Below are 288358 nucleotides of genomic sequence, written 5' to 3'. Positions count from 1 at the left end.
CCTTCCTTGAGACAATTAAAGCAAACAAGTTTAAACTTTTTCTTACCTTTATCCTTTGATGTTGGTTGCTTCTTTGATGCTACATCTTTTGTTCTAGAGGTCTGACCTTCCTCATAACCAGAGAAACCAAGTCCAATGGTATTCTTTACTGGTTTTGCTGATTCAAGTTTTTGCTCTAGCTTAGCAGCACTTTGATTGAATTTGGCAAGTATCTCCTTTGACTCAGTGAGTTCTTTGGAAATAGCAGCATTGGATTCCTTCAAGGTTGCATTCTCAGAAATAGCCATGTTTAATTCACCTTGCATTTCTTCTTTTTCTACTTTACTCTCTTGGAGATGAGCAGTAAGGGCACTGATTTCTTGCTTCAACTTGGAGATCTCATGATCTTTTTCTTTTACCAGATCTTCAGCTTTCCTTCGGTTCTCAAGCTCTTGACACATTCTGATAGTGAGTCCTTCCAGTTCCCTTCTTAGGTTGGCATTAGATTCATTTAGTTTTTCAACTTCTTCCACTAGGGCCTCCATGTCTTCTTCATCAGAAGAACTATTTTCAGTAAGCTCCATCAGTTTCTCAGCATGCTCTCTTCTTTTTGCCAGAGAGGCTTTATATTTGACTTTGAGTTCATCATAGGCTTTCTCAGTCTGAGTGAGCTGATGAGTAAGTTCCCTCACAGTGTATTCCCCCATATCTCCTTCCAAGTGGTTAGACTTATGGAAAGGTTGACTCTGATACCAATTGATGAATACTAAGAGTGGGGGGGGGGGGGTGAATTAGTATACCAAAAAATACTGAACTCAAACTCTTAAACAATTTAGCAGTTAACCGGTATAATAGATTTACTAACAAACCGGTTAAGACAAATGCAAACCAAACAACAAATAAAGCATTCACCCACAAGAGAAAAATCACCATAACGCAAGATGTTTGACGTGGAAAACCAAATGGGAAAAACCATGGTGAGCAGAAAACTCACAAGTAACTATCTGCAGAATAAAAACCAGACCGGTTAAGGTCATACAATGTTCTTCACCAGAACAAATCCTGTTAGGAATCTAGATCTTTGTTAGGAGATAAGTCCTGTTAAAGACTACCTTGTGAGAGGATTTCAGATCCACAGTTGTGAACTAACCTTGTTAGAGGATTTACAAAGGCTTTGATAAGCCTGCCCGGTTAAGGGTTTCAGACTTGTCGAAGATGTGAGTAATCAACAAGTGAGTGATCTAGCTAATAGCACAATATGCTTGGTTAGATCCCTGATAGCTCACTGTTAATGCATTTCAGCATTACTTCAGTCTTCAATATATCCACACTCTAATTCTTCACACAAAACTTTCTCTTCTATGATCACACATACAAAAACCCTCAACAACTCATACATAAACCCTAGACATGATGCCCTTATAAAGGAGTCTGTTTTCATGTTGGTCGAATAAGATTGGATTACAAGTTCCTAGGTTAAGTGTATCTAGACACATTTGGTAACACGACACAAAATCACTGCCAAAGTGTCGGTGGAAGATAACTCATCATAGAAATACCAGTTGGTAACTCATCACAGTGTAATACCGGTTGGTAACTCATCACAGAGTAATACTGGTTCATACATTTTACCGATTACCGGTTGTCAAAATGAAGACTAGGAAAAATGTTAACTACCGCTTTGTTCCTTCATACCGTGTTGGATCCTCGAACCGCTTGGGTCTTCATACTGCTTGGGTCTCAGTCGATAAACATCTTCTGCATAACACCGATAGTCTAAAGATTATAATACATAATACTGGTTGAAACAATTACCGGTTGAGCATAACTCATACATCAAGAAAGTGTACACAAAGCAAGTGTGTGTCCATCAATGACAATCACAACATCATCAAAAATACCAACATTCTCAGGCAATGCCCACAATACATGAACCACAACAAAGTTTAACACACGAAGAGATTGAATCAACTCAACATGACCCACATGTCCTTAAGATCTTAGACACTCTTATACATAATGATAGGGACAAGTATCTCTCGTTGTTATTACAAAATGGGGCCGAATTACCTGAAGATTTTGATATCACAACAATATTACCACTTGGAAATACTCTAGGTCAAAATAGCAGTCAAATACCGCATATGACACAAACGCAAGTGATGACCTCAAGTTTTCCTCAGAACACATCAACATCATATATACAAACAAATGACATTTCAAACGCGAATTCTCAAACAAGAGCATCATCCTCAACAATAAATGTCAACGCACCAACATAGGCTATACCGATGATGTCAAGTGTCTTAGCACCTATTCAAACACAAGTTCCTCATACAAAAAGTGCAACCCAACCTCCGGTGTCCTATACTATAGGATCCACATACAATCATCATAATGCAAAGCTAGGTTCTGCTAATACAATGAATACAACTCAGTCAAACATGGGTTCACATATCACTTATTTCACAGTACCTAGTGGAACTCATAACACACAAAATTATAATTATGGTACCTTTCAACCTCCTAGTTATACTACCACAAATCCTTTTGTGGGAAATATACATGCACAAAGTGTGCCTCTGACTCAAAAGGAATATTCTGTCCCAACAAGTACAAAATCTACAACAACAGATGACAACTATGCAAACCGGTAATGATAAAAAGAGCTACACAATGCAGGACTTACATCCTTATCCTTTTGATCACACATTATACATGCCGCCTTTTCCACCGTATTTTGAAACACCAAAATTTGATAGATATCGAGGGAAAGGTGAACCTAGAGATCACATGAGAGAGTTTTTTACGACATGTATAGGGGTTGCAACTGAAGACACTTATCTAATGAAACCATTTCCTAAAAGTTTGGGAGGCTCAGCCTTGGAGTGGTTTTCACATTTACCACCAACTATCAGATCATGGGGTGAATTAGCTGAACACTTCATTGCTAACTTCTTGCATAACATTGAAACCCGAGTCACTTTGATGGACTTATGTGCTGCAAAATGATATGAGAATGAAACATTCACATCCTTCATACAAAGATGGAGAGCTATCTATAGGAAGTGCAAAACTATTATTCCAGAAACAAAGCAAGTTGACATGTTCACAAAAAACTTAATTCATAAAATCAAGTACCCGATACAAATGCAATGTTTGACCACATTTAAACAAATCACTGAAAAATCCCTAAAGTGTGAGAAAGGACTAGTAGAACAAGGTCTCATAAAATATGACAGTAACAACAACAACGATAAATCCAAATTTTGGTTGAAAAACAAAAATGTGACCAATGATGGTGTTATAGACATCCGTACAGTGAACAAAACTCAACCAATTTTGTCTTTACAAGGTCCAAGTCAATGATTTAGTCTGCACACAAAGAATAACATTGTATCGACAAATGTAAACGCTGTGCAAACTATGAACACAAAATTTCCAAGGGTAAATGCTCCAGGAAGGAATTACACACCTCTAGGGGAACCTATTGAATCCACGTTAAAATAATTGATACAAACAAAACATGATCTTTTTGCTAGAAGTAAGAGTATATGAACCAGGTCCTTTCAAACCTACATGGTGGAATGATAGTGATTTCTGTGATTATCATCGTACTAAAGGTCACAAAACTACAAGTTGCTATAAACTAAAAAACTTAGTCCAAGACATGATTGATCAAGGTGACATCACAATTGACACAAACAAAACGTCAGCAAACATGAATCATACCATCTTTAAGGATCCATTTGTCAAACGTGACAAAGGGAAGACATCTACATCAGGAACACAAGATAATACAACTGTAATGCCTGCCAAAATACCCTAAAGAAGCTAAACAATAATACACAAATGGAGATAATTTTTTTTCTTAATTAACATCTAATAACTACTAATGCAACATATAACATCTCCATCTATTTAAATTCATTAACCAATTAACCAATATGAACATACATCATTGCTCATTTCATCAAATAACGCAAGTGGAAATAACACAACATCAATAATCTTTCTCTAGGGTACTTTAACATCATTACTTAATTCATTTCCACAATAACATACTACACACACGATAGGTACATTTCACCTTCATTTATGCATCATATTCTAATTCTTTAACCATGAGATATGCAACCTACAACATTACTTATTCCTCATGATATGCATAATTTCCTTTCTACCAATGCATCTATATGAATCATTCCTATATACTAGATCCAATTAACATCTTCTAACATATTCACTTATTAATCTACGAATATTCCTCTTTCAAGTTTATTTAACATTCTAACTAGCCTCTAAACATTCCATGAAATAATACAACTAATCCATAAAGCAATTCCATTCTATTCCAACTATAATCCACTTATTTTCATGATTCATAAGATCACATCTCTAGAATAGTACAATTACTATATCCCTAAATTCCAATTTCCAACTACAATTCATCTTACAAATATAAGTACATTAAATACATTATGAGCATAGCTCTTTCTACTACAAGATTCCATCTACTATATACAAAAAAATTACATTACATACATTCCATATTATCCATTACATAAATCTGCTACAAGGTACATCCATAGTATATCATGAAGAAGAATCCACATCCACGCAAGCAGAATCCAAGAGAACATCCCAATGGCTAAAAAACACCAACCTCCCGACAATGTGGAACCAATGGAACCACCCCCCATGCTAGGAGATGACACAAGGTCCCAACACATACTCTAAACCTAAGCTGGCACCTATAACCAATGAGACTAACCACACATGGACTCTCAAGCAATAACTCACACAACAACAAGAATGAACTCCCAAAGGCATAAAACTCATCAAAACATAAATGCATCCAATAAGCATAATCATAAATCATAAAGGGAAACACATGTAGGAGTGGAGTGTCATCACATGCCATCCTCATAACATACTAACATAATAACACAAGGCACTAGCCTGATGGACATGTGGAGCCATCTCAACCTATGAGAGACTAAGGGAGATTAGCTTACCATATTCACGACCTTCTCATGCTTATCCTAAAACATCCTCCATAGGACTAAGTCATGAGGCACAATCACTTTATCATCTTATTAATTAGTCTAACTACCCAACCCATCAATTATTAGGTTATCACTTATTTACAAATCATGAAAATCTCCAATGTGCCCTGGTGGTCTAGACTTCATGCATCCTTACAAGGAACCTCATTCAAGCCTATCTCTCGTGACCCCGATCATCACAAGGAAGCCCACTCCTCCTAACATGGCCCAACAATAGATCACAAGAGGCTCTACCAACATAATTACATGAAAATAATACTCAATGCAGCCAACAACTTCCACACATACTCTTACAACATAAACAAGGCTACAACAATGTCAATATAGCAAAATGAGCCTCTTGGCTAGTAATAAACAAAAGCATATCAAGCCATCAAATAAAAGATAACATCACAACAAGGCCTACTCACTTGCTGGTCCAAAACAACATAGCAATCATCTCAATCATCCATGGCCTATCCACATGGAAGAGAGTCTAAAATTTTCACAATGCATAGAGAAACAAATATACTCAAAACCATCAAAATGCATCAAAACTGGTCAAACCCAAAACTGGGAAATATTAACAGACCTCAAATAAAGCCTCTGGTACAAAAATCAATTTGGGAAAATACCTCAAAATGACCAAAAAATGAGAAAATACAAAACACAGACATGTTAGTGCTTTTGCCCTCCGGGACAACGCTTTTGCCAAAAAGAACAATGCTTATGCGTTCCAGAATCGTGCATATGCATATTAAAATAGCGCTTATGTTTCTAGATTTACGCTTATGCTTTCTGTGACAACGCTTATGCTGCACAAATGTAATACAGAACAATGCTAATGCAATACAAAACAACGCTTTTGCATAATAAGACATTGGTTTTGCAGAAACAACGCTTTTGACAAAACTTACGAAAAACTTAGAAAACTTTCTAGTAAAATAATAAAATCCAGACTTTACAAAAGGGCTCGAAAAACATATGAAAAGAGACGCCCAGAAACAAGGAATACGTAGGTATAAACACAATAAAATATCTCAAACTATAGACCAAGATTTAGTCAAATATCTTCATGGCATAAAACATAGAGAACTTCTGCAAAACTCATAGAAAATCAAATGAAGACAGTCCCAAACAATCACAACTGAGGACTCACAGAGGGAAAACCAATCTACTCTCATACAAAAAAGGATTAACCAAGGATCTTCACAACCATTTTCACAGAGCCGTGAAATGCCATACATAGGAAAACCAAAAACATATTTTCCAGGAACTACATAAAACCCAAATAATATAAAGTTCCTCCCCAAATATTAACCTTCAACAATATTAAAAACTATAGAATAAATAATATTTCAACCCAGACCCAAAACATTGCAGACACAATGCATACACAAAGAAGCCATTGAAAACCAAAATGCAAAGTGAAGAACTCTAACCCGCAACTTTGAAGTAATGGATTGAAGCTGAAGAAGAGCTCCCACAAGCCAAACCAAATCCAGTCCAAGCTCTAGCCAAAACCAAGAGAGAAGAAAACCAGAACCAAGGAAGAAGCTTGATGGAAAAATTTCCAGAGATGAGCCAACCAACCCAAAAAACCTCACGGGAAAGAAAATAAAAAGCAACAATAATCCAAAAACCCTAGACTCAATCTCAACCAATCAAAATATTCCATTTTGGAGTATATTTTACCAACCCACCATATAATATAATTTATTCACCCATTTTGAATTTGACCAATGAGAGTGAAGGGTAGGTAAAGTAAATAAAATATACTTATCCAGCTAAGTGGGATTGTTTTATTTTTTTATTTAATTTAATGTGTTCATACACCCCACTTAGGAATAAAAGTCAAACTATTAAATAAATATAAGCTGTAAATAAATAATCCAAAAGCTAATAAAATAAATTAAAGAACCAAATAAATATCAAACCATAGAAGGTCAAATAAATAATTAAATAATCAAATACCATTAAAGATTAAATCACAAATATTAAATAAATATTAAACAACAATAAGGCTTATCAAATATTAAATAATCATAAAATCAATAAACGTTAATTATCAAATAAATATAAATATCAAATAATTAAATATTCAAAACTTATAAATTAAATACATTAAAATAAACTTTACCAAATATAAAATTACACATCAAGAGCCACATAATTACTCTAACAAAATCAAGTAAATCAACCAAACTCATAATACCAAAAGACCAAGCTCACTAACTGACATGGCGAATTAAGCCAAGACACTGACTACTCACGGTGAACAACTTAGACCTAGAGTATGTGTGGGGAACCCATGCCATCTTCGAACCACATAAGCCATTGGAACTAAAGACATGCTCAGACCTGTGAAGTCAGGTGGAGTCGATGTCTAGCACCTGCAAAACCCCGCAACCACAAAACTACAATACCACATATACATATACACATATAGAACAAGCAAGTGATAGAGAATCACGACGACACATCTCGCTCGCAATGAGTGATGTGGAATCGTCTCTATCACGAAGACAGTCAAACAATGGTCAAACACATCTCATAAACATCTCATCATATGTAATCATAAAGTAGGGTTAGCGTAATCATAATCATCATCAAAACCATGATAAATCTAATCTATCAATAATCCATCACATAGCGAGCATATAAAATCCATCGAGTACATATATCATCAAATCACATGATCAATCATGATAGTACCAACGTCCATATAGATAATCAAAATAGCATATGTCCAATAGTGTCTAACATCAATCATAAGTCACTGAAGCACATGAGTAATCATCATCCAAATCATCAAAATATAGTCTAGATAATTCTATCAAGCATAATATGAAAGTCAACTCTAGTCAAAATAAGTCAAATCAAGGGTGGACACTACAACAACTAACTACACAAAAGTCTCATACGACTACACTATTCATGTCATTAGCTCTGGAGATGTAGTAAATGATGATTCATAAGAAGCACTTGATAATGATGAGCAATATCAAGAGACTTACAACGATGATAACTAAATTTGCATGCTGTCAAAAGCACCAAAATATGATGAAGACAAGAATCTCTGTCTTATGGACTGGGGGCATGAAGAACCGTTTCATTCGGGATGGTTTGAAGATGAACTTATAGCACATATCATGGATGTCAGACTTGCACATGAGGACTATAGGGAAGCATATGACATAAACCTTGATAACACAACATATGTTACAAACAGTTCCTTCACAAGAGATGATATAGTGGCTACAGTCACGATAACTCCCAGAGACAGAAACTGCGTAGTAGTTACTCGCAAATCTAAAGTAACTTTACAAGGAGTACCATCAAACCCACCACCACTAGTAGGGACTTATAATATTGTTGAGCAACTCAAGAAAACCTCGGCATAGATATCACTCTTTGAACTGTTGCGTATATCACCAACTCATAAAGCTATTCTAGACAAAGCACTTCAAGATTCAGTAGTGGACAAAAATATAAATGAAAATGCCTTCCAATCCATGGTGGGGAATTTGGCACATGGTACCCGCATTGCATTCACAGAACAGTATATTCCTAGTGATAGACTTCTCCATAATGACCCGCTACATATAGAAGCTTACATACAAAAGAGAAGAATCAAAAGAGTACTTATAGATGGAGGAGTTGGTCTCAACATTTGTACATTAAAGCTGGTTAAGGCATTGGGATATTCTAAGATTCATATTGATTCTTCAAAGAGAATAAACATCAAAACATATGATGATGAAGCGCATCCCTCAAAAGGTATAGTTACACTACGGTGCAAATAGGACCTATAACAACATAGGTGACTTTCCAAGTGTTGGACAAAGAACTAGGGTACAACATGTTATTGGGTTGTCCATGGATTCACACCATGCAAGTTGTACCATCAACATTTCATCAATGTGTCAAATTCTCGTACAATGACATTGAAATCATCATAAAGGGTGATCCAAATCGATTCCAACACTGTAATCACTTAAACACAAGTGTAGTTAACCAGGTACCAATTAATCAAACAACACCACTCACTACACAAATGGAGTCATTAACAATCACAGAAACACATAAGAATGTGCCTACAACATCTTCTTTGCAGATAAAAGATATTGGTTGTGGAGAATAGGCTATTTCAAGTACCTCAAATGGAAAACAATTATCTTTGTCTCCTAGGTCTTTTGGGAAACCTCAAAATGCAATAATGAAACAAGACAAAGGAAAATAAATATTCAGATACTTAGATTCATGCTCTTTCATTAGGTGGGGAGATTTACAAGAAGAATATCTGAATGAAGATGTCAATCACTGGATATACAAAGAAGAAGATGACATGACAATACCCAGGTTACCTTTAGATCAATATGACAATGAATTCAAGATGCTATAAAAGCATGGGTATGATGGTACCACAGGCTTGGGATTACAAAAGAAAGGAAGATTAGAACCCGTTCTACCAAATGACAATCCAAAGAATCAAGGGTTAGGATATAAACATGTACTAAATATAATGGAAGCAAGACAACGTACATTGGATATATTGAATAGACCAAGGCTACCTTTAGAGTACATATCTCAAAGTCAGTTGTCAAAATGAATGTTTCCCTCTTCATCTCAAACAAGAAAGAAAGTACCAACATCGCCTAGTGCAAAATCAGATGGTGAAGATATGAGACAACTTCTACAAGAACCTAGCACTGAGTCACCCATCAATACAATATCTGACACATCCACACAAGCAAATATGGTAACAGACACATGCTTAGCACCAATAAATGAGCCTAATCCTTTGTTGTTGTCAATACTTTTGCCAAGGGAAGTAACTCAAGCTCCACCTAATGAATCAGACAAAGAAAGACTACAATGACTTATACCAGGTTTAAGAAGGGTAACTCTCATACAAAGGAGGCCTGCCGATCTACAACAAAATCAGATACAAGAACAAGAGGAGATAAGTGATACAACCTCAGAAGCTGAAACGTATATAGAAAGTAAGATAGATTCTCACGACTATGAATTTTTATCTAATGATGATTCTAGCCCACGAACAATTGACATGATAAGGTATCACAAATCGCTTATAGATGATGAAAATATACCAGGTCCCTCAAATAACCAGGTATGCATGTTATTAGAATCTGTTACACCAGAAGGGAGTAATGAATTACCCCTTGTACACTCACATTTGATTGATTGAGGATGAGAAGGAAAACCAACTCTAGATTGGTTTGAGAATGATGAATCTATTGCAGAATTCCTTGGTGTTAGAGAAGGATTTCTACAAGGTGTTCACAAGGCAGGATTTGTTGTAGACCTGGATAGAACAACATACTTTGGAGAGAAAAGTGCCTTTGTAATAGAAGATATGGATCAAAGTGACTGCAATGGAAAGAGTGAGTTATATAACCTCCCTATTGTAAAAGAGAATTCAACATTACTCATGGAAGAAACTGAAGAAGTAAATACAACAAAAGTATAAGTTGTACATAATATCCACTTAGCAAAATCATTGAACCAAGAAGAAAAGGACAAATTTATATAGTTTTTCAAACAATGTCCTATCAATTTCACTTGGTCCTATGCGGATATGCCAGGCTTAGATCTAGAATTGGTGTTACATCATTTACCCTTGCTACCAAGAATTAAACCATACAAACAAAAGCTAAGAAAGATGCATCCACAGATTGCATTACTGGTCAAAATAGAACTCCAAAAGTTGTTGGATGTGGGATTCATTTGATCTATTGACTATGCAGAATGGATATCCAACCTGGTATCTATTGCTAAGCCCACTAGGGGCATAAGAATTTGTACCGAATTTTGAGATCTAAACAAAGCGTGTCCTAAGGATGATTTCCCATTACCCAACATAGACATGATAGTTGACTTAACTGCTAGGAATGAAATGCTTTCATTAATGGATGGTTTCTCGGGATACAACCAGATCAGGATTGCACCAGAAGATCAACACAAGACGACATTTACCTATCCATGGGGAACATACTACTGGAACGTCATGCCGTTTGGTCTTAAGAATGCAGGAGAAACATATCAAAGGGCTATGACGACATTATTTCATGACATGATCCACAATATCATGGAAGATTATGTGGATGATCTAGTAGTTAAACCACAAACAAGAAAAGGTCACCTTGAAGTCCTTGCAAAGATATTTGATCGATTAGAGTAGTACAATGTCAGGCTAAACCCCCAAAAGTGTGTGTTTGGTGTAACAGAAGGAAATTTTTTAGGGTTTATTGTGCCTAACAGAGGAATTGAAGTAGATCCTACAAAGTTCAAATCAATCATGGATATGAAACCTCCATCAACACTTAAGCATTTAAGAGGGTTACAAGGAAGACTACAGTCCATAAGGAGATTCATAGCACAACTAGTAGATAAATGTCATCCATTCCAATATTTACTCAGAAAAGGAGTTACCTTCAAATAGACAAAACAATGCCAAGAAGCTTTCCAAGCTTTAAAAGATTATCTTCTAAAAACTCCAGTGTTAGTTCCACCTAGTCCAGGAAAATCCCTATTACTATATATATCAGCAAAAAACTCATCTTTAGGAGCCTTGTTGGCACATCATGATGATCAAGGAAAAGAAATAGAAAGCTACTATATAAATAGAACCTTAATTGGATATGAGCTTAATTACACTCCTATAGAGCGAGCATGTCTAGCAGTGATTTTTGCATCTTAAAAACTTAGACATTATATGCTGAGTCACAAAGTACAACTCATTGCACGCTTTGATCCACTCAAATATTTGTTAAGCAAAGCAACATTGACTGGAAGATTGGCTAAGTGGGTCATGATTTTAAGTGAGTTTGATATAGAATATGTGGATGGACAAAAAGGCAATCAAAGGGCAGATTATAGCAGATTAGTTCGCAGAGGCTCCCTTACAAGACAGTCACCCGCTACTAATAGACTTTCCTGATGAATCTGTGTTTACATTGACAACATCTATCATGTGGAAATTATAATTTGATGAGTCCTATACAAATCATGGGGCTGGAGCTGGAATTCTTTTCATCACCCCTCAAGGTGATTCTATCCCTAAGTCATTCAGAATAAATTTTCCCTGTACGAACAATATAGCTAAATATGAAGCTCTCATCATAGAACTTCGTACCACTGTACAGTGGAGGATAAAATAATTACAAGTCTACGATGACTCACAACTGATTGTAAATCAAGTCAATGATGACTACAACACAAAGGATGATAAACTGCTGCCTTATAAACAAATGGTAGAATATTAAAAAGAACATTTCAACAACATCACTTTTGAATAGATTCCAAGGATGCAAAATAAGGTAGTCGACGCCATGACTACAGTAGGGTCTCTACTAAATATGCCTAATAATGAAACTCAGTTTGAGTTTATTGTATAATAATTGATGATACCAACATATGAGATTCCCTCATCAGAATATGCATGTGCAATTGTGGGTCCAAAATCCTCGTGGTATAATGAGATATACACATACTTACATACTCAGTATATGTCTCCTGATTTGTCTAGAAATCAAAAGAAAACTCTTATTCATCAGGTGTCCAGACACACTATTATTGCTGACACATTGTATATAAAGGGCTTTGATGGAACCCTTCTCCGATGTCTTGATGAAAGAGAAAAACAAATTGCCCTAAAGGAGATACATGATGGAATTTGTGGGGTGCATCAAAGTGGCCCGCCACTATCAAAGAAATTGTTAAGACCATGATACTATTGGCCAACTATAGAAAAGGATGCAAATAAATATGTACAAAAATGTAAACAATATCAAATGCATGGAGACCTCATTCATGCACCGACACAAGATCTTCAACCTATTACATCACCATGGCTATTTTCACAACGGGGGTTAGATCTAGCTGGTAAAGTCAATCCTACTTCTTCCAATGGGCACAAATTCATCTTAACAACTACAAAGTATTTTACTAAATGGGTTGAGGCAATTCCCCTTACATACACCACTGGTAAGCAAATAACAAAGTTCATGCTTAATTATATGATTTGCCAGTACGAGATTCCAATGTGCACAATGACAGACAATGGACGTCCATTCAAAAATCAAGAAATGAGAGAATTGTGTGAAAAATTTCAAATACAACAGAGATTTACAACACCATATTATCCACAAAGCAATGGACAAGCAGAGGCAATAAACAAGACAATATTGAAGATCCTTAAGAAAGTTGTCACTGACACAAGACGAGACTGTCATCTCTAGTTGAATCCCGCTCTTTGGGCTTACAGAACAAGAGTACACACCCCTATAGGAGCAACACCATATTCCTTGGTCTATGGTACAGAAGCGATACTACCTATTGAAATAGAACTACCGTCTTTAAGAGTCTCCTTAAAAAACATCATATCAGAGGAAGACTATCAGGTTGCAAGATTACAAGAGCTGGAAACACTCGATGAAAAGAGGCAAACTACTTTCAATCACTTACAAGGTTACCAGAATAGATTGAGAAGGAGTTACAATAAATGAGTACGCCCAAGGAATTTTGAAGTGGGAGATCTAGTTCTCAAGGAGAACCAAAGGAACCTAGTGGAACAAGAAAAGCCAGGGAAGTTTGAACCTAAATGGCTAGGTCCTTTTATCATAACAAGGGTTATAGGAAATGGAGCATACCATTGGCTACCATGGAGGGAGATCCACTCCCTGACCCTATGAACAACATGCACCTTAAACGATATTATATCTAAGGGCTGGGTTAGTTTAGGTTTTATTTCCGCATTGCATATCATTTTTTTCAAAGAACTACATCACATATAGTTTCCTTTTCAAATCCATCGCATTCACAAAATTCTGTATTAGCATATAGAAGCATCAACAAAACAAGGCAACTGTCCAGGTTTATCATTTGTTTGCATTCAAGAGAAACAAGGGTCATCTCCTTTCTTAGATATTTAGACATGAAGTCTTTGAGGTCCTAAGGTCATTCATTTTCAATATCACCCTGTGATGATGCTTTACTTATGGTTGGGTAGTGATTTCACTATTTGAGACTTGTTAACCCAAAATCTATCAATTGATATATCTCAAACACATTAACAAATATCTAATTTATTCTAGATACCTATTTGATCATATGACTAGTGAAAAATCTAAAATTCTACTTCAGGGCCGCTGTAATTGTCACACCCAAGTAGGTTTCATTGCTTACAAGTCAAGGCAATAAAATAAAAAAGAGAAAATGCTATGCCAAATATCCATCACAAGGCAAAAGAGAAGTGATATATAACTGAAATATCACACATACACAGTGCGACAAAAAGATTGACTATGGGTACATGCGAGTAACTCCATCAGGGCTATGGACGCCTGCTGGCAATGGAGCAATATTTGAGAAATTACAGTCTATAACCTTGTCGGAGCTCTAAAATATTGCTGGTAGCGAGGCTGAATTTGGGATGCTTTTGAAGTTAGAATAATCCATGTAGCTAGTCATATAGGATGCTAAAGATCTTTAGTGAACACAAGAGCATGAATTAACTCATTTGCACACACATGGGAAAAAGAAGATCAAAGTTTCAAAAACCAATGGGGAAGTTTTCCGCGTCTCCATTTGTAAATCCTAGTCACTAAGTGTGTTAATTTGGATGTTCCAAGGGACCTTAAAGATCGATTGACTGCTTATCTATGAAATGTTTTGTACCTCCAATTCAATTGGTGTATTACGAAATGCTAAACAAACACACTCATCCTTGTTCGAATAATAAATGCATCTTCATCATGCATATTGCATTAACGTAGGTCATGTCAAAAATTCATTATCTCCGCATGCATTCTGCAGATCATTATGTCATACAGGTCTGCACATTGGGGGCATAGCTGAAAAAATCCTAAAAATTATATAATGTCTTGAAAAAATCAATCAAAAACATTCGTATATGATCTGCAAAATCCAAAAACATTGGTAAAACATCAAAATCCAATAAACATTCATATATAATCCACAAAATCCAAAAACATTCAGAAAAGGTCTTGAAGAAACTCAATAAAAAATGTCCATATAATGTCCTAAAAAACTCAATCAAAAACATCCAAATAATGTCCGGAAAAAATCAACCAAAAACATTCAAATATAATCCACAAAATCCAAAAAGAACAAAAAATCAATCAAAAAAAACTTTCAATAAAATGTCTCGCAAGAAACAAATACCCTACTAGATATCCAACAAATGCTTTGCATGAAGTTAATAAAGGATACGACTATCCAGTCAAACATCTGCAATCAATTGATCAAACTGTCTTATCAATCGTAACATATCCATATCAAGTGATCATTATCTTATCTTAAATAGAAGAGGATACACTCGAAATCAGATAGGCCAGTCTTAAATGGGGTCTGCAACTTTATGAGATTAGACATTATCAACTAGCACATCAAACAATCAAAACGAAGGCACAAGGTCAGTATAGCTGCTGAATTTTGGTTCGGGTCAGTCTTTATCTTTTATCATTTGGTGACAAATTGTGTTCCTATGCTACTCAAGGATGTCCACAAGTGACTAGAGGAGCCAGGATGGGCATTATCTTTTTCGTTGTTTGCTATTTGTGGTGTGAACCAATGAAGTTCTAGGGAAATAGTTCCAGTGGGTGTCTGTGTTGGTACGTTCATTTGACAAATATCTCATGCAAAATATCATGGATAGTTATGCTTGTAACTATCCCACATACCTCGACCCTTGGCATTATTCTCATAATGAAGGGTTCACTCCTTGTTTGCTACATATTTGTTTCTTCAGTGAGATATCTTTACATCTTGGTTCCTTATAACCTGATGTGCTAAGCTTCATTGTTCAATAATAAGGCTCAATGATGAATATATATTGCTCAATAAATAATGACACAGGTTCATGAATCATTCATTCTCATTTCATCTCATTTTCTTATTGCTAGTTTGCTGATTCTTTTCTCATCATCTCTTTCTAAATCATTTTATATCAACTAATTCTCATCTTTCATTCTATTTTCATTCTAAAGTTCATTCTCTCATATTCTATCTCAATATCATCTTCACATCACCTATCTCTATCTCTAATCAACTAACCATTCTTCCATCTTTCATCTCACATTCTTTTGTTTTTGAGAGATCATTTATGTCTTTAATGCGCAAACAATCTCTTGAGGGGGCATTACACCCTAAGTGTCGCTGGGGCATACTGGGGCAAATTTTTTTTCATTTTTTTGAAATAACGTCGTTCTGAATTTGTCTCAAAGAGGGGAAAATGTAGACACTTAAAATGTCTTGTTGATCATGTCCTAATTATTCCTCCAATTAGTTAAATTAATCTTATTCTTCTAATTTCATATTTCCTCATCATCTTACTAATTATTCCAATTTCAATTTTATCATCGTTTAATCATTTAAACCATTTTCTAATGTTAATTAAATATTTATTATTTAATTAATTGTGATTTATCCTTCAATTTAAATAATCTTTATTATTTAAATAAATTAATTCTTAATTTCTATTTCTAATCATCTAATCATTAACCCTCTTCTGAATAATAATTAAATATTTATTATTTAATTAATTGTGATTTAATTCCTTTAATTTAAATAATTAAATAGTTTCTTTAAATTATTTAATTAACTAATTAATTCCTCTAATTTCTAATTCGAAGTTCCCAAATTTTAATTTCATTTCATTTAAGTAATTCTTCTAATTTCATTTAATTCTTCTATTTTCTTCTAATTTAAAATACATGTGCATGATTTCAAAGAACAAATTGAAAATCAAAGTCAAGTTCTAAATATATTCAAATAACAATTTGAATTTAAAATAAATTCAATATTTGAATTAAAATATCATGCAAAGATTAAATTGAGAATCAAAGTTAAAGTGCAAGCACATGCTAAATTAATTAATTCAATCAATTAATTAATTGATTCAATTATCTCTTCAATATCTATTTCTATCTTTTAGTTAGCTTTTTCTAAATAAAGCTCTTAATCAACTTTCGATCAGTTAACTATCTCCTCCTCTTTATTTCCTCCAATCATTCTTTTTCATCTTTGAGTCAAGTTTTTCTCAATCAGTTGACTCAATTAACTATTCAATCTATTATGTTTCACCTCCAACTCAGCAGTTCAACTATCAATCAACATGTGAGCTCACCTGAGTTCCACCTCTTGATCAATCTGTTCCACCTATCAATCAATCCTCTCCAATAATCTATAAATTGAGCATTCAATCTCCAATTTCTCTGAATCACAAACTTCGAATCTTTGTGTCATTTGCAAGTTGCTAGCGCGATATCTAAGAGCCACCATACCACAAAGAGGAGAAGAGCAATGGAAGCTATACATAGTCTTGGAATAGGGGGATTGATTGATTTTAATTATATTCCTATTTCCTTCTTTTTGTGTTATTTCATTATCTGTTTGTTTGAATTCTAATTAGGATAGGGATTCGTGATTTTTCATTTCTAGTTTACTTTACATTAGATGAATTTTTACACGCGATAGTGGCTAATAAATTTTTTATTTATTTTAATTTTGTTGAACTAATTTAGCCACATGATGGATAAGTTGGCAAAGGAAAGATGAAGTGGAGATGGAAGGTGAGTTGGAAATGAATTAAATAATTTAGAAATTATTTAATATTTGAGACTATAGGATAGAAGAACAATCATTAAATATTAGATATTTAAATGATTAGAGGAATAATTAAATATTAGATATTTAATTAACTGATTAGAAGAATAATTAAATATTAGATATTTAATTAATTGATTAGAAGAAAAAGATAAATGAATTAATCAATAAAATATTTCAATTAAATTAATTAATAGAAAGACATGAAATGAATTAAATAAATTAATATTTTTAAATTAACTATTTAATAGAAGAATAATTATTAAATAAATATAAAATATTTATTTAATCGCTCATAGCAATTTTTATGTGTATACATTTTGCCCCTCTTTGAAATGATGTCGAGACAACATTGTTTCAAAGATTAAATCAAGTCTCGATAGTGTGCCTGATGGAGATAAAAATCCTGATTGTGTGCCCCCTCGGGAGATTGTTGAAAATTTTGGATTGAGCGATTGATCTCACGATAATTGAAAAGGTCGTTCAATTAAATTCATTTGTGAAAAATAAATAAAATTGCCCCATTCAAAAACATCAATTACCCTTCCAAATGGTAATTATAAAATTAACCAAAGTTAATTTTAATCTCATTTGCATCCTTGTCAGCTTGTGGAGTGAAAATAATTGTCTTGGTGAGGTGGCAAAATGGTGATTCCGTTCGAGAACCATTGATTTGAGAGATTTCGACGATATCAACGACCTCCTGACTATGGTTATCTGGTATGTACCTTATTCCAAGCTTGCTTTCATCTTTCCGTACTAATTTCCTTTCTTTTCGGTACGTTTTAGGTTGTTTTTGAATTTTCTGATTTTTGACTGTTCATGTTAGTGCTTTTGCTTTTTTGGTTTGTGCTTTTTCTTTGTATGTTAATGCTTTTGTTAAGTTAGCGCATATGAATGTTTGGTTACCATTTTTTCTCGGTATGTTAGCGTTTTTGTAGAATTCACGCTTTCGTTTTATGTGTTCACGCAAATGTGAAAAAGGTTAGCGCTTTTGATTGATATAGCGCTTTTGACTTACTGGTTAGTGCATTTGTTGAAAAGGTTAGCGCTTTTATTTGGCTTAGCACCTGTGTTTAATAGAATAGTGCTTTTGTTAAAAAGGTTAGCTCTTTTATTTTAAATGAATTTGTTTGATTTTGTTCATGTTAAAATTCATTTTGATGATTTGATTTAGGAATTTTGATGCACAAATGTGTTTGATAGGTAGTCAATTGATGTCTTGATTGATAGAAATTTTGATAATGTTGATTGATAGGATAACGATTGATTTGATTTGATTTGATTTGATTGCTAGATTGATAGATTAGCTTTAAGAAACTGATTTAATTTTTAATGAAGAGCATAACAGAGTTTGATTGAACTCATTGATTGATAGAAAACCATGATTGATAGTTTTGGGTTGATTTGATAGCTTGATTTGCTTCATTGAAAAGATTTATCAATTGTTGATGTGATAGATTAGTGATCTCTTTGATTTGATAGATAGATGATTGATGATTGATAGAGATAAAATTCTCTTGTTAAACCATTTGTTATACATGCCCGCGGATTACACCATTTGTTATACATGCCTGATATTACCCATAATAGGGCATTGCTGACTACCTTAGTAGAGAGATGGCATAGCAAGAATAACACTTTCCACCTTCCCACTGGTGAGATTAGCGTGACACTCAAAGATGTCTACAAGATTCTCCACATCCTCATGACTGGTGAGTTAGTCCAATATGATTTTCAGGATCGTAGAGGGATAGAGGGTTGCAGAGCCATATTTGGTGATGAGAGCATTTCCATAGTAGAGATCCGATGGGAGGATATGTGTTGGAATTATGGAGGATTGATTATGTGTTGCATTGATGTTTTTTCATTGATGTCAACACTAGCTGTCATGGTTGGTTACCGACACTAGTTGTTATCGACAGACAAGTTTTGATTACCGACAGAAGAGACTATCTGTTGGACACTTCCGTCATGTTTGGATCAATGGAGTATGTTTTATTTTATGTGTTACATGCTTCTGGTGCATGTTTTGGTCAATTGGTATTGACTTGGTGATCCGATGCTATCATACACTCTTGTAAACCCATACCGACATTGGTTTAAGGTTTAACTGACATAGCTTTTATTGAGAATTCTTGATAGGATGCATAAGTGGTGCTGGTGTGGCTTTTAGATGGATTTCAGGATGCTAAAGATGTTCTTTGATCGTTCTTCAACTGCTTGAAGACATTGCTTTGGCCTGGTGGACCCAGAATAGGTCCGGTACCTATCTAGGTTATGGACCGGTACCATGTTAACGTGTACTCTACATGTTATCAGGATGTTTCGGGATGTTTTATGGACTGGTGGCCGACCTAATTGGTTTAGGCCTTAGGGTTGGTATAAATTGATGTAAAATCTCATTGTAGATCATGTGGAATATGTATCGTGGTCATGAAATGTAATATCATATGCGAAGGAGATTTGGTCGATCATAGGTGATTGAATTGAGTTTAAGGAAGAGGTCAAAGGCCTTCGATATTGAGCTTAACCGAGACTGTAATCAGGCATGGTAGATGCTATCTCTGGCAGTTCAATCTACTGGATTATTGTCCAATTATCTTGAGGTGGTTATAACCTCTCTGTAGTCAGTGAGACTCTTTTGTAATGAGCAGTACTCCATAGGCAGTGTGCCTTTCTGCATGTGCAAGCCCCTTATTGTATCACATACTTTCTGCAGAAGTATCATCTGATTGTGGGTAGGCTTCCCATCGTGGTTTTTTCCTTTCTGGGTTTTCCACGTACAAATCATGGTGTCATCTGGTATGGTTGCACTGTGTTGATTTTTTTTTTATTGTTAAGTTTCATTGCTTACCGGTATCTATTTCTGCCATTCCGGTACTTAATGTTTATATGCTCCAGTTTAAGGTTGTAAAGTGGATTAATTGATATAATCTGTTAACAACTGATTCACCCCCCCTCTTAGTTGTTCACCGGTTATCCTAACAATTGGTATCAAAGCCTTGGTCCTCTTTTGCAGAAGCTTAACCGCTTGAGGTAGATCCTATGGTAGCTAATACTTCTAATCCACCAACAACTATTTTCAGAAGAGAAATTCCTACGCTTGATGGAGCAAATTATGGGATATGGAAAATCCGAATGGAGACTCATATTAGATGTCTCAGCAAGGATATTTGGGAGATCACTGAGAAAAGATACACACCTTATGATCCAACATCTGGCAATCCTGCTCCTGCTGACCTAGACAAGAATAGTGAAAATGAATGCAGAGCTATAGAAGCCCTCTTGTGTGCACTGACTGATCAGCAAATCATGGGATTACCTGATAAGTCATCAGAAAAGGTTATGTGGGATAAATTGAAAACTTTGAATGAAGATGATCCTACTATGCTAAACTTGATGGTTACCGGGTAAGGTATGAAAACTTGAAGATGGAAGATAATGAAAGAATTGTTGTATTTATGGAAAGAGTAAATGAGATTATCATGGGAATTCAATGTTGTGGAGGATCTCTGAGTGAAGATGAAATAGTTTCCAAAGTCTTGAGAGCCCTTCCACCGACTTACAAGATGAAGGCAACTGCAATTAATGAGCTAAGAACAATGACAAACACTTCAATGAACATAGACATTCCGATTGGGAAATTATTTGCTTTTGAGCTTGAAGAATTTGGACCCTTTAGAGCTGCAAAATCTGAACCTGCTTTTCATGCATCGACATTTATCGGCATGAGTGATTGGAAAGCCTTATATGCAAAGGAATTGGAAGATATGAGGAAAGAGGATGACGAATTTGAGCAAGTTGAAGCCTTATAGCTAGAAGAGTACCTAAAGGACCGACATGAAGTAAGTATGAAGGAAAAGCACCTTTTAAATATTTTGCATGTAATTAGTCATTTTGCATCTAGATGTCCTGAAAGGAATGCAAGATTTGAAGAGAGAGTTAAGAAAACATTTAAGCCTAATCAGAACAAATATAGATTCAAGACAAGTAAACAATTCTACATAGAGGATGAGGAAGGAGTAAGTGATGACTCTGAGGATGAATCGACAATAGACTCTGCTACTGGATTCGACAATGGAAAGGAATGGGTGTTTTATGCTTTAAAGGAAGATAAACCCGCACGGGCTTGAGAGAATGAAGAAAAGGCCCTAGAAGAAAAAGTTGAAGACAAGGATGAATGGGTAATTGATAGTGGATGCTCACATCATATGACTGAAGATAAAAAAAATTATGTCCCTGGAAGAATACAATGGCGGTCAAGTTAGATTTGAAGATGATAAAGCATGTATGATCAAAGGTAGATGTATTAATTCTTTGGATGACAAGCATAACACCGATAATGTCTATTATGTAGAAGGTTTAAAGCATAATATTTTGAGTGTTGGTCAATTGGTAGACAAGAGTTTCCAACTTCAATTTAAAGATAGAAAATAAAAAATCATTAACAAGACTGGTTTAGAGATTGCAACCGGTATTCATACTGGAGGAAATATCTTTCACTTGAACAATGGTAATAAGACATGTTTTATTGCTCATATTGATGAGAGTTGGTTATGGCATAAGAGGTTGTGTCATGTTAATTTTGATTGTATTGTTAAGATGAGTTCAACAAAGGCAGTTAGAGATATACCTAAGACTATGAAGCCTCATAATCCGGTATGTAAGGAATGTCAATTGGGAAAGCATGTTAGAACTTATTTTAAGAGCATACATGATAAATCTAATTATGTACTTGATTTGATTCACATTGATTTATGTAGTCCAACAAGGAATAGAAGCTTTCAAGGTGATAGTATTTCATGTTGATAATTGACGACTATTCTAGAATGATGTGGGTGACTTTTCTTAGGGAGAAGTCTGAAGCTTTTGAGAAATTCAAGATCTTTAAAGCTAAGGTAGAAACAAAAACTAGATTAAAAATGAAATGTCTAAGATCAAATCAAGGAGGTGAGTTCACTTCTCAGGAATTTAACAGTTATTGTGAGACAAATGGAATTAGGAGACAATTATCTGCACCTAAGACTCCTCAGCAGAATGGAGTTGTGGAAAGAAAGAACAAAACCATTTTGGATGCAGTAAGAACTGATGATGGAAGCCAAATTGCCTCACACCTACTAGAGAGAAGCAGTGAGTACAACAGTCTACACATTCAACAGAGTTCACCTCAAAGGTGAAATCAGTAAGACCCCTTATGAACTATGGTTTGGACATACACCTACTGTTAAATATTTCAGATTTTTTGGAAGTAAATGTTATATCAAAGGGGATGATTCAATTGGAAAGTTTGATCCTAGATGTGATGAAGGGATATTTCTTGATTATTCAATTCAAAGCAAAGCATATAAATGTTATAACAAAAGATTGCACAAAATTGTGGAGAGCGCAAATGTGAAAGTGGATGAGAAATACATAAATCAATCTATATCCTATGACAGGGAACCGATAGTGGAAATGATCATAACTAAACTGATAATGCCTCAATCGGTACAAGACATTGAGACAGTTACTCCAGCACAATTAGAAAATTCAACTGTGACTGATGATCAGATCAGTGAACCTAAAGTCTAGAAGACACCAAGGTATGTAAGATTAAATCATTCTGAAGATCAAATCATTGGAGATAGGAACAAGGGAGTTATGACAAGAAGGAGACTTGCAAATGAAGAGGTATGTCTTATTTCTCAAATTGAACCAGCATTTGTTATTGAAGCTTGTAAAGATAAACATTGGTTAAAGGCTATGGAAGATGAATTAGATCAGATAGAGAAGAATGCGACTTGGACATTAGTTCCCTGACCTAAAAATAAGAATGTTATTGGAACTAAATGGGTGTTTAGGAATAAAATAAATGAGGATGGTCATGTTGTAAGAAACAAGGCTAGACTGGTTTGTAAAGGATATTTTCAAATGGAAGGAATTGATTATGGTGAAACATTTGCTCCTGCAGCTAGAATTGAAGCTTTTAGACTATTTCTTGCCTATGTAGCTTATAAGAACTATAAGGTCTATCAAATGGATGTCAAATGCACATTTTTTAAATTGTGAACTTGAGGAAGAGGTATACATTGAGCAGCCTGATGGATTTTCACTGACAGATGATGAAGATATGGTTTGCAAATTAAAGAAAGCTTTATATGGATTGAAACAAGCTCCTAGAGGTTGGTATGCAAGGTTGGATAAATATCTTTTGAAGCTTGGTTTTACTAAAGGCAGTGCTGATAGTAATTTATACTATAAGATCACTAATGATGGTATTCTGATTATTGAAGTATTTGTTGATGATATCATTTTTGGAGGTGAAGATAGATTGTGCATGGAATTTTCTAATAATATGCAGAATGAATTTGAAATGTCCATGATTGGTGAGATGAGATTTTTCTTAGGTTTGCAGATTACTCAAACTGACAAAGGCATTTTTATTTGTCAAACTAAGTATATGAGAGAATTGTTGAAGAAGTTTGGTATGGATAATTCTAAACCGGTAAGTACTCCTATGGTGACAAGTGAGAAATTATCTATCAAAGACACATCTACACTAGTAAATTCAACAAAGTATAAGTCTATGATTGGTGGCTTGTTATATCTAACTCAGACTAGACCAGATATTATGAATGCAGTAAGTATTGTTTCAAGGTATCAAAGTAATCCTAAAGAAAATCATGAATGTGCTGTAAAGAGGATATTATGTTATTTGCAAGGAACACAAAATATGGCTTATGGTATTGTAGAGATGATGACTTCACTTTATGTGCATATACAGATTCAGATTGGGCAGGTGATACTGATGACAGGAAGAGCACTTCTGGTGGAGATTTCTTTCTTTGAAAGAAATTGGTTTCATGGATCAACAAAAAATAGTCATGCATTTCTTTATCTACTGCAAAATCTGAATATGTTGTAGCAACAACCAATTGCACTCAAGTCTTGTGGATGAAGCAAATGTTGAAGGCTATCAAGGTAAATTGTAGTGAAACGGTAGTTATCTATTGTGATAACTCTGCAGCTATTGACATGTCTAAGAATCCGGTATTTCACTCTAAGACGAAACACATATCAATAAAGTATAACTTTCTGAAGGACAAGGTAGAAGAAAAGGAAGTCAAATTGGTTTATGTGAACACTAAAGAACAGATTACAGATATATTCACTAAATTGCTATCTAAGGAATCATTTGAGTATTTGAGAGATAGGTTAGGGGTTTCTGCCCCTCCGACAAAGACTTGATTGATGCGGTTTGGCACCAGTTCGACATGCATTATCAGAGATACTATTCATTTTGGCACTGATGTGTGGTGCTACTACTCAGGGGGAGTAGTCAGCTTTGAGAATTAAATATATTTTTGCTTTGATATTTTTGTCATATTTCTGGCATTGATGTCAAAGGGGGAGAGATAGTGATGTGAAAAATAAATTCAGAACTTTAGAGAGATATTATTCATAGGGGGAGAGTTATTGATATTTAGGAGATTATTGGTTGTCTTCCATAGGGGGAGACTTGTTTGGCATTTCTTGGTACTTAGATGTTTTTCACATCTAGTGTTGCCATCAATGCCAAAGGGGAAGATTGTTGGCATTATGGAGGAATTGATTATGTGTTGCATTGATGTTTTTTCATTGATGTTAACACTAGCTGTTATGGTTGGTTACCAGCACTAGCTGTTACCAACAGACAGGTTTTAGTTACCGACAGAAGAGACTATCTGTTGGACACTTCCGACATGTTTGGATCAATGGAGTATGCTTGATTTTATGTGTTACATGCTTCTGGTGCATGTTTTGGTCAATTGGTATTGACTTGGTGATCCGATGCTATCATACACTCTTGTAAACCCATACCGACATTGGTTGAAGGTTTAATCGACATAACTTTTACTGATAATTCTTGACAGGATGCATAAGTGGTGTTGGTGTGGCTTCTAGATGGATTTTAGGACGCTGAAGATGTTCTTTGATCATGCTTCAACTGCTTGAAGACATTTCTTCAGCGTGGTGGACCCATAATAGGTTCGGTACCTATCTAGGTTAAGGACCGGTATCATGTTAACGTTCACTCTACACGTTATTGAGATGTTTCAGGATGTTTTATGGATTGGTTATTATTGTTTTGGTCTTAAGTCAACATGACATATCATTGTAATATTGATTTATGTAATGATCTTATTGTAATATCTTTTAGGTGGTCGACCTAATTGGTTTAGGCCTTAGGGTTAGTATAAATTGATGTAAGATCTCATTGTAGATCACATAGAATATGTATCATGGTCATGAAATGTAATATCATATGCGAAGGAGATTTGGTTGATCATAGGTGATCAAATTGAGTTTAAGGAAGAGGCACATATAGATCAACTTAGAGCATAGGTACAAACACTCATGACATAGAGAGACATGATGATTAAGAGACAACAAGATACTCAGGGTCTTCTTGATCATATTCAGCAGGTTGGATCTGACACTCTCTTAGTTGATATCGTCAAAACACTATTTCGGGCCGGGAAGGAGACAAAACATTGACGATGATTATATGAGGATTTAGTTGCAGAGAGCTAGAGGGTAGGTAGCTATCATACCACTGTGAGGATGGATACTAGTAGCGGTGGAGTCATGGGACCTCCTCAGAGGGGTGGTGATCATGTGGGATAGGCATTTGGAGGATCTTCTTGCCCACAGCCACAGAGGCAGACATAGTCAGGTGGTAGTGGCATAGGACAACCTTGACTTGATTTATTTTGATGAGGCACTTGTATTTTTGATCTGACATCATTGTATACTTGAACTTTTTATTATTTTATGATGATCTATATGCAGACATAGACTCTATATGATGATATTTGGTTTATGCATTTTACTCTATGTGATGATGATCTATATGCATTGATTACATGGATGATGTTATGATGATCTTTTCTTTTCTTTTCATGATGATCATGATCTATATGATGATGCAATGAAAAATGCTTTTGATTTTTTTGATTTTGATGATCGTGGATGTAAATGAAAATGATTACTAACTTAAATGATATGCTTTACTTAAATTATGCAAACGCAATGATCTATATGGGAATGTTTCTAATGATTTTGAAATACAAATGATCGATATGAAATGTTTTTTTTAATTCTTTTTTTTTCTTTTCTTCTTATATGTAATGCTTATAATGATTATGAATCTAGGTGCAAAGATGCAACTAAATGATCTTAATGGATAGAAAGAATTACAATGATAATGATCCTAATGAAAATAATAATGATATAATACACATGATCAATGAAATGCACTCAATGAAATGCAAACTAATGCAATGATTGAAATGCAACTAAATGAAATGAATGGTGATTGAAATGATTCTAAAGATGAATGCACCTACGATGATCAAATGCAATTTTGTTTTGTTTTTCCAAATATACTCAATCGTTATTTATGACCGTTCATCTCTGAATGAAATGATATGCTTATAATGCAACTAACAATGAGTGCTTATAATGCAGATAATTTAATGAGCTAATCTAAAAATGATCTAAAATGATATGTCCATTCTTCATATGTTGTCTTGTAACAATGCTTGATTTCATCATTGAGCTTTAAAATGTTGTAAGAAATACAAGCGACTTGACATAATGATTCAAGCTGACCTGAGTATTTCTTACATGGATTTTGATATAGCAAGTTTATACAAGCAACTTGATATAATGAATCAAGTTGACCTGAGTATATCTTGCATAACAGACAAGGATTACCCTTTCATGCATGACTCAGAATGTCCTCCTTGATCTTTTGCCGATCATATCCTTAAACAAGTACATACCTTAATAAGAGATAAACCACAAACAACAAGCAAAGAAAATAATCATGCCCCATCATAGCTTCTCTAGTCATGGATATCCTTGAGTCGCATAAAAGTACATGATTAGCAATAAAATCAAGATATAAACATTGAATCTTGTATGTCATTCAGATGTTCTTATGGTCATTAATTGATATAATCATCTTGATGAATGATCATTGATAATCCTTTATTACTTGCTGGTTGATTGTTTTTTTTTTGAGTTTCACGATTCAGTTGTTATAAAATGTCGTGATCTTCGTTTGTTGTCTTGGTATCTATTTCAAAACCTTAACTATTTTGTTTTTTTCTAAGTTTTCCGAATGTTTTTGGATTTTCAAAGATTCAAAAGATCACCTTAGCAAAAGGAATTAGGATTTTTCCCCCAGTGAAAACAAAACTTTATTATGGATGTACGAATTGATCAAGATCCAAACCATGGTGGGATACAAATGCAGATATGGTTGATTCTGATAAAATCTAAGATAGTGACTATGATAAGTGTGTCAAAGATCGATAACTGTTTGTAAGCTGCATATTTTCTGCTAATGGTTCAGAGCAATGGATGCAAAAGATGAAATGGATGAGCTAGGATAGATGGAAGTGATAGATGTGACATGATGAAGTGGATAGGTGCGCAAAGCGATCTCATAGATGGAGGGAATCACTTTTTAGATAGCGCCTATTTACCAGGTTTTCACTATCTAAATTTATTGCATTTTTTTCATATTTTGATTTTTTTCTGTTTTCACTCTTTTATGCCTTTTTAGGGATTTTCCGTTTTTCTAATTTTTACTGATTTCTTCAGGACTTTATATGCTTTTTATTGATTTTTTCCATGACTTTATATCTCAAGCATAGAATTTCCTGAGATGGATGGAATTTATAGGTTCATCAAACCAATCACCTTCAGGAGTAGATAACTTGGATGCTCCCGAGCTATATGCTGCTACTATGACAAAAGGACCTAACCAATTTGGTTCAAATTTACCCTTCTTTTCTCGGTCTTGCTGATTTCTTGGATTCTCCCTTAGATCTATATCTCCCATCTAAAAAATGCGTGGCTTGACTCTGTGATTATAACTTCTTGCCATTCTCTGTTGATATGCCTTCAAATGATATATTTTATTTTGACGATGTTCCTGAATCAGCTCAAGTTCTTGAAGTCTAGTGACTCATTCTTCTTCTTCTAGTATAAGACCTTTCAAGGAAAATCGTAGAGAAGGTATCTCTACTTCTATTGGTAATATTGATTTTGACCCATAGAATAAGAAATATGGAGTTGCCCCCGTTGGTGTGCGGATGCTGGTTCTGTATGCCCAAAGAGCAGGATTTAGCTGAATGTGCCAGTCTTTTCTAGCTTCACTAACTGTTTTCTTCAAGATTTTCAAGATAGTCTTGTTTGATGCCTCAGCTTGACCATTTCCTTGTGGATAATATGGTGTAGAAAACCTATGTTGGATATGGAATCGCTCACATAGTTCCTTCACATCTAGATTCTTAAATGGTTGTCCATTATCAGTGATAGTGGTCATAGGAACTCCATAGCGACATATTATATAATTCAAGATGAATTGTAATGCTCGCTGAAATACCCTAGTGAAATTAAACTACTAACACAATATTGGAGATACTTTTTTAATTTATTAACATCTATTAACAACCAATGTGTCGCATAACATCTCCATCTAATTACATTCATTAACCAATAACCATTATGAACATACATCATTACATTAATTACGGAAGTGGAAATAATATAACATCATTAATCTTTCCCTAGGGTACTTCAACGCCATTACTTAATTTACCACCATAATGACATCCTACTCACATGATAAACACATTCCATCTTAATTTAATGCATCATATTCATTTCCTCACCATGAGATATGCAACCTACCAAATTATCTATCCACGATGATATGCATGCCATTCTACCATTTTACTACATATTACATTCCTTTCTTAAAAATGCAAGACAACCCCATATTCCTACATTCATTTTATGCACAAAATCTAAATGTGTTTTAGCCCATCATTTCCTATCTACATGATCTTACCCTTTTCCATGATAATGCAATCCTATTGCATGGGTATTATCCATCCTTACTAATCCATTTAAACACACTTCAATCACATCTAATACTAACATGATCTCACTCCATCTATTATGAATATCTACTCATAATGTATAAACTATAATTCATTCTTCAATCCACATGATAAACTAATTCCCTTATTTCTTTACTTAATCATGAGCAAGCACAACATCACACTATTCCTTCAATCATAAAGTTCATTTTCTAACTTACAAACATATAACTATATAAATCCATTACTTTCAATATAAGTACATGGTATACATCATATACAAGTCATTTACTATCTATCTAGCATGATATACATTCCATTACTATGCGAATCAATCCATTTCCTATTATCTTCATTCTAAAGCCTCAATACCTTTTAATCCATTTACATTAAAATTATCACATGGACATATATGTCTCCTCTTTCATGATTTACCTATTAGCAACATGATCTATTCACATTTCTAATTCCTTCATAACATCATAGTTTTCACATATCACCAAAAGCAAATCCATGAATCCAATAGAAACAGTTTCCTTTTCTAATCCAACTACACATACAACCACTTTCCTAACATGATCATTTCATTTGACAATAACCACAATGCATAACACATGAATCCTAATATTTTCCTTCCTTAATCCTTTTTCATTCTCTGCATACCTTTCCTAATTTCCAAAGTGTACACATAGAGACATCATTATCTAAACCTTATCCATATTATCTAACATCCTCAATACTGACATTTTAGATTATTCCATTTCTTAGGGTTCGTTCACATATTAAATCACAATCTAAAGAATAACCATAAAATTCTTTTCCAACCAATACAAGAAGATCATATTATAAATCACATCTATTTCAATTGTAACTCCATTGCCAAAATTGGGTATGTGAAATCATTCCCTTCATTTAACAAGAACATGTCCATACATCTCATTGCCACATTTATAAATCATGAAATATCGTAACTACCATTCATGAACTACTTAACGAATATATTTACATAACAAAACTTCAAGAACATAGCTCTTCCTTTTACATGATTCCATACACCATATACAAGATACTACATACATGCATTTCATCATATTCATTACATAAATCTGCTACAAGGTACATCCATATTCCATCAAGAAGGAGAATCCACATCCACGAACATCCCAATGGCTAAAAAGCACCAACCACCTGATCATGTGGAACCAAAGGAACTGCCCCCCATTCTAGGAGATGACACAAGGTCCCAACACACACTCTAAACCTAAGCTGACACCTATAACCAAAGAAACTAACCACACAAGGACTCTCATGTAAGAGCTCACACAATACAACAAGAATAAACTCCCAAGGGCGTATAACTCATCAAGACATAAATGCATCCAATAAGGCATAATCTTACATCATCAAAGGGGAACACATGTAGGAGTGGAGTGTCATCACATGCCATCCTCATACCATAATAACATAAGGCACTAGCTTGATAGACATGTGGAGCCATCTCAACCTATGAGAGACTAAGGGAGATTAGCTTACCGTCTTCAAATAGAAGCAAAACCATAAAAGATTCATCAAATCTATCAATTGTACAATCTGGAAAATCATCAATAAACATCCGGAAAACCTCTGGTAACAAACAAATGATTGAGAGAAACAAATTAAAATAAGTAAAATACTGGAAAACTCCAAATACACAGTCGTAGCGTTTTAGTCATAACTTACAAAATTAGATCGCAAATTTCATGATTTTTATACAAAATTTAGACGACTTCAAGACAAAGAAACCCAATAAATTTAGTGAAAACTGTTACAAGCTAGGGTTGCCATTGCACCAAAATATTGACCTGTCAATGCCCGATACAACCATTAGACTTATAGAATCCACAAGAGGCTGTTAAACCATGTCGTGAATCCCCGCGAGGGACGCTGGTCCATTGCCAACAATCCCCCTCCCAGCGTCATGTTAGGCCCAATATGGAAAGCTAATGTACTGAGAGGGGAGGGGTGAATCAGTACTTCAAAACTTTTCTTCAAGAATAACTTTACTGTTAAGTATAAACCAAAAACAACTGTAACATAATATAATGCTAAAAAAATAAATGACAATCATATATGATTCACTCCATAACACATATATTTTGGTTACGCAGAAGCTCTTGGTTAGAGAGAAAAACTACGGTGGGGATGGCACCCACAACTTCACTACTGCAATAATAAAGGTTGCTCGGTTAGAGCTACATGTTTAGCTATTTCTGATAGCTTACCCTGTTAGGAGTATCAAGATCGTTAGATCTACCTTGCTAAAGGATTTTACAACACTTATTCTAAATGCTGCACCTGGTTAAAGGCTTTACAATTTATAGACTTGTTAGAGTCTTTTACCCTGTTAAAGGTTTTTCTTACAACTCAAAATATTACAATCAAATTCTTACAAAATATCTGCAACTTTACATCTGGAATGTTATAGCAGATTCTATGTGCTCAAAATGATATTACCTTGCTTATAGCATACCTCGGTAATCCATAAATTAACTCGGTAAACCCTTCTGTTTACTCTGTTCCTTGACTGTTCTCTGAAATCCTTCTCGATGACCTCTGTGTCTCTTACAGTCACAATACTCAGTGCTTCCTTATCTATTACACATGTCTTACTTCATACACTCATGTCTGATCCTTAATTCATGTTGTATAAATAGATCTCTTATGTCGGTGATCAGGTTCATGCTTCGATCTTACAAACATGATTTATCGAATGAATAACCATACAAAATATTTCATTGGATAGATGACCTCAAAATAATACAAAATCTATAAGTGCAATTTCCAATGAGATAACGATTCTATGTTCCTCGATCTTGTAACACGTTTCCATATGTGTCTAGGTTCAATGAATCTGGTAACACATTTCACTTGGTGTATATCAACTCGGTGTATTATTTTTGCTGCTCAGTAGTCATAGAACATTACTCGGTAGACTGCTCGGTGTATACTAAGCTCTAAGACTACTTTCTTCTATAACCGACTGCTCTGTGCTTACCGACTGAATATTTCGGTAATAATAACCGACTAGAGTATATAGAATGACTATGGATATAAAACTAATGGCAACTTAGTAAGTAGTAACAATCTCCCCTTTTGACATTAGTTGAGATGTTTGACAAAACTACTTTCAAAGTCATAACTCAAAAAATCTATATACTTACAAAATTTGACTAAATTGACAGTATATACATTTGTTAATGAAATAGTATATTTAGATATACTCCCCTTATCAATATACTGTACATAACTTTGATTTTGCATTTGCTGTATTCACGGCTCGGTTATCACTGCTGTTCTACTCGGTTCACTGCTCCCCTGTTAAATTCAACTGTGCATATGGATACTCTGCTCGGTATACTCCCCCTGTATGCTACACTCCCCCTTTGATACTATACTCCCCCTTTTTGACAAACATCAAAACTTAGTTACCATTCGGTGGAGGCAACTGGTCAAAAATGGATTTATACTTTGTCCTTGCATCGATGAGAGCGGCAGAGAGGGCATCCTTGACACTATCCATGAGTGAATTCTAAGCTGTAATGTCAGCTAACAGTGAAATTAGTCCGTCTAAAGTGCTTCCCTCTAGCTGAGTGGATAGGGAGGTAGCCTTATTGATCTGCTCTTGAACGAAGGACAAGTGTGGAATGAATAAGGTTTGAAGAGTCATAATGTCCATCCTTATTTTGTGCTCTTCATTCCTGAGTTCCAATTGTTGAGCCATGAGCGTTTGTAACTTAGTATAGAAATTCTGAATAGAATTTGGCTCAGTGGTCAACTTATTGGAGAGATCGGTGATCTCTTTCTCAATCACTTCTGTTTTATTTTTGATATCTTTAATGAATAAAGAGAATGTACAGAGTTTCTGAAATAAATAAAGAATGTGCTTGAGTTGAGGGGAGAACTCAGCAATAAATTTGACAAGTTTTACTTTACCAATAGCAATTGCTTTTTGTACCTCTTCAATCATTTTAGTAGTGAGCTCTTTGTCCTTCAATTTGCTCAAATATTCAAATGTGTCAACTCTTGATGCTTCTAATTTGGTTAGGAGTTCATCCAGTTGAATATGGATGGCTGCATCTTTTGTCACTGTAGCTTTAGGTAGCATATCTGTTAATAGTGCTTTCACCTTCTGAAGTACTTTGTTTTTCTTTTGTATAGCCATTTGCTTCTCTTGTTCTGCTTTGGTTTTGCATAGTTCACCGAATTCAATGAGTGCTTGCCCTTTTAATTTGGATATGTCTACATTGGGCAACACTATTGGTTTCGACAAATCTAAGTTGAAACTATGCTTTTTCATTTTCTTTTCTTTGGATTTCACCGGTTGAACTAATACAATGGCTTGGGAGGCTTGTTGACCCTCGACAGGTTGCTCGATGGAGGCAACACTCTTGTCAATTTCTTGAACCTCTGATGTAGCCTTCGGTGAATCTTTGCTCGGGGTCTTAGTTGTAACATTTTTAGTGTTAGAAGGAGCTTGAGAAGTCTGTTCCCTGGTGGCCTGAGAAGTAGCTTCTCCTTCTGTAGACTTGTGATCTTCTATTCCTTGTTCAGTATCTTGAGGGGCCTCGGTTGAAACAGGCTGAGTGACTGGAGGATAGGGCTGAACTTGTTCCAAAACTGACTCACTGGATACTAGTTTGGCATATGCATTCCTTTCTATCATTTCCTGTTCTTGTGCCTCGGTGTCCATGATATCCTCATCAATTTGTATAGTGTCAGTAGGGTCTTGCTCGGTGATATCAGGATCTTGATCGGTGACATCAACTATTTCAACTTCACCTTGCTCGGTAGTACTCTTGATTCGAAAGATTTCCTGCCACTTTTCTTTTGTCTCCTGCTCTACTTCAATATAAAGGCCATTCGTCAATTTTAAGGCTCTTTGCTTGACTAGGAAGTTTGTGTGGTAGTTTTTCAGATGATCCTTTATCTCATCTACCGACATGTCTGGAAAGAGATGTACCAGACTTCTTTCTCTTATCTGTTTTTCCGAGTCCATTGCATATTTCCACCTGTTATCAATATGCAAATACAATTCTTTTGGAAGAGAGTTAGTTACTTCCAATGGGACCGATCGGAATTTCAGAAGTGTGCAGATGACAGCTTCTTGTATTTGCCTCTTTTCATCATCAGATCTAGATTCATACTTAACATATCTGAATGATCCAAATCCACCATATTGCTTCAGATTTGCACAAAAATTATCAACACTACGTACATCTACCTTTTTGCTCTTGACAATCTGAAATTTACCTGCTTCTTCAGATTCGGTGTCATTGGACTCTTTAGTCAAGATGAGTCTCCGAGTAGATTTCTTATAGGTTTTTGTTACCTTTGGTGCGGCAACATTCTTTGGTTTCATACTCGTTGACACTGCAGATGATCTTGTGTTTGGGCGCTTTACTAAAGGAGTCGGTGATACCTTTGATGTATCCTGTTTCTTTCTTTTCAAAATTTTCCCTTTAGGCAACTCGGTGCTCAATGTAATAGCTGCCTCTTGGGCTTCAGATTCCTCCTCGGTGATGACTAGAGTGCCTTTGACAAGTGTGGAGGAAGAACCTTCTCCAAATTTCTCCGATAATGCCTTGATCATTTTTGTTGCTTTCCTTGTAGCCTTTGGTACTACAATGCTCATCTTAACTTTCTCTTTAACTTCTTCATATGTTTCGTATCTCAGCTCGGTAGCATGCCTTGGTAATGTAAGAAAAGCATCTATCTGCTGTTGTGTGATGTCAAAATCAATCTCATAACCCATAGGTGGCAAAGATTGAGTCCTCGGTTCCACATCATTAACATAGCAGTAGTCGGTGTCCACTTCAAAGCATATATCAACCTTGTATTTCTCCACTAGCTGGGGTGGAATTCTATACCTGTTATGCATCTTTTCTTGAAACTTGTTGAAATAATCATACATAATATCATTAAAGTTATCATCTAGTCATTTGATGAAGTCATTGATTTGACGGGTGACTGGTCAGTGTAGCTCCCAAACTACATTACCGACTGATGGAAAGAATTTCTCAAAATAGAAAAACATGCATACCAAAATTGATCCAAACTTCAGTGTATTAGCCAAGTTGTTCTTCTTCGACTTCCTTATGGTGTTTAGATTCTCAAACAGGTTTTTCAACAATACTTCACAAAGATCAATTTTCATTCCTTTCTTCAGAGTTTTATATGCTAAATCGACTGTTGCACAGGGTACACTGCTTTCCCTTGCCGATTGGAAGAAACAATAAACTATTACTCTAATGGCAAACTTCAGCTCTACATCTATCACATTGTTCAGTTTCAGTCCTCTACAATCAGATTCAACTCCGGTTAAAGTGATCAATTCCTTCTGTGATATCATTTTCTGAGCTCGGGCATGATCAAAAATAGGGTAACCGGTGATCAAATGAATGATTTCCTTGGTGATTTTGAATGGTTGCTCTTCTAACCACATGAAATCATCATGAACTCTGCTCAGAACAAACTTGACCCATTGGGTTTTGAAGACACGGGGATAGGTTAGGGCTTCGGTCAATCCCTTGATTTTAATGTGTTCATACTTGCTATCCAATTTCCCATCGGTACACAATTCATCATATGTGTCCTTGATTTCAACATGACCTAGTTCCTCAACATGACATTTGGTGAAGAATCTGACATCCTCAACTAGTAAAATCCTATCCGGAATGAGTGAAAATGCAGTTTTATCATCCGGTTCAGATGCTACTTTGGGAGTTAGAGAGTATTTCAGTGAGGGCTTTTCAACATTCTTAACAACGGGCTTCTGGATCTTAGGTGCCATTGCAAATTTCGGATAAACACTAACAAAATATTCTTAGGGTTTGAAGACTTTCAAATGGCAGACATTTTCTACTTAGCAAATATTCACAACTGATATGATCGGTAAACTAGCTTGACAATGCGTTGTGATTGATGTAAATACCTTGAATTTTGCTTCGTAGGAGGTTTGATCGCCTTTCAATCGCTTTGCTCTGCTCTCTTGAAAACTTGGTAAGTGTAAAATGACCGCGCAAAAGCTTTAAGTACACAATATACCTTATCGGGCTCCGTGTAGGTTAGGTAAAAAACATTAAATGCACTCGGTACCACTTCCTTTTTATGCTTTTATCGAGTAGCCAGACTTCCTATATTTACCGACTAGATAGGCTTCCAAAAGACTTGATAAAATTTCTAATTTTCTAATGCATCTTTAGCTATGCAGATTTTTGAATTAAGTACATGATAAAATAGGAACTGTTAAGATTTAACGTTTGAAAGAATGCAGTCCCTTCGTACCTTTACCGATTAATTTGGAATAGGTGCACCTAACTCGGTAGGTAAGGTGCTTTCTTCATTTGATGCATTTTCCTTCTTTCTCCAAATCATCTATAAGTTGCCTTTTATTTCTTCAGTGTCTCTTCTAGGTTGATCTTTGCAATCTCTAGCCAAGTGTCCAACTTTGTGACAATGAAAACATGCCATACCAGGATTTCTCCATGATCTTCGATTGTTCATTCCAAACCTTATAAAGCAGTTGGCACTTATGTGTCCATATCTTCCACAACATTCACACCATATCCTTGTATTGTAATCTCATGGTACTGCAGAATACTGTCGGTTAGGATCTGTGTGAGTTCGGTAGCCTCTAGTATTTGCTCGGTGTGCAGATCACATATAGTTCTTTTGCTTAAACCAACACTTCTCGGTACTACGTCCATATCTATTGCAGTTTTTACAAAACCCTTTGAATTTTGCCTTCTGATAATTGCTAATAGACTTTGTCCTACATTGGTTAAATGTGTGACCGTATTTATTGCAATTGTAACAATAACCATTGGACCTAGTGACATTCGGTTGCTTACCTTTTCTGATTTGGCACATGTTGGCAGTATGACCTTGATTTCCACAGTAGTTGCAAATAGGCTTCTTTCCTTTGATGTTCTTCTTGTTTCCAGCTTGCTTTGATGATTCTCCTCTCTCGCTAGTGTGGATTCCCTTCTTGGTAGAGTCTTTTCCTTTGTAGCCGAGTCCTGCAACTTTGTTGGGTCTTCTTGTATTCAGTTGCTCATCCAACATCTTTGATGCTTCATAACTATTCTTCCGTGTTTCTTTGAATTTCTTCTCTGTTTCAAGTTCATCGGTCAATCTTGATAGTTCAAGTTTCAATGCTTGGTTCTCATCATCTTTCAGATTTACTTCATGATGTGCATAACCCAATTGATCTGACAGATTTTGTTGAATCCCAGTCAACCTTGTGTTTTCATCATTCTTTTCAGATACTAGAGCTTCAACTTGTTGTTTCTCTCTTTCTAAATCTCTTACTTTATCCTCGGCTGTCCTCAATGCATCAAGATTTTCAGTCATCTATGTGCTGAAATGTTCATGTTCTCTTTTCATTGCTTTTAGCTGATCAGTCAGTGCTTTGTTCTTTTCTTTCAATACTCCAATCATTTCTTCAGTCTCTTCAGACATACCGTTCTCAGATGATGTCTCAATTTATTCCACCAGCTCTTGAGAGTCCTGCAAATCATCAGACAACCTTCTTCTGACTTTCAATGATTTTTGCATTTGTCTTTGCATGTCTGCAATCACTTGATTGGCATGATCCAACTCTTCTTGCAGATACACAATTCTCCGAGATTGTTTATAGCCTTCCATTGATAAGATCTTTTTCTTTAAGCAGTTAAACCCTTTTCCAAGATTCAAGCTCTGATACCAATTGTTAGGCCCAATATGGAAAGCTAATGTACTGAGAGGGGAGGGGTGAATCAGTACTTCAAAAATTTTCTTCAAGAATAAGTTTACTATTAAGTATAAACCAAAAATAGTTGTAACATAATATAATACTAAAACAAATAAATGACAATCATACATGATTCACTCCATAACACATATATTTTGGTTACGCAGAAATTGTTGGTTAGAGAGAAAAACTGCGGTGGGGATGGCACCCACAACTTCACTACTGCAATAATAAAGGTTGCTCGGTTAGAGCTACATGTTTAGCTATTTCTTATAGTTTACCCTGTTAGGAGTATCAAGATCATTAGATCTACCTTGCTAAAGGATTTTACAACACTTATTCTAAATGTTGCACCTGGTTAAAGGCTTTACAATTTATAGACTTTGTTAGAGTCTTTTACCCTGTTAAAGGTTTCTCTTACAACTCAAAATATTACAATCAAATTCTTACAAAATATCTGCAACTTTACATCTGGAATGTTATAGCAGATTCTATGTGCTCAAAATGATATTACCTTGCTTATAGCATACCTCGGTAATCCATAAATTAACTCGGTAAACCCTTCTGTTTACTCTGTTCCTTGACTGTTCTCTGAAATCCTTCTCGGTGATCTCCGTGTCTCTTACAGTCACAATACTCAGTGCTTCCTTATCTATTACACATGTCTTGCTTCATACACTCATGTCTGATCCTTAATTCATGCTGTATAAATAGATCTCTTATGTCGGTGATTAGGTTCATGCTTCGATCTTACAAACATGATTTATCGAATGAATAACCATACAAAATATTTCATTGGATAGATGACCTCAAAATCATACAAAATCTATAAGTGCAATTTCCAATGAGATAACGATTCTATGTTCCTCGATCTTGTAACACGTTTCCATATGTGTCTAGGTTCAATAAATCTGGTAACACGTTTCACTCGGTGTATATCAACTCGGTGTATTATTTTTGCTGCTCGGTAGTCATAGAACATTACTCGGTACACTGCTCGGTGTATACTAAGCTCTGAGACTACTTTCTTCTATAACCGACTGCTCTGTGCTTACCGACTGAATATTTCGGTAGTAATAACCGACTAGAGTATATAAAATGACTTTGGATATAAAACTAATGGCAACTTAGTAAGTAGTAACACGTCACTTGCCGCGGCCTGCATGATTCGAGCCTATGACCATGCTGTGATACCACTTGTTACAAGCTAGGGTTGTCGTTGCACCAAAAGATCGACCTCTCAATGCCTGATACAACCACTAGACTTACAGAATCCACAAGAGGATGTTAAACCATGTCGCGAATCCCCGCGAGGGACGCTGGCCCACTGCCAACAAAAACCCAGTTGATAATTTTTGAGGAACGTTAAAGAGAGTTGTAGATTCGTACCTAAGAACAACAAATACAACACAAACATAAAATACAGGTTGCAACACAGAAGACTTTACGGATAAGAAAATAAATCCAACATTTGAAAGAAATGTACAAAATAGGCATTGACACGGTTGCCCAAGCAAGAGGAATACTTAAAAATAAAAAGATTTAACTAAACTTGAGTGAAACATTCGCAGGTAAAACACACACATAGGCAACCATTGTCGTGAATGGCATTTGCAAACACAAATCAAAATGAATAAATTAAAATACATAATCTATAGTTTACTATAATCATTTTCCCCATTTTTCGCAAACAATGTGCAAACACGAAGCATACAGGGAAGCCATCAAAATAAAAATAATACAAAGGCTCAAAGCTACAACCTGCAACCAAAAGTGATGGAATGTAGTTGGAGAAGAGATCCCCACAAAGCCAAGCCAAAATCTAAATCAAGCTCTAGCCAAAATCCAAATCAAGCTCTAGCTAAAATCTAACCATGTTTGCGTTGTGTTGTCATTGATGTCAACCCGTATAGGATGTTACCGGTATCATTGGCATTGATGTCAACTAGTGAACAAGAGGTTGTTGGCATTAGAGTTTGATGTCAACTGAAATGGAATATGGAATGACATGGTAGAAGAAATGATGTGATGTTATTGGCGACAAACAGATGACCATCTTCATGCAGAAGGAAGAACCGACATGTACCGGTATGCTAGAGGTGCAGTAAAGTGACCACTCAATAAAAGGGTTGTTGATATGGTGTTGCATACAATCGAAATGAAGTGACCACATTATGGGTATTGATTGTGATGAAGAGGTGTAATGCTATTTGGATCACATCAACACCAGAGGTGAAGTATGTACAGGCCACCAGATTTCTAGTGTAAGGTTAACTAACAAGACTCCCATCGGATGAAGAAGCTATCATAGGCTAGGTGATAGGTTGACAGAGTATGATGCCTCTATGTGCAGGATTACATATGGAAAACCACTAGGACACATGTCATGATTGAAGATGAATCCTCTTCTCTGTAAAGTCACACTTGTATCGACAGAATGATTCTCTGAGATAAGCAGGTGATTGAATGTAGAGACCAGATGTACAAGCAGAAGTTGAGAGGAGAACCGATTTGATGAAGGACACTAGTGAGTCTGTAGGAATATACATGGTGTTATCGGGATGTCGATGATGGTTGATGCATAATAGTTAAATTGTGATGACTTGGTGTCATCAATGTGTCTCACTGGCAAGAAGGAAAGTATGTTGTCCATCAGCATACACATCTACCAGAATCTACATTGGTGATAGTTGACATGTTATGTCAACCGGTGAAGCATCAGAGAAGAGACAAGGAAGATAAGGTTCCCACCTGATGAAGAGGAGTGTAGCAAATTGAAGGATAAGGAGAGTTGTTAGAGTGGCTATGGTGTCGACAAGTGAACATATTCACAGAGGTGTTTCACCCGCAGAGCAGTGAAGTGCAGACATAAGGGTTACACCGACAATATAGAAAAGGTGATGGCAGAAAGGATAACTGACAAGGTGATTTGTGTTGGTAGGGTCAGAGAATCGGTATGTGTGTACCTGTTATGTGAGTTGTCGATGACTAAGACTGAACTGATAGAGTAGTGTGCCAAGGTGGATATCGACATGGATGCCACATGGAGTCAAGGTGGTGAACTTGTACAGGTCGATGTAGAGTGACGATGAGGTTGTTGGCAATTGATCCAACATTAATGGTGACTGCGAAGCTTGAGGGATGTTTGCAGAGGGGTTGCGGCTCGAGGCAGGATGAATCTAACCATATCCATGGTGTGCACTGATCGATGCAGATTGTCTAGATGTAGATCGAAGTTATTGAAGCAATCCATCATGTCATTAATGGTGATTGGACAAAAAGTGTGCCGATAGGTTGGTTGTAGGTTGTTGAAAAAGAAAGGCGTCAAGATGGCGAAAATGTGCAGGCTGGCCATTACTGAGTCGAGATCCAGTTAGATCTGATTGGATTCTGTGTGTCTCATGGTTTGTGCAGAAAATCATAAGGCACCGAGTTTGAATATGGTTTTGGCGGGAAGACTAAATGATAAATATGCAAACCAAAGATATTGTTATGTTCTGCTGCTGGTTGGGAGAGGATATAGCTACTGCGAAGTGTTTGAGTGCTAGAGGAGAGAGTGTGTTGCTGCTACAAAAGAGAGAAAATCAGTCAAGTGCTCATCGAGAGTCATAGTGGAAGAGAGAATTAGGTTTAAGAGTTCAACCAGTAAGAGCGAGGCAACCGGTAATCGGCCATTAAGTCTAACAGAGGAGGAAACCGGTGGTGACTAAACAAGCATAGAAGAGCCATAGCAGATTACATAGAAGGGAAGCTGAGGATCGGCAGGAATCAGATGATAGATATTTGACTGAGTTATCAAGACCGATGGTGGAGAGTAGTAAATCAGTTGAGAGAAAAAGAAGATGTAGAGAGAACTGGTAGAGTGTAAACTAGTAAAGCAACAACAAAGAGAGAGGTGTACCGGTATAGCAGAGAAGGTGTATCAATGACAGAGTAAGGTATATAAAATGGTTATAAGATTCACTTGTAACAACATAACTACTTTTGTATTTGATGTTATCATTATGATCACAGAGTTGTAGCTTGGTGCAGGGGTTGTACCTCCTTTGGGTTGTAGCCCATTAATTAGTTAGGGGTTGGTGCCCTAAATAAGGGGTTGTAGCTCCTTGGGTTGGTTCCCTAAACTTTGTAATAGATTTCATTGTGAGACTAGATTGGAACAGTAGATTCCAGTAGCATTGCTCACCGAGGTTTTTCCCATCTTGGGTTTTCCTCATATATGCTGGTATTATGTGATTAAGTCTCCCCACTAACTAGTAAGTCTGCTGTTAGGATTAATGATAGTCCCAAAAATACTGAGAGGGGGGGGGGGGGGTGAATCAGTATCTAATCGGTTAACAAAATATTTAACCTTATTAAGAACTTTGCATTCCAAAACAGTGTACCAGTAAATAAGAATTAATGCAGTAAACAGGAACAGTAAAGACAACATAAAACATACACCATAATACAAGATGTTTAACGAGGAAACCCGATGTGGGAAAAACCTCGGTGGGATTTGTGACCCACAATATTCACTCATTGGCCCATGAATAAATATTACTTACAATGAGGGGCCTCCACATGCAGGAAGGCCAACTGCCTAGAGCTCACTGCTCAATAAGAGTTACACTGACTACAAAAGTGGATTATGAAATCCAATACAATGTACTGCTTCAAATCAACATCAACTATGCTAGGTTTAGTACCGGTTTAAGCTCATTCTATTAACCAAAACCTTCGCTGTCACTTATATCACCTTATACATATTTTTCTACTCTTTCTCCATACCTTACACACAAATGACCTATAAGATCTCATACATATATCTGAGTCTTTTACAATATGCCTTGTCGTCTTTACAAAAGATAATTACAATTAAATACAATAAACAAAAGTTTATTCCCCGTCGGCTAGGGTGCCGATATGCATTGTTGCCGCTGCTGGTGAAGTGTCTGTTGGTGTATGTAGATGTCTATGCGCCTACCTGTGGCTTTACTAGATGAGTTCCAGAAGGTTTCCAGATGGTTTCCAGTAGGTTTCCATCAATGACAACACCATCATTCTCATAAGAGTGTAGAATGCCAACAATCTCCCCCTTTGGCATTGATGGCAACACTCATGAGAAAAATCCAAAAACTGTTCCAAAAAGTGAAGTCCAAAAAGTTACCAAAAATATGTGCTCCCCCTGAGTAGATGATCTCCTCTGATTAAACATTTTTCTCTGTCCACTACTCCCCCTTTGACATCAATGACAAAGGTTGTCAAAAATTGTCAAACGAGTGCAAAAATTTCACCTCAAAGTTTGTAACCGATTGGTTACAATTTGCAATATGTCTGCCAAAACCAAACTTAAATTCTGCATGAATCTGTTGCCGTCGTTTAAGGTTGCCTAAGTCTGTTGGATCATGTCAGTGAGATGATGCATATGCTCTTTCGGTGATCTTTGTCCTTGAATTAATGCCTTAGATATCTCATTTCTCAGAGAGATAAGATTGTCCAGCTTGGGACCAAGTTTGTATTTAAGCTCTCTGGCATTTGCCTTAATCCTTGACTTCTCTTTCTCAAATTTCTCCAACTTTTCCTCAAAACCTGATATTTTTTGCTCAATAACTGATATAGGTTTGGACGAACCAATTATGTTATCGGCTATGTCGTTTATTTCTTTTTGTACTATGCTTATTTCCTTTTCTATGTCCTTTGTCAATAGATTTGGCTTGCAAGTTTCTCTGTATAACTCCTTATATTCCAAAATTGTAGTATTAAGTGCCGGTAAAAGTGTATTTATGTGTTATGTGCACTTCTTTATTCTCTCCTCAAAGAATTTTTCCTTTTCCTTCTTAATTTTCTCTTTGAATGTGTCCTCATTTACCTTATCAATTGTTATTACATTGTCGGTAATGAATTTGGACAATGTGTCCAATTGACCTAAAGAATCCTTTACATGATCTATATTAAATTTTGGTGCAATCATCTTAAGAATTAGTATTGTGTCATCAATTGCCTTGTAGGCCAATGCATTACAGTCAGTTCTCTTCTTGATAGAGTCCAGGAGTACCTCTGTCACATTGGTAGGGCTGAATTCACTTAATGAAGTACCAGATGTCAGACCAACTGCCTTAATTACCTCTGTGTTTCCAACATTTATAACCATTTTCTTATGTTATCCTCCGGTGGATCAGCCCGAGTTTGCATTTCAACTAGCAATGGTTTGGATTTCTCAGTGATTACCGATTTCACTATCTCAATATGTACCTGTGCCTCTATCGGTTTCTCTGTTGGTTTCTCTGTGGGTTTCTCTGTGTCACAACTGCCGGTATCTGTGCCTCAATAGGTTTCTCAGTGTTAGAATCTATACCATCAGTATTTATTCCAGTATCCAATGGTTTCTCAGTTTGCAGTGTTTTCTCTGTTTGGATCTCAACCTCAACAGTCTCTGTCGGTTGCTCAGCAATGTTTCCACTGTCAGTAATGTTATCCTTGGCCTCTGTATTGTCCTTATCCACAATAATGTTCACTTCTTGAGTATCCACATTCATGGTGAATAGAATTTTAGAATCTGGATTAGTGTCATCACGTGTTACACCTTCACTTTCAGTAACCCATGGATCATCAGAATGTACCAGTGCAGTATCCAAGGGTGGTGGTAAGTTGTTAGTTATCTTTATGTTTGGTATTCCACCAACTTTACTTTTCCCTTTGTCCTTATCCTTCTGATAAACTTTGAATGTTTTCTTCGGCCTGTTCAATTCTTCTTGTTTTTCTTTTTTCACAAAAAAGATATCCCATTTATCAATCGTTTCCTCTGCAATCTCATTAACTCTACTTGCCATCAGACTCACTTGTCGGTGACCACTAGCAAAAACGGATCTGTTAGCTTCTCAAATCAGGTCATCAATCTCTTCCTTTGAGTTAACTAGATGTACAACTAGAAGTTTTTGAACCTTAAGTTTCTTGTCCAATTCCATTACTGCAATCCTCTTTGCATCTAATCTCCTATATAGTTCATTTGGCAAGTCATCCACAACTTCAATTAACACTTTCTTGTATATGTCCAAATGTAGAATTATACTGTTTTCAATAATTTCATTTTCTGAGTCAGTGAATGTGTTATACAATTTGCTCACATTAGCCAAATTACCATAATCAGTTATTTCATTCAGCAAATTATCCAATGGTGGTATAACTTGTTTCTATTTCTTCTTGGGAGTCAGTTTCTTTGCCGATTGCCTTACTGCCTGTTGTTTCTTCCTTAAACTCCTTGTTCTCTTGGGTGGAGAAGAGGGTACCAGTGAAGGTTTTCTCTTCCTTTCAACTCTTTTAAATTCAGCTGGTATCTCACTGTCAGAAGATGTGCCAACCGTTGAGATGTGTGCCTCCGGTTGCAGTCCTTCCAGTTCACTAGCCTTTATACCAGTAATGTTCATAACATTTTCTTTTATTTCCTTTACCTGCTTAGAAGCATCTATTATGTATTTCTCTCTTTTCTTCCTTTGTTTCATTGTTTTCACATTGCTTTCAATTGTTTCAACACTTCCAAAAACTTCTCCTGTTGGTTCTCTAGGTGCATCTAATAAAGCTTTTGCATAAGTCTCAATTATGTTGAGATCTACTTCATAACCCATTTTTGTTACCCATACAGTTCTAGGTAATATAGCTTCTATCCATGTTTCATCCTTCTTGATTACAAAATAGATTTCTTTATCATATTTATCTACTACACTCTGTGGTAGTCATTCTCTAGTTTTCATCTTGGTTTGGAAAGATTTGAAATATTCAGTTATATTGTTTTCTTTAGTAGTACCCATGCCGGTGAAAGCTTCTTGCAATTGTTTGCCTACCGGTATGTCATATCCAAAGTCTTTTTGTCCAATACTGGGGATTTCTTTTGTGAAATACAACATTAAGCATACTAAGAGATTACCAAAAAGAAATGTTCCTTTCTTATCTCCTTTTATCTTTTTCAAGTTATCTATTAGTTCATCCTTCAACCATTCACACACATCAATTTTTGCATTATTATTTACCATTTCCTAAGCACTATTAATGCAAAGACTAGAAATTGAGTTAAGTCTGTTTGCATGTGTAGTCTTGTAACCTAAAATCATACTTATGAATCTCACATTGATGTCCTTGATGTCATTTACTCTTAGAGATCTACTATCAGATGTTGCTCTGGTTAAGGTCATGACTTTGTTGTTAGGAACCTTTTTTGTTTTGTTTGGTCTGCTACCGGTTGAGGGTAAACCTGTTACTGCCCTAATTGCTTGCCGGGTGAACTTGCAGACTGAATCTAACCAAAGAAATTCTCCATGTGCCCTACTTAAGACAATTCTCACAACTTCCTTCGAAAATTCAGGGATGTTCAAAATTTCCACAAAACCTAAAGTCTCCACAATCTTGTGCTCGGGTTTAACAATGCCATTTTCATTACAAATTACGGTTCTAAACATTTTTAACAACTCCTCAAAACCTAATTCCTCAATATTGCAATGAATATAAATCCTAGGGTCTTCAACATAAGCTACACCTTTAGGAATCTTTGAAAATGCACCTATGGAATCATCTTGCTTAGCTACTTCGGGAATAATTTTGAATAGGGGCCTAGGGCATTTTATGTTTTCCACGATAGTAGGGTTTGCAATAAATTCGGGAGCAGAAGAAGAAGCCATTTGAAAAATACCTTTATCTGCTTGATAATGTCCGAATGCTTGAAAGAAATCGCTTCCCACCTTCACCTTGAATGCCTTCACTCAAATTTCATGCTCTCTGCTAATTTGGATGCTCGATGAATAAATAAACATTAAATACCAAATAAGTAATTAAACCATTAACATTAAATGTATAAATAATTAATTAATTAAATAATTAAATATCAAATAAATGATCAAACCTCAATAAAGATTAAACAAAAAATACCAAATAAATATTAAAATCACACAAAATAAATAACCATAAAATAAATAATTAAATACTCAAAGCCAATAAACTAAATGCATTAAAATAAGTATTATTAATTATAAAATCATACATCAAGGATGACATAATTAATCTAAACAAAATCAAATAAATCAACCATCTCTAAACATACTCACAATACTGAAAAGATCAAACTCACTAATTGACGTGACGAATTACGCCAAGACGCTACGACACATGGTGCACATCTTATACCTAGAGTAAGTGGAGGGAACTCATGTCATCTCCAAACCACATAAGCCATTGGAATTAAAGACATGCTCAGACCTATGAAGCCAGGTGGAGTCGATGTCTGGTACCTGCAAGGTCCTGCAACCACAAAACAATAATACTATATATATATATATATATATATATATATATATATATATATATATATCATAACATGCAAGTGATAGAGAGTCGCGACGACTCATCTCACTCACAATGAGTGATGTGGAATCATCTCTATTACGAAGACAATCAAACAATAGTCAAACACAACTCATAAGCATTTCATCAGATGTAATCATGAGAAAGGGTTAGTGTAATCATAATCAACATCAAATCCATGATCAATATAATCTATCACATAGTAAGCATATAATATCCATTAAATCACATGATCAATAATGATAGTATCAACATCGTATAAATCATCCAAAATAGCATATGCCCAATAATGTCTGTCATCACAATGCGTAACTAAAACACATGAATAATCATAATCCAAATCATCATAAATAGTCGAGATAAGTCTATTATGCATGCAATTAAAGTCAACTTTAATCAAAACAAGTCAAGTCATGGGTGGACACTACATCCTCCCCTACTCCTGGAAGTAGTAAGAGTTAGGGTGACAACTAGCACACATTAATCAAAATCTTCCTTTTAACACAAACATATTATAATATTTTCTAGCTCAAGCAAGATAATAACAACAAAATTTCCTCCTTATGCTTTGATTATTCAAAATAAATACATTATACAAGAGTTAAATGACACACCAACTCCTATTAATTACGATATGTACACTAAATTGTTAAAATATGTTCAAGGGAACTTCATTTTAACCACACTTTGCAAAACAAAACCATAATTTGTGTCACTGAGTTGAGCATCAATAAGCGGAAATTACAATAATTCACACCAATATTTATAGAAACACTCCTTCAACATCTAGTTGCACGCAAATAAAAAGAGAGAGATATACATTTTACACAATATCTTACACATGCACATATTATATTATTTAAGAAATCATATCATAAGCCTAAATGAGGGAAAATTTCTTAGAAATAAGCCTCTTCAAGTCAAATATATTCAAGACATCACATGATAACCAAACATATATAACCCATTTATTTAATTAAAGAACAGGATTCATGAAATTCAAATGTCCTAATTTTCACCATGCTTCCATTGCACTACTTTTGATACAAACATTAGATGCAATCTTCATCCAATCTTATCATTCAAAGGCATCCTTAATCCATTATTTATACATGATATGTACACAAAAGATTTTGAAGGCAAGAAATCAACATCTGGTTTTTATTTGACTATTCCATTAATTATAGACTTCACAATTCCAAAGCACTTCTATCTACTATAAAATTCAGAAATTTACCAACACATTTCATCTTATTAACACCTTTCATTTACTCAGCTAATATCAATATTATCTAATTGTTCGCTTAGTCTAGTGCACTTCTCCGCAATGTCCTCCCTTGCACACACTATCAGAGGTTCAAAATGAACATGATAGAGACAACACTTGACTCAAGATAATTCCCACAATACATCGACACTCAGAATGACCACCACAGACAACAAAAGAGGAAGTTTATCCTAAAATAAATTCATTAAATTACAAGAGAAGAAAAGTTGTCAGCGAAATCAACCAAGAAATTTAAGTGTGACAAGTGCCACCACAAGGGAAAAATAAAAGAAAAATGAACTCAGTGGTCATCCCAAGAGTAAAGAAATCTCAAAAACACATTAATCCTAATGATACATCACACAAATCATAAATTTACTCAAGGAAAAATAAACGACTCATCCAACCCACATCACGAGGTGACCAACATTAGTCACACCAAAGGGAGTAACTGCTGCACAACATCCAAGGGTACAATGCCCTGAATGTGTTAGAGAGTGCACGCCATATATTTAAGACATTTATTTTATTCATATATCCATATCACTTGCATCATCTTTAATGCAATGCAATCTCTTACGAAAGTCTAGACAATTACTTTTTGTGGAAGATGACATATGCTAGGAAGCGATAAAGTGACTAATGTACTCATACACACACAATGAATACACTCATACTATGACTAGTGTTCAAGATATCTCATCTATGCCATGATCATATTTACCAAGTTATAATAGAAACAAAGGTTATAACTTCAATTAATCACTTAATAATAAGCTATAACATACATCATTTATCTCTATGAACAACTAATAGCATATAGAGAATTAGAATGTCCTTCATAAAATCATTAAGCAATTCAATCAATCATATATATTTAAACAAGATAATAAGTTTCATTACATAAGCCAAGATTTTAGTATCAGTATCTACTCACATTCACACCTCTTACCAATATCAATCTCCTAATATACTCCTAATTATCTAAATTAAGGATATCACAACCCTCCTTGAAAAAAACTTAATTTCCTCTTTCATCTAATGTCACACAAATTCCAATATATATGCATCAAAACACCCTTCCTACCATTACTTGATTATTATCATTCATAGAGACTGTATTTTTAGCATTTCAAGGAAAATTGGCATTTAGAAACCCGATACAAATTCATACAACTACTTATCATTTTATCTCACTAGCATTTGTGAAGGGAGAACTTTCTTAGAATTCAAATAAGGTAAGGAGGTAACATCCTTCTTAATCTATCCATCTAATCAATCAAAACATTTCTTCAAAGCCACACATCTCCTACTCAAGGCTAAAACTTTTATCTTGCCAAACCAAATAAAGACACTATAGTATCATTACAACTTCTACATATGCAATGCACCAATCCTCACTTCAATCCACATATTTATATCATTTAGTCTTTATTCCATTAGTTTTGTGAATATTTCCTATTATTCTTTTTTTTAAATGATGAGATATTCTATCAAATCAATTCTTCCCTTTAGAGAATAGGGATCATGGATGCAATTCTTAAATTTCAATCTTCAATGTAAAGTTATTCCATCTGAACTTCTCTTTAATATATGCAAATTCATTCCACCAATGATGGTTTCAATCCTTTTATTTAATATCAACAAACTCCTAAGTATTTGAATCTTTTACCCAAAAGAGAGAAAAGGAAGGAAGAATATTGCCACTCAATCAGTACATACACAACTTTATGCATAATGAGTTAGAATTTCCTAGTCATGTCAGATGCAGCTACTTACATCTTTCAAGATACACAAATTCAACTTTCCATATGGTCTCCTAATTATTGCAAATGCAACTGTAAATCCCAAATTCTTGAAAGATATGATTTTTTCAAACAATCTTTTCTTACATGCAGAATGAACATATATACAAACAACCTATAGTTCTATTGGGGACCCATTCATCACTAACTGACTTCCTTATATTTCACATAGGAGATTTAATAAGGGAAATACATTATTAAGATGCTATCTTATATATCTAGATGCATCACATACAAGTTCTTCAATTTCACCTCATGATCTATACTAAATTATTCCTAAATGCATAATACAAACATTTCATCTTGCTATTTGTAGGAAGATCAACATAACAGGCTAATTTTATGAACATAGCATTAGTTAAGAGGATACGCACAATATTTTCTTTTCTTATCCCACAACATAATTATTTATATATAAGGATAGAAACCTTTATCATTCAAGTAAGCATTAGAAATTTACAAAGCAAGCAAGATCGGATAGGATCGTATAGACATTTCTCTTATTCTGGAGACATGCATATGAAATGAATACACACTTTTCTTAAAATTATGATTCCTAGAAGGGATTAGAGAGAAACACCAAGCATAGACATCTAAGATTCCCAAAGTTCCAATGACACTTCTTCCAACACAAATCTCAAAGAGTAACTTGATTCAAACGAACATCAAAGCACATTCACAAGACTATTAGAAACATCCTTAACCAGAGATCCTAGTGTTTGCAACATGGGCTCTGATACCAAATGTAATGCCCACCAAAATACCCTAGGGAAAGATTAATGATGTTATGTTATTTCCGCTTGCGTAATTAATGTACTTATGTATGTTCATAATGGTTATTGGTTAATGAATATAATTAGATGGAGATGTTATGCGACACATTGGTTGTTAATAGATGTTAATAAATTTTTTTTTAATCTCCAATATTGTGTTAGTAGTTTAATTTCGCTAGGGTATTTTGGCTGGCATTACATGAATGATGATATTTCTTTTCCTATCACCTTTGTCAAAGGTACTGAATCAATCCATTTAGTGAAATATTCAGTAGCAGTCAGAATGAACTTATGTCCATTAGAGGATGAAGGATTTATCTTAAAGGCCCCATTGAGAAAATGACCATGATCCTGCCATAGGATGCAATTCTTGTGCTGGTGCATGGATGAGATTCCTATGGATCTGGCATTGTTTACATTTCTTGGCATATGTGAATGAATCTCTCTCCATAGTAGGCCAATAGTAACCCATACGAAGAAGTTTCTTAGCCAGTGTTAGTACAAAAACATGTAGATATATATATTTTAATATTTGAGCAGCCTATAAGCATGAATTAAGATTAGCATGTCACATAGCATCGTATAAACAACAAAACAAACATAAACTTGTAATCAAAGCATCATGATAATACCATAATAGCATCATATACATCAAGTTTAATATCAAAAACAAAATATTCAAGTATCATTGTTTCAACTTTCAACAATTTAAAGTTTAATCATCAAATGGATTTTCTAAATTTCTAATTCATCATTCTCCTCCTCCTCCTCATCCTCCTCATCATTGACATTGACATTAGATGAGCCAACGCCACTTGCACTTGCACTATAAGTTTGCTCGATATCCGAGTCGTAAAGTGTTAATGCAAGAAGATGAGAAGCAAGAGCATCCAAATCGGTATTGGCTCTATATCCCACATCTTCATTTCCCCTTGGATGTAGTCATGTTGTTTGTGTGAAAGAAGACGTAGGTTGGAATGCACATATACTAAATTTTCTGCTCTTTTTGATAGCAACCTATTGCGCTTTACTGAGTGGATGAAAGAGTACGTGCTCCAATTTCTTTCTGAAGCAGATGAACTAGCAACCCATGAAGACAAAGTAAACAATTAAAGTTATACATTTATAAAATTAAAATTAAAAATTACTAGCAACCTATGAAGACAAAGTAAACTATAAATAAACTTGTGATAAATTTTAATTAATTAAACTTACTTGCGATAAAACTTTGACAGCGATGGGATGTAGGTGTTGGAAGCATGCGCCATGGAAGTACCACCAACTATGGGCATCCTTCTTGGATCTATGGCGAAGAGCATCAACACTTAGACCATTCCCATTTACAGATTTTATTAACTCATTTGTAACAGTATCTCATGAATCATCATCGGAATATAGTTTAAGAAATGTTGCCTTGTACCCATCAAATACTTCTAGATCTCTCCATGGTGGAATCCTTCCTGGTTTATCAATAAATTGATTGTTATAATACTTTGGTGTTAAGGCATAAGCAAGAAGATGCAAAGGAGTGCTCATCTTATTCCACCTTTCAACAACAATTGCTTCCAATTCTTTGAAGAATTTCTCATTGGGGTCTTTCTCTCTTGCATTTATAGTGCACTTCATTTTTTCAAGCATTGATTCCATGCCATCATAAATCTCACCAATGCAAGGCCTATCCATGTTGGTATAGCGAATCATGCTCATAATGGGCTCAGTGATACTAAGGAGATGTCACAAGATCCCACCATTTCTCATTCAATATTCGGTCCCTAATTTTTGCTGCCCTCTCACTGCTACTCTGCTTCCATACAGTCCAATTGGTGTTGATCACCATATTGCATAGTGCCACTCTAACTTTCACAAGTTGTCTTTAAGACGATTGTGTTTGATGCAAAACGGGTCTCAACAACCTATAACACAAATTAATGCCAAAATGATTAAAAAATAAAGAAAAACTTTAAAGAAGAATACACAATATAGCTTACACAATGATAGTATGAACATTGAAAATTAAAGAAAAAAAAATGTAAAATTAAATTAATATTTCACTTACCTTCAATAGCTCCAAATTCGAAAAGGATCTAAAAATCCCTTGAGAGATGTGGTGGTTTGTGATGAACATCTGGATGTCCTCAGCCTCTGCATACACATCTCTGATCCATTTTATTTCAGTCCCAAACCTTTGTAGCATAAGATTGAGTGAATGTACCGCACAAGGTGTCCAAAAGATGTAATCATAGCATTCCTCAACCAACAAACCAGCAGCTCTACAATTTTTTGCATTGTCCGTTATGACTTGGACAACATTGCGGGGTCCCACTGACTCAATGGCGGAGATGAGAATATCTGCAATAAATTGGCCATCTTTTACTTGGCCCTCACAATCCATAGCTTTCAAAAACATTGCCCCTTTAGGGGACACCACTATGACATTGATCAAGGGAGAATTTTTAGAATCTTTTCACCCATCTGAAACAATTGATACACCTGTTTCAACCCATGAATCCCTTATGGGTTTCAATGCATCTTCAACCCCCTTCACCTCTTTCTCCAATAATGCTCCACGTACCTTCTCATACCCTGGGCCCTTATACCCTCTTGGAGCTTCATTAACACTTTTCAACATTTGCATCCAATATGGGGAGCCAACAACATTGAAAGCCAACCCATTTGCATATATGCACCTTGCTACATCTTGGTCAGCAATGTCTCAACTCTCATTTGAAAGATTCTGAACTCGATTTCTTGAAAGGTTTTTTGGGATTAGCTTTGAATGAATGTTTAAGTTTTGATCATGACATTAAGTTTTGTTCATATTACATAACTTAACTGACAAGAATGTAAACAAATAAATTTTTCAGTAGAAAAATAACAGAATTCTGATTTGTATTATTGAAATAGATAATCTTGATACTCAATACTGAAAATATGTCGCTACAATTGCTCAGAAACTGAAACCCACTTCAAACATACTCGGATTTGCATGGGTGTTTCCACAATTCTATGACTTCCCATCATTCTACCTTAAACTTCACCTTGATTCTGGAAACTCCAGCAGATTTTGTTCCAGAACAACAATTGATTCTGGACTGTTACCAACTCAGTATCATGCAAATAGTAGTCACTTAGCCAACAGAGAGGACCTCTGTGAATTTCCAAGTGTCGGGTGCTATCCAGAGTTACCACGACTTCTTCCAGCCAGCTAAGCCTTGATCTTTGATGAAATTGTATTTTATTCACATTAATTTCCAGCTCTATGATGCTTTGCATTTGTAGGTTCGGGAGACCAGAGCTATTGCAGATTGATGTTCAAGTAATCTTGGCACCACTGTAATACCTTCTACAACCAATGAATTTTTGGATTGCCTTAAGATGCTGCAACCCACATGCTGAGTCGGCAGTGTTTGATTGAAATGAAGTGGATTGCTTTAGGGTTGTGTCCAAAGCTAGATTCAGGGTTTTCGTCCTGAATTCAATTAAATGATTTGCAGAGAGAAATTTCCAACCAATATAATAGTCGTGAATAATCTTCTTCAAAAAAAACAAGATCTCTCTCTATTTCCGTTTTCCTTTGATTTCCTTCAATCATAGATCCTCAATCAACGCCAAAATTCTGGTGAAATCCGCTATTTAATCTGCTCCCACTAAAACTTGACTCCAACCTTCTGCTCACGCATGGACACCGAAATATGGCCCGACTCTCTCATTGGCCAATTAAACCAATTTCCCAATTTTCTCAAAGTTGGGAATGAAATATTTGGACTTGTGCTAAAGTTCCCATCAACAAAAATTTCTTATTGGCTCACACTTATTTTTTCCTAGCCGATAAAGTCCAAGAGATAATTGGAGCCAATTATTTTTTAATGCCTCTATAGTTGCCAAGGCAATATCAAACTTCACGGCTTAAAGCGGCCCCACCAAGATAAAAAACTTTATTTCATAAAAGAAATGATTTATTTTATTATTAGGTCATGATATGTATGATTAAATATTATCATACTTTATTATTATTGATCATGACTTAGGAAATATTAAAATATTTTAATATTTCCTTTTATTTCCCCAAACATTCAATTGAACCTCAAACTGTATTTTGTTGATGACCACCTAAAAGTGGATATAGCCTGAATCTTCGATGCCAACTGGGTGTACATCCCTAAAATCTAGGGATGCTGATAAAGTGTACACGAAAATCCCAATGAACCTGAAACTGAGTCCTAATGACTCATCACCGCTATGAGCATCTTTCGGTAACTGTTGTTCATCTAGAAGTTCTTCCTAAAAATTAGGAACCTAACAAAAATCTCCCAATCATCCAAGAAAGCCTCTGGGCACCTCCCAAACCAATCCTAATCATCCCCTAAAATCTAGGAATACCTCCTAACTTTTAGGAATATGCCTGAAACTGCTAAAAATGACGTATAAAGCTCAGAACTACCTCTGACAATCAACTGAAAGGAATCCCTCTGCGTCCTGATGGCCTACAGGATCCAAATAATAGACCATCCCACTACTCTTCTCCTGTCACCTAGAAAGGGGGCATTACACATTTTGAAATGCGGTTTCTAAAGGCCCCTTTGTTCTTTTGCATGTCAAGGGTGCTTCACTTTGAGGTTCAGCTGTGGAAAAGAAGGGGTGGTTTTCTACTACAACATTGGGATTAGATGGGGCTTGCATTCCTCTTGTTTTCTTTGGTGCAGTTTGATTCAATCTGCAGGCTTCTCTCTCTTCTACCTCCTCATGCTCCCTAATATATTTCATCACTGTCTCATTTGGTATAGGTTTACCATATTTTCCAAGACATTTTTTTATGCCTCTTCCTTTTATTCCACACAAATGGCCTACCACCCGATAATATGAACTATTACATTCCATACCACATCCTTGGCATCTCCAACAGAATCCCCCACCTCCTGGAAGTGGTCTTATAATGTCAACATACTTCTATAGGGGAGAATTTGGATCATTTCTTTGTTTTGATTGTTCATTGCCAATGGGGGAAGAGGTAGATGCCATTCTAGTTCCTATGGCAAGAAATAATATGAACATATTCAAAATCAAAAACAAAAACAAAATAATGAAAAACAATTAATGTTTCATGTTTGACAATTTATAAAACAAAAATAGTTGAAAAAAAATGTTCAAAAATCTACCTCTTGCAGCCAATGGGAGCTTGCAAATGTGTGGAAATCATGCTGCAACACTTGTTGAAGCTTCAAAAATCAATCTTCAACTCCTCCTATTTGATCTTGGAAGCCAAGTTTTGTTCACCCTTTCTTCAACCCGCTAGCAAAATCTTTTGTTTGCAACACAAATGAGGAGAAATGAGCCAAGTTTATGTTTTAGAAGTTGCTTTTCGGGTTTATTTTCACAAATTCATTGGCAGATTTTTTTTAAAAAAAATTTGCACATTAAATGTCTTTTTGGGTCGATCGGTCGGCCTGGTTCGACCTGGCTCGAACCTGACCTGTGGAAAACGAACCTTGTCCAAACCACAGCTAGATCGAACCCAAACCCAAGACCCGAACCGAAGCGGACCAGGACCGGGGGTCTGAGGGGGCAAATCCGATTAGCTAGGTACCACATCTTACAACACCAGGGAAAACAAAAGAGCCAAAGGCCTTAACTAATGAGAAGCATTTTTGTCTGTCACCTTACCCTATCCTCAATTAGACATCAATTTGTCATATGATTATATACATTGAGTGAGAGATGGCCCTATCCCTATATTATGAGTATATATGGACTCCCCCCAACAACAAACAAGAAAGTTGACTGCCTAGGCCCTTCCATCTGGAGCAGAGAGTGCCCTGTAAATAGGTATAGAGCTATGCTCGTGCTGCCACCAGCCCTACAGATCTGATCCAACTGATCGACATTTAAAGGGCTATCCTATCTCTATATGCTAGCTCATAGAAAGAAAAAAGTTCATAAAGATCCAAAAACAGGTGTTTGGTGTTACTTTTGTGGGGTTTGAGAAATGGTAAATAGTGGAATCATAGTTGAACTACTTGCCAAAAGCAAAAACTCGCCAAGGCCCAAAAAAATAAAACTCAGTGAAAACTCGGCAACTTAAAAAATTGCTTAAATTTAATTAGAAATGGTTTTTTTTTTGCAAAATTCAACGAGGAGATGCATCCAATGAGTCAATAAATGAGTACACAAAAGAAACAAGTTGATTCTAGATATATTTGATTAGTTTAAATGCAAATTGGGTACAAAATAGCATCCTCTTGTGGAATGTTGATGGTTGATACACTGAAACAAAATTTAATAGCAAATTGTTCTTGTAAAACTAAAAGTAAATACTACATCAAAACATTTAACATCTTCCTCTTCCCAACTCTAGTGAAAACCAAGGGAGAGATAGAACTAGAGGGTCTAGTCCTAGGAGTCCGATGTGGCTCCTCCACCTCACCAAAATTAGGTTGAGGGTAGCACCCCTTGTGTGGGTCTGAGGGTGAAAGAGAGGGGTAGAGAGATAGGTCCAAATCTTGGGGTAGAGAGGAGAGAGTGAAATAGAGAGTGGTGGTGTTGACGTGTGTTTTGTACACCATCATACACAGAATAAAATACCTAAGGGTATCTTATCCTCTCTTGAATAAAGTCTCTAACTGCTGAAGATTCGCATGAAGGATCAGTTAGGATGACTTCAAGGTTCCTTTTGGTAGGGTCTCTACATGTGGATAAGCTCGCCGTGGTATGATGTGATTTGCTGGAATCACAAGGGGACTTACATTGAACTTCCGATCTGCTTTGATTATTGCTGGAACACGGATTCTTACTAACTTAGATTTGAAAAAAAAATGGAAAAAGGATGAGGGCGAAGAGAAGATCTAATCCTAATACTAAGAATGTAGGAGCAATGACTTGATTTTTGATGAAATTCTAACTAGGTCTTGTTTTGACATCAATGGAACATCTACACAAGACTAGTGCGATCTTCTATGGGACGCTTTATGATGTTCAAATTATCACCGCAGGCATAGACACCATCCAAGTTGATGCATATCAATGAAGAGGTGACAAATTGAAATTGAGCTTAAGCTGAACGATTCCAGTCGACTACACAAGGCAAGTCTGCAATCAACAAACTGCTAGTAGTATGGATGTACGAATTCCATCATCAATCAATCACATTTCCTCCATTCATCTAATTATCTACCATCTAAGATTGAAGACTTCAACAAGAAACCATGCAAATTGCAAGAAAACGACATATTTCACCATTACTTCAATGAAGATGGAGTTTGTTTACAATCAATGGCAACAATTTCTTGCCTTGTCCTCCTATTCTACTCTAATTGCTTCCAACTATTCTCTAACTATTCTAACTATTTACATACTATCTCTAACAATTGCTAATTATCCTTTACAAATGAAATGCCTGGGCTTCTATAGTGCCCACAATACAATTTGATGGCTTAGATCAATTCGAGATCAATGGCCAAGATTTTACAATGAAAACCCTAATTAGGGTTTGTTACAACCATTACATAACATTTAATGCCTGACCAATGACAAAATTGTATTGCTTGGACACATGTCCCTTCTAGAAAAATCGACCAATGGACAGCCGGGGTAGGTACATCGGAGTTTGTGCCACCTTCCATGAGTTAAGTACATTGAATCTGGACATGCTGAGGTGGACCTCACTGATTGGAGAAATGATGACTAGGACGCCACCTCATTTGACACTTGTAACTTGGTAGATATTCAACTTGATGTTGTTGAGAAGCTATCTTTAATTAATTCATCTGGAATTATTTGCTTCTTCAACGAGCCCTTGTTCTAACTCCTTGTGTCCTTGATGTGCAAGATGATGATGTACCTCGCCTTGGAACGCTGGATTGAAAGAGGTCGCCCCTGTCCTGGCTTGATCGTCCCAGCGAAGACCGTCCTTGATCCGGCTTGATTTTTCTTGATGAGACCTCCATTTGATGCCTACACAACATTTCAAAATTAGTAACATGATTTTGCAATACATACCATAAATTAGAGAGCAAATTTTAGGAAACTTAATGATAAGTCCTTTATTAATCATTTCCTAAAAACGATTGAGCTAAGGCAAAACAAAATTTCAAAATTCAAAAATTAAGGCAATGACGATCAACGTTCAAAATCAAAACAATAAATTCATATCGCCATACCTCTCTTGAGAGCTTAACTCTAACATGCAAAAAAAAGAATTTGCTTAGGCAAAATTGACGTTAGATGGCCTTCAACATGATCTCTTCCTCAAGTTAGCAACTTCGCCACCTTTGATATGCCCTTGACGTCCTTGGCAAATTCGCCCAAGTGAAACTAAGTTCGCACCTCCTTGCTTGAAATGAAAGTTCGCACCATCTTTGGATATAAATTTGCACCCTTCTCCCTCAAGTTCGCACCATCTTTCTTGATTGCGACTTCCTTTTCGGGAAGAACCAAGTTAGTAGTGAGGTTCTCTTTGACTATAGGCTGAGCTTTCTTTGTTTCGCCTCTTTTGAGTAATACTTTTCCTTCCAACATATCTTCCTTTTTAGCTGGGAAGGTTATAGTTTGAACCATGCACTCATTTTGTTCGGGTTGTTCTTGAGAATCGGCCTCCTCTTGAGTCACATTGATAGTGGCTTGAACATTTGACCTTGTTGTACTAGATTCACTTAAACTATTGATCACCATATCTTTAATTTCTGACACCTTAAGCAATTCATAGAGTGGAAGGCTTATCTTGACTTTCTTGAGTTCATCCAATACCAAGGCGGCCAATCTTTTCATTTCGTTCCCCGTGGGAGGTGAAATATTTCTTTGTCTGTATTCTTGAGTGTTCTGCGGGTACTCTGGAATGTTGCTAGCTTGGGGATCTGGCGGAGTTGAGAAATTGTTTGGGGGAATCGACGTTGTTAAAGGTTCAGGGTTCCTCTGATTCCTGTGATAAACTTTTTGGTTCACTCCTCCTGACGATTGATGAAATACTTCCTTTATTCCCTCTACTAGGACACTGTCGTTTAATGGTGGGAAATAGTATTCTGAATCCCCTACAGGTCCATTTGCAGATGCTGGCGGAAACTGAGATCCCGGTGGTACCATCGGTCCATTGGCCGACTCTGGAGGAAATTTCCCATTTTGCACTTGACTAATTTCTTCTTGTGAATATTTGCAGGCTTCAACAATCATGGCTTGACCATACTGCGTGGTTGGAACAATTTCGTACCCTGTGGTGGGAGGATTTTCAGGTGGATTAGTGGTACGCATCTCTTGTTGGAAAATGTCGGCTGCAATCTTGAATTCAGGACACTGCAACTCGGAATGTTGGTTCGTGTTGTGGAGTCTGCACCAACTAGACAAGGCTGCTTCGGCTAAAAACACTTTGCTTGAAGAGGGGTTCTCTTGACTTTGCGCATTTGGTGGATTGTCCAAAGGCGTCACCACATTCCCATTGTTTGGAGCTGTATTCCATGGTCTTCTCTGGAAGCCTGGATTGTTATTTCCTTGATAATTGTTTCTAAATCCTTGATTATTATTCCCTTGGAAATTTTGGTTGTTCATGTGTTGGCCATGGTTGGCCCTCTGCATGCTTTGGAGCTGGTTATTCTGGTTCCTCAGGTGAGTTACCTCGGTTGATAGCCTCTTGACTTGCTCAATCAACTCTTTCATTTCATCTTTCTCTTCTTGTGTCCTTGACGAGCTTGTGGCATTTTGCAGGTACACAGGTTGTGCGGGTGGGGCTTGAGAAATTGGAGTTCCTGGGTGAAGGACCAACTGATTCGCCGGCTGTACGCTCGGATAAGTTGCCTGTGGAATTGGATTCATGACTGGAGTTTGGTTGGCCAAGGCCGTACCTACCGCCTGCATCTGGTTCGGTGCCGCGACAGGTCCCATGTGTAGTAATGGCCCAGTTATATTTTGCCCCATGTGCTTACTTACTTCAATAGCCTTTGCATAGGCCGCATTTAGATCATTCGGAGTAGGATGCGTCCTTACAAACATAGCTGTGAGATGATCTAAGGCTCCATAGTAAATTTCTCTTGGATCTGCAATAAGATAAGGGAGACGCAACATTGTGTATGCGCGGTGAAATCTATTGTTGAAGGAAGTAATAGGTTCATGTTCTCTTCTTCGGACCTCTACAAACTGTCTGTATAACTCCGCTGGTGTAGTTGGGATGCCAAATTTAGCAATGAATGCGTCTTTCATCGCGTCCCAAGTCCTGATGGACCCTGTAGGTAAGTGAATAAACCAAAAGTATGCCTCTTCTCCTCCCAATGAGTAAGGAAAAAGCCTACATGCCACATCTCCATATTCAATTTGTCTGTTACGAAGAAGGTCCTCGAACATCTTGATGTGATCTTCTGCCGTGCGATGGAAATCACTGACATTGAACTTGGAACAAAAATGTTCTGGATTCTTCGGCATATCATGATAAATCGCGAATTCCAACGGTGACGGATTGTTGACTAGCCAAGTCGCACCATTAAGTATATGAGGAGGAGGAGGTGGAGGTGGAGCACGTTGAGCCATTGTACTCTTTGAAGCTGAACTTGATGAACTAGCTTGACTCTTTGTTTGTGAAATTGCCTGGATACTAGATTGGATCGCTGCTTGTACTTGCTCCTGAAGAACTTGTGATGACTCAGGAGATCCTTCCAATCTTAGTTTGAATTCTTTGGGAGTATCTTCTCTTTTAGCTCGCTTTGCTTTGGAAGTAAACTGAAGTTCACTTAGATCTTTGATGCCTGGTGTGGACCTCAACAACCTTTGATGTTTCTCGGGCGAGAAAGAACCAATGTGATCCAGCGTGAAGTCCTGCAAGGATTATTGTGGGTTCCTTTGATTGCGAAGATCTCTAGCTATGACCCTTTGATGTTCTTCGGCTCTATCTTCCTCTTGTTCTAAGATGATCCTGACTCTGTTATATTCGACTTGACTTCTCCTTGCGTTCCAAGCTACTTGATTCAATTCGGAAATGATGTCTTCTTGGGTATTGCCCACTTGCAAATTGGGTTGCACTACTTGATTCAGTCCTTCATTCGGCAACACCATCGTACTTCATGATCATGTTTGCAATGTTTTTTCTCTTTTCAAAATCTTCGGACTTCGAACTTTGGAACTAAAGAGCCCTCCTTCTAGCGCCAATTCTGTTGACGTGTATTTTCTACACAATCATACACAGAATAAAATACCGACAGGCATCTTATCCTCTCTTGAGAAAATAGTCTCTAACTGCTGAAGATCTGCAAAAAGGATCAGTTAGATGGACTCCAAGGTTCTTTTAGTGGGGTCTCCACGTGTGGACAAGCTTTTTAGTGGTATGATGTGATTTGCTGTTTCCTCCAAGGCGTCTTACGGATTCCAAAGGCTCGAAGATTCTACTAAACTAAAAAGGAACTTTCAAAAAATAGCAAAAGGATAGGGTTTAAGGAAGTCTAATCTAGCCTAACCCTATGAACGACTTAGCATGAGTGAGATTTGGCAAGACTCAACCAACTTCAATTTTGCCATAAGATAACAACTCAATTGAAATTAGTGCGATCTTCTAAGGTAATAATGATGTTCAATGCATCAAAGACCAAGGACACTACTACGAAGGTAAATATCCTAGATACGAAAATGCTTGAAGGTTAAGGACTCAAAATGTTCTCCAGTCGACCACGCAAGGCGTTCCTACAATCAGCAAGAAGCTAGTGGTTTGGATTGCGAATCCCACCAAATATCAAATCTCACACTTAGTCTTTCAAATTAACAAACTACTTTGATTGAGCGTGATTCAAGTACATCCAACAACCATGAAGATAACTTTAGAAATTTGCAACAAAACACCATAACTTCAATATTTTATTGATTTCCAAGTCATCATATACAACAATTGCTTGAATTTCTCTCTTCAAGACTCAATCTTGCTACAAAATAAAAATTGCTTCTAACTCTAATCTCTCTATTTCACTCTTATCTGACTATTCGACTATTAACTATTACACTATTATCAAATGAAATGAAAAATGGGGGTATAAATAGCATCCCCAGTTACAATGAAAGGTCCGGATTGAAAATAAATCAACGGACAAGATCATGACACCTAAACCCTAATTAGGGTTTGTTACAAATGACCTCCTTTTTACTGAACAATATTAAATACATAGCCAAATATTAAATTTGGCACAAAAATCTAGGAGGTATCAACCAATGAGAAATAAGATGTCATGTCATCTGTAACAACCTTTCATCTAGAATCTTATTCCCTTTCCAATTCTCTTTCTTAGCATATGCAATGAATTTTGTCACGATTCCTTCGATTTCTGTGATTGGAATCTCGGGAAGATTCTTGATACTCTCTTCTAAGTGGATGACCTGATCGAATGCATCTAGAAGAGCTGCGTCCCAAGTAGGTTCAAGTTCCTTCGTTCTATCAATCAGGAGCATGGTGGCATACATGTGATCATATTGCTCATCTGTAACATCTGCGTCCTTGCGAAAGATGATCTTGATTCTGTCCTCAAATTCTTGCACATCCACATCTGTCTCGACTTCGATCCTTCTGCCAAGAATGGTACGAAGTACCTCAAATACTCTGTCCTGGATCGGATTGATCACCTCCTCAACTTGACCACATCTAACGCTGATGTCCTCGAAGAGAACACTCTTTATATGGAGTAAGGTTGACCACTGAAACAAACTGTGAGAATCACCCTCCAAGATCCTCTCCTGCGCTAAAACTCTTCTGGATGTATGTCTTATTACTTTCAAGACAGGGATGACAACGTCCTTGGTATGGGCAAATGCAGCTACTGTTGCCATCAATCTGTGGATTATCTCAAGAACTTGGATAGCCTGATGAATAATCTTAGCCATCCTTGTAACAAATTCTATGGCCACTGTATGAGATCTATCCATCCAACTACATGTACGCTGGACCAAGTTCTTGAATCTTTCTGCTTCATTGATCGATTGAAGGGGCAATGCCTGCACTGGTGATCTAACTGGATCCTGACGTCCCAAAGGTTCATTGATGTGACTGAAATATGTCCTCCATGCACCGACCTCTCTCTCCAGCTTTCTATTCTTTTCTACTTCTTCTCTAAACTTGTCCTTCAATGCCTCAAATGTGTCGGTGGCATCATCTAAAGTCTGCTCTACTGTGGATGGTCCTAACTCAAAAGTCTGTACATCATAATCTTCTGCTAGGATCTCACCCTCATATTTATCTGCTGCCGGTGTAGCTATCTGCAGTTTTCTAGATCCAGTCTCATCTCGAATCATCTTGGACATCTTTGTAGCCTTCTTTTTTTCTGTTATCACATGTGAACGTCCAACAAGGCTCTCTAAATCAATTGCACTGTCATCGTCCTCTACTACGATCACCTTGGTTAATCTTTCCTTCAACCAATCTGGAATATTCGATCTTGTCTCTTGAACTTGAATTTCTTTATGTACTATTTCTTCTTGTCTGGGAGGAGATGTTACTTCATTATCCTCTTCTAACTCATAATCTTGGAGAGATCCATCTGACGAAACATGCTGTGCCTGTCCTTCCTCCTGCCTGTCATTCTGTACCATCGACTCCATGGACTCTTCCACTCGAACTGTTCTATCCTCTGGTCTGGAAGAAGTACCCGGTGTTTGATCTTTGTTGGCACCTTGCTTTTTCTTGGAAGGCTCTTTCTTTTCTGATCTTTCTTTTCTCTTCGAACCTCTCGAAGGGAGATTGCCCTCACTGGTACATCGAAGGTTACCTTCACCTGAATTCCTAGGATTAGGATTGCCTTCACTAACACTAGCTCCACCTTCGGCTGGTTTCTCTTCCAAAGTAAAAGACATAGCTATGCCTTGTTCTCTCAACTTCTAATGTTGAACGTCTACCCATCTGCGAGTACAAGACAAGACTGGTGCCATCAAATCATCTAAATCCACGACCTCAGGTTCATTCCAATTCAAACTTATTGTTTTGCTTTCTCTATCATATGAAGACTGAATGTGCCTGCCGTTGCCCTGAGCTTGGTCGGCCACTCTGTAAATCCTGCATTTCCTGATGAAATCCAAAGGCAATCTAGAATGTATCTTTCGTTTCACTTCGAGATCATCTAGGAGATTCATCATAAAATCTTCAATTTGGTGCTCATGTTTAAATCTTCTACCGACCGTCTCCTCTAAATGTCCATGTGGATCAAAACTATTCCTCCAAGCAAAAGATGAAAAAGAATACAAAGCTAACTCCTTCTCTGCGTCATCCATGGCTAAGACATTAGGAAATACCTCAACTGAATTACCCAAAATAATAGGTACCTGAACTCCATTCTGATGTCTGTGTCTGAACGCCTTCACATATGCTGCCAACTGCCTTGTTACCTCAAGTAACACAATTCTGTCTGTCGGGTACCTCGGCAACATGTATGGGGGTAAAGGACATCCATGCACTCTGATGTAAGTGAACTTGGGAAACTGAATGAACCAAGCACCGTACCTCTTGATGAACTCCTGGGCATCCTAAGATAATCTGTTGTGAATCCCTCCTTGCAACGTCCTTGTGATGTTCATCGTGAAAGTATCATTGACTAACTTGTAGTTTTTCCCTGGCGGATGATGCAAGTAGGTATAGGATTCACAAGCTCTGACCTCGCCGGGTCCTCTTCCAATCATTCCTCTGTGAGGTAGTCCTGCGTACTCAACACTTCTGATCAACGCATAGATGACGTAAGAACTCATGTGGAAGGACTTAGTAGCCCTGAGTCTTCTCAACTGTACGTCTAAGCAATGGCTAATTATCCTAGCCCAATGTATTGTACCCTTTCCTTGAACAATCACCTGGATGAAGTAAAACATCCATTTCTCAAAATAGAAGGCATGAGGTGCTCCTGTAACTCTGTTGAGCATAGTAATCAAATCTCTGTACTCCTCCTGGAAATCAATCCTGTGCGGTGTGTTCGGTACTTTGCTCAGACGGGGACGACTCTTGAGTAGCCAGTTCTTGTTGATTATGCTTAGGCAAGCATCTGGATCATCATCGTACACTGACCTGGCTCCTTCAATGCTCTTATATATCATGTCCCTGTGCTCTGGAAGATGGAAAGCTTCACTTATGGCTTCCTCTGAAAGGTACACCAAAGTGTTTCCCTCATTGGACACAATTGTCCTGGACTGTGGATTGTAGTGACGGGCACACTCGATCATCAACTCGTGGCACTGAATAGCTGGAGGAAAACCGACCGCCTTAATGATGCCACTCTCTATTATTCTCCGGGCGACAGGTGATGGCTTGCCGATGTAAGGGACCTCTCAGAACTTCTTCGTGCTAAAGTTCCCCAAGTTTGTATCTCCAATGTTGCTCCACTTCGACACGATCTTGGTCTCCACTTCTTCGGTCTTCTGATCTTCTTTCATGAGAGCCGAGCGGCTGGTGGATGCTCCCGCCTTTGGGGTCGCCATACCTACACAACATTTCATTATTAGGACTAGATTTTGCAATAAATAGCGTAAATAAGAGAGAAAAGTTTTTAGGAAACATCATGATAAGTCTTTAGAGTTATCATTTCCTAAAAAACAATGATTGAGCTAAGAGATTCAAAATTCAGAATTTCAAAATTTAAAATATGACGACGAATGAATAAAGCAATAATAATTAAATCGCCATACCTCGATAGAGAGCTAACTCTAGAATGCAAAAACAAAATTCGCCTAGGCAAAATTGAGGTATAAAATAGTCTTCAATATGATCTCCTCAAAATTGACTTTGCCACCTTTGGATTTCAATGTGATCTTCAAGTATCGCCTTTGGCGTGGTCTTAAATGATCTTCAAATTTGCCCTTGACAAATCGCCCAAACAAATCCTCCAAGTCTTTAGCAAATTCGCCTTAATGTATCCTCAAGTTCGCATTTGGTGTGGTCTTCAAATTCGCACCACCCTTTGATAACTAAGCGCCACCCTTGGTTTGAATTCGCACCACCTTTGAACACACTTCGCACTATATTCCACTCCCCTTATATAGCGCTTCACACCTTTACCCACTTTGGCCGACTTGAATAAATAAAACCATTTTTTTTAAATGATTTTCAATAAAATAACAAGGCCGACTTGCTTAATTAAGCGCTCCAAATCGATTTTTATTAATTAATTAATTAATTATAAATGCCTTGCGTTTTTTTTAAATGTGAATTTCGATTTTTAAATAAAGGCAAAAAATAATTAATAAAAGATAACACCATATTAAATGCTAAATAAAATGGATATTCAATTTTTAAATCGATTTAGCATTTGAGGAAAATTCGAATTGTTTATTTTGACGCCAAAACTGGAAAACAAAGGGACGTACCTCATCGCTCTGGTCCCTTGGAGAGGGACAGGAGCGATCCATGACTTTGGTCTCGATTTTTGCATTTCTTACGTCCAACTCCTTCATCTCCACGTTGAAAATCGATCATCTCGATGGTCTTTCGAATTTGATTGCCTTGTGTGCGCATATGGGTGTCCTTTAAGTGCATATCGCCCTGGTCCTTGTCCAAAGGACAGGAGCGATCTATGTTTTTCACGTTCATCTTGCATCTTTTAATTTCGATCTTTCATTGTTGGCGAATAACATACTTTACTTGTTCCTTTTGCGCTTGATTCATTTGTCTTCATTATGTGTTTGGTCATTTTAAGGGGTCATCGCCCTTGTCCCTTGGAGAGGGACAGGAGAGATCCATGTCCTTTTCCTTGACCTTGGCAACTTTACACTTTGATCTCCTTTGCAATGTCTTCTAGACGCCGTCCTTCGCTCCTCCTAACCTCGCTTTGCTTTGATCTTGAAGGAACGTAAGTGTTTTGATAAGATCGCCCTGGTCCTTGTCCAAAGGACAGGAGCGATGTGAGGCTTTTACATTGTTTGGCGATGTTTGGACATTGAAAACCCTTGCGAATTATCTTCATACGATGCCTTGGACCCTCTAAAACATTGCGAAGTCTTGTCCTTACGTAAATTTTGCATGAAATGGCCAATGCATTCAACATCGCCCTGGTCCCTTCCTGAGGGACAGGAGCGATCTAGGCTATAGGGTGCGAATTTCATCATTGCGACGACCTTTGAATGTTTGCGCTTGCTAAAAAAATCTTGAAGTGTCCCTCGCCACCTTGACTTAACTTGGATCGTCTTTGAACTTGCGTAGGAAGCAACATCATCCTTGTATCGCCCTTGTCCCTTGGAGAGGGACAGGAGCGATCCTCCTTTTGTAGCCTTTATCTCACCTTGCCAGGTTCCGAGTTTATATTCAACGAACTCGTCCTTCTTCACTCTATTCGTTCATGCCTTGACATTGTTTGTAACTTTGCAAGAAAATCAATTATATCAAAAATCGCTCTGGTCCCTTCCTGAGGGATAGGAGCGAACTAGGCATTTAGCACTGTTATGGACGTCCCAAAAATCTTCAATTTATATTCAACGCATGTATCTCATGTTTTTCCTTGTTTTTGAACGTAAACTTGCCTTGACCTTGGTCTGGATTTTGCATAATGAAGGAAATCGCTCTGGTCCCTGGGAGAGGGACGAGAGCTACAAGGTACCTCGCCTTGGTCCCTTGGAGAGGGACAGGAGCGATTTGGTCAATATAGGTCATTCTCCTTCGTTTTTGCATCTCAAATTATATTCATTTGGCAAAGCATCTTCCTTTGGACGTCCTCAAATCATTAAGTCTTCGAAATCTTGCAAGGACAAGGCGAAATTGAATTTGTAGCTCCGGTCCTTCACTGAGGGACAGGAGCGATTTTCCTCCTGGAGGCATTTCTGTGCTCATGAAAATCTTCAATTTATATTCAATGGAAAGATATCGCCGTTCTCCATCACTTCCAACTCGAAATTTGTCTGGACTCTGCAGGGACGATGAGATATTTGAAAATGAGCTCCCGTCCTTCACTGAGGGACAGGAGCGATTTTGCTCCTACAGGCCAAAATAACATGATTTTTCACATTTTAACACTTCACGAGGCGAAAACAAATCAATTCCAATGCCCAGGATTAAAATAAAAAAAAAGTCAAAATTTGGTCAAAATATTCAATCAGACAAAAATTCACATTTCACCTTCGACACTTAGACAAATTTAAGCTCTGCATTAACATTCCAATTGAAAATTAGACCATTTTGGCGAATTCATTGCATTCAAAACTTGCATCCTAGAAAAGAAGCTCAAAACTCTCAAAAACGACTGGATTCTGGCTTGAAAAGATAAAATTTAAAACCCTAAGGCTTGACCCTAAATCCAGACGACTAACTAACTAACAAAACCCCAAAAAACGAAAACAAAAACGAACGAAAAACAAGCAAAAGAGGGGGTCCCCATTTGCGATGGGGCGATGTGTGAAATGGTCACAACAGGTGGAGAGAGGGGATAGAGGAATTGTGATAGGGAGATAAATAGGTCTAAAATTTGAGGCAGATAAAGTGAGTGAGATAGAGCGAGAGAATGCTGATAGGAGCCTACTGGTAACTGAAATTTGACTATCTGAAAATTTAAAAGATCTTCTATAACCTAGAATTTGCATTATAACTTCTAAAGATCTGAAACCACTCTCAAACATCCTGCCAATATATACATAAAAGGAAAAAGACATATTGAAATGTGACTTATACTTCATGTATATATTTTGATGAAGATGAAGAGAATGTTATATTTCATGTATATATTTTGATGAAGAGAATGAGACTGTCTTGAAAAAAAACAATTTAGATAATTTTTTGATGTGTTTGGGCCTCTTTTTCTGATGCAGCCGAGTTTTTGCCAAAGACTCGCCGAGTTTTTGTGAGATAAACAAGAGAGAGCAAAGAGTTCTAAAAACACCACTAAAGCCATTAGGAAAAGTATCATGTGATTAACACCTCTACTGCTTATAGTACAAATATCCAAGTCAGGATGATGTTGGACATAGTAATTACTAATTAACATTCAGAAGGGAAGGCCGGAATATTTATCAATCTTAGATCCCTTGCAATTGCCTTCAAATACCTATGAAAGATTGATGAATGTCAAATGCATGTGTCTGCATTAAGAGCGACATTTCACATAATTAAAATAAAGGGTGGCATCAATAGAAAGGAGGACTTTATTGTATAAGAAACAACTACCTTCCAACTATAAGCACTTTAAGATACCTAGTAATCATTTATAACATTTTGATAATTATGTTTAACTTTTGACAATGGGTTGCATATATATTGTGATACAAAGCAAGATTTACAGCATACAGCAAACAGCAAACAGCAAACAAGCTATTAAAGCTCTGTTATTTACCAAGGGTTGTTATCATATCCTGTTCTCAAAGTTGGTGGCCAGATTATGAGTAGAATTTAATACATAAGGGATTCTAATATCAACATGTAAACCCAGTAAATGGATTTGGATTCATATGTGTAGATAGGTAGCTGACTGTATGAACTACCATTTCCAAAATATCCCATGGTGTCATAATTGGAAAATCAACTAAGCAGAGGGAAGAGAATTATTAGTTGCAAGGGTGGGCGGGTGGCTGACAGTTCAACCTTTCCTTCGTTCACAGAAAGTACTAATGTTTTTGTCGTCTGTTAACTTAAGGAGTTGGGTAGCTGCACTTTCACATACTGACGAACTCTAAGTCAGTTAAGTGGAACTTTTCTCTGTTGTCATATAAGTGAAAAGCATAGTTGAGCAAGGATTTAAGAACTCACCCCTTTGTCTCCTATATCCAAAACACATTCTCAACGTCTCTAGTAGTTAAGAGACTTCAAATGATGTTTTCTAGTCTCAATATGTCTCCTGAAAGCAGTGCATGAAAACTGTAAAAATTCTCCTAGAAGTTTCCTGGATATGGTATATAAATTAGATTTTTTTTTCTCAAGAGCTAAAACTGGTTGAAAGAGTTCAAGAACTATAGAAAAACAATACTACATGAAATTTTCCAGTATTTGCATAAAATTTTATGCATTTCTTTTGTAGCAGAAACCTCACTCGTGAAATCCAAAGTGCACCACTACATGAAATTTTCCGGTATTTGCATAAAATTTTATGCATTTCTTTTGTAGCAGAAACCTCACTCGTGAAATCCAAAGATGCCTACACACACAGAAGTTTTACCAGTTGATTGAAATAAGAAAGAAGGGTAATCCATGGTAGCAGCTTGTGCTAATAGATTATATGCTATAGATGTAATACTAACTACCATAGATGGCACACTCGCAGAGTACTCGGCGAGTTGCAAAAACTCGCCGAGTTCGAGCTCTGCGAGTTTTTCTGACTTTAACTCGCAGCAAAAACTCGGCGAATTTTTGCAAAAAACTCGCCGACTAATCGCCGAGTATTTTGCAAAAACTCGGCGAGTTTCTTTTAAAAACTCGGCTAGACTAAAAATAGACATCACTACAGTAGCTTCTGTGATAGCACAAACTACAATCATGTTACTCATGAAAAGTTGCTATACAATGGGCTCTAGAGGAATGTCTTTCTAGTACGTTAATTTCATTATCACAAGCTAGCATGTTGCTGGCTACTCTGTTCACCTCAAAATGTTTTCTTGATGATGTACAATGAAACACACTAAAAACTATAAAAGTGGGCAAGATGAAGCAAAATTAAAAAAATAATGAAACTCTTGTCTCTTTACAGAACTCAATTTGGTTAAAAAACCCTGCTCACCCCTGCCACCTTTGCTTGCTCTTCTCCTTTGGCCACGCACATGAGAAATTTGCTCAAACAAAAAGATTAAGGGTCGTAATTTATACTCACTGACGATCAAAAAGAAACCCACCAACTTCATACTGAATTGTTTTTGCTTCTTTTCTATCAGATTAAAATCAATGCTTAAAATGCAGGGTACACAAGACCTCGCTAGGTGAAATGGGAGATGATTACAGATCCCCAAAACAATTTTGAAAATGTCAAGGAATCCTCTTCTGCCACAGAAATGCTGGGTATTTCCAGGACACCACTCCTTAGCACGGACAGCCCAGTAAGTCTACAGTGCATCTAGTAGTTTGGGATAAAGGGGACATTCTGCCCCTGTTTTAACTATATACTATGGAATGTGGGGAGTAATTCCCCCAAAACAGGAACACACAGAAGGGCTATAGCACAAATATTATCCTTACGAGCTGATGATTGCAATGTGATCTCCACAATATGCTTCATAGAGGCGCTTGGCTTCACTTGGATTGGATTGGCAAGCATGGCACACTGAGGTCTAACAGATCCATGTGAAGTTAAGCAAATTGGGAAAAAGCTATTAATTGAAAACTTGAATATTGATTCATTTCTCTACCTATTCAGAAGAGAATGATACAGATTGTCTTGTAACAAATAGACTGGTAGTTTTCAAATAAACAAATGATTGAAGAGGACTGCAGCAAATTGCCAAATCTACTACACTGACAATTTTGTACATGTTTTAGGCTCACAAGTAGACAACAATCACCATCCACACAAAAATAGAAAGGATTCACATGGGAGAAAAATACTAGAAAACAACCATGGCAGTGTATGTTACTAGGCACACCCTTAAGGCATCCCGCACCCATACCAAGTACGCCTGAGAGTACACCCTGGGTAATGCACCCAGGTGTCTAGGTATACCCAAGTATGTACCCAGGCATACCCAAAGGCTCTGAGCACCAAAAACTAACAAAAACAGACATTTTTTGCATCCGAAGACCCTAAAATGTCTCTAAAAGCATCATTTCACCCAATATAAAGATCATTTTGCTCTCTTCACTCTCTATTCTCATTTTCTCTCAAAAAAATAATTCAGGGCTGTAGCCCTTGACCCCAACTTCGGCCTACAAGGAAATGAAAGTTCATTTCCCCACACCCCTTCAATCGTTGGGTTTTTCTCACATATAAAATATTGTGCAGCTTAACATTGCTGCCCCTCAAATCCATTAGGGTCTCCACTCCAAAACCCCACTAGTTAGTGGGATCTGTTGTCATATAAGAATTTTGATTAGAGTGAGGGGGTCTAGGAATGGAGACCAGAATCAAGAACTTAGACAACTAAAATTATCACTATTAAATGCCAATTGATAAATATAAATATTAAATATTTAACTATCAATTGGCATTTAATATTTATCTTTATCACTACCATTTTGGCATTTGGCATTGATCAATAATGAAGTATCGTACTATCAAATGTACTTAGTTTTACAATTTTGCATATTTCTTTAAAAATTTTGTATATATATACGGAGCCCAAGGGCGGAAAAAATTGCCTGTACCCACATACGAGGTTCTCATACCCATACCAGAATCAAGAACTTAGACAACTAAAATTATCACAATTAAATGCCAATTGATAAACATTAATATTAAATATTTAACTATCAATTGGCATTTAATATTTATCTTTACCACTACCATTTTGGCATTTGGCATTGATCAATAATGAAGTATCATACTATCAAATGCATTTAGTTTTACAATTTTGCATATTTCTTTAAAAAATTTGTATATATATATACGGAACCCAAGGGCGAAAAAAAATTGCCTGTACCCACATACCAGGTTCTCATACCCATACCTACACCAGCAACTTAGATAAAAGAACAACATAGTAGGCTAAAGAAAAAGGTAAGGAGGAGCAAGACATTGCAATAGGAAGAGAACAAAAAGAAAGAGGATAACCAATGAAGTGAGAATGCAGTACACAGCTTCAAGGTGAAGACGGAAGTATAGAAATAGAGGAACTGATCATTAAAGGATACAGTAATTACCAGTTTGTAGTAAAAACATACAACCTTAGATCACCTGACTCTGTACATATGCATTGAGCTAAACATTTTAGGAATTGAATGAAATATGGTAAGCTTGCAAAAGGAATCGTGGAAAAGGTATGAAGAATGGAGCAAGTCAACCAAAAGCTATGTAGAATAAAAGAAGATCCGTAAAACGAAATAATTTCCAATGAACAAATGTGAACAGCATATCTCTACACTTCAAACAGCACAGGAGGTTGCGAACACCTACAAACATTTGTTGGTCAATGTGTGACAGACAGGATGAAAAGAATTATTTTCTATACAATGTACATAGCAGCAGATGATCTCAATCAACTAATGAAAAAGTCCTGAGTAACCTGGAGACACGTGGATAGAGGTTCCAATACAGGGGTGGGGAATGCACTTCAAATTATGATAGACAAGTAAATGAATAAGAGGATTTCCACTCTATTACATATAAATCTAGTCCTCAGAAAGTGTGTGTATGGGGACAGGGATGTGGTACTCATTTTATACTGGAGTTTCCTGGTAACTATGTGAAGAACCGTAGACCAATAGATGCAATATACTAAGAGCTCAAATATATCAAGCAAAGGAGAAACTGAATCTACTGAAACTTGCAAGTCATATATAACTAACTGAATTTTGTGCTCCTAACACACATCCACAACAGAACAAAACTGTTCCAAACAAATGCCAGGAAATTAAAAAAATAATCAAAAAATACAACTTGACAACTTCCAAGTTAGCCCTAATCAATGCCTGAGTAAAGCGCAATGAGAATAATTCAAAAGAATATCACACTGTCTAAAGATTTTTTAAAACGTATAAAGTTGCCTAACACTAGACACCAAGACCAACAACCGAGTCAATTATGCATGGCACAACTGCAGATTAACAGATACCAACTTAAAAGAGACAGACCATAAAGGGTATAAATAAATAGTTCATAGTTCAATTTGACATAGAATACATCGCAAGCTCTTGTGTAAATTAAAAAGACAACTTGAATAAGGACTAGAAATAATTCGCATTGAGCTGCTAAAGCTCAGACATGAATCAAAAGATCAAAAGCCTTGAGCAAAGTTTAAGAGTCGGATGAATTTGAAATAAATGATTTAATGGAACAATTATCTGGCAAACTGACATGGTATGAGTCAAACAATATGCAGAAATTACCATGTTGCAGACACTACACACAATAGGCACACTTACATTAAAGAAACTTAAAGAAATAAAAGTTAAAGAAGAGATAGATTGCTGAGAAAAATGGCAAGAATTACTTTAAGCTAATGTAAAATTATGAGAAGAATCGAGTTGACGTAGGGTGCAATATTTTTGGGGTAAGAAAAGTATTACGTAACATGAACATAAACAACCTTGAGGAGATATATTTATGACTGACTTATCGTTTATTTTATTCTAAAAATACTGACCAGTCTTTGTAAAATTATTCTGTTCTGAAAAATTATTCTAAAAATACTGACCAGTCTTTGTATTATTCTGCTATAATACATAGGGTTTAAAACAAATGCTGGGAGATGCTGCAAGGTGTTTGTCTTGTTCAACCATTCAATTATGATTTGTGTACTTTCTTGAAATACATTTCAACAAGGTATTGTTCCTTAGCTGCTATTTTGCCATTCGTTGGATTCATTGTCTGTGTACTTGAACTAATCTATACTTGTTGCTGGAGAGTAGAATATGCAGCACTTACAGTATCAAGAAGGAACCTATCTCCCCCATGCCTTGCTATGAATGACACAGCCACAGGACACTTATCATGCTGTCCTAAAGGTATGCTTGCCTGTCCATTTATGTATACACAAACACAATTTAGTAGCAAATGTTTTCCCCAAAACATAATAAGCAATGTCTAATTGCTGGAAAGAGAATCAACGAACCAACACCAGCTGTGCTTATTACATTAAAACAATGAAAAAAATGACTGTTTATTAGTGGATCCAGTATATTATTTGATTCAACTCTTAAATAAAGAAGCCCAGTTGTCTCCTAGAATAATCTTTACTGAAATAAGCTAAAGATTTGCAGAAAGGAATGTAATAACAGCCAGAATCCATTTAAATTTTCGGTGCTACCTGACAGCATCCAGACATGCCAGCAATACATAACAGAGTCAAAGCTCTCGTTTGGAAGTCCTCCAAGAAGTCCACCTTCATATTGAGCTTAGGAGGAGGATCTGCGGTTGTAGGAATGACTAATATTCCATCATCCTGTGAACATGATACACAATAGAACAAAGATAACATTTTTTACAAAGTTGAGACTAGAAGCCAATCAATTCAAAGTTGTTCCACGAATTAAAGAAAGAACAACGCTATCAGGATATGCCTTGAAATGTCTAAATTCATCTCTTGTAAGAATAGTCAGTTTATTGCACTGTAGCGCTAAAGTTGGTAATTCATCCATGCAGTAAACCAGTAAAGGGTATCACATGCAACCTACTGCCAGATAACACATGGACAACAAGAAAAAATCACAAGAAATACATGCATGGGATATCTGACAGGAAATTCATGCTATCAAAAAGTGCATATATATATGCATAAATATGGTGTGTGAAGGTTGACTGAAATAAGTAGAGCTGAAGCTCCAGTCACTATAAGTGAGCAGAGGCTCACATTTATGTAGCAGACAATTAATCATGCTCCCCATATGTTCAAACCAACAGAAATAAAATTCACATACTTAATGACCTAATCAAACTTCCATAACACAAAAGTGCACTCTGATAGATTGCAGCAAGCATGATTAATCATATTTTGTAGCTACGAGACATAAATACCTTTAAAAGAGAATTTAGAGCTTCGCGCGCTTCTTCCCTAACCCTCAAGGAAAGACCAATATTTTCATCATCTGTGTCTATGTCTAGAGCTGCACGTATACGACCAGATATGCCAGGTCCAAAATCAGGCTTCACCAAATTGATCCAGTCTTCATGATTCTTTTTGAACTCATACCTGCAATTTCAATCAATGAATCACTAAGATTCAGACATCCAGAAAATTAAAAAGGAACAGTTACTTAAAACATGGGTGAAACCTACAAGCATGAATCAAATAACCAAGCTGGATACTTCATGAAACTGCATTAGTTACAACAAGTTGAGTTAATGGAGAGTAAATTGAAAGGAAATGGTCACATCAAACCTATATATATAATTTACACACACACATTTATATATAAAGACAACAATAACAAAATACAAGAATCCCAAAAAACAATTTGCTCTTATTAACTTTTTACATATAGAAATTTAAAACAATACATAAAATTAACATCTTTCGAGTAGGCAACCAGCATATCCAGATAGGATACAAAAGTTCTGGAGTATCTAATATGTATACCATTTTTATACCCAAATTTGTATCAAATACACTAGATACAGACACAACTTTGGCAGTTTCTTGACTTTTGTATCATTTTTTATTTGTTAAAATTCTTTTCGTGAAGAAACCATTTAGTTTTTGACTCAGACTTGGATTTAGGCTCAGTGCCCAGACTCAGCCAAGACTTGGCAAATTGAAAAAAACATGAAACATGGAGATTTTTAAGGATTCAAAACTTGTTTCATACACCCTCTAAAGAATAAACTCTAGAGACATACTAAACTAATCAAGTAGAAACTACTTTGACCATATACAAGTATACATCGATCACATGAATATACAAATGAATTTTACAAGTATATAACTATATATCGATCACATGTTATATAAATTTAGAATTATAAATAGTGTCAAATGTATATGAATCTCATGGATTATAACATCTACGGCATCAAAACAAATATCAAAACTGAAAATATAAGTCTGGCTTAGAGGAGCTTATTATTCATCCCAATATCACGGCAAGTCCTACGCTAGCGTCTAAGATTTGTCCTAGATGATCATGTAGCCATGATATTTGCGTGTCTCAGTGACTAGCGTGTATACTCAAGCAGGAGATTTATTATTAAAGTTTTCTTGAAGCCTTCAAGAATGCATGTTTTGTTGTCAAGTTCATTAACAAAAAGGAACAGTTAGGTAAAAAGATAAATGATTGTGTTCCAATTTGACTTTAGCTAGGATACTAATAGAAGGGATCATTCTACGAGTTGTATGTGCAAGGCATGATGATTACGTTTTTGCATTAACTTGTATTCAGCAGTATAATGAATAGAGCATGCCAACTTTGCATATGGCAAGCCTTGTCTACTAAACAAATTGTCCAATATATGAAACAAGATAATCCTCGATTGTGACTTTGACTGTAAAGGTTCAGATATTTGCAACGGGGGATATGTATTTGTAGATTTTATGATCATGATTCATCATGATCTATTACTTCGTTAGAATTATAGCTTGATGGGGATTTGGGAGCAACGCCCCCAATGGGATTGAGGGGCACAACATTTTCATATTTTTTTGTGAATCCTAGATGAGCATGTGATAAACCCTAAGTTGCTGGTTTGGGTTCAAGAACCTAGTTCAACAAAATTTTAAAAAGGGGTTTGGGTTTGTTAGTACAAATCTATATATATATATTTATTATATTATATTATAATAATATATACAATAATCAATAAATTTATTAAAAAACTTTAAATGAAATTACAAATAAATAAAAAATTTCACTAAAAATTCATAGAAAAAAAAAGCTTATGAAATTTGTGACCAGCGAACCGGACCCCGTACTGAAGGCGGCCCTAGACTTGGAGCGGACCCAGATCCGCATCCGAGCTGCACGGCCCGAACCTGGTAACTTAGCATAAACCAAACAAGCATTGAAAGGTTGTAAGCTTTTTTTAATAAAATAACTAAAATGTTGGATTAACATTTTACAAATTTTTATTATCTTTTAACTTTCTTCCCCCAACCATAGCAAAGTCTACCATGCAGGACTCGTCGGGTACCTCGGTCCTGAGTCCCCAAAACCCATTTGACTCACTCACCAAGTCTAGGCAAGTCTTGTAACTATGTTTTTTTACAAAGGGGGTTCACATGGGGCAAAACCCACACTCACCTCTCCCTCCCCCATAAGAACAATAAGCCAAAGATGGAATGAAGCCCAAATGAAAAAAAATATTGTGATGTTTCATGTTTTAGAAACTTTAATGCAATGATCTACAGGTATTCAACCCTAGGACCAAGGTATGCATACCATATGTGCAAAAGGTTTTGGGAGATGCAAAAATGGGTATAGGAATAGGACATCCCCCATCTCTCTTTTTTGTTAAAAGTTGACCATCTACATTTTGCTTAGGATTTGGGACACCTTGAACCCATCTACATCATAGGAGACCATAATCATAAGACATTGTTCGTTAATTAATTCGCTTATCTATCAACCATAAAATGTATTACTGTAACTTTGGGCTACGTGTAACACGAAATTTAGACAATGTCACGACTGAGAACACCTCGTTGCAACAGTGGGGATGGAGTCACATGTTTTAGCAATGGGCCAACATTATCCTCATGACTTTCAAAGTTGTGAACCATCAATTCATTGACATTAAATACAACATATGTTAGGGTATTGGGGTATAGGTTACTTTCAATGTGAGACAAGTGTAGGAGTATGTTTAGTGTGGCTCAATAGGTAGGTTGTTTCACTACTACATTTGGGTGGGTCAATATTTTTTCAGTATGAAAATAGTAAGGTTGTCATAAACAACAATAATATTTTACTTTGCTAATATTATGTAGGAACCTTTATTTTGAACATAATTAATGATATTAAAGGGTGTTATTATTTAGGAAATTTTGGAAGGAGATATCTTCTTTTAGAATGGTAGGCTTGTAGATTTCTTAGGTAGTTTATGTCATTCCCCACAGTGTATATATTTTAGGATTTTGTTGAAGGATTGGAGTGAGAACCCAAGAGGAATTAATGATTTTATTGTTAGCCATATTGTAGTAAAGTAAAAATAAATTAGGATGAGCATGTACCAAAGGTATAGGGGGATGTGTCCTTGAGAGTTTTTAGCCCTTGTTCCTGCTCCGAGGACATCCCAAGGAAGGGGGTCAACTTGGGGACATGTCCAAGGTGTCCTCAAAAACAATTTCCAACCAAAATATTTCTGATTGGTGGGGCCGTCTAGGAAACACGATGGGGACAGCCAACTAGGATGTGGAGAGGACATCTAGACATCCCTCAACTGTCCCAAAGATGGTCGACCATTTCCAATTTTTCACCAAGTTTTTAAAACAAAAAGGACTCATTAAAAATTTAATTTATATTTGTACTTTGAAGACCCCATGCTCCTCTAACCCTAAAATGCAAACTTTAAACTCTCTATCTTAGGCATTTGACTTCATTTTTACATCCAAAAAAATTTGCTGCCAAGTAGCAAGTTAGAAGGACAAAGAGGAGGGTTTGTGTTAAATTCGTGCCCTAGATCAGTAATCAGATTTGTAACATTTAATCATGCCCTAGTTTATTAATCAGATTTGTAACATTTGATTATGCCCTAGTTTATTAATCAGATTTGTAATTTAGTAAACTATAATCAAGTAAATTCAAGAATGAAACAAGGAACCAAGAGACAAACACAAATACCCTGGGAAAACCTCCAAGGAGGAAAAACCCAGCATTAAAGACCCACAGGTCAGATTAGGTATTCACTCTTATTGCACAAATACAATACTTAGCTTGCTTTTCTGAATCTGATCTTTACATATCAGATCTGCCCCTTTTGCATGCTTCAAGACTACACCAAGATGCCCTAGTTTTCTTGAATAAGTTCGCACAATCCTTGGGTAAATTCCCACCTCTTATTTTCAGAGCTAGTTCGCTGATTCCATGAATGAATTGTATTTGCAAGATGACTTTATTTATATGAGTCCTTAGCCTTTTTTAAGTCCAAGTCGGCCTCCCTCTTTTGGCACCAATTTGTTTATGGTGGCGTGGAGGTATAGGGCTGGGCTCAACTTGGGGGCACGTTACCCCTTTAGGATAGGACCCAGTCCTATATGGGCTCGGATGTTGCCTTAAGGCAATCCGAACCCATCTTCACCTAGTTACAAACAACACTCCCTCTTAACTAGGGAAGAAGAGAATACATAATCTGAACCTTTAGAGTTCCATCTAGCACACAAGCATAGAAAGTGTAATACACAAGTGGGTCTTCACATAATTACAATTTTCCATCTAGCACACAAGCTTAGATTGGACACAATTCATTCTTGCACACAAGCAAAGAATGATCAAAGTGCTGCAGATAGAGTCACTGAGATTGGAGCTCCCTCTCAATCAAGGTTCCGTTTTCCACAATACCAAGTCTGTCTCTGAAGTATTCGAACTTCACTCTGGATAAAGGTTTGGTAAGGATGTCCGCAACCTGTTCATCTGTGCTAATGTACTTTAGTTGAATGGCGCCTCTTTGCACCATATCCCGAATGAAGTTATAGTGCATTTCCACATGTTTGGACCGGTCATGGAACACAGGATTTACTGACATCTTTATACAGCTTTGATTATCACAATGAATGGTGGTAGGACCACTAGCTTGACCAAATAATCCAACAAGGAGTTTGCGAAGCCACACTGGATGCAACAGATGCTGCAATGTACTCAGCTTCTGCAGTGCTCAATGTTACGGAAGATTGCTTTCTACATGCCCAAGAGATCATTGCAGAGCCCAAGTTGAAGCAGATACCCAAAGTACTTTTCCTGATACATTCATTGTGCAATTTGTAATAATAACTCAGCCAGCACTCCTTAGAGAGGATCACAACAAGTAGCCAGTAACCATAAGTAATAAGTAACCAAATCACATAATGGTAACTCATCATGGAACCTTTTATAATGTTCATCTTGCCTTTCCTGTAGAGGATGAATCTAGAACTTTATCATGTACACCTGCAAGACATGAATAAACACAAGTATATATATGCACATCATGGACTCTTTCCATGATATCTATCACACATATACATCATCCATTGCCTGCTAAGAATGATGACAAGCTTCCATTTCAATCTTCTCTCAGAGAAGAATGTAACATCATACTCCTTCATCTTGCTCACAAGCAAAGAATGAATAAACATAATCTTCTATCTAGTACACTTTCCATCCAGCACACAAGCATAGGATGAAATTCCATCTTTTCTACCATCTTACATTGCCCACAGAGGATGGTAACAATTACTCTTATCCCTGAGAAGATTACACTACCACCTTACATTACCCGCAGAGGGTGGTGATGAAACACAATGCATCACTGAGGTTGAGACTCCTTCTCAATCAAGGCGGTGTTCTCCACAGCTCCAAGTCTATCTTCTAAAGTACTCAAGCTTCAAAAGACTTGGTGAGAACATTTGCAACACAAGATTATCCTGCCATAAGACACTGAATTTTCAGGTATCTCTATACGATTTTGATAATAAATAATTATAAGAAACCATTCAACAAAAATTTGAAAAACCACACAATTTGCCTTGATACAGTTCATGCTCCAATGAATTCAGCTTCAGCAGTACTCAATGTGACTGAGGACTGTTTGCTGTAGTCCTAAGAGATCATAGGGTATTCAAGTCACAATAGGAGATTGAAGTGACTTCCCTTATCTGAGACACTTCAAAATCTGAGTTAGCCTTCTGAGGTGATTACAGTCTTCTGCTCACAATCATTTGAGATTTTCAAAATGCAACAAGATATGCTTGGCAGCAACAACATGCTTCAACCTTGATCATGAATTAGCTGAGGCATCCACCAATCAGCTGCTTGTCTTCAGATGGATCTGCAAAATCAGACTTTGCTACAGACATCCTCAATCTTTATGTTAGTTTTCATAAAGGTTTACAATCCATTATTCTAAATATCAAAAGTATACTTGACTTGGAATACTTTGGTTAGATCCTTGACATATTTCTAATCCTAGAAGACAATAAATTTAGATCCTTGCGCTAATTATTCCTTATATTCCAATGATGAGAATAGAGTTAAAGCATCACATCAAAAACCAAAATACTTTAAGAAATGAAGTTAGAACTTTACAAAACCCTAGACTTAACAAATGATTGTCAATTCTTTAATACTAAGTCTTTATTGAAGATAGGAATCCCTCTTAATCCTTAATCAAATAAGATTCAATAAAGGAACCAGAAATCATATACAACTGAAGATGCTACTTGCTTTTCTCTTACTTTCACCTTCTGCAAGGTGAGTTTTCAGAAAAACTTTAACCCCGAGAGGCTGAGATACAACCTAGTTCCCATCCGAATAACTATGCCTGAAAGGATCCTTATATACTTATAAAAAGAAAAGAGGCGTGAGATTCAAGCAAGCAAAATACATAAGCCAAATCATCTTTCAAACTGAACAACTGAAATTTAGATTTCTTAGAAACCCAATCACAAGATATAGTATGACTACATACATATGATTGATAAATATCAAGTAGAACAGAATCTTCATACTTTGCTGAACAAGATCCTAATTATATTCAGCTTTGGTGGAAGTAAAAGAAATTCACGAGTGAAATTCTTACCTCAGCCTGAAGAGATCTCAAGGCTAATCACAGAAGGAGACCATTGACTTGTTCATCTTCCACTCTTCCTACATATGCTATTTACAACAATACATTCTAACTTCTACTATGTAGGAAAGAGCATCATCATAACCAAATAACTGAAAGAAACCTGTCATGCAGTTATTTTAAAAGATAACCGACACATAATAAGACTGCATTTGTCACAACATTTAATGACATGAGCTCGAATGCAACAAGGATGATATAAGGATGGCAACTCGGGATAACACATGCACAAACTTGCTTGTAGACCTACAAGGATAAACACCTGTCACAGGGAACCTTAAAACATGATTGGCCCAACACGGGTTAATTCAAAGAGAATATCATTTTCCTTTCACACAACCCAACAGGGGTTTTACAACACTAAGTAAGCACAAACCCATAAGAAGCAAATATTGATAATGAAAACCTTATTATTACAACTTGACAAAGAAACCCCAGATAAGCAAATTGACAAAGTTATTCAACAGGAATACTTAACCTTCAATTATCATAAAGTCTCTCATCACAAAATAAAGAATTTAAAAAATACACCTGTTGATGTTTAGATAACACTGCCATTGGAACCGACAGCTTCTCAAAAGAAACTATCTTTGCAGTCTATCTTCAAGAGCCATAATTCGCAATCTCCTCTTGATGTGCCTTAGCACAGTCAACTAGGGTTGGAAGATTGGTGGGAATACAACTGATTTTGTTAGCAATACAAAATAGTAGTTGCATGTCTAGTAGCAAAATAAATCTACCATACCATCAAGGATTCAAAAATTGGATCAGATCACATCAAAGGTTAAGAATCATGAAATATATACCAACCTAGGGTTTAGACCAATTCTGAAAATCAACAACTCTGAAGGTCTGAATAAGGTAATGACTCCACAGTATATACTTTGCATTCCAGAGATCTGAAAAATCTGAAAGGAGAAATATCAGTTACTTCCTTCTTTGGTTCTTCACTCGAATCTCCACAATCTTTAATGAATTAAAGAATGACTCCTTGATGAGGACCCAATGATGCCCTCTAACTTCACCCTTGTCATTTTCTTAATAAAAGGCGAACAACAACCTGAAGGTAAGAGCTTACTGAAATCTGAGGGTTAGTATAACCTTAGCTCTGATACCATGTTAAATTCGTGCCCTAGATTAGTAACCAGATTTGTAACATTTAATCATGCCCTAGTTTATTAATCAGATTTGTAACATTTTATTATGCGCTAGTTTATTTATCAGATTTGTAATTTAGTAAACTATAATCAAGTAAATTCAAGAATGAAACAAGGAACCAAGAGACAAACACAAATACCCTAGGAAAACCTCCAAGGAGGAAAAACCCAGCATTAAAGACCCACAGGTCAGATTATGTATTCACTCTTATTGCACAAATACAATACTTAGCTTGCTTTTTTGAATCTGATCTTTACATATCAGATCTGCCCCTTTTGCATGCTTCAAGACTGCACCAAGATGCCCTAGTTTTCTTGAATAAGTTCGCCCAATCCTTGGACAAGTTTGCACAATCTTTGGGTAAATTCGCACCTCTTATTTTCAGAGCTAGTTTGCTGATTCCATGAATGAATTGTATTTGCAAGATGACTGTATTTATATGAGTCCTTAGCCTTTTTTTAAGTCCAAGTCGGCCTCCCTCTTTTGGCGCCAATTTGTTTATTGTGGCGTGGAGTATTTAGGGTGGCGTGGAGGTATAGGGCTGGGCTCAACTTGGGGGGACGTTACCCCTTTAGGATAGGACCCAGTCCTATATGGGTTCGGATGTTGCCTTAAGGCAATCCGAACCCATCTTCACCTAGTTACAAACAACAGTTTGAAGGTGCTATTCGAAAACAAAAACCAACATTTACTAGCAAAAAAGGAGAGGATTGAGGCAGCAACCAGCAAGAGAAGTGAACGTGTGTTTTTTTATTTTAAATTTTTGAGCTTGCAAAAACCAAAACAAAACAAAAAGACAGCAGTAGTGAAAGTAGTGGGCACATTGAGAGGGAAGAACAAAATGAAAGCCAATCGGTTAAAGGGAGACAACCTCAAATAAATCCATTTGAATTCCCTTCCGAAGTTTTATAAGCATATGCAAAAGGCCCCTTTAATACTAAAAACCTCTTCTTCAAATGACAACATCCCTAGACAAAGAGAAAAAGAAAAATTCGGGGGATTGTAGATTGTGATTGTGACACATTTGTAAAGAAAAATTTAATGAGAGCTACACAAGAGTTTATTCTCATCTTTTGGGTTTTATAGGCCAAGGGGTCAAGGTTTGTAAAGATATAAAAGATAATGAGGGTAGATTGTTATATAGACTGCACATGGAAGCAGAAACAAAAATGGGGCTGCCAATGCAAACACAATCCACAAAATCAGCTATGCATATACCCTCTATGTTTGGTAGTCCTAATGGTAGTACTAGTAGTGATATTCATGTTTCCAAAGGAGGGAAGAAGAAGACTACTAGTACTTCTAGTGAGCAGCCTAATCCATTTGCAAATTTGTTCAATGTGCATGCAGGAGATATGGCAAAGTATTCCATAGCCAAATTTTTCTATGCTTATGCCATCCCTTTCCAGGTAGCACTTTTGTTGGTACCTCATTCACCCCCCCTGGAGAACATAAACTACGCACTACACTCCTTGACAAAGAATATTACAAGTTGAGTGTGGTAATGGAGGACATGAGACAATGTTGGATTAGGATGGTCTGCTCTATTGTCATGGATGGGTAGATTGATATTAAACATCGGCCACTTATCAACATTATAGTCACATGTTCAGTTAGCTCATAAATCCTTAAAGCCATTGATTGTTCTTGGAAGTGCAAGGATGCAGAATTCCAGTTTCATAGTTTGAGAGATGCCTGATGGTGGAGGATGCTAAGCACATCTTTTAGGCCCCTTGTTAGTGTGTTGAACAATGCATTGAAAGACATAGGAAGATAGACTAAGTGCAGCAAGTGGTTGTAGAGGCCAGCGATATTCAAATGTTTATTTGCAACCATCACACCTCACTTACTCTCTTCAAGACATTTTCAAAGAAGGAATTCCTTAAGCCTGTAGAGACAAGGTATGCCAGCTATTTTATTTTTTTATAGAGGATGCTTGAGGTGGAGAAGGCTCTATAGTTGATGATGGTTAATTCAATGTGGAATAGATGTTCTAATGCAAATATTGCAAAAGGGAGAAGCATCAAACGAAAAATTCTTGATGATGATTGGTGGTCCAATGTGAGGTAAAAAAATTGTTATTAATAATTTTATATCACTTACTGATTTTCATTTTATTGAAAATCATTGCTGATTTTATTAAAAAAAAAATCTAATTTTGATTTTCTAACTTGTATTTTTTCAGATTTTTGTTTACAAATATATTTGCTCCATTTCACCAGTTGTGGATGTCATTAGATATGCTGATACAAACCATCCAAGTCTTCAAACAATTTATGAGACATTTGACAGCATGCTTAGAATAATGAAGCGAGCAATTTCTACTACGGATCCCAATTCAGGATTAAATGAGCAAGAAATTAAGCCCATTGTGATGCAATGGTGGAACACTATGAACACCTCACTTCATATGGCAGCTTTGTTCTCAATCCCAAATGTCATGCACCAAGACCTAGTAGGGTGCCTCCTTGTGATGATGAAGAGGTGAAAGAAGGGTTTATGGAGGCCCTTGGAAAAACATATTCCGTTGAGGACTCAAGTGTACTTTGTGCACAATGGCTTTAGTCATCTTTGTGGTCCAACATTCGGCAAACTAGAGGCTAAGATAGATAGAGCTACATTCACTCAAAGGGATCTTATTGGATGGTGGACATGGCATAGGAAACATGCACCAAAGTTGAGGATGCTCGTTGTTCGCCTCCCTTCACAAGTAATACATTAACACAATTTATTAATTTGATTAGTGTTGAACATTTATATTTATTTAATCATTAAAATTGAATGTCCTAAATAGTAATTTGTTTTTCGCCTCCTTTCACAGGTTGCTAGTTCCTCTGTTGCAAAAAGGAATTGGTCCACATACAACTTAATTCACTCCATCGAGAGGAATAGGCTAGCCTCTAGACGTGCAAAGAAAACGGTGGTTGTGTGTAGTGCTTTATGACTCCAGGATTGTCAAACTCATAGTATTGATAGACTCCGGCTTTGCGGTGGGATGTTGATTCAGAGGACGCCACCCAGATAAATGAGGATATACATTAGGGATTTGTTGGAGTTCCATTATATGTGCCAGACCCTCATAATCAGAGTGGCAATGACTTGGACTTTGATTTTGACGCAATGTTGGCAGATGTCGATAATGCAGTCATCATACTTTCCATTACTATGTTTTTGACATTAGCGACATTGTCATTTTGACATTTGTAGTGCAAACTTGTAGCCTTTGGGCATTTTGGTGTACACAGTATTTACTATTTTTCATATGCACATTGACATGAATTATAGAAGCAATTAAGTATTACTATTAATTTGTTTGACTCTCATGTGAACTCTATTGTTGTGTTTTACTTTTGATTCAATAATGTATATGTCAATATGATTACATTTGGAAGCTTATCAATGTTATCATATGAATATCTGAAATTTCAAATTTCCCTATATTTTTAAAATATATATATAGCCGTCCCCTTTGTCGTCCCCTGCCATCCACAAAACATGTCCCCCCATCCCCAAAACTTGGTGGAACATAGGTATGTAGATTTCAGATCAGACTTATGATGAATTTTTATTATTATGCCATTGGCTATTACCATCTACACTCTATTGTATTATCAATATCAGCTCAAAGTGAAGTACGTTGGCTGACTTCAATCAACATCACATTACAAAGAGTTCCCCTCACATGTTCCATAAGATGTTTCTCTTTCAAATGATGACCCTATGATGGGATCATACTGACCTAAAACCTTACATTTAACTCCAATCCCTAGTAAAACAATTGTATTTAGAATGTCTATTGTAGTTATTAAACCACCCTTAACAAATAGCTGTACATATTTCACCTAAATTGTTTACATACTCTAACATCACAGTCATGTAATACTCAAAGATTGTTTGACTAGAATTGAATTACTTACAGTTACATTTGTGATGTTGTCTAGGCCATGCACACCAAAGAGAAGCAAAAACAGCATTGCTTGCATTGGAGTGAAAAATCTACCTATGAGAGACTTACAAATATGCTCAAAGAGCCTTAACATTACATAGTTCATGAATAAACCAGAGGACATTCCATTGTCGCAGCGTTATGTGTTAGACACCAAATCCCTATCCTAGATTCCCCTATCTACCCTCTCTCCAGACAACATTCTTCTCTACTTCATGCTCCCCCTCTTCTCTGCCTGGAGGACCTCCCCTTTTCCATATATGCACTCTGTTAAAAGGAACAACATTGTGTGTCATCTCTACCTTTCATAAGTGTTTCATCTCTACCTTGAATAACTACCAGCCAATCCAAATGCCCACTTCAAAGGGTGCCAACAGTCTATATCACAAGAAAACAGCTACATAGATGAAAAACAAGAGTGGTTACCATACTACAAAAAGGTAATCAGCATTGCAAGCATTGCTGAGGTAAAGTAAAACTGCCAGAAGACCAATTCAGGAAAACAATGATTCATGTCAAAGAAAAGGAGTCCAACAATCACACCAATCTGAGACAGCAAAGGCATATATGGTAAGTCACACTTTAGGCAAACAAAAACAATTGACAAACAACACAGAAGTCGCAGCCTGGAAAGAAATGGAACTCATTAACAAGCACAAGGTGGTCACAAACCTAACAGCCACCACATCATCATAAAAGGGCAAACTCAATCAAGACAAGAATATCCAGCTGCTTATGTGAAAAGCCAACTGTTTTCGTTCAATATTCTACCCCAAATGACTTTTTAATTGCTGAAAGTAATAAAAATCATCCCAATAGAAGAAAGTTACTCCAATGACCAAAAGGAACTCAAAAAAACACACTCAACAGTCATCTTATTGTTGAGGCACAAAAAATCACTTGTAATTGAATTCTAACTCACCTGTACCATTGTTATAGGCATAGTTACAAGACTCGTCAAGACTCACCCAGACACAATGAGTCCCAAGCTAAGCAGAGCCAGCAGACCAAACCGAGGCTTGGGGGCTCATGACATAGAAGAAAGTTACTCCAATGACCAAAAGGAACTCAAAAAAACACACTCAACAGTCCTCTTATTGTTGAGGCACAAAGAATCACTTGTAATTGACTTCTAACTCACCTGTACCATTGTTATAGGCATAGTTACAAGACTCGTCAAGACTCACCCAGACACAATGAGTCCCAAGCTAAGCAGAGCCAGCAGACCAAATCGAGGCTTGGGGGCTCATGACCCGAGTACCTTTTGAGTCTAGTCAAACTTGCCAAGTCTGCTAGACTCGCTGGACTCACCAAGTCCCAACAAGCGGATTCGGACAAGTATATGAAAATCAAGGAAAGAAAAGGCAGAAAGATTTGAAAATGCTTAAACATAAAAGCATTAAAGCCAAGCATTTTTTGAAAGCATTTGGAGAACTTTTGGAGGATGGTTTAAAGCAATAAAATTATGAAAAATGGTATGTGCCATGAATGTCTGTGTGGTTCAAAGGCCTTAATTTGGGCTTGGTGGTGAGGACCTTGCCCCTTGACCTTGTCGGGGGCAATATCCCTTGACCTCGTTAGGGGCACTACACCAAAATCCTTGCTCTAGTTGTATAAAACAAAACAATAAAAATAAAGATCTTTTCGAGCCATACTGGATGGAAGAGAAACATTTTTTTTATTATTTGACTTTTTCCCAATCAAATTCCTAGTACTAAAATTACATTTATAATTCTAGTTTGCTAAGTCAAACCCTATCCTAAGTAATGCTCCTAAGGCTAATAAAAAAATTGCAAACCTGTCCAAGATACAACCACATGATTCCACACAGAGCTAGTAATACGAGGCTAAGGGATACAAGCTCCTCTCTACCATGGTTCATGCCTTCATATTTTGATTTTGTTTTTGATGCCATGGATATTGTAATGTCCCCTTTTCAGGATTTCCCTAAATCACAAATTTCATTCAAATAAGAAATGTAAGATCGTTAGAGGAATAACTTTGCCCTTTTAACAAGATAAACCCTAATTTAAGTCTTGCAAACATATTAAATAATATGGAGATATATATACATAATTCATAAATCTCAATTATTTCCATTAAGGCTAGCAATCACACAAATGTGTACCAATGCATATAATTATCCTAATCCATTATGTAGATCTAATCACAAGAGAGTTTGAATGGAGCATGATAGGATCGACCCAAAGCAATCATCACACTAAGCCCAAGAGCGGACACTACCCTCTTGGCTCCAAGTGGTAGGCATGTTGGACATCCAACGTGGAGTGGTCTACCTAGTGAAACACTTGTATTTGCACCCCCTATCCATGTTTACTTATTCCATTCTCTTATGACTGGGGGCACATGGGATTCAATAACTTTCCCCAACAACCCATCCACATTATGGGGCCCCTTGGGAGATCATACAAGGCACCTCGAGCCTATCCATCAAGCCCAGGAGCACGGAATGACACCCGCGATTCGGCCTCCCAGCCCCACTCAAGGTTGCTCTACTTGAATGGAATCTTGTGCTACTTGCATTCCTTATATCTAAATTCTCACCTCCATGATGGGATAGTTTGTTGTTTTAAGTATTAAATAATCTTACATATATACTCTATTATGCATAGACATCATAATGGCAAGACTAGCAACACAACATATAAATATATATCAGTAGCAATACGTTATCTGCATAACATTCCTACTTCCTATCAAGTAGATAACAATTCAGCCAGACCAGAATGCCATGTATTATGCATCATACCAAATGCTACAACAGCATATATGCCTGCTATCTAGTTTAATTAATTGTGAAACTGTAAATCTATTGCTTGATCGAATGTTTTATTTTCTCTTATTTGATGCCTTCTTGTCTTCTTCCCATCGGGGTTTAATATCCTATCATTCCCCTCAATTGGTGCAACGTTTGGAATGGTCATCCTCTCATGAGGGATGGGTCTCCTCATTGGTGTCCCACTGTCAATCATTAGTTATCATAATTAGTTTGCAAACGCATCTCTTGATGGATCGCATGTCTTTAACTAGATACTTAGTGCTTTCCTTAAGATTGCTCCTCGTTAAGATGGCTTTATTGCTAAGTTCTAATCGTTGTTCATCCTCAATGTCATCGCTGTTTAAGATCAGCCCGGCCACTGTTCATTAGTAATGTTTGCTGATATTTTTTCGGGAAAAATTGCGAAGTCTTGAAGCAAGATGATTTTTCCTAAGGTGTGGATATCTCCTTCACGGCAGGGTATGACAGATATTGTAATCCACAAATTTTGTACACCTAGAACACTTGACAATACTTATATATTGATCTTGCATGTTTCCGGATTAGATTGTGTGTGACAATACTTATATATTGATGCAAAATACTCACACACAATCTAATCCGGAAACATGCAAGATCAATAGCTCATGGATTGTAGAAATCTGATGTCTCTTAATACTTATATATTTAAAAAAGTTGTTTCCTTCAATTAAATTCTACTCTTATACTTATGTCATCGATGTATACTTGTGTATGCCATGTCCCCTTTTCAAAACTAAAGAAAAAATAATATTTTAAGTTCGGTCTAATCACTTTATTTTCAAATGGATAACTTAAATATTATTATATGTCCCATATAATGTTTAACAAGTGTTTTTAACATTTTATTCAAAATGCAATTCAAAAAGGGCCTTTGAATGAAATTTTAAAAAATTCAAATACTTGTAAAGAAAAGTAAATTAAACTAAAAAATAAAACAAAATAGAGGACCATGTAACGTCCCATCTCAATTGATAGGCCATAGGTTGTCAAATTCTGGCCTGCAGCATTCCCAAGGCTAGAATTAAATAAGTAATAAAGGGAATGAGAGATTAAATAATTTGGAACCCCAAAAAGCTATAGTTATGATAAAAATTATTATAATTCTTTGTTGAGTCTTAAAGAAGAAGCCACTTTAAGTTATAACTGTTGTCACAAAAGTTCCTAGCCGGTAAATGATGAATTAGATTTTTTAGACCCCGGAAGGATGAAAAGGCAAAAGCATTTTCTGCACTTTGCTAACATAATGTGCATAACACACAGGTTAACCAAGTGCGCATAACACACAGATTATGCAAAATTTTAGATTTCTCAGACTGGTTACCTTCGGGGGAGGGTTGACACAAAAAGGGTCAACAATAACCTTATCAATGCTAGGCGAATTCCCATGGGGTTAAATTAAAAACATTTTGAGGCAAATAATATCAATTAATGCCTAAGTGGACCTATGGAGAAAATTCGATGCTTTTTTAGAAGGCTCTATAAGAAGTCGCTGGAAGTTGTTTGGGAGGCATTCTATCATTCAATCTTTGTTATGAATTGTCTCTGCAAGAAACACAGTCTTCTTTTCAGGACGAAACCCCTGAAAGGTGCATGCTTGGACGCAAACCCAGGCATATCTCATGCTTTTTCATTCAGCCGTACAGTTTAGGGACAGTTGCAGAGAGTTCTGGAATCAGTTTTCAGGTTTATTTGGACAGGGAAATTTGTGCAGCTTCAGAAGATCAGTGTATCATCAAAGGGCAAACTTCTAGGAGGTATTCGTTGCTTTTTACAACACCAGGGTTTGCAGCGCTTAAGGAAGCCATAAAATCACAATTCAGGCCACTTCCCAGCGAGCAGACTATCTTCCAGGTCTGCAACCTATTTAATTCTTCCTGCAATAATAGGCGAATAGGTCAGGATAGAAGTTCAATCTGCAATCAGTCTTCTGCAGACCCTGGGTGTGTATGTTTGATTTCAGAATCTGAATCAGAGGTGCTTTTTACTGTTTGCCAAAGCTTTTCTTTCATCTGAAATTCTCTGGAATACATTTTGATGTTAAGAATCAAACTCTTATTGCCATGATATAATTTATTTTATAATATTGCTCTAGGTTTCAATATTTCGGAAGTTAGAATATTTCAGCCAAAAGTAGGCGCTTAGAAAAGAGAGGTCAAGGCTCAAAGAAAATCATCCATTTTTGCCATTTTCCACCATTCCTTCCAAATCGGAGTTTTAAAGTATTCCAGAACAAAAAACTTTGGTGTGGGAGATCTTGAGGACAAAAACCCTCTTTGCTTCCATATTGGATTTGAGGATGATAACAATCTTGTGCATTGGAAGTGATTCCATCTGAGAATCACAATTGTGCTAAATTGTTGAAAGATCGATTGATGATTTGAATTCATTTTCAAATGCTACAGTAGCACTATTGTGTTGAAATAATGTATTGCTGATTTTGAAAGGCTTTCAGACTATTGTTGTTGTTTGTTGCATATTCCAATCATTGGATCAGCTGTAATTCATGTTTCCAGCCATCATTTTGAAAGAGGTTTCTTGTTGTTGCTGAAATAGAGTTTGAATCTGCTCTTTTGTTGAGGTTTACAGCAATTAACCAATGTTTCCATCCCTCATAATTGCTGCACCCAGCATTTGACTGATGTTTCCAGTTCTAACAAGTGCAATGCCTAGGGTTTTGAAATTTGGATTAATTGATGCCATTGTGAGACCTTTCAGACCATGTATCTGCCATCATACATGTTTTCCAGCTACTATACCTTCAATTAATTGCTGATTTTCTGCATTTGGCTGAAAGAACAACTGCTTTCATCAATTTGCTGCCATTTAAGAAGGTTCTCAAACCTGTTCATGCACCTCTCAATAGCCACAATATAATTTCCACTCCATTATTGCATGTTTGGCATCTATTTCTAGGGATTGTACCCTTCCATACAGCTCTATGGACTGCTGTAAGTGAAATTGTTGGCAAAATATTAATTGCCTAAAATGATGTTCAAAGGATTATTTGCTGTCAAAAGTAATCAAATATGCCTTAATTAAATATTCATGGTGCATGTAGAAGTATAAACAAGGGTTTCATATATATTTCCAGCTTTCGTACATTAGTAAATACATTACTTTCAACATTTGAGGGTGTAATGTCCCCTTCCAGGATTTGGTCTATTTTAACCATAATCAATCTATTTTTGAAAATACTAATGACTTAAACTAACTTGATTAAGAGTCAAGTCTATCTTACACGAGTCAAACCTGTGATATTTGATCTTTCTTTAGTCTATCACGTACTTGCTAACTTACCATATTAAATAATCAATCTTATTCTGATTCATATACATCCTTTTCGCATCTATTAATTATTATTTGTATAAATTATTACGTGATATTACAAAGTAATTTCTAAAAGTATTATGTAACCTTAACTATTGTATTAATATCTATTATTATCAATATCTATATTTACAAATCATTATATTACTCTTATTCTGATTTGAGTATATATATATATACATGAATTAAATAGTATTATCAATTATTTATGGATTACTAGTATCCTTTTATATTATTACTATACAACTAAATAGTATTACCAATTATTTATGGATTTACCAGTATCCTTTTATATTATTACTATACTATTACCACGTAAAACAATCTTAATTAGTAATGTGTTTAGGGGCTGATATTGGCAGACAGATCTGACGCATGTCAGATCTGGTCTGCCACTGACTTAATATCCTTATTAAATATATTGCACTCTATGTTAATATTTTCATTAATATTAACCTCTGCATGGAAACATTATTTCATATAGTAAAAGTATATCCCCATGCATACGATCAAGGTCAAGGATGCTACCGCCATAGCTTAATACTATTCTGATGTGTCATTCCTTCTTGTACTCAATAGACATTAAAAAGATTTCTTTGGGTCATTCCTTCTTGTACTCAAACAAAAATGCATTCCAATAATTGCACATGACAATGACAATTGATTAGAATTTTGGTGTCACCATGGCAATGTTAGGGTAGCCCTGCCCTTCCACACCTAACAAGCAATTTTCATGAGGAACCATTACATTTAAAGGGTTAATAATATTTTCATCTTCAACCTCAATAGTAGGAACCCCTCTACCACAAAGTTAATCTATGGGTTAAAATATCTAGCAATCGATGGTCTAGTAATATGGTAAGAGTGACTTCCCTAATGATAATGGATTCAAATCCTATAGGGTTGCTTCCCTGCTCATTATGCAGCCAAGTGATCAAGCAAGGCCCACAAACACAGGTATAGTTGCAATTTTATAGTCACTTTTGAAAAATAGAACAAGCAATGTGTTGAATTTTTAAAATTGCAAATTGTTGATGATTGTCAATCAATCAGACCTTAAAAGGAAAACACAAAACAAAAAGGTTTGCCAATTGAGAAAGAGTTTGGAGGTTGAAAAGCAGAAGGTAGTGGGTTTTCTTAGTAAAAAGTGAAATGATAATTGATTGAATATTCTTATTTATAAAGGAGACAAAACCTCCTTAAATAAGCATTTACAAAAAATCTTTCCATAATGAAACGATCGAGAACAAAAGACATAAATGGAAGTTACTAAAACTGACTAATTGACACAAAATAGAAAGCTAAGGACTTAAATGACCATTATAAGGTAAATATTACTTTAATACCCACCCTTAATAGTCATTCTACTAACCACCCTATAGAAGACTTGACATAATCTGCAAGTCATTTTGCCATGAATGCATAGAAGGTTGACTCCTCTTTAGAACGCTTTGCGACATGAGCCTGCTATTGAGACCCCCCTTAGTTGGACTTCTTATCAGCCAACCACTTTCTTCAGAAATTTTGTACATGACCAAGTTTACCACAATAATGACATGTGATAGATTTGACATTCTTTGAAGAATCGTCAGGTGCACTTTGTCCTTTCTACAAAGTGGACTTGCCTTTGCCTTTGTCCTTGGCAATAAATGCCTATTCCACACTAGCTATGTCACTGCTATTTCCACCTAGCTTGTTGCAAGAGCTTATTGCACAACTCATCAAACTTCAAGTCACCATTGGTGGATGTAATGTTGAGAGTTTTGATGAAGTGCTCACAAGATCGTGGTAAGCTTTTCAGCATGATAACCACCTTATCCTTTTCTTTAATCTTGTGACCAATGGCCTCCAGTTGGTCGTGAATGTCTTTGATCTTCATGAGACAATCATGCAAAGACATATTGTCGCCCATCATAATCGAGAACAACATATTTTTAAGGAAGAAAACTCTACCTTTATCTGGCTTCTCGTGCAGATCCTTCAGGTGACTCCAGATCTCTTTAGCAGTCTTGCTTGTCGGCACTTCTAAAAGCATTTCATCAGTGATAGATAACTAAAGTAAGTAGCATAACCGCTTCCCAATTACGCTCATCAAACTTATCTTGGTCTTTACTCCTAGCTATGGGACGATAAAGTGTTAACAGGAAAAATATGATCAAGACACCAATGCTCAAAAATAGCGAGCATCCTCTGCTTCTAGGTATTGTACTTCTTGTCATTGAACCTTTGAGTGCCTTCCGACATGGTGTTGGGTAATGAAGCCATCCCTCCCGTTATCCAAGGACGAAAATGGAGATCAGCTTCTCAAAATACTTTGATTTTTGTTGATAAAAAATTGGCAAAAAATTTAAAACATACGATTTTGTCCAAAAATCGTCAAAAAAAACTATTGCAAGACAGCACTATGATTTTGTGGAAAAATCGTCAAACCCTCGATGTGATGCTGAAATCCCACACAATTTTGAGAAAAATTCGGCAAAAGCCTTCATTTTGTGGAAAAAAAGTAAAAACCCGCAATTTAAAAAATCATCAAAAAACAGCAAAAGAAGATCACGATTTTTAAGAAAAAAGTCATGAAAAATCCCTCCACAATTTTTGGGAAAAAATCATTCAACAAACCCTCAATGATTTTTTCAAAAAATCATGCAAAACCTGCCAATAGAGAACCCTTCACTTCTGCAAAAACCCTAGGTGTAGTTGAGCAGAAAAAACACCACCAAAAAAATCAAAAAACGCGCCAAAACCCTACGCAATCATTGCAAGGAATCCTCAAAAAAATTATAAATTGTCAAAAAAGATTTAAACCTCCAACCTGTTGAAGAAAGCCCACAATTTTTTGACAAATCATGCAAAATTATAGGAAAAAAATAGTGGCAAAAATTTCTCAGACACAACCACAATGGAAAAAAATCCGAACAAAAAACCTCAGGCATCACAGAAATATCAGACCCGTCACACGGCAATGCCCACAAAGAAACACCTTTGCACAAGCAGGAAAATGATGCAACCAAAGAAAAAACAACACAGCCCAAAGAGAAGAAAATAAACCCATGCGATTTTTGAACAAATCTATGATTCTTCAAACCAAAGATTCCTCTAGTTGCAGCAAAGAGAAACAAAAACTAGCACGATCTAATAACAAACACCCACGGGTCTATGCACAGAAATTCCCTTCAGAAAATGAATCAGTCACGACCCTCAGAAATAGCCACGAGCAAAGCTGCAATATTTAAAACTTCTTTGTACAAATGTGTACGGTAAAAAAACCCACAATTTTTCATAAAAAAACATTTCAAAAAACTTCTGGCAATAAATTCCAGGTAATGAAACCACGCATTTTATTAAAAATTCACCAAACAGTTAACTCTACTTTGATACCATTGTTGAAATTATGTAGCAACGGTCGGATGACTCTAATCGTTCAAATGTCTAATTGGCCTAACGGCCTTAGACATTTGTACGATTATTCCTTTTTCCTATCCTTCACTGCAAATTAGCATTCTGATCACAGATGAGAATATTGTATGATAATCGATTTAATCATTGTGATGACAATCAGATTCTACATATAATCGATCCTATGTATAATCAGTAATAATTTATATTACTGATTATACATAGCATCGAGTGTATTATATACCGATCTGTGTATATCCAATGATTAAATATTATCATCATAATCTATTATCGGTTTCACTAATTGCTAATGGATTGTTTATACTATGTTTATTAATCGGTTTAGTTTACCGATTGTGTTTGCATGTAATCCCGATTATACAATCGTTTTTTGACTGTTTGTTATACGTTGGTGATTATTGGTTAGCATGCCTCAACATAGGAGTCACGACTCTATGTGGAACCATGTCGGTTCCACATAGAGTCGTGACTCTATGTTAATCGCTATGCTTATAAATCATTGACTATCACGTTAAGTAGATGATACAGATACAGCGAACAAACAAATCATAGTACACAGTCGACATAAAGGAGTCGATGCTGATATATATATATATATATATATTGCTGAGTATAATTCAACGTTACATTGCAATCTGAAAATTGTCAAAGACATCAGTGATCCATTCTATATATATTCTACAAACTGAAATATATAGGAAGTTACAGTGTTAGAATAAAACTAAGTGACTATAAAATTTTGAAAATTACCTTATATATAAATCTGATCCAACTTTAACAACCATGAAATGATAATTGATTGAATGTTATTAATTACAAAGGAGATAAAAGTTCCTTAAATAAGCAATTACAAAAGATCTTTCCATAATAGAAACAATCGAGAACAAAAAACAAACAAAAGTTACTAAAATCGACTAACTGACATACAAAATAGAAAGTTACTAACTAAACTACTTAAATGACCATTATAAGGTAAATATTACAATATTACTTATAAAAAAAAGTCACAAATTCTCCCCCATACTAAGAAATTGGAGAGTTGCTTGTGTGCGCTTTGTGATTTAACTTCCATTATGATTATTCATCAATATCAACGAATTTATCTTAACGAAATGACTTTTTATGGTAAGTTGTCAACAAAATGATGATTTGAGTAATAATATTCTCCCACGTAGTGATAGAACCAAGAAAAATCATAATCTCAACAAATAAACAATCCAGCATGATTTGGTAACTGATTAAAAAGTTTCCCAAGTTCAAGTTTACTTTATAGTGCTTCCATTGCATGATGTTTTCTATTAGTCTAACAAAAGAAAAAGTTCACATATTATTTTGGGGAATAGATCAAAAGATTGCAAACTAAAACATTCTTCCCAGTTGTCATCCTCAATGACCATGAGAAGATTCTCCAAACTGCATCTTACCATCACTAGAGTAGATGTCTAACTTCTCATTGAACCAGGAGCTTCTAGATATCATACTCTAAAGCAAAAAGAAATCACAACTAATTAAGTATTGCCAAAACACTTCTAACTTCTGCCCCTTTGATCCATAGCCAAGTTTTTCTACATAAAGCAGGGGGCATACTCTTAACTGTATCCTTGAATAAAGCCATTTGTCCACAGAGAATAACTCGGATGCTATATTTTTTGTCATTAAATCAAAAAGGAAGTGACTAACACGATTGTATTTATACAATGGTTTCGGTTTCGCCAGATCTTTGACAAGGAGAGCATATTTCCTGGCAGCCACCATCATGACTATAGCAATGCATATCTAAGTTTTAAATCCAATCTGAGCTGTGCGACAGTTCATAAAAATTAAAGCCAGGATGTTCACTTGCACTGAAACATAAGGTTCAAGGGCATGCCAAAAGATATGTTTCATTTGACCAGCATTAGACTTTACAGACACTGTCTTCAAAAAAATGAAATTTGAACATCACAAAAGAAAGCAATCAAGCATAGCCACCATACCTCTGACGAAGCCGGAGTGCATTCCACAGTGCCTTCAAAGCAGAAATCCCACCTTCAACATTTTTGCTCTCTTCACTTTGAAAATATTTTAGGCTAGGAACTTTATCGGCAATATATTTTCCAAGACTCATGTGATTAAGAACTTGTCCTGGCCATATTGAAGAAAAGAAAATGTAAGAATGCCAGGGTTTGGTGTTCACTCCAATTAGACACACTTTCCTATTTCTGTACTAGAAAGACAAGTCTTCCAATATATGTTCCTACCAATAAAAACAATTGCAAGAAAACATAATTACATACGTCCAAATAATTTTTCAGTTGACTGAATAACTATGTTCACAGTCCGACCACTAGGGATCTTTGTAAGCTGAAAGCAATCATCTGCTATTATAACACGGCTTGGTTTTCTGTATTCCATAAATGGCAATTGTAATAGTGTATGACCAACACATCGCAGAATATCTGGATCCCTTGCAAACCAACCTGCACCAGATCATACATCAGAAATGCAGTGCATATGGAAGATGGCTCCATTAAACTTTTGCTTGTAATAGGTATTATCAAGAATTGAAAATAAGCAAGTATTGAAACATGAAATTGACTGTTAGTACTAAAATTTGTGATGAAGCATAAAAGTTATTAAACCACTCAATCAGCAAACATAATCTAGAAACTTCAATCTGTCCCACTAAATAATCAAAGCATTATTAAATCCAGCTAATTTGAAACCCTAATTGAAAGATATAAAATAGAAATTTCATGTATGTTCACACTTTTTGCTCAATTTGAATAGTATACAACTATTAATTGTTTATTCGCAGCTATTCTGGGTTTACAATGTTCCAATGAAATGTGGCTTCTATTGTAACTTTTCTCAGCAGTTGCAAGAAATGAGAAAGAGGAAACATGACAACAATGCCAATGTGATGGGAAACATAATCAGGAAGGTATCTGCATGAAACAAACTTATTTCAAATATTCACCATACATAAATGCATATCTAAAGGTCAAGACATCAAACATTACTATCAAGACACACAAAAATTTACATATACAACAAATTATTACACATTAAAACATTGCAATAAGACCTTACCATTGCTGTCAAAATTTAGACCTTTAAAACTTAAGCTATGTTCCATGGGACACATCCCTACCCATAGCCATGTGTCCATCTCCACTGCTGTCCCATGACATTGGCCGTCCCCTGTCCTCTAGGGAAATTGGGGCTGCTGTCCCCTTTTATATATAATTTCTTTTAAAATAATCAGTTTTATTTTCCAAAAATGAGAGAAAAAAATGTGTAGAACTCTTCAATTTTTTTCATTATTTTTAAGATTTGGAACATAGGATCATCAAGAGAACAGTTTGGATTGTTAGGTAGTATTCCTCATTTATTTAAAGTAATAATTTGGGCCCATCATATGTTCAATGCTTCCATTTCTTCTAAAAGATTCACAGGAGACTGTGGTTAAGTAAACATTATTTTGTCCCATTCAACTGTTCACAACAAATATAGCATGTGCTTTTGTTGCCTGATATTTTAGATCTTTATGAACTGTAATATCTGAGAAAACTTAAAGCTATATATATACTGTCATCCACCAAAAATGGCCTCCTGGATAGCTGTCCACAAAACATGTCCCAGTGTCCTGGAAACAGTGGAACATATCCAATGACATCAACTGAAGCCCAACTGAACCATGTCAAAAAGTCACTTCTCAAAATTGTTCACCTATTACTGTCAAAAGACAAAGTATGGTACATCGAAGAGCATTTGTTTTATTTCCATAATTGTTTATTTCCATTATGTTAGAATAGAAAGAAAAAGAGAGAGGTTTGTCTATAGTCATATTCCAGAGTCATCAAACCCTTCTCATTTACAGGCAGATAAAAGGTTGTAACTACTTCTCAGATATATCTTCTTGACCATATATGTATCAGAAGCATACTGTAATGAACATTTTTATCATTGTTCATTATATGTTGAAGTCATGTATATTGCACGATATACCTTTCATTAATAACAGCTTCCAAGTATTTTTTGTTCCTCAGTTTTGTTTTTCATTCTTCTACATTAAAAAACAGTCTTATGTGGTCCCCCCGAATTAGACATTTTGCAGTGGTCTTTTGGCAAATAGTTCTGGTTTTTACCCTCTTTTTTATATATATGGTGAAATGATAGACTACAAAATATGGCTCCAAAAGAGAATTTTCTAACAGATTTTCATACAGTCCTAGATAGTTTATGTGCTCAATTCTACCTGACACTTTGAATGCATAGGTATTATATGGAATATTTTGTCTGTGCAACATATTGAAACATGTTGGCTTTTCTTGTTTGAGTAGAAAATTATGAACCCATCAAGATCTCCATTATTTATAAAATATTTATAAAATAGAAGTCTTATTTTATATAGCTGCATTTGTGTGCTGAACATTAATTGAGATTCCTAGGTAGCAGGGTACATACTGTTTCAGTTGCATGTTAAACATTAAATGGGATTACTAAGTAACAGGGTAGATACTCAGCATAGAAAAATTTGTGCAGATCTTTGTGAATTAAAAAAAAAATACAAGCCTTAATACATCTTTATGATTATTTCCAAGCCACAAATGTGAAACAAAATCCCATTGCAAAAAACCGTTCAGTACATGGCAGCAGGCTGTATGGTATTTGCTGTTAGGCCTTGATATCTCATAAGGTACCATCCAAATGTTTTCCTTATAATCCGAATGTTTTAGTATTTGTAATGATACAATATCAAAACTTACAACATAGTTCAAAAAATAGCCAATAACTCAAGACTCAAGAGTAGTCATGAGACAAACAAGGCACATGCATAGCTCACTGAATAACTCACGGATTGGACAAAAGAAATCGGCCAAGAGTGAAATAAGACAGTCCACCCAACAAAAGGTTGTTTCATCATTTTTGAAAATTTGTTTTCCCCAGCATTCATGTCAAACCATTGCACATTTGTTTGCACTCACTTGGGATTAAGGATTGATCAAGATTAGCAAACTCACTAGCTCTGTTCAGCCACATTCTATACGAATGTAATATTTTCTTTTCTTTTTTGTTCCTTGATTCTAAAGTATTAGTGCTAGAGTTGTGTTATTTACTTTTTTATTCATCATCTCAAGTTTAATTTGAGGTAGCTGCTAGGGTTATGTTTAAAAAAAATCTATTTTTTCTGTTTTTCTAAAATTTAATTCCACTTTGCTAAAACCAAAACAGCATCCACAATTAGGAGAGGTAGCAACAAGCCCAAGAACCCTGCTTGGAAAAAAAGGCAGCATACTGTGGAATGCATATGAGAGGAGCCATAAATCGCCTCCAATATCACCTCACATGGATCAATTGCTGAGATGTTGTGGCATGTACTGTTGCATTTCAAGAGGTTGAGCAAGAGGAAAGCTCACCTTGTATCTTATGCAAAGAAAAAGAGAATAGATGAGGTATCGGTGGATAACATCGATTCTACAAAGCCAAAGGAAGATATAGTTGGCTCCTTTTGTTCCATTGGACCATGGATATAGGGATTGGGCAATGTGCGCAACCATAATATTTTTGTTCCTCATTACACTCCTAGTTCACAACTTTCCTTGGAAGGTACTGCATGGAATAAAGAATTGCAGCATGAGGCCAAGTTGACATGTGTCAATTTTGCCTACAATAATAACATTCCATGTGATCTTACAAGAAGTCCTCATTGGGAGCTGTTGGTCCCTACAGAATTGTGATAAATAAAGGGCTCAAGACTATGAGTCCTGATAATGTCCTAGTTTTATGGGTTTTCAACCACTTTATCAGACTTTTACAAGTTTATTATCAGAATTTTTATATGTTCTAATCATCCTCAAAGTTACATCATCTGTAATGTCCCCTTTTTTGTCTATCTCAGAAAGCCAAGACAATTACCTAATTCTGATTTCTTACTTTATCAAATAGTTGCAATTAGAATCAAGTAAAGATGTTACACAATATATCAATTGCCAGTTCTAATATATATATATTAATATATATATATATATATATATATATATATACAGTTGCAATTAGAATGAAGTAAAGATGTTACACAAGATATCCATTGCCAGTTCTGATATATGTGTGTGTGTGTGTGTGTGTGTGTACAAATTGATATTAAATGAATGTCAATGTTTGGTATACACTGATGAGGAATGCTATGTATGTTTACTGATTTACCACTTGTGGTGATAAATAATTGATTCTATGTCTGATACACGATATGCTTATGCAATCGATATATATTGCTTCCAGCAGTGGGATTGCTATATCTGATATATCTATCTGTATATGCAATGATGGCTGTAACGCAGTTCTGAATATGCCAATATTATCAGGCAGTGGAAATAGGGCTGTATCTGTTATATAGCCTGTGCTTACATGCTTCGATATTTGGCCTTCGGCCTTGCTATCTTCACGATATTGAAATTATGGAAATATAGCTAATGCTGACGATGCAGTCTCTGGTTGATATTTGAATGCTTGCATAAATAGTGGTGCTTTCTCTGTTATTGAATGTATTCCTTATGCAACCAGTGCTTGACTCGAGGTCAAATGCTCAGATCGAGCTATCCAATCAGATATATACAAAAGAGATAAAAAAATACATCGATGCTCTTGAGAATGTTTAGAGATTGATTTTATACTTTGCTTATTACGTGAGGAGGCACGGTGTCACAGCCATGTCTCTTGTTTGCTCCACTTATCACATTCCTTCATTATTAACAAATCGGTCAATCAGAGTTGATTAACATAATTCTTGTTTGAATAACTAACCAATGGAATGGTTAGTTGATCAAATTCCTTGATTTAGCATTTAATTATTGCCTAATCGTAATTGAGTGTCACGTTCTTTAGAGAAGAGATGTTAATACGTATGACTTAGTAATTCTTTTGGAGGCGTATGAAGGGATATTAGAGTCTCCCCTCCTTAAGATTGCTTGTCCTCAAGCAATTCAATACTTGGATGTTCAAGAATCTGTTCATTCTCCCAGGTTGCATCTTCTATGGGAAGATTTTTCCATTTGGTGAGGTATTATTTAAATTTTCTATTTCTTAAGGTCCATTCCCTCATATCTATAGTCTTTTCTCGGAATTAAATTAATTTGCCATCCTCATCTAATGGTGGCAGTTCTTTGGATGCTATGATTCTCTGTCTGAGAGCCTTTTGAAGGCAAGATACATGGAAAACATTATGTATCTTGCTGTTTAAGGGTAATTCCAATTGGTAAGCTACTTGTCTGGTCCTTTTTATTACCTTATAAGGGCCATAGAATCTGGGCTTTAATTTGTCCACCCCACTTTTCTTTGGAGTGGATTGCCTGTTGGAGCCAAGGTATACCAAATCCCCTATCTCAAGACTTCTCTTCGTCCCCCGTTTGTCTACATACATTTTTTGTTGATTCTGAGCGATCTGCATATTGTCCTTAAGAGTTTTAAGGATATCTTGGCCTCCTTGAATCCATTCCTTTTCCTTAGGTACATTACCATCTCTCAAAGTCAATTCTAAGAAGGATGATGCATCATATCTGTACAAGCCTTTAAAAGGTGACATACCTATTGACATGTGGTATGTTGTATTGTAACAGTATTCACCCAAATGGAGCCATTTGATCCATGCTTTCTATTGTCTTGCTACATAATTGCGTAGGTACCCTTCCAACCATTTGTTAACAATCTCCATTTGCCCATCCGTTTGGAGATGGTAACTGGTACTTGGAGTTAACTCGGTGCCTACTAGCTTGAATAATTCAGTCCAAAACATGTTGAGGAACCTACTATCTTTGTCACTTACTATGTTCTTGGGTAGTCCATGAAGTCGGAATATTTCTCTGAAGAATAATTCGGCTACATGGGGTGCATTAAATTTGGATGAAATGGCGAAGTGTGCATATTTAGTCAAGCGGTCCACTACTACAACTATACAGTCTTTACCCATTACCTTTGCAAGGCTAGTGATGAAATCCATTGATATACTCTCCCATTTTTATTGAGGAATAGGTCGAGGTTGAAATAGCCCTACGGGGAAAGTGTGTTCATCCTTAATCTGTTGGCACATAGGACATTCCTTTACGAATCAAAGCACATCGTTTTTCAATCCCTTCCAAGAGTATCTATCTCTTATTTGTTTATATGTTTTGAAATAACCCGAGTGTCCAGCCATGGGTACTTCATGAAAAGCTTTCAAAATCTTCTCTGAGTTTAGATTCAGGCACTAGATATATTCTCCCTTTGTAGAAGATGAGGTCATCCATGACTTAATATTGATCTTCTTGTGTTTTCCCTTCCAATCGATTTGCTTGTGAATGTGCTTTTGGAGTATTCTACTAGTAGGTGGATTTTCCAACCATTCAATAATGTGGATGAGGAATTAATAGTTGGTTTCTTGGATAGTGTGTCGGCAGCCACATTTCTTTTTCACTTGATATATTTATATCAAATTCATATGCTTGAATTTTTCTGGCCCTCTTTTGTTGTCTCTCATTGAGATCTTTTTGCTCCAAAAAGTATTTAAGGCTGTTATGATCGGTTCGTACCACAAACTTGGCACCAACTAAATATTGCCAGAATTTGTTTAATGCGTGCATGATGGCAAGCATCTCTTTGTCATGGGTGGAGTATAATCATTCGTTGTTATTTAGCTTTCTACTTTCCAAAGCTACGGAAAGCCCATTTTGCATCAAAACTACTCCTATTCCTTCTCTTGATGCATCGCATTCCAAGACAAAGGGCTGATTGAAATTGGGAAGTGCTAAGACTGGGCAATTGCTCATCGCTTCCTTGAATGTGCCAAATGCCTTTTGTGCCTCTTTTGTCCATTTGAAAGCTCCTTTCTTGGTTAAATTGGTTAATGGTGCACGCATACGTGAGAACCCCTTGACAAATCTCCTGTAATAACTACATAGGCCACAGAATCCTCGTAACTCCATAAGATTTTTGGGCAAGGACCAATCTAAGATGGCTTGTATCTTCTCTTGGTGTACTTGAACTCCTTTCTCACTAATGGCGTGACCTAGATATAATATCTCGATCATTCCCAATTCGCATTTGGACTCTTTGGCATATAGGGAGTGTGCCTCTAATATTCCCAAAACTTCGTCCAAGTGCTTTAGATGATCTTCCCAAGTTTTACTATATATGAGGATATCATCAAAGAACACGAGTAGGAATTTCCTTAACTGCTTGTTAAAAATGTGATTCATGCAAGATTGGAAGGTTGCTGGTGCATTGGTGAGTCCGAAGGGCATAACCAAAAATTCATAATGACCAAAGTGGCATCGAAATGTGGTTCTGTGGAACTCTTCTTCTCTCACCCTTATTTGATGATAACCTGACCTTAAGTCAATTTTTGAGAAATAAACTGCCCATGCAATTCATCCAACATGGTTTTTAATTGAGTGCATGGTTATCAATGCACATCCTTAAGGTTCCATCTTTTTTTTTCACCAAAACCATGGACGATGCTAATACAGATGCAAAAGCATATGGATTTCAAAGAATTGATATTGTTCAATTAATCAAGGAGACAAAGCTCCTTTAAATAGAGTTACAAAGACGATGTTTCTAAAAGAAACAATTGTTAACTAGAGGCGAAATTAGAAACAACTTAAATGACCATTAATAACACAAAGAGAAAGATATTATTCTAATACCTTCCCTTAATGGTCATCGTTCTAACTACCAAAAGAAATAACAGAGAAGGTTGCCCCCTTCTTCTCAAAACACGATGCAACAGAAGACAAGAGCCTGCCACTTGAGATGAGTCTGCCACCGACCCTCGCAGAAACTACCGAACTTCTAGAGATACCCAAAACAACACCAACCGTCCAACCTGATGTTGGAGAATTGTTCCTCCCTATAACTAGAGACACACCAAGAATGGTTGTCACGATTTTGAGGAAACAATCGACAAACCCTCTAAACTATTGTAGATGAGAAAGATGCCCGAAAATAGACTGCAAACAAGGGACTGGTGCAGATGTTCGCACAACTCCAGGTGCGACTGAAAACAGACTACAGCAAAGTACAATTTTTGAGGAAAAAATTATAAACCCTCCCATGATTTTTTTCAAGGACAATATTTAAAAACCCACAGATAATTTTTTAGGACAATTATTAAAACCCACAGATTTTTTTTAAGGGAAAAAAAATATCAAAACCCATCAAAAAAAAATTTCAGGTAAAAAATATTAAAAACCGAAACAAACATCAATGCCCAGAAGCCATCTTCACGCTTTTTGAGGCGCAAAAAAATGAGGTACTGAGAAGATGTTGAATGCATGAAACCCGAGGTACGAAGTTCAATGCACTTAGACAAGTATAGGCACAAATTCCAAGACATTCACTGGCACAAAATTTGAGGGACGAAAAACGAGACACCAAGAAAAGGTCTTGAAAAACCCACCAAGAATCTAAAATCAGAATGTAGATCTCAAGGCTCAAAAAATGAGGCACGAAAAACGATGCACCCAAAAAGATCTGACGACGACCCAGTTGAAGTCTAGAAAAAACCACCAAGAATCTGGAACCAAAATAAAATTTTGACTTGAACTAAAGGGTCAAAACCCTAGTCAAAAATTGCAGAAACCCTAGGAGGCCATGAATGAACCAGATCGAGCAAAAACACGTGGAGAATAGACACGGATCGAGGGCAAAGACACGCGACGCGATTTACAGCAAAAAATCCACGAACTGGATGCAAACCACTTGAAAAGCTTTTGAAATTTTTCCTAAACAATTCCTTTCGAAAAAATTTTAGAATAGCTAAAAATCTCAAAAATTATCTCTGCTTTGATACCATAATACAGATGCAAAAGCATATGGATTTCAAAGAATTGATGTTGTTCAATTAATCAAGGAGACAAAGCTCCTTTAAATAGAGTTACAAAGACGATGTTTCTAAAAGAAACAATTGTTAACTAGAGGCCAAATTAGAAACTATAGGTGTTGAGAAAAAATCAACTCTATAGCTCCCAAGAATCACCTACATGCAAACCTATCACAGAAGGAGAGAAGCAAAATCAAAGCTATGGAATCAAGAATTCAATGATCCAGAAAAAAGGAGTCATATTGATTGTGCAAGAATAATACAATACAATTACAAATTACAAAGAGAGAATCCTTATAAAAGGATACTAGAAACCCTAAAGAATTATAAGATGCCTAAGTTTAGCTTAAGCGTAGAGTATAATAGACTAATAATTAAATAAATAATTATTAGCCACAACATGATAACTCTAACAACCCCCCTTAAGATGAACTTAGGGAGTAGCTAAAAACAACTAAGGACTAAAAAATGCATGTAAACAAAATGCATGAAAGTAACAATGGGTCCCGGCAACTAGGCCTGATGAGGTCCCAAGTACAAAAGATCTCTCACAACTGGGGAAAAGGAAAAAACCTCATGGGAAAAACTACTCTCCTAAAGAGAGAAATACAAGTGAAGGACTGAAGAAGCCTCCAAACAAGAGAATGTCCCAGAAAAAAGAAACAAGAGATGAACATGAAGAACACCACTGAAGCATGAAGCTGCAAGCATTGTCGAAGAATAGTTGTCGATCTAAAGAACCTCCACTGAAATAGAAGATGATCAGGTAGAGAAGACTATAATCTGCATGAGTGCCCTCAAATAACACTACTCGAATCAGATGGCAAACAAAGGCAAACAACTAAACTCGAAGATACAAATGGCAAAAACACCAAAGTTTGAAGAGTTGATCAATCAAAGATGGAAGGTTGCCTCCAAAGATAGGAATGAGAGAGTGTCCATATGGTAAATAATCCATCTCACCGAAATGCATAGGTAACCAGCCACTGCATCCGCCTAGTACATAGGAACAAATACTGAATACATAGCTCACTCCGACGAACCAAGGAAGCATTAGAACCAATAACCAACAAGAGAAACCCCCCCATAATGCTGACAAGGGAGAGGTGACAGGTACACTGAAACTGAATGCCAAGAAAAATTGCATGATGAAGAACCAGGAACATCGAGAGTGCAGCAGAAAGTACAAACACATATAAAGGCTAGTGTCGTGGAAGGAACACTCACTTGACACACATCATGAGGCTAATGTTGTGGAAGGAACACTCATGTGACAAAGGTAGATGGTAAACAAAGGCAAACATCAAACCCCCCCATGGCACTTTATAATGGAGTGCGAGTGCAATAAGGCACAAGATGTGCAGGATGTGCAAAGCATAGTGGCACTTTATCTCAGTGCGTTTGCGAAAAGGAAAATGCTTACAAAATGATGTATACAATTCTCAAAGAAGACAAAAGGCTGGAAATACATAAATAATAGCCAAATGTGAGTCATCCCACACAAAGAAAAGGATCCCAGGAGCTGAAACATCCAAGATATTCACCAGAGTGCATAAATGCAAAACACTGAATAAAATGTACCTCGAGCAGAATTTGGAAAGAAGACCCATACCACTGGAAAGTGCACAGAACCAGCTTTCCAACAATATCTCGTGTGCCAAAGATGGAGTCCAGATGCTCAAAATATGCCTCCCAGAGTGCTAAAAGAACTTTGGCTTTGATGTCAAAAAAAGACATCAAAGCAGCAAAAACAGAAGATTAAACCTCCAAATCTGAAGAGAGCTTGGAAAGAGCTTTCCAACGCCTATTCGTTTGCCAAAATCCGACTCTGTTTGCCCAAGTTATGGCAAAAAAAACGACCCCCCTATCAAAAAGCATGTAAAACAGGGTCTAGTGGATATCCGGTGGCCAGTGGGCGATGCAGTTGGCGGCGGTGGCGCTCGGGCTGAGCGGAGGCGGTGGATCGGGGTGGTGCACTAGCAACGATGGTGGTGGTCGGTTGGCGGGCGGGCTAACCACTGGGCGGTAGCGGAAGCCACTAGCGGCTACCCTGACTGTCGGCGGCAGCAAAGGGAGCCGCTGCCCGCAGGGCGGTAGCAGAAGCCGCTAGTGGCTACCCTAACCACCGTTGGTAGTGGAGGAAGCCGCTGACCGCAGCGGCCAAGGTAACTGCTGCGGAAGCGGTGTATAACCATCGAGCTGGATCAAGCGGCTTGTGAGCCGTGTCAACCTGCAAGCCCATTAAACTGCAAAATAAAATTTTTTTGTTTTTTGTTTTTTGTTTTTTGTTTTTTTGCGAATTTTCATGATATTCGTGGCCCAAAAAAGGGCAAAAACCAAAAAAAAAAATCCAAAGGCCAAAGTTGTCCAAATTGGACATTTTATAGGAAAATGGGGGTTTTTTGGTGTTTTGAGCTCAACGCTAAGGTCCGTTTGAGCCCAAAAACAAAGAAGCACCCCAGATCCAAATAAAAAACTTGAAACCCTCAAAGCTCCAAAAAATCTTCAAAAAACAAGAACACGCAGCAGCAGATCTGAGCTCTGATACCATATAGGTGTTGAGGAAAAATCAACTCTACAGCTCCCAAGGATCACTTGCATGCAAACCTGTCACAGAAGAAGAGAAGCAAAATCAAAGCTATGGAGGCAAGAATTCAATGATCCAGAAAGAGGAGTTATATTGATTGTGCAAGAAGAATGCAATACAATTACAAATTATAAATTAAAAATTACAAAGAGAGAATCCTTATAAAAGGATACTAGAAACCCCAAAGGAGAAAACCCTAAATAATTATAAGATGCCTAAGTTTAACTTAAGCGTAGAGTATAATAGACTAATAATTAAATAAATAATTATTAGCCACAACATGATAACTCTAACAGAAACAACTTAAATGACCATTAATAACACAAAGAGAAAGATGTTATTCTAATAGATGCAAAGGGACTTGAACTTGGCCTTATGTACCACATATCAAGAAGTTCCTTGATAGTTCTTTTGATTTCATCTTTAAATATTTTGGGATGCATGTATGGGGTGGTGATCAAGGGTTTTGCTCCTTCTAGTTCAATAGTATGTTCAAACCTTCGATGTGGTGGCCTGCCTAGTGGTATCTCCCCAAAAACTAGATTAAATGACTAGGAGATCATCATCATGGCAATACTTGGTTTTGTTGTTTGTTACCTTAGTGGAGATTAAACATTGTGTTGCCCATGCCACGTCCCCCTTTCTAAAAATACTTTCCATTTTTTTGGCTGATACTACTCTAGGGGTTCCATCTGCTAGGCCATGGAAAATGATATTTTGACCATTGTCTGAAAATTTTGTGAGTACTCTCCATTATTCATCATCCACTGGATGCCGAGGATAGCATCGGTATCTCCTAAGTCCACAATATAAAAGTCTTCGATGATGGTGTGATTGTTAATGCTAATCTTCAGTTTACGTACCTTGTTTGTACAAGGCATGTGGTAATTGTCTGCTACTACTACTTTGAACCCTTCATGATTTTCAGTTTGAAGGTTTTGCTTTGTCACTAATGCTGAATTGATGAAGTTTTGGGTGGCTCCACTATCTATCAGGATGACGACATTTTGTCCTGGTAAGGTCCCTTTTACCTTAAAGGAGTTAAACTTTGGTGTAGACATGGTGGCAATAACACCCTCTTCATTTTTCTTTTGGATGGTTACTTTGGGTGTTTTGGCTTGAGTGTTGATATTATCCTTCCCTTTGTTGATGGGTCTTACTTCTATATAATGTATCTTCCCTTTTCCTCGGCAATTATGATTTGGTCTCCAAGGTTGTTTGCATGTAAAACAAATTTTGCTTCTTTATTTGTACTTTCTTTATGGGCTGGAATATTTATCTTTTCTGATTTTGTGTTGGTTTCCATATCTCGAGCCTGTCTCAGCGCTTCTTGTAATGTAACGGGGTTTAGAGCCTTTATCCATCCTTTGGGGGGTTCTTTCAATTTGTCTATAAATAATGTGGCCAACCTCTTTATTGATATGTCACTGACAAGTACTGAGAGTCTTTGGAAGTTTGTTATGTATTCTTCCATAGATCCTCCTTGTTTTAATAGTGCTAACTCTTTGAAGTATAGCTCCGAGTCTTTGTTGTTGAATCATTCTATCAGGCATTCTCTTAACTCCACGTATGAAGTGATCTGGGCATGATTCATGGTTATTATGCCATGATACCACCGTTCATGTGCTAATCCTTCTAGATGCAGGGCTACAAATTTAATTGCTTCTTCTTCCATCATAGAGTTTAATTGAAAATATGTATCAACTTTTTGTACCCATGCTCTCGCCGTAGTTTCATTTGATCCACTAAAATGAGGTACTTGGAGCTTTCCTATCTTCTTCCATAGTACTGAATGACGATCTCTTTTTGGTAGATGTTCCATCCTTGGATCCTAAGTCACCAGGTTCGGCCGAATTTCAACCTTGAAGTTTGAAAATCGCCGAACTTGAAACATTCTACAAAAACCCTAAAAAATTCGATTAAATTTGAATAAAAGTTTAGGGTAGCCGAAAAGCGTTTTTTTGGCTTGCGTTTTAGGGTTTCGTCGAGGTTTTAATAAATACGGGCGGCCACAGGGGAGTTGACGTTGCCGACCGCCACGGGAGTTGAAGTCACGCCCACGGGAGTCGCCATTGCTACCAGCCTACCCGACGTTGCCGACCGCCACGTGAGTTGCAGTCACGGCCCACGGGAGTTGTAGTTGCCATTGCGGGTCGACGTCGCCCACGCCCACAATTGCTACCAGTCCGCCACCATTGCCCGACCTGCACAAGGACGTCGCCCACGGTTGCTACCAGTCCACCACGGCACCACCATTGCCCGACCTGCACAGGTAGGCTTAGGCTTCATCATTCTTTTTTTTTTAAATTTAGGTTTAATAATTATAAATTTATAATGTTTATTTATAAATTTATAATGTTTATATTTTATAATGTTTATTTATAATGTTTATATTTTATAATGTTTATTTTATAATGCTTATATTTTATAATGTTTATACTTTATAATGTTTATTTATAAATTTATAATGTTTATATTTTATGATGTTTATTTATAATGTTTATTTTATAATCTATATTTTATAATGTTTATTTTTTTTGGATTAGATATCAAAAAAGCATTACATAGCTTCAGCAAAAATAACTGAGTTCAACAGTAGTCGGGGCACCAATAGAAGGTGCATATACAAAATACACAGTTAACATGCACCTCCAAAAAAACAAGGATTACAAATGTTATACATATTTATAAATAAAATTGACATTATAGCATATTAAGCAGCAGCTAAGGAATTAAAATTTCAGCATCTGGTGAGTTGTTGTTTCCCATAGGTGGGAGCCATGCCACCCAGCCCATAGTTCCTTCCTGCCATACTTCCACCCGACCATCAAGTAATTCTTTCTTATGAGGGTGGGAAGTGCGCTCAGTGATCAGATCGGCCTCCTCTTGAATGATCTCCATATGCATTTGTCTACGATCCATTTGCCTCATGAAGGCCACCAAAGCTTGTTCAAAAGCTGCTTTGCCTGGTTCATCTCTCTCCCAAGTGAACCCGTGTGATAGTCATTATATATTTTTATTATATATTTTTAAGAGGTCATTTGTGAAATTGTTAAAACTTAAAACTTAAAAGTATTTCTATTTTGAAAGGTTGAAATAAATGTAGTGTATTTTTTAATTTTTCTTTCCAAACATGCAGATTTTTATTTAATGGCTCCTCCCAAATCAACTTCTGAGGCATGGAAGCATTGGACCCGAAATGGAACTCACATCAAATGTAACCTATGTCAGGGAACTATGATTGGAACTTTAACAAGGCTTAGGGACCACTTCCTTGCTAATACAAGGGGTCCAGGTGGAGGTGTTCAAGCATGCATAGGTGCGACTCCAGAACTTAAAGCTATTCTAGAGAAAGAGTTGGCTGCTTCAACGGTAGGCAAAATGAGGGCACAAAAGAAACAGAGAATTGAAGGAGATATATCTAGATTCACATCTGTCATGTCTTCCTCTTCTGTATAATCCAAACCGGAGAGTGTATCAAAACAGAGTGGAACACTGAACAACTTTTGGAAACCAATAGAGAAACAACAAGTGGATGATGCAGTTGCTAATTTGTTTTACACAAGTGCTATTCCATTCAATGTTGCGAGAAATCCTCATTTCCCTAATGCAGTTCAGAAAATTGCAGAGTTTGGCAAAGGGTACACACCCCCAAGTTCAGAGGCTATCAGGACAACTCTTTTGCAGAGGTCAAAAGATAGAGTGACTGAAAAATTAGCTGATGTCAAAGCAGCTTGGAAGGAAACAAGTTGCACTATATTGAGTGATGGATGGTCAGATATGTGTCAAAGGCCATTGATTAATGTTTTGGTGTCTTGTCCTGAAGGTGTTGTGTTTTTTAAAGTCATTGACACAATGAACCACAAGAAAACTTCAGAGTATATTTTTCAAATATTAGAGGAAGCCATTTTGAAGTAGGGGTGGAAAATGTGGTTCAAGTGGTAACTAATAGTGCAGCAAATTGTATGGGAGTTGGGAGGCTGATTGTAGAGAAATACCCACAGATATATTGCAGCCCATGTGCAGCCCATTGTCTCGATTTGTTGCTTCATGACTTGGCTAAATTCCCATGGGTAAATGAAGCTATTCATAGACGGAGAGCAATTGCAAATTTCATACGGAATCATCGTCTCACATTGAGTATTTATAGGCAGCATGAATCAAAGGAATTGTTGAGGCCTTGTGAAACAAGATTTGCTTCATATTATATCACTTTGAAAAGAGTGGTTGAAGAAAAAGCAGCTTTGAGATCTGTTATTTGTTCCAATCAGTGGGAAAGTTCAGTGCTTTCTAAAGGCCCTAAGGGGAAGAACATAGAGCAGCAAAAGTTTTGCTTGTATGTGAACCAATTGTTGATGTGCTTCATATGGTTGATGGTGACACTCCTTGCCTTGGCATGCTTTATGAAAGCATGGACCAGTGTAAGGAATCTATTCAAAAAGCACTAAATAATGAAGAAGCAGAATATATGCAGATATGGGAGACAGTTGATTGCAGATGGAAAATGATGCACACACCTTTACATGCAGCAGCTTGCTTTTCGGAGCCTAAGTTGTTTTCTATTGATAGAAGGGGTGATAATGAAATCATGGCAGGGCTTTACCAAGCCATTAGCAGGTATGTACCAAATCCAGAAATTGCAGCACTAATCAAAGATCAAAGTTTGCAATGCAAGAGAGGAGAAGGGACATTTGGAGGGGCAGAAGCCAAATATGACTCGCCACGTATGCCGGGATATAGATGGTGGATCGCTTATGGATCATTAGCTCCTGAATTGCAAGAGTTTTCTATTCGAATTTTGAGTCAGGGAGCAAGTTCATCAACTTGTGAGAGGAACTGGAGTTGCTTTGACCACATCCATTCCAAAAAGAGGAACAAATTACCTAATTCTGATTTCTTACTTTATCAAATAGTTGCAATTAGAATCAAGTAAAAATGTTACACAAGATATCAATTGCTAGTTCTGATATATATATATATATATTCAAATTGATATTGAATGAATGTCAATGTTTGGTATACACTAATGGGGAATGCTATATATGTTTACTGATTTACCACTTGTGCTGATAAATAATTGATGCTATGTCCGATACATGATATGCTTATGCAATCGATCCAGCAGTGGGATTGCTATATCTGATATATCTATCTGTATATGCAATGAAGGCTGTAACGTGGTTCTGAATATGGCAATATTATCAGTCAGTGAAAATAGGGCTGCATCTGTTATATAGACTCTGGTTATATGCTCCGATATTTGGCCTTCAGCCTTGCTACCTTCACGATATTGGAATTATGAAGATATAGCTAATGCTGACGATGTCGTCTCTGGTTGATCTTTGAATGCTTGCATAAATAGTGATGCCTTCTCTGTTATTGAATGTATTCCTTATGCAACCAGTTCTTGACTCGAGGTCAAAAGCTCAGATCGAGCTATCCTATCAGATATATACAAAAGAGATAAAAATACATCCATGCTCTTGCGAATGTTTGGAGCTTGATTTTATACTTTGCTTATGATGTGAGGAGGCACAATGTCACAGCCATGTCTCTTGTTTGCTCCACTAATCACATTCCTTCATTATTAACAAATCGATCAATCGGAGTTGATTAACATAATTCTGGTTTGAAAAACTAACCAATGGACTGGTTAGTTGATGATCGAATTCCTTGATTTAGCATTTATTTATTGCCTAATCGTGATTGAGTGTCACATTATTTAAAGAAGAATGTTAATACGTATGACTTAGTAATTGTTTTGGAGGCATATGAAGGGATATTACATTATTATTATTATCCAGTTATAATATATGAATGACATGTTGATATGTAATGATCTATGTGATTTAATGATTGATATATTGTTGAAAACTTGATAGTTATGGATGATAATTTGTGTGGATTATTATTTGTTGAAAAGGACTAACATGCAGCTTGGAGGGAGTTCAAAGCTAGTCGTAACCTAGGAGATCTCTGATCCACTCGCAACCAAGGGAAATATACTCTTTTGGTCCACATGGAAGCAGTCAAACGAATGGCAAGAGAGTTGCGGTCGCATATAGTCCTTGTTGACTCTATCTCTTCAGCAGGCATGAAGGATTTCTATCATCGTCGAGTACAAGGAGGTTATGCCACATTAATTCAGACTTGATACAGTGAACCACGTCCCTGATTCTGTGCTAATAAGGAATAAGGGATTCCGTTTCAGAACAAGACTCTTGAAGGGTAGTTATTATTTCTGTTTTTCCTTTTGTTGAATAAGTCACCTCACTGTTAGGAAAGTGTGACATCTGTCTAGGAGCTGTTAAAAGAAGTAATGATATTAAGTAATTATGTAATGTTTCTATAATGGTCATTTAGTCAGTTAGTTTAGGATCTTTCCTTTTCGTAGTTAGTTCTTATTTAGAATGTTTCTCTTTGATCTTTCGTTTCTGTTTAAGAAACTTTGCTTGTAATTGCTTATTTAAGGAGCCTCCGTCTCCTTTGTTAATAACAACATCAAATTATCATTTCATGGTATAAGAGCTTAGGTTCTATTTTGGCGAATATTTTTAGTAAAAAAATTTGTGGGCTTTCTGATTTTTTTCCACAAAAAATCATATAAGGGTTTTGCTTGATTTTTTGCACAAAAATCAGGGATTTATTTCTGTTTACAACTCGTGATTGTTTTAAAAGGAGGAAGTGTTGTGTGAGTTGAGATCTTTTGCTACTAGCGTTAAGTTGTTTTCAGTTTTACCAGTTAATGAATGTTAGAACTATAAGAAATGCATACAATGGTTATTGCTAGATTCTCTATGTAATTGTAACCCTATTATTTTGGATATGATTTATGAAAGAGAATAGACGATGACTGTTATATTCTGAGTTAGTGTTTTGTTACTCTTAGGAGATTACACTCCTCAAGCAAGGGCCACTTGAGGTAATGTAATCCTCCTTCCTCTTTTTGTTAATTAGTTATTTATGAATGCAGTAGCTAGATTACTATTAGTTTCTTAATTACTATAAAGCCTATTCTTATGTTTTGTTAATGCTGTCATAATTAGAGTTCTGGTTGCAACCAGCTTGTTAATTGTAATTAGTTATTTACCGTCTCCCGCAGCCATTGTTGAGTTACTCTTTAAGTCTTCTGCAGCAACTGCCATATTCAATAGCTTTCCACTCTGCACTGTTGTACTTTCATTAGTTAGTGTTCTTACATGCAACAATAGGGAGCCTGAGAATCCTTTGTTGCACATACAGTGCCAGTACCATCTTTGAATATATGTCCCTGATCGATAATTAAGTGAACCACCATTTAGGACATACAGTTACCCCATTGAACACCTCAATATGGCTGAGCGCATGGTATACTACACCAACTCTATGGACATAGTGGAGGCCAGTCGCAAGACACCAAGCCATTCAGTGGACCACTATAGTAGGGTGCAATCAAAAACACAAATCAACTAGTAGGCAAACAAAGCCAAGTTTGGAAAGTCAAGGATTGCAGCATTTTATCTGACAGGTGAACAGACAAATAATTACATATTAATCAACTTCCTTGTGGCTTTAGGAAGGCAACTAGTGTTCTTAAACTTTAATGATAGCTCCAATGAAATTAAAAACGTTACATCCTCAAACAACTTGTTGATTGAGGTGGTGGTGGTGGAGGTGGGAGTGAAGAGAGTCCAAACAGAGATGAAAAATGCATCTACGTATGCAACAGTCATTATACTTCTAAGGGAATGCACTATATGCTATTTTGTTGCCCCTGGTCTACCCACTAAATTGACCTTCTCCTTAAGGATATAAGAAAGCTAGGTAAAGAACATGGTGAAAGATGCAAGTAGTGTGACAATACATCAACCACAAATTGGTTTGATTCTGAAAGACCACATGAAAGGGAAGGAGCTCATGCAATCAAGAATCACGAGGTCAACAAATAATTCAATAACTTTGCAAAGTATCACAACTGCACGTAAGCACATATCTGTGAGCACCAAGTGGTTAGAAATCCTTAATCTAGGAAGGCCAGATAGAAGCGGGTTGTGAAGACCATTTTCCATGATACATTTGTTTAAGTACATGGAGTTGATAGTCATGTTAAGATTTTACTTATAAAAATCTTTATTCAATTTAATAATATTACAATTTATTAATTTTGTATTTTTCATATTTTAATTTGCTGATTTTTTTCTTTATTTAATTTTTAAAATTTTTGCTTTAATTTTTATACACTCTTGCTTTAGGTGTCAAAACCATTGGTTAGGGTTCTAAGGTCGGTGCATGGGGGCAAAAAACTCATGTTGTATCCATATAAGATCATGGACAAAGCCAAAGAGGCGATTCAGCATTCCTATGGGTTGAAAAAAAAAATATGAACCCATCCAGCGCATTGTTGATCAAAGGTGCAACTTAGACAAACATATTCATGATGCTGCCTACCATCTTAACCCTAAGTTTTTCTTCTCTAGTTCATTAAGAGTAAATAGGAAGGTTATGGATGGGCTCGACACATATATGGTGCATATGAACCCCAATGAAAACCTTTGCGACATCATGCTTGATGAGTTTAAAATTTATAAGAGGGAGACGGGAAGATTGTTTATTTCATCTCTATGCATTCAAAGGAGAGTCACTATGCAACCAAGTTTAAAAAACATATATGCTTAATTTTAGTTTTTCGTTTACTTTACCTTTACATGTACTAAATTTTTTATAAAGTTATAAATGTTTTCCTTGCAAATTTGTGGTATGAAAATTTTGTTAATCTTCAAAAACTCACCATCTACATTTTGGCCCTACCCTTTAGTACTAGTTATGAGCGCAATTGGATTGTTTTCCAAGCTATTCACATAAAGAAGCACAAGTTGACTCAAAAGAATCTTAATGACCTTCTCTCCCCCTTGAAGTGGATTAGAAGGTTGCCCCCTCAAAGTGGTCGCCATGCCCTAACCCTACATCTTTTAAACTTTCGTTATAGAAGAAATTTATAGATTATGAAAATTGAAATTATAATTTACAATTTTTGTTTATATTGAAATTTTCAAACTTGAAGATGATATGTATAAGTTTTAGTTGGTCAATGCTTGTGTTTGTCTTGGAAAGGGTTAAGTTCTTTAAAAACATTTGTATTGTTGAGGAAAGCAATATGAACCAATCAAATCAACTCTAATCCTTGGCTGACCATCTCTAGTCTAGTTTTGTAATAGTACAAAAGAAGACATACTTTTAATCCTCCACTTGGTATGCATTATTAATACTATTCATTATTTCAAGTCTTCATTTTGTCAAATAGGAGAGTAACCATTGGCATCGTTGCGTTCAAAGAAACTAGATCAGATTTCAGAGATTTGTGCTCTTAGACCCCAACAAAGATGAGAGAAGACCACAAAGTGGTCAAGACCAAGAGAATAGGCAATTTGAAAGGATCGTAGAGCAAAGAGGACAAAGGAGAAGACCACAAGAAGCACTTGAGGATAACATGATCATATGACTCCCAAGCTTGAGCCTTTCTTGAGAACAAAATCAAAGTCAGAGTATAAGCTGAAATCAGAGCCTCAACTGGGGAAATCAAAAGACTAAGTATGGATGTCTGAAAACAATGAAAAAAGAATCCAAACCTAGCGCAATAGAGAAATAGGATGAGAAAACATTAATATGTTGCAATCAAAGAATTGATCTAAAGTTTCCTCAAAACGCAGCTATTGATTTGCATGAATGCACAATACCAAATAAGGAAGCTTAAGGAAGCCATGATATACAATCTTTCCCAAGAGTGTACAAAAAAACATTTTCCAAAGCGAACCCCTTGTTTAAGGCATCACTAAAGTACTTCTCAAATGCTGGCATTTAAGTTTCAAAACATTGACAAAAAATGCCATTCAAAATAGGGATTTGGATTAGTCCCAAACCATGTAGCATCCCCTTTCTCATAATTTAATTTGCGAAGCCAAGATCTCGTTAATTATTTCTCATGGGCTTAGGGAAGCCGAAGTGATATAGTTTCAATTTAATATTTAAATTGAAATTTGTTCATATTCTCCAATGCTTTGTAAATTGCATTTTTGGAAGCCTTTGGAGCATTTTTTTGCGAATTTGTCCAAAAATGTTGTATATTTTTTTTGCTGTAGGTCTTCTAGAGATCTTTCCAATTAACCAAAGAAAATTGTTATTTTCCCACCAGGCTAGGAGTTAGGACCTCACCCAGTTGGGGTACCTAAAATAAATATTTTTCTAAATCTTGATTAATTTTGTCAATAGTATGTCCTCATCTAGCTGTTCTTTTCAACTTCCAATGAGGCATTGGAATTTGAGAACAAAGTTGGCCCTCCAACATCTATAAAATGAAAGCAATTTCTTCACTTCAACACCTCATTTTCATTATATCAAAACTTTGCTGAAATTGTTTCAGCACTTGTGTTCATTCACCCAATCTGAAGACCAAAACCCTTGGGTGATGAAATTAGCATATGAAACTCCAAATTGTTTATTAAGAGGAATCTCAAATAAAGATAGTAATCTGGACATCAATAATTGTTTGGATTCCAACACAATTTTCAATAATTGTATTTATAGGTTTGTGTGAAAGGGAGCTCCAGCATACAGAAGATTATTTAGGATTTATCTATCATTTGTAGTGCTATTATATCTTATAGATTGTTTGCCTCATACGGTAAACGATTAAATGCAAAAAGTAAATGCACAGAACATAATGGAAATATATTAAATAACTAGTCTTTGTATTAATTCAACAGTCCATGTACATCAAGTGCTTATAACATTACCTGACTATCATGATGATACTTAGAAGGAATGATACGCAATATATAATACCCGAAGGGGTGTGACCAACCGTCGCGTCCAACTGCCCTTCGGGACGACTAACTAACTGACCGCGGTAACTCATTATTACCGACGACAGCAAACATAATATGACAACATAGCATAATGATTATTCCCGGCAACATCATCCCCCCAAAGAAAAGAAGTCGTCTCCGGACGATGGAATACAAAATAGAGATGAACTGCAGGAACTGCTGACGCCAGGCAAGCCCGGAACTCATACACCTGCTGCATCCTCGCCTGAAACCCTTTTCTACTACCATCAAACTTGTCTGCAAAACATGCTTTTCAATCTCAGCCTCCACCAACTGCTACCCAAATGATACTGTCTCCCTAGCCAATTTGTCCTCGATAGCCACCCGTGCTGCCCTCGCGGCATCCAACTCCTGGGTATGCTGAGCTACGTCTCACGCTAGTACTGCCTCCATCCTAGTGGTCAGCTCCTCCCGAGCCCTCTCTGCATCCACCAAGGCAACCTCTCGTCCAGCCAAGACATACTCCGAGTTCCTCAAAGCGTACCATTCATGCCTGGAAGTGGCCACAACCTTCGGGCACAAAGGCTAGGAGACACCTCAAATCCTCCATCACACTCCCCAAAGGCTAATAACTGAACTGAATAACTCCCAGGTACCGTACAACTTTGCAATGCTTTCCCTCAAACTCTGTTTGTACCTCCAAATCCGTCTCCCTCTACGGCTTATGGCTTCCCTCCAATGCTGATCTTCAGGCTTCTCTCTCACAGTACGGGACAACCCAACACCTACCGTGCCTTCTCTAATGCCTGTCGCCCAACTCAAAAAGTGTATTGTAGCTCAAAAATAAATTGGGGGTTTGGAGGCAATGCCCCCAGCAGGGTCTGGGGCAGCGCCCCTCGCGGGGTCCAGGGGCAGCGCCCCAAGTGCGCTCCCTGTCACAGTACAGGGCGGGGTCGAGGGGCAGCGCCCTGTTGTGCGAATCGCACACCCATCCCCGTCTTGGACAGGGACCCCCCCAGTTTGTGCCTTTTATTCCTGCCCTGAAATTTGGCTAAGTCTAGAATGTCCTGATCCTGAAATTTGGCTAAGTCTAGAATGTCCTGATCTTTAAATTTGACTAAGTCTGAAAACTGAGGAATCCTCCAAAACTAGAATTTGCAATATAACTCCTGGAGGTCTGAAACCACTCTCAAACATCCTGAAAGTATATATGGAATATAACTTAAAGTAGTATAAGAAAGGAAAAGGATAAAAGGAAATATCACTTATACTTAAATGTTATATTCCATTAAATGATCCTCCGGGGAGATCTTGACAAACTTGCCCAAGTGCCCAAGCTCGCGCTCCTTGAAGAAAACGTTTAAAAACGCTTGAAATCCCCAATTTCGGACCATGGGGCAAAAAATTGAAAAAGTAAAAAACTTGCCAAAAGGTGGTTTAGGTCCGAAATTTACCTTAAGTTGCCAAAAGACCCCCAAGGTCCGAAAACCACTTAACCGTCCTCATTTTCGGACCCTGGGAGGTAAATGGAAAGTGCGTCGATTTTTAAAAAACGCGTTTATAGATCCGAAGTTTTTTAAGGGAATTTGCGAAGCATGTTGATGGTCTGAAATTCGCACAGGTTGTAGAAAGCGCCTAAGGGTCCGAAGTCTTCAAAAGTTTTACACAATGCGCTTAGGGTCCGAAAATAATCCAACTTGCAGAAAACGCCTTAAGCTCCGAAAATCGCAAAAGCGTTAAAAGTCCCAAAATTCGCCAAAAGACCTTCATGGTGCAAAATATGGGTAAATTCCCCAAAAACGCCCGAATGGTCCGAAAATGCCTTTGGGCACCAAACCGCCTTAAGCTCCAAATTTGGCATTAAAATCGCGAAATTTCCAAATGCGTTTAGCTCTGAAAATACTCCCAGTTTGCCAAAAATGCTTCAAAGGGTCCGAAGTTTTCTTTAATTTGCAGAAGGGTTCAAGGTCCAAAAATTACCCTTCAGCTGGAACAAAAACCCCAAGCGCTCCGAAATTCGCCAGAGGGTTAAAACGCGAAATTCCAAACATGCCCAGTGGTCCGAAGTTTTTGGAAAAGTTGCAAAACATGCTAAAAGGTCCGAATTTGGCCTAAAAACGCAAAATTCCAAACATGCAAAACGTCCGAAACACTTACAAATTTGCAAAAGGGCGTGAATGCTCCGAAGTTCTTTCAAAATCACAAAATATGCCAAGGCATACGAAGTTCGCCCTTAGGATTGGAAAACGCAGTTTGAAGATTGCAGAATAGCGTCTAAGTTCTCCGAAATTCACCAGAAAAGCATGAGAGTTAGAGTTTTAAAATTTGCAGAAGCTCTTCAAACCTCCAAAATCGCGCTTAAGAAGTTTTCAAAATGCCATAAACCCATTCAAAACGCCCAAGACTCCAAAGGTAAAATCACGCAGAAGTAAATCGCCCAAGGATCAGATTTCACATTCGAAGAGAAAGGAGAAGCATTTTCAAGATACATCTCGCAAAGAGCTTCTCAAACCAGACGTCGTAATTAAATTTAATATTTGTTAAATTAATTAATTAATTTTTCAAATTAATTTAATGAAGTGAAATTGGTTGATTGATCGCAGGGCGTCATCGAAGAACCAGGAGAAAAACCTCAAACGCAAATCAAGTAAGTCCACCACCGAGACCAAAGACCAAAGAACACTCTGAATGCTGCAAGTTTATGCATTATCAAGAAAGTGCACAGTTGGATTTAATTCAAGGAATTCAATTCCTAAAAAGCTGAAATTGCTTTATTGTAAACTGCCTATGGGTTCCGTGCAAGATATTTTTGTGGATAACTATTCCCAACCACCAAGAAGATTGGATAGACCTGAATTAAAGCCAAATGGTGGCAGGTAGTTGAGATAGTTGTTGATTGGATAAACTGAGAATTGATTAGGCATGGGTCAAAGCTGCCAGCTTCTGGAAGACAGATCAGGACCCTTGGATGCAGTCCATCCTAGCCTTCGATTCAAAATTGTAATATCTATAAAAGGCAGAGGCCTTTCTTTTGTAAAGAGTTAGATAGTTGAAGACTTTTGTCAGACAATTGGTTAGAATTTTGTAGTTAGATCTTAGAGGTTAGAATAGGTTAGATCTTAGCAGTAGCATAGAGATGCTGCAGAAATTGTTGTAATATGCAACTGAAATCAATATATAAACATTGATTTGGTGTTTATTGTCTTGTTTTCATCCTGTTTGCATGGTTTCTCTCAGCATTTTAGATAGATCTTTCTATTTTGGGTGTGCAGGTATTTGATAGATTTGGGCTCATACCACTGAGGATATACTGATTGTGTATCCTTTTGTGTGGTTAACCTGAGCCTTTAATTGTGCTTAGTTCAATTGCAGGTATCTGTCTGAGCTGCGCCAGAATTGGGTGCTTAGCCGTACGTCTCCAGTCTGAAAATCTTCCAAGTCCCTTTGAAGATTGCACCGTTCCTGCAAGGTTGTGAGCTATTCTGGCCAAGCAGGAATTGGTTATGTTGAATCCGTCTACCCGCATACCCGTGTTGTTAGTTTTAGATCTACTAAACCTTTCCTTTTTCTCTTTATTGCATAATTCGAGAATCATAGCAGACTAGCTTGTTGCAAATCGTAAGTCCCCTTGTGTTTCCAGCAAAAACACATCAAGCCACTGAGAGATCCCACAATCAAGACCTGACAAAAGAAACCTTGAGGTTATCCCCTTTGATCAAAACGTAGAAAATAGCATTAGGGATTCCCTTATCTCAAGAGAGGATAGGATACTCAGCTGGCTATTCTATTCTGCGTTGGTCATATGGAGTTTGCAGCGATGCGATTTCAGACACGTCAACACGCCCCCGCCGCCAACACCAATTTACAACCCTCCGAACCACACGAAAGTCCATGGCGCGCATCATTTCTGTGATATTTTAAGATGTCAAAACCCTTCTTCTCCACTCTAATATTTTCAGCGTCCTGGCTCCAGATGTCATCGAATAATTTTTCAATCTGGTTTTGCACTGCAATGTCCCCGATGGCACCCCGGCCATACAACCTCCCCGTACGGTCAACAACAGACACCTTCAATCCTACGGCCACCTTCCCGTGCGGTCAACACCCTCCTTACCGTACGGTCACACCTCCAGCCCTTCCCGTGCAGTCAACACCGTCCTTACTGTACGGTCACACCTCCAGCGTACAGACCACATGGTCAACCTTACGCACCATACTGTCCTCCTTCTGCCCACTTCCAACTACTAGCTTTCCCTTTGCGTCGTGTACTTGGCGTGCGCATACCCGTGCAATCCCCTTCCTCCGTGATATTTTCCTCCTTACGTGGCTGACTCTGCTTTCTAATTTCCTGCGCTGAATTTATTTTTTTCCTTTCAGCGGATTGTGCGGCTGTGCGGGCTTCTACGGGGCCATGTATTTGTTTTTGTGCGGGCTTTAAAGGCGGCGGTGTTCCACCGTGTGTGGCTATGCGGGCTTCTGCTGCGGGGGTTTATGTGTGTGAGTGTCCACCGCACGGTGGCCCCACCGTCAGTGTTACCACCGCACAGTGGTTCCACCATCGGTCATTCCACCCACCGTTGGTGTTGCCACCGCACGGTGGTTCCACCGTCGATGTGGTCACCGTACGGTGGCCCCACGTCCCTTCTTTTTTCTTTTTTTTACCGTATGGTCGACTGTCGTACGACCGTACGAATTTTTTTATTATTATTTTTTTTACCGTACAGTCAAATGTCGTACGGACACCTACGACCGAACTTTTTTTTTTTTTTTTATCCTTTTTTTTTTTCCTTTTTTCTTTTTTTTTTCTCTAAGTGTCCAGATTCGGCTCAAGTTTCGTGCCTCTAGGATCGCCCTTTCTCGTTTTGCCTCGCCCGAGAGTCTCCCGCTTTGGTCCCATGCCTCTCGAGACGCCTGCTCGGCCTCTCAAGTCCCCTTCCATCCTATTGGGTTCCCCTCTAGACTCTCGGATGTCCCTCCGGCCTCTCGGGTCCCTTGCGCGCTTCTCGTGGTAGGGTTTTAATTTGGACCCGTTGGTGGCAAGTCTATTTTCAATGGCCATCTGAAGAACGGGAGCCACAAATTCTACAAGGACCACAGTCTCCTTCCCGTACATAAGAAGAAGAAGAATAATAAAGATTTTGAAAGCTACGGCCTTCCACACAGGGTTCCAATCGTTGCCGACACAATTGATCTTGCGATTATCTACGTCACTGTGGTTTGGGGCGTCTCCCTTCCAATATGCTCTGTATTCTGGCAGGTACACCTCCTCTATTGCTTGCTCTGGTTCCTCTACTTCTAGCCTGTAGCTTTGGAACATTTCGTAATCCTCCATCTGCCAGTGGAAGAGCTTGTTCAATGACCTCGTCTTATCCTCGGAACAGTCTCCTAGTTTGAGAATCCCTTTGTCGTTAGGCTCCCTGCAGCCCCATCCTTCGTCCCTCGGGTCGCCTTTTCCTTCACCCTCCGATTCCGAAGATGTTGCCAGTTCCTCGCCGACGACCTGGGTCCTCAGATCAATGGTGTACTTCCGCCCCCCTTTCTCCATAGAAAGGGCGTTCTTTTTCGAGTCGTGGTTCACCTTTGCTGTAACTAGCCACCCTCTGCCTAAGATGGCGTCGTACCCCTTCTTCTTGAGTGGGATTACCACAAAATCTAGTATGAAGGGTTGTGTGCCAATAGTGACCGGCTGGGCCATCAGGGTGCCGAGTGGCTTGATGTCGTGTTGGTCTGCACCTACCAAGTTGAACATGGGTGGCCATAGTGTTGGCTTCCCCAATTTCTTCCACGTATCCTCTGGCAGTACATTCACCCCCGAACCTCCATCCACGATGGTGTCCTTGAGGATAGCCCCAAGAATTCCCATCTCTACTACAGCAGGATGCTGACCACTATTTAAGGCCAACAACGTTGGGTCAACCAAGGGGCTGACCGAAACTTCCGCCCGTGTGGCATGCAAAGGTGCCTACGCAGTGGTTTGTATGGAACTAAAAATGGCGGTTCTTAATTGTGGCATTGTTTCTAGAAGGTCCTTTACCCTTATAGGTACTTCCATCTGTAGTACTTGCCCAATGATGTTATTTTCAGCTTCCGTACAGGATGATGTACTCACCACCTCGTTGTCCCGTCGTTCGGTCGTCATCTCACGTTCAATATCGGCCTTCGCCTCCCGCAGTCTCTCCTTCTCTGTGCGGGGGTCGGGATAGGTTGCCTTCTTCACCTGCGCGCAAGTGATTGCCAACACTTCTTTGTCTTCGCCCCTCTTTTCAATATTGAGCAGATTCACCACCTGCTTAGGGCAGTGTGTGTCATCGTGATCATCGGGGCCACACCATCTACACAGGCTCTAAGGGGTTTCAGTATTCTGGCACTCCCGAGCGAAGTGCCCCCATTGGTTGCAGGCCCGACATTGAATTATTGGTCGGCCCTTGGCGTCATACTGGATATGGCTTCCGTTATTGTTATTGTTGCTATTCCTTCCGCCGTCGCATCCGTTGTCCCGGTAACCTCCAGATGATGCCATTGTGTTGGTTTGTTGGGCCGTACCCGCTGGTGCGGATGTTGTGGCCTACTCCGTGAACAACACTTAGCTCATTTGCGTACTTCTCATTTGCGTACTTCGGGTTCCCATGTTGTATGGGCATTCCTTGATGGAGTGTCCCATCACTTGGCAAATCTCACAAAAGGCCTTCTTCGGGCAGGTGCCTTTTGTGTGGCCTTCTTCCTTATAGTCAGTGCACCACACGTCTTCGTTTTTGCTCGTGCTTCCTTTCATGTTCTTAAATTCCTTCAACATACGGTGCATATCCTTTTGAAGAGTTCGCACCTTCTTACTTGATGATTCGTCGCTGCTGCTTTCTCCCGAGGACTCCTCTTCTCCAAAGGACTTGTCCTTTTTCTTCCGCGATCTTTTGTCTTCAATTTCCAAATCCATCGCACGGTTGTATGCGTCATCATATGAAGTGGGCGATACAATTTTCATCTTCCTCTGCAGGGATGACCGCAACCCCTCCACGAACCATCTCTTCTTTAGTCCGTCAGCCGGCTGGTTCTCCATCTTCCTCGATAATTCCTTTAATCATTGGCTGTATGTTCGCACTGTTTCGTGCTTTCCCTGCTTTGTGCTTAGTATCTCCGCCACGATCTCATTATCATCTCGAAGGAGTCGAAACTCCTTCTCAAAAGCTTTCTGTAGGTCGTCCCATGTTCCCACCTTTGTTTTGTCCACATCAGAGTACCAATCGATGGCTACTCCTCTCAGGGTGGTAGGGAACTGCACCACCCAATCAGCTTTGTCAACTACCTCGTTGGCTGACCATATTGTTTCACATTGTTTCACACGTTCGGCAGTGTCGTACGGGGTCATCGTTGCCATCCCCGTTGAATTTAGGCAACTTCTGTTTGCCCGCCATCGATGGGGGTCGTCTACCTGGAGGTGGTTGTGGCTGTGTATGTGCCCCTGCGCTGCTCCCTCCGATGCCGGTGGTGTCCCCTGCGGGGGTGACTGGAGATACGGTGTTTTGCCTGCCGAGTGTGGCACCTACCGTACGATTATCCTCCCCAGGGTTGTCACCCGCACCCACTGTTGGCTCCCTTTGGTGATCCTCACTTTGTAGTGTAAGGGATAAGTTTCTGAACCAATCCCAGGTCTCTTCAACTAGATCTCTTCGTAACATTGTTTCCTCCAGAAACTCTTCGTGGCTTCTCACCCTACGGTGGTCTGGTGACGCGTAGAAATTCCCCTCGGCTTCTGCACCCTCCGTGACACCTCCTTGGTTCCCTTCGGGCAACCCTTTGGCAGGTCGTCCCTTGGCAAGTTGCCTCAGCCTCCGTCTACGTTCTACATGTTCCAGAATCAAGGCCCTCTGCGCGGCCTCCCACTCGTCCGTTTCTGCTTTTTTATTTCTATTTTTATTCAATGGGTTGGGCATTAATTGCCGCACATTTCCATAATTCACAATACATAAACCAAAACACGTTTTTATTAATTCATTTCATCAGATACCACTCGTGTCAATGACACTTTTATTTGAATATAGAAAGTTCAAGTTTCAATTCCGTCCTGGCCTGGCGCCATCCCGTTCGGCTTCCCATCGGCTGCTTTCCTCATACTGTTGAAGGATTTGTTGGCGTCGCTCTTCCTGGGCAATCTCCTCCAAGCGAGCTTGTTGTGCCAGCGATGCCTGTGCAAGCAACCGATGAAGATGGTTCATCAACCGATTTACTGCAGGGCTCACCTCCAACGCTGTCCACACGGCACTTGGTAGGATTTCCGCCTTCGTCGCCTCTCGTCGGACGTAGGTCTGGATAGCTACTTGGAGCAGAATTGAAAATTCTCTCGTTGCGATGTCTTCTCCTGTGTAAAGTTTTGTTCGCGTGTCGTCGGCCTCTGGGTTTACCTCACCAACGGGTAGGCCCATCGTGTCCATGCGCCATCCGCGTCTTCCGTTCCCGAGTACGTCTAGGCAACGGCGCCAAATGTTTGCCTCATACGATAAACGATTAAATGCAGAAAGTAAATGCACAGAACATAATGGAAATATATTAAATAACCAGTCTTTGTATTAATTCAACAGTCCATGTACATCAAGTGCTTATAACATTACCCGACTATCATGATGATACTTAGAAGGAACGATGTGCAATATATAATACCCGAAGGGGTGAGACCAACCGTCGCGTCCAACTGCCCTTCGGGACGACTAACTAACTGACCACCGTAACTCATTATTACCGACGACAGCAAACATAATATGACAACATAACATAATGATTATTCCCGGCAACATAGATTTCAATATTTTGCTGCACATTTTATTAACAAGAATTGGCTCCAGCATGTTATGAAGTTTCCATTTGTGTGCAAATATTATCTATCCTTCTTGCATAGTTTTAGTGAGCAAATATGCATAGTTAATTCAAAAAAACTCTCAACTCACCTTCATGGGGTCTTGGAGATCAAAAAGTAATTAAAATCTGTTGTGGATGGTTTGTTGTAAATTTCATTTTATTATAAAATCAGATGTTAGAAAAATCAAAGTTTATGTGTGCTAGCAATGCAGGTCTAGTTTTTTAGTGGATTTATGTGCAGATGTAGTTTTAGACTTTCAGTTGTTGTGGGCATTTCATATTTCAGCGCATTTTATAATTGGGCATAGAACATCATTTGGATATTTCAGATCTAAGTATATTTTATTAATATTTTGGTTTGGGACATTAAACACTCCAAGAGTCTTGGACTTACTACATTTTATGAATCAATGGGAAAATAAGTTCATACTTTGAAAGCAATGATTGAATGAGGCTTTGTATATTATACAATAAGGTACAAAATTTAGATTTCACTCAACAATTGTTACAGAACATTATCCTTTGCTTAGAAGGAGGATTGAGAGGATACACCATAATGATAATAAAATATAAATACATCACTTTGAGTTAAGTGAAGATTTTGTCATAAATATAAGTTGAATAACTGTCTGCTACAAAACTGTTTTATAGCCACAAAAGTGGAAAACAGAGCATCAATCTCTGCACATGACCCGAATCCACAGAAAGGCAATGTGGACTTCCAAAAACCCAAATGGAAACATGTGATTTAGAACAGCTGTAGAAAGTGCAAGATGTAGGAAGAAAGGAAAACAATCAGCAGACAAAACAATGAGAGAAAGAGATGCTTTCCAAAACAAAAATCCAAAAGGGGCTGGTGCAAATAAAACAAGAACAATAACAAATGATTATTGACAAGAAAGACAGAGAGATATGTTTGGACTAAAACAGTGAGAAGCGGACAAAGAATATGGAAATGGAGGTGGACAAGAAGGAAGATTAGGAGAGAAACTTCATACTAAGATTCTGTCTTCAGAATGCTGTAACCATGAAATAAGAAGAAAATCTCTTAAAGTTAAAACACCAGGAAAACTAAAAGGATTCCATGAGAAGCAAGATCAAGCAATTTAACAATAAGAAGAACCCCACCAAATAAGAACAAAGAAGGAAAGGATTAAATTCATGACAGAATCCAAATGGAGACTATGATAGATATTGCAACTGGCACCCAACCTCAAATGGAAAAGATCCTATGAGGGGCCATGCAGCCCAAATTCTCTAAATGAATATCATTTCTTTCTTGGAATATACAGGAGTTCAATATCAGAGTAAAGAAAAGGGCATTAAAGGGCCTCATTAACAAAGATAAGCAAAACTTTATTATCCATAAAGAAAAGAAATTGGGGAAGTAAATTCCAAAGCAAAAAATGCTTCAAGTTTGGAAGCAATGCCAAATTAGAGACTCTTGATCTCTAAGCAATGCCACAAATTAGTAATTACAAATTTACAATATGGCAATCCCTTAATCCCAGATCATCCTTGTCACCAAAGATTGAGTTTTTGTGGTTGGAAAATGAAATAATTCACAGATCAAGTCTGTAGCTAATGTTCTACTTCTGTCAGCTAGTTTACGAATAATAAAAAATAAATCTTCCATTAGACTTTGCCACTTACGTGAGCTTTCTTATCAGCTAGTTCACCACGATGTTATTCTGTCGTCGAGCACATCTGAATTACTTACAGATGCTTCTTGTGTTTTTCTCATTTCCTCATAATCATGGCATTTAGTACCAACCTCGCATTATAGTCATTTCAAGACAGGTTTTTTTAAAGGATGTCCATTTTCACAAATCCTTATTATCCCATGTCAGAAATTTCCCAGATGCTTATCTCTGTACCATCCTAACTTTGATTAACTGACATTTCCAAAGCTTGAAACAATCCTATGGGGACTTCATGGTACATCATCTTCAAAATACTTTGTATCAGAAGGGAAGAGGTGTTATGTTAAGAGGCATCCAGATCAAAAGAACCAGCTTACACTTCCAGGTATCACACCAAAGAATCTGAATGGAAAGAAACGATCAATCTATCCCTCTTTGATTCTTCCAACAGGCTTCGTGAAGATTATGAAAATTTATGTATTTAACACAAACATAAGAGAAAATGCACCCAATTGTTTCAGATACCAATCTGAAAGACAGGAACCAAAGTGCCCTTTACATGTTATTATTTTAAATATAACTATACATATCTCCAAAAAAACAAAGGAGAACAACTGAAAGGAACACTGTATATCTATCTAATTACATACCAACAGTGTCAAAACTCTGAGCCATCGGCACAACACCCACAGTGGAAACAGCCCCATGAGAAGGGCGAAACCCTAGAATGCCACAAAATGCAGCAGGCACTCTCACACTTCCACCTGTATCAGTACCTGCAAAGGAAAGTAAAGCAAATGTTAACAGCAGTGAAGAATCACGAGTTCTGTAGTAGCATATGACATTAAAAATGAAGATCTTTCGCATCAAGTGTTCTCATCTCTAAAACAAAAAATATTTAAACAAACACACCAACAGAATAAACTTACATCACAGCCATCTATTAATTCTCTCCAACTGAATTATGGGGATCTAGAGAGACTAGCTCAACAATTCGGTCCACATGCCAATACCCTAATGAAAAATTTTGAGAAATTCATACATATCAAGTCATTTTAGAATCATGCAATATTATATCCATTTTGGGAGAACTAAGTACTAGATTTGGAGTAAATGTTAATCAATGAACCGAATTCCATTTCGGGCAGAATGTGTTGCAGGCAATTAATCAAATTGCAAACGTGAGATGTCTTGTTTATTTTGTCTTCTTATACATCATTATAACAGGGGGAACATTCTCAAGTTGCCATGGGATCTGCTGGTCCTTCATCTCTGGCCTACCTATAGTTCTTCTACCAAATCACGACTGCCAGTTAGTCCTTGCATGCCAAACCTTGCGGCTATATGGATGACACAACAGGATGAAAGCATCTTTGTTGGAGGAGTTGAAAACTTTGCTGAGAAAACTAAAGCAATCATGGGCAAGGACACTCATTATTCCTCTTGTGGATCTTTTAATGTGGCACCTTGTGCCAGGAGTCTATTCAAAATGATACTGATGGTGACAATAGCTAAGTTACCGGGTTCGGGCCCTGCAGCCCAGATGTGGGTCTGGGTCCACTCCGAATCCAACTCCGCTCCAGGTCCTGGTCCGCGTTCGGTACGGGGTCCAGTTCACCGGTCACAAATTTCATAAGCTTATTATTTTTTCTATGAATTTTTAGTGAAGTTTTTTATTTATTTATTAATTCATTTAAAAGCTTTTTAACAAATCTATTGATTATTGTATATATTATTATAATATAATATAATAAATATAATATTCTATTATTGATATAATATTATAATAATAATAATGTATATTAATATATAGAATATTATTAATATAATATAAAATAATATATATTATATTATGTTATAAAAATAATATCGTGTATATATATATAGTTTTTGTACTAACGAACCCAAACTCCTTTTTAAAATTTTGTCAAACCGGCGAACCAGGTTCTCGAACCCGAACCAATGCCCAAACCCAAACCTGCAACTTAGGACAATAGGCATGCTGACAAATGTAAATTTCTCTTGGTGAGGGTAATATAAATTTGTTTAGAGCACCAGCACAACTGTGAATGCAGGAACTCATTTTTTCTTTGGTGGTTAATGTGGTTCCTTATACCAAGAAGTTGATTCAATATGATAGTGTCACACTTACTGATAGTAAAGGGACTTGTTATCACTGCTCCTTGCACTCATAGTGCACCAAGTGCATAAGCCAGCTTTGGCCTAGGGAAGAGACTGATTGTACTTTACAAAGGAATTTCAGACAATGGAAACACCTTGCTTATTCTTCAAACTAAAAATTCCATGAGTTCTTTTGCTACTACTGCTGTCAACAACATAGGAGGAGCTGTTGGAGACCAGGCTTCCAGTTTTCAATGAAGATTTGCATTTTGATGAAGACCCTGCTCCTGCTGATGATTTTGGCCCCAACAGAGTTTCTTAATTTCTGAATTTATACTGTTGTTAATACTTTCCTGGTTCAGCTTTAGCTGTTTTGGTTTAAAACCTTTTTTTCTAACAGATTCAACCAGGTTCCACAGATATTGGCAACTCTGCCCTTCACCTGATTACAAATGCTGATTAAGTGCACGCCTATACCAGAATTTTGCATTACCTAGGCTGCTGCAACTAGGGAATCCATTCGGTCAAAGTCATCCAAGGATCAAACTTAATATCACCATACCTCCAGTGATTTGAATCTTGTCAGATGATGTTACACACCATTACTCACCAATTAGGCTCAACCCTGTCGATTTGGTTTGATACTTCAGAATATTGTGGATACATGCATTTTTATTAAGCCCAAGATTGGAGCATATCCCTTTTGCAAACTTCCTATCCAATTTCAGAAGAAAATTAAAATAAATATATCATTACCAAGCATTACAAGTTAAACACTCAACATTATACATTAGTCAAACAATGATGATAACATAATTTCAAATGTATGTTAGCAAGAATTTGGATGAGTCTGAAAGGTGAGCAATGGCAGGAGGGACATGAGGGCAAGTGGGTGAACTAGCCACTATAACAACGGCTTTGTGAGGCCATGGACCTCTGTTTTGTGGGCAGAACCCCTTCTTTTTCCTATACTCTTTAGTCAAAGGGAATTATGTGTGGAGTGGGGTTTGATTCCCAAGCATTTTCTAGTAGCTCATTCCTTTTATGGGTTTTGCAGGGATGGCGACCTGCATGGCAGCTAAAGGGAGTCCAAGGGACCCACAACCCCCAATCTTTCTTTTAAAGCCACACTTAACATGAACGAGCCCTCTTCATCTGGGCATGAAAAAGGAATCCATTACTTAGTGCATGCAACAAAGGTGTCCAGATCAAATCAACAAATGATTAATTGCCTGAATTCCAATGGATGCCTTGAGAAAGGCAAAGATCACCTGATTCTGGTTACTAATCCAAAATCTACTGTGGATGATGTTTTATATTTGTCCAAACATGGTTTAAATTTGCAAGTTCATGGGTATTCCTATTTCTCTGCAGTTTTTATTCCAAACTTCTAATTGCTTACTTCACTATCCTAGACTCTGAAAAATAAGAACTAGTGTTTTGAAATATTTATAAATGCTTGTCTTTAACCAAAAGAATTTATTAATTAGTATCTATGCTCATCCTCATTTTTGGAATTGGAATTAGAAATGCTTAGTTTATTAATTATTTATGTATTTATATGGGTTATTCATATTTCTCGCCTCTCCCTCCCTCTGCCTTATCTTGCAAGTTTATGGGTATTCATACTAATTTGTATTTGTGAGAACCATATTTCCATAATCAGGTAGTTTTATTATCAAACCTTGGCATGTAGGGTGAGATCCACTGGAGGAGCTTCTGGCTAAGATCACTATATTGATTCATTTCCCTCGACTTCCATGGAAATCTAGAGATAAGATATTTTGCAATCTATCATAACAGTTATCAAGAAACCCTTAGGACCTTCTCACCCTACGTTGGACAAAAAGGTAGCTTCTTTTTCTTGTTTATATGTTTTTTTTTTTGGTCGGTAATATTTATATTTTATTAATAGTAAAGCATGAAATACATATCAGATTTGCAAAGTTTCCAAAAAGCCTGGGATCTACACGTGACCCCTACCAAACCCTACCAATAACACTCCCTTCATCCATCCGAATAGGACCTAGAACCAGTTGGCTTTCTTTAAAAAATTGCCAACACTTACATCATTACGAGAGTTTCAAACAAAAAATTACCAAAATTGAAACCCATATTACCCAATGTATAACAAAGTTACAAACTGCCCAAACCAGACACCAGAAACTACACCACAGACTGCACTATTAACATATATACCATTTACAATTAAAACAGAGATACCCCAAATTTCATTTTGACATCAATTTTAAACCAAAAAGACAGCCAAGAAAACATAGAGCCCCGAGATGCCTTCCCATTCAGAAACTAGGGCACGCATGAAGCTTGTCCGCTCGGGCCTTCACCACCATTGTTCTTCCCTTCATCACCCATAAAGGCTCCAAAAAATACAATCTCCCTCTTTTTCTGCTTTGCCCTCCTCACATCCTCCATCTTCCGCTTGCCCTTGTACTTGGAATCCACCACTGCACGTTCACCATCTCCATTACCTCGAGCCTCCACCTCTTTCTCCTTCAAATACAACTTGAGGGAATCCCAGCCAATGGCCGCTTTCGCTCGCCATTCATCTCTGTCCAACCCAAACGGCCATCGTATGAAGCGCACCAATTCCCTCAACTCATGAAATCCATCAATATCAAGCCCTTCCCCTACATCAAAGCCTACCCCAGGCATGGCCATGTTCAACAGCTCCATCACCCCACACAGTCAGTCGTCCTCGACGCATTGTCACATCACCTGGAGAATGACATCCTTTTGTTCTTCGAGTTCTAGACCCCAGGCCATTACCATCGTTACCACATCCACATTGGTTTTGTATTTGTGCATCGTTTTGAGGAAGCACTCCCCTAACACCATCTCCAATATCTGCATGAAGGCCTCATCACCGAACTTGAAGATGCATTTAATTCTCCTTGCAGAGACATCCCCAACAAACGCCAATTCCTGCCTTTTGGTGTACAAGGTAAACGTTGCGTCCATATCTTTCACCACCTCAGCCAACACCATCACCAAATGCATCCAAAAAGGGGGCCTAGACTACTATAAATAATGCCCCATCACATCCCCACATTCTCAAGCTTCCCAATTAATTAATGCATTAAAGATCTTATTGTATGCAGCCATCCACATCATCCCCTACAAGATCTTTGTAATCTTCAACATGCATTTCATCCACTTCTGCGAATGATGTTGCCCACTTAGATAATGCATCAACAACCTCATTGCCTCCCCTTCGCACATGCAAAATGGCATAGTTTCTGAAAAACTTTAAATCCTTTTTAATTTTGCAAATAAATTTATTTAAAAACCAAGCTTGAGCTTCACCTTTAATGATTGCATTGGTAGTGATTTGTGAGTCACCTTCTAGATGTAAGTTTTGAACACCTAATCTAACCCACTATTGAACAGCCAAGAGAGTAGCTCCGGCCTCATTATTTGTACCCTCCGAGAGTTTTTGAGCTCCCATCACCACAAAATTTCCCATCCAATCTATGATTACAAACCCTACACCCGAAATTCCCGGATTTCCCTTTGAAGTACCATAAAAATTTGCTTTAAACCATCCTTGTTGAGGCGCTTCCCACTTGACTGAACATCTGTCATCACTGGTCGAATTTGTTAATTCTTGTAACGTCAGTCGTACAATTTCATAATTCCGATGCATGAATTGATAACATGTTAACATATATAATAATAGATAAACTAATAGTATATACGTTAACAATAAATAATAAATAAAATCAAAATCGAATTATGGTGTTTGCCACCGGTCACACCCTTTCATGTTAACGGACTTTGATTAAGCGATTCATAATAAATCATGTTCCTCACGATCAGTCAAGTAAGCGATGATCTTAATGCTTGTTAACATGTTGTCTTATCATGAGTGGTACGTAGGGAAGAGATGTGTCTTCCCACATGGGAAGACATATGATGTGTCTTCCCACATGGGAAGACATATATCTTCACTACGTACCCTCTCATTCACATATATATAACATGCATACAATGAGGAGCACAATACCGCAATTGATAAGTGTTGTGCATCCTTCCATTCACACTACAGCAATTCAAAATTAATTTCAAATTATATCATCTCTTCTATCCTCTTGATCACAGAATTTGAATAAACTTAACATGGTATCAGAGCCAGGTCCAGGCTAGGAGCCCCAAGCACATGAGAGGTGTGGCTTAAGGGGGGGTGTTGGTGTTGGGAATAAGCCACACCCGGACCGACGGTCCAAGAGGGGCTAGTAGCTTAGTGGTAGAGCACTCCAGCAGCGTATGGAAGGTCCTAGGTTCGAGTCCTAGCTGGTCCATGTCTCAACATGATATCAGAGCTAAGTTAAGGAAGATCAAACTAAATTCTGTAACGATCATATAGACTTTCACCCGGCTCTTAGTAGATTACATTCCTATAATCCTAATGACAACCAGAGTTAGGTTTGATGATCGACTAGATGGAGCATCAAATTTTGTATCTTGGAAATTCAGGATCATGCTTGTTTTGAAAGAAAATAAAATTGACTCCCATGTCAAAAGTGAAATTCTTGAACCCTCTAATGATACGGAGAAAATTCAGTGGAGCAAGGACAATGAGAAGGCTCTTAAGATAATTGTGGATTCAGTGAGAGACACATTCTGCCAGTTATTTCTAAATATGAGACGGCTTTTCAAATGTTCAAAGCCCTAGCTGACATTTATGAAATCAACAACACTAGCAGGGCCCTCACCTTGAAGAATCAACTACACCATATAAAGATGAATAAAGGAGAGACAGTTACATCCTATTTCTTGAGGATCACTGAGCTTAGGGATCAACTATCCACTATTGGACATCTAGTAGACAACAAAGAAGTTTCTATGATGGCCCTAAATGGACTTCCTACCTCATGGGAATCGTACATTCAAGGAATCAGTGCTCGTTCTAAATTTCCTAAGTTTGATAGATTGAAAACCGATTGCATTCAAGAGGAATCGCGGCTTGTCACAAGAGGAATAAAAAAAACAATGGTAATGAGGACATTCAAGTTCTAAACTCTAATTCCCACAAGAAAGGAAAGAAGAAGAACTTTAAGAGAAAGAGAGACAACAGCTCAAATGGAAAGGGGTCTTCAAAGAAGAAGAGAGATATTTCTGAAGTACAATGTTTCAGATGTGACCAATATGGGCACCATGCAATGAAGTGTCCAGACGGGATCAAGCAACAGGCTTCAATGGTAGAAGTTAAGAAAGGGAGTGATTCCGAGAAACTAGTCTGCTACTCAGCCCTCCCTAGTCAAGTCACCTCCAGTTCCAACACATGGGTGATTGACAGCGGAGCATCTCGACACATCACTGGATTTCGTGAGCACCTAGATACACTTGTGGAAAATTCAAATAAAGAAGTGATAATTGGTGATGACTCAAATTATCCAGTTATGGGAATAGGAACCTGCAATATCAACCTAAAGTTAGGCATATCCCTATAGCTGACTAGAGTTCTATTTGTACCTGGTATAAAGAGAAACCTTGTCTCAGTTTCTGCACTTGAAGATAAGGGTTACAAATTAACCTTTATGGAAGGAAAGGTACTTGCTTGGCCAGAGAACTCCACCATCAAGAAAGTCGACACCATTGGAGTAAGACAAGGGAGCCTCTACAGACTTTGCACCAATCCACCTCAAGCCTTGATTCATGAGACTCCAGATTCGAATGAACTTTGGCACAGAAGATTAGGGCACCTTCATTTCCATGCCCTACCTAAGATAGAGAAGATGGTGCTTGGCTTACCCAAGCTAAGTCATAGTTCTGAAGGAGCCTGCAAGGGGTGTGCCTTGGGAAAGAATACTAAAGGGTCTTTCAATTCTAACAACAGTAAATCCAAAAATATATTAAAATTAGTTCATTCCGATTTATGTGGACCCATGTTTGTACCCTCCTTAGGGGGATTTTTATATTATGTAATATTTGTAGATGATAATTCTAAGAAGACCTGGATATATTTTCTGAGGTACAAAGAGTCTGAAGAAATCCTTTCTAAATTTAAGGAATTCAAAGCTCTTGCAGAAAACATGACACGTACGAAAATCATAACCTTAAGAACAGACAATGGGGGGGAATACACTTCTGATATGTTTAAAGATTATTGTATAAATGTTGGGATTAAGAGGGAGTTAACTGTACATTATAACCCACAACAAAATGGGGTAGCTGAAAGAAAGAATAGGACTATAGTAGAAGCTGCTAGGGCTATGTTGTTTGACCAAAATATAGAAACCTCATTTTAGGTTGAAGCATCTAGGACAGCCGTGTACATTCAAAATAGATGTCCTCACTCTCTTCTTGATAATAAAACCCCTGAAGAAGCCTTTACTCATAACAAACCTGACACAAGTCATCTCCGGATCTTTGGGTGTCCAATCTATATTCATGTTCCCAAATAAAACAGATCAAAGTTAGAACCTTCTAGAAAGAAAGGGGTATTTGTTGGGTACAGTGAAATCTCCAAGGCTTACAGAGTATACATAACTGGACAAAGGCAAATTGAACTAAGCAGAGATGTCATCTTTGAAGAAGACATAGCATTAAAGAGGTCCAAAAGCTCTAATGAATTAGAACACCAAGATCCTCCTACAAGCATGGATGAGGATCCCACCCATGAGATTCAGAGGGAGACCCCTGAAAACGTTGAGCGTGAAGTTCAAGACTTACATTTAGAAGAGCATTATCCCAAAACTAGGAAGAGACCACTTTGGGCTAAAAAGATGCATCAAGAAGCTGAAAATTATGCTGCTCCAAAGGGGACCTTCAGAGAAAGTAAGAGACCTAACCTATTTTACAGTTATGCTGCCTTGATGAGTGAGACCATTGATGCAGAACCTTCCTGTGTTGGAGATGCTCTCAAGCATCAAGTTTGGAAAGATGCTATGTCAGAAGAGTATCAGTCAATTCTAAAAAATGATGTTTGGGATATTGTGCGTAGGCCTAAAGGCAAATTTGTGGTATCTTCTAAATGGCTCTTCAAAATCAGGCATGCAGCAGATGGCAGCATTGAGAAGCACAAAGCAAGGTTTCTTGCCAAAGGTTTCTCACAGAAAGAAGGTATTGACTATGAAGAGACATTTGCTCCTATTGCCAGATACACTTCTATCCGAGTAGTTTTGGCTATTGCAGCATCTAAAGGATGGAAAGTCCATCAAATGGATGTTAAGATTGTTTTTCTAAATGGTAAGATTGAAGAAGTTTATTTGGAGCAACCTGAAGGTTTTGTGATTCATAAGGCTGAATCACATGTTTGCAGATTAAAGAAATCCCTATATGGACTCAAACAGTCCCCCAAAGCATGGTATGAAAGAATTGATCACTATCTCTTGGAATTAGGGTTTTCCAAGAATGAAGCAGATCCAAATCTCTACTACAAGGTAATCAATGGTGAATTATTAATTTTCATTCTTTATGTTGATGATCTATTAATCACAGGAGAGGATAATCGTATTTCTCAATGTAAAAAAGAATTAACCTCTGAGTTTGATATGAAGGATTAAAGAATTCTTCACTACTTCCTTGGATTGGAAGTTTGGCAGCAGGCAAATGGTATAATCCTTAATCAAGGAAAATACACCATTGATATACTCATGAGATTTGGAATGATGGATTGTAGATCCATGACCACACCTATGGAGACAAATCTACACAAGCTAAAGGAAGCAGCTACAGAATCAGAGTTTGCAGATCCTACCCTCTACAGACAGAATGTTGGATCTATGATGTATTTGGTAAACACAAGACCTGATATATGTTATCCTGTGAATACACTAAGTTAGTTCATTTGTGAACCTAGCGAAATACATCTTGTTGCTGCAAAGCATATTCTGAGATATCTTCAAGGAACTATTGGTTTTGGTCTGAAATATAAACATGTGGACCTTGACCTACATGGATTCACTGATTCTGATTGGGCTGGAAGCGTAGTTGACAGGAAAAGTTCATCAGGTTGTTGCTTCAATTTAGGATCAGGAATGATCTCATAGATATGTAGAAAACAGTCTTCAGTTGCTCGGAGTTCTACAGAATTTGAATACATTGCAGCCTCCATGGGAGCAAGAGAAGCAGTATGGCTCCAGAAATTGCTTGTAGGATTGTTTGGTCAGCCCTTAAATCCTATTGTCATCTATTGTGACAATCAAAGTTGCATCAAGCTTTCAATGAATCCAGTATTTCATGATAGGTCTAAACACATTGAGATTCCTTATCACTATGTTCGAGATATGGTGGAAAGGAATGTGATCCGACTGAATTATATTAGTACAGGTGATCAGATTGCAGACATTCTTACCGAGCCTCTCTCCAGGATCAAGATTGAACACTTTAGAGATAAACTTGGTATGGTTGAAAATGTTATTTAATTTTGAGATAGAGTCTCATTTATTCTGATATACTAATATATTTAAGATGTTTAATGTGTAAACTCTTTTATTTGTCATGTGTGTGACTCCATGACTTCATGGGCCCCCTGTGAACATTATTGAAGGGTGATGACTTTTCAATAATGAACACTTGTTTCAAATTGATATTGTAAGGTGACGATTTTACAATTATCAATTTATCTATCTTGATGTATATCATGTGACTTGATACCTGTGGACATGTCATGATAGTATATATCTCTGAGTCATTATGGTAGATATCAGTTGGTTGATATCATTAAATAAACCATAATGATGATAGAGATCTTCATGGTGAATATTATGGACATAATATTCGTGGACATGCCATGAATCATTATCAATATGGTAGGCATCATGTGACTTGATGCCATTGCACATACCTTACTTGATAACTATGAGTTATGGTGAGTATCATGAGAATTGATATTAATTGTTGAACCATATCTCTGAATATCACTATGGTGTGATATGTCTTCTCTTCACAATCAATGGATGAATTGTGATGTTTTCTCTAACATGAAATGTGTCCTCCCTAGCTAAGAGGGAGTGTTAATTCTTGTAACATCAGTCATACAATTTCATAATTCCGATGCATGAATTGATTACATGTTAACATATATAATAATAGATAAACTATTAGTATTGTTGGATTTTGCCAAGATCAAGAAGTCATTTAAATGTACATGAAAGAGACATAATATGGGATAAGAATAGACTGTATTCTCATCAATAGAAAATGATCAATAATCAACTGGATTATCTTTATTACATACAATGTAGATGAGCCTGCTTATATAGGCAAGGCTAGGGATATGTATGAGCACACAAACATGACATGTGGCTCAATAAGAAACAAGGGTAGGTAGGAAATAGGTGTGGGTAGGTAGGAGAAATAATATAATATTCCACATGAGGTGGATCACCCACCGAAGGTGGAATTATCACTCCACAATAAGTGGATATGATAGTGTAATAACAAGATCAACACCATAAGAGGTGGAATTTCTCCTACACACTATCCCAATGTGGCACAAACACCCAAGTGTCTCATATCCAAACTACTATGAAATGCATTATCCTAAGTAAACTTAAGTAAGTGTAATAATATCCATGATGAATAATTATTTACACCAACACCCCCCCTTAAGTGCAACTTAGGGGAATGCACTTAAGTCTACAATGCAACTAAGCAATGCAAGATGGGTCCCGGCTACGAGGCCATGTTAGGTACCCATGAACAAATGCAAATGCATGCAAACCAATGCAATGAAATCTCTCACAAAGTGGGAAAAGAGAGAAAAACCCAATGGGAAAAAACCCTCCCCCAAAAAAGAGATGAAAGCTATACAAGAGAACTCTCAAAGAAGAATGTGAGGAACAAAACCCCATGTGAGGAAATAGTCCCCCCCATATGAGAGAAGAAGAGAAGTCAAACTGTGATCATCCCTCAATGAAGAATCTGCACCAATGATAGAAGCTCGATGTATGAAGAAACTGCTCCATGAACGTCGAACAACATTCCTCCCCTTAGGAAGAAACAAAACCAAAGGTGTATCCATGAAGTCTCCCCAATCATGAAGGGAAGATGTATGAAGAAAACTCATGATGAAAGGAATCTCTGAAAACTGCTCAAGTGTCCCCATGTCGATGTCGAAAGATACCCCTTCCAAAGATGGTAAACTGTGCCATACTGCTGAAAAAGGAACTCCAACATCTAGTGAAGATGGATGTAGAACAATATCCAAAGACTCATGTGTCTCCTCAAAGAATAAAGAGACCTCCTCCAACTGCTGTACATAAGTATCCACAATCATGTCAACCTCGAAAGAATGATCATGTAGATAATGAACAAGAGGGTCAGAGTGTGCCCTCGCAACAATCGAAGAAGGATCATCTTCATCAAAGAGAAGATGTATGTCATCAATGATGTCTCCCAAATCTGCAATGTAGGATTCCACAAACAAACCTGCAATGTCTGTCAAGTAATCATCCCATGAATCTGAAGCTGGAAGACAATGTATATCCTGCTGCACTGAATCACATGAAGGCAAAACTGTCGCACTATCTGCATCATCAGGTACAATAGGTGATGTGATATCAATATGAGGAGATGAAATAGAAGACTCAAGAACTGGGTTACATGTGAGAATCCCCATGTTCAAGTGTCCAAAGTTCTCCTCAAAATCTGAATCATCACAATAAGTGTGATCATCATGTGTAGAATCATCAAATGTGAAATCATCATCATCAACAAAATCTGAAAAGGAGTATAACCGAGATGCATGATCAACCACCCCAGTTGCAATGATAGCTCTAGTCTCCATGTCTCTAATGAAAACTGAGTCAGGTGTGAACTCCACAACTCTCTTAGTTGCACCATGTGTGATTTGATAGATAGAAAGGAGATTGTTTGTCAAGTGGGGTACACACAACACATCATTGAAGGAGTTATCCCCAATGTCAATAGATCCTTTCCCAATCACATCCATGTATGTATGATTGCCCATCAAAATCTGAGGCATGGTGCAAGGCTCAAATGTAGAGAACATAGATTGTGAAGATGCCATATGATGAGAAGCCCCTGAATCTAGAAGCCATCTCTCTGAAGTATGATTTGTTGTAGCACATAGAGCTTGTCCTTTTCTTGTTCCAAAAGAGTGAGTTTTTCCACTTGTAGAAGCCATGAATGCTTGCCCTTTTCCTTTTGAATGCGAGGAAGTGGAAGTTGATGAATCATCCTTCTTGTAGACTTTAGGCAAATCAATGTTATGCTTTTTGAGGATATGTGTGAGCTCATCAATCTTCTTAGTATGGCAACAATGTTCCTCATGACCAATCTTTTTACAATAAGCACAAGTAGGTCTCTCTCTCTTTGGTGAATTATCTTTCTTGGAAGAAGATGAATCTCCTTGTTGTGGAGAAGATTGTGCTTTTTCCTTAGGCTTTGATTGCCATTTCTTCTTGTTTGAGTTGTCCTTTCCTTGATTTCCTTTGTTTCCTTGATTTGCCACTAGTGCTTGAGACTTAGAAGAAGTCTTAAGAATGCCCATGCTTATCAACTTAGTTTGTTCCATCATCAACATTTCATTGAAAGCATCAAATGTAGGCATTTTGTAGCTTGAACCCATTGTCATCCTATGAGTTTGGAAACTAGAAACAAATGCTGCATATTCTTGTGGAAGCTTCCCTATCAAGTTGAATATCAATTGAGTATCCTTCTTATCAATGCCACAATCTTTGAGTTGTGCCCTCAACTCATTTGCCTTAGTGACATAATCTTGTATAGTATCAAAGTTCTTGGGATCTAACATGGTGAGATCACTATCAATTTGATATCCCCTAATCTCATCAACTTGACCATACAAGTCTTGAAACTTTTGCCAAGCATCCTTGATTAGAGTACATTTCTCAATATGAAAAATGAGATCCTTTGATACATACTTTCTTAAGGTACCAATTGCCATGATATTTTTAGTGAGCCAATCTAAGTGACCAACTGGATCAGCCTTAGGATCAGCTGGAGCAACAATAGTTCCATCAATGTAATGAGTGAGTCCTTTTTCCATAAGTTTACTCCATGCATCAATTTTCCAAGTAGCATAATTATGTGGAGTTAAGAGAGGAAACTTAGTAGAACCCATAGCAGCAAAAAGGAAAGAACACAAGAGCACAAAAGCACAAGAGACACCCCCCAAATTCAATCAATCAAAGTACCCCCCCAAAAGTGATGATTTTGGCACTTTATACTTAGTGCGATTACAATGAGCCACTTGCAAAACAAGGCAAAGTGGACTTATGATGCAAATTTTACAACTTCTCAAATGAGATACAAGAGACTTCAATCAATAGTGCAATGAATCTAACTGAGATTCAAGCAAATATGCAAGTACCAAGAGAGCCAAAAATGGCCTAGATCTGAAAGTACAATTTCTACTTACAATGACATCAATCTGATAGCATCATGTGAAAGTAGACGAAAAAATACGCACTTTCAAAAAAAATGGCACCTGAAAAGGAGGTCGTATGACCCCAAACGAAGCCTCTGAAGTTGCAAAAACTGGGATTACTCAGGGACAGTCACCAAAAACTGCATTTTCTGAAAAATCCGTGCATCAAAATCAAAAAATTCTTTCACCACTGTGGAGAGCACGAAATTCTAGCCCATTTCAAAAAAAATTGCACCCAAAAAGGAGCAAAAATGAGCAAGTTATGGCCATTTGAAGTTGAACTGCAAAATCAAAAATGCAAATGAGAGGGGGTCAAAAAATTTTCAAACCCTGCTGATGTGGCGCTGACGTCAGCAAAACACTGTGTTAAATTTGACGGCCGTATGACCGTCGCCAAAACTTCGCTGCCTGGCTGACTGGGCGTCCGTACCGTACGGACGGACTGCGTGGACAGCTGATCGTACAGTCCGTACAGTACGGAATATCTGACGTGGCAGAGTGATGCGGCTGTCCGTACTGTCGATGTGGCTTGCTTACGTGTCACTATAGGATCTGCGTGGCGTACGGAATCTGACTCGGCAGAGGTTTTCCACGTGGCAGTGTTCGTGGCAGGCCGCGTGGCATTGTTGTTGCCGGAAGCGCAGAGGTGACGCGGCGGTGCCTGTGGATGAGGCGCCGGAGTCCGGGGAGGAGGCGGAGCTGGGTGCCGAAGCAGAGGAGCCGAGGATTGTACGCGGAGGTTCCTGGAGACGGCGCAGCGGCGGACGGGGGACGGGCGCCGGAAAAGAGGGAAACGCGGCGGCGGTGATGGACTCGGCGGGCGCAGAAGGTGGCGGCTGCGGTGACAGGACCCGGAGCGGCGTGGCGGTGGACGCTGCGGGCTCCGGGGGATTCGCCGGCGGCGGCGCGGTACTCTGCGGGAGGACAGCACGGGCGGCCCTGTCAGCGGCAGGTACGTGCTCTGCGAAATACCTGCAACACCAGGTACGTACGGAGCAGGGGGGGGGGGGTCTGCGGACCCCCCAAACAAATATTTTTTTTTGATTTTTTTAATTTTTGAAAACAAATTGCAAAAATTTTTTTTGAAAAAATGATGGGAATATTCGAAAAATCCGTACGCTAAGCAAAATTGGGGAAAAAAATTTTTCTCACCAAAATAGGCCAACTTTATAACCAAAATTCATGGAAACGGCCTTCCGGACGCAATGGAGAGGTCGGATCTGGTCTAGGACGCCTCCAAATGACGATGCTCCTCAGATCTGCCTCTTGACGTCACAATAATGCCTCTTCAAGACGAATCAATGAAGCTCCAAAAGCTCTGATACCATGTTGGATTTTGCCAAGATCAAGAAGTCATTGAAATGTACATGAAAGAGACATAATATGGGATAAGAATAAACTGTATTCTCATCAATAGAAAATGATCAATAATCAACTGGATTATCTTTATTACATACAATGTAGATGAGCCTGCTTATATAGGCAAGGCTAGGGATATGTATGAGCACACAAACATGACATGTGGCTCAATAAGAAACAAGGGTAGGTAGGAAATAGGTGTGGGTAGGTAGGAGAAATAATATAATATTCCACATGAGGTGGATCACCCACCGAAGGTGGAATTATCACTCCACAATAAGTGGATATGATAGTGTAATAACAAGATCAACACCATAAGAGGTGGAATTTCTCCTACACACTATCCCAATGTGGCACAAACACCCAAGTGTCTCATATCCAAACTACTATGAAATGCATTATCCTAAGTAAACTTAAGTAAGTGTAATAATATCCATGATGAATAATTATTTACACCAACAAGTATATACGTTAACAATAAATAATAAATAAAATCTAAATCGAATTATGGTGTTTGCCACTGGTCAAACCTTTTCATGTTAACGGACTCTGATTAAGCGATTCATAATAAATTGCGTTCCTCACGATCAATCAAGCAAGCGATGATCTTAATGCTTGTTAACGTGTTGTGTTATCATGAGTGGTACATAGGGAAGAGATGTGTCTTCCCACGTGAGAAGACATATCTCTTCACTACGTACCCTCTCATTCACATATATATAACATGCATACAATGAGGAGGAGCACAATACCGCAATCAATAAGTGTTGTGCATCCTTCCATTCACACTACAGCAGTTCAAATTTAATTTCAGATTATATCTTCATCTCTTCTATCCTCTTGATCACAGAATTTGAATAAACTTAACAGAATTCACCTGATAAGGCCCATGAACGGGCCTTTTCTTGTTTATATGTTGAATTTTTTTTTTGTGTTGAAATTAACTTGACTAATCCTCTTGCTGACTCTTGGAAATTAGATTTAGTAGTATTAGTTGGAATCAACAAATATAATATAAAGCACTTCCCTTTTGCTACCGTGCATGCCATGAATATGGGCATCTTCAAATAAATTGTTCAAAGATGGGTCCTCAATCCCCTCCTAAGGAACAAACAATCAACTAAAAGGCAAAAGGAAAAGCCCCAACCCAATGTAAGGAGCCAAATGCAAATGGATTCATTCTTGTGAAATCTCATTCTAAGAGGAAGGCTACAAATCGCTAACATAAGGGCATTCCTAAAGGGATATTTATCAATAGATTTTATGTTCTAGAAAACTTTGAGAAGGTGAAAGCAATGGAGCATGATGAGGTCCCATCTAGCCAAAATGTACATTCTATAGATTCAAGTACTTTATCTAATCCGATTGATAGGAATACTACTTCAGAAAAATCAAGTGTCACCAAAGCAAGGGGATGTTCCTAATTCGCTCTAATTCTGTTTAAAACTTGCTTGAGAAATGAATAGCATTGGATGTAGAGATAGCTTGCATTGACTTTTCATTTCTATGCCTTCATTATTTGTGGCTGGAAGATAGATTGTCTCCAATGTGTTCAACCCAAATCATAAACATAGTCAATAGACACTTGGATGAAGAACTCAGAACATTTCAACCTAATACAACCAGGAAAGTGGGTGGGAGAATTCAAAAGTTGACCAATACATGTGTGACTTTACCAGCCCATCACATTAAGGACAGCAAATATATTACATGTTGATAGGGAACTTTCTCTACACCACCATGGTTGCAAATAGTTTACCAATATCAAATTGTAAAGTGAGATATATTCAGCGAAGATTCTTACCTTAAAGTTCTTTTGTGAACAAAAATAAATACAAGCAGCTTGTTTGCGACACAACAAAGGTAGGATGAGTCCAATGAAAAGCCAAAAATGACCATGGAAGGAGATTTCTGAAGAGAATAATTAATTTTCATAGATGGAATCGAGAATGTTGAAGGGGCATCCAGATCTCTTTCTTTTAACATTCCCAAAAATTAAGTGAAAAATGAAATACATTTGCACTGTGAAGATAATTGAACTTTTGCACAAAACTAGCAAGAAGAAAGTTGTAAAAATCTGAATTTCAAGGTGAAATAAAGGAATTAAACAAGATAAAATTAGCTTAGTCCAAATATGCTGATAATATAATTGAAAAAGGCAATTCATATTAATGTTAATTTTTATTTTTTTGTTGGTGGGGGAAGGCAGATTTAAAATTTTCAGCAGGACATTTTCAACAATTTCTAGATAAACTGCCTTTTTGTTTACAAGATTCATATTTTTGCTGATTATAAACTGCAATCTGTACATGAGCCAACTCTACACCCTCCTTAAATGAGATACTCAAGAGAAGAGAACCATATTCAACTGCTAACCTATTTTCAGGATAACACCAAGTCACAGTAGTCCAAAACAAAAAAGTTAAAAAAGACATTAATCATAAAATACTAATAGGGAAGAATGTTAACCTATAACATAATGAGTTTTGGGAACAAATTATGTGTTGCAGTTTTATTCCCAAAACAAGCTTGCATCCAACAAGAGACAAGCCTTCTTATAGATGGGTTAAGCATTTCACATGTTTCCTGATAATTTGTTTTCAAGAACTATACCTACCAACCAAGAGGCATTGAAATATTTAGCAATGTAGAATCAAGACAAGCAATGAACCAGATGTTTTTATGGTAATTAACCCAATGCATATCTTCCCAATGTGGATGTGTTACCTGTTGAAATCCCATCAGTTTTGGGTCTAGTGGTAAGGAGTGAAGAATTTTAAACCATAGCCCCAAGTTCAAATCCCACCTGACAGGGGCTCCCTTGTAGTGGCCATGGGGACACCTAAAGTCATGGATTGCACTTAATGCAATGCATGGAACAATGCCCAGCCTATGTTTCTCATGGGCAAACCTTGAGGTAAGGTCAAATGTAACCATATTAAGGGACCAAGCCCACCACAATGTCTTTTATGAGCTGCAGCTCAGCAGTTCAAGCTGGCGTATAATTTCCCAAGGTCCACAAGATCTTAATTCCTAGCTTCCTCACAACATGCACAATCGAGCATTTGCACGTTGCAGGGGTACTTCCCTAGTTCAAATTTCCCACTATATAGGAGCTCCCTTGCAGTAGTCAAGGCGACACTTGGAGGTAGGGGTTACACTTACCGTAATGAGTGGACCAATGCCCAGCCCTATGTTTCATCATGGGGGTACCTTGAGGTAAGATCAAGTGTAAATATATTAAGGACCAAAGCCCACACCATGTCTTCTATGAACTTCCTACCACTAGCTCAAACTGGTGTAAAACTTCCCGAGGCCCCCAAGATCTTGAATATTGTCTTACTTGTTGGCAATTGGAGGAATTGATTATGTGTTGCATTGATGTTTTGTAATTGATGGCAACTCCGGCTGTTTTGGTTGTTTACTGGTTTCCAGTAGAGCGGTTGGACTATGATATTGATCCGGTATGCTCCAGTGTGCTTTGGTTTGTGGAATTGGTTTGGGTCCGTCATTCATGCTATTCAGATGTGTATCACAATCAGTTGGTTCAGGATTTGATGACTCAGGAGCTATCATTTGTTCTAGTAAGCCTTTTGGTCACACGTAAAGGTTTTACCAGTAGAGCTTTGTTGAAGATCTTTTGATGCACTTGATAAGTGGTGTTGGTGCAGCTTCTAGATGGCTTTCGAGATGTTGTTGGTTATCTTGTTCGTGTTCCTGTTGATCAATGGTGTTGCATTTAGGACCGGACCTAATGCTATCTTATTCTACTAGGTTATGGACCGGTTTGTGTAACGTGTTGGTGGATGATCCCGATGCGTTTCCGGTTGGATCTATTGATTGGATTATGTTGTTTCAGTTTTAGGCCGACTTGGTCAATCATTGGATTGCAAGTTTATGTTATGAATTTATTGTATTATCTTTTAGGTGGCCGACCTAATTGTTTAGGTCCCGGGTTGGTATAAATATGATGTAAGATCTCTTTGTAGATCGTGGGATTATGGGATATAGTATTATCTGTGTGCGAATAAGGTTGTAATCATATGCAAAGGTTTTGGTCGACCATAGGTGATCGAATTGGGTTGGTGAAAGAGGTTTAAGACCTCCGGTATTGAGCTTAACCGGAACTGTACTCAGGCATAAGAGATGATATTGTTGCAGTTCACTCTTCTTTCCGAATTGTAGTCTGGATTTATTTTGTAGTCAGTGAGGCTCCTTTTGTGATGAGTAGTGCGCTCTAGGCTGTTGGCATTCCTGCATGTGCAGGCCCCTCTTTTTGTAATCACATACTTACTGCAGAAGTATTATCTGACTGTGGGTAGGCTTCCCACCATGGTTTTTCGCTTTACTGGGTTTTCCACGTACAAATCTTGGTGTTATCTTTTGTGGATGGTTGGTAAATGTTCTGTGGTTTATTTTGTGCTTAACTATTATATCTGTATTCCAGTAATAAGGTTTTAATGCTTAAAGTTCTATAATTTGTCGACAACAGATTCACCCCCCCCCCCTCTCCGTTGTCCACCGGTTTTCTGAGTTGTCTAACGATTGGTATCAGATCTTGGTCCTCTCTGTAGAAGCTTAACCGCTTGAGGAAGATCCTGTGGCGTCTAATAGTTCAAGTTCATCAAGTTCATCTGCAGCTATTTTCCGGAGAGAAATTCCTAGGCTTGATGGAACAAATTACAGAGTATGGAAGATTTGGATGGAAAATCATCTAAGATGTCTTGGTAAGGAGATTTGGGAGATCACTAAGAAAGGATATATACCTCATAATCCGGCATCTGGCAATCCTCCTCCGCAGGTTTGGATAAGGACATTGAAAATGATGGTGGAGCTAGAGAAGCCCTTTTGTGTGCACTTTCTGATCAACAAGTTATGGGACTAACTGACAAATCAACTGCAAAGGCTATATGGGATAAATTGGAGACTCTGAATGAAGGTGACCCTACTGTTAAAATCGCTAAACTTGATGGTTACCGGTAGAGATATGAGAACCTCAAAATGGAAGAAGATGAAAGGATTACTGCTTTTATGGAGAGAGTTAATGAAATTGTTCTGGGAATTCAGTGTTGTGATGGATCTCTGAGCAAAGATGAAATAGTTTCTAAAGTATTGAGAGCTTTGCCACCGGCTTATAAGATGAAGGCTACTGCAATTAATGAGTTGAGAACAATGGCAAACACCTTTGTAAATAGGGATACCTTGGTTGGTAAGTTATCTGCTTTTGAACTTGAGGAATTTGGTCCTTCTGGAGTTGCAAAATTTGAACCTGTTTTCATGCATCTACATCATCTACCGGCAAGAGTGACTGGAAAGCCTAATATGCTAAGAAACTCGAGGAAATGAAGAAAGAAGATGAAGAGTTTGAGCAACTTGAAACCCTATTTGCTAGAAGAGTACCTAAAGGTTCAACAGGAAGTAAGTATGAAGGAAAATCACCTTTTAAATGTTTTGCATGTAATAAGGTAGGTCATTTTGCACCTAGATGTCCTGAAAGGAATTCAAGATTTGAGAAAAGAGCTAGAAAATCTTTTAGGCCTAACCATGATTATCAGAACAAGCATAAGTACAGGAGGAACAAAGACAAATCATGCTACTATATGGATGAGGAAGGTGTGACTGATTCTGATAATGAATCGGCACAAGATTCAGCTAGTGGATCCGGCAATAGAAAGGAATGGGTATTCTTGGCTATCAAGGAAGATGATCCGGTACCTGAAGTAAAGGCCCTTACTGCTAAAGTTGAAGACAAGGATGAATGGATGATAGACAGTGGATGTTCACAACATATGACTGAAGATAAAAGTAAGTTTCTATCTTTGCAAGAATTTGATGGCAGTCAGGTTAGATTTGGAGATGACAAAGCATGCATGATCAAGGGAAGAGGAACTATATCATTGGATGGTAAGCATGATACTGATAATGTTTATTATGTTGAAGGTTTAAGGCATAATCTTTTTAAGTGTAGGATAGTTGGTGGATAAAGGATTTCAGTTACAGTTCAAGGATGGAAAATGCAAGATTATCAACAGATCTGGATTAGAGATTGCAACCGGTACAAGGTAACATCTTTCATATGAACTCCGGTGAGAAGACATGTTTGATTGCACAAATTGATGAGAGTTGGCTATGGCATAAGAGGTTGTGTCATGTGAATTTTGATTGGATTATAAAGATCAGTTCTACTAAGGCAGTTAGAGATATACCTAAGATTGTGAAGCCCTATAATCCGGTATGTAAAAATTGTCAAATGGGAAAGCAAGTCAGAACTTCTTTTAAGAGTATACAAGACAAATCTAATCATGTTCTTGATCTTATTCATATTGATTTGTGTGGTCCTGCTAGAATCAAAAGTTTTCAGGGTGATAGATATTTTATGCTAATCATTGATGACTATTCTAGAATGATGTGGGTTACTTTTCTAAGGGAGAAATCTAAAGCATTTGAAAAATTTAAAATCTTTAAAGCTAAAGTTGAGACAGAGACAGGATTGAAGATTAAATGTTTAAGGTCAGATCAAGGTGGAGAATTCACATCCGGTGAAATTAACAGTTATTGTGAAAAGAATGGGATAAGGAGACAGTTATCTGCACCCCGAACCCTCAATAGAATGGAGTTGCGGAAAGGAAGAACAGAACTATCCTGGATGCTGCTAGAACTATGATGATGGAAGCTAATTTGCCTCATATCTACTAGAGAGAAGCTATGAGCACGGCGGTATACACATTCAACAGAGTTCATATCAAAGGAGACACCGGTAAGACACCTTATGAGTTATGGTTTGGTCATACCCCTACAGTTAAGTATTTCAGAATCTTTCGTAGTAAATGCTATATCAAAAGAGATGATTCCATTGGAAAGTTTGATCCTAGATGTGATGAAGGAATATTTCTTGGTTATTCTAATGAAAGAAAAGCATATAGATGTTATAACAAAATATTGTAGAGAATTGTGGAGAGCACTAATGTCAAGCTGGATAAGCTGAACAGAAGTCAAATCAGAACTTATGAGAGAGAACCGACAGTGGAAATGATCATAACTAAACTGGTAGCACCTACACCGGAACAAAATGTTGAACCAGTTACTCCGGCAGTATCAGAAAATTCAATAATAACTGAAGATTGGAACAAAGGAACAGAAAATCAGAAGACTCCCAAGTATGTTAGGTTAAATCATTCAGAAGATCAGATTATTGAAGACAAGAATAAAGGAGTGATGACAAGAAGAAGCTTGGTAGCTGATGAGGTATGTATAATTTCTCAAGTTGAACCAGCATTAATAATTGAAGCATGTAAAGATAAATATTGGATGAAACCAATGGAAGAGGAATTAGATCAGATAGAAAAGAATAATACATGGACTTTAGTTCCCCGGCCTAAAAATAAGAATGTTATTGGGACTAAATGGGTTTTTAGGAATAAATTGAATGAAGATGGACAAATTGTGAGGAATAAGACTAGATTGGTTTGTAAAGGATATTCTCAGAAAGGAAGGAATTGATTATGATGAGACTTTTGCTTCAGTAGCTAGGATTGAAGCTGTGAGATTATTTCTTGCTTATGCTACCCATAAGAACTACAAGGTTTATCAGATGGATGTTAAGTGTGCATTTCTGAATGGAGATCTTGAAGTGGAAGTTTACATTGAGCAGCCTGATGGATTTTCACTTTCAAATGACAAAAACATGGTTTGCAGGTTAAGGAAAGCTTTATATGGATTGAAACAAGCCTCTAGAGCTTGGTATGCAAGATTGGATAAATATCTTTTGAAGCTTGGTTTCACTAAAGGTAATGCTGACAGTAATTTATATTATAAGATCACTGATGATGACATATTGATAGTTGAAGTCTTTGTTGATGATATCATTTTTGGAGGTGAGGATAAGTTATGTATGGAATTCTCTGATAATATGAAGAATGAATTTAAGATGTCTATGATTGGGGAGACGAAATTTTTCTTAGGTTTGCAGATTACTCAGACTGATAAAGGTATTTTCATCTGTCAAACTAAGTATGCTAGGGAGTTGTTGAAGAAATTTTGTATGGAAAATTCCAAACCGGTTGGTACCCCTATGGTTACAAGTGAGAAATTGACAAAGATAGATGCATTAGCACCGGTAAATCCTACAAGGTACAAGTCTATGATTGGAGGTTTGTTATATCTGACTCAGACTAGACCGGATATAATGAATGCAGTTTGTATTGTATCAAGATATCAGAGTGATCCTAGAGAGAATCATGAAAGTGCGGTGAAAAGGATTTTCAGGTATTTGCAAGGAACAACTGAATATGGTTTGTGGCATCCTAAAGATGAAGATTTTACACTGTGCATATACAGATGCAGATTGGGCTGGAGATGTTGATGACCGGAAGAGCACATCCAGTGGAGCTTTCTTTCTTGGAAAGAAACTTGTTTCATGGATTAACAAGAAGCTGTCACGTACCTCTTTATCTACTGTTGAAGTTGAGTATGTTGCTGCTTCTACTAACTATACACAAGTTCTATGGATGAAGCAAATGTTGAAGGATATAAGGGTGGATTGTAATGAACCGATAGTTATTCACTATGATAACTATGTTGCTATTGACATATCAAAGAATCCGGTATTTCATTCTAAGACAAAGCACATATCTATCAAGTACAACTTTTTGAAGGAGGTGGAAGCAAATGAAGTCAGACTGGTTTATGTGAACACTAAAGAGTAGATTGCAGATATCTTCACTAAACCTTTGCCTAAGGAATCATTTGAGTACTTCAAAGATAGATTGGGGGTTTTCTGCCCCTCTGGTAGAGACCTGAAGTGATGCTGATTGGCATCAGTCCAATATGCATTTACAGAACTGCTATTCATTCTGGATTGATGTGTTGGTGCTACTACTCAGGGGGAGCAGTCAATTGTGTGGTTCAGTGGATTTATGATTTTTCTTTGATGTTTGTGTCAGATCTTTGTCATTGATGTCAAAGGGGGAGAGATATATGTGAAAAACAGAGCTTAACAAAATATCAGTCAAAGGGTAGAGATCATAGCTTAACAAGGTTATCATTAACAGGGGGAGTTTGTTAACTTCATTGTAATATCATCTCACGGGATATTGTTGGTTGTCTTCCTTTGGGGGAGACTTGTTTGGCATTTCTTGGCACTTGGATGTTTTTCACATCTAGTGTTGCCGTCAATGCCAAAAGGGGAGATTGTTGGCAATTGGAGGAATTGATTATGTATCGCATTGATGTTTTGTAATTGATGGCAACACCGGCTATTTTGGTGGTTTACCGGTTTCCGGTAGATTCCAGTAGAGCGGTTGGACTATGATATTGATCCAGTATGCTCCGGTGTGCTTTAGTTTGTGGAATTGGTTTGGATCAGTCATTCATGCTATTCAGATGTGTATCACGATCAGTTGGTTCGGGATTTGATGACTCAAGAGCTATCATTTGTTCTAGTAAGCCTTTTGGTCACCGGTAAGGGTTTTACCGGTAGATCTTTGTTGAGGATCTTTTGATGCACTTGATAAGTGGTGTTGGTGCGGCTTCTAGATGGCTTTCGAGATGTTGTTGGCTATCTTGTTCGTGTTCCTGTTGATCGGTGGTGTTGCATTTAGGACCGGACCTAATGCTATCTTATTCTGCTAGGTTATGGACCGGTTTATGTAACGTGTTGGTGGATGATCCCGATGCGTTTCCGATTGGATCTATTGATTGGATTATGTTGTTTCGGTCTTAGGCCGACTTGGTTGATCATTGGATTGCGGGTTTATGTTATGAATTTATTGTATTATCTTTTAGGTGGCCGACCTAATAGTTTAGGTCCCGATTTGGTATAAATATGATGGAAGATCTCTTTGTAGATCGTGGGATTATGGGATATAGGATTATCTGTGCGCGAATAAGGTTGTAATCATATGCAGAGGTTTTGGTCGATCATAGGTGATCGAATTGGGTTGATGAAAGAGGTTTAAGACCTTCGGTATTGAGCATAACCGGAACTATACTCAGGCATAGGAGATGTTATTCTTGCAGTTCACTATTCTTTTCGGATTGTAGTCTGGATTTATTTTGTAGTCAGTGAGGCTCCTTTTGTGATGAGCAGTGCGCTCTAGGCTGTTGGCATTCCTGCATGTGCAGGCCCCTCTTTTTGTAATCACATACTTACTACAGAAGTATTATCTGACTGTGGGTATGCTTCCCACAGTGGTTTTTCCGTTTACCGGGTTTTCCACGTACAAATCTTGGTGTTATCTTCTGTGGATGGTTGGTAAATGTTCCATGGTTTATATTTGTGCTTAACTGTTATATATGTATTCCGGTAATAAGGTTTTAATGCTTAAAGTTCTATAATTTGTCGACAATTGATTCACCCCCCCCCCCTCTCAGTTATCCACCGGTTATCTGAGTTGTCTAACATTACTTGTATATGGATTGGGCATTCGCACATTGCCCAAGGGCTGCGTCCCTAGCTCAAATTTTTGCCCATCAAGCTTGAGTCTAGCAGTGAAGAGCAAGGTGTTTCACACAATATACCCAATTTCAATTCCCATTAGGCAAGGACTCCCTTGTAGCGGCCATGGGGACACTAAGAGGTAGTAATCACACTTATGGAAATGCATGGAACAATGCCCACCCCTATATTTCATCCTAGGGTCACCTTGAGGTAACCATATTAAGAAGCCAAGCCCAACCCCATGTAGTCTATAAGCTGCTCCCCACCAACTCAAGCCAATGTAAAATATCAAGGCCCCCAAGATCTTGAATCCTATCTTACCCAAAATGCATGTAGTGGGGCATTTGTGCATTGCCAACGAAATACCTTCTTGCTACAAATTTTTAGCCCCCAGGCATAGACCATATTGTTGAGCTTTGAAAGACACAAACAATGGTCACAAGTTTGAAAAAAGTCTAAAATGTTGTGCCAAGACTTAGGGTATCTCCAAGTGCAGCCTGAAGTTATGGTAGCTCACCCACCCCTCACATACACCTTGGGTCTAGGTAGTGTTGTGACGTTTTCACACATCGCCCCATTGAAAATGGGAAACCCACTTTTTGCTTGTTAGGATAGGTGTTTTAGCTTAGTTGTCTTAGTTTGGCAATAGGTTTTAGTCCTTTAGCCTTTGCTTGTGAGAAGGGTTTTTGTCTTGTCAAGTCTAGGGGTGAGGGTTGAGTAATTCGTGAAATAAGTTAGAGTGAAGTGTCTTGTCTTTAAGGCATGCAATCAAGTCAGGGATTCAAGTTTCAAGTCCAAAATCCATGGTGGATCGAGATTGTTAATTAAGGACGAAATGGTGAGGAATGCAAAAGTTGTCAAAAAATTGTTAAAAGTTGTCAATGTTATCATAGTTGTCAAAAATGCAAAAAATGTTGCAAAAGTTGTCAAGAGATTGAAGTTTGAAATTGCCAAGCATGGATTGGATGAAGAGAGTTTAAGGATGCAACGATGAGTCAAGAAACAGCCCATAGTTGAGATCAATTTCACTTGGACTTTCATTGAAAGTTCATGCGCAAGATGGAAAATCCATAGATAAAAGTTGCAAATCCATTAAAGTCCTTGGATAACCCTCCAATGACCATCAAGTCCTTGCATCTTCTTTATTTGCGCTCTTGAATCTTGTCCAAACTTGAATTTGCGTTTGAATAGTTCCTACTTAACTTGGAATTTCACTATCCATGATCAGGGCTTGGAATTGCACCACTTGTCCTTGGGACGCCTTTGAACCTGCCAAGAGGTCCTTGGCATAGGTTAATTTGCACCCTAAAATCTTTGACATACGTGGGTTTGCGCTTGAGGTTTATCCCTCTACACTTAGGAATCCTGCCCAGCATTTAGTCCTTGCTTCACAAGTAAATGCGCTTATGATTGTCCAGCTTCATTTATCCTTTAGTAACAAGGAAATGCCCCCTAATCTTGTCCATCTCCACCTTCAAATCACGCCTAACACTTATCCTTGTCTAGCATCAAATCACCTTCATGTTTGTCCCAAACACTATCTCATTAGCGCTCATCAATTAAGTCCTTGTTCATAAAGAAATACTACCCAGCTTTGGTCCCTCACTACCCTCAAATCCCGCCTTCATATTGTCCCTTCACACCTAGAAAACCCACTCAAGCATTAGTCCTTATGCATCCTCAAATCCACCCTTGACCTTGTCCCTAAGCGGACCTAAAACGGGCCCTACTTTGTCCCTAGTCCCTAACAGCATTCAAAATGCACCCATGCAAGCAGTCCTTGAAGATATCCAAAATGCACTCAGGTCTGTCCTCAATACCATGGAAATCCCGCTTCAGGAAAGAGCACAATAGGTCAGCCTAGTTAGGAATGAAAACCCTTGAAATTGCATTCAAGCAAAATTTTAAATGCAAATAAATCAGAAGCAGATCAGACCGAATCCGCCGATCAAAGAACAAATAAATTTACAAGTGTGAATTGTGTGTTGAGGATCAGCACCAGACCTTGTATCAAAACCCCTCAAGCAAGAAAAAATGCACAAATCAAGCTAGTCGACTTGAAGCAAGGCAATAAAGCGTGTGAAAGAGGGCATCAGGAGGCCGACCTAGATAAATACTCCATCAAAACGTGTGTAAAAAGATCAATACAAGTACTCATGCCTTGTCAAGAAGGCTGACCTCAAATGAAGGAAATGGTTTGAGTTTGAAAATTAAAAAACAATAAACAATCCAAAAGCTGGACAACTCATTAAATGAGAAATAAATTATCCTTGAAATGCATAGAAATGAAAAGTCAATGCAAGCTATCTCCACATCCAATGCTATTCATTTCTCAAGCAAGTTTCAAACAAAATTAGAGCAAATTAAAATCAGAATTTGAAGTGAATTTCAGATTGGAATAAAGAAGTCCAGCAGTTTGGAGGCGAATTTTCAAGAAAAATCAGACCCAACACCTAATTAGGCAAATTGGAAGGAGAACTTAGGCAAATCACATTCAACAATTGAGCAGATTTTCTCATTTATTTGAGCCTTTGTTCCAGCTTAAACTTCATTTCCAGAATTTACCAAGTAAAGGTGCTATTTCCAGATTTTGGAGGCCTTTTGATGGAGCCATTTCTATGAATTAATGATATTGCAGGTGTTATTTCACAAGTTTGTCATCGGGTTTATTATCATAACATGAGTTAAGAATGAAGGATTCTAATTTTCATTTTTATATCAATTTCTTGCATTCCCTTAACTTAGGGCTTTGTTCACTATCACAATTCAAGGTTCTTTCTTTGTTTTTCCAGATTTAATGCAAGCAATAAAGGTGCATGGATGGTGGAATGAGGGACTTCACAATATGGAAGAGGAATCAAGGTTCAAGTTCAAAAGAACATCAAGATACAACTTGGAGAGGAAAACATTTACAACATCAAGATTCACACATCATCAAGGCGACTCAAGAGGAATGAACATCACAAAAATCCAAGGGGTGAAGGAACTCCACAATGCAAAGGAGGAAAACTACATGAAGGGGATTGCTCTACATGAAGGACTCAATACCATGTGACGATGCAACATGGAGAAAAATACAACAACAAGCTTAAGGATTTCCAAGGATGAAGTTGAGATGCTAATTCAAAGGTCGAGACATTCAAGATGGTGGTGAATCAAAGAAGAGGAACACCTCAAGAACATGAGAAAGAGATCAAGATAGCACTGCTCTATAAGGAAAGATTTTACATTGACCTTGGATTTCCCATGGAAATTAAAGATCAACATAAGGACTCTACAACAACATCAAAGACATCAAGGACTTTCAAGACCAAGAGTTCCAAAAGTAAAGATAAAGACATCAAGGACATGTTCCGGATTTCAAGAGGATGTTAAGATGCACAAGATCAAAATGAAGATGAGGATTAGCTCAAACATGAAGAAGACTTCACGATGATGGTGAACATAAGATGATTACAACATGAAGTCAAGAACTACACCAAGGAAAGGCTCGCTCAAGACATGATGAGGATGAAGGCAAGATAACTTTCAAGGCAAAGGATTCTCGAATGTGAAGATGAAAAGTGAAGTGTGATCAAGGAAAGAAAATAGTTTTAGAAGAGTCAACCAAAGTTCGAAGCTTGATCATCCAGATGATGCAATTTGGGAATATGAACCATCAATCAAAAGCTTGGAAATGTTGAGTATCAAGAGATATAGATAAGGATTCAACGACTTCTTTGTGATGATTTACAAGATATGCACGCTGATGTGGCACCCAATCATCATCGACCAATTCAGTGATGCCAAGTTAGCATATCTAGGTGCATTGAACCTACTCATCCTACGAGGACAACTATACATGTGAAAGGCACTAAATTCAATGTACCTAAATTCAAAGAAAAACGTGTCCAAAATATTGTAATTTTGTCATTGGTCAATGATGTGTTAATTGTAACTAACCTTAATTAGGGTTTGTATTAAATTATCTCAACCATTGATTTGTAATCAATACTGGCCCTTCATTTGTAACTCAGCCTCTATATAAGGCTTTGCTTCTCATTTGTAAAGGTTAATAGTTAGGAGAGCAATAGTTAGCAGATAGAGTTAGAAGTAGAGTAGGAGCAGGACACTAGAGATTGTTGCCGAGACTTTGAAATCAATACATAACTTTCATTGAAGCTATGGTGGATGTTTGTGTTGTGTTTCTACATTTTGCATGGTTTCTTGTTACTTCTCAAATGTAGTTGAAGTTCATTTATTATAATGGAGAGATGTGACAATATTTAATGGAATTTCGGTTCATACAATTTGGAATTTGTTGATTGCAAATTGCAGTGAATGGTTAGTCTGAACCTAATTAAGCACCAGTTTGATCGTGGATGTTGTAATGTCCCTACTAGTTAGAGATCACTGTCCTGCAAGAAAGATTGTTAGAATACAACAAATATATATATAACTAATCTAACTTGCAATTTAACTTTAAAAGGCTTAATTAACACTAATCACAATTCTTATCTAATAAAAAGGATACGAATGCCATATGGAGATATGTCCTTAGGCGGCTGTGAAGCTCGCCTTCTTGGAACCCATCTTGGTTCCAAGCCATCCAGGAAATCGAAGGTGAATTCGATTCCTGTCTTGGATGTAACTTCTTACACCCAAGCCATCCAGGGAAGACCATATGTCAATTCCTTGCCTTGGACGATGCATCTCATCATCCAAGTCCATCAGAGGGGACAGGCTAGATCCGTCTCTTCTTGGATGAACTTAGTCAACCAAGCCATATATATGCATATAGATATTCAGTATATACTGCCTACCAAGGATTATCATAATCCCTCCATTAGGCTAAGGGAATTTCTTCCCTATAGCCTCCATATAATCACATTAATATTACATTTTATAATTCATTACTGTTTTCCATTCCATAATTTACATCTTCATTTACATATTCTTTAATCTTTCTAATGATCCTAAATATACATACATATTCTACATAGATACCTATCTTTATTGCTACATTCATATAAGTAATCATTAGAGATATATGTATTCATTAAAATGCATTAATATATATGCGTGTGTGTGGCACACACGTCCACACACATATATACGTTAAGACTTCTTAACCCCTGTTACCTGTACGCAGATTGTAGTCTGCGGTTGGAGTTCGCACAGTAGATGTCGCCTGCAGATTGGGAGGCATACCACAAAGAACACAAATGTTACTTCCTGTAACTTGATAACAATTCTGATCTGATCTTATCAATGGTGATGTCACTAGATGCTTTTGATTCCTTCTTTTTATATCTCTCAATTTGAGGGAGAGGTCACACCTCTTCACCATGTATGCCCTTTGGCAAGAGACATACCCTTTCACCATTAGCACCCTTTGAAAGAGTTCAACTCTTCATTATTTCTACCATTTGAAAGGAACCCAACCTTTCATAATCAAATCTGCACTTATTATTTAAATCAGATCTACACTTCTCATTTCCAAATTATCCCCCCCTCTCAAATGAGGTTTTCTTCTCCCTTTTATATATCATTGTTGAGGGAGTCACAACTTTTCCTTTCATGTCTTTTGACTTTTCATTAACTTGATTAATTTTTAATTAATCATATTTAATTATATCATTTTATATTTTAATTTTATTATTATCATTTATTATTTACTATCATTTATTATTAAATTCTATTTCAAAGTGGGGATATTATTATCATTTATTATTAAATTCTATTTCAAATATTCATTCGTTGGTAATTATTATATAAATTAAGAATCATTGGCTTATTTAGGATATATATATAACGATCATGGAGGGGACATGACAGATGTTCATTTGGATTGCACCAATCTCGGGTATTTATGAATGTTTACAATATGAAAATCCTTCATTACCTTTGGAGATTGCATCAGTTTTGTGTTGTTGTTTCCTCATGGCAAAGCAAGGCTTGATTATGGAATCCATCTATCAAAGCATCATCTATTATCATCATTGTCCTTAGGTTTAGATTAAATTTCTCCAACCTTATCTCTTTTGTCTTTTATTTTCAGGCCAGTTTAAGTTAGTTTCCACATTCCAACTAAACATAAGTCCCTTTTTTATTACCAGCAATATCACATCAAATCACTGAGTCTATCCAGCATTAAATCAATTGTTTACATTGTAAACCTTGCGGTTGCCTTGTTTGATCAAGAACTTTAGCATATAAGGTTTCCTTGTTCACGAGAGGATAGAATACTTTGTATTTTATTATGTGTTTGAGGTGTCATAAAGAACACATCAACAGAATTGGCATTGAAGGGAAGCGACTGAATGACAAACTTTGGATCGTGGAATTAAAGTGAAGTTATCTCAAGTCTTTTTCTCTATCCTCCTCTACGCTCAACAGAATTACCACAAGAAGGAAAGGTAAAAACGTTGAATCATCAACCGGATTTGCGAAAGAGAGGAGGCAGTCCACATTCAAATCTACCGCAAGCTAGAACACGTATGAGCTTTTGAGTGTTGAATTTGAGATATGCTAGATCTCTTTTATGTTGAAAAAAAAAAAAAATTAAAGTGAATTTTGAAAATCCAAAAAAGATTTCTCAATGGATGGGCAACATTTTCATGTTAATTGTCCCCAAGATGATCATCAAGTTGATATTCTTCAGCTTTGTTGGGATTTGAATGCACAACTACATCCTAGGAATTTGTCCCACTTTGCATTGCCAAGGAAGTATGAAATCCACGACACGGTGGAACACAATGAGATGTAGAAAGGAGGTAGCACTACAAGGAAAGACCTTCTTTTGGGATGTTCCCAAACCAGTGATACTTGAAGAAGCCAATGATTTCAGTGTTCCAGAAAGTAATAATGCATTCACAACATTCAAAGGCAAGATTGAGAATAAGTTGGATATTGACAATGAATTATGCCTAGAAAACATATTGCTATCGTGTTGGTGCAGGATGTTAAGTTCCTTCAAAATTATGTGATCAAAATAGAAGAGATGGAGATATGATCTGAAAGTTGTATTTTATCTGCTATAGTGTGTTTTAAAGATGCACCACACTTATCAATTTCGGTGTATGCATCCTCCTCAATGTAAGCATGCTATATAAGTGGATGAGGGGTTACGTAGTGAAGAGATATGTCTTCCCACGTGGGCAGACACATCTCTTCCCTACGTACCTCTCACCACAATATATAAACTAGTCACTATTTACTTACCTGATCGGAAGGAGTGAGAATAGTTTGAGAATCGCTTTCCCGATACCATGAACGGTGTAACCGTTGGTCAAATGCGATAAGTTAACTTTGGTTTTATTTATCATTAGTTAACGTTAACATATTAGTATACGTAATCAAATTTATATATATATATATATATATATATATATATATATATATATATCGGAAGCATGAAAGATGTAGATGAATACTAAGGTACTTCAATTACTTCATGCTGATATTTGTGGTCCTATGAATACATCTTTTGTTACTGGTTGCAAATACTTTTTGCTTATTGTAAATGATTTTAGTAGAAAGATGTGGGTGTACTTTCTTAAACACAAATCAGATGTATTTAGTATCTTTCAGAAGTTTAAGTCCTTAGTTGAAAAAGAGTCTGGATGTAGCATCATTACTCTTAGGACAGATAACGGGGGGGAATTTTGTTCTTCTGCATTCTCCAACTTTTGTGATACCCATGGCATCAAACGCCAGTTGACTACACCCTACACTCCTCAGCAAAACAGTGTTGTTGAGCGTTGCAATCATACGGTTGTTGAGATGGCTCGTTCAATGTTACAACACAGGAGTGCTCCGAATAAGTATTGGGCTGAAGCAGTGTTTACTGCTGTCTACCTCCTTAACCGTTCACCTACTCAGGTTGTTAAGGGGAAGACTCCAGAAGAGGTTTGGTCTGGTCGGAAGCCTAAGATCAGCCACCTGAAGGTTTTTGGCTCTGTTGCCTATGTTTGGATTCCAGATGCTACGCGCTCCAAGTTGGATTCCAAAAGTCAGAAACTCATGATGACAGGATACAGTGATCACCATAAGGCCTACAGACTGATAGATATAGACACTGAACGTCTTATCTTCAGTCGTGATGTTGTATTTGATGAAGACAGAGGATTCTTTCAGTCCCCTTCTTCTGAGCAGTGTTCTGAGGATCAGCCTCACAGTGTTCTTCTTCCATTGGGTTCGCCTGATGGGAGGGATGATGCAGAATCTATTTTCGATGATGCACTACCTGAGTTCCCTCCGGAGAATAATCCTCCTCCTGCTGCTCCTGTTCCTGATCCTGAGCCTCTTCCAGCTCCTCCAGATGTTAGCACTTCTACTCTTCGGCCTAAATGGTGGGCCAAGACCATTGGTGATCTCAGGGATACTGAGCTCATTGAGGGTAGAACCTCCCGTAATAAGAGCAAACAGCAGCATACAGTCAATTTTGCTCTCATGGCTAACATACACAGTGTTTTTGAGCCTCAGACATATTCAGAGGCTAAAGGTATACCTGAGTGGGAACAGGCTATGGAAGCTGAGTTCCAGAGTCTTCAGAAGAATCACACTTGGGCCCTTTCTGAGCTTCCTTCAGGGAAGAAGCCCATTAGCTGCAAATGGGTGTACAAAGTAAAATACAAAGCTGATGTAACCCTAGACAAGTATAAGGCTCGTCTTGTTGCTCGTGGGTTCTCACAGAAAGAAGGCATTGACTACGAGGAGACTTTTGCTCCTACAGCCAAAATGAGTACCATACCGCTCGTCCTTGCCTTGGCAACTCAGTTCAGTTGGAAAGTCCATCAGATGGACATCAAGAGTGCTTTTCTGAATGGTGACTTACAGGAAGAAGTCTACATGACGCAACCCCCGGGATTCAAGGTTGCTGGTCAAGAACAGAAGGTCTGTAGACTAGTCAAAGCACTCTATGGTCTGAAACAAGCTCCTCGGGTTTGGTACATGAAAATTGATAAGTACCTGACAGATCATGGTTTTCAACGGAGTCCATCTGATGCAAACCTGTATATCAGGCATACTAGTAATGATGTTCTGTTTGTGGTTGTCTATGTGGATGACTTAATCATTACTGGCAGTTCAGCACATTTGATCACTAGGATCAAACACGATTTGTGCCGCACCTTTGATATGACAGATTTGGGACTTCTACATTACTGCTTAGGAGTTGAAGTCTGGCAGACTGAGAACAAGATCTTTCTCTCTCAATCCAAGTATGCCAAAAGTCTTGTGGACAGGTTCAGAATGCAGGATTGCAAACCTGCCTCTACTCCTATGGAACCCGGGCTCAAACTTTCAGCTCAGTCATCTTCACTAGTTGTGGATGAATCTTTGTTCAGGCAACTAGTGGGCAGCCTCATCTATCTTACTACCACTAGACCTAACATCAGTTTTGCAGTGAGCTACATTTCACGCTTCATGACAGCTCCCAAGGCTGATCATTGGATAGCAGCAAAGTGTGTGCTGCGTTATGTGAGTGGCACTCCTGATTATGGACTTATGTACACTCTGAGTTCTGATCCTACACTCAGTGGTTACACAGATTCTGACTGGGCAGGTTCGGTTGATGACCGTAAATCTACAGCAAGGTATGTGTTTAGTTTGGGATTTGGTGCTATCAAATGGACTAGTAAGAAGCAGCAGGCAGTGGCTCTCTCCTCGACAGAAGCAGAGTATCGGGCAGCAGTTAAGGCATCTTGTGAGGCGGTTTGGCTTCGACGAATGCTTGCGGATATGCATGTCTCCCAAGCAGGTCCAACTCCCTTGTTCTGTGATAATCAGGGAGTGCTCAAACTCGCCAAGAATCCAGTCTTCCATGAAAGAACCAAGCATGTGGAAACCCATTGTCACTATATTCGACAGCTAGTTGAAGACGGATCTATCCAGTTGTTGTATGTTCCTACCTCGGAGCAGCCAGCAGACATCTTCACCAAGCCCCTTGGTCCTGATAAATTTGTAAAATTTAGGGGGTCTATAGGTGTAGTTAATAGATTGAGCATTAAGGGAGGGTATTAGAATAATTTAATAATGTTAATTTTAGTATTAATGCTCAATAGTGTATATTCTATTTTAGTGAGATCTTCTACGATCTTCTCAGTAGTTTCTTATTAGAAACTTGCTATTCTTGTAAATACTCTTGTATTATTTATGAGCGTCTTGCTCATTCTGTAAATCAATCAATTCTTTGAAATCCATTGCGTGTCTCGCACTGTTTTACAAAGTTTGTAGAGGCTCCCTTGTCTTACTCCAATGGTGTGGGCTTTCTTGATGGTGGAGTTCTTTGGCCAAGCAAGTACCTTTCCTTCCATAAAGGTTAATCTGTAACCCTTATCTTCAAGTGCAGAAACTGAGACAAGGTTTCTCTTTATATCAGGTACAAATAGAACTCCAGTCAGTTGTAGGGATATGCCTGACTTTAGGTTGATATTGCAGGTTCCTATTCCCATAACTGGATAATTTGAGTCATCACCAATTGTCACTTCTTCATTTGAACTTTCCACAAGTGTATCTAGGTGCTCACGAAATCCAGTGATGTGTCGAGATGCTCCGCTGTCAATCACCCATGTGTTGAAACTGGAGGTGACTTGACTAGAGAGGGCTGAGTAGAAGACTAGCTGCTCGGAATTACTCCCTTTCTTAATTTCTGCCATTGAAGCTTGTTGTTTGATCCTGTCTGGACACTTCATTGCATAGTACCTATATTGGTCACATCTGAAACATTGTACTTCAGAAATGTCTCTTCTTCTTTGAAGATCTCTTCCCATTTGAGTTGTTGTCCCTCTTTCTCTTAAAGTTCTTCTTCTTTCCTTTCTTGTGGGAATTAGAGTTTAGAACTTGAATGTCTTCATTACCATTGTTTTGTTTTATTCCTCTTGTGACAAGCTGAGATTCCTCTTGAATGCAATCGGTTTTCAATCTATCAAACTTAGGAAATTTAGAACGAGCATTGATTCCTTGAATGAACGATTCCCATGAGGTAGGAAGTCCATGTAGGGCCATCATAGCAAGTTCTTTGTTGTCTACTAGATGTCCAATAGTGGATAGTTGATCCCTAAGCTCAATGATCCTCAAGAAATAAGATGTAACTGTTTCTCCTTTATTCATCTTTATATGGTGTAGTTGATTCTTTAGGGTGAGAACCTTGCTAGTTTTGTTGATTTCATAAATGTCAGCTAGTGCTTTGAACATCTGAAAGGCCGTCTCATATTTAGAAATGACTGGTACAATGTGGTCTCGTACTGAATCCACAATTATCTTAAGGGCCTTCTCATTGTCGTTGCTCCACTAAATTTTCTCTGTATCATCAGAGGGTTCAGGAATTTCACTTTTGACATGGGAGTCAATTTTATTTTCTTTCAAAACAAGCATGATCCTGAATTTCGAAGATACAAAATTTGATGCTCCATCTAATCTATCTTCAAACCTAACTCCGGTTGCCATTAGGATTATGGGAATGTGATCTTATCAAGAGCCTGGTGAAAGTTTATGAGATCGTTACAGAATTTTAATATGATCTTCCTTAACTTCACTCTGATACCATGTTAAGTTCTTTCAAAATTTTGCGATCAAAATAGAAGAGATGGAGATATGATCTGAAAGTTGTATTTTATCTGCTATAGCATGTTTTAAAGATGCACCACACTTATCAATTTCGGTGTATGCATCCTCCTCAATGTAAGCATGCTATATAAGTGGATGAGGGGTTACGTAGTGAAGAGATATGTCTTTCCATGTGGGAAGACACATCTCTTCCCTACGTACCTCTCACCACAGTATATAAACTAGTCACCGTTTACTTACCCAATCCGAAGGAGTGCGGCTTGTTTGAGAATCGCTTTACCACCCGATACCATGAACGGTGTAACCGTTGGTCAAACGCGATAAGTTAACTTTGGTTTTATTTATCATTAGTTAATGTTAACATATTAGTATATGTAATCAAATAAATATATATATATATATATATATATATCGGAAGCATGAAATCGTACGACCAACGTTACAAAATTTAACACAGGATTCATAACGAACCTCATTCAGAGTTTACTTGCTCGTTGTGTGAAGAAGCCATCAACCAAGTCAGCGTATCTAGATGCATTAAACCTACTCATCCTACGAGGACAACTATACGTGTAAGGCACGAAATTCAATGTACCTAACCTCATTTCTCCTTGGTCCAAATTCAAAGGACGTGTCCAAAAAATTGTAATTTTCTCATTGGTCGATGAGGTGTTAGTTGTAACAAACACTAATTAGGGTTTGTATTGAATTATCTTGGCCATTAATTTGTAATCAATCCTAGCCCTTCATTTGTAATTCAACCTCTATATAAGGCTTTGCCGTCTCATTTGTAAAGGTTAATAGTTAAGAGAGCAGCAGTTAGCAAATAGAGTTAGAAATAGAGAAGGAAGAAGCTAGAGATTGTTACCAAGACTTTGTTGAAATCAATACATAACTCTCATTAAAACTATGGTGGATGTTTGTGTTGTGTTTCTACATTTTGCATGGTTTCTTGTTACTTCTCAAATGTAGTTGAAGTTCATTGATTATAATGGAGAGATGTGATGATATTCGATGGAATTTTGGTTCATGCAATTTGGAATTTGGTGATTGCAAATTGCAGTGTATGGTTAGTCTGAACCTGATTTAGCACTAGTTTGATTGTGGATGTTCGTTTGGATTGCACCAATCTTGGGTATTTATGAATGTTTACAATATAAAAATCCTTTGTTGCCTTTGGAGATTGAATTAATATTGTGTAGTTGTTTCCTCATGGCGAAACGAGGCTTGATCATGGAATCCATCCATCAAAGCATCATCTATTATCATCATTGTCTTTAGGTTTAGATTAGATTTTTCCAACCTTATCTCTTTTGTATTTTATTTTCAAGCCGGTTTAGGTTAGTTTCCACATTCCAACAATACATAAGTCTAATGTGATTACCAGCAATATCACATCAAATCAATGAGCCTATCCAACATTAAAGTCAATTGTTTACATTGTAAACCTTGGGGTTGCCTTGTTTGATCACGAACTTTAGCATATAAGGTTTCCTTGTTCAAGAGAGGATAGAATACTTAATTTTATTCTGTGATTGAGGTGTCATAAAAAACACATCAACAGAATTGGCATTAGAGGGAGGGCCTGAACAACGAACTGCGGATTGTGGAATTAAAGTGAAGTTATCTCTACCCTCCTCTACGCTCAAAAAAAATTACCACAAGAAGGAAAGGTGAGAACGCTGGATTAGTAACCAAAATTAATGAATGCCACTGAAGCACACTAGAAGGAAATAATAGCCTCCCCATGAAACATCTCAAACCTCAGCAAATCGAAAGAAAGAATATAGTAAATAAAATACAATAATCTTTTTTTTTAAAAAGATAACTAAAAACAATATATGTAGGGATGATAAATATTTATTCTCAATAGCAAATCACTCTTGTCATCTAAACTGAGAAATGTAAAATTTAAACACCCAGAATAGCCAAAGAACGTCATCTATTCAATGGCAAGCGCTAAAGTGTGGCCTTTACCAGTGGTATCCAATGCAATCAAAAAAAAATCCACCATGACAGGCGCAGGACACCAATGCAGAAACATACAAGGTTGAGAAACCCCTAAGTCCAAACTTAACTGAGATACATCCAATTATTTTGTGCAAGAGGAAACCCAGCTGTCATAGACTCGTAACACATACACTCATCAAATAAACCAAAGAAGAGAACATTATTTGAGAGGAGCCATTGCAAGAACTTTCCACTATGACAAGGCAGGTCACCCATGCAAAAACATACTACGTTGAGAAACCCCCAAGTCCAAATGCAACTGAGATACATCCGTTGATTTTGTCCAAGAGGAAGCCCAACTGTAATAAACTCATAACACACACAATCATCAAAGAAACCAAAGGAGGGCATGATTAGAGAGAAGACAATTAAAAACCAATTCACACAAAATTAAGATACACCTATGAAAGGATATTGCAGCTGTTAAATGACCTATCATGCTCTTAATGTAGCTTTAATCCTGATTTAGGAGCAATTGCATAGCAGGCTTTTATACATTAGCACCTCCTTTTCTATCATGGGTTTTCACTGGTTTGTAAAATTAGGCATGGGCTTCCTCCAAAACAATATTAACTTATGTATTCACCAGGCTTCCTCTTGGAGAATCTCAACAAATGCATCAAGAAAGAGCTAATTGTACAATATAGAAGATGCAATGAAAATATACAGAAACATTGCCAGCTAAAACAAATATTGTATGCATCAACTTTTTAAAAAAACATGAAAAACAATAGAAGACCTTTTATGGTTATCACATGGATGGATACGATCCAAATTTAGCCAACAGACTTCCAACAAGTTTAAAAGATTGCCATTAAACTCTAGGGATGCAATTTGATGAAAAGAGTTGAGCTTTAGCAAAAACCACCAGCTGCACCAGACACATAAACTTCAGTTTCTGGAAATGTCATCTCACCAGTAATGGCAGGAAAATCGTATGTAATCATTCTTCAGGAATCCATTTAAATATATGAAATTTATGAATACAGTATATCGGGCACATTCCATCCATTTTCAAATTATATGGAGTTCTAAACATATAATGTCGCCATGACTAGCTTTTTCTCTCTGATAATCCCTTTCAACAAAATTAACTATGGGCGGTCCTTTTCCACATTATGTAAATTTGCAGAACATATACTATTATCATAGTTCAAAAGAATCAGTCTTTATTGGCAATGCTATCATTCAACAAAAATTGAACAGATAACATTTTTAGTATCGAAATAAATTTTTCAAGCTTCCAATTTTGATTATTGAAAGTTTTGAAACTGAAGTGAAATTACAAAGAAATGTAGGTGCCACATATCATTCTCTCATCCTATTACCATAGGAAGCTATTGTTTCTTCATTGTTTATAAATTATCAGCTACCATTAGTTTATATGCAGTTTTGTCATCAAGTGTGATTCTTGTTACCTAAGCATATAAGTTTCCAATCAGTTTGATAAAGAATTGCAATGTACACTGATTACTTCCTAGAACTAGGATGCTCACCAAGAGAAAAGTCCACAAGCTCTGCTGCAACAGCTACAGCAGATCCACTGGAAGATCCGCCAGGTATCCTTGAGGGTGCAGCTGGATTTGTTGGAGTTCCATAGTGTTTATTTTCCCCATTGATACTGCAAAGATTAGATAAAATTAAGATATAAAGATCAATGAAATTGCAAACCCGAACCAGAAATATTTATAGATATTTGGAGATCATCACCAACCAGTATGCCATCTCATCCATAACATTTCTTCCCACACATGTGGCTCCCCCTTGTACAAGAAGTGAAACAGCTGGCGCTGTTCGAACAGCCAGTTCATGTGTTCTCCGCCAGTCAGGATTTCCAAAGCCAGTTACAAATCCTTCTACATCAAATCTATCATCACATTAAATGTTACCTCACTTATATTAGTAATGAGTTCTGGCTGTACCCAGAAAGCTTTTTAAACAAACACTCTTAACACAATGATTGTCTTACAAAAAAAATATTTCAAAAGCTCATTCTTTTATATTTCTCCCATTACCTAACAATCTGCTATCTTCCACTACACCTTCTGAAAACTAAACCAATTCACTCAAGCCTTTGGTCCTGGTTTATTTGGCTCCTAAAAAAAGTTAAAAAACAAATAGAAAGAATAACATACTGATTACATAAAAATTAAATATGAAGTAGTGAGCAATACAACTGCACTTTGTGTGATTGAAATTCAAGTATATAAATTGCCCTCTTTGGCATGCTGTGGTGGTTAAGTTGTGGTGGTGTTGTTCTTGCCATCAAGGTTCAAACCCTGCTGGGGTGCTATTGTTAAATGTTTAAATGGCAATGAGGTCCCCCATTTGTGACCTTACAGGTTCATAGCTCCGGGTCAAAAGCGTTTACTCCTCTTACAAAAAAAACTCAAATATATGCATTTATAGAAAAAACACTGTTATCTTTAAAAACAATCCCCAATAAGCCTCAAGTCTAAACAACAAAATTGAAAATACTGGTAATAAACATGTAAAGTAGATCCAGTCAAAAACAGGAGTACATGCTTTCTCACATAGCCAATACATCGAGAAAGAAGCTTTTTATGTTACAGTTCAAAAAACATATGTTCTAGTATGGTTCTTGTTTAAGTACTGGAGTGCTAAAAACATTTCATTGTAAACCAGAAGCTTTCATGCAATATTTTCTAAGGCATTGCCCTTAAGTTTCAAATGATAGACAGCACTGCTTTGTCCAAGAACATCAATAAAACCTTGATTATGTACCAAAGTTCAAAAACCATCAGAAGCAGCATGGTCATGTGTTCAATAGACAGAAGTTTTAAACTAACTTGCTTGTTTAAGTATAGATCTAGGTTCACCAGTCAACGTGTTTTTCCCCAGGTTCAATATGGTTAGGTATATATAAACCTATAATTTGCAACAAAATCATTCAAAATTTACAAGACAGTTGAAAGGGATAAAGATACAATGTCAAATGTGAAATCAATACAAAATACATTCAATAATCACCATCTTGCTCTTCATCCAGAGCATCAAAGTCCTCACTTAATTCATTTGAACCACAAGCAACTACAATGCCAATCCCACCACCTACATCCTGTGTAGGAGCCTCCTCATCCTCTAAAGAGACTGAGGCAACCATAACCGATGCATCCAAGTAAACACACTCTTAGGTTTACATCCCAATTTATCACAGCCTCTTCTTTTTCTTTTTTTGCAGCGAACCAGTTGTGCTTGACGAAGTAGAGAAATTAGTATGTATTTCGATTCCACTCAACTGAAGAAGAACTCACAACTTGTTGAAATTAGAGACAAATTCAGTGATTCAGTACTACATTTGTGATTATAAAATATAATAAATAACTGCAAAAGAATAGTAATCGTGTTAAACAATTAAAAATGCTTACATGTGATAGAACTTGGATATCAAGAGATTGCAAGTAAATAGAACCTTGGGCATGGAGGTACCACCATGTATAGGTGTCCTTAACATACTTTTCTTGAAGAGCTTTAAGACTATGATTCTCTAACATTATGAAGCTTACAAACTCACATACAACGACACTTTTAGATTGTGAAAGTTCTTCAGAATGCAGCTTTGTATCTATTAGAAACTTCCATGTCTCGATACAATTCCACTCTCCTTGGTAGAGTATGTTGTGTTGCATAGTTGGAAGACAATGCAAACGCAACAAGATGGAGGCTTTGGCCATCTTATTCCAACAATCAACGATGATTCTTTGCGCTCTTTAAAAAAAAAATTATCTAGAATCATTCTCCTTGGTGCAATCATGTGTCCTGTTTTTTCAATAATATAGTCTTTGCCATCATATATTTTCCCTACATGGTTAATCTGTAGCAGCAATCTTAACCATACTCATAATGGGCTCAATTAAATTCATGACATTATCCACATCAGCCCACCAATCATCATCCAAATTCAATAAATTAACCTTTTGGGTCCTCCCTAAATTTTCTTGCCTCCCCACACTCCAAATGTTACTAATGACCATTACACTGAATGCCTCTCACATCTTCACAACTACTCTCAAGAAATTTATGTGCAATACAAAGCACACCTCACCAACCTAATATAGTGATTTAAAAAACAATTAAAAGTTTTAAAAGATAATTGATGTCAGATAGTTAAAAAATTTATTGCAAACTTAAGGTAAATTTAAAAATATTAAAATTTCATGAAATTACCTTGAACAACTCCAACTTGGAGAAAAAAACATAGATGGCTTGTGGCATATGATGGTTTATCATGAGCATCTAAATCTTCTCGCACTCAATGTAATTTTATCTCATCAACTTTATCTCTATGCCAATCTTTCACATCACCAAGCTGAGAGAATGGAAAATACCTAGTGTCCAAAATAGTGCATGTATGTTGCCTCGACCAATAAACCTATTGCCTTACAATTTTTAGTAGTGTTCATTATGGCTTGGACAATATTTTCAGCGCCCACCATCTACATTGCCTCTATGAGAATTTTGACAATTAATTTCCCTCTTTCTCTTGACCCTTGCAATTCAAACACATTGTCCCTTTACGGCACCCTGCAATGACATTAATTAAAGGTATGTTTTTGCAATCTCGTCATGCAACATAAACGATCGACACTCTCATTTCAATTCATGAATAATTGATTGCAAAGACATCTCTACCAAATTTTCTTCTTTTGCAAATAGGGTGGTGCACACTTTTTCATACCCATCTTGTATGACCTGCAAGTGTTTAATTGATTGTCATAGCCATTTCCCACCAATATTTTGAGCTCAATAGGTTGAAAGGAATCCCATTGGCATAAATGTAACATGCAATAAGCTTATTTCTTATGTTCCTCACCTCACTCTAAAATGCCCTATCTAGAGGACCTCTTTTGTTGGAAGGCGAGGAGATTTTGACTTCTTGGGAAGGCGGTGTAAAATGTTCTAGGCTAAATGCATACAGAAATCAACCAAAAAAAGCTAACATAGAAATTTATTTATTTCTTTACCTTGACAACACAATTGTACAAATAGAAAGAACTAATCTAATATGACTAATTAGAATGTCTAGCAAATAGATCTAGTTTCTAATATGTCCTTGGAGACCTGTAGATTACAAACAGATTGCCCTATTTGTTATGGACATCCTGCAAAATCCTCTAATTGTCTAACATTTGAGTATTTTTACCCAAGGCTATAAACAGATACAAGCCTGAAGGGATTCATCCTCAACCTCCAAACTAGTGTAACAGCGTTCTTTATCCTTATGTCATTGGAGTTCGTTCTTTCAACTGCAAAAAGATGCTCTCCATTGCCTTTGAGCACTCCCTTATATCCCCAATCAATGATATATTGTAAAACTTAATAGAAAACAATATTTTGATATTCTATTAATTAAAAAGATACAATTACAAAGAAGTTTGTCTCCTTATATAAAGAATGGAAGATGAAACCATGCAAAAGGAGAAACATGCATGACTCACCCAATGCTAAAAGTAGTGTTGACGTGTATTTTGTACACTGCCTAACACAGAATAAAATACCCAAGGGTACCTTATCCTCTCTTGAATAAAGCCTCTGATTGCTGAAGATGTCGCGAAGAAGGATCAATCAGGATGACTCCAAGGTTCTGTAATGTAGGGTCTCTACGTGTGGATAAGCACCAGTGGTCGTTGTGAATGCTGTTTCATCAAGGGGCCTTACGTTTCCGTTCAGGAACAGATTTCCCTAAAACTAACAAGTTCTCAAAAAAGATCAAAAGGTAGGGTTTGCAAGAGATGAATCCTAATCTAATCCTAAGAATGACTCAATGTAGGCTAGACTTGGTAAGATCCGACCAATTTCAGTATTGCCAAGGAATTACAACTCTACTGAGATTGATGCGATCTTCTAAGGTGATTATTGATTTTCAAATCATCAAGAATCATAGACACTACCATGAAGGTACATATCAATAGTTCAATGATGATTGAAGGTTTAAGTAATCCAAATATCTCCAGTTGACCACACAAGGCGTCCTTACAATCAGTAAGAAGCTAGTGGTTTGGAATGTGAATCTCACCAAAGATCAAGCTCAACACTTAGTCCTTCAAATTTAAACACTACTTCAACTGAGAATGATTCAAGAAAGTAAACAACCATGAAGATAACCACGAGAATTGCAAAAAAACACCATAACTTCAATATTTTATTGATCTCAAAGTCAACATAGACAACAATTGCTTGAAATTCTTTCTTCAATGCTCAATCTTGCTACAAAATAACTTTCTTCTCTCCAAAAGCTCTAATTCTAATTCTAATATCTCATTTCTAATAATAAAATGAAAATGAATGAGGGTATATATAGCATCCTCAATTACAATGAACGGCCCAGATCAAAAGAAGATCAACGGCTGAGATTTTGACACCTAAACCCTAATTAGGGTTTATTACAAAAAGTTCCCCTTTTATTGAACAATATTAAATGCATAGCCAAATATTTAATTGGCACCAAAATCTAGGAAACATAGACCAATGATAATTAAGGTGCCACATCATCTATAACAACCTCTCTTCTAGAACCTTGTTCCCTTTCCAATGCTCCTTCTTAGCATATGCAACGAATCTAGACACAATTCCTTCGATCTCAGCAATAGGAATTTCTGGAAGATTCCTCATTCGTTCCTCCAAGTGGATGACCTGATCGAAAGCCTTGAGAAGAGCTACGTCCCATCCAGGCTCGAGTTCTTTGATTTTCTCAATCAGGAGCATAGTGGCGAACATTTGATCTCTTTGCTCATCTGTGATAACATTCTCATCTTTGCAAAAGATGACCCTGACCTTCTCCTCCAACTCTTGAAGATTCACATCTGTCTCATCTTCAATCCTTCTGCCAAGAATAGAACATAACACCTCATACACCTTGTCCTGAATTGGATGGATGACCTCCTCAACTTGATTGCATTTGGTACTAATGTCTTCGAAAAGAACTTCCTTCATTTGAAGTAGAGTTGACCACTGGAGCAAATTATGAGCTCCTCCATCCATTATCTTTTCTTGTGCTAAGATCTTCCTTGGTGTTTGCCTGATTACTTGCAGAATAGGAATGATAACATCTCTAATGTGGGCAAACGCGGCTACTGTTATCATTAGGTTGTGAATGATCTCAAGGACCTGGATAGCTCGATGGGTGGTCTGCATCATTCTTGTTGCGAACTCAATGGCAACGGTATGGGATTTGTCAATCCAAGAGCTCATACGCTGAACCAAGCTCTTAACTCTTTCTGCCTCACCAACTGATTCAAGGGGAAGTGCTTGCACAGAAGATACTGCTGGATCCTGACGTCCCAAAGGCTGATTGAGATGGCTAAAGTAGCCTCTCCAAGCACCGACCTCTCGCTCAAGCTTTCTATTCTTTTCCATTTCTTCTTTAAGCTTGTCTTTAAGTGCTTCGAATGAATCAGTGGCCTCATCCAGTGTCTGCTCGGCTGTGAGTGGACCAAGCTCAAATGTTTCTACATCATACTCTTCTGCAAGGATTTCACCTTCATACTTGTCCACTGCCGGTGTAGCTATCTGCAACTTCCTGGACCCTGTCTCATCTCGGATCATCTTGGACATTTTGGTGGCCTTCTTTCTCTCTGTCACTTCCTGAGAATTTCCAACAAGGCTTTCTAAATCAATTACATTATCTTCATCTTCGATCACAATCACCCTTGTTAACCTCTCCTTTAACCAATCTGGAATGGCAGACTTTGTCTCTCTGACTTGTATCTCTTTAGGCAATGGTTCTTCTTCTCGGAGAGGAGATGTCACTTCATCATCATTCTTGTCTTCATGTAGCTCATTGACTTGGGGAGATTGACTTGATGAACGTTGAGGTGCTTGCCTTTCTTCATGTTTATCATTCTGAACCATTGATTCCATAGATTCCTCAACTTCAAGTACCCTCTTCTCTTGTCCTTGACTTGTCCTTTTTTCATGTCGGGAAGATGTGCTAGATGAGTGACCTCGATGGGCCTCTTGCTTCTTCTTGGAGGGTTCCCTTTTCTCAGGTCTTTCTTTCCTCTTCGCACTCCTAGGATGAGGATTGCCTTCACTTACGCATCTAGGGTGAGGATTGTCTTCATTTGTGCTCCTAGGATGAGGATTGCCTTCGCTTGTGCTTGCTCCTCCTTCCCCTAGCCTTTCCTCCAAAGTAAAAGTCATCGATGTGTTCTGTTCTCTCAACTTTTGATGTTGTATATCCACCCATCTGCGAGTACAAGACAAAACTGGAGCCATCAAAGTCCTCAAGTCTGTAATCTCAGGCTCGTTCCAATCTATCTTTACTGTTTTGTCCTCTCGGTCATAAGATGATTGGAGATGTCTGCCACTGTCCTGGGCTTGATCGGCCACTCTGTAAACTTTGCATTTCCTGATGAGATCTAAAGGCAATCTGGAATGCATCTTTCTTTTCACCTCTAAATCACTTGAGAGATTCATCAAAAAGTCCTCTATCTAAAATTTGTGCTTGTTCTTTCTACCAACTGTTTCTTCTATATATCCATAAGGATCAAAGTTCTCTCTCAAGGCAAAGAATGAAAATGAATATAAGGCCAACTCTTTCTCTGCATCATCCATGGCTAGAGCATTAGGACATACCTCAACTGAATTCCCTAGTATGATAGGCACAAGAATTCCATTTCCATGCCTGTGTCTGAATGCCTTTGCATAAGCCGCCAACTGCCTAGTCACCTCAAGTAACACTATTCTGTCTGTCGGATATCTTGGCAACATATATGGAGGAGAAGGACACCCATGAACTCTAATATATGTAAACTTCTGGAATTGGATAAACCAAGCACCATACCTCTTCACAAGCTCTTGTGCATCTTGAGATATGCGATTATGAATCCCACCCTACAATATCCTGGTGATGTTCATCGTGAAGGTATCATTAACTAACTTGTAGTTACTTCCAGGTGGGTGATGCAAATGAACATAAGATTCACAAACTCTGACTTCCCCGGGCCCTCTTCCGATCACTCCTCTGTGAGGTAGTCCTGCATATTCAAAACTCCTGATCAAGGCATATATGATGTATGAGCTCATGTGGAATGACTTGGTAGCCTTCAATCTTCTCAACTGCACGTCCAAGCAATGGCTAATAATTCTAGCCCAATGAATTGTTCCTTTCCCTTGAACTATCACTTGGATGAAGTAGAACATCCACTTCTCAAAATAGAAGGCTTGAGGAGCCCCTGTAACTCGATTGAGTAAGGTTATCAAATCTCTGTATTCCTCCTGGAAGTCGATCCTATGTGGTGTGTTGGGAATCTTGCTCAGGCGAGGACGACTTTTGAGTAACCAATTCTTATTGATGATGCTTAAGCAGGTGTCTGGATCATCTTCGTACATGGATCTAGCTCCTTCCAAGCTTTTGTAAATCATATCTTTATGTTCTGGCAAATGGAGAGCTTCACTGATAGCCTCCTCTGAAAGGTAAGCCAAAGTGTTTCCTTCCTTGGACACGATTGATCTTGATTGCGGGTCATAATGGCGGGCACACTCGATCATCAGCTCAGGACACTGGACTGCTGGAGGGAAGCCGGCCGCCTTGATAATGCCACTTTCAATTATTCTCCTTGCGACAGGTGATGGCTTTCCAATGTAAGGGACCTCTCGAAACTTCTTCACACTGAAGTTTCCCAAGTTGGTATCTCCAATGTTGCTCCATTTTGACACGATCTTGGTCTCCAATTCTTCATTCCTTTGATCTTCCTTCATGAGAGCTGGACGACTAGTGGATGCTCCTGTCTTCGGGGTCGCCATCTTGATACCTACACAACATTTCATAATGAGCAATATACTTTGCAACGTAGAAATATAGACTGGATTTAAGTTTTAAATTTAGGAAACTTCATGATAAATCTTTGAATTATCATTTCCTAAATATGACTACGTAATTGGAAATTCAAAATTCAAAATTTCGACATTAAACTAGGAAGATCTCGCCATACCTCCACTTGAGGACTAACTCTAAGAAAAATGATGCAAAAAAATAGGCAAGTTTGCTAGGCAAAATGTGGGTCGAAGTCTTTTAGCAAAATGCGCTTCCTCTTTAGTCCTCACGTGCCTCAATTCCACCACCTTTTGGTCTTCAACGCCTTGAGGAAAATTCGCTCCACCACTAGCCTCTAACAAAGTTCGCACTCCTTCTTGGACCAGATTTCGCACCTCTATTGCTTCTTCAAATCGCACTTGAATAGATGATTAAATGATGGATTAAAATCCTTCAAAACACCACAACTATATAGGCGCTCATCATTGCAATTGCCCATAGGCCGACTTGGAAAATAGGCCAGAAATAAATAAAAATTAAATAAAAGAAGAGGCCGACTTTGCAAAAAACATTAAAATAATGTCCCCAAGCGCTCTATTTTAAATTTAATTTAATAATAATTAATTTAAAATGCCTTTATAATTAAAAATTTTGATTTTTTAAAGGCTTAAATTAATTATTAAATGCCCATGCGCTCTTATTAAATGCCAACTTAATTAAAATATTTCAAGTTTTTTAGTGAATTTGGCATTTAATGCAATTTGAAGGATATTGGCGCCTAAGCATGGGAAGAATAAGGGATATCAACAACATCGCTCTGGTCCCTTGGAGAGGGACAGGAGCGCCCATGCATTTTTGGCCTTGTATTTCTTGCTTTTCACGTTCAAAATCCCCTCCTTGACGCTCAAAATGGCATTCTTGCTTGGAACCTTGAATTTAATTCATTCCTTCTTTGGAAGGAGTTTGCATTAAAACATTTTCGCCCTGGTCCCTTGGTGAGGGACAGGAGCGATCTTACCTTTTGTCCTTGGTCCTTGTCTTCCAAATCGCCAACACATGTTGGGGGTAAACAAATAATCTTCATTCGTCCGTTCAATGCATGTTTCACTCGCCTTCTCAAGGCAAAATTGGCCCTCTTAAGATTTTCGCCCTGGTCCTCCAGTGAAGGACAGGAGCGATTTTTGCATTTGTGCTTAAGATAGTTGATTTTTGGGGTTGATTCCTTGTTCATCGTCCTTAGAAAGGCATTTTTGACTTTGCACAACCTTGCTTTGGCGTGGTCTTGGAAAACAATGGTTGATTCTATAGAAATCGCCCTGGTCCTCCAGTGAAGGACAGGAGCGATTTTTAGCTTATTGCACACATTCATGATCATATCAACCTCGAATTACATTCAAGGCGTAAAACATCATTCCTTATTCCATCTTGAGTGTTGGAAACAAAAGTGGTATTCTAAAATTAGGCATACTTGAAGATTTCGCTCTGGTCCCTTGGTGAGGGACAGGAGCGCCCTAGCCATTTTCATCAAGTCTTATGGTCTTTGCAACTTCGTCCTTCCTTGTAGCACTTTAAATATCATCGCCATCTTGTGCCTTGACCTGGATTCATCCCAATTTGGGAAGGAAGACATGATAATGTGCTTTTCGCCCTGGTCCCTGGATGAGGGACAGGAGCACCTTGGCCATTATGAGTTCACTTATGTTTTGCCAACTTTCAAAATTATCTTCAATGGAGTGACTACGCCTTCCTTCCTTCATCTCAAACTTGAAACTCACTTTACCTTTGCCAAGAATTTGTCTCTTGAGAAAATCGCTCTGGTCCCTTGGAGAGGGACAGGAGCTTCCTTTGAAAAATCGCTCTGGTCCCTTGGAGAGGGACAGGAGCGCCTATTGCAACTTGGGTCGATTTTCTCCTTTGTAGGCCACTCAAGTTATATTCAACGAATAAAACATACCTCTCTTGAGCTCCTCAAATCGCGAAATCACTTAAATCTTGTGAGGATAATGCAAATTTGGAGTTCAACCTCCGGTCCTTCAGTGAGGGACAGGAGCGCCTTTTGTCCTCAAGGCCAAATCTTTACAATTTTCATCTCAAATTTCCTTTGTTGGGGGGGATATCATCGTTTTGCAAGCCATGAACGAGAGCCCAAGTCCAAAAGGGTCCAAGAAGATGCATACAAAGGAAATCGCTTCGGTCCCTTGGTGAGGGACAGGGGCGCCTTTATCTTCCTAGGCCAAAAGTTCAACCTTTTATTGCTAACAACTAAGTCTAGATATTCAATTACGCTCACTTCATCCTTCCTTGCGTCCTTGATGCTTCAATTCGATCAACCAAGGCCAAAAATGATCTAAGTAAACCATTTCGCCTTGGTCATTTAGTGAAGGACAGGAGCGAATTCACCTTAAACCTTAAAAACTTGTCATTTTTGAGTCTTCAAAATCTTCAATTCACGTCCGATCATATCCCCTGGCGACCCTGCACAAAACAATTAAAACAAGTCAATAACCAAGATGCACCAAATATCATTTTCGCCTTGGTCCCTGGGAGAGGGACAGGAGCGATTTTATCTCTATAAGCCAAAATATCCAAAATTTAGGTCTTTAGTCACTTCACAAGGCATAATTAGGTCATTTCCAAGGCCAGGAATCGGTTATCAAGCCAACAAAAATTTGGTCAAAAAATTACCCAGACAAAAAAATGCACAATTCCATCATTAAAATGCTAACACTTAGACAAAATTTGAATTTGCCCTCAAAATCCTGACTGGACCTAAGACAACCCTAACTTCAGTAATCAATCTTCAGGAGGATGCGTAATAACCTTCAAAATTTGACTGGACTCGGCTTGAAAATATCCAATAGAAACCCCTAAGGCTTAACCCTAGTCCAGACAACTCATTCACTCACTCAAAACCCTAAGAGCAGAGAGAAGTACAGGCAAAACAGAAGCAAAAAGAGGGGGTCCCCATTTTAATGGGGCGATGTGTGAAATGGTCACAACAAGTAGCAAACTAAAAAAACAAACAGAGAAAACACTTGCCACTAAGGTGACATTATTACAACTCTAAGCCTCATCTTCTACTAATTATTTAATATTATTCTAATACCCCCCCGATGCTTACTTCACTGATAATAAAACATATCAAACTAAAAACACTCTAAACCATGAATTTTCCATTCTTCAGTTGCTTTTCTTTGAAAACAAACCGTACACCACCTAGAACTCCATCAAGTTGCCTCGAACATTCGCAAAGGTGTAGCTACCGAGCTGAATTCCCAAGTTCCTAGATTACCACCTCCCCAAACTCTCAAATTACAGATCTCTTGAACCATTCAACAACAATCCGTAATGAAATACACTCACAGAGCTCTGTCAAATTGTCTCATAACCCTCGTAAGGGTATGATTCACAAAATCACAGACTCCCCAAGCTAACTAGGCAACCATCCATTCTAGTTTTGTCTACACTGACATCCTACTTATCTTCAAAGAACAAATACTTCTTTAAAATGCATAAAAAGCAATTTCTTCTTCACCATTGTTAACATCTAAAGGATCTACAACAATGGCTACATTGGCTCCTTTGAGCTTTCCTTTGAGAACACCATTCCCTCAAAGTCTATAGTTCTAAGCTATGTGGCCCATTTTCTTACAATAGTAGCATTCTATCCCTCTTTTGTCCTTATTAGATCTTCTTCTATTTGAGTATAATGCTATCTCAGCTTGCGATCATCTTTTGTATCTCCTACAACAGTTATCTTTTCTTCAACTAGGAGATCTAAAATCATATCTTCCAAACTTTTAGAAGAAAGTTGACTAAGAGTAAAGATGACATTGCTGAATTTTGAAAATAAACTATTTAGTAAAATAGCTTTAGCATCCACATCATCGACTACAGCATTGGCTTCTGCTAGTTGTCAAAGAAGAGATCTCAGATTGTTCACATCACTTGACATAGGTACTCCATCAATCGTCTTGAACTTGAAAAGTTGAAGCTTTAAAGAGAGTTTTGAATCACTTGATGCTGCTCTAAATAGTGTATTCAAATTCTCCCAAATTTCCTTAGATAGTCTTGTGTCTCCTTCTTGGATTATGGTGTGCTTGCTCTTGGTTTTGGCTTCTAATTTTTCATGCTGATACTCTACCTTCAAACAATTGCTCATTGATTAGTTCTTTCTTGGTACTTCATGGTATCAGAGCAGGTTTCTTCTAATCAATTCTTGAGCTTGTATTGTTCAAGGATTACCATTTATCCATTGGAGCACTCACCTTTGGAGCACTTTCTTTGAGGAAAGAAAAGAAGAGTTTTAGCTTAGATTTGCTTTCATCAATTTTTTTCTAACAATTTTTTTGTGCAAGGATCTCTATCTATTGTTTACAATTTATTGCAGGGAAGTTTTTTCTCTAACTATTTTGTACAGGTTTTGATTTCAGTTTAAATTTTTTTTTCTAAACTTGCTAACAAGTTTGCATGCAGGATTAATCCATTTTTATTCTAGTTTAAAGTTCATTTTTTTGGTTTTGGAAGGCTTGCCACCAAAACTGATTCATTATTAAGTTGCATCTCTGATTTATTTACAGATTCGTTTAAAAATTTATCTCAAGTAATTCTCTGATATTGTTATTTCTAATCCTTTGCTTTTTATTCAATCTTATCCTGTTAGAGAGGGTTGTTATTATCTTCATCTCACAGAACTAACAATAAGTGTTTTGGTGCTGTTTCGTAACACTATTTTTACATCTTAAAATTTTGCTCTCTCGGATTCTCTTTCTCTGCTCTCTATTTGTTATTGTTGCAGGATTCTAGTATGATATTTGTTATTACAATGTCTATATATTTCCTTTGTCCTATTATCTTTTTTTAAGATTCTTTACCCTCTCCCTCACTGCCTGTGTTTAATTTCGGTTTTTTTTGTGCACCAAGCAAGTTAACATATGTATCTCTAATGTCTGTTGGAATGAAGTGTCCATCCTCCCTCCATTTCATCTAGATTTGTCTACTTTGAATTGGGAGTCTTTCGGTCTAATTTTCTTCCCTGACTGTTTGCTAGCTGACATCCACATTCATAACACCGAAAGAATACAGCAGAGGTATTCTGTAACTCCTCTATCTTTTGATAACACTTTTGCCAGTTATTCCTTGCGTGCTATGTGCGTTGTCTGCAGCATTTCGCCCGTCTCCCTGCCCTGTGCTGCTCCTCTTCCACCTATCTGTTGGTTTCCACTTTTAACGTATCATCAAGTTTTAAAGTTTAAATTCGTTCTTAAACCTTCATGTATTAAAAAGTATAAAAGGTTTAAGTTTTTTTAATTACACGTATAAAGTAAGTTTATTTTAATTTTAAAATATAGTTTCCTAAAATTCTTATTAAAGTTTAGTAAAGTTTATAAAGCTTTTTAATAAAGTTTTAAAAGTTTATATTAAAAAGTTTAAAAACTTAATAATTTTTTTTTAAGTTTTTAAATATATACAAATTTTAAAAAGATTAAATAGAATAAATTTTTATTTTATAAAAGCTTTTAACCATATAACTTTGTTTATAATTAAAGTTTTTTTTAAAAAAATTAAATAAGTTTTTTCTTTACAATTTTAAAACAAAGTTTTTTTTTAATTTATATTTGTTATTTTTGATTAAAAAAATTTAAAACAAATTATTGAAATTTGATTCAATTTTAATCAAGGAGGTATTTTTTTGTTTTCCAACTAACCTCTTTGTTTCCCAATAATGTCAACTTTAAATCAAATTTTATAAAGATATGTATCATATGATTGATCCAAAGCAAATAAAATCAGGCTAATGCTAAATTATAATTTGTTCAAGTATTAAGAGTTTTATGATTTATCACAATATTGCCTTGATATGCATTATTATTGATTTCAATGATTAGCATGAAATGCTATCAATTTTGCCTTGGTGCAAAATTTCTAATATGGTATTATAGATGCATTTTTTTTGGTAAAATGTGTAGGGAGCCCTTTATTCAAGGTTAACCATGAAGAGCTACTCAGTTGCACCCCATTCATAGTAACCTTTTTGGGACCCATGGAGAATATCTCCATCCAGATTATGGTATGCACTTACATTTATTGATGATTATGAACTTGGATCTCCTTCCTTCATAGTAAGGATCATGTTCTTGAAATTATTATGCTGAATTTCTCATATCTATTGAAAGGCAATTTGGTTTTAGACTCATAATCCTTAGAATTGATTATGATAGGGCATATGTCAATAATGCTGTCAATGGTTCTTTAAAATCATTTGGTGTTGATCATGAGCTATCCATTCCCTATACACCTCAACACATTGGTGTAATGGAAAGGAAGCATTTGGTATTGGTATAGTTTATCAATTCATCTCTAAACCTCTTCAATCTCATTTTAAGAGAATTCTAAAATTTGTTAAATGTACTATTCATGTTGGTTTATTTTATTATGCAAATTGTGGAAGGATATTTTGATTCAAATCTAGGGGGAGATCCCAATAATGGGAGATCTACTTGTGGATATTGTTTCCTTGTTGCATCACGTCAAATTTCATGGAATAGTAAACAACATTAATCTACTTCTCTTGGCTCTACCGAAGTTGTAATAAAGATTGTACCAATATTCAAAGAAGCTTTATGGCTAACAAGATTACTTGAAGACTTGGGGCTACCTCATTACTCTTTGACAATATTTCATTACAGATCAAATTGAAGACAATCACATTTCACTTCTATAATGCAAGGGCAAAGATCAAGTTGTGGATATTCTAACAAAGCCACCTTGTAAAGAGAAGATCCATATTCATTGTAAAAATCTTTCTTTACAACCCATTGAAGGGTTTGATGTAAACTCCCCAAGTAAAGCTCAAGGGGGTGTGTTAGGAATTAATCTTTACTTGGCTTAGGTTTCTTTATTTGTATTTAGTTTGGAATATTCCTTTGGTATCCCTACATGTAATTTGTCCTCTAGTACGTGTGAGGATAGGTCATTTCTTTTATTTTCCTTTATTAAGGAATATTAGATTTCCTCCTTATGAGGATTATGACACTTTGAACACACATAGGATGATAGATGGCATCCTTAGACTTGGGAGTTACATTTGCAACTCCTCTCTCACCTCTATATATTTGAGGTCCCTCTCTCTTTTCTTCCATGGAAGCATTTCTATGCTAAGCTCATTCTCTTTCTTTCATTGTATTTTCTTAGGCTTTATGCCATCTTCATAATCATAGGGGTTTTTTCTTTGCTTTTTCCCCCTTACAAATCTTGTGTCTCCTTCTTGGATTATGGTGTGCTTGCTCTTGGTTTTTTGGCTTCTCATTTTTTATGGTAATACCTTCAAACAATTGCTCATTGATTAGTTCTTTCTTGGTACTTCATGTTATTTTCCTTTCACCCTATTACCATTTTCCCATCCATCTAACATGATATTTGGTATTGGATCTCGATTATGTTCCCATTATCTTGAATAAGTCTTGCCAAAAGACACTCATGAAAAGGTCTACCCTTATGGATGGGACCAATTATGTTCTAATTATCATTGACCACAACACGAGGTACAACTCATGCAATCGAAAGACTCCTTCAAGAAAAAGTCTAGCCTTGTGGAGCTTTGAATTCATTGGGAATGGAGAAGTGGGAAAAAAAATTTCAATCAATTAACAAATATGAAGATGCAATTCTTTCCCCCTACTTGAGGCAACCTATCATGAAAACCATTAATATAGATTCTCATTTTTGCTAAGGGAAGGGGCTGAAGTAAACCTATATGGCATGTGGTTTTATGTTTAATCCCTTGGAACCCTCCACACTCACAAATATTGCAATACATCCTCTTTCAGGTCCTTCCAAGCATATATACTCCAAAATTGTCCATAAATTTTGAAAAATCCCATGTGACCAACAAGCCAATAATGGTGACATGCTGCAATAGTTTTTTTGTTTCAACTTGGATCCTCACTACAAAAATTGTCCTTGTACAAAATAAGTCATACCCCACCTAAGACTAGGTCAAAAAATATATAGCTATTGCAGATGTCAGTGATTAAGTATAAATAAATGCAAGAGTGGCGACCTAAGGCTTAAGTATAAATAAATGCAAGGGTGGTGACCTAAGGCTAAGGAAAATAAATAATAATAAAAAGAAAGGGAACTGTACTTGGCTGACCTAGGGCTAAGGAGAATAAATATTAATAAAAAGAGAGAAATTATTAATTGAATAACACCCTTGCAAGGAAATGGACTTAATGAAAGGTTGTGTCTTTCCCATCATGAAGATATAAATAGGATCATTTGTTGAAAGCATGGATAAGGGATCAAAAAAATGGAATAAGGAAGTCTGAGTCTGATTTTTATATTGAAGAGATCAGATCAGATCATTTCCAGTAGACTTGAATATTAACAAGTAGTTGGCATGCGATAGGGGCAACAATCAAGATAGGAAACAAGAAGCATCTAGTGACATCAGATCAGCAATAATATCAGATCAGAATTGTTATTAAGTTACAGGCAGTAACATTCTTATTCTTTGTGGTACACATGAATAATTGTCTAATATATATATGCCTGATGTATGCGGTAATAAACACACAAATTCTTATTTACTAATATAATATATCTATGCACTAAATCACCCTGTATGTTAGACATAAAATAATATGATTTCTTCACTAGGCACACCACCTCCTATGAGATGGCGAAAGGCCATATGAGGCCAAGAGGGATAGGATATCTGCTCTTGGGCCAAGGGTAGAGGATCACTTTGGGGCACCATTGCAGCTTTACCTTCAACCTCTACAATGATCGATTGTTGAGATTAACTCAAGGATGTCTCAATCATAAGAGGGTGAAAAGGGATGGCATGATGAGGGAGAATGGCTGTGGATGCCTCGATGGGTACACCACCTCATATGACATGGTGAAAGGCCACATGAGGTCAAGAGGGATGGGATATCCGCTCTTGGGCTTAAGGTAGGGGATCTCTTTGGCCACCCCATCATGTCTCCTTATCGCATGCCCTGTTATGGTTGAACCCCACATAGTAGATTAGATTTGTTATATGTGTATGAATATATGTTTTAACCCTAGTAATGGATTTATCTTATGGATTCAATATTTGTATAACATGATTGCAGGTTTCCAACACGGATTTATCTCATCTTATCCTTGGGTGAAAATTATATCTCTAACTACATTATGTTTCTTGTTCTATTGGATTTGTGATTCTAGGGGAAAATATAAGGTGACCCAAAAAAGAGACATTACAATAATATCAGTCTTCAACTGGTAAATCTCATTCTTGTTTAAGGCAATGATTGTACCCTCAATCAACCCTGTAGCCAATACATCCCTGAAATACTCTACCAATAACTCCTCCTTCCAATCATTTTTTGCTAAAAAAATGGCCAATGATTCAAGTCTTTAGGAGAGTGCATTTGCTCCTTGCTTTAACATACTCGATGTAAAAGTCATAAGCTTGTAAGCTCACCCATTTTTGTTGCCTACCATTAATGTCATACTATGATAAGAAATGCCTCAAATTGTTGTGGTTTGATGAGCTATAATGCATCCACAAATTAAATATTGTCTAAATTTGGCCAATGGATGCATAACAACCAACACTTCCTTATCATAAGTAGAGACATTACTCTCTCTCTCTCTCTCTCTCTCTATATATATATATATATTGATTTTCAACTTTCAAATGATATGGATCATCCTTTTTGAATAAGATCAATCCCTATACCTTCTCCTGAAGCATAACTCTACCACGCAAGGTAATGCAAAATCAATTATGGTAAAAATGGGCACAATGCGCATTACCTTCTTCAAATGGTCACATGACCCCTGCACTACTGTGGACAAGTGGAGAGGGACCCCTTTGGTTAAGTTTGTCAATGGCAAGGCTAGCTATGAGAACCCTCTAATAAACCTCCTGTAGTAGCTACAACAACCCGAAATTCTTTGAACTTGTGCCCATGTCCTCAAATAGGCCATTCTTGGATGGATTGCCCCTTGGTTGGATCCATCTCTATACCTACGTTGTTGTTTATGTGACCCAAGCACAAAACTTTATTTATTCCAAACTCACACTTGCTATTCTTGGTGAAGGTTTGTTGTTGCAATATGGCCAACACTATATACAAATGTTTCATGTTTTCTTCCTATGTGCTGTAAATTAGAATATAATCAAAGAAAACCGATCAAATTTCCTCAAATAGGACCGAAACAATGTCATCACTAAATGGAAAGTGGCAGGTGCGTTAGTGAGCCCAAAAGGCATCACCAAAAACTCAAAGTGCCCATAGTGACCCCAAAATGAAACTTGAATAAGTCTTTCAGTTAACTCTTCTCTAACAATACCTAGACCACAAATCAATTTTTCTATTCATTAATACAAGGTATGGGGTATCTATTCTTTAAGGGTCATTTATTCAAAATCCCGTAGAGATGCAAATGGACTCATACTAGGTCTAACATGACCCAATTTCAATAGCTCCTCAATAGCCTTCTCTATCTCATCCTTGAAGTAATAAGGATTACAATAAGGAGCCACAGTTACAAACCTTGTGCTTGGTTCCAACTCAATATAATGTTAGAAACACCTATCTGGTGGAGGTCTTCAAAGCCTATCCTCAAACACAAAAGCATATTTATCCAACAAAATTTGTACATCCGAGTCCACTAGCAAACCCGCATCAGACAGAAAAAATGTTGGTCTGTACTTCTTTCAATTTCGTTTCTTTCAGTGTTCTTGTTATCTCACTACATCAGAAAACCTCATATTGAGTCAAGATAGCAAAATTGGATATTTAGCCCAAATGAGTTCTAAAACTCCACACACAGCTTTTTGGAAACAATTGTTTCTCAAAATTCGTGAGGGCTGGAACCAAATCCTTTTATAGGGATGTTCATGATTGTATTTCACCAAATGTAACAAGGTTCCATGGCCAGATTCCTTAATAGTTTGGAGAATTTAAAATTCTCTGTTTTCACCAAGAGTTTATGGATGGAAACTATTAATTTTGAAGATTTATCAGAGCTGGAGTCAAACGGTTTTCCAGGAGCCTTTGGGAGGTCATTCTGAAGCATATTTGCCAGTTTTCAAATGAAGATTTGATTCCAATGGCAATTATGAAAAAAGTTAATTTTTGAGCTTTATCAACATCCGAATTCATCGTGTGCATGTCCATCAGTGGTTAACAAGAGGAATGAGTATTCATTTTTTTTTTTTAAACATTATTAATAGCAGTCCTATATTTGGGAGGCATTGAACAACGACTGGGCTGGGCACCTTCTTCTTGTAAGGATTCATGCCCCTCAATAGAAAGTGAAGTCTGCAGGTCTTTAAAAAGGTTGAGAGCATCTGCTACTTTTATTGACTTTAAAACAGTAAATACAAGAAATGAGACTGTTGCGTTGAAAGGAGAGGAGGCATTAAAGAATAAAAAGGAGAATCTACAGTTTTAAAATAGGAAAATCTACAAATGGTAGCATAGGAAATGAAGGAGGGGGTGTTGGAAGAAGGTATTGGAAAATCTATCCATTTTGGCACAGCAATTAAAAAATCCCTTAATACAAAATGAAGTCTGCAGGTTTTCAAGAAGGCTGGGAACATTAAAATCTGCTACATTTATTGACTTTAAAACAGTAATTACAAAAGATGAGACTGCTGAATTGAAAGGACAGGAGGCATTGAAGAATAAAAAGGAGAATCTACAGTTTTAAAAGAGGAAAATTCAAAAATCTGCAAATGGTAGCTTAAGAAATGAAGTAGGTGCTGGAAGAAGGAAGGCATTGGGGTAATCTGTCCATTTTTAGACAGCAATTTAAAAAACCCTTAAATGTGCTGCTATGTTAAAAAATTTGGAGAAAAATGCAAAAACAGAGGGCAGCCTAGAAGTTTTAAAAGGAAGAAAGATAAAGGGTGGAACGTGCTAAAAGGGAGAAGATGGCCCATGTAAGGAGGTTGAAATAACACAGCAATTTAACAATTAAAGGGCAGGTTTGAAATGGTAATAGGCTCTATTTTGGGAGTGATTTTGAAACAGCAACATAACATATAGAGAGGGCTACATTGAAGCTTGAGGAGAGGAAAAAAAGCAAAGGAAAGACAGTCAGTAAGGAGCCAAGAGAAGCCAAGTGCATTTTGATTGAGTTTGTAAAAGAAATTGTAATCAGTTTTTTTTAATTAAATGAACTCAATATGAGTAATGTTGTGACTATTTTGTTTTTGTTGTGTACAATTTCCGTTAAGTTTTTGATAGGATGCAAGGATTGGCAATCCATTGGAGTTTCTAGGTCCTCGATCTGTGTCAGGAGCTTTCAAAGGAAATGGATGGTGCTTTGTGTGTGGACATTTGAGAAGCCATGAGTAGGCTCCTTCTAACCCCTGGCTAGTCTATGATCTATCAACAAGAAAAACATCTTCGACTTAACATAGTGTGATGTCCCCTTCCCAATTTGCCCTACAATTTGCCCTAAAATCACAATTGTAACAATTTAAGGTTAGGGTTTCATCTTACCGGAAAAATATCTCTATAATGATGCAATCTTGGATTTGAATCCTACAATCACAAAATGAACAACATATGCAAATACACACACACACACACACACATATATATATATATATTATATGTTTAATCATTAGGATTAGGCAATTACATGATATTCATAGATTAACAATAATGCAAGCATATTAGGGTTTGGGAGAAGGGACATGATGGCTCCAACCAAAGCCATTTCTACACCAAGCCCAAGAGTGGATGTCTACCACAGCCCTCTTGCTTGGCACTTGTATTTGCTTTCCCCATCAATGTCTCATCTCCCTAAAGACACTTGCCATCTTGTGGAATTTGGGCAGTGGTCGCAAGTGGGTTACTTGGCTCTCTGTGTAAGTGCCCTCTACTCCTACGAGCCATTACGGTCAACTCTAGAATGGCCTACTGACTTAGCCTTGTATCCCTTTTGCTTACACCCCAGGCCCTTCCTACAATGTGGGATTCAGTCAATCAAGCACATCTCATATTCTATCATAAGGACATATACTTCAACATTCTTAATTATTCATAAACAACATGTATACCTATATAAGACAATGATTGCAGAAATATAAAGTATACTACTGAATATATATCTGATAATAATAATCTGAAATGATTAGAGTTCTGCTGTGATGAATTGTACTGATTTCTCTTGTGATTGCTGCTCCCTAGCTTATGGGAAATGCTTTTGCTGTGTGATCTGATTAATGGATTTGACCTGCTCGAAGGGTTCTGTCTGCTGGACTGATTTTATGATTGCTGATATCGACTATTGTTGTTTCTGCAGATGTGTATTTTGGATAATCGACGATTCTCTGGATGATCCCTTTCTCCATCATAACCTCTTCTTTATATCCTATCATCCCATTGAGGAGAGGTGATCCTTGTGAGGGGACAAGCCTCTTCTCTAATTATTAATTAATCATTTATGTTTTCTTGTTCTGATCACAACTCTTCATTAAGACTTAGTTACCTTCTAAAACTTGTTTATTTATTGTTATGATAATTAACCTTCCTTGATCGCTGATCCTTCTTAGATTTGTTTGCGAGCCTCCTTACCTTCTGTCTTTCCTTGTTCGTGATAAATGTCTTCCTTGAAGCAGGAATATGACACATAGTCACTAAGTTGTGTCTCAATGCTTTCCTTTGCCACATGAATATGCTTGTTACACAAGAATATTGATAAAGTTGTTAATCAAGTAGGGACATTTTTTAATTTCTATATAGAGAATTTCCAAATCATCAAAGAGCTAGGCCAAAAGTTAATGTGAGATAACAGCTATTATCAAGGTTTTGCATGCTAACCTTCTTGTGGGTGCTCACATGGACAACTTTGCTGGTTGTAAGAAATTTGCAGATGAGCCACCTATGACTAATGAAAAGAAGTGCCTGGAATATAAGAAGGTTGTGGGGCCTTAGCAAGGTATCTATAATCTGCCCCATTCCACCTATGACTAATGAAAAGAAGTGCCTGAAATATAAGAAGGTTGTGGGGCGTTGGCAAGGTATCTATAATCTGCCCCATTCCATTTATTTTTTATTTTCGTTGTTTTAGACTCTTTTCCATAGGGAAGGTCTGATGTAATTTGTCCTTCCCTATAGTACTGATTAAACATAGGATTATCTATGAACAGTAGCAAAATATGAATACAAGGTTGTTTTGGTAGTTAACTAGTGCACAGATAAAATGGTTTTAATGCATCTTGTGAATTAACTGTTACCAAAATCCAGCACTTTGATGCTATTTTTGCAGGCCCTGGGTGCCTAACCCAAGTTCACTAGCAAAAAAATAAAAAAATGAAGAATAAATCCGAACACAACAATAAAACAATTTTTTAAAACAAAGGAAGCTTGGACGCAAAAATTTTAAAAATTTAACATAAGCATACCTTTGACTAGAGAATCCCCTCTGTGAAAGCTATTTGATCTAGTAACACTTATGAAATGCTCCTTAACATATTTGCAATTCTTGCCACCAAAAAAGCCTCAGCCTTTGCTCTTGAAAATTTTGAGTTTGGGTAAGTTAGAATGAAAGGTAGGTTGTGTTTTAGTTTTGTGTTTATGTTTTAGGCTTTGAGATTTCTTTTTAGGGTTCAATTTTCTGTTTTGGGTGCTTTTTGTTAAAAAAAAAAAAAAAACAATGTTCCATGGGGCTTTCAAATAGAAGTGCATGGTGAGACGAATTTGGGGACCAGGGGTACATGGACCTAGATTTGAGGACAACAAGGAAACAATGGTTAGGAAAACAAATATATAATTATAATAGATAGAAGATCTACAATTAAAGCACCCAGCAGGATTGAGGAGCAGGACCCCTTGACGGGATCAATGGGCAAAGCCCCCAAAAGGGTCAAGGACCACGTGCCTCATGGACATCTAGAGGAAAAGCCACCAAAAGAATTCAGGGGCAGCACCACTCGCAGGGGGGGTGAAAGCAAAGACCCCCAAAAAAATTGAGGGGCAACACCACTCGCACATAACAATTTGCAATATGAGGAATAAAGGCCCTTCCACCAAGCCCAAATTAAGACCTTCGAGACAACACAAAAATTGATGGTGCGTGCCATTTTCATAATTTTATGTCATGTCCCCTCTTGATCATTATTTATAACCTAAATGAAGCAATTATTATTATAAAATAATATAATCAACAAATGATTATTTGAAATTATTAATATTTATTTATTCAATATTATTATTAATATTTAATGATAAATAATATTTTTGAAATATCCAAATAAAATAAATTAATATTATATTATAAACATTTAGAAATATTATAAACAAATATAATGATAAATAAATTCAGAAAATCTATGTAACAAAAATAATATAAAAACTGCCCTCATCCTCATCAATTGCCTACAAAATAAATAAAGACTAAATGGACTGCAGGTGTCAGAGTTGTCCCCTAAGCTGTAGACAATGATAATTAGTCTTGAGTATCAATAATAAATTGGTTAGGTAAATCTAATGTTAATCATCAGCAATAATAGGCAGTAGTTTACTAAGTATCGATGGGAGACAATGATTACACAAGCAAACTAATCACCAATGCCTCCTAAAATAACCCAAAAGACACGATCTGATTAGCAAAGCAAAGCAAACCAATTATTACGAAGAGGGTCAGCTGTGTCCTATCAACATATTAATGTTAAGAACAGATATGTGGTTGTTATTGAGATAACAGACCTCATCGATTATATTATGAAAAGGCACTTTAAATTAAAGGAAGTGATTCCTAAAAGCAGCGAACATGTCTTTTGAATAATTTCCTCTCCCACGATATAAGGAGTTCGTGGGAATCATTTGAAGAGGGGGGGTAAGTATGGGGATATATACTTAATACGATATTCAGATTTAGAAACTCAGACAAGCGACAACAACACCAGTAACGGACAGAGTAATAGGGGAGAATGTGAAGGGAATCCGAAGGTTATAGCAGACCGATCAGATGAGAATCAGAACTGTTATCATACGACAGACAGTGAATATCCTGGTTCTTGGTGGTATGCACGATGATGTGCTCGGTATGACTGCTTAATATATGAAGCCCGATAATGTTCTTATTCAGAATTTGATAGTGATATAAATATAGTTCATAATAATAATATATTAATATATAACAAATAATATTTATATATATATAATAATCTGAGAATAAATATCCGAGAATATATATATCTGAGAATAAGTATCTGAGAATAAGTATCTGAGAATAAATATTTGAGAATAAAGTTATTCTGAGAATCTGCAGTAATATAGCATCTGAGAATAAATAACGTATAAAATATATATAAAGATATATATATGTATATTAATAATAAATATTAGAATATAAATCAGATAGAATCCTGAAAGAAGCTTATGTTTCTCTCTTATCCCTGTTTGGATTCATGTTAAGATGGTTTTGTCTCCTAATCAATTTAGTTTAAATCATAAGTATGTTGAGATGGATTAATTATGGTTAAAATAGGTCAAATCCTAGTAGGGGACATTACATTTTAACACTATGTCTTCTCTGACACCATTTCCTCATTATTTTTGACCAAATTTTCATTCTTTAGAGAGCTAACAATGAAGCAACAAAATATGACTGCTCTAAATGATGTGGGATGCTAGTTTAATAAATGAATATTATCATTCATGAAGCTCCCTATTTGTTTTCTTCTCCATCTTTGGAAATTCCTTACAGCAATCAGCAAAAACTAACAAACATTTATAACATATGAAAACTTGATACCATCCACCATCACTCAACCCTTACTGCTTCCTCCACTCTCTAATAAGCCCACAATGTTGGAGATGTAAAAGAAATATGTGATCACCTTCCTAAACTTAAGATAAGAGAGCATGCGTTCAAGCAAACAATAACAATAAAAACTATTTTAAAATTCTATTTTGCTTTCAATAACATGTAAATATTCCTTCCTCCTCAGCAGTCAACCATTTATACATGCCATCATGTCATTTGTTTTTTCAAAGCTTCGACATAAATCAAAATCCTTACCATGAAATAGAAAAAATTTGTATAGCGTGAGGACTCCTCAACATCCCTAAGATGATCTAGGGGCCCCAAGGCATCCCTCAACCATCCCCCCAGCATCCTCTTTTTGGCAAGGGTGTTCCTGTGACACCCCCACCTACAAGTGGTTGGGAGGGGAGTGGGGAGCAAGTCCCTATGGAACTATTAAAAAATGTGTTTTTGAGTTTTTATCAAAAATTAACTTTAAAAGTTAGTAAACCTATGGGTTTACTCTCATTTTTTCCCAATGTATACCTAGGCAATCCGAGTATGCCTTGAGAATACCTTTGGTGTACCAAGGGCAAGCAAGGGGGTCAAGACAAGCATTCCCAACAACTTAGTTTCATAAGAAAATAGAGGTTCAACACTACTCAAATCTGCATCAACCTTCCCCCATTTTATAATGCTTTAGGATCAAACAATTGAGCCCATCGTTGATCTCCAAAATGATATGATCTAATGGCCAAAGTTCCTCAATGCACAAGTGAATCTGACAACCACAACATCAAAATAATGCCATGTGAAAACCTATTGTAGAACCCAAGAAAGAGAAAGTTAAATATTCTCCTTGGTTACACAATCGCCATCCATTTTATGATCAGCCCCTACTAGCCATCAAAAACAGATAAGGCATGCACCTATAAAAAAAATTACAGTTCATAAGCCTCTAGCCCTCAAGAAATCATCACTTATCATGCTCCAACAAATTTCTTCTGCAAAAGAATTCTCGAAATGAAACCAACATATTGGCTTGGGCCTCAAGTGAAGAAATGGTTATGAGAGGAAGAGATTCCAATGTCCAGCAAATCTTACATCCCAACTAATACGTTTTCTTTGTGTTGTGATTGTACAGTTTGGATCAATGCATATGGCACAAATCAATTTTACCACCCTTAGTTCACTTTGTGCATATAGTAGCAGAGTAGTTTTTTGTAATTAACTTTAATCTCTAGAATTATCTAGCTACTTCAAAGTTTCAGTAGGAATACCTAGCCTTAATATTTACTGTTTTGCAATCTGATGTTGTCTAGCCATATGTAACTGACCATTTTGAAGCAAATAATCAAAATTTTGTGGTTTCTTTCTCTACTCCTGGGTTGAAATTATCTATGGGGTTCATCCGTTGAAATCTTAACTAAATCTTAACTATTACCTCTTACATATGAATAAGATGTAATTCTTTTTAGAATCAGATCCAGATAATTCATTTTCTGTGCTATTTTATTATGTTTAAGGGATTCTAGATCAACTATCTTCATACATCACCCGTTTTATTTTTCTTGTTTTAGCACAGTTCCTCCTCCACGCTCCATTAGTTTTTTCAAGATTTGAAGACTGTATCAGAACTTCCTATCTGTGAGAACTAAGTTGCAGGCACAATCTCAACCAGATAGTGTGGTAAGTCAACAGTTGCACTAGCAAAGTCCTTGTGACACAATTATAGGAATAGAAAAGTTTATAAAGCATTTGAACATTTTTTCTATAAAATATTGTATTATTATGGTGGGAACAAGAGAAACAATAAAATCATTTCGCACATTATTGAGCATAGATGAACAAACCAACTCCACCAGCCAATACATGCCACGGGTACTTCCTACTACTCAAATTTTCGTTCATTTAAGGCAAGCCAATGTTGCTAAGAGTTTTGATTTATGAAAAAAAACTAAGCCTTTGTGTCTTTCATATTCTTTGGAGAGTCAAAATGCCAGTTAACCTCACCCTCAATGCTTGTCTAGGCATTGCCACTTTTCATGTGATTAATCCCAAAAAAATTGTGTGATTTCCAATCATATAATGCCAATTATTACCCCTGTGATTTTTTTTCTATTAGAATTTGCATCATAAACCGTCATGAGTTTTCATTAATCTTAAAAAAAGCTTTGATACCTTTTTGTTAAGAATAAATAAATAAAAACTCACTTGATGCAAAACCAATCACTTATCGTTCCAATAATTTTATAATATGCATTAATCTTGTATCACATTCACTGACCAAGTTTTGTAACTGCTCCCCCTTGTTCACTTCTTATTTTATGGGGCATCAATTAAATTCTGGTTTCAAACATATCAAAATACCTACAACATACATTCAATCCTTTTTAATTGGTCTTAATCAATTCTGAATCTGTCACATTTGGAGTTCGGACTAACAGGTATTGATAGGAATATGCCATTGACATCGATTGAGGAAATACCTATTGGATTTATTAGAAGAATTAAGTAGATGTAAAAAATTTCTATGCATCTCATTTTCTTTAGAATTTCTTCTCTTTTAGACAACTGTTATAATTATTCTTACTTTTAATTGTGTGTTAAAACGATCAGTTTGTTCATTGTTGAAATTTAAATTAGGACTTAGGTCCCTGTTTTTCTTCTTCAATCTCGGTAAGGAAGAAAAGACAAATTTTGATCTGTTTCCAATTTTCAATATGGAGATCAAATTGATATCTTTTCACAAAAATGAGGGTATTGCTTAGATTTCCGGTACCAATATATAAATACAAAGATTAAATATCCATGCCCTTGTCATTATAAAAAGGATTTCCAAGATTAAATAATGCATACTGCAAATTTGTTTGTTTACAAAGCAGTAATGTTTGCATTCTTACTCTTTATCTTCGCATTTTTATTAAAGCATACAAGGCGAAATTCTGGGTGTATCGAATAGTGAGCCAAAAAGGTGTATAGGTTATAAACATTATATTGAATAGGTATGAAGGTGGTCTCCGAGCATTCACATCAAGTGACCGGATACGAGAAGGTTATGACCCTCATACAGACAATATGTAAAACGAATAAGCAATCCACGGCTTCCGTCCGTACCCCCGTAAGGTAATCACAACGGATAACACAAACTGCAAAATAGAATTTTTTTCTCTTTAAATGAAGAGAACTTACAATTCTTTAATTGCAAAAACAAGCCCCGTAAGAGGATCCGAGGCTTTAGGAGGGGCAGGCTGAGGCGGCGGAAGCAGCTGAATCCGTTCAACGAATGCACCGAAATCTTCCTTAATTGTCTTCCTCCTCCTCTGCACCGCCAAAAATATCCCCGCTAGTCCCAACCCCACCAGAACAATAATATTTGTGGCAGACGACATCTTTGGTGTACAAATTTGTTATAAATTTGATCTAAAACAGCATAAAACTCCCCGAAAACCCTGAGATAAATAAATCCGTTCTGAGAAAATATAGCATGCCGCCAAAGCCAGAAGGGTTTGTGAAATGGCCACTAGTATGTCTCAGACACCCTCACAGGGGATAAGAAGTGAAAAGGATATAGATGGACCATGTATCTCAAAAGGATTTCAAATGAAGGCTTAAGGATATGGTTAACTAGTTTACTTATTAAAAAAATAAAGAATATGGTTAACTAGTTTACTTATTGGATTATATTTTGTTCTTTTTTCACTGGAAGCTTTCGCCCTTTGGAAGGTGGGCCCCAGATGAGTGACTTCAATGATTAATTAATGTATAGTTTTTCCTTGCTTTTTATATTTGAAAAAGTATTATAGTATTTGTTTTTAGCATATTAAAATTTTATAGTAGATAAGAGGTAAAAAGAGGGCTTCTCATTATAAATGTATTTTAATGGGAGAAAGACGTAATGATCCTAGTTAAAATTTTATTATAATATTTCTAAAATTGAAACTTCTAAATGGTTTGTTTAATAATTGATTATGAAATATTTTGAGATCTGATATACCTATAATAATTTGAAAGAGATTTGTATCAAATGTATTTAAAAATTAAATAAGAATAGTCATGTTCAAACAATAAAATTTAATTGAAGTTTTAAATGAAACTCTCATTAAATCTATAGTAAATATTATATATAACGTATTCTTATCACTTTTTAATCATCAATGTCTAATGAGGGTAGAATGAGACTATTTGGTGAGAAATACTCGATTTAATTATGTTGATTTGTACACAACTACACCAAATCGATGAACATTATTTATAAACATGAAATTCGAGATTCACTAAAACACTGGAGTTGTTCTATTATAATATAATACATAGCAAAATGCTAATATGCAATAGAAATTACAACAACACAAATTAAATTGAAAAATTGCAATCTAAATCTTCAAAATTCCTTTCTTCACAATATTGTCATAATCTTCACAACTCAAATCCTTATTCCTTTCTTCACAATTGTCATAATCTTCGCAACTCAAATCCTTTTAACACAAATGCAATCTCTAAATGAAATTTTCTCAAAAAGAAAAGGACCTTTGTCCTCTAATTTCCAAATTCAAGGATTTGCCTCTTGGTGTGGATAGATGAACACAAAGGACAAATTATTTTGGCAAACTTTGGGTATGATAGACAAAGGTGCCAAAAATTAAGAAAATTACCTCCCATTTATTAAGATTTGAGGGCCCAACTTGGATGCCCAAATTCCAACACCCCTCCATCTAAAAATAGATGGTAACTCTTATGAAAAAGCTTGTAATGGAATATGCTAAAAATAGTAGATGTTACACAAGGCCCATGAAGAGAATAAAATATTTGTTTTGGATATCCCAACTTGATGGCATCCCAACACCTAGCTTGATGGACATAAATCAAACTTATATAATGCATTGGAAAGATCTACAAAAGACCTATGTTAGAAAATTATAAAAATAGGTTTTAAAATGAATCAGGCCCTATAAATACTCTGGAGACCTAAAAAAGGTAACTTATGAAAATGTAAAAGAATATTTTAAAAGTAAATATTGAATTAAAATTATTTTCCTATTGCTTTCCTTAAACAAACAATAAATATGGAATTAGCTTTTGGGTTCCTTGATTAAATAATTAGAAATGAGACATCACATCTTGACCTTCCTATGTAGCAACTTCTACAAGTCGATTTTTCTATTGAACTAGATAATTTGTAATGATTTTGTTTCTCAATTTCTTCACCTTACTATCAATAACAATACTAGGTACCAAAATGAGCTTCCCCTTGTCATCTAATGGTGGTAAATCCAATGAAGGCATGATGTGATGTCCAAGTGTCTTTTTGAGGCAAAATACATGAAAAGCATTATGGATCCTATTATTCTTGAGCAACTCTAACTCATAAACAACTTCACCATTTTTTCTTGCAATTGTGTATGGTCCATAGAAGTGAGGTCTGATCATTTTATACTCCACCTTTTGATATAATATTATTTTTATGGTTGCAACCTCTAAAAAATCTTGCATCTCCAACCTCACATAATTTTTTTTATTTTTAATACAATAGAATTTTTTTTATTCTAAACTTATCGAAGGTGATCTTTTAGTGATATTAGCATGTCTTGCATATTCTTAATGAAGTCAATAGATGTTGTTACTCTACCATCTACAAATACTAAATCAATGAAGGTTATGCATCATAAACAAATATTATTATACATTGAGACATACTAATGAACATGTGATGAGAAGTGGTGTAATAGTATTTTACAAAATGCAACCACTTAACCTAGGTTGATTGTAATTATAAAATTAAGTCTTCAAATGTCGTAAACCCATTTATTCACTAGTTTTGTTTGTCCATCTATTTGGGGATGATAGCTTGTGCTAGGAATAAGTTTTATACCAGTCAAATGAAATAACTCCTCTAAAAAATGATTAAGAAATCTACCATCTCGATCACTGACAATATTTTACACAATCCATGTAGCTCAAACACTTCTTTAAGAAATTAATTGGTCTATTGAGAAGCCTTAAATTCTGAAGAAATGGAATGAAGTGTGCATACTTTGTTAGCATATTCACAACAACATAAATGTAATATGTACCATGTGCCCTAATTCAAGACCTATAATGAAGTCTATGGACATACTTTTCCACTTTTGATTTGAAATGGGCAACTATTGTAACGATCCTACAAGAAAGGTGTGCTTTCTTTTATTTTGTGGATAGGCTATGCATTCTCTAATATTCTTAGAACATCCTTCTCTGAGACCTTACACATGGCATGGATGGTCGAGGAGATAAAACCTATGAAAAATCCAAAATGCCTAAAATCTTGTATTGGAATGAATTCAATCAAGACATCAATGGCGTATTACTACTTTATTCGGTAGGCTAGCTATATTTCAGAATGCATGGACATTTAAGCCCTGAATGTATTCTTATGTTAAAATCATAAAGAATGGAGAATTAATGATCCATTAGTCTCAGACAATTAGTGATAACATTCATGCGTGGATGGTGGCATTTAAAAGATTGTGATATTTCTACATGTCACTCTACGTAATGCATTCATGTGTCATCATAGAAGACATACAACTATTGAATATGATTGGAGTGTTGGTAAATGGTCCATGATAGAGGCTAGTTTACCAACACTATCCCTGATTGAAGTTTACATAGTCCTTGAATCACTATTGAAAGAAGAATGATATCTTCTCTATGAAATTGGTAAGGAAAATTGAAGGGGATAAGATGTGATCAAGTACCATGGAAGTTGGTAAATTCAATTTCATACATTAGAGTAGAGGGATTTTTTGGTCATCCTTATATGATACCCAAGTATCCTATCAACAAGGTCATGTTAATATAATTTACAAGGAAAATAGTAGAATCCTATGAGGCATTATAGAAGGTGCACAAAAAAGGAAATGTCAAGTTCCCCATTCGTATAGGAGTGTAAGTATGCAATGCATTGAGCAACACCAAGGAAGCAAATAATGACTGTTAGCTTTACACTTAGAAAAATTTGAATTGGTAAAGCCATCTTATGACCCAACAAGAGGCTACATAATTATATTAACAAGAATACGTATACACCAATCACACATTGAGGATTTTTGGATCGACTGTGCCAATGCTTAAGAAGAGAATGAACATAGTAGAGATTTGCTTTGGGGTAGATGAGGATACTAAGATCACATGATGTCTCATCGCATATCAAGGAAGATGATGAGAATATTCTTAACCTGGAGTACACTGCATAAGGAACTGCAAATCAACCCATATAGGACCTTAACTGGGTAGAATTAGAGATAACTTCACTAAATAATATAATGAAACCAATCATTAATTCTAATCAGAAATGGTTGGATAATTGTATTAGATCCTTAAAGACTGTTATCCTCATTTTCGCATTAGCAAAAACAAGGGCACCCCACAAAATTTTACTCGTTTGTGGTTTTTGCCTGCTCTATGGTTCATGTTTTTCGAGATGTTTTGTGTAGTTGAAAGCGTATTTTTCCTTGTTTTACTCATTTTTCATTAATTGTGAAAGTTTCACAATTTAGGTGTAATTTGGGTCCGTAAACCCGATTTACACCAAGTTTCACTATTTAGGTGTAATTCGGGTCTGTAAACCCGATTTACACCAAGTTTCATCTTTTAGGTGTAATTTGGGTCCATATACCCAATTTACACCTCTTTTGGCTAATTGCACCTTTTAGGTGTAATTCGGGTCTATAAACCCGAATTACACTTCATAGGTGCAAATCGGGTTCATAGACCCGAATTACACTTATTTAATACACTTTGAGTTATTTGTGGAATTTTTGAAGTGTTGGATTAAGAGTATATTTTCCTATTTTAAAGGCTAAATTATCTCCTTAATCTTCATTTTAATCCTTCTGAAATCGAATTTGTGGCTGGAAGGAGAAGGATTCTCAACTTCCAATTTTCAGGTATGAATTTCTTCCCTTCGATTTAGAGTTTCTATAACCCTTTTCATTTACTTTTTTATGAATTCATATGTTATCAAAATCATTCTTCGTAACTTTTTACCTAATCGGATCTTTGATCCAAGTCGAGTTTTATTTGATTTATCGATTTATAACACAGTGGTGTCGTGACAAGGTTGTAGGCCCGTCATACACCATTAATTGGTTTGTGGCAGGTCTACGACCTCGCCATGACACCAATTTTTACCAACACAATGTATTTGTATCACTAAGGAGTTGTGGAGGGCCAATGGCCTAACACACACCATAATGTGGTGTGTGGTGGGTAGCTGACCCGCCACATTGTTTCTATCTCGTAGTTATTTCAAGGTGTTGGCAGGGCCTTCGGCCTACCATACACCACAAGATGGAGACCCTGTTAATACCTCGTTGTGCCCTAATTTTATTGCAATGCTTTTGTGGTGTTTGGCAGAGCCATAGGCCCCCCATACACCACAAAATGGACATATGTCGGGTCTACTACCCCACCCGACACCATTTAAAAAAAAAATTAAAAGCGCTACGTGGGCTTATAAACCCGCCCTGCATTATATGGTTTTCATGCATTTTTTAAGTGTATGGCGGGTCTATACGCCCGACCAACACTTTGACACTTTTTATTTAATATGTGTATTTTGGATCCATGGGTCCGAATTACACTTATTTTTGAGGATTTTTCTTAGTGTAATTAGATTATTTTTAAACAAATTCTAATTACATTTTTCATTCTACACTTTTATAAATGGATTTTTTCAAATATTTTTATTTGAAATTCGTTTATTTGTGCACACGTAAATGGTAATTTTTCATTCCATTTACTTTGGAAATATTAAGTAGGTTTTTCGAAAACCTAATTATCTCAAATGTACTATTGTCAGAGTGTATTCAAATCATATGAACAAAAATGAATTGATAAGATGTATCATGTTGATACTAATGAATTTCTCTTTCTCTCAGTATTGTTATAATGACAAAGTTGTCTCCAAACAAAAGAGGGATGAAATTCAAGAAGCAAGACCTACATCCGTTTTTTCCTTCTTCTTTAGTTACTTCTAATATTGATCATATTAGAGACATGGAGATAGGTCATGTTGACCTATAAGAATATCTCAAAAGAATCAAGAAACCACCTTCATACCGGGATATGGAAGCAGTTATCAATAGTGGTATATGTAGACACCTAAAAGTTGCACAATGAATTAAGTGAATCTTATTCATTTAATTATCTCTAATTCTTCCAATTAATTAAATTAAGATTTAATTAATATCCCTATTCTTCTAATTAACCTTTTAATCAAATTAAAGATTTGATTAAATCTCATTCTTCTAGCCTAACCTATTAATTAAACTAAGGTTTGATTAAGTACCCTTAGCCATTTGATTAAATAAATCTTATTTATTTGATTAAAATCCATTTTCCCCCTTTTGATTAAATTCACATTTAATTGAAAATCCCCTTTGCAAATAAATAAATCATTAATTATTTGTGAATAGTCTCCTCACTTGCAAAATCCTACAAATGCAAGTTGCATCCCTTTGGGCTAAATTAAATCATTTTAATTTAACTAAAAATACCTATTTTCCCTCACCCACTTGCATTCTCCTACATCTCCCACTTGCATCCTAATTCCTTCTAGAAACCCTCTAATCCACCTTAATCATGCCTAAATCTTCTAATCTTGTCCTTTCCCTAAATTTGGGGGAGTCACTTCTCCAAATTTGGAAGTAAGTCTTCCAAATGCATTTAAGACTTTATCTATCTCAACAACTTAACTTGTTGAGTCTTCCAAACATGTAAGGCTCTTACATAAACTATTACCGGATTTCCTCTTTGGGCAAGTTAGCCTCCAAAGTCTTCAAAAGGCATTTAATGTCTCTTACAATCCCACCCCCCTTAGCGATGATGGTTGTCCCTTTAACCATTTTCCCATGTTGCACAAGAGTTTACCTCTTGGGTAATAGCATGCCTCCCTCGTTAATGATATTATCCAATGATGTCACTCCTTGAGGTTATCCCTAATTGCTTGCTTAGCATCTAATGCTTCTTTAAGCATCCTCTCAAGCCCTCTCAAGGTGACATTTGTCAACTTGGGATTGGATTGAGTCTCTCCCATGGATTATAACTTTCAATCCTAGCCCTTGTTGAGATTACTCAACCTCAACCATCCATTTCTCTATTTTGCCTATAAATAGAGCCCATTCCTTCTTCAAAAGAGATAACAATCTTGTGCATCCAAATTATAGTCAATTTGCAGGTTAAGGAGCTCATTTTTCCATCATCAAGCATCCAAGCATTATCATCAAGCATCAAGCATCCATCTCATAGCATTTAGATTCATTTTAGTTCATCTTTTAGCTTAATTTCATGTCTTTTCTAGCATTGCATACCCACATAGCTTAATTAACTCATCTTAATCTTCAATTTGGAATTAATATAGCTTCATCTTATCTTCATCATCTTGATCATATCTAGTATTGCATCTTGCATCCTTAGTTTGCATACCATCATCTTAGCATTTCACTAGGATCTTAGTTGCATCCATTTTGAGTCTAGAATCATTCTCATAAATCTCATTCTCTAGGTTTTCATCCAAGAGATCAAGTGCTCTTCCAAGTGAGGGCCACCTCGAATCTTTAGAGATAGAGGGACACGGGACGTGCTTAGAGTTAAGTTTTTCAAGCTAACTTCTTGGTTTTGAATTTTTATTTCTAACCTCTAACATAATGTTTCATGTGTATGTTTGAGATGTTTTCCCCTCTTGCAGGTTGATACCACATTTCTGGCATGCATTAATTGGCGCTCACCGTGGGGCTGGACCGTTGGAAATTCCAAATTTCTAACATTTTTTTCCACAGGCTCATGCCCAGGAATGTTAACCACTATTTAGCTCATTTGATCCCTTTTCTAGTGCATATAACAGTTATTTTTCACGCATTTAACCTCTATTTTTGTGTATATGACACATATTTCAGTGCATATGTAACTTTATTTAGCGCATCTGATAGTTTTTGTAGCATATACGACTGTTCTTTTGGCGCATTTGACCTATATTTTTGCGCATTTGAAATAGCGCATCTAATCTCCGTTTTTGCGCATTTAAGACAGAGGATGAAATTTGTAAACGAAGTTTGAATTTAGGCTTGTGTAAGCCCACCTAAAGTTTTAATTTTTCACTAACTTCCTTTTCTTGTAGGTTGCTAATCATTTATTGCAGGTGGGAGGAGTTAGAATTAGGAATTTTTATTTTTTTTCTAGCTTTTCATGTTGGATTAAAAAGAACTCATTTTTCCTTTGGTTTAAAAAGAACTTCATACCTTCATTTTGGGTTTAAAATAAATCAAACTTTCCTCTGGGCTTAAAAAGAACCTCATTGCAAGATAAAAAGAACAACAAAATCACATTTTTTTTTATTTCTTGCAAGTTAGGGAAAAACACTTCAAATTTGGGCTTAAACAGAACAAGACAAATTTCAATTTTCTTGCAAAGGGATAAAAAGAACAATCCACCTTATTCTTGCAAGTTAAAATGAATAAGCCACAATTTCCAATTCTGCAAAGCGATTTTCTTTCTAGCAACGTGCTTTACTTTATGTTGACCAGGGTTCCCTTTTCCTAGTCTAGAAAATCATTGTTATGAAGGATTAAAAGGAACACCATGTTTGGTTGGAACAACATCTCCAATTAGAGGCTAGCAAACAATTGACTTGAAGGATAAAACAAAATTTTGAGTGCTTTGTCTTAAGTGGTACGTATATACTCTCCCTTTAATTGGGTGATCAAAAAGCCAAACCCAATTTTGTTTTTTCATTGCTTTATTTTACTTCAAGCATTTTACAACCTTTAGAGAGTATGTCTTCCCAAATGCCTTAAGGGGGCTAGTGAGAAGAGAACGACCCAAGTGAGTCTGAATAAAGCCAAGTATTCTAACTCACTATAATCAAATCGCCTTTTGAGATGAAAATCTCGGGGGATGGAGCATATTTGAGTTATCTCATATCAAACACTTTGTAGGGCCTTGAGGTCTCAATCACGCATGTGTGACTACATCTTGTTTGGTACTTTGTTGGGCTATAGGCCTCAATCGCTCTTGAGTGACTTCAAAGGTATCTTAGAACAAAATCCTTTACTAAACGCCATAGCAATAGAGACTTTGAGCCGAGTCAGTTGCCAAACATTGGCAATATCATAGTGCAAGGGTGGGGAAGAATCTGCCCCCAAGATTACTCACCATATATCTCCCAAGATAACTACCCAATTGTGAAGCAATTAACTTTGAGTTGATTTATGGAAAAAGGCAAAAAAAAAATGAGTGCCCTCTAGGGGGTGACAAGGTTGTTTGAGCTGACGGAGTATCGAGACTAGTGGGCTATGATATTGTTAATGACCTTTGAATAAAGAGTCTATCTGATGTGTATTTATTGTGATCCAAACCAGCGAAAATATCGGGGATTTGAACACATCCTCAAAAGAACATACACTCAATTTTTAGTATTAGGATGGCCATTTTTTATAGGCGTGCTATGCATTCTTGTCATAAATGCTAAAATATCTTGCAAAAACATCCAAAATTGAAGCAGTCACTGGCTAGGAGGGACCTCAAAGAGATCATTCTAGATCCGTCAACAATAATAAACACAACAAAAACATAGGGACATGATGGAGGCAATGCAGAACAAATTGAATTATATCATGAAAACTGTTTACAACCAATCGGTAACAACCAAGTTACAGAAACAGGCTCACAGGCCTGCTAAAACATGCTCAAAATACAAAATAGGTCACAACCAGGACCTCAAATCTTAAGATCTATCTTATAAGATCAATCTAAATTATTGATTACATTCTAATTCTATATTATGATAATTTATACGATCCAAGGGGATCCGATCGACCCAAAAAGGGATCAAAACCCGAAGAACAAGACCTAACGTGCAAAACCAACAAGGTCGACCTCCGCCAAAGAAATTCCTCCAGAAAATCCAAAGGATGAAGTGTAGATCATGGGAAAAGGTCGCCCACACACCAAGGAACATCGTAATCAATGCTCAGGGCTCTGCAAGCTATGGAAGGGATTCGGTAGATCACCAATGTAAATAAGTCGAGGCAACCGACAACAAAAAACTATCTCGAAAACCGGTAGCGATAACTTACCGAAAAATGATCCAAATGATCCACAGTTTGGGAATAAGGAAGATGATCAGGTCTTCAAGCAAAATACAACTCTACAGGTTTCAGTGAGCCAAATCTGAGACACACAGAAAGAAATGTTGAAACTGCAAACAAAAAGAAAATATTTTTGGTTGATGAAAGGCTACTATGAACTGGGGATGCTCCTGCATCAGACATCTAGGGGTGTTGAAAAAGTGAGTCTCTCGCTTTGTTGGGGTCAGAGGAAAATCAAGGTGTTCTACCTCTGCCTGATAAATCCAAGATGAATCTTCAACTGGTCTTTCTTTCCACTTCACAAGATACTCCTTATATTGATTGCTCTGGGTACTACACCCAATCCTACAATCCAAAATGTCTTCAATTTGATCTGGTTTCTTCTAGGGCAACTGTTTCTCCAAGTCTGCAGTACTGTCCTCACTGAATTTTGGTTTATGATACTGATGAAGATCTGCAATGTTAAACACAGGTGAAATACTCAGACTATCTGGTAACTCCAATTCATATGCATTCCCAGAACTGAACTTCCTCAAGATCTTGCAATGTCCAAAATTTCTCATCTGCAACTTGTTATAAGTCTCAACCGAGAATCTTTCTTTTCTTAGATACACCATCACTTCATCACCAACTTCAAATTCCTTATTTCTCATCTTCTCATCTACTTTCTCCTTATACTTGTTGTTCACGTCCTTTAGATGTTGCTTAACTTGAATATGCAAGTCCTTCATGTGATTTGCAAATTCTTCTGCTTCTGAACTTCTCCGATATTCCCCACTAATATCTCTTAATTCTGATATACCTCTAGGATGTACTCCGGTGATAATCTCAAAAAGTGTTCTTCCGCTACTCCTGTTTACTGAATTATTATAGGCAAACTTTGCTTGTGCAAGAATCAAATCTCAACTTTCAGTTTTATCTCCAACTAAACATCTCAACAAATTTCCTAAGCTCCGGTTAACTACTTTTGTCTATCCATCAGTCTGTGGATGAAAAGTAGAACTAAACTTCAAATCTGTCTTCATCTTCTTCCAAAGTGTTCTCCAAAAATAGCCAACAAACTTAGTGTCTTTGTCTGAAACTATGCTCTTAGGTAGTCCATGCAACTTCACTACTTCCTTGAAAAATAGTTCTGATACATGTAATGCATCTGATGTCTTCTTACAAGGTATGAAATGAGCCATCTTCGAGAATCTATCCACTACAACAAATATAGAATCATTCCCTCTCAGTGTTTTAGGCAATCCAAGTATGAAATCCATGCTTACATCCTCCCAAGGTTTAAACAATCCCACATTCTGACTACTACCTTTTGCAACTTGACAAACTTTACAACTTTGCACATATTTCCCAACATCCTTATGAATCTGGGGCCAACATTTATGCTCACTCACCAATACTATTGTTTTTTCAATACCAAAATGTTCGGCTAATCTTCCACTGTGTTTCTCCTTAATCAGATTCTCCTTCATAGAACTCTTAGGTATGCACAACTATATTCCTTTGAATAACATATCATCCTGAATGAAGTAATCCAACCACTTGCTTCTATCTACCGTAACCAATTCTCTAATTGCTCTCCAAGGTTCTGCAAAATCTAGGTCATCATCATACAAGGTCTTCAATTCCTCAAATCCTAATACTATCACTCTCATCTCTATCAACAGATTCCTTCTCCTACTCAATGCATCAACAACTTTGTTAGATTTCCCACTTCTATGCTTCAACACAAAGGTATAACTCCACAAAAATTCTACCCATCTCATATGCCTCTGATTCAACTTACTCTGACTGTTCAAATACTGCAAAGCTTGATGATTTGTATACAACACAAACTCCTTAGGCAACAAGTAATGTCTCGACTTCTTCAAGGCTTGAACTATGACATAAAATTCTTGATCATACACTAAATATCTCCTCCGAGCATCATTCAGTTTCTCATTGAAATAAGCTACTGCTCTCCCTTCCTAATTCGAGACTGCTCCTATTGTTGTTCCACTTGCATCACAATCTACTTGAAATACTTTATTAAAGTCCGGTAAACCTAACACAGGCTGCTCAGTCACTTTCTGTTTCAACAGTTCAAAACTTTTCTTTGCTATGGTGGTCCACTTGAATTCCTTCCGATCTCCCCTCATGGTCGCAGTCATAGGGTTACAAACTAAACTGAAATTTCTGATGAACTTCCGATAGAAACTAGCCAATCCATGAAATGATCTTACCTCTCCAATGCTTTCCGGTGTAGGCCACTCAACAATTGATTTTACTTTCTCATGGTCCATCTTCAAACCATCCTTAGATATTACAAATCCCAAATAGACTAATTCATCCTTCATGAAAGTACACTTCTTAAGATTTATTAGTAACTTTTCTTCCCTCAACCTCTGCAAAACTTGTCTTAAATGCAACAAATGCTCCTCTTTTGTCTTAATGAAAATCAGAATGTCATCCAAATATACAATAACAAACTTACCCAATAATTTATTCAATACCTCATTCATCAGCCTCATGAAAGTACTCGGTGAATTAGTTAACCCAAAAGGCATCACCAATCATTCATACAATCCTTCATTTATCTTGAATGTTGTCTTCCACTCATCTCCTTCTCTGATCCTGATCTGATGATATCCACTCTTCAAGCCTATCTTAATAAAGTATTTGGCTACGCTCAAATAGTCCATTATGTCATCCATCCTAGGCAAAGGAAACCAGTATTTCATTGTGATCTTGTTTATTGGTCTAGAATCGGTACTCAGTCTCCACTCTCCATTCTTCTTAGGTGCTAATATTGTTGGTACTACACAAGGGCTCAAACTTTCTCTAATCAAACCTTTCTTCAACAGCTCCTGCACTTATCTATTCAGCTCTTCATTCTCTGTTGGTGTCATCCTATGTGCAACTTTTTTAGGTAAACTAGCTCCGAGAACCAGGTCCATGTAATGACTGATACTTCTCATAGGTGGCAATCCATCAGGAATGTTGTCTGAAATGATGTCTTCATATTCTCTCAGCAAATCTTTTATCTCTTCCGATTGTTCCTCTTCATGCTCTGGATTCTCAGTCTTCTTAGGGACTAAGGCAAAACACACATTCTCATGTCTCAATCCATCCAGGAATTTCCTTCCACCCACCAAACAGATTCTAGCATTCGTACAGACTTCACTCTTTAAAGGTTCCTCCAAGGGCAACAAGGTTTGCTTCATCCTATTGGCCACAATAGTGTATGTATTCTTCCTCCCATCATGTATTTTCCGTCTATCAAACTGCCAAGGTCTACCCAACAAATGATGACAAATATCCATAGGCATAATATCACATAAGACTTCATCATGATAATTCCCAATTTTCAATTTCATCAAACATTGCTCACTTACTAACAACTTATGTTGCTCACTTACTCCTTTAGTAGAAATTTCTATCATCTTTCCGGTATGAATTGCCTTCTTTGCTCACTTCTTTGTCCTTGTTATGATCTGTACAGGTTCCTCTACCTCTGGTATATTCTCTTCCTCCTTGAAATCTTCCTCCGAAAAACCTTCCACCTCTGTCTCTCTGCCTCCGCTCATGTCTTTTGTTTAGCTTCTCTTCTTCCTTCAGGGCATACTGGTAAGCCTCTTCAACACTTTGTAATTTGATCAAATTAAGTTCATCTTGTATAGACACCCACGACCCATTCAAATATCTTGCAACTTGTTCAACTTCATCAACAAAATGTCTAGATGTGATATTCAACTTGTAAAATGCTTCGGTGTATTGCTTCACACTAAATTCCTTCTGTCTCAAATTCTGGAACTTCTGGAACAAATTTACTTGATAATCAACTAGAATAAATTTTGATTTCAACTTAGCAACCATCCGATCCCATGTCTTGATCTTCTCTTTACCTCTTCTTTGTCTATCAACCTGCAAATGCTCCCATAAAAGAGATGCATGACCTTTCAACGAGGTACATGCATATTTCACCTTCCTTTCTTCTACAGTTTTTTCAAAATCAAAATATTTCTTTATCTCCAAGATCCAATCCATCAATTCATCTGAATCCAACTTTCCATCATATTCTCGTGGGGTAAAATGAGGTTTAGTATTCACCCTACTCAAAACCCTCAAAAACCTTTCCTCATCCCGATCAACCACCGGTGGGTTTACTTGTTCTGTCGGGGCTTCTTCTCCTTCATCTTCACTTACATATTCAATGTATCGGCCTCTTCTCTGGGCTGTCTCCACGACTTCCAACCGGGCTGCTATTCCTCGCAACATTTCCATCACATAAAGGTATGCATTCCCACACGCCCCACCATTCCTAGTTCCTCTTTGCACCATCTTTACGCCGGTCCTCTATAGCTACAGGTCAGATCCATAGTCCGCCACCCTACAACAAAATTCTTAGGACAACACAATCTCCGGAACGAAAGCTCGCTCTAATACCACTTGAAGGAGTCACCGGCTAGGAGGGACCTCAAAGACATTGGTCCAAACTGATCAGCAAGAATAAACACAACAGAAACACAAGGACATGATAGAGGCAATGCATAATATATTAAATTACATCATGAAAACTATTTACAACCAACCGGTAACAACCGGCTCACATGCCTGCTAAAACATGCTCAAAATATAGAACATGTCACAACCGGGACCTTAAATGTTAAGATCTATCTTCTAAGCTCAGTCTAACTTCTAGATTACATTCTAATGGTCTATTACAATGATTTATATGATCCAAGAGGATCTAGTTGGTCCAAAAAGGGATCAAAACCCGAAGAACAAGACCTAGCATGCAAAACCAACAAGGTCAGCCTCTGCCAAAGAAATTCCTTCAAAAATTCCAAAGGATGAAGTGTAGATCATAGGAAAAGGTCAGCCACATGCCATGGAACATTGGAATCAACCCTCAAGGCTCCACAAGCTACGAAAGGGATCTGGTAGATCACCAATGCAAATAGGTCCAAGCAACCGATAACAAAAAATTGTCTTGGAAACCGATAGTGATAACATGATGGAAAATGATCCAAATGCTCCATGGTTTGGGGATAAGGAAGATGATCAGATCTTCAAGCAAAATCCAACTCCACAGGTTCCGGTGAGAAAAATCCGGGACACACAGAAATAAATGTTGAAACCGCAAATTTAAAGCAAAATAGAAAGGAAATATTTTTGGTTGATGCAAGATTGCTATGTACTGGGGATGCTCCTGCATAAAAAATTAAACTCAAAAATCAGTTCAAAAACAAGGGAAAGTCATAGGTGAGAAATTTTCGAATCCAACCAAGCACCTTTGGAGGTGGATATCAACATTTCAACTAGCTATAGGTGGGATTTTCACCCAATCAACATAGAGGAGTATCAAAACCAAGTGATCAAGAGTTTATCATCCAACTATCTCAACAACAATACCTAGCTAGGCATTCAAGTTAGTCAAATCAAGTTTCCATATTGGGAGACTTTATCCATATCATTTGACGCACTTTGTCATAGGGGCCTATTGATAAAACCCTCTATTCGACTTAGTAAGCTTGAGTATTCGAAACAAAGTATCCATATCAACCATCAACATCAACATTTTTTGATCATTTGTATGACCACTCCCCATATGTTGAGAAGAAGAAGTATTCGTCAAAAGACTACGTTGAAGAAGAGACAACCTAGTCCTAGGGCACTTATCAAGATGTAAAGACGTAAAACATTCTAAATTCAATAATAAAACGAAATACTTTTTATTCTTAAATAAACTCGTAATTCCTTTAATAAGTCTATTTTCCTCCATTATTCCATTCTTAGCTCTGAATGATCATTCCATTGATATCATAACATACACGAGATTTCTATAAAGAGATACAGATTCTTTATTCAATAGGAATTTGTAAGTAGTATCTCAGTCATATCTACATACAATACTTAGGACTTTCCAATGTCATAAGTTCATATAACAAGAAAAACATAAAGTAATGGATGAGATGCGTCCATTGATCTGCAATCCAAAGCTATCTTCAATGGAATCTTTAGAACAAAGATGAGAACAAGATTCGGGTGCTTTTTCCACCCAACCTTGAAGCTTACACTTCCCCAGAAGTTTTGGTCAATCAAGAATATCCTACCCTCCACGAATTGCTTAGCAAAAAGAATTCGATAGACAAGATGGAATCTGGTGCATGCCTAGAATGATACATGCATTTTCAATTTTCTAATTCCATAAAGAAACAAGCAAGATCAATCAAGGATATGGTAGAGAGCATAAAATATATCCATCTATTTCAATGGTCAATAAGTTACTCGACCGAGTACAATGCCATGCATAGCAATAAAATATAGTTTGGAAAAGAAAACTATTCTCTCTATAATTCAACATTCAGCACCCATCACAAAAGGTAACTTTACCACAAACACAAACATATCTAGCTTTTCTAGTATTCATATGAAATCAAGAGAAGTACATAGAAAAGTATTCATATGAAATCAAGAGAAGTACATAGAAAACAATCTTTCTTTTCTCAATTTTAACTTCTCATTTCTCACATAATAAAATTACAATATTTAAAGAAGCACTCTTTCGTTTAAGAATTAGAGAAGAAACAATCTTTTGTTTACAACCTATTACATCTAATAAGATAACAATGTTTTGCTTCTATCTTTTCAAGCAACTCAAGAGCAAGAATAAAAAATAAGAAGGTGTAACACGTGTGTGAATATTTAGCATATAAATAAAAGTAAAATTCAAAAATAGAAATTATGAGTACACATTCTTTTATCTTTTCTCATAAAATCCAAATAACGTAATCATACATCTTATGGTTTAAAATTTCTAAGTTTAGAATGCATAAGTTCTCTATCTTTCCACTTGTTTTTGACTATCTACTTCTTTTGTCGAATTTGATACTAACAAATATTTTCCATGATCTAAAATGATAATTCTAATTGCTCATACCTATATGGCTTTTCAAACGAAATTTCATATATTCATTATGACTTTTAATGCAAGAAACTAATTCAAAAAATAAACTCTTTTCTTTACTATTGATCTTTAGACATTCAAATATCAAGATAATTCTATTCTTATTCTTTAATAATAAAACAAACTATTGCTCGTTTAAGAGCCTAACTCTGAAATCTGAACCAAGTCTGTTATGATCAATGATAAAATTCTCCAATTCTATCTACAATACATCTAGATTTCCAATGCTTTTCTTGTTCAATCCCTTGAGTTCTCTCCTCTCTAATCACTATTATTTACTTTTTATTCTACTCTTAGCATTCTCTGCCTATTCTTACTATCTTTTTCCAATATCGTCTCTCTCTCTCTCTCTCTCTCTCTCTCTCTCTCTCTCTCTCTCTCTCTCTCTCTCTCTCTCTCTCTCTCTCTCTCTCTCTCTCTCTCTCTCTCTATTTTATGTTCAACTAATGATCCATATTTATGCTAAACACACGCTATGTTTTCTCCTATAATTCGGCCTTAATCTCTCTGTAATAATTGTTTTACCGTGCCACCATGCATATCTAATGGCACATCGAGCAGTTCGCATGCCATGCAACATTTTTCCCAACGACTTTCACCATGTCTAACAATCCTTGTTCACCTTGTAGTTTGTGTTCTACTCAAACACTAAGTGTCTGCTCCATGGCATGGTCGACATATTACCATTTTACTTACAAATAGTTTTCTAAGTCTCTACGTTATGCCAAGTTGACTAGTATTGACTCCCTCATGTTTGACTATGACTTGCATTAATAAATCTGCCACCACATCAGTTATGTTGATTTCAAATAAATCATTTTTCATGTTTATATTTATATTTATATAGAACAAAAAAAATTAATTTCAAAAATATATTTATATATATAATAATTACATATGTATATATATGTGTATGATCGAATTATTATTCGAACTCATATACATTTATAATACGTATAATTATATAATATATAGTAATAAATCAATTCAAATTTAATTATCTTTTCTTTTTCAAAACATTATTAAATTCATATATATATATATATATATATATATATATATATATATATATATATATATATATATATATATATATATATATATATATATATATATATATATATATATATTGTGTGTGTGTGTGTACTTTAGACACACACACACACATATGTATGTATGTAATTATCTAAAAATCACAAGTTGAAATATAAGCACCACATTGCATTCATTTCATTATGAAATTTATACATTATCTGCACACAAAATGCACATTCAATCATCAAAATACACATATAATCATTTAAAAATAAATCTTTCTTCGAATTAAAGAAATATCAATGAAGACCACTCATACTAAATTCATCATTTTAACAAACACTCAAATAAAGTCATTTAAATCATCTTTTTTTGCAAGATGCAATTACGCATTCTAAAGTGGTGTGTGAGATTCCATCTATTCTAGCAAAGTCCAAGAGCTAAAACAACTCTACCTGAACCATGTTCTCGTCTTCATCCACGTTCACCTGTTCCTGCATTCACTCGCACTCAATTGCTCATTAGTAATGACGATCCCTATTTCACAATACAAATAATACTGATCATTCAATTGCATTTAAATCATTTCATTGCATTTGATCTCCTATCTTATTCACTAACAATTCTATTTCCATTTCATTTCAATTTCATAAATGAAAAATAAGCATTATTTTCCTAATAAAATAATTATAGATAAATATGGTTCGTGACATCCTTCCCCACTTGGAAGAGACATTGTCCTGATGTCTTATTAAACACCAAAGCAAATAGTATCTCAAACATCATGAAGTAACAACCACACATCATAGTCTTAAATCAAAACATAAACAATAATAGTAGCATTCATGCTATCGAAGTTCACAACATGTAAATCAAATCAGATTATCAAGGTATCTCATGCACTAAGAAAATACTACTCTTAAGAAAGCAAATGAGGAAAATGACGGTCAATCATCTCAGCATCCTCCCATGTAGCACTATCCTCAGAATATTGGTCCCACTGGACCTTATACTGAGTGAAATCTCTGCTACGTAGCTTCATGCTACGTTGATCTAAGATTTAGATGGGCTCCACTAACACCACCCCTGGATCCTGTACCTGTAAAGATCGCCAATCAAGAATATGAGATGCATCGGGATGATAAGGTTTCAACAAAGAAACATGGAAGACATTATGAATTCGAGCTAGAGCAGATGGTAAAGCAATTCTATAAGCGATTGGATTAATAACTTCCAACACATCAAAAGGTCCCACACAACTTGGTGCCAACTTTGATGATTTTCCAAATGAGATAGAGCTCTTATGAGGCTTAACCCTCAAAAATACTTTATCTCCTGCAACAAACTATCTATAAGTCTCGTTTCTATCAGCATAGCTTTTCTGTCTATCGGTTGCTTCTTTTAATCTTGTCTTGATCAGCTTCATCTGCTCATCCATTTCTTTGAACAAATCAGGACCTATAATGATCCTATCTTCCATTCTATCCCAACTAATGGGTGTGCGACACTTTCATCCATAGAGTGCCTCAAAAGGTGCCATCCCTAAAGATGCGTGAAAAGAGTTGTTATATGCAAACTCAACTAAAGGCAAATACTCCTCCCACATGTACTATTGATCCATGTGTCACATGCAAAATTCATCTTATTCAAATATATCAAGTAGAAGCAAAGGGAAATCACGAATCCCTATCTAATCAAGGAATTCTAACAAACAGACAATGAAATAACACAATCAAATCAAAATAGGAATTATAAATTAAATCAATCAAAACTCCCTATTTTGTGACTGCGTATAGTTTCCATTGTTCTTCTCTTCTTTGTGGTATGGTGGCTCTCAGATATTGCGCTGGAAACTTGCAAATGACACAAAGATTAAGAGTTTGTGATCGTTGAGAATGGAGATCGAATGCTCAATTTATAGAAAATTGGAGAGGATTGATTGAAAGGTGTAATAGATTGATCAAGAGGTGGAACTCAGGTGAGCTCACATCTGATTGATAGTTGAACTGCTAATTTAGAGGTGAAACATAATAGATTGAATATATTAATTGAGTTAACTGATTGAGAAAAAGCTAACAGAGGGAAGAAAAAGAATGATTGGAGGAAATTAAGAGGATGACAAAGAAAGCTTTATTTAGAAAAAGCTAACAAGAAGATGGAAATAGAGATTGGAGAGATAATGATTTAATTAATTAATTGATTGACTTAATTAATTAATTTAGCATGTGCTTGCACTTTGACTTATATTTCCAATTTAACCTTTGCATGAGATTTATTCAAATAATTGAATTTATTTTAAATTCAATTTGGTATTTGAATATATTTAGAACTTGACTTTGATTTTCAATTTGGTTTCTGAAATCATGCACATGTGTTTGAAATTAGAAGAAATATTAAATGGAATTAGAGAATTAATAAAATTAGATGAATTTAGAATTTGGGGATTTGAAATTTGAATTAGAAGAAATAATTAGTTAATTAAATAATTTAAAGAAACTATTTAATTATTTAGAAATGGAATTTAATTAAATAATAAATATTTAATTTGTTAAGGAATTTAGATCAGAGATAGAGAATACAATAGTCTGGTAATATGTAGTGAGGATAGACATTAATAAGATCACTACAATGAATATGTTTTACCTCTGATGTGTGTGTGTGTGTGTGTATATATAACTCTAACTATTAATCTTCTATGATGATATCGACAACTTGTTGGTTCGTGAAACTGCCACAGTTAGTGGTTCTAGTTCACAGCAAGTGTCGATGCCTATAAATAAAAGGATAAAGAGTCATGTCCATGTAGAGTCATGACCCTACGGGGACATGACCCTTTGTTCAATGTTGTTATATAGTACTTGCTTCAATCCGAATGAAGCTATATCCTTAACACTCCCTCTTAGTAAAAGAGGATTTAATTTCATAATTAAGTTTTAAGGAACAACATTCTAGATATACACATTCATTTGACATGATCATTCACTCAGTAACACTTACTAGTGAAATAATTCAAATCTCGAAGAGATATGGATTATTTGATATCCAACACTTTGGGACAACAACTACTTGAAGTCTTATCAGATTACAACCTTGATTCTAGTGACAATTGTAACATTGTCATTATCACAGGTGAAATAATTTTAGTGTCATGATATCCTGCACATTCCGTGACAAAAAATTAATGTAGTCAATCATGATTCATGATTGTTATCATAATTTTTGACATATTTCGGAACAATCATTTAATGATAACAATTCAATGACTCATCATAGAAAATTTAGTATCAAGATTTCCGACACATTTCGGGACAACAACTTAATGTAATCAATCTTGATAACAGATAAGCTATTATGAAATTTATCACCTTACAATAGTGATCTTACACTTACATCACATGAAAGATCGTCGCCTTCCATGACATAACACATACATGCAATATTGCATTCAAGATATTCATGAATATATCAATTACATATGATTAAGATTAATATCAGAAATTTCCATTATAATTTAGTCATATTAAGTTTACCTCTAAAGTACTCCACTTTCAACTTTGCAAGAGGTTTGGTGAATATGTCAACACTTTGCTCTTCAATGCTGATGTAGGTCAATTTGATGACATCTTTGTCTACCATATCTCTTATGTAGTGGTATGGGATTTCTATATGCTTGGATCGATTATAAAAAATGGGATTTACAGAAAGTTTGATGCAACTTTGATTATCACAATGAATCATAGTGGGGTTTAAGGGCTTCCCAAATAGTCCAACTAGCAATTTCCTTAACCATATTGCCTCACGTGCTCCTATGGAGGCAACCATATTTTCGGCTTTAGTGGAACTCTGAGCAACTGCTGATTGTTTTCTGCTAAACCAGGATATCATAGCTGATCCAAGACTAAAGCAACACCTCGTTGCACTTTTACGATCAATGGAACTTCCTGCCCAGTCGGAATCAGAATACCCTTGGAGTTGTATCTCAACATTTTTATACTTCAGGCCAAGTCCAATAGTGCCACGCAAGTATCTCAGAATATGCTTAGCATCCATTAGGTGAATCTTCTTAGGTTCGCACATGAAATGACTTAACACATTGGTAGTGTAATAAATATCAAGGTGAGTGTTTAACAGGTACATAAGAGATCCAATAATTTGTCTATAGTATGTAGGATCAGTAGGTTCTGAATCTACTGCTTCACTTTTGAGCTTATGAAGATTTGTTTCCATTGGAATAGATAGAGGCTTACAATCTATCATACCAAATATGGTCAGGATATCAGTGGTGTATTTTCCTTGATTTAGGAAAATATAATTCTCTTTTTGCCATACTTCTAGGCCTAGAAAATAGTGCAGTAGACCTAGATCCTTCATATCAAATTCAGCCACAAGATCTTGTTATCTTCTCCTGTTATCAACAAGTCATCAACATAGAGAACGAGTATTAACATGTCACCATCCAATATTTTGAAGTATATGCTAGAGTCTCCTTCATTTTTGGAATATCCTAGTTTGGAGAGATAACTATCTATCATTTCGTATCATGCCCAGGGAGCTTGCTTAAGGCCATAGAGAGCTTTTTTTAGTCTACACACATAGAGATTTCTATCATGTGTAGAAAATCCTTCAAGTTGTTCTATATATACTTCTTCCTCAATAACACCATTCAAAAATGCGGTCTTCACGTCCATTTGGTGTATCTTCCACCCTTTGGAAGTTGCAATGGCAATGATGGTTCTTACAGGATTATATCGGGCAACTGGAGCAAATGTCTCTTCGTAATCAATTCCAGCCTTTTGAGAGAACCCCCTAGCAATGAATCTGGCTTTGTGTTTTCAATACTACCATCTGGTGCATATTTGATTTTGAATAACCACTTTGATGAGACAATTGATTTGTCTTTTGGTCTAGGTACAATGTCCCAAACATCATTTTTAAGATAGATTGGTGTTTCTCAATCATTGCATCTTTCCAAGCTTGACATGTTAAAGCCTCTTCAACATTTGATGGTTCAAATTTTGTAAGTTCGATCATGAGTGCAACATAACATGATTGACTTCTTGTTTTCTTATTCTCTTTGAAGATTTCACCGGGTTCCACATTATTTTCTTCAATCATCTTTCTTTCCCATAGTGATCTTTTCTTGTTGTTAGGATTTTCAACATTCTCAAAATTAGGTGATTGAATTTCATGATTTTCTATGCTATTCTCCCTCTGATTTTCAATTGTAGGATTTTCATCTGATTCTGCGGTTAGATAATCTTCTGCACTTAGAGATAGTTTATAAGCAACATCTTCTTCAAATTTGACATCTCTATTGATTTCAATAGATCTTCATCCTAGAATATAGACTTTGTATCCTTTAGTGGTTTCACTGTAGCCAACAAATATGCCTTTCTTCCCGGAGGGTTCTAGTTTGGTTCTCTTTTCTTTAGGAACGTGAATATACATGTGGCAACCAAAGATTCTTAGATGGCTTAAATCTGGTTTATTTCCTATAAAGGCTTCTTCAGGTGTTATATTCTCTAGGATTGAATGAGGGCATCTGTTTTGAATGTACACAGCTATATTTGAGGCTTCAACCCAAAATGAGATATGTAGATTTTGATCATGCATCATGGCTTTAGCAGCTTCGATGATGGTTCTATTTTTTCTTTCTGCAACTCCATTTTGCTGAGGATTATAAGGTACAGTACACTCCCTCTTAATCCCAACATAAATGCAGAATTCTTTAAAAAATTTCAGAGATATATTCACCCCCATTATCTGATCTTAGAGTCTTTATTTTCTTCCCAGTTTGATTTGCCACTAGGGCCTTAAATTCTTTAAATTTCAATAACACTTCATTTGATTATTTGAGTTTTATGAAATAGATCCAAGTTTTCCTTGAGTAATCATGAACAAATATCACATAATACAAGAATCCCCCTAGTGATGGTAATGACATTGGACCACACAAATCAGTGTGGACAAGTTATAGTACAACTTTTGATTTGTGTTCACTTGAGGGAAAGGACCCTTTTGAGTTCTTCCCTAGAGCACATCCTTTACAAGTTCCAACATGATCATATTTTAGATTGGGTAATCCTGTGGTAATTTTTCCTATAGAAGGTAGGGCACTAAATTGAAGATGTCCTAATCTTCTATGCCAAATTTCATTAGAGTTTGATACTTCATGATTTAGTGCTTGTTTTTTAGTATTACATAATTTGTATAAACTACCATCTCTAGATCCTATAGGAATAGCATTCTTTATGTTAGATTTTTTAGGCCAGAGTAGAACTTTATCTTCATGGAAGGTGACACGATATCCTTGATGAGCTAGTCCTGAAATAGAGACCAAATTCCTTTTGATACCTGGTACAAAGAGAACATCTTTCAATTGTAATGTAACTCCTGTTCTTAATTGAATTGAGAAGGTCCCAATTCCTTTCACTTGATAGGTAGAATTGTCTCCTATTGTAAATTCTTTAGTTGAGTGGCCTTGAAAGGTTTCGAATTGATCTCTAGAACCAGTTATGTGTTGATATGCTCCATTGTCTATTATCCACATATGTTTGTTCGAGTTTAGTTCGCTTGATAAGGCTAAGAAAATAAGAGGATTCTCTACTTCCTTGACTTCAGCTATGGTTGCTTGAGCTTTCTTTCTTTCTGGGTAGAACCTGTGAGTGTGTCCAAATTTATCACACTTGTAGCATTGAATCTTAGAGAAGTCTTTGCTTTTGTGATTATTTCCTCTCTTCCATTTGAACTTCCTTTTCTGCCCTTTGTTGCTTGTGTTAGCATGTAGTTCTTGAATTTCTCCCCCTTTGTTTGGACCCAATCCTCTTGTGATTAGTCAAGATTCTTCTTGAGTACAATCATTCTTTAGTTGATCAAATTTTGGTAGTGTCAGACGAGCACTAATGCCTTGAATAAAGGATTCCCAACTAGATGGTAATCCCTTAAGTGCTATTCGAGATACCTTCATATCATCTATATTATTCCCAATAGTTGACAATTGGTTTTTTAATTATAAAATCCTCATAAAATAGGATGTGATTGTTTCTCCTTTGTTCATGTAGATATGCATTAATTGCTATTTTAAAGTGAGCAACCTGCTTGCATTATTTATTTCATATGAGTTTTGAATGGTCTTGAACATATCATAAGCTATAGTTAGTTTTGAGATGGTTGGGAGAATGTGATCTTTAACATCATCAATTATGATTTTCTTAGCCTTGTTGTTGTGTCTTTTCCAGGTTGTTTTCTTTGGCTCGTCTTCGGGCATCTTAGTATCTTCTTCTATGTATGCATGTATCCTATATGACTAGCTACATGGATTATCCTAACTTCAAAAGCATCCCGAATAGAGCCTCCCTCCCAGCAAGCTTTTAGAGCTCCGACGAGGTTATAGACTGTAATTTCTCAAATATTGCTCCATTGCTAGTAGGCGTCCATAGCCCTGATGGAGTTACTCGCATGTTCCCCTAGTCAAGCTTTTTGTCGCACTTGGTATGCGTGATATTTCAGTTATATATCATTGCTCTCTTTTGCCTTGAGATGAATATTTGGCATAGCTATTTTATTGTTCTTTCTTTCTTGCCTTGACTTGTAAGTAATGAAACCTACTTGGGTATGACAATTACAATGACGTATGACAATTACAGCGACGCTGAAGTAGAATTTTAGATTTTTCACTAGTCATAGGATCAACTAGGTGTTCAAATGAATTAGAGATTTATTATGTTTGAGATATAGAAATTGATAGATTTTGGGTTAACAAGCCTCAAATAGTGAAATCACTACCCAACCATAAGTAAAGCGTCGTCACAGGGTAATGTTGAAAATGAATGACCTTAGGACCTCAGAGACTTCATGTCTAAATATCTAAGAAAGGAGATGAACTTTGCTTCTCTTAAATGCAAAAAAATGATAAAATTGGACAGTTGCCTTGTTTTATTGATGCTGCTATATGAAAATGCAGAAACTTTGCGAATGTGACTTCTAAATATGATGTGCTTTGAAAGAAACTATATGTGATGCAGTGCTTTGAATAATATGATATGCAACGAGGAAAGTAAAACCTAAACTAACCCAACCCTTAGGTATAATATCGTTTCAAGTGCATGTTGTTCATAGGGTCAGAGAGTGGATCTCCCTCCATGGTAGCCAAATTGTATGCTCCATTGCCTATAACTCTTGTTATGATGAAAGGACCTAGCCAGTTAGGTTCAAACTTTCTTGGCTTTTCTCGTTCTGCTAGATTCCTTTGGTTCTCTTTGAGAACTAGATCTCCCACTTCAAAATTTCTTGGGTGGACTCATTTATTATAACTTCGACTTAGTCTGTTTCGATAACCTTGTAGATGATTGAAAGTTGTTTGTCTCTTTTCATCCAGTGTTTCTAGCTCTTGTAATCTTGCCACCCGATAGTCTTTCTCTGATATGATGTTTTCTAAGGAGCTTCTTAGAGACGGTAGTTCTATTTCAATAGGGAGTATTGCTTCTGTACCATAGACCAAGGAATATGGTGTTGCTCCTGTAGGGGTGCGTACTCCTATTCTATAAGCTCAAAGAGCGGGATTTAACTGGAGATGCCAGTCCCGTCCTGTGTCTGTGACAACTTTTTTAAGGATTTTCAATATTGTCTTATTTGTTGCCTCTACTTGTCCATTGCTTTGTGGATAATATGGTGTTGCAAATCTCTGTTGTATTTGAAATTTGTCACACAACTCTTTCACTTCTTGATTTTTGAATGGACGTCCATTATCTGTCACGAAGCACATTGGAATCTCGTATCTACAGAATGTAATTTAGCATGAATTTTGCAATTTGCTTTCTAGTGGTGTATATAAGAGGAATTGCCTCGACCCATTTGGTAAAGTACTTAGTAGCTATTAAGATGAACTTGTGCCCATTGGAAGAAGTAGGATTGATTTTACCCACTAGATCTAATCCCCATTGTGAAAATGGCCATGGTGATGTAATGGGTTGAAGATCTTGTGCTGGTGCATGAATGAGATCTCCATGCATTTGACATTGCTTGCATTTTTGCACATATTTATAGGCATCTTTTTCCATAGTTGGCCAGTAATAACCTATTCTTAGCAATTTCTTTGACAATGGTGGACCACTTTGATGTGCCCCACAAATTCCATTATGGACTTCCTTTAGAGCGATTTGCGCTTCATTTTCATCAAGACATCGGAGAAGAGTTCCATCGAAGCCCTTTCTATACAATGTATCAGCTATAATAGTGTGTCTAGATGCCTGACGAATAAGAGTCTTCTTTTGATTTCTGGACAGATCCGGTGACATGTACTGAGCGTGTTAATATGCATATATTTCATTGTACCAAGGGGATTCTAGACCCACAATTGCACATACATATTTTGTTGAGGGAGTCTCATATGCCGATATCATTAATTGTTCTATAATAAACTCAAACTGAGTTTCATTAGCAGCCATATTTAGAAGAGATCCTATTGTAGCCAAGACATCTGCTGCCTTGTTTTGTATCCTTGGAATCTGTTCAAAAGTAATTTTGTTGAAGTGCTCTTTGTAATATTCTACCATTTGCTTATAAGGTAGGAGTTTGTCATCTTTCATGTTGTAGTCATCATTGACTTGGTTTACAATCAGTTGTGAATCACCATAGACCTATAATTATTTTATTCTCCACTGTACAGCTGTATGAAGTCCTATGAGGAGAGCTTCATATTCAGTTATATTGTTCGTGCATGGAAAGTTTATCCTAAATGACTTAGGTATAGAATCACCTTGAGGGGTGATTAAAAGAATCCCTACTCCAGATCCATGAGTTGTATATGACCCATCAAAGTATAATTTCCACACTATAAATGCTATCAATGTAAATACTGATTCGTCTGGAAAGTCTATGAGCAACGGGCGACTGTCTTGTAAAGGAGCCTCTGCTAACTGATCTGCTATAATTTGTCCTTTGATGGGCTTTTTGTCTATGTACTCTATATCAAACTCACTCAGGATCATGACCCACTTAGCCAATCTCCCGGTCAATGTTGCTCTACTCAATAGGTATTTGAGTGGATCAAAGCGTGCAACGAGTTGCACCTTATGACTCAGCATGTAATGTCTAAGCTTTTGAGATGCGAATATTATTGCTAAGCATTCTCATTCTATAGGAGTATAATTAAGCTCATAACCGATCACGGTTCTACTTATATAGTAAATAGCTCTTTCTTTTCCTCGTTCATCATGATGTGCCAACAAAGCTCCTAGAGCTAAGTTTATTGCTGATATGTATAGTAACAAAGGTTTTCCTGGAGTAGGTGGTACTAACACTGGTGTGTTTAGAAGATAATCTTTTAGAGCTTGGAAAGCTTCTTGGCATTGTTCTGTCCATTTAAAAGTAACTCCTTTCCTGAGTAGGTGTTGGAATAGATGACATTTATCTACCAGCTGTGTTATGAATCTCCGTATGGATTGCAGTCTTCCTTGTAACCCTCTTAGTTGTTTAAGTGTTGACGAAGGTTGCATATCTATGATTGCTTTGATCTTGGCAGGGTGTACTTCAATTCCTATATTTGACACAATAAACCCTAACAGTTTACCTACTGTTACACCAAACACACACTTCTCCAGTTTTAGCCTAACATTGTACTGCTCCAACCGATCAAATTCATCGACGTCATATGCTTGGGGTCTATGTCTTCTATCCATGTTGTATTATCAGATGCACAAGATTGTATATCTTGGTTATCGGTCTATCAGTTGCGGTGTGACACTGCTCCAAATTTGGGCATGGGAGCATATTTCTATTTCGAGACCTGTTATTCATGTTGATTTGCAGCCTGGTGAACCTTATGCTTTTAGGTACACAACAGGTATCAAACATAGGGGTTCAAGTAACACCTTGTATTGGAGGCATCGATTTGACATTCTACAACATTTTATTTGGAGGCCTTACTTAGATTGCCCCAGTTGGGCGGATGATGTAGTACACTTGCCTTTCTACCGACAATAGAGATATTTGATCGGTAGGACATTCGAGACATAGCAGATCATAGAGATGTATCTCCCAGGTTGGGTACTGAGATAGTTTGGGGAGGTACAGGTTACACCAGTGGTTACTGCATATTTTGCTCGTGTATCTTGCAAGGTATCTAATTGGGGGGTTTGCATTCAGCCACATGTTGCTTCATTTGAGTTTGATGCTCTTCAATTGTTACTCTAGGATTGGGGTAGAGGTTTAATGGATCCAGGGACTACACCAGAGTATGATGCATGGCGGGCTAGACATAGGCCTATTCCACTTACCGATCCCACTGTTCTGATTACAACACAACAGATTCAACATCCAAGACAACATCTGAGGATAGACTGTGGGGAGAGAGTCAGAGGAGCGGAGGGCAGTGGAGGAGCTAAGGGAGGAGATGAGGGAGGTAGAGGAGTTGAGGGAGGAGGAGATGAGGATGTAGACATTAGTGGAGACACCGAGTCTACTAGCAGTGGAGATGATGATGATTCTTTAGAGTCATTGAGCAGTGAGGGTGGTGATGATGATGATGAGATGCCGGAGTTGGAGGACATGCCTGCTATAGAGGGCGGGAGAGGATAGGTGAGTGACAAGGATGATGTTCTGCAGATCCTTAGAGCATGGATTCAAAGTCTGGAGGAGGAGGTCGCCAAATGAGATGTCGAGTGAGAGGCTTACTGCAGGGACTACGATGCATTAGAGGCCGAGAGGGATCGTCTCTAGAGGGAGAGAGACGAGGCAATCAGGAGAGATTAGATCACCATGGATGCATATGATCAGCTATTTGGACCAGCGACTGAGGCACGCAACCAGGCAGTTAGGTATTTTGTTGCTGCACATGAAGCTATTTATTATCGACAGGCTCATGAGAGAGTTATTCCTGAGGGTCAAAGAGAGCCTAGTTTTAGTACCTTCATGGGGAGGAGATCGAGTTGATCTACCTCTAGATGGACTAGCAGTGGAGGAGTCATGGGTCCACCTCGACATCTTGGGGCAGGATCTAGTGGGCAGGACCCACCTGTTGACAGAGGCAGTGTCGATTGAGACACTTTGATCATGTTATCTGAGCCTTCGGGCCTGTTTATTGTATTCATACACATTATCATTTTTGAGTTATATATATATGATATGGAGTTTTTTGGTGGTAATCTATTATGATTTGTTTTCCATGTATGCTTATATGACGCTATGAGTTATATGATGTATATCTATTTGATTCTATATGATTCATGAATGCAATGGTTACTACATGATTTATCAATGATGCTTTATAAATGCGATGAGATCTATATGTATGCATAAATAATGTTTATGAATGCAATTTGTACCATATGTATGCCTATTAGACTGATGTTTATGAATGCAATGGTATCTATATGATCCTTGAATAATGTATATATTTTTTTGTATGATAATGTCAGAACAAATTTTTAACTCGGATGTACCTTGAAGAAATGTTAGTAAGATGAAAGAGAGAATAGATTGATGAAAGAATGATGTCAGAAAGAATATGGTTTAGACAGAAGATGGGAAATCAAAAAACATATGAGATGAGAATGAAATTGAATGAATCACAAACCTGTGTCATTTATTTTATTGCGCAATATATATTCATCACTGAGCCTTATTATTGAACAATGAAGCTTAGCACGTCAGGTTATAAGGAACCAAGATGTAAAGATATCTCATTGAAGAAACAAACACGTAGTAGACAAGGAGTGAACCCCTCCATTCTGGGAAATATACTAGGGGTCAAGGTATGTGTGGCATTCAATAGTTGAATGCTCCTATCACAGACACCCACTAGAGCAATTTACCTAGAACTTCATCGGTTCACACCATAAACAACAAACAAAGAAAAAGATAATGTCCATCATTGCTCCTCTAGTCACTTGTGGACATCCTTGAGTAGCATAGGAACATAATATGTCGCCAAATGATAAAAGATAAAGACTGGCCTAGACAAAATTCAGCATCTATACTGACCGTGTGCCTTCGTTCTCAGTTGCTTGATGTGATGGTTGATAATTGATTTCAGAAAGTTGCGGACCCCATTTAAGACTGACCTGTATGATTTCGAGTGTATCCTCTTCTGTTTAAGACAAGATAATGATCACTTGATATGGATATGATACGATTGATAAGACAGTTTGATTAGTTGATTGCAAATGTTTGACTGGATAGTTGTATCTTTTGTTAACTTCGTGCGACGCGTTTGCTGGATATCTATTAGGGTATTTGTTTCTCACAAGACATTTTATTGAAAGTTTTTTGATTGATTGATTTTTCGATTTTTAGTTCTTTCCCAAGAGCTTTTTCGATGTTTTTGAATTATGTGGATTGATATTTGGATGCTTTTGGATTGATTTTTCAGGACAGTATATGGATGTTTTTGGATTGATTTTTTCAGGACATTTTATGGATGTTTTTGGTATTTTTTAGATTTTTCAGTGTTTTTGGATTTTGAGTTTTTTACTGTTTTTGGATTTTGAGTTTTTCACTGTTTTTGGATTTTGAGTTTTTCACTGTTTTTGGGGATTTTGAGTTTTTCAGTGTTTTTGGATTTTGAGTTTTTCACTGTTTTTTGGTATTTTTTGAAAGACATTATATGATTTTTAGGATTTTTTTAGTTATGCCCCCAGTGTGCAGACTTGTATGACATGATGATATGTAGAATGCATGTAGAGACAATGAATTTTTGACATGATCTATGTTAATGCAATATGCATGATGAAGATGCATTTCCTATTCGAACAAGGTTGATTGTGTTTGTTTAGCCTTTTGTATTACACCAATTGAATTGGAGGTGCAAAACATTTCATAGCTAAGCGATCAATCAATCTTTAGAGGTCCCTTGGAACATCCAAATTAACACACTTAGTGACTAGGATTTACAAATGGAGACACAAAAAAATTCCCCATTGGTTCTTGGAACTTTGATCTTCTTTTGCCCATGTGTGTGCAAATGAGTTAATTCATGCTCTTGTGTTCACTAAAGATCCTTAGTATCCTATATGACTAGCTACATGGATTATCCTAACTTCAAAAGCATCCCGAATAAAGCCTCGCTGCCAGCAAGCTTTTAGAGCTCCGACGAGGTTATAGACTGTAATTTCTCAAATATTGCTCCATTGCCAGTAGGCGTCCATAGCCCTGATGGAGTTACTCGCATGTTCCCCTAGTCAAGCTTTTTGTCGCACTTGGTATGTGTGATATTTCAGTTATATATCATTGCTCTCTTTTGCCTTGAGATGAATATTTGGCATAGCTATTTTATTTTTCTTTCTTTCTTGCCTTGACTTGTAAGTAATGAAACCTACTTGGGTATGACAATTACAACGACGTATGACAATTACAGCGATGCTTAAGTAGAATTTTAGATTTTTCACTAGTCATAGGATCAACTAGGTGTTTCGAATGAATTAGAGATTTATTATGTTTGAGATATAGAAATTGATATATTTTGGGTTAACAAGCCTCAAATAGTGAAATCACTACCCAACCATAAGTAAAGCGTCATCACAGGGTAATGTTGAAAATGAATGACCTTAGGACCTCAGAGACTTCATGTCTAAATATCTAAGAAAGGAGATGAACCTTGCTTCTCTTAAATGCAAACAAATGATAAAATTGGACAGTTGCCTTGTTTTATTGATGCTGCTATATGAAAATGCAGAAACTTTGCAAATGTGACTTCTAAATATGATGTGCTTTGAAAGAAACTATATGTGATGCAGTGCTTTGAATAATATGATACGCAACGTGGAAAGTAAAACCTAAACTAACCCAACCCTTAGGTATAATATCGTTTCAAGTGCATGTTGTTCATAGGGTCAGAGAGTGGATCTCCCTCCATGGTAGCCAAATTGTATGCTCCATTGCCTATAACTCTTGTTATGATGAAAGGACCTAGCCAGTTAGGTTCAAACTTTCTTGGCTTTTCTCGTTCTGCTAGATTCCTTTGGTTCTCTTTGAGAACTAGATCTCCCACTTCAAAATTTCTTGGGTGGACTCGTTTATTATAACTCTGTCTTAGTCTGTTCTGATAACCTTGTAGATGATTGAAAGTTGTTTGTCTCTTTTCATCCAGCGTTTCTAGCTCTTGTAATCTTGCCACTCGATAGTCTTTCTCTGATATGATGTTTTCTAAGGAGCTTCTTAGAGACGGTAGTTCTATTTCAATAGGGAGTATTGCTTCTGTACCATAGACCAAGGAATATGGTGTTGCTCCTGTAGGGGTGCGTACTCCTGTTCTATAAGCCCAAAGAGCGGGATTTAACTGGAGATGCCAGTCCCGTCCTGTGTCTGTGACAACTTTCTTAAGGATTTTCAATATTGTCTTATTTGTTGCCTCTACTTGTCCATTGCTTTGTGGATAATATGGTGTTGCAAATCTCTGTTGTATTTGAAATTTGTCACACAACTCTTTCACTTCTTGATTTTTGAATGGACGTCCATTATCTATCACGAAGCACATTGGAATCTCGTATCTACAGAATGTAATTTAGCATGAATTTTGCAATTTGCTTTCTAGTGGTGTATATAAGAGGAATTGCCTCGACCCATTTGGTAAAGTACTTAGTAGCTATTAAGATGAACTTGTGCCCATTGGAAGAAGTAGGATTGATTTTACCCACTAGATCTAATCCCCATTGTGAAAATGGCCATGGTGATGTAATGGGTTGAAGATCTTGTGCTGGTGCATGAATGAGATCTCCATGCATTTGACATTGCTTGCATTTTTGCACATATTTATAGGCATCTTTTTCCATAGTTGGCCAGTAATAACCTGTTCTTAGAAATTTCTTTGACAATGGTGGACCACTTTGGTGTGCCCCACAAATTCCATTATGGACTTCCTTTAGAGCGATTTGCGCTTCATTTTCATCAAGACATCGGAGAAGAGTTCCATTGAAGCCCTTTCTATACAATGTATCAGCTATAATAGTGTGTCTAGATGCTTGACGAATAAGAGTCTTCTTTTGATTTCTGGACAGATCCGATGACATGTACTGAGCGTGTTAATATTCATATATTTCATTGTACCAAGGGGATTCTGGACCCACAATTGCACATACATATTTTGTTGAGGGAGTCTCATATGCCAGTATCATTAACTGTTCTATAATAAACTCAAACTGAGTTTCATTAGCAGCCATATTTAGAAGAGATCCTATTGTAGCCATGACATCTGCTGCCTTGTTTTGTATCCTTGGAATCTGTTCAAAAGTAATTTTGCTAAAGTGCTCTTTGTAATATTCTACCATTTGCTTATAAGGTAGGAGTTTGTCATCTTTCATGTTGTAGTCATCATTGACTTGGTTTACAATCAGTTGCGAATCACCATAGACCTATAATTCTTTTATTCTCCACTATATAGCTGTACGAAGTCCTATGAGGAGAGCTTCATATTCGGCTATATTGTTCGTGCATGGAAAGTTTATCCTAAATGACTTAGGTATAGAATCACCTTGAGGGGTGATTAAAAGAATCCTTGCTCTAGATCCATGACTTGTATATGACCCATCAAAGTATAATTTCCACACTATAAATGCTGTCAATGTAAATACTGATTCGTCTAGAAAGTCTATGAGCAACGAGCGACTGTCTTGTAAAGGAGCCTTTGCTAACTGATCTACTATAATTTGTCCTTTGATGGCCTTTTTGTCTATGTACTCTATATCAAACTCACTCAAGATCATGACCCACTTAGCCAATCTCCTGGTCAATGTTGCTTTGCTCAATAGGTATTTGAATGGATCAAAGCGTGCAATGAGTTGCACCTTATGACTCAGCATGTAATGTCTAAGCTTTTGAGATGCGAATATTATTGCTAAGCATTCTCATTCTATAGGAGTGTAATTAAGCTCATAACCGATCACGGTTCTACTTATATAGTACATAGCTCTTTCTTTTCCTTGTTCATCATGATGTGCCAACAAAGCTCCTAGAGCTAAGTTTGTTGTTGATATGTATAGTAACAAAGGTTTTCCAGGAGTAGGTGGTACTAACATTGGTGTGTTTAGAAGATAATCTTTCAGAGCTTGGAAAGCTTCTTAGCATTGTTCTGTCCATTTAAAAGTAACTCCTTTCCTGAGTAGGTGTTGGAACAGATGACATTTATCTACCAGCTGTGTTATGAATCTCTGTATGGATTGCAGTCTTCCTTGTAACCCTCTTAGTTGTTTACGTGTTGACGAAGGTTTCATATCTATGATTGCTTTGATCATGGTAGGGTGTACTTCAATTCCTATATTTGCAATAATAAACCCTAACAGTTTACCTACTATTACACCAAACACACACTTCTTCAGTTTTAGCCTGACATTGTACTGCTCCAACCGATCAAATTTCTGTGCAAGGACTGCGAGGTGACCTTCTCTTGTCTATTATTTAGCCAGTAAGTCATCCACATAAGCTTCCATTATTCTGTGGATCATAACATGAAATAGCATTGTCATGGCTCTTTGGTATGTTGCTCCTACGTTTTTGAGACCAAATGGCATCACATTCCAGCAGTATGTTCCCCATGGGCAGGTAAAGGCCGTTTTATGTTGATCTTCTGGTGCAATTTTAATCTGGTTGTATCTTGATAAACCATCTATTAATGATAGCATTTCATTCCCAGCTGTTAAATCAACTATCATATCGATATTGGGTAGTGGGAAATCATCCTTAGGACAAGCTTTATTTAGATCCCAAAAATCAGTACAGATTCTTATGCCTCCTATGGGCTTAGTGACAGGTACTAGGTTAGATATCCGTTCCGCATAGTCAATAGGTTGAATGAAACCTACATCCAATAGCTTTTGGAGTTCTATTTTAACCAGTAATGCAATTTGTGGATGCATTTTTCTCAATTTTTGTTTGTCAGGTTCAACTCTTGGTAGCAAAGTTAAATGATGCAACACTAATTCAGGATCTAAGCCTAGCATATCCATATAGGACCAAGAAAAGTTGATAGGCCGTTGTTTGAAAAAAAGAATGAACCTGTCCTTTTCTTCTTTGTTTAGTGATTTTGCCAGGTGGATGTTATGTACAACCTCTCCTTCTGTTATGTTTACCTCTTCAGTTTCTTCTATAAGCAATGCTGAATTTTCTCTTTCGATAGGGAGGTTACCTAACTCGCTCTTGCCATTATGGTTATTTTTATCTGTATCTTTTGTTGTAGAGGTACTTGCCTCTCCAAAGTATGTTGTCCTATCTAGGTCTACAACAAATCCTACTTTGTGGTCACCTTGTGGAAATCCCTCTTTGACTTTGAGGAATTCTGCAATGGCTTCATCATTTTTGAACCAATCCAGAGTTGGTTTATCTTCTTTCCCCCAATCAATAAAGTGTGAATGCACAAGGGGTAAGTCATTAATCCCTTCTATACTAGATTCTGATAACATGAGGACTTGATTGTTTGATTGACTTGGTGTATTTTCATCTTGTATAGGCTTTATTTGATACCTTAGTATGACACTTGTACGTGGGCTAGAATCATGGAGTGATAAGAACTCATAGTCGCGCGAGTCTGTCTCACTTTCAATGTATGTTTCTGTAAAGCGAAAAAATCGAACCCTAGTCGTTCTCCCCTCCCCAACTCCGAGGAGGGAGAAGGGAGAGTCACTAGGGTTGATGGTTTTCACTTAGGAGGGACTTTACATTCAAAAGAGGGGTTGAAACCCACAAGATCCAATCCCACGCAATGCAAGATTGGATTCTATATGAGTTTCAAGGGTTGTGATAGCAAGGATACCCTCTTTTGTAAAGAATGTAGATGGAAAGATTGAACTAGGAATGCATAGAAAGTGAGAAAGATTCGCTTATAAACTGAGTTAGGGATATAGGATGAAGTTGCGGACCTGGAATTAGCAGTAAAATGTCAATACGGCGCTGTCCTACAAATTTGAGCAAAAGTTGACGGGACGATGGCGCCCGGCGTGCACACGGTCCTCTGAAAAATCCGCGAAACGAAGGGGGATCTGTTCGTCTCTGCACAAGGATTCCAGATCTGCAATTTCAGCCGTGTACCTGCAACCTACACACAGAAAAGCGAAGACGATTGGGGGGTTAGGGATTAGGGGTTTGCCTTTAGGTCAAACCCCAGTTTTGGAATTAACCAAGAAATGAGAAATGCTGTAAATGTAATGTAAAACAAGTACTAATACCTTGTTGTAAGGATGTTTGTATCCTTATATGCGAAGGTATAGATGTTGTTGTTTGTTGTATGTTGTATGTTGTAGCATGTAATGTGTTGTAAGTGATCTCCTCTTCAATGGTTGAATCCTTGTCTTGAATGCAACACTTAGCCTTGAATGGAGACTTAGAATGATCAATTGCTTGAAGGAACGCTTGAATGCTTGAATGCTTGAATGTTTGAATATCGTTTTCACGCTTGTACCATCTATTTTTCATCCATCCAAATGAGAGAGGAAAATGTAGTTTATATACTTGCCAATTAGGGTTAAAAGACTGATTTTCCCAACCTTAGGCCGACCAGGAAAGATAATTTCCAATTTGCAAACAAAAAGACCCGAAGTCCCATAGGAGACCGGGCCCAAAATAGGGCCAGGGACCAGGGCGCTGGGCGCCATGGTCCTGGGGACCAGGGCGCTGGGTGCCCTGGTCCTGAAGGACCAGGGCGCTGGGCGCTCTGGTCCCACCTCCCGGGACAGCAGGGTGCAAAGGAGGTTCAGGCCAGGGTGCTTGAAAAATGCAGTTTTTGGTGTCGTGGACAGGTTTCGGGGTCTCCATTCAGGTTTAGTGTTGCGTCGCCATCGTGAAGACCCAAATGCGGTCGAAATTGCAAGTGTCACAATTTTAGGACGCTACATTTAGCCCCCACTTTAGCGGGAGTATAAGCGTACGCTCATACTTCCGGTAAAGTACAAGGAAACAACATTGAAAAACTTTCACCACGTCAAGGAGGCAAGATACACCAAGCCCCCAGTGGACTAAGGATCTTACGACTTCGATTGACAAGGTAAAAGGGAAGATCACAAGGGAGAACAATGACTGTCAGTAGCAAGGTTCCCTCACCATGAGTCATGCAAGAAAGATATCAAAAAAATTTCAAGGCAAAGCTAAATTTGTCAAGAAATTTTCAAGTATCTTGAAAAGATATGGACGGGATGTATGCCCCCCTACGTTAAAGCGATCGCACACGCCTCACCGGGGGTGATTGCTTTAAGGTAGTGATACATATAAGAAATGAGAAAGGAAAGGAGCACGTTATCACAAGGATTTAGCCCCCAAGTGTGAGATAAGCCCAAGGATAATAGACACAAAACACAAAGCACGAGGTGACTTCGCTTTCCTCGGGGTCAGTATGCTGTATGATTATTCATGTATATCATATGTATGTATGCATAATTGTTCTTCATTCCCCAATCAAGGAAGGTCACCTAGAAGAAGGGAACACATGTGTCTTTTGAGTTAACATGAGAGAGACCAAAGAGATCTCAATGCTTTGCATCGTCCTCAAGTAGACAACACTAAGGACAACAAATAGAAGAATGAGAATAACATATAGAAGAAGTAACAAAAGAAAGAGAGGAGGAGAGAATCTGCTATGCTAATGAAACTAGTCTAGCATGTCATCTACCCCCCAATCTTACTGATCAACGTTTCGGGAAGGCAGGGAACACGCTAGAGGAGGAACATCCAACACAGCAGATGGAGCTATCACAAGATCCAAACAAGGGCTATGTTCATGTTCCAAGCCACGTTGTTCTTGTCTAGGAGCTAGGATAAGTGCTTTAGAAAATTCATTAGATAAATGGTTATCAATATCAACGAGTTCATATTCACTATCAGAAGCAAGATAAGTAACATTTTCATCATGAATAACATTTTCATCTATATCATCATCAAGATTTATAAAAATAGGGTCTTTAACTCGCACAGGATCAAGACCATCATGCATCTTATGTTTAGGAGATTTTGGCTCAATTTCCGGCTGAGGAGAAAATGGAATAATATTAGTTGAAGGTGTTTTTGGGGATTGCAAAGTTTGAGAAGCAGCTTCCTGAGCTCTAAGACGACGCTTTCGTCGGCATTCACGTGCAGAACGATTTCGTCTAGTCTTAGTAGGGAGTTGAGAAGATTGAGGAGGAGGAATGTTCTCATCCTTATCACTTGGGTGTTTAGGTTGTGGTCTCTTAGGTTGAATAATAGGAGAAGAGGAAAGTCTCTTCTCTCCATAAGAGGAAGGAGGAGGAATTGCTCCATATAAGGGAGGAATATTTGGTTTAGGAAGGAGACCAAGTCCATCATGACGAGGAGGGATAGGTCTACTTTTGGGAAGTTTATTAGATATAGGCATAGTCACATCCATAGGGATGGGTTGGGAATCTTCTTGAGGAAAGACATTAGTTTTATCTTTCAAAGGAAGAACTTCCTTCTCAAGAATGATAGGAATGTCAAGTTTGGGTGTTCTAGGTTCACTTAGAGATAGGATCATATCTTTTTTCCACTTTTGATAAGATTTGAAAAGATGATCACTTCGCGGAGGAAGAGATTGGAATTGTTTAGGCCAAAAGTAATCAAGAGGAACGCTAGAAGTTCTTTCAGCTGGTTTAAAGAGACTATGATTGACAGTAACAACTTCACCATTATGGGGAAATTTCAAACACTTGTGAATAGGAGAAGCGATAGCTTTCATGGAAGATAGCCAAGGATAGCCTAGCTTCACACGAAATTGTTCGGATGATGGAATAATAGCAAAGTCCACATCAAGGGTTTTGTTATGGACCTCAATAGGTAATGTAATAGAACCAATTGCAGGAGAAGAAAATGCATCAAATAGTTTCACAACCACATCTGTTTTGTCATAGATAACTTGATTCAATTGCAAAGTAAAAAGAAGTTCTTCAGTAATGACATTAACCATACAAGAAGGATCAATAAGCACTCCACGGCAAGGTGTATTCTTGACTTTTGCAACTATATATAAAGGACCATCAGGTGCCCTGATAGTTTCACTAGAATCAAATGTGATGGAAGGTTCTTTAGGGATTTTCTGTTGCTCTACAAAGTTAATCACATTCGGAGTCATGGACACAAGATCATCAGGTGAGACAGAGGAATCAGTAGTATCAATCGCATTAGAGGTATGAGAAGGTAATGGATCAGTGAAAATTTGAAGATTTTGGTTAGGAGGAGCTATAGATGTATTGCCTTTATCATTCACACCAGAAACAAAGATAGTATTATTATCAATCAAATCTTGAATTTTACCCTTTAAAGCAAAACATTTTTCAGTATCATGCCCAGGTTGACGATGAAATTGACAAAAAGATTTGTTATCGAAATAAGGTGAATTTATCTTTGCAGGATCAATTTGCCTTATAGGAGGAAGAGTAAGCACATTTTGTTCCAATAACTTATTCATAATACTATGCAATGATTCATTCAAAGGAGTAAACTTTCTTTCTTTCTTGAAAAACTTAGAAATAGGAGGCACACCTGATGCTGTATTCACATTGTTGTTGATGATGTTTTCATTGAATTTAATGGACTCTCTGTTCGGTTTAAACTTCCCAAATGGTTGTTGACTACTATCACCCTTATCACTCGGAGTCATAGGATGTGATTGTTCCATTTGACTCACAGTCAGTTGATAATTGTGAAGAGTTGCGCACAACTATTGGAAAGAAGTAAACTCAGAAAACAGGAGTTTTTCTCTAATGTCTTTTTGTAAATTAGAAATAAAGATTCTTTGAATATCATTGTCAGGCACTGGAAAAGAAATTTGAGCATACAAATGCTTATATGTACCAATGAAATCAGTCACTTTTTCTTTAACACCTTGTTTACAATGCATTAAATCAATCAAAGTAACTTTAGGACTTATATTGTTTTGAAATTGTTGAATGAAAGCATTTGCAAGTTGTTCGAAAGAAGTAATAGAATAGGAAGGCAACGAGCAATACCATTGTAGGGCTTTGTCTCTTAATGTTCTAGTAAACAATTTTGCAAGCAACCTTTGGTCATAAGCAAAATCAGTACATATTGTTTGAAAGGTCTTAACATGTGTTAGAGGATCACCCTTACCATTATAAAGCTCCAGATGCGGAATTTCAAAATGTTTAGGGGGAATAGCTCGAACAATGTCAAGAGAAAGTGGGCTCGCAACATCAAATGTGGGCACACTAAACTTAGATTGATTCATAGAGGTAATTTGTTGCTGTAAAGAGGAGACAGTTTGTGCAAGATTATTAATGGTCGCTTCAGTCGAAGAGTTCATATTAGACGTGTTAGATTGTGATGGAGGTGTTATGTTATTGAAAGAAGGTAGAGAGTAAGGTGGTGGGACACTATGATAGTTAGTCATAGGAGATGATTGGAAAGGAGGAACACTACAAGGAGGAATGGAAGGGTTAAATGAATTGCCCCCTTGTGTCATGTTTATTTGTGGAGATATAATAGGAACACTCATTGAAGGAATGAATGAAGAAGTTGGATTGAATGAAGGAAGAGGGTTAATTGAAGAAGAGGGATTGCCCCCATGACTGGTGATCATAGGAGGAATGTCTTGTGTTGAAGTAGTCATTATGTTTGATGTAAAAGTAGGTATACTAGCAACAGGAGTCGTCAAAGGAATAGAATGATTGTCTTGAGTAGGAGGTTGTGTATAACCTAAGGTTTCGGCACAACTTTTCATAGGCATCACATTTGAATCCACAATGTGTGCAATACCACGCAAAATATCAATTCCATTCTTATCACTTTGAAGCATACGTTTTAGACCCTCAATTAAAGGAAGAGCTTGACTATCAGGGTATTCTTGAGACATCCATTATCGAAAATCGTCAAATTGGTTATCCAATTTTGAAAGTTGTTCTACAGAAACCTCATGGAGAGCTTCTTCATTATTAAGAGGATTAGAGGAATTACCCATGTCCTCGTTAAAAAGACCATTCAAATTAGGTTCCATCTCCTCAGTAATTAAACCTTGGAAGGACTTAATTCTCAGGCTTCATCTAACGGGAATAGTGTAAGTAGGGCTTATTGTTGTAAAACTCATGCACTAAAGAAAGAGAGAAGATTTTGAATTTTAGAGGTAGCAAATTTCAGTAAAACCAGCCAATCTTCTAGATTTAAGCTGTTAAATACAATCAGGACAATCTCCCGAAATTTCAGAAAAATGTCCGGGACCGTGGCGCTCGGGGTGCACACGGTCCTCGCAACTTTTTTCGAAATTTGCAGGGATGAAAGTTATGATGATTTTACAGCTAACCTGAAAAAATTGAGTGATTTTACGATCTGTAGATAGGCCAAATTAAAGTTGCAATCTCAAAATTGAACCCTACCAAGATTGTCGAAAAATGCAAAATTTGAATTTTGAAAAAAAAGAGGGAAACTGAAATTTTGAATTTTATGATTTTAGAGGGAATACCAAAAGCAATGCAAGTTTTGAAAATTAACAATTGACTCAATTTCACGCAAAATTCAATTTTGAAAGCGGAAATCAAAGTTGTTGTAATTAAGCACTTAATTTCAAAAATCACAAATTGCAAAAATTTGAATAAATCACTGAAATTTCGAATGAATGCTAACACACTTTTCAGATTTAGGACTGTAAGAAACACAATTTTGACACAAATTTCAATTTCAACAATTTTTGAATGATTAGAAGCCTCAATCCAAGCAATCACTAGACCAACTTTGACTATAATTTTGAAGGTGTTAAAATTGATAAAATCAGCCAAAATTCTGGATTTTAGCAGGAAAATACAGTAAGATCTCGCTCCCGAAATTTCGGAAAAAATGTCGGGGACGATGGCGCTCGGAGTGCACACGGTCCTCGCAACTTTTTTCCAAATTTTCAGGAATGAAAGATATTGTGATTTTATTGCGGAATCCAAAGTTACAGCCGATTTGGAGATGTTTTGATCAGTGAAATTGTCGGACAAAGGTTGAATCAAGAGGGTTTCAAAAATTAGGGTTTTGACTCTTAACCACTTAATTTTCAAAATTAACGCACAAATATGAATTGATAATTTGTAATAGAAGGGCAGATCTGAAACAAGCATCAACAATTAAACATTTCACAAGTTTAATTACTTAAAAAGAAAATTTAGGGTTTTTATGCAATTAACCTCTAAAATTTTGCAAAAGATCAAACATGGAAATGTAATCAAGGAATCCAATTTTTAGATCTAACTATGAATAATCAGAAAGGATGTTCACGTCGGGTTCACCAAAATGTAAAGCGGAAAAATCGAACCCTAGTCATTCTCCCCTCCCCAACTCCGCGGAGGGAGAAGGGAGAGTCACTAGGGTTGATGGTTTTCACTTAGGAGGGACTTTACATTCAAAAGAGGGGTTGAAACCCACAAGATCCAATCCCATGCAATGCAAGATTGGATTCTATATGAGTTTCAAGGGTTGTGATAGCAAGGATACCCTCTTTTGTAAAGAATGTAGATAGAAAGATTGAACTAGGAATGCATAGAAAGTGAGAAAGATTCGCTTATAAACTGAGTTAGGGATATAGGATGAAGTTGCGGACCTGGAATTAGCAGTAAAATGTCGATACGGCACTGTCCTGCAAATTTGAGCAAAAGTTGACGGGACGATGGCGCCCGGCGTGCACACGGTCCTCCGAAAAATCCGCGAAACGAAGGGGGATCTGTTCGTCTCTGCACAAGGATTCCAGATCTGCAATTTCAGCCGCGTACCTGCAACCTACACACAGAAAAGCGAAGATGATTGGGGGGTTAGGGATTAGGGGTTTGCCTTTAGGTCAAACCCCAGTTTTGGAATTAACCAAGAAATGAGAAATGCTGTAAATGTAATGTAAAACAAGTACTAATACCTTGTTGTAAGGATGTTTGTATCCTTATATGCGAAGGTATAGATGTTGTTGTTTGTTGTATGTTGTATTTTGTAGCATGTAATGTGTTGTAAGTGATCTCCTCTTCAATGGTTGAATCCTTGTCTTGACTGCAACACTTAGCCTTGAATGGAGACTTAGAATGATCAATTGCTTGAAGGAACACTTGAATGCTTGAATGCTTGAATGTTTGAATATCGTTTTCACGCTTGTACCATCTATTTTTCATCCATCCAAATGAGAGAGGAAAATGTAGTTTATATACTTGCCAATTAGGGTTAAAAGACTGATTTTCCCGACCTTAGGCCGACCAGGAAAGATAATTTCCAATTTGCAAACAAAAAGACCCGAAGTCCCATAGGAGACCGGGCCCAAAATAGGGCCAGGGACCAGGGCGCTGGGCGCTCTGGTCCCACCTCCCGGGACAGCAGGGTGCAAAGGAGGTTCAGGCCAGGGTGCTTGAAAAATGCAGTTTTTGGTGTCGTGGACAGGTTTCGGGGTCTCCATTCAGGTTTAGTGTTGCATCGCCATCGTGAAGACCCAAATGCAATCGAAATTGCAAGTGTCACAATTTTAGGACGCTACAGTTTCATCATCTAAGGTATCATCACTTATCTCTTCTTGTTCCTACCTCTAAGTCTATTGTATATTGGTCGGTCTTCTTTGCATAGTAGTTACCCTTCTTAAGCCTGGTATAAGTCGTTGCAATATTTCTTCATTTGATTCATTAGGTTGAGGTTGAGTCATTTCCCGTGTCAGAAGTATTTATAATAACTATGGATTAGGTTCATTTGCTAGTGGTAAACCTATGTCTGTTGCAACATTAGCTTGTGTCATTGTGTGAAGAACTATATCATTTTGTGACTCAGTGCTAGGCTCTTGCAGTAGTTGTCTCATTTCTTCCTCATCTGATTCCGTGCTAGGCGATGTGGGTACTTGATTACTTGTTTGAGATGAAGAGGGAAGTACACGTGTGGACAACTCCCTTTGCGGTATGTAGTCTGATGGCTTCATTGGTCTATTTAGTATATCTAGGGTGCGTTGTCTTGCCTCCATGATATGTTGTACATGCTTATACCCTAACCCTTGATTCCTTGGATTGCCATTAGGAAAAATAGGTTCTAGTCTTCCTTTTTTCTATAACCCTAGGCATGTGGTACCATCATATCCATGTCTCTGGAGCATTTTGAATCCATTTCCATACTGATCTAGGGGTATTCTGGGTATTGTCATATGGTCCTCTTCTCTATATATCCAATGGTTGACATCTTCATTCAAGGATTCTTCCTATAAGTCACCCCATCTAATGAAAGAGCACGAGTCTATGTATCTAACAATATCTTTTCCTTTGTCTTGTTTATGTATTGCATTTTGAGGTTTCCCAAAAGACTTAGGAGATAGAGACAATTGTTTTCCACTTGAAGCATTTGAAATAGAATACTCTCCACAACCCATATCTTGTATCTGTAAAGAAGATGTTGTAGGCATATTCTTCTTTGTTTCTATGATTGTTAATGCATCCAGTTGTGTAGTGAGAGGTGTTGCTTGATTAATAGGTACCTAATTATCCACACTTTCTTTCAAGTAATTGCAGTGTTGGAAGGGATTTGGATCACCTTTTATGGTGATTTCAATACCATTATATGGGAGTTTGACACACTGATGGAATGTGGATGGTACTGCTTGCATGGTATGGATCCATGGGCTGCCCAATAACATGTTATATCCTAGTTCTTTGTCCAAGAATTGAAAAGCGACCTCTGTTGTTATAGGCCCCACTTGTACTGGTAGTGTTATAATGCCTTTTGAGGGACGTTCTTCATCATCATATGCCTTGATATTTATCCTCTTGGATCCATCAATGTGAAGTTCAGAATATCCTAGTGCTTTAACCAGCTTTAAAGTACAAATGTTGAGACTGGCTCCTCCATCTATGAGTACTCTTCGGATTCTTCTTTTACGTATGTAAGCTTCTAGATGTAGTGGGTCATTATGGAGCAGTCTGTCACTAGGAATGTCTCGTTCTGTGAATGCAATACGAGTGCCTTGTGCTGAATTCCCTACCATGGACTGGAAGGTATTTTCATCTATATCTTTGTCCACTACTGAATCTTGAAGTGCTTTGTCCAGGGCTTTATGAGTAGGTGAAATACGCAGTAGTTCAAATAGTGATATCTGTGCCAGGGTTTTCTTAAGTTGTTCAACAATATTATAAGTCCCTACTGTTGGTGGTTGGTTTGGTGGTACTCCTTGTAAAGTTACCTTTGATCTGCGAGTAACTACTGCATTGTCTCTATCTCTAGGAGTTATTGTAATTGTAGCCACTGTATCATCTCTTTTTTCAGGAATTGTCGGTATCATTTGTCGTGCTGTCAAGGTTTATGTTAAATCCCTCCTCATAGTTTGCATGTGTATGTTTGACATCCATGATTTGTTCTGTAAGTTCATCTTCAAACCATCCTGAATGAAATGGTTCATTATGCCCCTAGTCTCTGAGACAAATATTTCTATCTTCATTGTATTTCAGTGTCTTTGATAGCGTGCAAATTTGTTTATCATTCTTGTGAGTATCTAGATATTGCTCATCTTGATCAAGTGTTTCTTGTGAATCATTGTTTACTACATCTCCTGAGCTAATGGCATGAATAGTGTAGTCATACGAGACCTTTGTGTAGTTAGCTGTATTATCTTGAGTTCCTGATGTAGTAGCCTTCCCTTTGTCGTGCTTAACAAATGGATCCTTAAAGATTGTGTGATTTGTGTTTGCTGAGGTTTTATCGGTATCGATCGTGATGTCGCCTTAGTCTATCATATCTTGGACCAAGTTTTTCAACTTATAGCAACTCATCATTTTATGACCTTTAGTCTGATGATAATCACATAAATCATTATCATTCCATCATGTGGGTTTGAAAGGACCTGGTTCTTATACTCTTATTTTTGGTAATGTGATCATGTTTGTTCGTATTAACTTTTTGAGCGCTGACTCTATAGGTTCTCCTAGAGGTGTGTAATTCCTTCTTGGAGCATTTACCCTGGGGTACTTTGTGTTCATGTTTTGTGTAGCGTTTACGTTTGTTGAGGCAGTGTTATTCTCCATATGTGGATGTAACGATTGACTTGTACCTTGTAGAGATAAAACCGGTTGAGTTCTATTCACTGTACGGGCATCTACAACATCATCGTTAGTCATATTTTTGTTTTTTGACCAAAATTTGGATTTGTCATTATTGTTGGTGTTGCCATACTTAGGAAGACATTGTTCCGCTAGTCCTTTCTCACATTTTAGAGCTTTTTCCGTGATTTGTTTGAATGTGGTTAAATATGTTGGGAAAAATGGTGTCTCAACTTTGCATTTATGCGAGGTTACTATTTATAGTAAGTTTTCATTTGAGCACGAAATGGTGCGAAACTCTCCCTAAAGCTTCTGGTTGGTTAGATAAGCATTCCGGTAAAGTTGCGTTGCAAGGTCACAGCTAGTTTTGAAGATATTAATGTTTTCGTCTTGGAGGGGTGCAATAAAATATTTAAACTTAATTTTGGGGACTTTAGAGGCTCTAAAACACCCTGAAAAGTGGCCGTAACCGGCGAAGCGGGTTACGAGGTGATAGAGCACTTCGCGAGCTTTCCGGCACTTCAAACGGTTCGTCAATCAAACACCCGGTTCTCAAGTTATGGCCTCCGAAAGTTTGTACTCCTGAAATAGGAAAAATAATTTGTATCAGATACATAAATGAGCTGTAAAGGGAAGCGACACATGTTGATGTGTGCTTTAACATGTCATAGGGCATCTAGAAGGGAGATAAGGTCGGCTACACCTTATTGGGTGGTTTTAGCCCATGGTTTTGTAATACCGTTTGACGGTTTCTTGTATTGTATCTCCTATTTATGAGGTGTGTGAGATAGAGGTTGTGTGTAAGAGTCTTATGGCTATTGAGTTGCCTCTGAATCTCTGATTAGTGGTACTCCTGCGAAGAGCCTGCTCTGCAAGTATTTTGTAATCTGTTTTTGATTGCTGAATAAAATATTGAGCTGCTTTTGGAGGGTGGGGTTTTTCTCCCGAAAGGGTTTTCCCCACGTAAATCATTGTGTTGTGGTATGATTGCTATTATATCTATTTCTATTTTCTGTAACTGTTGTAATGATCTGAAAAAGTTTTGCATTACCCTCCTCTCAAGGTTAGTGTAGGAAGTTGTTTCCGCTACTTAACTTCCTTACAAGTGGTATCAGAGCCTGATCACCTTTGGTTTCAATTGTGGGCAGTTGGGTTTTTTGAACTAATCCAGATTTGAGTGGGAGCTTGTGCAGAAGACACTTTTTGATCTTGTTGCAAGAATATTCAGATGGCGAGTTCGTCAAGGAGAATAGAGGTGGAGAAATTTAATGGAAGTAATTTTGAGATGTGGAAGCTGAAGATGGAAGATCTGCTAATAGATCGAGATCTTTGGGATGTTGTTGATGCGAATGTCCAAAGGCCCTCAGATCCTACTGCGGCAGCTCAGTATGATGTTATGGACCGAAAAGCCAAGGGTCTAATCAGACTGTGCCTGACAGACTCTGTTCTAATCAATGTCCATGAAGAAAACTCTGCAAAGAAGCTATGGACTAAGCTTGGTGAGATGTATCAAGTGAAATCTTTATTAAATCAAATTTTCTTAAGAAAGAAATTGTATTCCTTGAAGATGGAAGAGGGTGGACAAATTGCAGACCACCTGGAAGCATTCAATATGTTGGTGGCTCAATTAGTATCCGTTGGTGTTAAGATGGACGAGGAGGAGAAATGTCAGATCTTGCTTTGTTCTTTGCCTGATTCGTGGGATTCTCTTGTTATGGCTATTGGTAGTACTTCTGTTGTTTTGAAATCTGAAGACGTGGTCGGTGCCCTACTCGGTGAAGAGATGCGAAGGAAGGTATCCATCAGTTCAAAGGAAGCCCTAACTGTTCATGGAAGACCTAAAGAGAAAGGCAAGAAGAATGAGAAGCGTGGCAAGTCCAAATCCAAAGGGAGATCGAAATCTCTTGGAAAGTCCAAAGTCATTTGCTGGAATTGCGGTAAACCGGGTCACATCCGTAAGGACTGCAAAGAAGAAAAGAAGAAGAAGAAAAAGAAAAAGTTCGATTCTGATTCTGAGTCCGACAAGGAAGATGGCGATGCATTTATTGCGGCTTTGGTGACTCATGCAGGTAATGATGCCTGGCTAATTGACTCAGGTGCATCTTTTCATATGACTTCCAATAGAGATTGGTTTTCTGAATATGAAGGATTTAATGGAGGTAAGGTGTACTTGGGTGATGATTCACCTCTAGACATTGTTGGTCGAGGTAAAGTTAGAATCAGGTTTTCTGATGGTAGAATAAAAAGGATTAATGGTGTGTTGCATATCCCTGGATTAAAACGAAACCTGTTATCTGTGAGCAAACTGATAGATGCAGGTGTGCAGGTAGTCTTTTCTGAAGCAGGATGTAAGATGATTAAGGGTGCTATGGTAGTTGCTAGAGGTGTCAGGTTTGGCACTTTGTATAAGCTTGAAGCATACACTATTGAGTGTAATAGCACTTCTGTAAAAAGTAAATCTGCGGATACTTCACTGGAAGATTTGAAGGTTTCACCTTCAGTAGATGGAAATGGTTTTTTGGTACCTAAGGGTGCTCTTTCGTCTGAAGCAAAGTTACCTGCAGAGAAGACTATGTTATGGCACCAGAGACTTGGTCACATTGGAGAAAAGGGTCTAAGGACCTTGAAAAATAAAAACCTTGTTGAAGGTTTGAATGATTGTAATCTTGACTTTGATTTCTGTGAGCATTGCATTTATGGAAAACAAAACCGCGTTCAGTTTTACTCGAGTTCTCATAAAACTTGTGGTGTTTTGGATCTTATCCATTCTGATGTGTTTGGTTCAGTAGATGTCTCTTCGATTGGAAAATCCACATATTATGTTTCATTTATTGATGATTTTAGTAGAAGGACATGGGTATATTTTCTAAAGAGTAAATATGAAGTTTTTAGTCGTTTTAAAGAATTTAAAGCAATGGTTGAGTTGCAGACTGGAAAGAAAATAAAATGTTTGAGAACTGATAATGGCGGTGAGTTTTGCTCTAATGATTTTGATAGATTTTGTAAAGACTGTGGAATTAACAGGAAGATGACAACTCCGTATTCTCCACAGCAGAATGGAGTTGCAGAAAGAATGAACAGGACATTGATGGAGAAGGCTAGGAGTATGTTGAGTGGTGCTGGTCTCGAACAAAAGTTTTGGGCTGAAGCTGTTGCCACTGCTTGCTACCTGATTAATAGGTCTCCTACATCAGCTCTTGTTGATAAAACGCCTATGGAAGCATGGTCAGGTCACAAGCCTTCCTTGAGACATCTTAGAGTTTTTGGTTGCGAGGCATATGCACATGTGCCAAAGGAGAAGCGAACAAAGTTGGAGAACAAGGCTGTGAAATGTATCTTCATCGGGTATAGTTATGGTGTGAAAGGATACAAGCTTTGGGACCCTGTTGCACAAAAGGTAATTCACAGTAGAAGTGTTATTTTTAGAGAAATTAAGTCTCCTTCTGTTACATTGCAGCCAGAACAAACTAAAAAAGAAGATGTGATTCAACTTCCTTCTACACCTGAAAGAGTTGAATCGAGACCCCTAGATAGGCAAGAATTTGAGGAGAGCTCGTCTAGCTCTGAATCTTCAGAAGAGGAGGAAGAACCTCCAACTCAGCTTGTTCGAAGGTCTACAAGACATAGACAACCACCTGAAAGGTATTCACCTGATGATTGGAGATGTATTTTTGCTCTGAATACTAGTGTGGATGAATCGAAATCTGTAGAAGAGGCATTAGGTATGAATGATGCAGAATCCTGGAAGATTGCTATGGAGGAAGAAATGGCAGCTTTGAAAAAGAATGATACATGGGATCTTGTACCATTGCCTGAAGGACGAAAACCTGTTGGTTGTAAATGGGTGTTCAAGAAAAAGATTGGTTCAGATGGAAGCATTGAGAAGTATAAAGCAAGGTTGGTTGCAAAAGGCTACTCTCAGGTTGAGGGTGTTGATTACGGTGAGATATTTTCTCCTGTTGCAAAAATGACGTCCATTAGATTTTTGCTTTCTATTGCTACTGCTTATGATTTAGAGGTTGAGCAAATGGATGTGAAAACTGCTTTCCTTCATGGTGATTTGGAGGAAGATATTTATATGACACAGCCGAAGCACTATGTTGTGAAAGGCAAAAGTAATTTGGTCTGTAAATTGAAGAAATCTTTGTATGGCCTCAAACAAAGTCCTAGGATGTGGTACCAGAAATTTGATACATATGTGTTGAGTTTGGGATTTGAACGTTCTAAATCAGATCACTGTGTTTATTATAAATCTTATGGTGATCATTTCTTATTCATTGCATTGTATTATGATGATATGTTATTCATTGGTAAAGGGAAAGGTATGATTTCAGAACTGAAGTCTCAGCTCGCTGCTAAATTTGAAATGAAAGATCTTGGTGCAGCAAAGCACATTCTTGGGATGGAAATTAGAAGAGATAGGGTGAACAGAAAGCTATGGCTAGGCCAGAGTAAGTATGTGAATTCAGTGTTACAGAGGTTCAACATGCAGAATTGTAGACCATTGAGTGTTCCTTTTACAGTTGGAATGAAACTATTTATTTCAGATTGTCCTACATCCCCATTGGAGATGGAAGACATGAGCAGAGTGCCTTACCAGAGTGCGGTTGGAAGCTTGATGTATGCTATGGTCTGTACTAGACCAGATATTGCCCAAGCAGTGGGAGTACTTTCTAGATATATGTCTAATCCTGGTAGAGTTCATTGGGATGCAGTCAAAAGAGTCTTCAGATATTTGAAGGGTACTTCAGAGTATTCTTTGTGTTATCATGGTAATTCAGTTGGAGACATGACTTCCCTTGATATCCATGGTTATGTGGATTCAGATTGGGCAGGTGATATTGATAGCAGAAGATCCACTAGTGCTTATGTGTTTACTTTGTTTGGTGGTGCAATTAGTTGGATGAGTAAGCGACAGGCTGTGGTTGCTTTATCCACTACTGAAGCAGAGTATATGGCAGCTACTCATGCTTGTAAAGAGGCCATTTGGCTTAAGAGACTGTGTTCAGATATTGGAATAAAACAAGGTACAGTGACAGTTTACTGTGACAGTCAGAGTGCAATTAGCCTAGCTAAGAACCCGACATTTCATGCCCGGACCAAACATAGTGATGTTCAGTATCATTTTGTTAGAGATATGGTCGAAGATGGTAGGGTGAAGCTGGTTAAGGTGGAAAATTTGATGAATGTTGCAGATGCTTTAACTAAGGCTGTGAGCACAGATAAGTTCAGATGGTGTTCAGAGTCTATGGGCCTTATGGCCCCTAGCAATTTATTCATTGTGTTGACATTCCCTTCCGCTCTTGCAAGGTGTTCGACAAGTGGGAGATTTGTTGGGAAAAATGGTGTCTCAACCTTGCATTTATGCAAGGTTACTATTTATAGTAAGTTTTTATTTGAGCACGAAATGGTGCGAAACTCTCCCTAAAGCTTCTGGTTGGTTAGATAAGCATTCCGGTAAAGTTGCGTCGCAAGGTCACAGCTAGTTTTGAAGATATTAATGTTTTCATCTTGGAGGGGTGCAATAAAATATTTAAACTTAATTTTGGGGACTTTAGAGTCTCTGAAACACCCTAAAAAGTGGCCGTAACCGGCGAAGCGGGTTACGAGGTGATAGAGCACTTCGCGAGCTTTCCGGCGCTTCAAACGGTTCGTCAATCGGACACTCGGTTCTCAAGTTATGGCCTCCGGAAGTTTGTACTCCTGAAATAGGAAAAATAATTTGTATCGGATACATAAATGAGCTGTAAAGGGAAGCGACACATGTTGATGTGTGCTTTAACATGTCATAGGGCGTCTAGAAGGGAGATAAGGTCGGCTACACCTTATTGGGTGGTTTTAGCCCATGGTTTTGTAATACCATTTGACGGTTTCTTGTATTGTATCTCCTATTTATGAGGTGTGTGAGATAGAGGTTGTGTGTAAGAGTCTTATGGCTATTGAGTTGCCTCTGAATCTCTGATTAGTGGTACTCCTGCGAAGAGCCTGCTCTGCAAGTATGTTGTAATCTATTTTTGATTGCTGAATAAAATATTGAGCTGCTTTTGGAGGGTGGGGTTTTTCTCCCGAAAGGGTTTTCCCCACGTAAATCATTGTGTTGTGGTATGATTGCTATTATATCTATTTCTATTTTCTGTAACCGTTGTAATGATCTGAAAAAGTTTTGCATTACCCTCCTCTCAAGGTTAGTGTAGGAAGTTGTTTCCGCTACTTAACTTCCTTACAAAATATTGCATTTGTATCGGATATTAATCTTAGGGATCAAGTTTTCTGTGAGCATATCCACTTGCTCTGTTTCTAGAATAATTGTTTTACACCTCCTATAAAGAGCCCTCCATCGTTGTATGAAGGATGAAAATGTTTCATACTCGTATTGTTTCATGACACACAAGTCCATTAAAGTAACCGGGGTTTCAATGTTATGCGAAAAATTTGCAATAAAGTGTTCAACCAATTCTCCCCATGATGTGATGGTCGGTGGTAAATGTGAAAAACACTGTAAGGCTGGGCCCCCTAGACTTTTAGGAAACAGTCTCATTAAGTAAGTGTCCTCTGTTGCAACTTCTATGCATACCGTAAAAATTCTCTGATGTGGTCTCTAGGATCACCTTTCCCTCAGTATCTGTCAAATTTTAGCGTTTCAAAATGTTGTGGGAAAGGTGACATGTACAATGTGTGATCAAAAGGATAAGGACGTAAGTCCTGCAGTGTGTAGCTCTTTTTATCATTGCCGGTTTGCATAGTAGTTACTTGTTGTTGCAAATTGTGTAACTATTGTGTTAGAATATCGGTTTGGGTCAAAGGTACACCTTATGTCTGTGTATGTCCCACAAAAGGATTTGTGGTAGCATAACTAGGAGGTTGTTGGAAGGTACCATGATTGCAATTTCTCATGTTGTACGTTCCACTAGGTATTGTGAAATAGTTGATATGTGAACCTATGTTAGGCTGAGTTGTAGTTGTTGTATTTGCATAACCTAGATTTGCATTTTGGCGACTATATGTCGATCCTATAGAATAAGAAACCAGAGGTTGGATTGCACTTGTTGTATGAGGAATCTATGTTTGAATAGGTACTGAGACACTTGATATTATTGGTATGGTCTATGTTGGTGTGCTGACATTTATTATTGAGGATAGTGCACTTGATTGAGAATTTGCATTTGTACTAACATTTGTTTGCATATGTGCATTATGAGGAAAACTGGAAGTCGTTGCTTGCATTTGTGTTATATGCGGTTTTTGACTATTATCTTGACCTAAAGTATTTCCTGGTGGTAAGATCTTTGTGACATCAAAATCCTCAGGTAATTAGCCCCATTTTGTAATAACAATGAGAGATATTTGTCCCTATCACTATGTAGAAGTGTATCTAAGATCATAAGGACATGTGGATCTTGTTGAGCTGACTTAATTTATTCTCGTGTTAAATGTTGTTGTAGTTCATGTAATGTAGACACAGCCTAAGAACCTGATTGTTGACTACTCGATATGTCCATATTCCAAGTTGGGTTTACTGACAAGTCGTTATTCGGGTCCATTGTACCTTTTGCCTTTTGTGACCTTGTGACGGGCATTTAAGACTTCTATATGAGGGTGGTTTTAGAACCTTACGTAAGATGACAACTAATGCTAGACTCTAGACTTAGGAATGAGGTATGCAAGACTAGACTAGACTCTTTATTGGGGATTTTGACACGAGACTTGTTGAATATTTCAGGATTTTTGTAGTGCAAGTTTTTCCTAGTCTTCTCTTAGACGTTCTGCAATAATTTCTCTATCAATCCTATAGGAAATTTTATACTCGTAATCGACTCCTATATACTGGGGTGCATTTCTCCTTGAGTCCCAGGCTATGTTAGCTATACCTTTAATTATTTCTTGTTGACCGTCGTTTGGCACTAGATTAGGTTGCTTGAAGGGGAGAAAACCATCACCAGAGAGACCCATTAAGACACATGCTATGAGTTTGTAGGATGATTATGAAAATGATGATGAACTAAGACAGACGTATATGAGGTCTAGTCAAGGACGTATATTAGGATGATAATGAGGATGTAAATAAGGACTATGCAAGGACTTAGGAGGTAAATGAGAACTATAATAAGGACATAAATGAGGACTATGAAAGGACTTAGGATGATGGTAAGGACGTAAATGAAGACTATGTAAGGACTTAGGATGATGGTAAGGACATAAATGAATACTATGCAAGGAATTAGGACGATGGTAAGGACGAAAATGAGGACTATGCAAGGACTTAGGACGAAAGTAAGGATGTAAATGAGGACTATGCAAGGATTTCCTATGGTCACAAGTGTATAAATATTTTAGTTTTGAGTTTCAAAAAATGGACTTGGTTTTTAGTAATCTATGTATAGGACAAGTTTCGTGGTTTTTTCAAGTCTGAGAACAATTGGTTGGAGGTAAATATAGCTGTTTGACTGGTTTTTCAAATAATCTCAGAGAATTCAGAGATATGCAGGATAGGGCTTGAAATAGCCCAAGTGACTGACTCAATACTGGTCTGATACAATGATACATATAAAGACACAGAAGACAAGCTTAGGCTGGAAAGTGGACACCATTCAATGAGGCCCCCACAGCAAAATACCAAAACAAGACGGACAGATAGAGAGTCTGGCAGCATTGGCTCCACTCCACGACACACACTTCTCAAACATGCTAGTCTCTCTTACCCTGAATATCCAAAGATCTTATCACTGAGGGATTTCTGTCTCATAATGCAAGGTACATGAGGGGTATCTATGGGGTATGATCCGCACTCCCAAAATCACTGAATGTAGGATTTTGGCGTACTAAGTTGGTTCTTATTGTAAAATTTTGAGGGATCCCAATCCAATGACAGATTCTTAGAGCAAGCCACTTAAGACTTTAGTTGAGCTTATCAGTGCAGGAAAGGCCCCCACATACGTCGAATTCATTCGACACTCTAGCCGCCTGACTAGTATGTTTATATAGCTGCTCGAAAAATCTGCTCGAGAGTATGCTGGGAGAGATGATATCCTCAATGCATCCCAATTCAAAGTACCTCTGTGGGGTGATGAAATGCCCAGTCAAAGATAGCCCTCTCTACGTGGAATAAAATAAAATTGAGTGTCGTTGTCACCTCCTTCCTTTCTCCCAAAACCTCGAAGGCAGGTGGAAAGTTAGTTAATGCAACAGTAGGTCCACCCCAAACATGATAAAAGTTCTTTTCCTTAAGAAAATCAAATGTGATTTAATCTATACGCAACCTGATTCATGTTCATTTTAAGGCCCAAATTGAGGTAGTGAATACGCATATGCATGTCAATTTTAAACACCAAACTAAAATGTGAAGGCATGCATGTCAATTTTAACCATTGTTGATTTTAAGCCCAAATCGAAGTGTTATACATGCATGTCAATTTTAACCAATGTTATTTTTAAGCACCAGACTGAAGTGTTATGCATGCATGTCCATTTTAACCATTGTTGATTTTAAGCACCAAAAGATGAAGTGTGAGAACATGAGTGCAATTGATATGATACTAATTTGATTCTTTTTGTAAATTTGCCATAGGTTGCAAACAGATGATTAGCAGTAAAATTAAATCAACAGAAAATAGAGAATCCAAAATTGATGGAAATGAATGCGTGATGATACCTGCGCGATTGCATGAACCTTCATAGGCGATTGCGTAATTCTGTCAGGCCGAATGCGTGATCCCGACAGAGTGAATGCGTGATACTAACAGGTCGATTGTGTGATGATAACAAGGCGATTGCATGACACATAGGCAGATAACACAAAAAATAAAAATTGAAACTAAACTTGATCAGAAACCTGCAAAACAGATTGTGAGGCCCTAGCTAGATCTCTCATCATCCATTCAATGTTAATTAAATCATATTTCACCCGATATGAGAGAACTAAGCTGTTATATCTATCGATGGCTGGTTGGTCTTCCCAATCTTGTATCTGCTTTTCTTCTTTGAGAATTCTCTGATAGCGTCTAGCTTGCCTTCTTTTTGTTCCTTTGTCCTTCTGGCACCTGAAATCCTGAATTGTACCTTACGTGCCATAAACTGTTATAACAAAAACATGGAATAAAAATAATTTCTTTCCAGATTTACTTAATTTCATGCAGAATTAATCATATCAGAGAACAAAAAGGATATAAGAGTAAAAACAATAGAACACCAATTTTCCCAGCGAATGCGTAATAATAATAGGGTGATTGCGTGATATTGAAAGGGCGATTGCGTGATCCTGACAAGGTGATCGCGTGACCCTGAAAGGTTGATTGCGTGACCCCGAAAGGTCAATTGCATAGTCCTGTCTATGCGATTGCGTGATGATGCGACCGCGAATGCATGATGAAAAGATCTTTTTCCAAAATCCGTGCAACCTGCAAAAAAAGAGAAATAATCCGTACAATCTGCAAAAATAACACAAAAAACAAAGAAGGTTAATTAGTTGTTGCTCACGTCGGGTTCACCAAAATGTCGCATGTAAAATTCATCTTATTCAAATATATCAATTAGAAGCAAAGGGAAATCACAAATCCCTATCTAATCAAAGAATTCTAACAAACAGACACTTTCCTCGCTTAACTACTAATGATAACGAAAGGCAAGTTGAGGTACATGAATACTATACCTAGTTGGTCTTGAAAGAAAGTTATAGTCATTTATGAAGAGTCAATGATTCCCTTTTTGGTTATTATATGGTCACGATGGATAAAATTTGATATAATAAGAGGGTGTCTGATCACACATGGGAAATATTTAATCCATATGGATGCTTGTTTCTTCAGTTTCCAACTTTTACCTATATTAGGGTTGGATATTTCAATAGTGAGCCCTTCATGCTCCCTAGATATCCTTCTGACAAGATTGTGCTGATGGAGCTTGCTCGTCAGATGAATGTAGTACATGAGTCCCAATTTGATTCTCATAATTCAGGTTTGAAATTCTCTATCTCTATTGGGAGATATTATATCAATTCTATTTTCAAGGCTAGAGCCATGGAGGATGAGATGATAAGAGTCACTATGAGATTCTTCAAAGTCAGGAATGATTTTGACTATAGGGGTATGAGAAAGAAACTGAATAAGGCCTACATGCATGTTCATTGGATCGAAGATGTTTGGGGTGATTGTAGATCCGAGCATGATATAAGGAAACTTGATTATTGTCGCTTGACAGTTGAGCAAATTGAGAACTTTGGTATTGCTGATGTTCTTGATGATCTGGAAGAGGATGGTGATATCTTGGATCCTTTATATGAAAAGAACAAGGTTTGTTCTACTCCCTTACCTCTTATTCAATGATTGCAAAAGGAGTGTATTTCTATTAGAGCATGTTTTCAGAGTATTCTCACAAATACTAATATTTGGTTATCTTTGCATGGTGTTCCCCTAAAACCTTTCTCTATTATTTCTGATGATGACACTACTAGCCCAATGGGAAAGAGATCTAAGATAAGAGCCAAGAACAAACAGGATGTTGTGGTTCCAACTAAAGATCCTAAATTGAAATTCACAGTTGGATCCAAGAAAGGTAAATCTCAGGGATAGTCTTCAAGTTCTAATGTTTAGGAGATATCAAAATTGGATGCACCAAATGATTAGGAGGAGGGTGAACTTCCCGATGAAGAGTTAGTTAATGAATAAGAGGGTGATTAGGAACAAGATGAGTTGAATGTAGAAGAGTTGCCACAAGCAAATGAACCTTTACTCTAGGTATCTTCTCCTACATCTACATTACAAGTTCCTGTCTCTACTTCTGATCCCGTGCCTTCGATATTTGCAAATGTTATTTCATCAAGTATTATTCATGTATCTTCCATAAGTGCCAGTGAGTCATCCCTAGACACGCCCCATGATAATATTGAGAATGTTTTTTTGGATTTTCCCATGTTGTCTGGAGTGTCTACATCTATATTAGATGATTTTGATAATTTATCAATGAACCGACTCCTAGGTCAAATGAATCTTCATTAGAAAATCCCACCAATGTGATCACCATAGCCTCTCCTTTTGTGACTACAACTGTTTAGGATTCTATCAATCCTTCCTAGGATGCGGTAGTTAGTGGGGAAGATGATTTTGCCTTGCCACCTTGGTTGTTTTCTAATGCCTCGAAAAGGAAGAAGCAAGTTGTTTCCCCTGAAGATTTTGATTTCAGTTAACTTGTTCTTGTCAATTCCAAAACTACCAAGAAGGCTAAGACTCTGTCAAGAGTTAAGATCGATAAGGATAAGAACAAATATGCTGAGGTTGCTAGTCCTCCCCAAGGTGAAATTATTGGTCAAGTACATGATACTGATTATACTATTAAGAGGATTGAGTTGGGAAAACAAACTCATGATTCTACTTCAGGAGATGCAATATTGGCTTTGGAAGCTCTTGTTGCCAGATATGATTAAGAAAAGGTTAAGAAAGATCAACTCAAAGCAAGGATTGAGCAACTCACTTCGATCTTGATCAAGGTAAATAAGTCTTCTGAGACTGTTGAACTAATAACTTCTTCCTTGGATGAGTAGGTTGTTGAAAGAGCTGAGCAAGTGACATCTCCTAGTAGAGCTGTGGAAGAATGGATGGATCATATTTTGAGTCAAGGCACACCACTCATAGGTTCAACTAGTACCATCGTCAATAACCTTGATACCGTCAGGACAGAGATAGATAGCACTATAGACGTCTTTTCCCAGGAGCTTGAAACACAAGAAGGAGACTTTGAGGCTTGGTTGAAATTTCAAGATTATGATCCTGATGCACTCATACAGAATAATGTTATTCCTTCACAATGCATGTATGTGGAGCAGTGAGAAGCCTTAGAACACAAAATGAACATTCTTGAGCGTCTAGTCAAGTATATGTGGAAGGATTTAAAGGAATGTGTTGACAAGAAGGAAGGGATTGTTACAAAGGTTTCAAAAATCCCATGTGTGTTCCTTGATCAGGATGGGAAAGTGCTACCAATAGATGAGATCATTAAAGAATTCAGTTTACTTGTAACTACTTAAGTTGACAGAGAGGATTTCTCTTTGTCCTCTATTGATAAATTGGTTGATCTTCAATTTGTCTTGGATTTCTTAGATACTATTCTAAGGAAGCATAAGAAATGTTGTACTGATTTAGAGGATTCCATTAGTAGAGTCAAGATCATCACCGGTAATACACAGGGACCTAATGGAATTTAGTTGAAGCATGCTTTTCATAAGTTTGAGGAATTTCAAAAGAAGAATTCTACCTAAGGAAAGTGACACTTAGTAATTTTCATGATTCTCCAGTGGCTTTTTGTTTTATCCAACGACACTTCAAGTATCTTTTTGTAATTTCTCTTGTACACCTGTTGAGTGCACAAGTCCTAAGTCAAATCGAACTCTTCTTTTGACGTATTCATAAAATTAGTTATATTTTCTTATTTTCATGATGCACCCCTCTTCTATATATATGAGGGTTTTTATCATAGTAAGGATCTTTTTCCATCTTTGTTTTATGAAACAAAAATCTGCCCAAGTGAAGAAAAAATTGAGACTTTGTGTTCTTTTTGTGAATTTACAATTTAATCAAGAAGGATTGAAGCTTGGCATTCAAACTTTGTTTTGAATTCAATATTTGCGTGATATTGATGTTCTTATGTCATTTAGTATCATATGCTCTCAATTGATTAAATTTGGTAAAAGTTATTGGTGATATATATTGAATAAATTTGGATTTTTACAAGTAATCTTTGAGTTACTTTGAAGATTCAATAATTGGAACCTGGTTAAGATAATATTGCTTCAAGTCTTTGTGCTTTTGCAAATTATCCCTCAAGTTAAATTTGAAAAGATAGAAAGTGAAGTCTTTGTGTTGTGCAGACTATCTAGTTAGAGTAGAATATCTTTGAATATATCTATCAATATTTGAGCTAATGATATATTTGGGTTATAGTGGTTGATAGGAGTTATAACACATAAAGATAATCTTTGAGTTTTTAACTATGTGAGTTCCCGTCCCTAGGTCATTTTCAAATTAGGAAAGTAACGAGAGACTTTCTTCTTTCATGGATACTTTACTTTCCAAAATAATTAGTTTAAGTATTACTGCAAGTTTTCAAGTTATTTAAATTAAGGGAAAAGTTTGTTCTTAAAATATAATTAGATGGAACTGGTTATGAAAAAAGAGAACTAAGTTGTTGTAGTACCTTTGATTAGTGTAAAGTTAGCAGGTAGAAGAAAGTAGAATAATTGCAGTAGAAATGGGGAGCCTTTCCTTATAATTAAGAGGGAGTGTATCTTGCATTCTGAGGAATATTATCCTGAGTGCTATCATGAAACACTCTTTTTGTAACCCTTTACAAGTTTACAAATTTTCCTGTCAATAAAGACAAAAGGAGTTATCGTCACATATTGAATTGTTAACCTAAGAAGAGAAAAGTAAAAATCATTGATGAAGTTGATTATTATGACTTCATGGTGTAGAAAAGGAAGATAATGAGAGCCAAACTAATGGACCTAATAGAGTTTGAAGAAGGTATGGCTTTACTAAGCAAGGAGATTACCATTTTTTACAAATACGATGATCCAAATCAACTTGCAAGTGCCAACCCAATCAATCCAATTGGGAGACCAAGAAGCATTATTATTAGCTCTACATCTTCCTCATATCTACAAATAACAAATATGGTATCCATAAAAGCCAAGTCAATTATATAAGCAATAAGTGTGTAGCACAAATAAATGTAGGAATTTGTATCCCAACTAGCAACAATATTGTTTTCTTCTCCACCATATGTTGGAACATCATTGATGGTAGACATAGTGGGACAAATGCCTCAATTTGCTAGCAATAAAGATTAGGATGTCGCTATAGCTAAGATAATGAAAGAAAGAGAAAAAGGTAGACAAATTAATAAAGGAGTACCAAGAGAAAAATATGAAGGTTGCATCAACTTCACTCCACCCATAGTCTCTATGGAAGAAGAAGAACAAGAGATATAATTTATTGATCCTAAGGCACAAGATAGTCTGCATAATGCAAAAGTGTATAAGAAAATAGAAAAAATTATTGAGATGATAGTTGACATGTATAGTTAATAAAATAAGGTGAAGTTCTAGCTGTTAATATTTATTAGGACAAGGTGACATTAACCTTGCAATCCTATGACATTCAGATGCCTCCATGTTGCTTAGAAAGTGATCTCTTGGACATGTGAGAAAATTATTAAATATTTATACATAATGGCTAATTGTAATTATATTTTCAAGAGGTGAATATGAAAAGGTGATAAAGATAAATTAAAATGGATAAAATAATCTCTTTCCCACAACCATATTGATACATAATGGTCATGCATAAGTTGCCCAAATCTGGGAAGAGAAAAGTTGTCCACTTAAGTATTTGAACAGATGTGGAGAGTCGCAAAGTAATTAGAATGTCAATAGTCTAAGTGGAATTGGATTTGGTGCCGAAGAAGGAATCACTTGAAGAGTTTTATTATTTCATTATGTCTATTGTCTATTCATTCCCCAAGGCGTTGGTTTTTCACAAGTGGTTTTGGCCCCTTATTTTGGGAAAACAATTGTAGTTTTTCCTCTCTCATTTGGCTATAAATTGGAGCCAAGGCATAGTTGTTTTATTGTAGTTTATTTAAGGTTTTCAATTAGTTTCAGGGTTAGTTGGAGAAGTGAAGTGTATTATTGTCATAGTCTCTCTTTTGAAGATTAACAATATACTTGCCCTTGTTCTTTGGTAGATTTTTTCTCGAAAGTGTTTCTCCACATAAATCTGGTGTCTCTTTTGGTATGGTTGATTTTTATTTATGCTGAATGGTGCAACGACATGTTTATTTTGATTTGGTAATATTTTCATATTTGTAATCACATAAGAAAGTTATTATTGCAAGATTTCATCACCTTGTTTCTCAACAATATTGAACAAGAGAAAGGATAGAAAACTAACATAGTCACTATTGAGTTTGTCAAAGACCAACCTCAAATTAATGATATTCCTTTTGAGATAGTGGAAGGCCAATATAATCATGACAAGGAAAGGATCCAAAAGTAGTAACCTTTATTGAATGAGGAACTATGCGTGGAAAATATAGAAACTCTTGTAATGGATACACCCTTATGGTAATATAAACAAGATAGGGAAGAAAAATAGGCTCTCATACAAGAGGTTAAGGACACAAATAGACCAATGAACCAAGAAATGCCCATTATATAAGAAGTTCCATGGATGAAGAAGTTGAAGCGAAACAAGAACTTCGACAAGAAGAGGAGATTGATGATGAAAATATAGTAGTCTTAGTTAATTATAAACAACTCACAATTGAAGATAAGCAAGAAGTTGATCTACCTAGGTCATAGTTAGAAAAGGTAAAATAAATACCACAAGGTCAAGAATCGATAGGGGATATAGCTAATGGGCTAACTAGACAACTACAACCACCAATGCAAATTCAACTAGTTCCTTTAGAATTTAAGAATCTAATGAATAACTAGACACTCCCAAACCGAAAGGAAGTTCGATAAGATTAGATATGCTTTAAAAAGAGACATATATATGGAAAACAACATTAAGATTTCCACTCCTATGAGAGAAAAGAACAAGGATGAGGTTATTATAAAGGATTATTATATTACAACAAGACATCTTGAGAAAACTTCCAAAGAGAAAGATATAGTAGATATGAGAGAAGAAACATTGAAGTAACTATTGCTAGGTTGATGAAAGACAAGAAAAAGAATAAATAACTAAGAGAATAGATAACATAGTCAGATAAATTCATCAAAGGACTAACCCGGACTAAAAGAGTCATGATATAGTTACCTCGTAATCTTGTTAACATATTGAAAGAATGGGTTGATTCCATGGACAACATAAAAAATAAGGCAAATTTGTTAGATAACTAGATTGATACTTTGAATAAGGATAAATGTTGGAATATATAAAGAATTTACACAATGGGAGAGATGTGCAAAGAATTTAAAGGAGAATTGTGAAGAAAAAATGACTCAAAATGATATGGAACTTAAAAGAATGATAGCCATCCAAAAACTAGATAATGGATGTTTGCTTAAACAAAAAATAGCCTTGGGTGAGGATATTCCAAGACTAAAGGAATGGGAATCACAATTGAGTACAGAGAAAGATGGAGTGAAAGAATGTCTAGATAAAATGGATTGTATATCCAACACAATGGAAGAACTTAAAGATAAGGGCATCACAATGATAGACACCCTTACTCAAGACTACACCAAAATCAATAACTTAAGTGTTGATGATTCAAATGCTAAAAAGTTTAAAGGTAATTTTGAGGAAATAATGAAGGGTCCTCTTACTCATATAGATAGGGACTTTATGAATGATTTAATTAGATTGAGGAATATCATTAATAAGTATTATAGAGAAAATAAGATTAAGAATACAAAGATTAAAAAAAAGGCAATTGAAATACATGCACATCAATAAGATAGTTCTATATATCATCCTACATAATATATTCCCGTTTCATAAGAACAAACATATAAGGATTGAAAAGGATTGGAGTATTGGGAAATGTTTCGAGACAAAGGCTAGTTTACCAACACTATCCCCAATTGAAGTTTACAAAGTCCTCATTACTACTGAAGGGTGAATAACACCTTTATGAAATTGGTAAGGACAATGGAAGTGGATAAGGCAAAAAGAAATTCTGGTGAAGCTTAGGATATAACCAACTACTATGGAAGTTGGTACATTCAATTTTAAAATTTTTCATATACATTAGAGTGGAGGGATTATTGGTCATCCCTATATGCTAGCTAGGTATCCTGTCGATAAATTTGTGTGAACAAAATTTTCTTTGAAAATAGTAAAATTCTATGAGGTATTCTATAACGTGCATAGAAAAGGCAATGTTAAGTTCCCATTCATATAGGATTGTAAGTGTGTAATTCATTGATAAATGCTAAGGAAGCATAGAATGACTTGTTGCCTTTACATTTAATTTGAATTGGAAAGGCCATCCTATAACCCATCAATGAGGGCACATAATTACATTAACAAGAAGATTATGCACCAATTGCATATTGAGGACTTTTGGACTGACTTTTTAGATGATCGGGTTCAAGTAAGAGAATGGACATACCCAAGATTCACTCTGGGGTAGATGAGGAAACTAGAATCACATAATGTCCCACTACAAATCAAGGAATATGATGAAAAAATTCTTAAAATAGTGTACAATTTACAAGGAATTGCAAATCGATCAATACAGGACCTCAACTAGGTAGAACTAGAGATAAATTCATTAAATGATATAATAAAACCAACCATTGATGGTAGCCAGGAATGAGTGGACAATTATGTTAGATCCTTAAAGACAAGGATTTTCCATCATCTATTCAACTATTGTTGAGAAAAGAAAATTGAAAACCATTGAAGAACCTACTTATGATGACTTTATGGTGTAGAAGTGGAAGATAATGGAAACTACACTAGTGGACCCGGTAGCATTAGAAGAACATACTAAATTCCTAAGAAGGGAGATTATTGTTATTTCCCAATATGATGAACCAAATCATATTGCAAGAGCCAACCCAATCAATATATTTGGGAGAGCAAGAAGCATCACTATTGGCTTTACATCTTCCTTGTCTCTACTAGTAGTAGAGATGGTATCAATTACAACCCATTAAATAGTACATGCAATAAGTGTGCATGACAAAATCAATATGACAATTTGTACCCCAATCGACAACAATATTGTTTGTTTCTCTTCCATTTGTTGGAATATTATTAATGGTAGACATAGCAAGACAAATGTCTCAATTAGTCAGTAGTGAAAAACATATGATGTGACTATAGCTAAGATACTAGAAGAAAGATAAAAGCTAAGCAAATTAATAAAGGAGTATCTGTTGGAAACAACAATTAAGGAAAACTGAGAGGTGGGGGGGGGGGTGAATAAGTTTTCACTGGATCTATAAAATTAACCACAAAATAGATCTGATAAACTACAACAATAACAAAGATAAGCAGATAAATAGCACAACACACAACACCAATATTTTGACGTGGAAAACCTGGTTAAGGGAAAAACCACGGTGGGAACCTACCCACAATAAGATGATACTTTGCAGTAGTATGTGAAAATATTACAATGGGGAATGAACATGCATTCAAGCACACTACCTAGAGCTCACTGCTCAAAAGATAATGACCTGGGGAAGGCTACAAACCTCAGGGAAGTCTCATTGACTTACAACAAGATTCAGGCTACAATCCAGAAGAAATAAACTGAAAGAATACCATCTCCAAACACTTGATTATAGTTCCGGTTAAGCACAATTGTTTTCTCTGCAACACCAATCTCTGCTCAATATAACACACTGAAAGATGAATTCTTATTCATAGATATACCACTCTCTGATAATGCAGACACAACCTCGACACCAAAATTACATGACAATATCACCTATTTATACAATTCATCAGCCTTGACAACAAGGTCAACTAAACCCTCAACTCACAATTACAAAATTACAGGACATGATACAAAGATCTACCACCAAAATAATATAATGATTTACATGACATAACATGGACCTAATTCAAATTCCCAAACACTCAACACCACCGGTAATCACGTCAAGATCAACCGCAACACGCTACACCACCAGGAAAATTGCATAACACGAAGAATATCACCGGTTCAACAAAATCACTAAAAACTCACAAAACGATCAATGCGAATCATCGAAACAAAAAGGAACTACTTAGGAAACACCAGGAATCACTTTAGAAACATCAGCAACATCTACACCAACACCACTTATCAAATCTTCATCGATCAACATCTGAACCTCAAGAATACTCAAACAACAACAATTGTCACGAAGAAAAGATAACTTGCGGAGAACCAAATCATAAACCATCTGAAATGAAGATACACAAGACCATCCCAAACAATCTCCCAAAATCTCAGATCAAGATCTGATCACACCGAAATATACTAGAGGAAATACTGAACTCTGCAAAGCACTGATTAGAAAAAACAAACTGCAAAATCGGATCATCTGATATAATCAATTAAGCTTCCCGGATCACGAAAAAAATTAAAAAAGAATATAATGATACTATAAATACTCCATACACTAAACCATAATCCCAATGAACCAATCTGCAATCACCAAAGTAGGAATATGTCGACATCAATGACAACAACACATAGTAGCAGCAACAATGTCTAACAGTATCAAGAACAAAAGATGAAGGCTACATCAAATACACCTCCACCCATAGTCTCTAAAAAAGAAGAAGAGAAAGAGGTAGACTTTATTGGTCTTGAGCCATCACAAAGTTCACATAATGTAAAAGTGCCTAAGAATGTAGAAGATGCAGGAGTTGATTGGTGACTCCTCAATAGCCCTATAATCCTTGAAAGACTAAAGCACTTCCACAAGATAGAATGAAATGAGTAGATTTCTAATAAGGATACATAAAATGATTAAATGAATATGAAATATACAATGAAAATTATTTCTCATAAAATAATGTGTGATGTGGTACAAACAACTAACATGACACAAACATTAAATTCCTAATGCAAATATTAAATATTTGGGTAACTAAAACTAAATGAGGTGAACATGACCGCATTATAACTATCTTCTAGAATGCACATAGGACCTAAGTTAACTTAACATGTGAATGTGTCCCCTTACTATAAAAATACAAGGTACAATACCTTAACTTGGTACAAGACACACTAACACATTTGGGATCATTTTTCGACGAACTATCGTTGTAATTCCGACATATTATTGTCGTAGATTCGAAAAAATGGCGAAAAGATTTTTGTCGCTCAAATTTCATCGGGTTATTCGACAGACAGATGTTCGTTAGAATTCTGATGCCTTCTTTGTTGGAAGTTGACACATAATGTGGTGGTCTTATTTGTTGGAATTCTAACAAATTCGCCAATCTTCTGACAAACCATGCATTGGGTTTTTCATTGGAATTCCGACAAAAAAGGGCATTATGCTCTGATGAGAATGGTGCACCTATAATGAAATTTTTCATCACAGGTACAACATTCCTGTCAGAGCATAGTGCCCTTTTTTGTTAGAATTTTGACAACAAATGCAAGGAAGCTCTGATGGGTTTGGTGCACCTGCAACGAAATGTTTTGTCGCAGGTACATCATTCTTGTCAAAACATAGTGTCCTTTTTTGTCATAATTTTGACAACAAATGCAAGGAATCTCTGACGAGAGTGTTATATTTCATCGTAGATACAACACTCTCATCGGGGCCTATGTTGGGCATGTTCATCAAAATTCCGGTGAACATGCTATATTTAAAAAATAAATAAAAAATTGCCATCAGGGAATATAAAGCATTGCAAATATGGAATATGATTTGATAAGATTTCTCAAATATTGAACTACCCCTATATAACTCCTTACCTCAATGAATAATTAACTATGGTAAACTATATATTCTAACAATATATAAAATCAACAATCCCATATATTCTAACAATATACAAACACAACCAAGAGAGACTATTTGAGTAATGAAGACCTTGATAAAGCATGGATATGAGAGTGAGATGCAGAGATTACAATCATAGCAACACACTAAGATTATAAATATCTCAAACCACAAAGTGACCTCTCATAGTCCATAAGTAAAGATGTTCATATTCAAGGATTGGATCAAAAAAAATTCTAGCAATTTAATGACATAGAGTAGAAGCAGTTAACAACTTTACCCAAGTAGGGATTTGATCCAATTCCAAAAGGGCCAAAGGTAGTTACAATGATTTAGGGTTAAAGGGGTATAAGGTTTAGATGAATGATAACATGATAGTATCATAGCAACAATATGAATAAATCTTTGATAGTCCCAAAGTCTTATAGACCTACAATACATAGTCAAAATAGTAACATCATTTAAACAAAAGGACAATTCAAAGTTATATAGACTATCAAGAGTATCGATCACAATAAAATGCAACCATTGCCACAAAATGTCAAAGATCAAGCTACATTGATAGTTTAAAGCCTCAACATAGAACAAAGATAAGCATTAAAGCAATTAAGAGGTGTATGAGCAACTATGGTAGTTAGGAAAGAAAAAACAAAAGACAATGTATAGCATCACAGAATCCAGTCATATGATAAAGGCATTAGGGACAAATTTCAACGTCAATGAAGAAAATTCCTTATCAAGGGACAATGATATTCATAATATTGAAAGTAGTCACTAGGATGAAAAGGTGACCCTTGGAGTTACCAACTGAGTTGAACATCTAGTGAACATGATAGTTGAACATCTAGTGAACATGATGGAACCAGTTCCTAAACAAGATAGACTGAAACCTAAGATTGGACCTAATATCACCTTTACCCAAAGTGGTAACTCAAAGCATACACTTGATGGACCAATATACATTACTGCTATAACTAATGACAAACCCACATGTAGGGTGCTTATTGATCCACTACGTATGGTTAATATGAATACAAAAAAATATCTTTTCACATATGCATTATATCGAGACAATTATGATAAATCCAAAGTCTTGATTAAGGTGCATGATGGTTTCACTTGTCCCACCATTGGCTCCATCACCCTCAATTTATAGTTGAATTTAAAAGCTTAGATTTTCCTTTTATCGTTATTTCTACCTTAGACCAATTTCATGTGAAGTCGGCTCATTTTTTAAGGCACTGCCCTATGTAGTCTATTAAAATGTTGAAGTTCTCAGTTCAAGGACAAGTGTAAACTATATTTCATAGTGGGTTCTAGCCCTTGTTTAGACAACAATTTGGTGTATTTGATGACTCCTAATTTCTAATATTTGATCTCAAAATTAGACAACTATTTGGTGTATTTGGTGACTGCCCTTTTAAAAAGTTAAATGAATATTTGCCTATGTAATCAACAATATGAATATAAACAACAAAATCTATTTTCTATAATTAGCAATATGAATATAAACAACAAAATCTTAATCAAGGACCTTACCTTTGATGGTCTCCACTAAGTAACTTCTTGTGCTGTTGTTTATGTTGGCTCTATTGGACCCTGTAATTAAAATTCAATACATATTATTCAATAAGATTAACAATGGAGCATAATGAAATATTGAAAAGTAAGTTACCTTATTGAGCTTCTCTTTATTTCAATAATAGTTTAATATTCTCTACTTAACAGGGCCAACCACGTGAAGGTGGTAGCTCTTTTGGCCCTCCCCCCCTTAACATCACTCTAAATTCCCCATTAACATATAACATTCATTCATTCTTTCATTGATGCAGGAGCATCCCCGGTTCATAGCAATCTTGCATCAACCAAAAACATTTTCTTTTCTGTTTGCAGTTTTAGTTTTCCTTTATGTGTGTCCCATTTTTGGCACACCAGCTTCCTATGGAGTTGGATTCTTCTTGAAGACTTGATCACCCTGCTTTCTTTCTAACCACATCTCATTTGGATCACTTTCCGACAAGATATTGGTACCAGTTTCCTTGACAGTTTCTTGTTACTGGATTGTTCCATTGTTACCGGTTGCCTGAGACCTATTTTGGTGATCTATTGGAACTCATTCCGATGCTTGCGGAGCCTTGGACATTGATCTCGATGTTTCTTGACATGTGGCCGAGCTTCTATATTTCATCCTTTGGATTTTCTAGTGGCCAACCTCATTCATTTCTGCATGTTAGGGTTTTGATCCTTTTGGGCTGACCTGATCCTTTGGAACGATATATATATATATATATATATATAATCATGCTTTAGAAATCAATCAATCAACTCGGAGAATAAAGGAGAATCAAATAGATAGTGCTTAGAAGATAGATCTTTCGATTCAAGGTCCCGGTGAGACCTAATCTACCAGGCCGGTGTTCGGTATGTTGTAACCCAGTTGTTACTAGTTGGATGTAATTAAATTTTCATGCAATAAAACAATTTGTTCTACATTTGCCTCCATCATATCTGTGTGTTTCCATTGTGCTAACTCTTGCTAACCGGTTTGGACTGATCTCTTTGAGGTCCCTCCTCGCCAGTGACTGCTTCAAGTGGTATTAGAGCGAAGTTCATTTCGGAGGTTGCGTATCTTGAATCTTATTGTAGGGTGGCAGATTGCGTATCCGACCTGCAATTGCAGAAGACTAGCGTGGTCGATGGCATGAAGAGGAACTAGGAATGGTGGAGCACATGGGAATGCAGACCCTGCTATAATGGAGATGTTGTGGGGAATAGCAGCCTGGTTAGAAGCCATGGAGACAACCCAGAGAAGAGGCCAACATGTTGAGGAAGTGAGCAAAGATGAAGGAGAAGAATCCCCGGTAGAAAAAGTAAACCTACCGGTAGTTGATCCGGAGGAGGAAAGGTTTTTAAGGGTTTTGAGTAGGGCGAACACTAAACCTGACTTTACCCCAACAGAATATGATGGGGAGTTAGATTCAGATGAATTGTTGGATTGGATCTCGGAGACGGAGAAATATTTTGACTTTGAAAAACACTGCAAAAGAGAGGAAGGTGAAGTATGCCTGTACCCGGTTGAAGGGTCATGCATCTCTTTGGTGGGAGCACTTGCAAGTTGATAGTCAAAGAAGAGGTAAAGAAAAGATTAAGACATGGGATAGGATGTTTTCTAAGTTAAAATCAAAGTTTGTCTCGACAAATTATCAAGTAGATCTATTCCAAAAGTTGTAGAACCCGAGACAGAAGGAATCTAGTGTTAAGGAGTACACCAAAACATATTACATGTTGAACATCAGATCCAGACATGTTGATGATGATATTGATCAAATTTCAAGATGTTTGAATGGATTGCGGATGTCTATACAAGATGAACTTAGTATGATCAAATTAGAGAGTGTTGAAGAGGCTTATCAGTATGTAATAAAGGCTGAAGAGAAATTGAATAAAAGGCATGAGCAGAGATAGAGAGGTAGAGGTGAAAGGTTTATCAGAGGAAGATTTCAAGGAGGAAGAGGATACATTGGAGGAAGAGGAACCGGTATGGATTAGAACAAGGAAAAGGAAGTAAGCAAAGCAGGTAATTCATAGCAAAAGGATGATAGAAATTTATACCGGAGGAGAGAACCAGATGGTTACCAGAATGAGAACTTTGGAAGACCAGACAAAAGGACATTCAGAGGAACCTATTTTAAATGTGGAAGAGAAGGACACCATGCATTTAAATGTAAGAAGTCAGAGACTACCCGAAGAGCGACAATGATGGAAGAGAACCCCACCGGATCAAAGAATAAACCGGAAGATGGCGAACTATTGATGATGAGGAGAGCGTTGTGTCATACCAGAGAAGATAAAGATCCCTTATAGAGTCAAAGCAATAGCATATTTCAGTGCGAAATTGAATGATGCCCGGAAGAGATATTCAGTCTATGATCAAGAATTTTATGCCATAATTCAAGCCTTGAAGAAATGGAGACATTACTTGCTGCCTAAGGAGTTTGTGTTGTATACAGATCATCAAGATTTGCAATATTTGAGCAGTCAGAGTAAGTTGAATCAGAGACATATGAGATGGGTAGAGTTCTTGCAAAGTTACACCTTTGTGTTGAAACATAGAAGTGGAAAATCTAACAAAGTTGGCGATGCATTGAGTAGGAGAAGGAATTTCCTGATAGAGATAAGAGTGACAATATTAGGTTTTAAGGATTTGAAGACCTTGTATGATGAAGACCCGGATTTTGCAGAACCTTGGAAAGCCTATAGAGAACCGGTTATGGTTGATAGGAGCAAATGGTTGGATTACTTCATTCAAGATGGGATGTTATTTAAGGGAGTTCAGTTGTGCATACCTAAAAGTTCCATGAGAGAGAACCTAATAAAAGAGAAGCATAGTGGAGGTTTAGTTGGACACTTTGGCAGGGATAAAATAGTTGCATTAGTAAGTGAGCAGTACTTTTGGCCCCAAATTCATAAGAATGTTAAGAGATATATGTAGAGTTGTAGAGTTTGTCAAGTTGCAAAAGGTAGTAGTCAGAATGTGGGATTGTATAAACCTTTGATAGTACTGGTAAGACCTTGGGAGGATATAAGTATGGATTTTGTACTTGGCTTACCTAAAACACTGAGGGGGAATGATTCTATATTTGTGGTAGTGGATGAATTTTGGTAGTGGATAAATTTTCAAAGATGGCTCATTTCATACCCTGTAAGAAGATATCAGATGCATTGCATATAATAGACCTATTTTTCAAGGAAGTGGTAAGATTGCATGGATTACCTAAGAGCATAGTTTCAGATAGAGACACTAAGTTTGTTGGCTATTTTTGGAGAACACTTTGGAAGAAGATGAAGACAGATTTGAAGTTCAGTTCTACTTTTCATCCACAGACTGATGGATACACATAAGTAGTTAACCAGAGTTTGGGAAACTTGTTGAGATGTTTAGTAGGAGATAAAACCAGAAGTTGGGATTTGATCCTTGCACAAGCAGAGTTTGCTTATAACAATTCAGTAAATAGAAGTACTGGAAAAACACCTTTCAAGATTGTCACCAGAGTGCATCCTAAAGGTATAGCAGAATTGAGAGACATTAGTAGTGAAGACCGGAAGACTTCAGAAGCAGAAGAATTTATAGATCACATGGCAACATTACACATTCAGGTTAAACAACATTTGGAAGATATGAATAAAAAATACAAGGAGAAGGCAGATGAGAAGAGGAGACATAAGGAATTTGAGGTTGGCAATGAAGTGATGGTCTATTTGAGAAAAGAGAGATTTCTGGTTAGAATGTATAATAAGTTGTAGATGAAGAAGTTTGGACCCTATAAGATCTTGAGAAAGTTCAGTTCTCGAAATGCATATGAAGTGGAGCAACCAGATAGTCTAAGTATTTCACCTATATTAAACATTGTAGATCTTCATGAGTACCATGAACCAGAATTTAGTGAGGACAGTATTGCAGAGTTTGAGAAACAATTTCCCTGGAAGGAACCAGATTAGATTGAAGAGATTTTGGATAGTAGGATCAGGCGTAGTACCCGAAGTAGTTAGTACAAAGAATACCTTGTGAAGTGGAAGAACAAACTAGTGGAAGACTCATCTTGGATTTCTCAGGCAGAGGTAGACTGCCTTGGTTTTCCTCTGAGCCCAAAAAAGTGAGAGGTTCAGTTTCTTTTAACCTTGGATGTCTGATGCAGGAGCATCCCCGGTTCATAGCAATCTTGCATCAACCAAAAATATTTTCTTTTATGTTTGCAGTTTTCCTTTCTGTGTGTCCTAGTTTTGGCACACCGGCTTCCTGTGGAGTTGGATTCTTCTTGAAGAATTGATCACCCTGCTTTCTTTCTAACCGTATCTCATTTGGATCACTTTCTGACAAGATATCATTATCGGTTTCCTTGACAGTTTCTTGTTTCCAGATTGTTCCATTGTTATCGGTTTCCTGATACCTATTCTGGTGATCTACCGGAACCCATTCTGATGCTTGTGGAGCCTTGGATGTTGATCTAGATGTTTCTTGATGTGTGGCCAACCTTCTTCATTTCATCCTTTAGATTTTTTGGAGGCCGACCTCATTCATTTTTGCACGTTAGGGTTTTGATCCTTTTGGGCTGACCTAATCCTTTGGATCGATATATATATTTGTAACCATGCTTTAGAAATCAATCAATCAACTCAGAGAATAAAGGAGAATCAAATAGATAGTGCTTAGAAGATAGATATTTCGATTCAAGGTCTCGGTGAGACCTAATCTACTAGGCCAGTGTGCCAGTATGTTGTAACCATTAGTTCTGCATTTGCCTCCATCATATCTATGTGTTTCCGTTGTGTTAACTCTTGCTGACCGGTTTGGACTGATCTCTTCGAGGTCCCTCCTCATTGGTGACTGCTTCATTCATCCATTGATAAAACATAACATTCATTCATTATCACATAACATTCATTCACACATAACATTCATTAACACGTAACATTCATCAAAATTCATTAACACATATCATTTATTAACATTCATTAACACATAAAACTCACTCATTAACAAATAATACGATTACAATCATTTATTTTTTTAATTTTTTTTGAAGCTAAGTAAACACTAAGTGGAGCATCATTTTCTTCATCATTTCCCCCCTCTTTAGTTATTGTGCCCTCTGCTCGTGATCTTAATGTATGCCTAGTCCTATACTCACGACGAGGACGCCCAGACAAAGGGGGCTCCGCTGCAATAACAAAGAATTGGGTTGATTTCATAAGATTTTTTATTATTGTTACAAGTATTTCATTAATTAAAAGAACATTACAGGGGTGCTATTTACCTGATGGGGCCACATCATTTTCTTGATCATTTTGTCTAGCCTCATCCTCAACATGCTGAACACCCTCTAAATCCTCTAGAATTGAAACACATGAAAGGTTATATTAATCAATACACCAATTGCAATTAAATTCATTTAAAGGAATAAGAGTGGTCCTCTTTACCCGATGGGGGCACATCACGTTCCTTATGTTGGCTACCCTTATCATGCTCCACTTGTTCACCATGCTCTACATGCTCTAAAATAAAAACAAAAAAAGTTACATTAATTACTACACCAATTTCAATTAAAGATGTTTAATTGTATTAATAATTAAATTAAAAAATTCGTATAGCACATGAATACCCACAGTACCGAGATGCACACCACAACCTTCATCATGTGCAGGTTGTGTTCCACCCTTAGCAGGTTACATTCCAATGCCATGCACATTATTATCATTGCTTGCTTATTTAAAACAAATATAGTCACTTTATGTTGGAAATTAACATCGAATATATTATTGCTCAAGTATTCAATTTTAAATAATTTTCATTTAGCTTATTTACCTGTGTGACAGATGCATCAAAATCTTGTGTTTGTCCACTCAATTCTCTTAGGCGTTCAACCACGACACCATAGCCTTGCTGGAAGGCAATTTTCATGTCATCTTCTATGGGCGCTCTATTGAATTCAGAGCCCTGCATTTTTTATTAATATCATGAATTTTGCTTCTATTGTTTGATTAAAAAACTTTGCCTATAATTTATTATTTCGATGCGATATTTCATTTATTGGTACTTACAATTCGTGCGACAACTTTCTTATAACCACTAGAGCCAAGTTTGTGTTGCCCGTGTTTTTCTAGTCTTGCCTTAGTTGCCTTCGATGTGTCGAACAACCTATGAAAAGTTTGAAATATGTTAGATTATGTATACAGAGTAATTAGTACATACTTACATTGTTAATAGTATCACATACCTTCCTTCGCCTGGTGGTGTGTGTCCTTTTCTCTTTTTAGCTTTCTCCTTTCCATTTGAAGCTAGGTCCTTCCACTCCCTCTTTGGAATCATGGGGGGGATGCTCGTAATTTCTATTCTTCTCTAAATGTGTCCTATATTGGTCCTTCACATACTTTAGATATGTGCCATCTTTTTGAAGGACCTTGGTTTTGTTGAATGTGTCATTTCTGAACAACACAACCAAACGGTTTATGAGTTCATCTGTTAATTATTGATTTTGGACATTCCACCATGTAAAAAATCATGGGATCATTAGTCCAAAATGAGTGATCAATAAGTAAATTACAATTGGACTATATATAATAATTATTTTAATGTACTTGGAACCTTCTTTATCCTTATGGGAAAAGAATCATCAGTCACCACAAATGTGATCGGCAACGTTCCTGTAGTAGTAATTTAGGAAGATCTAGGAAATGCTGCTAAAATATCACCACTAGTGGCCTCTCCATCCCCAGGTGCATGTCCTGTTGCACAGGTCGGTGTAGTACTCGATGACTACATGTTGCATGTTTTCGACATTCCATTCGACAATATAGGTGTCGATGATGAGGTTGAATGAGGTGGTGAATGCACAGGAACATGGACAACACCTAAAGATTAATACATTAAATATACAATACATTAAATATAAGAGCAATAACACCTTAATAGAAGGACAGGAACATGGTCATCACCTGAACTACCTAGAGTACCCTGATCATGGCCACCAGCTTCATGAGGATGCAAAAATTCATGTAAAAACAACACGTACATATTTTAGTCCATGACATAAAAGAGTATAAAATATAAACCATGAATGAACTTATGTTATAATTAAATATTTGATGATTGCTTTCTTGCAAGTTTTGTGCTCTCTCTGTCAATTGTTTCACCCTCTCTTGTATCTCATAATTTTGAGGGACTATGAATAACAATTTAAGAATTTCTTTATTATTATTTTTTTGCTTCTTTCTTATCATTTTAGCAGGGTTTGTGGAATATGCAATGTCATCATCACACAATAGTGAGTCCACCTCTGTATCGATGTTCTCAGCTACTATAGGTGCCTTTCCCCGAACATCCGTCTGTGAGAAGAATATTAGTAACATTATCAAAATTAATCCAAAACCTAAAGAAAAGAACATAATAATATAACATTTTGCTTGCATCTACATCCTGGTTTGTGCTATGTGTCAGATTAATGTCGCACTGTGACAAAAATTAAATATAAAAAAAATTACCGAAATGAAACCAATAGACTTACCAAAAAAACTTAATAATAAAATGGTATATTGGAGTCATTAATTGGAGGTTGGTTTAAATGGTATATATAAGTGTGTCTACTTGAATTTTATCATCAGAATACTACCTGCAGCATGTTAGTTTCACAAAATACAAAGGAAATACTATAGGAAATCCAAACTCAACCAATGAAACTACATGAAATGAATATTAAAATAAAAACCATATTATTACCTTCATGATTTAAGTCTCATTGTGTCCTAACTCCACTATTCTTGGTTGCAGATGATTTGCTCTCAGACAAGCACTGATAGCTTCCAAGATGGCATATGAAGAATGGACTGATAACTGATAGTTAACTGATACTATGATATGCAATGCAAATGATTTAAAGCTAAATGATTATGCTAAATTGATAATTGCTTCAAGATAAAAACTCACAGATGCATAAGTTTTTGCTCAAATTGTTAACTTGAAGACTAACTCTTTCTCAACTCAAACTCCCACATTTATAGACTTTGAGAGGATAAGATGATGTGTCCTGGATCAACGGTCATGATCAGATCTGCAAATTTGGATGGCCGTGAGCAAAGGTGAAGGTTGAGAGAATTAATTGTGATTTATCCTTCAATTTAAATAATCTTTATTATTTAAATAAATTAATTCTTAATTTCTATCTCTAATAATCTAATCATTAACCCTCTTTTGAATATTAATTAAATATTTATTATTTAATTAATTATGATTTAATTCCTTTAATTTAAATAATCTTTATTATTTAATTAAATTCATTTCTAAATAATTAAATAGTTTCTTTAAATTATTTAATTAACCAATTAATTCCTCTAATTTCTAATTCCAATTTCCCAAATTTTAATTTCATTTCATTTAAGTAATTCTTCTAATTTCATTTAATTCTTCTATTTTCTTCTAATTTAAAATACATGTGCATGATTTCAAAGAACAAATTGAAAATCAAAGTCAAGTTCTAAATATATTCAAATAACAATTTGAATTTAAAATAAATTCAATATTTGAATTAAAATATCATGCAAAGATTAAATTGAGAATCAAAGTTAAAGTGCAAGCACATGCTAAATTAATTAATTCAATCAATTAATTAATTGATTCAATTATCTCTTCAATATCTATTTCTATCTTTTAGTTAGCTTTTTCTAAATAAAGCTCTCAATCAACTTTCGTTCAGTTAATTATCTCCTCTTTATTTCCTCCAATCATTCTTTTTTATCTTTCAATCAGCTTTTTCTCAATCAGTTGACTCAATTAATCTATTCAATCTATTATGTTTCACCTCCAATTCAACAGTTCAACTATCAATCAACATCTAAGCTTGCCTGAGTTGCACCTCTTGATCAATCCGTTCCACATATCAATCAATTCTCTCCAATAATCTATAAATTATGACATTTTATGGCACGTAAGGTACAATTCAAAATTCTAGGTGCCAGGAGGACAAAGGAGCAAAGAAGACAAGCCAAAAGCTATCAACAAATCCTTAAGGTAGAAAAGAAGATACAATATTTAGAGGATCAACTAGCCATCGATAGATACAATAGCCTATTTATCTCTTATAGAGTGAAATATGATTTGCTTAATATAGAATGGATGATGAGAGATCTTGCTAGGGCATCACAATCTGTTTTTTAGGTTCCTAATCAGAATTAGCTTTCTTTTTTATTTTTTTGTTGTGTCTGTCTGTGGATCACACAATCGGTCTATTAGGATCATGCAATTGCTCTGTTAAGATCACACAATCCCTCTGTCAGAATTACACAATCTCTTTGTCAGAAATACACAATCGATCATACAGGATCACACAATCGATCATACAAGATCACACAATCGATCAAGTATCATTACACATTCGTGTCTTTCTTAATTTAGCTTTCTATTTTCTTTGGGTTTTATTGGGTTACTGATTATCTGTCTACAGCCTGTGGTGAATTTATAGAGAGGATTCGATTATTATTGAAACATAAATACTCATGGTCTCACACTTCAGTTTTGGGCTTAAAATTAACAATCGTTAAAATGGACATGCATGTATCACACTTTAGTTTTGCGCTTAAAATAAACAATGGTTAAAATGGACATGCATGTATCACACTTTAGTTTTGGGCTTAAAATAAACAATGGTTAAAATTGACATGCATGCATTCATATTTCAATTTGGTGTTTTAAAATTGACATGCACATGTGTATCTAACACCTAAATTTGGGTTTTTAAAATGAATGTGAATTAGGTTGCTCAATAGATTAACTCACATTTCTTTTTTTTAAGGGAAAGAACTTTTATTGTGTTTGGGGTGGACCTACTATTGCATTAACTACCTTTCCACCCGCCTTTGGGGTCTTGGGAGAAAGGGAGAAGGTGACAACAACACCCAAATTTATTTTATTTCAAGTAGTGAGGGGTATCTTTGACTGGAGATTTTATCACCCCATAGAGGTACTTCAAATTGGGATGCGTTGGGGATATCATCTCTCCCAACGTACTCTCGAGTGGGTTTTTTGATCCGCTATATAAATATACTCGTCAGGTGGCTAGAGTGTTGAGTGAATTCGACGTATGTGGGGGCTTTCCCTGTATTGATAAGCTCAATTAAAGTCTTAAGTGGCTTGCTCTGAGAATCCATTGTTGGATCAGGAACCCTCAAAATTTTACAATAAGAACCAACTTAGTAGCCCAAATCCTACATTCAGTGATTTCGGGAGTGTGGATCGTACCCCATAGATTCCCTTCATGTACCTTGCATTATGAGACAAAAATCCCTTGGTGATAAGATCTTCGGATCTTCGGGGTAAGAGAGACTAGCATGCCCGAGAAGTGTGTGTCGTGGAGTGGAGCCAGTGCCGCCAGACTCTCTAGTTGTTCATCTTGTTTTGGTATTTCGTAAGGGCCTCATTTGAATGGTTTCCAATTTCCAGCCTAAGATTGTCTTCTGTGATTTTATATGTATCGTTGTGTCAGACTAGTATTGAGTCAGTATTGGGCAATTTCAGGCCCTACCCTACGTATCTCTGAATTCTCAGAGTTTGTTTGAAAATAAGTTCAGTCAGATATACCTACCTCCAAACAACTGTTCTCAGACTTGGAAAACAACAAAATTGTCCTACACACATAATTACTGGAAACAAAGTCCATCTTGAAACGTCAGATAGTCCTGCAAACTCAATTTTCTTTTTACATACTTGTGACCATAGGCAGTCCTTGCATAGTCCTCATTTACATCCTTAGTCCTTGCTTAGTCCTCATTTACGTCCTTATTATTGTCCTTAGTCCTTGAATAAGTCCTTGCATAGTCCTCATTTATGTCCTTTATCCTTGCATAGTCCTTATTTATGTCCTTATTATCATCCTTAGTCCTTGCATAGTCCTCATTTACATCCTTATTATTGTCCTTAGTCCTTGCATAGTCCTCATTTACATCCTATTGTCCTTAGTCCTTGCATATTTACGTCCTTAGTCCTTGCACAGTCCTCATTTACGTCCTTATTATCGTCCTTAAAAGTTGCATAATCTCTATTTACGTCCTCATTATCATCCTCATATACGTCCTTAGATTAAGTCCTTGTCTAGACCTCATATATGTCTATCTTATTCCATCATCATTTGCATAATCATCCTAGAAAGTCATAGCATGTGTCTTGATGGGTCTCTCAGGTGATGGTTTTCTCCCCTTCAAGCAACCTAATCTAGTGCTAAACGATGGTCAACGAGAAATCATTGACGGTTTAGGTAACTTGGCCTGGCAATTGAAGAGATACACATGTCATTATATAGGAGTCGAGTACGAACTAAATATAGAGTATAAAATTGCCCGTAGAATTGATAGAGAAATTGAGGAAGAATGTCTAAGAGAAGAGCTTGAAAAACTTGCGTTACATGAATCTCAAAATGCTCAACAAGTCTCATGTCAAAATCCTCAATAGAGAGTCTGGTGTAGTGTTGCATATTCTATATTTAGGTCTAGAGTCTTGCATTAGTGTCATCTTGCATTAGGTTCTAAACTGTCCTTATATAAAAGTCTTAAATGCCCGTCACATGGTTACAAAAGGCAAAAAGTAAAATGGACCCAAACATCGACTTGTCAGTAAATCCAACTTGGAACATGGACATATCAACTAGTCAACAGTCGAATTCTCTGATGAATACTAAGAGGGGGGGGTGAATTAGTATACCAAAAAATATTGAACTCAAACTCTTAAACAATTTAGCAGTTAACCGGTATAACAGATTTACTAACAAACCAGTTAAGACAAATGCAAACCAAACAACAAATAAAGCATTCACCCACAAGAGCACAATCACCATAACACAAGATGTTTGACGTGGAAACCCAAATGGAAAAAAACCACGGTGAGCAGAAAACTCACAAGTAACTATCTGCAGAATAGAAACCAGACCGGTTAAGGTCATACAATGTTCTTCACCAGAACAGATCCTGTTAGGATTCTAGATCTCTGTTAGGAGATAAGTCCTGTTAAAGACTACCTTGTGAGAGGATTTCAGATCCATAGTTGTGAACTACCTTGTTAGAGGATTTACAAAGGCTTTGCTAAGCCTGCCCGGTTAAGGCTTTCAGACTTGTCGAAGATGTGAGTAATCAACAAGTGAGTGATCTAGCTAATAGCACAATATGCTTGGTTAGATCCTTGATAGCTCACTGTTAATGCATTTCAGCATTAGTTCAGTCTTCAATATCTCCACACTCTAATTATTCACACAGACCTTTCTCTTCTATGATCGCACATACAAAAACCCTCAACAACTCATACATAAACCCTAGACATGATGTCCTTATAAAGGAGTCTGTTTTCATGTTGGTCCAGTAGGATTGGATTACAAGTTCCTAGGTTCAGTGTATCTAGACACATTTGGTAACACGACACAAAATCACCGCCAAAGTGTCGGTGAAAGATAACTCATCATAGAAATATCGGTTGGTAACTCATCATAGTGTAATACTGGTTGGTAACTCATCACAGAGTAATACCGGTTCATACATTTTACCGATTACCGGTTGTCAAAATGAAGACTGGGAAAAATGTTAACTACCACTTTGTTCCTTCATACCGCTTTGGATCCTTGTACCGCTTGAGGTCTTCATATTGCTTGGGTCTTCATACCGCTTGGGTCTTCAGTCAATCTGAGACCGGTAAACATCGTCTGCAAAACACCGATAGTCTAAAGACTATAATACATAATACCGGTTGGAACAATTACCGGTTGAGCATAACTCATACATCAAGAAAGTGTACATAAAGCAAGTGTGTGTCCATCAATGACAATCACAACATCATAAAAAATGCCAACAATCTCCCCCTTTGGCATTGATGGCAACAATTAGGAAAATTTTGACATCTAAGTGTTTTACAACAAAAATTGCCATAATCAAAATTACTCCCCCTAAGCATATACACTATCCCTTTTGCAGAAATGACAATGTATACTACTTCCTTAAAAAAGGTAACATGAAAGTATACATAACATTCACCAAAATTTTAAGTACTACTCCCCCTTTGCCAACAATGACAAAGCAACGCAGAATAACTCCTGTTTGTCATTATCATTAAAGGTGAGTAAAAGTTTATGATAATAATGAGTGAAACTTATCAAAAACATATTTAAAATCCTGCATAGAGCTCTTCATGGCTAATGACCATGACTCAAGTAAGGAGGTAGCAACCTCACTTTCTGTCTGAATCTGAGAGATCTGTTCTTCCATGGCATCAATTGTGCTCATCTCTTGAGTTACTGTTAAAGCTTCTAGATTGAGAAAGCACTTCTGAAAAATTTGCAGTCTGGGTAATAAAACCAGTTGAAGCTCCTGCAAATCTCTTGTCCGGTTGCTAATCTCCAATTCTATCCTGGCAGACTGAAGCTGATACCGGTGAACAATATTCCCATATGTAGTGAAAGAATCATACAATTTCTTAAAGTTGCTTATGCATGCTTGCAAATCAGATTGCAGTTTATCCTTTTGTGCAAGCACATCATCACAAAATAGATGGGGTTGGCTTATTTTTCTTAACAGTAGTTTTCCCTCATCCATAGCATCTCTTATATCCTTCTACCGTTTCTGAAGTTGAGACCGGAGCTCATTCAGTTTCTTCACTAAGGTAGTGTTTAGTGCCTTTTGATGCTTCTTCTGTGCATTAGCTTCAACAACTTCTTCCAGGCATTGTACCTGGTCCTCTACAACTATACATAGAAGTTTTAGTTTGGCCAGAGAGGAATCAGTACCGGGGAGGTTGGTACCTAGAATCAAACTATTAAGGGTGTCAATCGCAGTTTGAATGACATCCTGCTCCTTTTTCCTCTTCAATGTTTCCAGTCTTTCTTGTGCTAGCTTTATGCTTTCTAGCAGCTCCGATTCATCTGCATATTGGAGGTCAATAGGACTGGTGATGTTAGCCAGTTTGGCTTGACCACCGGTTGCCTTTGGATTCTCTGCTTGTTTGTTATTTTCTGCTTCCTTCTTCTCTTTCGCTCTTTTCTTTTCCTCTTCTTTCTCCTTTTGCTCCTCTTCATGCTTTTTCTTCTCTTCCTCCTTTCTTTCTTCTTCTCCCACTTCTCTTCTTGTTTCTTCTTCTCCTCGTCTTTTCACTTCTCCTCTTCTTTCTTTTCCTCCTCTTCTCCTCTTCTTTCCTCTTCTCTTCATCTTGTTCCCTCTTCTCTTCATCTTGTTTCCTCTTCTCTTCCTCTTTCTTTTTCTCTTCCTCTTTCTCTGCTTTCTCTTTGTCAGCCTTTTCCTTGTCCAGCTTCTACTTTTCTGCTTTTGCTTTATCCTATTTCTCCTTCTCTGTGTCCGGAGTGACATCTTCACCATCTAGTGCGTCCACATCAATAGTGTCAACCTGTTTTGTAGCTTGTTCTCCTTCACCATCAAATACCTCATCCGGTTTGGCTGAGGATGGGTTAGGGTCTTGTTTGGCCTTCTTGTTGGCCTTAGACACTTGATGCAACCAGACAACAACTTTGGCATGCAGATGAGTGTCCTCTACTTCAAAGTTTCTACCTTCTAGCAACCCGAGTCTTCTTCTTCTCATGAAGAAGAGACCTTTATACGTGTCCATTATCTCAAATAATTTAGAATTGGAGGCTTCAGGAAAGTATTGAGAAAATACTTTCTCCCTTATTTCCTGTTCTTTCTCTATGGCAATGCGCCATTTGTTGTCCAAAGAATTGTATAAAGAATCAGGTGTCACCGATCTAATTTCAAATGGCGAAAGGTCATTCATATAGAGATATTTTATCATCTCCTGTTCTACTTCTTCCTTCTTAGTATCAGAAAAATCATCAAAATATTCTTTCAAGTCATCAAGCACCTTTCTCTTAATATTCTTTAGGGTCCTTTGACAATGTGTCAGAGGCTTGTAAGAAGAGATGTCTATATTTAGCGGTGTTTTTGATGCAGGTGCAGTACCAGTAGACTTATCCTTCTTGGTTGATTGCCTGGTTTTCTTCAGCTGCACTTCTGGTTCAGTATCCTTTGACTCCAGAGAGCTGTTCTTGGTCTTCCGCTTCCTTTCAAATACTTTAGCGGGTGCAACTTCCGGTTTCTTCCTGGCAGGTGATCGCTTGGTCACTTTTGGGCTAGCTGAGGTAACTGGTGCTGATACCGATGGCACTACCTTTCCTTTTTTCATTGAAGGTTCTTCAACTGGTGTTACCCTTTCCAAGTAGGTGCCGGTTCACTTTTTCTTTGCGTTTAAATGAGAGACAATCAGGGTAGAGGTATACCCATCCAACATGTCATACATTACTTCATACCCCATAGGTTCTACTTCTTCCTGTCTTGGTTTTACTGCTTCCATTATGCATTCATCTACTTTTATGGTAAAGCAGATGTCCTCTTCATATTTCTTAACAATGTCTCCAGACATCCTCATCCTCTGGCTCATCTTCCGCTTGAATTCACCAAAGCATTTATTCAAGACCTCAGGATATCCGGTTCCCACCGCTTGAAGACTTTCCCTCGCTTGAAGACTTTCCCTAATTTGTTTGGTGATTGGTTGGTCAGCAGACCATTGAATATCACCGACTCCTGGGAAATAGCCTTGGAAGTAGAAAAATAGGCCAACCAAAAGTTGTCCAAATTTGAATCTTAAGGCACTGTCCTATTTGATGGACTTCAAGTTTAATAGAAGTTGTTTATGCATACAGGTACATAGATCAAATGAGGCGCACTCCTTGATCATTCTGTAGGCGGCATTCACCGCAACA

At 36.9% G+C, this 288358-nt stretch overlaps 1 protein-coding gene across 2 annotated transcripts; it reads right to left on the bottom strand.

The window, feature by feature from the left end:
• Nucleotides 1–75598: 75598 nt before the first annotated feature.
• On the bottom strand, nucleotides 75599–203164 carry LOC131041564 (translocon at the outer membrane of chloroplasts 64). Of its 2 annotated transcripts, none has more exons than XM_057974688.2 (9): nucleotides 202752–203162; nucleotides 174729–174881; nucleotides 174511–174635; nucleotides 133811–133936; nucleotides 100721–100903; nucleotides 100421–100568; nucleotides 77038–77212; nucleotides 76331–76465; nucleotides 75599–76038 (listed from the first exon to the last, which is right to left on the bottom strand). In XM_057974688.2, the coding sequence occupies exons 1-9, from the start codon at nucleotides 202949–202951 to the stop codon at nucleotides 75910–75912; spliced, it is 1374 nt and encodes a 457-aa protein (XP_057830671.2). In that variant the 5' UTR covers nucleotides 202952–203162; the 3' UTR covers nucleotides 75599–75909. The 2 variants fall into 2 exon arrangements, with proteins under 2 accessions (XP_057830671.2, XP_057830672.2); XM_057974689.2 differs by having other exon boundaries at nucleotides 76032–76144; nucleotides 202752–203164.
• Between the last annotated feature and the right edge of the window lie 85194 nt (nucleotides 203165–288358).

The sequence above is a fragment of the Cryptomeria japonica genome, chromosome 8 (genome assembly GCF_030272615.1).
Source record: "Cryptomeria japonica chromosome 8, Sugi_1.0, whole genome shotgun sequence".
NCBI classification, from domain to species: Eukaryota; Viridiplantae; Streptophyta; class Pinopsida; order Cupressales; family Cupressaceae; genus Cryptomeria; species Cryptomeria japonica.
Note: the sequence above shows the minus strand (reverse complement) of the source record. Positions and strands in the feature narration are given on the sequence as shown.

Coding starts and splice junctions, on each gene's coding strand:
- LOC131041564 (XM_057974688.2), bottom strand. CDS start 202,951: ATGTCGTCTGCCACAAATATTATTGTTCTGGTGGGGTTGGGACTAGCG. Junction 174,636..174,728: donor ATGGATGAGATGGCATACTG/GTTGGTGATGAT, acceptor TAATCTTTGCAG/TATCAATGGGGAAAATAAAC. Junction 100,569..100,720: donor AACTGAAAAATTATTTGGAC/GTATGTAATTAT, acceptor CAATATGGCCAG/GACAAGTTCTTAATCACATG.